Raw genomic sequence first — 288358 nt, 5'->3', positions numbered from 1 at the left:
TACGTAAGTAAGAAAAAGTTTCCACCAGGAAACTCCTACAGCTGATAAACACTTTAAGCAAAGCAATTGGATATAAGATTAACTCATAAAAATCAGTAGTCATTCTATATAGAAATAACAAATGGACTGAGAAAAAATCATGGAAATAATACCTTTCACAATAGCCTCAAATAATATAAAATATTTTGACATAACTCTAACGAAGCAAGTGTAAGGCTCATATAAAACTAAAGGCATTGAAGAAAGAAATTGAAGAACATATCAGAATATAATAAGATTTCTCATGTTTTGGAGTCACTAGAATTAATATAGTAAAATGGCTATCATGCTGAAAGCAATCTACACATTCAATACAATCCACATTAAAATTATAACATAATTCTTCACAGATCTCAAAAGGAAAAATTTCAACTTCATATGGAAAACAAAAAAACCCAGGCAGCTAAAACAATCTTGAATAATAAAAGAACTGTATGAAGTATCAGCATCCATAATTTCAAGATGCAATAAGTAATAAAAACAGAACTATAAATAATAAAAACAGCATGAGGTTCATACAAAAATCTAACAGGTCAATCAGTGGAATTGAAATGAAGACCTGGACATAAATCCATAAGCCTATGAATACCTGAGTTTTGATAAAGTAATTAGATATATACACTGGGAAAAAGACAATGTATTCAACAAATGGTACTGGTTAATCTAGATGGTTGTATGTAGAAGAGTCCACATATATCCATATTCATCAGGCTGTACAAAACTCAACTCTAACTGCATCAAAGACCTCAACATAAAAGAAGATATATTCAACCTGATAGAAGAAAAGTGGGAATAGTCTTGAAGTCATTGGCACAGGAGATGACTTTGTGAACAGAACACCAACAAAACAGACACTAAGATCAACAATTAATAGACAGTACCTTATGTAACTGAAAACTTGTGTAAGGCAAAGCACACCATAATTTGGACAAAGCAGCAGCCTACAGAATTGGAGGAGATTTTTACCAACTCCTCATCCAATAAAAAGCTAATATTAGAAATATTTAAAGAACTCAAGAAACTAGATATCAAGAAAACAAATAACCCAATTAAAAACATGGTTCAGATCTAAACAGAATTCTCAAAGGAGGAAACAATGGCAGTGAAACATATAAAAAATATCTTCAACATCCTATGATTCTCACACCTATGAGAATGAATAAGATCAATAAAACAAGCGACAGCTCATGCTGGCAATAATGTGGAGTGAGGAGAATATGCATTCATTGCTATTTGAAGTGGAAATCAGTGTGGAAAATCCTAAGATGATGGGAATTGATCTACTTCAAGATCCATCTATACCACCCATGGATATATACCCAAAGGACAATTCATCCTACCTACAAGGCATTTGTTCAACCATGCTCACTGCTCCTTTATTCATAATAACCCAGAATTGAAAACAACTTAGATGTCCCACAACAGGAGAATGGATAAAGAAAATATGGTACATTTATACAATGCAGTATTACTTACTTAAAATATTGAAATCATAAAATTCATAGGCAAATGGATAGAATTAGAAAAAAATCATTCTGATTGAGATAACCAAGACCCAGAAACACAAATATGGTGTGTGCTTGCTTATGTATGTTAAGTCAACAATCAAGCTACAATTCATAGAACTACAGTGGTTAAGTATAAAGCCAGGAACTTAGGGCAGACATATAGATCACCCTATCAAAATTGATAGATAATTATTGATTTATGGGTAGGGAACAGGAGTATCATAGAGAGAGGAGGAAAAGAGGAGTGAGGGAGGGATTATGGGGAGTGATAGCAAAATTTGAAGGGTACTGTGGAAAACTAACACAGTAGAAGCTTCCTAAAGTCTACACGTACATAAAGAAGATCTAAATGAAATTGCCAAATAATGGAGGAGACAGAGCCCTCCCTAGATGTCTCTGGTAACCAAATGAATCTTTCAGTACTGGGAATGGATTACATCTGATTGTGCTGTTGGCCAAAGGAGTCTCATGGGAACTCCCTAACTCTCCAGGCTTTTGCCATATCTATAAGGCATTCTCTACAAACTGATGACAAGGTTCCATTGCTGGAGACAACACCAAAACAAGTCATTGGACCTGGAGAATTTGAGCTGGTGCTTACATAGAGCCACCACACCTAACTGCTAGCATCTTTGGTACAGATAAGTATTACACAAGCTACCAAAGGAAAAAGTTAAACAACGACCCAGCCACAAACTCTTTGATCTACAATGGTTTTTTGCCTGCAAGTTATGCTAGCATAATGGTGGCACAAAGTTTCTGGAAGTAACCAACCAATATCTGACTTGACGCAGGACCCTCCAGGAAATACAACCCATACTTTACAGTGATTGAGTGACCAAGAACCTGAGACTAGATATCTCAGGGCCTAGGAACAAACCAAATACTAATGTCCTAAAATACAAGCAAAAGTAGCAATAAAAGTACTCCTAAGAACATTCTTTGATGTTCATAGATAAGAGTCTTGCACTGTCATAATCAGTGAAGCTTCTCCCTTCAGTAGATGGGTACAAATACAGAGACCCACAGCCAGTTATTATGCAGAAAGCAAGAGACCTTGAAATACGCTTGCCCTAAATGGAAGGTCTCCATCAAATCCCTCCTCTCAGAGCTCAGGTAATCATGTAGAAGAAGAGGCAAAATAAAGTATACTTTGCATATGTATTACGGCTTCCATTTTATTTTTTTTTGTGGGATTTCTGGGTGTGCAAATAAGTGGATTTCTGTTACTTGTGCCTTCTCTTGGGATCTTTTCCTTCTATTTCTTTGGATTTCTTCCAAAACCCATGTGTTAGTTTTGTTTTTCTTATTATATTACATTTTATTATTATCTCATAAAAGTCTGTTTTCTAGTGAAAAGGGCTGGATTGGATGGGAATGGAAGTGTGGAGGATCTGGGAGGAGAGAGGGAGGGCAAACTGTAATCAGGATATATCATGAGTGAAAAAATCTGTTTTCAATAAAAGGGAAAGAGAATTATGATGGTATATATTTGGAAAATCTACATGTTGATTTTGATACCCACTTGTGTCATCACACATGAAATTTTCACACCACTGTCAATATCCTAACTTAATTACATGGCTGCAAAGATCAGCAAAAATGATGGGGTGTTTTTTGTTGTTGTTGTTTGTTGTTTAATGTCCTTATGGAAATCGGTAGTCTATATGGATTTCACTTTTCAAACATTTCATAAGAAATGATTACCTGCCCCAAAAAAACACATTATAATTAGTATGTAATGTATTTTCAAAAACTAATAAAAATTAACTATTTACGTTCCCTCTTGCTGATGTCAAATATGTGTCCTTAATGTCAAAGTTAAGATGAACTTGTAAAGAAAAAGTATTAAATCTTGCTAAGCCATTAATACTTGCAGAAGTATAGCTCCTCTTGGCCGAGTGTGTGCTCAGTATCTGACAGCAACACATTATAAAACTCCAGTTCAGCTTACTGAGCAGAGCAGCAAGCAATACTGTGGAGTTTAACTTGCAAACCTGTAACAGCCATATGGCACCTCTGTGGAGCATGGTATATATCAAACTGACAGACAGAGCCTTTGAGTAAGAGTTGAATTTATTTATTTGCGCAAAAACCAAGAGGAATTTAGCTTGAAGAACAATCAATACATGTTGGGGCTAGTCTGATCATTTTACTATTTTGCTATTAATTTATTTCCCAAGGAGTTTTCAGAAATGATTCCTATGAGCTGAATAGTAAGCATGTAAGGACTGTGAATGAGTCTCACATGCTACGTGAAGAAAATCTGGGACTGAAGTCAACCATGCTCAATTTTATATTTATGAGAATAGGAGATTGTTGCTTTTATTTATTTTGTTTATTTTGTTGTGTATCCTTCCAGTTTTCAATATGTAGTCACAGAGTGGAAAGAATTTCAAATCTGCTTTTCTCACATTAATATTTGTTTCTAGTGTCTTCAGATTTTAACTTTTATTATTGGTTTTTTTGAAAGGATCTCAAAGTTACACAAAAGTTATGAGCACAACACAAAGTATTTTTTCTTTATTATTTCAAAGTGTCGACTTCTGTCCCACAACTCCAGACACACCAAGGGCATTGTTTTCTTTTCTTTTTTTTTTTTTAAAGGATTTACTTTTCTTCAGACCTTAATACAACCCTAAATATTAACATCATCAATATTTACAAAGCTGATATTTAAGCTCCCACCCATGTCTTCCCAGCTATTTTTTGTTTGTTTGTTTGTTTGTTTGTTTTGAGACAGATTTTCTCTGTGTAGTTTTGGTGACTGTCCTCGATCTCACTCTGTAGACCAGGCTGGCCTCAAACTCACAGGGATCCACCTGGCTCTGCCTCCCAAGTGCTGGGATTAAAGGTGTGCACCACCGCCGCCCGGCTCCACCTATTTTTAAAATATACTTAATGGCAAAAACAAAACAAAAAAATCCTATTAGTTTAGAATCTATAATAAAACTGATCTCTTTGACTCCCATTACTCTGTAACTCTTTCTTGGGCTTTCTTTGGCATTTAAATGCAGAAACCTTAATAAATAGAAGTGAATACTTCAAAGAAAAATATAGTCAGAGATACTTAATGTACTTTGGTTTACTTTTGGGATTTCCTTATGTAATTTTCTTCCCCGTTGTTCTAGGTTCAGGCACAGTTTACTGTCTGTCCCTTGTACTATGCTTAAGATCCTGCACCAGCTCCAACAGCTCACTTAGAAGTCTGCATTCCTCAATCAGCATGGAAGCAAATTTTTCCTGTCATCAACACATGATTAGTAGAATGATATTTCCATGAAGGAAATGGAAGACAGAGGACACTGAAGATCAAATACTTGTCATCTGTCACATCTGATTCCTTATTTTTCTTGTTAGGTCATTTTTAAAATTGATTCCTTGAGCACTTATACAATTCATTTTGTTTGGATTTATCCCTACAAACCCCCCAAAAAATATCCATTCTCCCTTCCCTACCAACCCATGTTTATAATAATGGGCAATACAGAAAAAGTAGTTTTCATGATGGCATAACTGGTATGGACCTTTGGTACTGGTTAATCAATCATGATCTTCCCAGGAATGAAATAATTTTTTTAAAAAGTCTACTACATTTTTTTGTTCAATCTGTGTAAGCAAAAAAAAAATGTGAACAAACGAAAGAAAGGGTGCATTGGATTATAAAGATATGGAATCTTGGCCTGTGAACCAATATCCAGACTCTGCCAATTTTCAGATCCAGAACCACTTGAATGAAAGGATGGCCAAGATCCCCCTGAAAAAGGACCTAAAGTATCAAAGAGTTTTACTGTTAGACTTTCTCCATCCTCCCCAAGAGGGACCTATGACCTTTTACACTGAGGGAAGGAAACAATAAGACTTTCCTGGGTCTATTGGATACTTGTTCTGATTTGATACTAATTGTAGAGACCCCACAAAACCTTGTGGCACTCTGGGTTTATGGAAGTCAGGTGATTAATGGAGTTTTCATTGAAATTTGACTCACAGGTAGTCAAGTAGGTCGCCTGATTCATCCTGTGGTTATCTGCTCAGTTCCAGAATGTATGATTAGTAGAGTTGTACTTAGAAGTTTTAGTGGGCCTATGTGGACTTTGAATTCTGCCTAGTACTCACTTGGTTTTGTTAAACTGGCCCTTATACCAAGGTACTAGGGAAGCTGCTAGCTTTGAGTGGGAACTGGATCAGAAGATGGCTCTTCAATAGGTCTAGAATGGCATGCAGGCTTCTCTGTCATTTGGACCACAGGAGCTATCAGAATTGATGATACTTGAGATGTCAGTGACAGAAAGAGATGCTATTTGTAGTCCTCAGCAGGCTCCTGTAGGTGAATCATGTAATTTCCTTTCAAACATGCTCTACCATGATCTGTAGACAACTAGTCTTTCCTTGACAGACAGCCTTGGCCTTCTATTGGGCCTTAGTAAAAACTGAATATTTGATAATGAGCCACTAAGCTACCATGTTGCCTGAGCTAGCCCACCTAGCCATAAATTTGAATATTCACAATGGCAATGATAGATATAGATACATAGACATAGATAGATACAGATATAGATATTGGTCCAAGCATGTCCTGAGGTCACAAGCAAGTTATATGGAGAAGCTGGCAAAACCAGATGTCTATGGTTTCTTCTACTGTTACTATGCTTTCTGCTCAAAGTGTGTACCTATAGCCTCATGGAATATACCCTATGATAGGCTGACTGAGAAAGAGAAGACTAGGGCCTGATTTACTGATGGTTCTGTATACTCTACAAGTGCCACCCAGAAATGGACAGCTGGAGCATTACCAACCCTTTCTGAGACAATGTTGAAGGATATCTGTGAACAGAAATTATCATAGGGGCAGAAGACATGGTCATGGAGTTTGCTTAAAAGGAGAAATGCACAGGTGTTTGTAATTGTTTACTCACTCATAGACTGTAGCCAATGGATTTTCTGTGTGGCCAACTACTTGGGAAGAATGTGGTTGGAAAATTGATGAGAAAAATATTTGGAGAAGAAGTGCATGAATAGATCTCTCTAAGTGGGTGAAGGATGTGAAGATGTTTATGTTCCATTTAAATGATAATCCAAGGGTGACTTCAGCAGAAGATGTTTCATAATCAATTGATAGGATGATGCATGCTGTGGATAGGCAATTTATTTCCTTGGCAATTACTGTCATTGCCCAGAGGGTACATGTATAAAGTGGCAATGGTGGCAAAGGTGTAGATTATGCATGTGCCTGACATGGACTTCTACTAACCAAGGCTGACCTTGCTACACCTGCTTCAGAGTGCCAGATCGGCCAAAGACGGAAAACGACAAGAATCTTTGGTTGACTAGCCAGTGACCTGGCTGCAGTTTGACTACATCGGACCACTTTCTTTACAGAAAGGGTAAGACTTTGTCCTTACTGGGATAAAGAGTGATTTTCGTTACAGATTTTCCTTTCTTGCATGTAATGTTTCTGCCAAAACTATCATCAGTGGACTTACAGAATGCTTTATTCACTGTCATGGTATTCCACACAGCATTACTTCTGATCAAAGTACCTACTTCACAGCCAGAGAAGTTCACTTCACAGCCAGAGAAGTACAAGAGTGGGCAAACACTTATGGATTCCACTGCTATTGCTATGTTACCATCATCTCAAAGCAACCGGCTTGAAGACAGTAGACAGCAGGGGGCAGCAGAATGGAGGGCTGAACGATGATTCTCCAGAAGGCTTTGAATCAGTGTCCAGTATATGGTATGGTTTCTCCCGTAACCAGAATTCACAGGTCCAGAAATCAAGGGATGGAAACGGAAATAGTTCCATTCACTATCACCCTTAGTGACTCCCTTAAAAAACGTTTGCTTCCTGTTTCTGTGACCTTAGGTTCTCCTGGCCTAGACATTTTGGTTCCAGATTGGGGAGTATTCTTGCTAGGGGACACAATAAACATTCCACTGAGCTGGAAGTTCAGACATCCAACTGGCCGCTTTAGATATCTGATGCCCTGAAACCAACAGGCTAAGAAAGAAATAACAGTGTTAGGAGGCATGATTTATCCAGGATACCCAGGGGAACTTGAATTGCTTTTCCACAATGGTGATAAGGAAGATTATGTCTGGAGTGAAGGAAATCTCTTTGGTATTACCATGTCCTGTGATTAAAGTCAATGGGAAACTATAATAGCTAAGTCCTTGCAGGATTAAAGAAGGCGTATAGCCTTCAGTAATGAATGTACAGTCTCTACTCTAGAAAAAGAATAAAGACCTGCTGAGGTGCTTACTGAGGTTACAGAAAATACAGAATGGGTACTAGAGGAAGGTAGCTATAAATACAGGACAAGGGCATGTGATCAGTTGCAGAAATGATGATGGTAATTGACATGAGTGTTTCTGTCCAATTTTCTTAAGAATAGGTTTATACTTATACACACATCAAGCAGATATTTGTGGCTTATTTCTTCTCCTTTTTCATTTAATGTAACATAGATTGAGATGATATCAGTGGTAATATTTATATTTATGTTATGAGACTCTAAAAGACTAAGCATTTCTACGAATTATGAAATATATAATATGTGTGTAATTGTGTGTGGGATGGTTGTATCAAGTTAGGCAGAATTATGATCTGCTTATTATTTTCATTGTAAATTAGGCATGGCATAAGAAGATGCTATTGTGTGTCAAACAGACAAGTGGTGGGCTAATGTTGCTTCTCAACTTGACTACATCTGGAATCAACTAAACCCCAAGTAGCTGGGAATGTCTGTGGGGGATTTTCTTGATTGATCATTCATATTGGAAAAACACACCCTATATCTGGGTCATAACTTCTGGTTGCAGTACACACAAAAGGACATGAAGAAAGAAAGCTTTTATATTTTGGCTGGTTTCTCTCACTGGCATTACAACTGACTTCTTCATGAGTCCAAAGCAGACTAAAGACTAGGAGCTCTCTAGGAATTTCCTGGGATGCTAGCACCAGCTTTGGACTGAACGGACATCCAGTCTTATGGACTGAACCATTGATGGATTGCTGGCCTTTCCCTTGGAAAATAGCCATTGCTGGACAAAACAGACCACAGCTTTAACCTTCTCTATGCATTTTATATATATACACATACTATCATTTTCTTCCTTTAGAGAATCATGACAATAAGGCTTCCTTGGAATGCCCCCTGCCATGGCCTATTTTTAATTTCCTAACCTCTAAGGATATTCCACTGATCTATATCTGCAGATTCAAAGATAACTTTCACAAAGAGAAAATGTGTGATGTTAGACTTTCTGAGTTTGAATTACCTCAGAATGATTGTTTTCAGTTCCATCCATTTACTTAGTAATTTCCATTTTATAAATATGCCACATTTTCATTATCCATTTATCAGTTTATGGACATCTAGGCTGTTTCCATTTCTTGATACTTTCTTTATCAACAGGATTTTCATATTCTTCCATCCTAATCAGATCAAATGGCCTCAGATTTTTGCCAAGTGACATCCAAGAAAGGAAGAAACTAAGTGAAGGAGGCATATTCAGTAACTATACCAGTGCATACACAGGTACAGCTTTTATTTTGGAGGACATATTAGAAGGAATACTCTCATGACAACAGATGGTTTGAAGTGATTTTACAGGTTATTAATTCATTTTGTGAATTATTTCCCACTGACAATAATTAATTAATACACATTAGTGTTGACTGGACAAGTTTGTCTTTAGAAATGAGAAGAAAAAGCAATTGCTCTTTTGGCTCTCTTAGTAAAAATGGTACTACAGAATGACAATAGCAATATGAAACTAGTATCAGCAGCAAAGTATTGTAGCATAAACTCCATGACAGCCCTTTCTGTATTTGTTGTTTTTTTATGAATGGTCTTAATGAACATTCTTTATATCTTTTGTATTTAGTACAGTATATTTGCAATGCATGTATGCATGAGTGTATGTGTGTATGCACCTTGTTTTTTAAAAATAAAAATTGAGTGTGTAAAACTGTGGTTTAAGATTAGAGAATCCAACCATTGTTAGTTGTACAACCAATAAATGTGAATAGTGTGTGTGGTAGTATCCTGGGATAGCTTTTAGGATGCCCAGGTTTATTAAGTACTTTGTCTTTACTAACTCATCATAACCAAGGCAACACACTCTCATTCCTAGTAGCCAGGGCAATATACCGAAGGGAAACAAAAAGTGGAACCTCTGTTGAGTTTGTCAACATCATCTGCAGAAATTTTGTGCTTTCCTTATTTGTGTGGCTTTTTATTCAGATAAAGTCATTTAACAGAAACAGATAACTTGTACAAGACGTGCACACACACACACGTACACACACACAAACGCTTAAAATGCTTCGTGCCTTGTTTTATTGTTTTTATTTTCAAGTGAGACAAATTTGTAAACTGCTACTGTTTTCCTGTTTTTATGAGCTTTACTTTCCTAGAGATCGTTCCAATAGAAGTTAGGAATAATCATATCCTTTAAGGTAGGAAATACCTCTAGAAACCTGAGAAGGGAGATGATACAGAAAAGAGAGAAGGCATGATGGTTGAGAAACAGAGATAGAAGTGTGGTATTCATGGCCCTGCATATAGAGCAACTCCTGTAGAAGTGGGGCCTGTGGGGCAATATAGCACCTGAAAATAATTAACAACTATAAACTAAATCTTGCTGCTCAGGTCTCACATAGGAATCCTCATTTATGAAACTCACCTGTGAGATTTCATCTGCAATGTATTAATTAAAGCCAATCTTTAGGATTCTAGTTATGGCTATGTCAGAAAGTTTCCATCTTTAGTTATAATCATGTATATATTATCTCCCTGCCACTGATATTCCAAGTATATTGATTTAATTATTTCTGGTTCAAGAAATACCCATTATATGTGAAAATTCAGCATATTATAAACTTGTAACTTTTATTAATGTTCTAATTGATTTATACACATGATGCTGCTATGTGATGACCTTCTTTTGACACTTCATCAGAATCAGCTCTGATTGAAAATTGCACAGCAGTCATTTCCCACCATGTCCTGAACTACCATCTGGCTGTGCTTCTCCAGATCTCAAAAATTCATGATTGACACACAGAGACCTGTGCCAGGGTCCATGTCAGGTGGGTTTCTCCACCTGCTCTCTTTGCAGGAAATAGATTAGAAATTCTTAGTTCAGATTGAATATATTGAAGTCAAATGAAGATAAATAGGACTTATCCTGTTTCCTCTAAGTGTGAACTGTGGAGGGAGAGGGAAAGGTATAGGGCAGGGTTGGGATAGACCATGGGTCCTTAAAAACTGCCTTGAGTATTTTTGTAGAAAAAATTCTTTCTCTAAATTTCAAGGCACCTACTTCCATTTTTTTTTTAATAAATCACCTTTTTAGCAATTCCTTAAGAACTCCACACAATGTATTTAGATTATATTCTCTGCCTTCACAAACTTCTGTAGATCTGCTCAGGTCTGACCTGACCTGTTTTGAGTTCTCCTCTGTATTTTTAAATCCCCAGAGTCTGATTCATGTTGTCCAACTACTGTTGATTGTGAGGTCTGCCTCAGAATGTGACCAACCTACCATGGATGTGTTGGTTAGTTTTTTGCCCAGTTAACACAAATTAGAGTGACCCGAAAGACCTAAATTGAGATATTACCTCCAACAAACTGGCCTTCAAGAATGCATTTGGAGTACCTTCTTGATTGATTAATTGATGTAGAAAGGTCCTGCCGACTGTGGGTGGGGTAACCCTGGACAGGTGGTTCTTGGTTGTATAAGAAATCAAGATGTGCAAGCCATAAGATGTAAGACAACAAACATCATTCCTCCAGGGTTTATGACTCAGTTCCTGCCTTGAATTCTTCCCTTGACTTTCCTCAGGGATGGAAAATGAAGTCTAAACTGATATAAATCTTTTCTTAACTGATTCTGTGGTAGTTTGAAAGAAAATGGCCCCCAATGGAGTGGCACTATTGGAGGTGTGGCCTTGTTGGAGTAGGTATGGTCTTGTCAGAGGAAGTGTGTCACCATGGGAGTGGGTTTTGAGTCTTTTTCTCAAGCTTCACTCAGTGTAACAGTCAGTCAACTTCCTGTTGCCTGCAAGAAGTGGGACACTTCACTATTTCTCCAGCACCGTGCCTGCCTGCATGCCTCCATGTTACAGCCATGATGATAATAGATTGAACCTCTGAATTATAAGTGAGCCACCAAAATTAAATATTTCCTTTATAAGAGTTGCCAGGTAATGTCTCTTCACAGCAATAGAAACCCTAACTGAAACAGATTCTAACTGTGATATTTCTCACAGGCATAGAAAATGATAACAAAACTAGGACATCCTTAAAGAAAACTGACTCTCCCTCTCCTAGCAGTTACTGAATGCTGAAACTCCCTAGCTGCTGGTGACACATTGTGCCCATAATACACTTCCATGCTGGTACTTTGTCTGGCTTGAACTTGTGCATATCTTGTGCATATGGTCTCTATTGTTGTGTGTTTTTATTTTCAACTTCCCTGCTGTGTCCAAAATACAGTTTCTTTTAAGCCATCCACCACTTCTCTCTCTTAGAATCTTTTATCTTTTGCCACCTTTCTCCCTGAAGATCTCTGAACCTCAGAATGAGAGTGTGAAATGTACATCCCATTTAGAACTGAGCACTCCTCAGTATCTTTTTTCCCCACACAGTTGACTACTTGAGGCTTTCTATATTATTTGAGGGGATGTACTTCTTGCCATGTGTAGCCAAAGACAGGATAACATTTATTTTATGTTTCCAGTGATATCTGCTTAGTTAGAAAACTTAGAAGTTGTGATGTTAATCTTGATTGTCAACTTGATAATATTTAAAATCAAAATGGAAGCAGATATCTGGTATGGATTTGAGGGAATTTCTGAACTAGATCAGCTCAAGAACTACCCTAGACATGGGCTACAGCAACACATAAGCTGGGGTCAATGAAAAGGACAAATGGACGCTGAGTACTAACATCTCTCTCTCTCTCTCTCTCTCTCTCTCTCTCTCTCTCTCTCTCTCTCTCTCTCTCTGCTTTCTTCATAAGATTGCCATGTGTCTAAACACCACAAACTCAAGCCATCCAGACTTTCCTACCGTGATGGTTTGTACCCTCAAACTGCAAGCCAGAGAAACCCTTCTTTAAGTTGCCTTTGTCAGGTATTTTTGTCTCAACAAAAGGCAAAGTCGCTAATATATAAAACAAGTGCTGAGGTTTCAAAGAGGAACAAGGGAATTAGGTTAGAGGCCACTCGTGTCATATTTAACAAAGAATCACTCTATATTCTGCCATGTTTTGAGAAGTGAATGAGGGTTGATATAAGAGTACAGGATAGCACTCAAGATGCATCTTGTGTACTGCTAACTTTTCACATCCAGATTTACGGTGAAAGAGAGAGCAAAGGAATTTTAAATGCATAATTTCGAAAAAAGGAGCTTGAGTAAGTTTAACCTTTTGTATTTAAAGCTACTGTAATTGTTAAAGAAATTACTGCTTTTAAAGAAAATCCTGTGGATCTGCTTTGGACCAATAGGCAATGTTTCTCCACAGCAAGACTCCACACACACTTTTGTGACAACCACGATTCATTTGAAAGGAGAGAGCTTTAACTGAGAATTCTGCTGAAGGGGTTCCATTCTCAAAATCAAGGACATAGGAAAAATTTCTCCAAGGTAAGCATGCAGAAGCTGATGTAACTGGTCCAAGGATCTAGTCTCCATTCTGAGCTGGCAACAATGCTTGGCAGCAGTGTCCATCCAGTATGAGTTCTGCGGACATAAAAGATGCAAGATTGAGTAGAGTCATAGAGTGTTGTTTCATGGTTCCATAAAGTTACTAAGATCAGGAAATACATGGCAGAGTCAGGATCCCAAGAGACCATTGTTTGAAGCTGTGGAGATGAAGCCAACAATGCAAGGAGACCACAGGGTATTGTAGTCATCAGGACAGACAAATAGTCATCAAGGAAAGCTTCAGGCATAGAGTAGAGCAGACCAAGAGAAATGCTATACCACAGGTAGCAGAACTGGAAGGGCATGGATACATATGCTCTCTGGAGCTGAGCTGATTTTATAAGAGACCCCAAATGCCAAATACAGAACCATATGGTGACATTACTCTGCTGTGTTTCAGTCTTACGTTGTTCTGATCTTTTTTTGCCTATACTGTCATTCCTCCCTTTTAGAATGGAAAAGTTTATTCTGTGTCTATATAATGCTAAGCTATTAAAACTTAAAAAATATGTAAGTTTTATAAGATCTCATCAGTAAGAGATTGCTTGAGTCCCAGAATATCATTTGGAATTTTTTTTTTTCTGAGACAGTGTTTCTCTGTGTAGCTTTGCACCTTTCCTGGAACTTGCTTTGTAGACCAGGCTGGCCTTGAACTCACAGAGATCCGCTTGGCTCTGCCTCCCGAGTGCTGGAATTAAAGGCGTGCACCACCACTGCCCAGCTCTCATTCTCTCATTTGGAATTTTAATTATTGTGGAAACTAATAAAGTCTATAAATGAATTTTGACCAGAGGTGGCCATGACCCTATAGTGATTGTGGCTTAATAGTGACATGTTTGTGTATCATATGTACAAAAGGAGGTGTTTTAATGATTAAGCTTAAGTGTCAACTTGATGGCATTTTAAACCACAAACCTCTGGGTATTTATGTCTGTAAGGGAATTTCTACACTAGCCTGAGATGAGAAGGCCCACCGTAAATAGGGGTGTTACCATCCCATGGACTGAGGTCCTAGTCTACATAGAGAGCACAAAGTGATCTGAGTACCAAAAATCTTTGTTTGCTTCTTGCCCAATGTGACCGACTGCCTCTGCTACTGCCATTATGACTTTCCTGCAATGACAGACTGCTCCATCAAAATGGGACCCAAATGAAACTTTCTTCCTTAAGTTGTTTTTAATCAGGTATTTTTGTCACAAACCCTGGAAGTGTAATGAGTATACTATTGTCCTCCTGTATTGCACAGAAAAGGAGAGAGAGACAAAATGGACTTTCTAGACCTTTCACTGTATGCTGAATGTGGAAAAGTATCAGACTGTGGGATATACTGGTACTGGTAGGAAATTCATGGCTTTGGGTTGAATTGACAAGAATATGAGTATGGAAAGCCACATTAGTGGAGAGTAACATTTTGTATTTTCCAACATAGCCGGAAGTTAGGTAAATAGTACCTAAGAGGCAAAAGGCGCAGTTTCAGTCATCCAGAGAAACAACCGTTATGCAATAATTAGCCTGTTCTGGCTTGCTACCTCCTTTGCTAAAGTCAAGGAAGGCTTTCATTTCCCTTTTCTGCCCTCCTAACCAGGAAAGGTAGTGACAGACAAGACAGAGGGGCTATGCTAATTATAGTAATTAAGATTCTTTATGCTTTCTCCTATTTCTCGTCTCCTGTCAAGACACTAGAGCCATAGAGACAAAGTGCATCAGATACAGGAAGAAATGAAGGTTTTATTTTAATATGAAAGTTTATAACTAATTGGAGCACACCTTCAATATTGAAATACCATGCTTCTAATTACTATAAAATGAGTAGAAACTTACTGAAAACTAAAAAAATACTGAGATTCACTGCATAGGTGCATTTGCATTAATATTATTGTTTCTTATTCCACAAAACTATCTGTTCTAGTTAAATGACCATGAACATCCACTTATAATTTTTGGGTTTCAGTCCGAAACCATGGTTTTTAAATTAAGCCAGCAAAAGTTACAATCAATAGAAACACATGAAGGACAGCAAAGAGTTGACAGAGTGGACATACATTTTTCTGTCTTCAGTCTGTAAAGAAGAAAAATGAATCCACTGGTTGGATGTGCAGGTCAATGCTATGTAGCTAAATGCTTCAATTGAACTTAGGACAGAAGGTGGGTCATACATGGGATTTATCTCAGCCATTAGGGGATAGGAACTGACATGAAATGTCCCATGTTGAACCACACGGTTTATAATAAGGAAAGAGTGGGATATGGCCAAGCCAGAGGCAAATGGCTGAAATAGGACATAGGTAGGGTTTGGCAAAGAAAAATGGAGGTCTGTAGAGGTCAATAACGCCATGAGCAGAAATATTGTTGAGATGTTATTTCCTTTCATGAAAATAACATATATATCTCAATTTGGTCCAAATCTGCTCATTATCAAGTTTACAGAATTATCTCACCAAATTGATTATCAACTGGAACATGAACTCAAAATGCTTTCTTGTCCACTTACTAACAATAGTCTATAAAATTTTATGTTCCTCAAATATCTTGAGGTTTCTTGATAATTTTCAATAAGTAAATTATTATTTTTTATATAAATATTTTTATTTTATAATTAATTTTACGTATTTGCCATGGATTCCCCTGTTCTCCCTCCTCCCACCCCCCAGCCTTCCCCCTCAATCCACCCCCCATTCCTACCTCCTTCAAGGCAAGGTCTCCCATGGGGAGTCAGCAGAGCCTGGTAGATTCAGTTGAGGTAGGTCCAGTCCCGTCCTCCCTGCACTAAGGCTGAGAAAAGTGTCTCAGCATATGCCTTAGGTTCCAAAAAGCCAGATCATGCACCAAGGACAGGTCCTGGTCCCACTGCCTGGGGGCCTCCTAAACAGTTTAAGCTCATCAACTGTCTCACTTATCCAGAGGGCCTGGTCCAGTTCCATGGGGGCTCCTCAGCCATTGGTTCACAGTTCATGCATTTTTACTAGTTTGGCTATTTGTCCCTGTGCTTTTTCCAATCATGATCTCAATATCACTTGCTCATACAATCCCTCCTCTCTCTCACCAGGTGAACTCCTGAAGCTCCACTTGGGGTTTGGCCATAGATCTCTGCATCTGCTTCCACAAGTCACTGGATGAGAGTTCTATCATGACAGTTAGGGTGTTCGGCCATCTGATCAACCAACCAGAGTTGGTCAGCTCAGGCACTCTCTCAACCATTGCTTTCAAATGGTTAAATTCTATAGTAATCACAGTCATTGAATTCTAGGAAGTCTTTAATTTCTTTCTTGACCCAGTCATAACTCAGTAGAGAATCATTCAGTTTCCATGAGTTTGTGGGCTTTCTGTTGTTTTTGTTGTTGAAATACAGCTTTAATCTATGGTGATCTGGTAGAATGGAGGGGTGGAGGGGGCTCTTTCCATTTTTTTTTTTTTTTTTTTTTTTTTTTTTTTTTTTTTTTTTTTTTTTTTACATCTGATGAGACTTGCTTGGTGACTAAGTATGTGGTCAGTTTTGGAGAATGTTCCATGGAGTGCTGAGAGGAAAGTATATTCTTCTGCATTTGGGTGAAATGTTCTGTAGACATCTGTTAGGTCTGTTTGGGTTGTAACTTCTGTTAACTCCTGTATTTTTCTGTTTAGTTTTTGTCTGGATGGTGTATCCATTAGGGAGAGTGGAGTTTTGACATCTCCAACTATCAGTGTGTGAGGGTCAGTATGTGGTTTAAGCTTTAGTAATGTTTCCTTTACAAACATGGACTGTCAATGTAATGGTGCCTAACAGTATTCTGCTGTACTCATATATTGGTGCCTATCCCAATTGTCATCAGAGAGGCTTCCTTTAGCACTGATGGAAACAGATGCAGACCAACAGTTAAATACTAGGCAGAGCTCAGGAAATCCTGCTGAAGAGAGGGAGGAAGGATTGTATGAGCCAGAGGGATCAAGATCATCACACACACACACACACACACACACACACACAAAAAAAAAAAAAAAAAAAAAAAAAAAAAACCCACAGAATCGAGTAACCTGGGCTCATAGGGGCTCACAGAGTCTGAATCAACAGTCAGGAGCCTGCTTGGAACTGTCCTAGGCCCTCTGCATATATATTGTGGTTGTGTAGTGTGGTCTTTTTGTGGAACTCCTCATAGTGGGAGCAGGGACTGTCTTTGACTTTTTTGTTGGACTCTGTTCCTCATATTGGGTTGCCTTGCCTAGCCTTAATACAAGCAAAGGAGCTTAGTCTTACGACAACTTGATATGCCACGTTTTGTTGATATCTATGGGATATCTATGTTGATATCTATGGGATATGCCTGTCCTTTTCTGAACAGAATTGGAGGAGGAGAAGATTGCAGGGGCAGAAGGGAGATGGGGCAAGAACTGAACTAGGAGGAGAGGAGGGAGGGGAAACTGTGTTCAGGATGTAACATAAATAAATGAATTTTTTAATTACTAAATTAATTTTAAATAATAAAAATTTTTTAAAAAATCACAGTCTTTTTAGGCAAAGGTCTTGCTGAAAATACCTTTAGACAAAATCAAGGCTAAGTGTCACTTAGAAAGTTTTAACTTTGGTGTTAACTATGTCTGTTTTGAGTAGTAGAAAATTAGCAGTCCCAAATGACATAGTTTATAAGTATTTCATGTCACTGTTTAGTTAGGGGATTGCTCAAGAGGGGCTCTGTGGTGACAATGACAGAGACTAAGCTCAATTTGGGGAGAGGGCTGTATCCACTTTTCCTGGAATGTTCCCTTCAATGAGGTTCTGATCTCTAACTTTGTCATAACACTTTGTCATTGTAACCAATGGCAAGCTATATATATATATATATATATATATATATATATATATATATATATGAAAAACTATATCTATACTGAATATTAACAATGTTTTATTTTCGCTATTCCCTGGTTGTATAACCCAACTGCCAAGGACAGAGGATTAATTAATACTTTTTGATTAGTTTCTTGAGTAGTCTACAGATGAGTGTGAGGGAAGACATGGATAAAATCTATACACATTTTTATAAAAAGGAGTTGATCATCCAGTGATTTTTGATATCATTGGAGTTCCTAGAACCTGTCTGCTACAGACATAGAAAGAAGGCTCTATTTTTCTGTAAGTACAGAGACTTTTCCTTACATCATCATTATAAAACTGTTAACTGAAAATGATGGCAGATTCCATCCTTTCCATCTAATTAATTCTGACCTGCTGTCTTCATTTTCCTACATCCTTCCCCATGACAAGAATCCTCTTGTAGCCTCTGGTAAAAATTTTTGACACAGACTTATTTTCAATTTGAGAGTCCTTGATAAAAATAGTAATATTATAAAAGCCACAGTGCTAATTTTGTAATGCATAAGGAAACATCCATTTTATTGTATTTGAGAGCAGAAAAAACAAGTACCCAGAGCAGCAATGACTTAGCAAAGTAAAGAACCCCACCGTGAATTAGCCAGTGACATGGATATTAACTGGGAAGCCGTGGCATCCCAAGGACAGGGATGTTGATTCCTTGTTCATAGTCTCTAGATCCTCGATTTCTGACATCATTTTGAACTCAGTGGACTCTCAGAAATGGACCACTCTTACTTAACTCTTGCTGTTTACCCATACTTAAACATGATATAACATCTTTTGCTTAGAAGACAGTTTCTGGTAAGCTAACACTACAGACATACCCTGGGGTTGTAGGTATTATGTAGATCTGAGGGTGCTATGTTAAGAACAGCAGGCTCTTTGATAGCATAAGGAAGTGTGTTTTGATTTTGAACACTAATTTGTCACTTAGAAAACAAAACAAAACCACTGTGAAAAGGACTCAGGAACATGGTGTTACTGCACTAACTACAAGGATGATCTATGGAAGCCTGGTAAAAGTTGGTGCTTTACTAAACAAGGGGGAATGCAGAAACACCCTTGAAAATAGTGGAGGGAAGAAGCTTGAATGTGCACAACCATGGACAATTAGATTGACTATGTCTGGTAGTTCTGGTAAACCTCTGGCTATACAGATTCTATGGGAGTCTCTAAACATATTTTACTTAGCAAAACAGTACAGAATGTTTCAGTGACGGGTTTCTAAGAAATTTGTGAATGTCTGCATAGATACCCTCTGCAGGTGAGGCCTAATTCTTGAAAGATGCTGCCGGAACAGGGTTTCTCATTTCAACAAGTAAGTGGACTGCCTACTTAGTAGGGCCCAGGTGACAGGAATTAATTGTTATGTAAAATATGAGGGAAATGATTGAAATCTGTCTCAAGGTCAGCATAACTGCAAGGGACAGGACTAATCATCAATTCAGTGAGAGTTCATAAAACACAGTGCTCCTTGGAGCAAACTAACTGGACTATCAACAATGACATTGATTCATTCATAAATGCAAACAATACCCCAGAGTGAATGATTAGGAAACCAAGGGAAAGTGGCCCAATAAAAAGTCATTATACTTCTTGAACCAGTTATAACAGCATGTTGACAGATGAAGGGCCTGAAGGTTGAATGGTAGCATCACAGTGAAATACTGTACAAAATAAATAAAGCAGTGATGTCTTGAGTTCTTCTGCAAAAGTCTGGTGTGGTGGCTTATGTTAGAAATGCTCCCTTTCCTGACTGTTTCGGTAGAATGTGGGAGGTGCAGCCTTGCTGGAGGAAGTATGTCATTGAGCTCTGATAGCTCACAGCCTTCCCCAACCTCCAGTTTACTTACTGTGCTTCATTCGTGAAACTGAAGATGCGATCCCTCATCTTGCTGTTGCCATGCTTGCAGCTTGTTGTTGAGCCTTCCTGCCGTGATGGACTCTCATGTCACTAGAAACTTAACCCAAAATAAACTCTTCCTTTCATAAGACGCCTTGGTCATGGTGTCTTATCACAGCAACAGGAAGGTAACTAATAGGCCTGGGAACCATGCTCTGGGACTACATGGTTTTGAGACAATAACTAGAGTATGGCTCAAATTCACTTCATTCTTATTCCATTTTTGCCTAGAGACACATGTGGGGTCATTTCCCAAGTTCCCATGCACATAAATGAGGTTTACTCCACTCCTGTTACTTAGTACTCTCTTTTGGCTACTATTGCCAGATCCCAGCTGCTTATTCTTCTGCTATTTTCCTGTTCAAGATATCCGGAATGGTGCTGACAGCAATTGTCACTGGAGATTTCTCATGCTGGTACTGTTGTTGGCTGAAGCTCTTGTCATATGAAGACTCAGGCGATCTGGTCACCAACTTAGTTAACTAGTAAATCAAAAGTCACTAGTTATATTCCATGTGGAATAGTGAAGATTGATGCTACTTTTAGAGTCCTTGATGGTGTTTTGCTATCATGTTCACTTTATTTCATGGTTGTAACCATTGCAAAAGCTAAGTGATAGTGAAATTTGACTATGTAATGGCAGACATTTAAATAAGAAGCACCACCAAATGCTGTCGCTGCTGCAGACATGGTTAGAACCCATTAGCATATTTATGTATATATTATATGCAATCATCTATTTGAAGAAGACATTCTTTTTCTTATCAGGAAGGTGAATCAAGCAGTTGAAATTTACACGGAATGGAAAACAGTTATATTTACAGTCTTGTTATGGAAGAGATTGACTCTTCTTTCTCTTTCCTACTATTGTCCATAGGGACAAGCATCCTCAGGATATTCAGGAGAAAACCATTTTGTATCATGCACGGTGAGTGAAAAATAACATGTAAAATGACTTGGGAAAAATTATGCTGTCCAACAGTAAGAGTTACAGCTTATGAAGACTTCAGAGCTACACACATTACAGAAGCAGTCACTGATTCAGAAGACGAACACAGTCTAACAACCCTTGGCGGCTCTAATAAAGAGCAATTCATTCCAATTAGTTCCCCTCATCACTAAGAAAGAAGCACAGGCTTGCTCTGGCCTCAAATGACTCAGGGGAATTCATCCTCCACATCTGGATGTATCAGTCTTATTTACTGAGTGGGTCACAAAGGAACCAATTTTGGATGAGAAGATTTAATTCAAAATCAGGCTATCATAGAAACTTGGAAGCAAGTAGCCTTGCTATTTGGGACATGAAAGTCAGCAGATTCCAGATGAGTAGGGAGTAGACTAGCCAACTAATGTTCTTGTCAGTAAAGGTGTGTAAAAAGGACTAAGCAATGTCTGTATGTTCATACACCATGTATGGAGGCTTTCACGGCAACAGAAGGGTTCCTGTAGATCGTCCTTGTCTGTACCACTCTGATGTGACACATTTCAGCTAGTGCACTGAAATCTTACAACCTCTGAAAAACATGGTTCTGTAGCCTATTAGAACCAGCCTTTCCATTAATGAATCACTACACAGGTAACAGATTCACATTGTAATAATTAACCAATCAGTAAATGGCTATTGCTCTCAGCTGTTCACTTAACTTGTGTTTCATTTCCTGTATGTTAGCCCTAGCTGTTCCCATTGGTTAAGGCAGTGTTGTATGGCTGGCATCATCATCTTCATGGCTGTTTGCTACCATGTGAAACAAGACTTGTGAATGCTGTAAGAGAACTGGAGTTCTCAAAGCCTTAACTATTTATTCTCTGCCTCTCTAGAGAAGACTTGCCACCTGCCAATCTTAACGTTTGTGGCTCCTTATGAACTCTGAAATGTTCCCCTTTCTAAGTGACATCATCTGATGGATCCTATATGTTGTGCTGAAAAGCTTTAGGAACTGTTGGGGAGATCACACCCCAATCACAAACAACCCTTACAATTATACATTTGAAGCTGTGAAACTTCTAGCATGAGAGCACTCGAGAGAGTTTATTAAACAAGACGCCTCTACTGAATGACTGAATCACTTCATTTCTGCTGTGCATGAATGTTAATCAGATGTCTGGAGTTATTTATTTATTTTGTCCCTTCTGACATTTCTTTCTGAAAAAAAAAATGTGAAACCAAGAAATGTACAGTTCTAGGATTCAGAAGGGTCCTCTTAAATTTACTTTTTGGTTGATCTGACTAGTTTTATAAAATTAGTTATGCATACTATGTGAACATGTCCTGAGACTGAAAGGTTTCCACTTGCATTCTTTTGCTGCCCGCAACAATGCCTTTAAACAAAGACATTTGTAAGTATTTCCTTTAAAACCAGGTACTTTACTAATAGAGGATATCTTTATCAGCTTATTTTTTTGAGTATATGTGAATTTATATTATATGAATATTGTGCTACAAACTTTAGCACTATATTATCTAAGTGACCTCATAGGCAACAGCACTTCATTGTTTGGATGCATTTAAGTTGCCAAGTGGAGCAGGAGGAGTATGCAGAATGATGAGCTCTGTCTGTGTCACCGGCTCATGCTCATCCTTGTCCACGGACACTGCTTGTCCCCATCAGAATGTGTGCTGAGCACAGCAGAGGATAAACTCATCATGGGAAAACATTGCCCGGGCAGCCTGTCTGGAACAGTATGAATATTGAATTGGCTTTGCAAGCAAATGATGAAGATGAACGGGAGAGATTTGGCCAATGTGCTTTTTACATCACTAACAAACTGTAGGCCCTTTTATCTGTTTTCACCCTGCTGTGTGACATTGGGTAATATACTCCACACCTGCAATAAGCAATTTTTTTCATCTGTAGAAAGGAGGGAATAATAGTATTTATAGCAAATGTCATCTTAAGAATGAAAAGAAATATTGCTTGTGAAATGCTTAATGTGAAGCTTACCAACAAGTGTTCAGATCACTATAACAATCTCCAATGAGCTTCGAGTTCAGCTAATAGTCATTTTTAAAGAAGCTAAATATAATATGGTATGGTAACTGTTGTAAAACCCTCTGATGCAGTGTGGAGAAGCCACTTTACCTATTGACCAGGATCTGCTTTGTGAGGTAGCCAGCTGAATAACTTCTCATTCTATGTTTTAAATCACATTAACTCGCCCTGTCTTAATAATGCAAAAATACCGGGGGAAGGCTACTAAAGAAATCTGTAGTCTGAGAAGTGAGGTCGGTGAGACAAAAATGCAGACACTGACAGAGGCTGATAGAAAGGTCTATGACTGCAAAATGCTTCCGGTCATGGCGGTGCATAGAGGATTTTCCTTCTTGAAAGGAGGAGCCAATCCTCATTCTAGCAGAATCTCCATCAGGTGAAAGGATTTCAATGGTTCCTTCAGTGTAAAATTTAAATTGCTGGATATTGAAAGCAGCCAAAAGTAAGTTACCCCACAGATGTTGGAGGGTCAGAAACCTGCAGTGAGAAAGGGAATACATAGCATTAAGAATGGCTTTCCTCAGTCAAGTTATACTTGGTCCAGATGGAACATAGAAACAGTTTAGGGTGAGGGGTCCCTGGTAGTGGGATCAGGATCTATCCCTGGTGTATGAGCTGGCTTTTTGGAGCCCATAACCTGTAGTGGGATGCCTTGCTCACCTTTGATACAGGAGGGAGGGGCTTGGTCTTTCCTTACCTGAACTACTAGGCTTTGCTGACTCCCCCTGGGAGGCCTTACCCTTTTGAAGGAGGGGATGGGGGATGGGTCTGGGGGTTTTGGGGGAGGAGAGGGAAGAGGGATGAGAGGGGGGATCTATGATTGGTATATAAAATGAATTTAAAAGAAATTTTAAACAAATAAAAAGAAAAATAAAAAACCCACTAGTTAGTTACTAAAGATTAAGCAAAAGTTTAAATTACCTGATTTTTTTGTCTTCAAAATTTTTTTCACATAGACAAAACTTAAGATTCACACACAATCTGATGATTTTTAAAGTACTTTTTTATTGTTTAAGATTATAATATAGTCTGATTTTAAAAGCACAAATATAACAATGTCACATAAGAATAGGCACTTCTATAAAGAACACAGAGAAACAGCCAACAGGCATGCAAGCTCAAATGTCGTTAATTACTGTAAGAATGTAAACCAAAAGCAGAGTTAGCACTTACATCTGTTAGGATGACTATGATCAGGAAATCAACAGAGAGGGAGTGGTGGTGGGGTAGAAAGGAGAAGGATTCTGGTGCACTGAAGTAGGAATATAGATGGATAGCATCCTTGTGGAAACAGTTGAGAATGTGATATAGGAGTTAAATAGGACCGGCTAATACACAACATGGAGCTGTTCCGTAATAATACAGGTGCGTTCTCTTTGAGATTCAGGCTAACTTAGTCACCTGCAGCTGAGACAAGGAGTGTTCGTTTGTTTCACGTAATAACCTTTTTAACTATGTGCATTTCAGGACACTGTTCTACACATTAAATATACATAGTGAAGCTCATTTTCATCGTATCTCAGAGAATGAGAATATAAGAAATAACGTAGAATGAAATGTGACTGAGGAAAAAAACCCTGAAAAACCAAGGATTTTTAAAACAAAATAAAGGCAAATGAATATCTGAACTGGAATTGGGTAGAAATGAAATTTGGGGCTAATAAGAGGAGGAATGTAGATGAAAACTGAGTGCTGGTTCACTGTGGATGTGGGATTGGAGGAAGAAATTCCAGTGATCAAAATGAGGACAAAGGGCTGCAAGTCAATACTAAAGGCTGACATCTGAACGTTGAAACAGGCACAGTACCATCCTCTGTTCAGCACTACAGCAAAGTGGTAAATGAACATCGACAAAGTCCTTAGAGTCGTCACTCATTAAAGACGTGTGTATTAAACAACAGAGGCCAACCCACACCCATATACACAGTCATGTACCCACACTCAGAAACATGCACACATGTACCCACACTCAGAAACATGCACACGTATGTACTCTCGCACAGATATGTGCACAGACATGTACACATGTGCGCATGTGCACACACACACACACAAGTTAACAAAGGTATTAGGCAAAAAATAAATGCTAGGTAGTTGGGATATACAACTATGCTATAATTTCCCTAAACCTACGCCTATCCTACGATGCTGCAACAATGGAAGCATTCTGGATTTTTATGATTTAATGCTTTCAAAAAGATGTGAAATATTAAATAATTTTCCCAGTGAATACTTGTTATAATCTTCATATATTCATTTACATAAAAGATACTTAAAGGTTTTATATTTTTAATGTGACTCCTAGGAAAAGATTTAAATGATCTAGATGATTTCCATTAAAGTAATTTGTAAATTGTCCTGTGAGGCACATTGAGTCTTATCATGGATGTGACTTTCATGGTTGACTCTCCGGTTATTTGTTTCATGTTTGTCCCATATGTTCTTAATTTCCATCCCCCCACATCCTTTCATCTGAGAACATTAGTTTCTTTAGTTCCTTCCATTGCCTTGTGGACTATATGTTTTGTTTTGCATTTGTAATGCTTTTATGAGGCTTCCAATATGCAAACTCACTCACTGCAGCAGATGGTCACTCAGATCTCCATCTTTCCACATTTGCTGTAAGTGCAATGCCATTGTGTACTGTTTCCTTCTGCCCATTTCTTGCATTAATATTGTCATATACTTTAATTCCAACATGTTATAAACACTATAGTATGCTATATTTTATATAGTTACATTTTGTCTAGTCTTAAATTCTTTCATTGTGTGCATGTAGTTTTCCATGTGCATATATGAATTCATGTTCTGTGTGTGTGTGTGTGTGTGTGTGTGTGTGTGTGTGTGTGTGTGTGCAGGTGCAAGAACCCAACTAACATCCAATGTTTTCCTGGATCTCTCTGCATCTTCTGTATTGAAGCGGGTCCTTGCACTAGACCTGGAGCTCGGTTTTGATTACTCTGACAAGCCAGCTGACTACAGAAATTCTGCTCTCTTGGCTGCCCACAGCTGGAATCACTGGAGGGCACTATGCACTCCTGAATATCTGGATTCTGGAGCTCCTAGTTCCAGTCCTCTTACTTTAGGGGTTTTAAACAAACCTGACCTTAAATAAAAACAAACAAATAAAACAAAAAATTTCCCACAAAAACACAAAAATGAAAATAAAACAAAAGACCAAAAAAAAGTGTCAAATAAAACATAAAACATACACACACAAACACTGACTTTGTTTTTTGTTGTCGGACATGGTACCTGCTCTGGAGTGTGGTTGGTATACCCAGTGACCCTCCATTGAAGAAAACTGAATTTCCCTTTACCAGCATACATCAATTGCAAAGAGCTTCACAGTTAAGGTTGGGAGCCTGTGTCTACTTGCTCCTCTCAGTGCTGGGACCCAGTCTGGCTTTAACCTGCACAGATCTTGCACATGCTGCCAGTGTCTCTGAATTCATATGTGCATCAGCTCTGCTGTATCTGCAAGACACTGTTTCCCTGGAGTGATCCATCAACTAACTCTGTTTCTTACAATCTCTCGCCTCTTTTTCCGTAAAACTCCCTGAATCATGAGAGGTGGAGGTTAACGAAGTCATTCCATTTAGGACCAAGTACTCCAAAGTCTCTCACTCTCTGCACATGGTTAAGTTGTAGGTTTCTGTGTTACTCTTCTCTTCCATCTCTGTCCCTGTCTCATCCGCCCCCTCCAAGTCCCTCACTTGGCTCTCCATAGCAATATATTCTACTTCCCTTTTCTTAGAATGGCTTTACCCCTTCCTTTGCCTAGTCACTTACTAAGTACCTAAACTCTGTGGTTATATGAGTTGTAGAATTCATATTGAAGACCTAAAAAACAAACATCCACATATAAGAGAAAATATACATTAGTCTTTTCGGAACATTTGTTACCTCAGTCAGGATTATTTATTTTCTAACTCCCCATCCATTTACCTACAAATTTCATTATTTCATTTTAAAGAGATACTAATATTCCATTGTGTAAATGTATCACATTTTTACTATCCAGTTATCAGTTGATAGAATAGTCCATTTTCAATTTCTAGCTATTATGAACACAGCATCAATGAATATGGATGAGTAAGTATCTTTGGACTAAGGTATAGGGTCTATGCCCAAGAGTGGTATAGCTGGATTCTGGGTTAGATCAATTCCCATCTTCCTGAGAAACTGACATTCTGATTTCCATACAAGTGTCTGTACAAGTTTACACTCTCACCATCAATGGACAAGTGTTCCTCTTACTCCAAATCCACACCAGTACGAGCTGTCCTTTGTTCTATGGATGTTGGGGATCTGACTGTGGTAAAATGGAGCTGGAGTTAAAATTGTTTATTAACACCATGATGTGGATTCTGGAAACCAAATCCAGGTTCTCTGTAACATCAGTAAGCAACTTTACATACCCAGCCTTCTTTCCAGCCACTGCAAGATTCCAAACAAACACAGGTTTCTGTTCAGTTAACTGCCTTTGGAATAGAACACCAGGGAATGTTTAAGCAAATACTGAAAGGCATTATGTCATGTGTTCAGTTAATATTTATTGAGTATTTCATATACTGTGGAGACTATATAACTGAGTAGATACAGTCAGTATAAATGTCAGCCGTAATCATTGAGGCTTGGTTTACACCCCTGCTCTTATTTTTATACTTGGTTTTATTTTTTTGTAATGAGTTATAGACATGTTTAATATGTGACAATAAAGTTTAATTTTTTGACAGGAACTCTGCCATGGTTCTCATCACAAGTGATGGTTAAAGCACTTTCAGTGAGGAAAACAGAAGGGGAAGTAAGCAGGATAAAAGCAGCTACAGTGGAAACCCACTGTTGTGTTTGACTCTATCCTTTGTTACACAAGAGAATGCTGGGATACTTCCTGTTTCAGTCCTAGCAATACTGCATCAATCACATGACCAGGAGTTGGGGTTTGTGACCATGGTAAGGTGTTGGGGAGGAGAAACACCTTTCAGCACCGGCCTCCTGCAGGAGTGATGTTTTATGACTGTTTGGCATGGCACATTTTTCACCGTCATGCCGTGAAAAACCATCTTGATAGAACATTTCCGTAAGTGGTTTCACAGGGTTATTTATGACTCTACAAGGATTCCAGATTGCCTCATTTTCAGACAATTAAAACAGGAATTTAAGCAGTCGTTGTTTGCATCTTTAGGAGGAAAATCCATTAACATGAGGCCAGGGGATCATTGGGTCCCAGAGAAGCTACCTTGAATAGTAATGCTGGCTAGTAAACTCCAGCAGGCAGAGCCAGGGAGGCCTGATAAGCAGCTGCATGTACGTGGCAGAGAAGCTGAAGTCTTTCTAGGGTGATAACTGGTATATTTTTTATGAGGCACACCAAAATGAGACTCCAGGGAGAACATCAGAAAAGACTGATCAGAGAGAGTAAACTCAGTGATAGGATTGAAAAGTAGGATGCATCATAGAATAAAAACCTCACTAGGAGCTTGTGGGAAAGTACCAGAAATCAGAAAACACCAGAGTCCATGTTTATGATAGAGGGCAGCTGAATGAATTGTCAGTGTGAAAATTTCAATTCTGTAATATTTACCCACATACACAAGAACACCAGTTGTTGATTGCAAAGAAAATACCATCACTCTGCAAAGAGATCCAAAATCATATTAGGGCTTGATCATGAAGAGATTTGGAATAAAAAGACAGAATGGATTATTTCAAAAGAGCATTTCATGTTTTTTGAATTAAGAGTTCCTCTTCTATGTGTTTGCAATTAACCCATGATTTGACCACCAGATAAGTTGACACAAGCACTGCCAGTCCTACTTAGTACAACAAAAGATAGAACCAGAAGGTGATGATGTGGATATGAAGCCAACATTCTTCAAAGGTCAAGAGTTGGTATCTATAGTTGGGCTACAATGGGATAAGGAAAATAGGTGAAGAGAATATTTTTTCTTTAAATTTCTTTTATTTTTTTTCTTGACTTAGCCCATTTTATTATGTAATATCCAAGTAACCCATTATTCAGTCCAGAGTGTGTAAGTACTATGCCATGAACCACTTAAAATGACTGAACAGTAGTAAGTTCCTACTTCAAAAGAGCTTATTTATAGAAAGAGATGAATAAGCAAACATTGGGAGGTGTGTTTGACACCTGCAAAGTCTTTGGACTATTTTTCCAGTCAGGAAGAAGCAGAAATATGAAGTAGTATCTGTTCTCATTTTTCATACATAAGAATACTTGTCAATAAATCTGAAAGCTAAAAATTTCTATCAATCTAAGAGTACCAGAATGGTAGTAAAACTGAGCCTAAAGCCAGTTACTCCTTATACCTTTCAGGGAAATGGTGACAATCTGTTATTTTCATCTTATTTATTCATTATGAAATCTAGAAGTCTTTATAATTGGGAATTCTAATCAAGTATACCATGCTGTAAGTAGTTCATTCCATGTTCTTCACCCTTCACTAGCTGCTCTACAAATGGCAGAGAAAATTAATCAACAAATAATAGAATGAAGCTTAATGAGAATTGTAACTTTGTCCAGATTTGGAGTTGTTTATGGTGTTATGTGTGTGTGTGTGTGTGTGTGTGTGTGTGTGTGTGTGTGTGTGTGTGTGTGTAAATGGAGATTGGAACTAGGGCCTCACACAGGCCAGGAGAAGCTTTACTACTGAGACATTTCTCCATCTTTCATTTTACTTTTCATTTAGAAAGAAAGTCTCACTAAGTTTCCCAACTTAACCTTCAACTTGTCATCCTCCTAGATAGCTAGAAACAATTTTCAAGACAAAATTTCAGTTCTTTAGTATTCTATTAATATCTATATTGTCAAAGATAAAACTTCTATGTCTGTATAATGAAACAATGTGATCCAATCAATGCATATGTATGTGCATGTGTGTATATATATATAATATATATGTACATCTTTAGAAGTAAGCAATTATGTATATACATATATATATATGTATATATATATATATATATACATTTGAAAGACAGAAAACTAATTTGGAAAAACAAATAGAATTATTGCTTATTTTTATTTTTTGTTCTTTGAACTATTAAAATACATGCTTTTGTATATGTTATATTGCTTAAGTAAGGAAACTCTAAAAATAAATAATATACAATCTTAGACACATGATTTTATTCATAGAATCTGCAAGTCTAAAGTGTATTACTATAATTATAAAATGATAAATTAGTACATAATTTTAATCATATTTTGTTTCATTTGTTTTGAATAAGGTTGATGTGTGGAAATTTACACTCTGTTTTGGAGACTGAGTAAAGAGGCTTCAATCTTGATAATCCTCCTTGGGAAAGGAAGTAAAAAACTCATTTCTGCTGACTTCAGCGTATATCTCCAGCAGACACTGAAGTGATTTCTTCCTCTCCCTGAAACCTCACTGTGCTCTCTTTCCAATTTCTATTCTTCACTAGAGTGAAGGAGAGCAAGAGGACACTGCAGGGAGGTTCTAAGAGATGGACAGAACAAAGATAGCAGAGTGTACCTCCTTGCCAATATGTAAAAGTCTGCCACTAAATAGCTGATTGAACTGTGCATAAAACGCAAACATCCCTCACTTCTGCCAGAGAAGCAGGTAAAGCTGACTATACGTGTTCACCTCTCTCTTTGTTCCTCCAAGTCCAGTCCCCCATTCTCATACCCAGATCTGCAGCAGAACACTTCCCGCAGCCTCTTCTCATTCCATTTCTAGTAGATCCCACAGATCTTCCCCTCCTAATCTCCATTTCTCTACTTTTGCTTTGTTACAGTCCCTAACTCCAGCAGGTACTCTCTGATAACCCACAGACCACTCCTTTTAAGGAAGCAGGTAGGCTGACTGCAGATCTTTACCTCTTCTTCTGTTCTTCCAGATCCACTAACCCAGTCTCATACCCAGCTGTATATCAGACCTTCTGGGGCAACCTCTCTTAATTCTCTGCTTCTATTCCCATGAGTCTAAAAAAACAGATACTGGTGGAACAATCTCCTTTCTTCCTTTCTGTGAACTTCCTCACGTCTTTAGCCTATCCACATTCTTAAGTGTTAGCTTGCAATACAAAGAAACACATTTTACCTAGAACCCCCAGTAGCCACACCTATCAAGTCCATAGAAAATTCCCTACCACATCTGCTGAGAACCAGAATGGAAACAGATACCAAGCAACAAGGCACCAATGCAGCAAAGACAAAACCAGATGATCAGCACCTAGAACTACAATCTTCCCAAACACAGCAGCTTATACAAAGTCTAAAAACACAATCAATAACAGCCAGAACAACATATCTCCACTAAAGTTCAGCAACCATACCACAGCAGGCTCTGAATATTTCAACAGAGCTGAACACAAGGAAAAGACAATAGAATAGTCTGTTTGAATATGATAAATGTTGTTAAAGAGGAAATGAATAACTCCCTTAAAGAAATCCAGAAAAACACCAACAAACAATGGAAAGAAGTGAATAAAACTGTTTAAGGCTTGAAAAGGGAAATAGAATTAATAAAGAAAACCTAAACTGGGGGAATTCTGGAAATGAGAAAAACATGGGAATCTGAACAGGAATTAAAGAGGCAAGCTTTACCAACAGAATATAAGAGATGGAACAAGGAATCACAGGAGTTGAAGATACCATAAAGAAATGGATACATTGATCAAACTAAAAACTCCTGACACAAAACATTTAGGAAATCTTGGACATGATGAAAAGACCAAGTCTAGGAATAATGGGAGTAGAGGAAGAGGAAAAAACGCAAGTCAAAGGCACAGAAAATACTTTCGAAAAAATTATACAAGAAAACTTTCCTAGCCTAAAGAAGATGAGTGTAAAATAAAAGAAGCATACAGAACACCAAATAGTGTGGACCAGAAGAGAAATTCCCCTTGGCACATAATAATCAAAACATCAAACATACAGAACAAAGAAAGAACCTTAAAAGCGGCAAGGAAAAAAAAAAAGAAAAAGAAAATATGAAGGCAGACCAAGTAACATTATACCTGACTTCTCAGTGGAGAGAGTAAAAGCCAGAATGGCTTGGTCAGATGTACTATAGACTCTAAGAGACCACAGATGCCACCCCAGACTACTATATCCAACAAAACTTTCAATCACCATTGATGGAAGAAATAAGGCATTCCATGATAAACCAAATTTAAGCAATATCTAGCTACAACGCCAGCCCTACAGAAGGTGAGAAGGTGCTAGAAGGAAAATTCCAATCTAAAGAGGTTAAGCAAGCACAGGGAACAAATAAACTCAGATCAACAAAGTCAAAGAAGCTCTCTCTCTCTCTCTCTCTCTCTCTCTCTCTCTCTCTCTCTCTCTCACACACACACACACACACACATACACACACACACACACAAACACACACAAAATAACAAAATAACAGAAATCAAGAATCATTGTTCATTGACATCTGTCAAAATTAATGATCCCAATTCATCAATAAAAAGACATAGACTAACAGAACAAATGTGAAAACAGGATCCATTCTTCTGGTGCATCCAAGAAACACAGCTCAACATTAAGGATAGACATCACCTCAAGAAAAAGGGTTGGAAATGATATTCTAAGCAAATGGACCTAAGAAACAAGCTGGTATAGCCATTTTAATATCTAACAAAATAGATTTCAAACCAAACCTAATCAGAAGAGATAGGGAAAGACATTACATACTCATCAAAGGAAATATCCACAAATTTGGCATTTCAATTCTTAACATCTATGCCCCAAATGCAAGGACACCCACGTTTGAAAAACAAATGAGAAGCAAGCAAACAACAACCAAAAACACTACTTTAGAGTAAATCAAATATTGACTCTCACATACTAGAGGAATGCGGACCTTGAGACCTTTTATTAGAAATGCAGCTGAATGATTTAAGTGGGCCTTAATGGGCCATACTAGTAACAGGATGGAAGACAATGGTATTGAGGGTATAATGATATGAACTGAGAGGACCAGGCTCAAAAAGTCTCAAAGGAGAAGAATATTAGTATATAGACTGAAGAGTGTTCTTGTGATATTTTGGCAAAGGTTGTGGCAGCTTTCTGCCCTTGTCCAGAAAAAACTGCCTGAGGCTACCTTGAAGAGTTATGGATTAACAACTGTGACAGAGAAAATTTCCAGATAGCCTAGTATTGACTATGTTGATTGGTTATTTTTGGCCACACTTATGCAGATTTATAATGAAAAGGAGGAAGCTGAGACAGGAAAAATAAGTACAGTTTGAGGGGAACATTGGCATCAAGAAGTGTAAACAAATTAAAAGAAATGTGTGATGCTAAGTGGAATAAAGGGAATGTGACCTCAAAGTAAGACCCCACCCAGCTAAGCTTTCAACTTGTGGAAAAGAATTAAAGCGAAGTAGAAAGGAACCAAGAAAAAGCTTAGGGCCAGGTGTGGGCTACACACCTTTATTCTCACCACTCAGAAGGCAGAGGGTGGGGGATCTCTAAGTTCCTGGACAAACCGATCAACAAAGTGAATTCTCATACAGCCATGCTTAGGCAGTGAAGGAAACCATTGAAAACAGAAAGCCAGTGAAGATGTAACTGAACAAGAGGGCCATATTACAGCCCCAGAAAGTAGCAGAACTTGGTAGCTTCAGCCACATGATGGTTCAGGCTTTAGAGTCAAGGATAGAAGAAAAGGGTTTCAAATGCTCACTTCAGGTCCAGTGTCATTCTCTCTTCCTGTTGCCTGTTAATATGGATGTAGAACGGTCAGCTGCCTCTCCAGCACCAAGTTTGCCTGCATGTCACCATGTTTCCCACCATGATAATAATGGACCAAACCTCTGAACCTGTAAGCCAGACCCAATTAAATACTTTTCTTTATAAAAATTGCCATGGTCGTGCTGTCTCCTCACAGCAATAAAAACCCTAACTAAGAGAGTGAGAGACTTCAATTTGCCACTCTCTCCAATAGATAGGTCATCCAGACAAAATCTAAACAGATAAATACTAGAGCTAAATGACATTATAAACCAAATGGATGTTTGTTCCCAAATACCGAACAACCACTTCCCAAATTACCACACAGAGGCTTATATGAATTATAAATGCTTGGCCGATAGCTCAGGGTTGTTACAAGATAACTCTTACACTTAAATTAACCCATAATTCTATCTATGTTTATAACCTTGTAGCTTGGTGCCTTTTCTCAGTACAACACTCTCATCTTGCTTTTCTGCATTTTCTGGTGATCTTCTGACTCCACCCTTCTCTTTCCCATCATCCTCAGTTTGGTTACCCTGCCTATACTTCCTGTCTGGCTACTGGCCAATCAGTATTTTATTAAACTAATTTGAGTGACAAATCTTTACAGTGTACAAGAGGATTATTCCACAGCAGATATAACCTAATTATAGAATATTTCATCAAACACAAAAGAATATACCTTCTTCTCTGAAATGTATAAGCTTTCTGTAAAATTAACTACATACTCAGATATCAGATATAAAACAGTTGTCAACAAACATAAGAAAATTGATATAATATCATTTATCCTATGTGACCAGCAAAGATTAAAGCAGGATATAAACAACAGCAGAAACACCAGATAGAAACTGAACAACTATCTTCTGAACAAAACGTGCCAAGATAAGAAAAAAAAAATAAATATTTTCTACAATAGAATAAAATTGAACATGTAACATACCCAAACTAATGGGATGTAATGAAGGCTGTTTTAAGAAGCACATTCATAGCATTAAGTACCTATAAAATAACTGGACAGATCTCATACTAGCACCTTAACATTACACCTAGATATAAGCCCTAGAACAAAAAGAAGAAACCAAAACCCAAAGGAGTAGACAAGAAATAGTCAAACTCAGGGCTGAAATCAATAGAACTTAAACACACAAATAACAACACAACAACAACAAACAAACAATACAAAGAATCATTGAAAAAATGTGTTTTTAAAGAAAATCCATAAGACAAACCATTATTCCAATTAACTAAAAGACACAGAAATTATCCAAATTAAAGAAATAAGAAATCAAAAGGGGGACATAACAACAGATACTTAGGAAATCCAGAGAATCGTAAGTACAACCTTTAAAAATCTATACACCACTAAATTAGAAAATCTAAAAAATAGATAACTTTCTCAAAGCTCATTACTTAACAATGTTAATTCAATATCAGATAAGCAATATAAACACACCTATATAACCCCCACTGAAATAGAACCAGCCATTAAAAGTCTCTCAACCAAAAGAAGCCCAGAGCCAGATAGTTTTAGCATAGATTTCTACCAGACTTTCAAAGAAGAGTTAAGGCCTTACTCCTCAAATTAGCCTACAAAATAGAAACAGAAGGAACACTGCCCAAATCATTTTATGAAGCCACAGTTACCGTGATACGGAAACCAAAAGAAGACCCAACAAAGAATGAAGCAAAGACAAATTTCTCTTATGTGTACATAGATTCAAAATTACTCAATAAATACTTGCAAATCAAATCCAGGAACACATCAAAAAGGTCACCCACCATGATCTAGTAGACCTCATCCTAGAAATACAGAGATGGTTCAACATATAAATCCAACATACAAACAAACTGAAAGACAGAAACCACATGATCACTACAGTAGATACAGAACATGCTTTGACAAAGTCCAGTATCCCTTTATGATAATAGTCTTGTAGCTTGAGTTTTCCTGCCTGGCCCACAGTCAGGACAAATCTCTCTCACCTGCCAGTCCCACAGCCTCTCAGAACCAACCAAGTAAACACAGAGACTTATATTGCTTTCATACTGTATGGCCATGGCAGGCTTCTTGCTAACTGTTCTTATAGCTTAAATTAATCCATTTCCATTAATCTATACCTTGCCACATGGCTCGTGGCTTACTGGCATCTTCACATGCTGTTTCTCGTCGTGGTGGCTGGCAGTGTCTCTCTGACTCAGCCTTCCACTTCCCAGCTTTATTTTCCTCCTTGTCTCGCCTACACTTCCTGCCTAGCCAATGGCCAATCAGTGTTTTATTTATTGACTAATTAGCAACACATTTGCCATACAGAACATCCCACAGCATAGTCTTGACGAGATTAGGGAAAAGGAGGGCATAAACTCATTGCAATAAAAGCAGTGAACACAAAGCCCATAATCACCATCAACTTAAATGGGGAGAAATTCAGTCATTCCACTATAATTAGGAACAAGTCAATGTGGTTGACTATTCATACATGTTCAGTATAATTGTGGGCAAGTTCATTCATTTTTGCTGTTGTTGTTATTTGTATTTTTTTGTTGTTTGTTTATCTTTGAAGATTGTTTTGTCTATTATTTTTCTCTTCATACCTTTGTAAAAGGTTTGTAATATTTATTTTAGACTTATAAAATATCTCCATATTTTGTTCATGATTTTCTTTTTATGCTATCTTCTAGAGTATTCTTCCATTCAAAAATTCAGCTCATTCCTGTTGTCAATCATGTTGTTATATTAAGAATAACTTGTGAGAATTGTGTTATTCATTGTAAAATTGAAGTCACTGATGCTAGGAACTAACAAATGTTACAATTCAAAATATTTTTGTGTTTGCTGTTAAGTCTCTACTTCTTAAATGTTGGTTCTATATCTTAAATTGTGCTTTCTTTTCTATGGCCGATTTTCTCAAATAGTTTATATTTCCTGGATGTGTTAATTTGTAATTTATTTATTGTTTATTAAGGAATTTTTAAAATTTATTTTACATACCAACCACAGATTCCCCTTTCTTTCCTCCTTTAATTGAAAAGGAATTGAAACATTTCAAGGGAATTGGAGTGCTTGCTTTGGGCTTCCAAAAGTTGTCCATATCATAGATTTAGTACATTATAGAAAAGAGTAGATACTTCAAAACATGTCATAAAATTCAATCAAATACAAGGCATGGTCAAGCAAGGAAATAATTTTTGCACTGTGATGTCGAAAGATGAGTTGGCTTCCTTTGAGTAAAGGTCTAAGAACCATGTTAACTGGTTGCTTTGGCAGTCCTTCCTTAGCAGTGAGAAAGCCCACAGGAGCGTGAGTTTTGGTAAATCCCACAGAAACTGCATCATTAAGGACTTTCCTATACTGTTCTGAATTCTCTTCTTCAGACGTCAGGTACTTGTGTGAATTTCTAGTTCACTGAAATATTTCTATGGCTTATTGTGTAATAGGAAACTCCAGCATGTTAATATCAAGTATCCAAATCATATGGTTGGGTTCCCTGGGGAGGCTAAGGTCTGAAACAAGAAACTTGGTTATTTCATTCCTGCTTTTTATTTTTTTTTAAATCAGTCCATCACCTTTAGGAAAGCAGTTCTGTCTTTTCTTTTGTCCCAGTAACCCTCACACATACATCCAAAATTCTATTGAAAATAGACTATAAAGCTGTAAGTATAAAGAGGAAAGAAAGACCTACATTATCCTGTATGTAGTCAAAGTTCAGGGCCGTTTTATATAAAATATAGACACATGTTTGCACAAAAAGGTCTCTTTGCTGTTACCCTGACCATTAGCTACAAAAACTACATACTTCTCCAAGTCTCAGTTTACTTGGACAACATGAGCATAACATTCCTAAACACCAGATATCTTCACAAAGTATTAGCAATTATAATCAGCTTTAACTACAATATGTATCCTTTTCATTCCAGGAATATATCTATTAAGTAAATAAGGAAAATAGATATCAGATAATAAAGATACAAATTTTTTAAGGTATAATTTGATTTTTATTATCGACAAAATAATTCATCTTAGTGATAACAAATCATTGCTAAGTGTACCTATTTCCATGGCATAGAAATTTATATTAAAACATTCATGATTCAATAATTGAATAAAATAAGGCACTTTATTTTTTTAAGATACAAAATTTTATAGTTAGCGTCTCTTTCCTTAATTTGATAATTAGATGATGTATGTGGTTTGTATTGATACAATGAACATGCACAACAGAAGAACCAATGAGAAAAGCAAGCTTTTTTTGTGAGATAGGGTTATGACTATAAATTTTTTATAAAGTGTGAGCTCATGAAATTTTATCCCAGTAGATGACATAACAAATACCCACACCTCTACATCTTTCTAGTCCTCTGCCAATTTCTTGACTCAGTTATTTACATACTCCTTTCCAATTTTCTGGTTTCAGTTGAATTCTGCTTGGTTTCTGAACAAAGGACATTTTAGGATTTTCAGTAGTAAGGTATATACATCAACAAGGATTTGGCAAACATCAAATGTGGAGCACTTTTTTACCACTGGAATACCCCATTAGTCTGCTCTTTGTGCAGCACCAACCAAAATGATGTAGACATAGAGTGGACACCAGTGACACAGACAGTCAGAAAGCATTTTCCCAGAGGCAACATAGGAGTGAGGCAGAATTAAAGAGAACCAACAGTAATGAGGTCACAACGGTAGAAGCATTTCATGAGCTAGCTCTCTCCAGGGGGCAAGACTTTGTCTATGAGATCCAAAAGATCTCTCACAAGGATTCTACATGTTGATGTCACATTGAACGGTAATGGAAGAGGTATTTGAATCAGAACCCTTCTGCTAATTTTCCACTTATTATTGCTTGCTGCTTTTTATGAAAACTCATTTTTCCCAAATAGGGAAAAATAACTCTAATCTCACAGCATTGTTATAAACATCACTATATCAAGAGTTAAGCATGGAAAGATAGTTGAATGAGATAGATCTAGGGCATACATGAGACAAGACATTAGGGTCTCACATCCTTAAATCATAAAACCTGATTGACATAGTGTTTTTTTTTCTCTGTTAATGCATGGATATGGCATCTGTTACGTATTTATCTGATCACAAAAGAAGAAAAAGAAGTATGAAGAATAGAATTTTCCAGGGTCTTTTCAAGGGCAATCTAGCCACTGATTCACTTTTTACATGAAAAACTCCCCTTAAACTACAAAAAGAAATTTCTAAAAGAACACCCTGTCCTTGTAACTAACAGGCACTAACCCCCTCCAAGAATGTAGTGGATGCCTGCTGTGATCCTCATCATTTGCTTGTAGTTTCTGATGCCTAAGCAGTGGCCTTTTGATATTTACTGTCTATCATGACCAACCAAGTTCCACCAGTCCATATCATTAGTACATTCTTTATTTTCATTTCTTTCGATACTTATATAAGTATAATTCATTCATAGTCTGTTATTTATCATCCATGATCTGTTTGATCACATTGAACATGAGTTAGAGAAACAGAACCAAGCATGTGGAATCTGGTTCAGAAAGACACTACTAGGTCTGGACTTATGTTTCCTTTCAGAATGTAGTTCCTTCACATGAACCTCAAAGTTTGGGGATTTCATCCGTATGAGTAGAGAAGAGACAATAGTTGATGCTGTATGTAAGAAAAACATGCATGCTTCTTTCATTCCGCAACCCAACTTTTTGATGCAGGTCATAATGCTTTAGGTTTGACTCAGTCTTCTCTCAAACTGCAGCAGCTAATCCTTCTCTATTGCAGGCAGGACAAAGATGACTCTTTGTTTGATCATAATCCTAAGTAAATCAGTGTGCATATGCATGATTTGTGTAATCACAGCAGTTGGTAATTAGTGTAAATAGAGATCATGTCACATCTAAAAAGCATAATTAAATCTCACAGAGAAGACTAGAAGTATGTACTGCTTTGTTTGGTTGTTTGTGAGGTTTTTTTTTTTTTTTTCTTTGCAAAATTGCATTAGATAAATTACAAAATTGTATTTTGGAATAACTTTTACGTGAAAATGTCCTGCACCTTATCTCTAGGTTAAAACAAAAATGCTATCCCTGGGTAAAATTAAAAAACAAAGCAATATTCTTAGGAATATTCTACATTGTGCATTTTTGTAATGTTAAACCAAGGAAAGAAAATGCCAAAATGTAATATTTTCTCTTGATTTTTCCTCCTTTCTATGTGTTTTATTTCCAAAGTAAAATCAAGAAACAAGCCATATCAGAATGACTGAGGGAGCTATGTCCAACATAGTTTCTTTGAAGGAGCTCATCTTGTTTTTAAGATTAAATGGTTTCAGTCTCTCAAGTACCTTATTGGAATTGTTTGAATGATTTTGTTCATTTTTGTTGTGTGGATCTCTCTGTGTGTAGCTTGTTATTTTTAATGTTATAATGGAAAGCACATCTGAGTAAGCAAAAAGCTCTATGGAGTATAAAAGCCTCATACGTTGTGCATTTGTCTTAGAGCCACGTATGTGATGACTTCCACATAATTTGTAGGTTCTTTGTCAAAGCTGTTTAAAATGTCTGTGTAGTGTTCAAAGTAGTAGCATTAACTTTAGTTTATCTCAGTAGATAGTTTATCTCAATGGATGAGATGGTGAATTTCAGAGTGTAGAAAATGTCCCCTTCACACTATCTCCTTTGGTTCTCATAAGAGCCCCATGAGGCAATTATTTCCTTAGATAACGGCATCATTTCAAACTGGGAGGCTAATTTGCAGCAAAAGCATGTTATTTGGAATTCAACTGGTAGAGCCACAGATTAAACTCAAAGTCATCAGCTTTTGAATACCTAAATATCCAAATCCATTTAATGGAAAGGTGACCATATGTTCTCAAATGGCATAAAATTGCAGTTATGCAAAAGCAGTGAGCACAAATATTCTTTTTGTTTTTTTCATTTCTTGAGACAGTCAATGTAACTTCAACTGACCTTGAATTCCTGATCCTCCCTTTAAGCATCAGTCCCTGTAACTGTCTGAACAATCATTTACAATAACATATATCTTTGAAAATATATGTAGTTAATTCTCCTTTTTCATGCTAATTATATTTGATAAAATCATTGTACATTGGATTAGCAATTCCTGAATCATTGCTTCTGAGGGATCTAACATGGTAGATTCCTCCAAGTCCTACCTACAGCATTTTCATTAGCCGATCAATAAAAAGTTTGTTGAATATATGTTTTCTATGTAAAGACATTCTGTTTGATAGATATTTTTTGATTCATTAGTATTAAATTCTCAGCCAACAACACTATAAGTCTTGTCTCAGCAAAGCTTATTGATCACAAGCCTAATTCTATAAGGCTCATGACCCCTTTCTTGCACCTAAAGACACTAGACGAGGCTTTAGCACTCTATTTGGGTAACGCTTTAAATAGAAACTTCACTAACAATACTAAATGGATTAAGAGCATAGCTTTAAAGTGGTGACAAAATTGAATTGAATCAGAAGCAATGATTCAGGAATTGCTAATCCAATGTACAAATGATTTTACAGAACACAATTAGCATGAAAGGGAGAATTAACTGCAAATATTTTCAAAGATATATGTTATTGCAAATGATTGTTCAGACAGTTACAGGGATTGACGATAAAGCTCTGAATTGAAAGCTGCAATAAGAAGGCAAACCACCTGGGTGTTTGGTGTTGGCTGGGGAAGAGCTTGTTGAGTATCATACATATCCCACCTCTCTGTACAAATGCATGTCTTCGCATTATCATAAAGTCAATGTGAATACTGAGTTAGGAGTTACAAATAAACTGTATTCAGGAAGCAAATTCTCAAAAACAAAATTCATGGCTAATGAGTATTAACCACATTATATCTTCAAACACAAAATATTATGGTGAGTATTAAAGATAAGATGAATACAGCATTACTTCTCATTTGATGAGTTCAAGTCTACCTGGAAGAGAATAGTCACAGATAACCTGGCTCATCAAAGGGAAAAAAAAAAGCACTTATTCTTTAGTTTCCTTGTCTTACAATATCATACATCAAGAAGTTCAAGACAAACCCATTCCCCAGTTCTTACCATTTGTAGTTTACAGACAAATTCCTTGGTGGTGCAAACGGAACCACAGATGTCTGTTGGTTAGTTAATACTCTCCAATGAACATCAGCAGTGTATTACACACACTGACAAACATAGAAAAGTAAAATGTTTCTCCTATCTCTATATTATATCTGCTACTATTATATTGGAGGCCTAATTAATGGGTCTACAAACTTGAGTAAATAAAATCAACCACCAGTACCTTTTCTGCAAAGGAGGCAGCTAGTCACCACCACATCATCACTGCTCTATCACATCTTTTGTTTCGTAGTCATAAGTAGGTATGTTCTATTTCACTAAAATATATTACTCACCATCAACTTCAACTTCCTACTTATGTTTGGAAATCTAAAATCCAGACATAAGTAATTGCTTATTATTAACATTATTATTAACCACTTCATCATTTTGTCTTGTCCCAGTGTGTAGGGACTGGATGTAGCTTTAATTCATAATAGGTATTAACGTCCTATATGCTAATTTTTTTTGGTGTCTACTTCCTAGAAATTAATTTAAAATTTATCAATGAACTATAGACTCCTTTCCACCTCTTTCAATTATGTATATTGACTTTTCACTGCTCTCGTGACATATAGTCTTACTATATGGACCTGGTACTCCTAGAACTTGCTGACCTTAAAGTCCCAATATCTTCCATTCTGTGCTTTCTGCATGTTGAGGTTAGAGATGTACTGCACCATGCTTGACTTATTTGTTCTATTTGTATAATTTGATTTTGGATTCATATTCATGTCATTCTTTTTTTATTTTCTTTTCCAGCAGTGGTTTTTTGATTTTTCTTTTCAAAGTTTCTTCCTCGTTTTGATTTGTTCTTTGAGAATATTTTGCAATATATTTTAATCATATTCACTCCCTAGCTTCGCCCGAATCTAGCCCCATCCCCTACTACTTACCCTCTTCTTCTGGTTTATGGAGAAGTCATTCATGTAAACTTAATGAATCTCAATGGACCAGCACAGCTATTGTGTGGCTTAATTTCTGAGTTCAGCACCCACCATGGGCATGTTCAGCAACCAGAGAATCCTTAATTCAGTTTTTCTATACCTTTTCTAACATGTGCTACAAAAACTGAAGACTTTTTAAGGGTGCAGTTCCATGCTTTGGCCTGATAAAATCTACTGACTTTCTTGTCAACAACCTAGGAAGATGAAGATTGCTTCTATGAAATCACATCTTTCAAATATTTGGTGCCTTTGCAGACATGCATGCCCTCACGGCCTGGAAAAGTTCATGATTCCTCGTAAAATGAATGAACCTTGAGTTCCATGACTTGGTGTTTTTTCCTGTAAAGTACTTCAGGAGCTATTTTCATTGATCACACCTAGGTCTCTCACATGAAGAACTGTCTGCCTTTAAATTTGTCTCAAATTATTATTGTATAGATTTTTAATCTTTATCAAAATATATGGCTGTTTCCATTCTCGTTGAAATTATCTCCTTATTCCCAGTATCCTAATACAAACTCCCTTTCCTTGTGCCCTGTCAATGTAGAATTGATTTTAGCTTTTTTCAGGAAAAATATTTACATGAGCTTGACATGTTTATTTCACATCTATCCTAGCCTATTGGTTCTAGAGAGGAACCTGCTACTCTAGCCCCAGCTGTCAGCTGTAACACATCAAATGCTCCCCTCCCCACCCACCTAAGAATACTGTTCTTTCCATCCTCTAGTTGAAATGAGGATAACTTGGGTCAGAACCAAAGGCCTTAAAATTTGTATTTACAGATATTTTTGATTCAGTGTGATCTTTCACAATCACCGTTGTACCTTAGGAAATGATGCCTCAAGTGAAGGTTGCCTGCAAAATCCCACAGGTTATTTATCGGTAATCACTCATTTAGAACCTACAAATTGTTCTGGGATATGTAGGCTCTAAAATGTGTTAATATTTTATAGTTATGTGTCATTAGATGGAATGGAGGTCTTTGAAATATCATCTTGTTAATCAGTTGATCTTTCCCCTCAATAATTAGATCTTTCAATTTACTACTGAAATTACTGGCAATGACATTTTCTGATGATATAAAATAAAATTCACTTAATGAAAAAATGACATTTGAAAATAATAGAATTTTCTTCAGTATTGAATTTAATTATCTCTTCATTTTTTGTAGCTAATTCACTGCTAGTACCATTTGAATTTTGAGCTTCTAATTTTTAATGGTTTAAAATTGATATAATTAGAAAGTACAGGATAATGACTAATTAGAATATGAACAGCACTATGCCTAAAGCACAAATAGTGAGTGGGAAATGTGTTTAATTTTTTTAATGTTTGAAATTATATTGGTATTTAAAAAATGCAATTATCATTTTCAATTGCAATTCTGCTCATATAAAGACATTTCAAAGCAGAATTGCAACTTCCAACCTCTAAGTATATTGAAATCTGTAAAATATTCATCATGTCCTTTTAAATTTTTGTGTATATTGTAAATTTGGGGCTGAGACTTCCTTCTATAAAATAGAACATTTGCAGTTATATTAAAACATGTATCTCCTCTACTTTCTGACGTGTGTTAAGCAGCTGACTAGTTCACACTGGGCCAGTTGGCATTTGTGGAGCAACTGAGTCCTTTCAAAGATATGTAACTAAATTTACATTCTGACTTTTCACTTACCCTGTCACCAGATGACTATGACCTAAGTATTTGTTTATAGAAACCACCATATATATTTCTGTAGATGTGTATTTTGGTCAAATTGTAATACTACAATATGAACACTTTTAAATGTAGATAAATTTACATTAATAAGGGTGGCATAAGAATCAAGGGTAAGTTATGATTATTGTTTTCTGTGCCTTCACGTACATCTCAACACATTTTTTAATTAGGCATTTTTTTCTTTTTCAGTGAAAAAAGTTCTCCATATCCCAAGCTGGCTTGACCAGTGGCCCTGACTGCTGTAGCTTCCAGAAAGCAGCTGTTACCATGTATCTTCCAGGTAAGCTGGCTAAGGCAGGCTTCTGCTAGATCTGGAAATTGAAACCAAACCTTTGTGTGGTGATATTTTAATTGTGATGAAATGTGATTTTTATTTGTATGTTAATAAATTAAGTTTGCCTGGAGATCAGAGGTCACTAGCGAGCCAGGAATAGAAGTCAGGTGGCGGTAGCACCTGATAACATGGCAGGCAGAGTCTTTGTGTTGTCAAGGACACAGCCAAACATGGTGACCCTTGAGTCTTTAATCCCAGTTCCAACCATAGAGACCAGGAGGTCTGTATAGACAGGCAGTGACGAGGAAGTCATGTGGCTTGGCTTAGAGCCAATGAGAAGGCAGAACAGGAAAGCAATAAAACACAAGACACACAGGAAAGATCACTCTCTCAGAGAAAAGACAGCAGCAAGTGGTAAGATAAAGATAGTCTTGGCTCTTCGCTACTGCTCTGATCTCTCAGGCTTTTAACTCTGTATTTGGTTCTGTGTTTCTTATTTATTAAGACTGTGTAGAATTTCGTCTATACCTTTGAGAAACGTAAAGCTATATACTGTTTGGGTAACTTCCCAGCTTCCCTGTGTGCTGTCTCTGGCTTCTCTAGTTCCAGTCAAATCATCATGCACAATTGAAAATAATTGTTCTCCTGAGGGAATTTAGACTTATTCAGAAACAGTGTACAGAAAACATATACTATGTACCAAACCCAATAGTTAGAACTTTTGCAATAATTTATTTGTTTCTAAACTAAAGAAAAAGTATGTATAAAAGATGTCAGATAAAACTCCTTTCTGGCCTGATCCATGCTAAAAATTAAAATCAATTTTGCGGGGGGTTACTGCAGCTTGTTCTAATGTAAGCACTGGCTTTCCATATGAACTTCCTTCTGAGTCACAAGAAATTGAACATAATCACATTTAGTGTGAAATGATGAGAACATCCAAATTACAGGTGGCTTGCATGTAACAGCCTTTCCATCCTGCTCACTATTGTGACAAACAAAGGAAATTAGGTTGATGGCCTATAGATAGCACTTTTCTCTCGCCCAGGGTAAAATCTAGGAATGATATAGCAAACAAAGAGAACAGTGCCGGAAAAGAGATAGGACTTGTAAAAAAGAAAACACATAGCACCTCCATTGATAGGATTTCAGAATAAACTTAAAGAGTTTGTGAGAAAATATAAGTGACCAATGTTAGAGAATCAAGATAAAAGTTGGTTATAATAACAACATAAAGTAGTTTAAACCATCTTCAAATTTTATTACAAAGTGTGTATTAGTCCCCAAAGTCATGTGGTTGATAATTCAACAGCTTTAAAAAAAAAGGTAGTGTTCATTTTCTGTGATAATTTAAAATAAAGTTACAGTGTCTATGGATATAGGCTCATGATCTTTAAATGACAATACCCCTATTTGGCATTGTATTGATTTATTATTTGTAAAGGATGTAAATAGTATTGTTCTTTTACTTCAATTTATATTTCCCAAACTACCAGCCAAACTGAGCAGTTTTCATCTTTATTAGTCCTTATTTTTGTAAACATGGATAAATTTTGCAAGAAACAGGGTGTATGATACGTTTTGGAGATCTATGTACTGTTATTTGATGAGAAGAAAAATATAGAGCAGCATTATCCTTTAAGCATTATATTGTGTTACAATGTCATAGGATTCTGTTACTGTAATATATAAAGGTACGATGGTTTGTTTGAGCTTGCAGTTAGAGGTTGCATTATATTTGAGATGGACCACATTGCTTTCAGTCCTATGTAAGGGAACCAGCTGGTAGTGACTGGGGCTGTGTGGTAAAGAGTATCTGTTCATCTATGGCTGGGGAAACAAGAGAGAACTGAGAGAAATGAGCTGGCTTCTCCCCAAGCCCTTCAACACATACCTACAAAGTCTGAATCCCTCACTTTTCCTTGCCTCTCAACAGGTTCTATACACTCCAGCACTCCTACTCAGGGATGAAGCGTTCAATACAAGGTCTTACAGCAAACTACACCATGCATCATAATTACATCTCAGTTCACAAACTCTAGTGTGAGCTTTAACTACAATGTATTAAATTATTTTCCCCCTCAAATTCATGAAATCAGGAAATTCATCATCCCATTAATTTTGAAATAGGTTAGCAGTCTGATATGAACTATAGGATGTGGATGGAGGCGAAGTTATTCGACCTTGTGAGAAACCACGTATTTCCATTCACTGCTCTGGTAGCTTCCATTTTCTGCACGAGAAGTCAATTTGCCATGTGTCTGCTGCCATCTCACTTTAGTGTGAAACTGGTACAAGCTGAAGAGGCCAATCTCAACTGCAGCCTTTAGCAGAGTTAATCCAGGCATTTCTCAGATTATAGAGGTAATAAATCAACTTCCTATAAATGTTTCAAGAATCAAATTGAAAAAAATAATAATATGAACCAGCATATCATAGAAAGGAAAGTATGAATAACTACCAAAAATTGTTTAATTTTATTAAGGCTACAAAGAAAAAAATGAAAGAAATTATAAGTAAATATGAAATGATGTAACATTTTTCACCTGCCAGATTATTTGTTCAGATACAGTACCAATGAAGTTACACACAGTTAGCTACTATATAAGTTTATTAAAAATGCTAGATATTATAACACCTTGATAACAAAAGTTTCAGAATCTACAGACATAAAATATATAAACCTTAAAGAGCCTTACAATTTCCACTTTTTTTGAGCCTCTTGAATTGCTTTGAACTTTACCGATATTTTATTCTCTATCTATCTTACAGTAGTCAAACTTCTAATGAGAAGGATGCAAGGTTTGGAAAGAGACTTGTGCATGCCTAGTGCACACTGATTCCAAATATGAGTCGTCAGTCACATTCCAAAATAATCATGCCAATACTTAATGTTTGTTTCCTTCTTTTGACCTGATCCCAGATTACAGTAGGCCCAGAATTTTTCTACCCACACATCTTTGCATACATGACAACTCTCCAAAGTATTCACAGTCACAGAATATTCCCAATTTACTCTAAGAAGTCAGACAATAATTATTTCATGACAAAATACAATTGCAAAACACATGTCCAATGAAGATGTAAGGCAGAGACAATATCTTAGGAAGCTGGCATGTGGATAAGAGACCTTGAAATAGGATATATATGTAGCCAATGGATGACAGTTTGGACAGGAGACTGTGTCAGACTGTTCTGTGGCTTCCATGCCCATTAATTAATAGGAACAGCACACCAGGCTTAATAGGCAGCTTTATTACTTATGACGCTTTACACATAATGGCATCCTGTAACGGAAATCTTAAAGGGTCTTATTAATAAAAAACTTGGGAGCCAGATATTGGGGTGAATGTTGGAAGATCAGAGAAACATAACAAGCCACAGCCAACCTCACCTTGTCAATTCCTCAGCTGATCTTGTTTCCTCAAACTGAAAGCTTCTGAGTCCTCACCCAAATGGATCACAGCTGAACAGCTGCTCAAAAGCCTAAAAAAATTAAAAAAGCCTAAAAGGCCTCTAATTCCTGGTCCTCATGCCTTATATACCTTTCTGCTTCCTGCCATCAGTTCCTGGGATTAAAGGCATGTGTCTTTCCCAAGCAAGACATGAGATCTCAAGTGCTGGTATTAAAGGTGTGTGTCACCATGACTGGCTCTGTTTCCAGTATGGCCTTGAACTCACAGAGATCCGGATGGATCTCTGCCTCCAGAATGCTAGGATTAAAGGCTTGTTCTACCACTGCCTAACCACTATGTTTAATACAGTGGCTGTTCTGTGCTCTGACCCCCAGATAAGTTTATTGGGGTGCACAATATATCAACCACATTAGTATAGATTTTAGTTTATTGACACAAATTTAAATTTAATTTTGTTATACTGTATGTATATTTCTACTGTTGTTTAAGGTATTATGTTTGTGTAACTCATTTGAAATTGTAGTATATAGTTGAGAAATACAGGTTAATAATTAATCATCAATGATAGTCAAACTTATAGTCATGTTAAGTTTTTTAGGTATATAAAGGTATATTTCAATTAAGTAGGTAATCTTCAAACACTTCAAAGACCTACAGAATGACATTTAAAATGTTATAAAAATTTAGACTTCCTAGACAATGAGACACATCTGCTCCTGGCAGCACCGATTTACTTCAGGGAGGAGGATGGACATGGAAGAAACTCCATCTGGAGTTTATCTTTGTCTTGGCAAAAATAGCCATTTGGGCAAGAAACTGCTCTTGCCTGGACTGCTTGAGAAAATGATATATTGACTGGATATGAGGACCCATAGAAAAGTGACCACTGAACTTTGCAAGGTAAGATGGTCCTTTAGGTTCCTGCTTCACAGAAGAAACTCCCAGACATTCCAAAAGACACAGAGAAGTGACTGAGAGACTCTAGGCCTATAGGCTGAAGACAGATGCCCTAAAGTTGCAGAGGAACTTTGGATGACTATCCAGGCAGTCAGCTGTCTCTGTCATTCTAGATTTTAGGAAGTTGCTTACAATGCTCTTCTTGTTTACTTAGATAATATTATATCCTTCTGGGGTCTTTGAAGTAGTTGAAGACTAGATAGTTATAATTTTCCTTGGTTATGATAAAAGATGAATCAGATATAAAACTTTAGACTCAAATATAGGATAGATAAAATATTTTCTTTAATTTTACAAAATACAAGTAGACTAGATACTGTAACTGTAATTCTTGCTTGATAACTGTTTGTTATATATAATTTTACTATGTTAAAGTTAAACCTTTCCTCTTTATTTAGACAGAAAAGGGGAAATGCTGGGGGATTTGTACATTGGTTTAATAAAAAGCTGATTGGCCAGTAGCCAGGCAGGAAGAATAGGCACACTAAGCAGACAAGGAGAATTCTGGGAAGAGTAAGGCTGAGTGAGGAGGTACCAACCCACCATCCAGGGAACAGCATATAATGACACACAGGTAAAGCCACGGAACACGTGGTGACATACAGATTAACAGATATGAGCTGAGTTTAAGTGTAAGAGCTAGTCAGTAGTTAGCCTGAGCTAATGGCCAAGCAGTTATAACTAATATTAAGCCTCTGTGTGATTATTTTATAAGCAGGCCACAGGACTGCAGGGCCCAGGCAGGACCAGAGAAACTTCAACTACAGCATCCTATGTCACCTGCTCAAGATTACATGTCTAATTAGTGGGAAAGAATATATACAGGACAGAAAGATTTACCTTGATATGATATGGACCATTTCTTAGTCTTTCCTGCTTTGGGAAATGTAGGCTTTGTTTCCACTGCTATCTCACCAGATTGAGTTTACACAGGTTCTGAAAACTTCCATGACATGCTTAGAATCCTTCAAAGCCACTAGAGTTTTTGCCTCATAAAGCTGCATTTATTATATCATAGTATGATATTTTCTCTTTTTTTAATTTATTTTTATTTTGTGTGCATTGGTGTATCTGGAGTTTTCTCCAGTCTTGCCAGGGCCTGTAGCCACTCAGACACAAATTTTTACACAGAGTCTTATATTAGTTAAAACTGTATGGCCTAATGGCTCAGGCTTCTTGCTAGCTAGATCTTACATCTTAAATTAACCCATTTCTATACATCTATACCTTGCCACGTGGCTCGTGGCTTACCAGTATCTTTACATCTTGCTTCTCATGGCTCATGGCAGCATCTGGCAGCATCTCCTGACTCAGCCTTCCTGTTCCCAGAATTCTCCTCTCTGCTTGTCCTGTCTATACTTCCTGCCTGGCTACTAGCCAATCAGCATTTTATTTATTAACCATCAGAGCAACACATTCATAGCATATCCATAGCACATTGGTATTTTGCCTGCATGTATGTCTATGTGAGGTTATCAAGATCTTACACTGGCTTACAGACAGTTGTGAGCTTCCATGTGGGTGCTGAAAATTGAACCCAGGTCCTTTGGAAGAACAGCCAGTGATCTTAATCACTGAGCCATCTCTCCAGCCCTGTATGATATTTTCTAATGTAACATATATAAAAATACAATGTATACTGTATTTATATCTACATAATACTACATATGCACTTATTTCAAATATAAATATTTGTTGTACCTAAGTGTTACATTTATTCTCAATAGATCATATTCTGTGCGTTGGATAGGTGCCTGTGTATATATACATGACTGAGGAGGCTAGAAGCCAAAGTGAGCTGTCTTAAACCACTTTATTTTTAATTTAAAAATGTTTTGTAAACTGTCATAAAGAAGTACATATTTACATATATCCACCCCTTTCTCTTCCCCTCCAACCTCTCCTGTACACCCTACTCCCTCTCAAATTCATGACCTCTTCTTCAATTATTTTAGAATGAATCTTACTTTAAAACACTTGTGCTTATACAAGAAGAGTAATGCACAACTAAATTGTAGTACTATTCCTGACATCTAAAGTGTCTTCCTGTCCTTTACTAAACAATATCACATACAAGCAAACTGGCTCCTTCCATCAAGAATATAAGATTTTTAAAAAAAAAAAAAAAAGAATATATGACTTGAGGCAAAGTATGATAGCTTACTTAAAAAGATTGATTTCTGATCAAAACTCATCCCAGACTAATCTCTTTGTGAAAAGTGTTGTGAATTTTACCTCAGTCCCACTCAGATCCTCACTGTGTGAGGCCTTTGAAAATCACCCAATGTTAGCCTTAAATCTGTGAATATATTTTTACACAATCCCTTAGACTCTGTTAATTTGATATGCTACTACCCCCAGACAATCACAATAACTTACCATCTATTGTGAAATGTTTCTGGAAGCAAGTAAATAAAGAAGTAGGTCACTAGTGAAGTGCATAGCTCTGGACTCAGATTTTCTGAGGTGGAATCCTAAATTCACATCTTCAAAAGAAGTTATTTCAGCTTTTTTTTTGTCTTAACTGTGAAGTAGGGATAATAATATAACTTATTTCGAGAATTCATCTGTGCAGATTTTGCATCCCAAAAGTCTTGTTTTAAACCCTGCCTTAGATTGTTTATGATATAATAGTGGAAAATTGAAGGCTAGGTTATATATAAAACAGTGTATTTGTCATGGTTCTTTGGTTGAGAAGACTAAGATGAAGGAACAGACAGGATTGTGTCTTGTGACAGCTCCTCATTGCCTAGAGAGGATGCCTGATGCTGCTTGCTTCAGAGGTTGGAGTGATACCGTCTCACATAGTAAAGTGAAAGAGAATAAATCCACTCTCTCATGACCTCTAATAAAACCCCGATCCCAGCCACCTTCTGAGACACCATGTGAACTACTGGAAAACCCTGTCTTCTAATAGAATGCTGATAAGGCATGGGACTTTAGGGCATAGGGTCCCCACTGTGGAATTAATATATTTATAAAACATAAAATAAATATTTAATTTATCTTTTTCTCTGACTTGGAAGGATAAGGCAGAAGGGCAGCTATCAGCAAATAAGAAAGAGCACCCTCAACAGACACTAGATCTGCAGGCATGTAGGTGTAATGCTCTCTACCCTCCTGAGATGTAAGAAAGGAGAGTTTATTCTTTAAAACTTTCATCCATCTGTGACATTTTGTTATAGTGTGAGCTGACTAGTACTTTGTGAGAAGATACTTAGTTAATTTCTTTTAAGCCATATTAAGTCAGAAAATATTATTTTTGTTTGTTTATTAGGGAAGGGGTCACACATGTTTCGTGGCATGTGTGTGGCAGAGGGCAACTTAGGGAGGGGGTTCTCTCCTCCCCTATGTGGGTCCCAGGGATCAAGCTCAGGTTGTCAGGCTTGGCAGCAAGTACCTCTACCCACTGAGCCATATTACCAGCCCAAATTATTGCAAATTGTCCCTTTTTTCATTTAAAACTTTAAGAATTATCATTAAAAAAAGAGTACAGAGTAGCATACTTAAAGCACTTTTATAAATACCTGTTGTATAACACTTTATGAAAAGGTGCAGAGTGATGCCTCTTTACCTTAGAGATGACACTGAAGACAACAAATTCTTCTATCCAAGTCCTGAATGGGAAATCAAAAATAAGATTAGACGATCCTTAGAGGAACTTGGAGACTTACACTTTGACACTGCATTACCCCAAGTACCATGCTATCACAGATGACTCAGAACCCTGTTGAAGTCTGAACCCTAGGCAATCAGCTAAGAGCACATGTGCTGGGGACAGATGACATACTGATGGCAAGGGTGGAGGGAGTGAGCAGCTGGAGTATCAGGTAATGGCCTAATGACTCTACTTCTCCTCTTCTAGAAGGAAGTAATAGCCCTGAACTTGTGGGGGTCTCATGGTAAAGGTAGATGTTCTGATTTCGAGAAGGCAACAGATAAGTGACATAATGACATAGCTTGGATGAAGAAATAAATGAAAGATACCAAATGTACAGTGTGCACTAATAAAAATAGTGTATGTTACAGACAGTGTTAAGAGATAGAATGACAGTTACATTGAACTGCAAAACAATAAAATGAAAACTAGGAATAACACAGCTAAGTAAAAATTAAAGCCCTACATCTTATGTAAAATTTCCATGTAAAAATGTTTAATTTTGTTGAGCTTGGGTCTTTTGATGTGCTCAGACTGGCCTTGAACTTGCTTACCTCCTGCCTGGACCTGAGATTGGAGATTGTAGGTGTATTCTTTGGAATTCTGACAGAAGCAAAAGATAGTACTAATTTCTAGGAAAATGATGACGTACCAGTGGACAGCTAAAAGAAATTGTATCTTACTATATTGAGAGAGCAAATTGGCATGTTAATTGTATATATATTTTTATAAAGGACATAATTCCTTGGTACCCTCACCATTGAAATTGGTTGAAATTATGTAGCATATGGCACTTTAAATAAATATCTAAAATAACTACCTTTAATCCAAACTCTTAATAAATTTACAAATGGGGATTTGGAGAGATAGTTAGCATTTAAGATAACTACAGAGCACCCAGGTCAGTTCCCACATGTATGACAGGTCTCAGCCATCTCTAATTCCAGTTCTGTATAACCTGATACCCTCTTCTGGCCTGAGACACCAGGCATGCTTGTCATACACAAGCATACATACAGAAAACACACATACACATACAAAGAAAAATGAATAAATTCAGTTTTAAAAATAAATTTGCAAATTGATACATAAAGAATATTCAAATCTTGCTGCATATATAATTTTCAAATACACACTTTAAGAAGGAAACCCAGCAGCTGTTTTTATTGAAGCACTAAGCAACTTAATCACAGTGTGAAGAGTAATTCCTTATTCAGTGAAAATGTCAAGAAGGTTTAGATCTGCAAAACATCTTTCTGCCCAGTGGTTACATTGCATGTTGCCTCATTTAATTTTTGGCAAGTTGATCCATATTGATGAAGTGAATATATTTTTAGAAACCATAGAGTATTTTATTTTCAATTGGAGGCAATAATTTTTTCAATAAAACTATGCTGTATATTTTATCTGATCTTCACAAAGTACTAGAAGAAAGAAAATCCAACCCATGGCCAAATGATTAAAGGATAATTCTCTTTATCATGTCTGTATGTCTCAGAAGTGTTATCTTATACCTTTTTATAGATGAGACATTCTAAGTGAATTAATGAATTTCTGGTCTTGGGAAGGGGTGCTGTGCTGTGTATTCAATTGAAGGACTTGTGTGTAGTAGGTAAGAAGAAATACCACTGAGCCATACATCTGGCCCACAGCTTTGCTATTTAGAAAAATATAGCTTTTTGGTTTCAAACTTACATTTCTTCTCATTCACTGCCTTATTTGATCTCATAGAACATGTAGTTCTGAGGAAACTCATTTACAAAGGCAATTGTGCTATAGAGCAAGATTAATGGCTAGGAAACATTTTATATTATACTTTACATTTAATTTAGCTAAATGCTGGGTCTATTATGTTGTTGTTCCCATGTATTTCAGTCTCCTTTATCTCTTGCTCTCATTCTTTTCCACTCTCTCTTACTCTGGCACTGACATTGAATTCAGAGCCTTGAGGATGCTATATCCACTTTGCACTGTTACATATCCCAGCCACTTTTCTTATCTTTATATAATTTTTTCCCTTCTTGATTTCTCTTCTGCAATTATATATACTTCAGTTTGTCACATATGATTTGAGTATCTTTAATCCAAAGCTAGAAATCCCAAGTGTTAGAAATCCTGAACACGTTTAAGCACTGATACACTGTCACAAACAGAAAATTCCACTCTGTTTAACAGTTTCCATCCACAGAATTATAGAAAAAATGTAACACAAAATTACCTTCAATCAATTTGCATAAGGTACATATGAATCACAAACTGGTATCTCAATTTTCATATGCCAATACTAAAGTATTGCAAAAGTCAAAATATTTCCAGTCCCACATATTTTGGTGAGAGATAATCAGCCTGTTTTCTACTAGGTTCTGAGAGTATAAAATTGTAAGACAAGACCTCTATCATCAGCAGAGATATTTCTTAATTATCTTGACAAATATTTCTAGATTATAATTCCATATCATAAAAGATCATTTCCATGGATGTATGATTAAAATATTTTGGAATCTCAAGCAGGGAAATGTATGTAGTCAGGCAAAGTTTCAAGAGAAATACGCAATTTACTTGGATATGAAAGATGGGTATTATGCCTAGGATAAGAAAGTTAACAAACAAAAACCACTCCATTCAAAGGAAAACACAGAAGCAAAAGCATGAAAATAGTAACAATAATAAGGGATTTGGAGAGATCTAAATGCAACCAACAGTGTACAGTGTAGAAAGATGGTGTCAGAAAAGATAGTTGGGGAAATATAGAGGGGGAACTATTGAAGTGTTGTACACTATCCAAGTAGTTCCAATGTAGAGAGAACTGGGTCGTGAGAAACAATATGATGGTTTTCCCCTAAGGCATGCATCAGAAAATACAGATGAATGAAATTCAGATCAAGTGAAGAAAACTTGTAGGGAACCTGAGAGACATGGAACACCTGGTAGAGATCAGAATTAATTGTACATCTGGAATGTCAATACAAAATAGTACAATACATGTGGATTTCAGATGCCTTTAAATTTCAACAAAATGCAAGGAAAAATAGTATGTCCTCAGTTTCACCACATCAGTATTAATAATTAGCATTTGTGATATAAATTTCTAGAGTATTTTCATATATACGCTCGAATTTTAAAACAAATATCATGATATCTTTCTGAAATACTCTCTAAATAATGTTCCATTGTATCAAACATTGGCAAGACAAAATTTACATAATATAGCACTGCTTATTAATTTTATTTGAAATGTAGGTGGGTTGTCATTTAACAAATATTATGGTAAATATCTGTGCCTATGTGTTTGTGTTCAATGTGGCTCCTGTAAATACATTAAGGAGGTCAAATGTAATATATGGTTTAACGACTTTTAAACAAATGTATTCAACATTCTTTTTCAGAAAGCAATTTATTTACATTCTTCCAGGAGTCTCTTTCTCTGAGGAATGTTTGTTTTTTTCTGACAATAGACCAGTGTATCTCACTGTTTAATTTGCATCCCTATGATTACTTGTGGAGGTGTCTATCAGTGCTTCCTTGACTATTCTGCAAGTTTTTCTTTTGGAATGTTTGTAGTTTATGTTTGATTTCAAAATACTCCAGTGCCTTTCTGTGCAAGAAAAATACAAAATAACCATTGGAATTAGTTGTCTACCATAGGAAGCTATAATGGATGCTGTGAAATTCTAAATTTGTGAAGAACTGGAACACAAGGAGAAGTCAGGTCAAAGAGAAATGTGCACAGATATTTGATGGACAAGTCACAGCTGTCCAATCTTCCAGCAGGCACATCATAATGAAGTTGAATTATAGAAACCTGGTGATTTCAAGGGTTCCAACTCAAGGAAGCAAACTGAGAACCTTCATCTGTAGGAATTCAGAGAAATACCTTTGAATTTAGAAGAAGTGTATGTGATAGTAAACAAAATGTAAAGCAACAATAACCCTTCAAACTACAAGAGAACAGTCTACTAACTTCAACACAGACCAAAAAAACGATATTTAAAGAAAGTTTGTAGAATAGTGCTTATCTACCTGAATATGAGTTCTGCAAAATGTAGGCACCTTGTTCCACAGAAGCTCAGTGGCTTCCCAAAATATCTGTGTGCTTTCTTAAAATGTGATTAAGACAATACAGTAAAATATAACTTAGAGACTTGAACAAATACTGTCACAATAAAATAAATGAATAAATAAAAATTTGGGGAACCCATTTCTTTTTGTTTTAGATCATTATAGTTATTCGGCCTTTAAAAGAATCATAAAAATGGAATTATAAAGAATGCACTATTATTTTAGTTTGTGATTTTGTAGCTGGCTACTTTTTACTTTCTATGAAATTTTTGAGATTATATGCACGTGGCTGCAAACATCAATAACATGAACATTTAGTATTCTTTACATTCCTATAATATGCTCTATAGTATTGGTATACCACAAACTATTCATTAATCTATGGATATGATTTTTTTAATTAGAGGCTATAATGAATGAAGTGACTAATACATCCATATATACATCATTTTGTTGATGAATGGTTTTATTTGTACTGTAATATTGACCCTGTGAATAGAGTGGCTGGGTTGTACCCTGGGCCTGGGTGTAATGTTTTATAAAAGGTCATTTTTATACTATGTTACTTCACAAGAACTGTGTGCAAGATTGAGAGTTGTTGTCACTTACTGACACTAGAGTACCTGACATATTTTACCTTAGTCAGTCCAGTATTTGTGTAGCGGTTTCAGGCTATAGTTCCCTGATGATTAAACCTGTTAAAAAATAATTTCATATTTCAAGTGATTATTTCTATATTTTCTTTGTTAAATGTTTTCTGAGGATTCCTGGTACTTGTATTTTTTAATTGGTTATATTTTCTTATTATTCTTTATGCCAGAATACTTACTCAAGCCATTTGCCCAATATACATATGGCAAGTATTTTCTCATAGTTTGTGGCCTCTCTTTTCATTTTCATAATGGCATTTGTAAAGCAGAATTAAAGATAATTTTATAGTATGCTTTGTATCATTCATTTTATATATCTATAAAAGCTTTACTTTCAACAAAGTTGAAATCATTTTTATTTATGTGGCATTTTATAGTTCTACATGCAGATATATAATCAGTTTAGGATTAACTTTAGTGCATGTTGAGATAAAAGTTCATGTATCTGCTATTTGCTGTCATGCATGCACATGTGTTTTGAAGTAAAACAAAGTCTAAAGTTGTCAAGGTTAGTCTCATATTTAATATGTAGCAATGTATCAAAAGATGACCTTGAACTAGTCTATCTGCATCTGCAGCGTCAGTGCTGAAATCACAAGCGAATATCATGTCTAGTTGTTTTATTTATTTATTTATTTATTTATTTATTTATTTATTTATTTATTTATTTATTTATTGTTTTTTGTGACTGGGTTTCTCTGTATTGCTTTGGAACCTGTCTAGTAACTATCTCTGTATTCTAGACTAGCCTCAAACTCACAGACATCTGCCAGCATCTGCTGTGATTAATGATATGCACCACCACTGGCTAGCTCTCATGCCTAGTTTTTAATGCACTGCTAGTGTGCCTCTTCAGAAGTTAGGAAAAAGTATACAAGACTTGAGTGAGTAAGGAGGGAAGGGAACCTGAGAAGAGTTGGGGAAGAGAGAATGTATATGAACAAAACACATTCTCAAAGAACTTTAAATAAAAAATTGACTTCATATGATATGAACTTGATAACCATGTTAAAAACTATGCAAATAAATAAAATTAACTATACAAAACAAAAGACTTAACGTGGCTAAGAAAACTTTCACTTATAATACTTCATTAATGTGTTTGTGTAAGGAAATTCAGAAGAACAAAATAATGTGTGAATGTCAACTCAGAGGATTGCTACTAGGTGTTCAAGACCCAGGCACCCAACGGGGAGGAATCTTAGGAGTTGAAAATATCTCTTGAGATGTAGTAAGTATATAGGTGAATTAGTGGAGCAAGCAAGAGGCCAAGAAGGGAGGCTTGGAACCAGAACTTTCGACATCATTAAGTCTTCCTGGTTCATGCACAGTGGGTCTGTTGCAAATGAGGATTTTCAGAGTAGTAACTTTTAAGGACAAAAATCACTGCTCAAAGCTGATGAGAAAATTCACGTTTCCAAAGGACAGCCCAGAGTTGCTATTTTGTTAGGTTTGAGCAAATAAATAATTACCATTTCTTTGAGAAAATACAGTTATCGGCTAATTAGTGACTTTAAGGCTATGGTATTCTATTTATAATTGGGGTTGTCACTCCTAATTTTAATGGGTAGGCTAAGAACAAAAGGGAAATTGACAGTGAACCAAGGTCCAGTGTGCCTCATTTCACTTCTGGTATAATGATGGGCTACATGCAAAATGCCAGGGTAATGCAACCCACATTTGAAAGCAGAATAATAGAAAGATGGAAATAAAGGAGAATGGGACAGGCAGGTGATAGCCATTACACAGGGCTTTGATGTAGCTATTTCTTTGAGCAAAACAAAGGTTGTACTGCTTAACATATATAAATATAAATTTTAATTAATTATTACATCAAATATTTACTAATAATCAGTTTAAAATTTTACTATGTATACCTTCAGAATGTTTTGAGCTGACCAAAGAAAATGCAAGATCAGAAATTTTATAGACAAAAGAAATGTGATTGATCAAATCAAAAGACAGAGCAGCAAGAATACTTTTCATGCATACAGACAAGTAAGGAATAGTAAGTGGAGAGGAAAGGGTAGGAAAAGCATTCTGAACATTTTGAACTGGAGTATTTCTGGTGTTTCACTCTAGAAAAATTTGCCATGGGCTTTGGTTATGGGTAATGAATATCAGCTCTGCACAGGCTGACTGACTCTTCCCTGTAGAGCAACAGGTTGGACTCAGCACAGTACAGCTTGTGTGCCTGACACTGGAGACCCTGGAGGTTAGGCAATATCAATGGCAAATGTGTTATATCCGAGTGGTTGGGACATGACAAAGACAAGAGGAAAATGTTCCATGCTTCCTGTTCATGTCAAGCCATTTTTTAAAAAAGTGCTATGGAGATGAGAAAGTTCAGGATGAAAATAAGTGCCAGGTCTGAATAGGGTCTTGTGCAAATGAAAGGTAGAAGATCAAAGGAGAATGGAGAGAGTGCACATTGATAGTGATCCAGGCAAGATCATTGGAGGAAGAAGCACTTTAACGCATGGAAATGGCAGAAAATGTAGAAGAACATTAGAAGAGATAGCTCATGACTCCATGAAGCCTTCAAGAAGGCTGGATTAGGCAAGAAGATTCAGCTTGAAACAATGCAGGACATAGGCAAGGAAGTGGTAGAGGAAATGTACTGCTGAATGTGGTAAAGCATAGCTTTTGGACAGAATTACTACAATGGAGAACAATGGCTACAATGAAAAATCCTCCAAAGCATAAAGGAAGATATGTTAATTTCAATTTGAGAGTAAGTACTCATAGCAATCCCACATACAAGAAAATAATGCCAAGACAAACCATACATACATAAATAAAACAGAGCAAGAGAATTAAAGAGGTAAAAGGAAATAAACTTTTGCACACAGCCATTTAATTTTAAGTAACTGATATTCAATTTTGGTAGAAAGTTTGTCAGTCTGGCTCATGGGAGTTGGACTGTAAATATGTATAATATGTAAATAACTTTTAATATACTTGAAGGATTTAAGAAGTTGGATAATAAATATGAAAGTGCTCTACAGTGAATATCATTACAGACACGGGGAATGTTGAAAGGAATACCCAAAGAGCATTTTCAATTCTTGTCTCATATCTACTTATATGTATTTAATTTCCCACATAGGATTGCTTATGAAACATAAGCCCTTCCTTATTGAATTTGTTTTCTTTCAACTTATCTTCTTTTACAGCTTTACCTCTCAGGATCCTGTTCATGAGCTCCATGTGTCTGCTTCTCTCTGTTTATGTTTATTGCTCATGTCATCCATTTTCGGCCCAAAGACTCTAAAAGGCAGGAAGCCTATCCATTTACCTTGGCTGCTCCGGAAAGGAAGATGTGATATGATAATGGCTGTCAGAGATTAATTCAGTAGGCAACAGTTAAAATGGCTCCATCTTACAAAATAAATTCAATTTCTGATGTAGTTTTATTTTCTAGTAAAATTTATCATAAAACTGGGCATCTTTTAAAATACAGTTAGCTTTTGGTTACCAGGGAAATCTTCTTTGCAAATACATACTCTTCTTTAAAAATGTCATATCTCATTAAAGAACTTAAAGCATCATTGATGATGGCTCACAATTACACTCAGAGTAGGAATCCAAATTCTAAGTATTTAGAAAAGTCTCACCAAGTGTCACCACCATGTATATCACAGAAACTCTGTTTCAGTTTTACTTTGATTCAAGTGTACCACAAGTATGAATCCAAATTGTCACTTAGTCTACCTTACACATTGTAATTTTGAATGCTCATTTTTAATGTCATGACTTTATTTGTTCCTGCTAACAGGGGGCTGGTAGTCATCTAGGCAATTAACAAATTTGTTCCCTGCAAGGATGAGAATTTGAAGATTCAGGAAGGACAGAAGACTGACATTCAAAGGAAAAAAAAGTACCAGTTTTATTCCCTTCAGGATGGAGCGACTCTAAGGCTGGAAATCCGGTAAACAGACTCTGGCTTCTGTATTTTATAGGAAGCAGGGATCTCACCTGCTGATCCTCTGCTGGTACTCTGTTGGTCCTGTTTAGTCACCCACACCTGTGCCATCCAACTGTTCATCTGCTAGCAAGATGCTGCCGTCTCAGGGAGCCATTTTGCTTTCCTTGTTTTCCTGTGTTCCTTGTCAAGAAGGAACTCTTCACACCAGCATGGGGGAAGCAGAAGCAGGAAAATCTCTGAAAATTCCAAGGCCAGTCTAGTCTACATAGTGAATTCTAAGCCAGACAGGGCTATATACTGAAACCTTATGTTAAAACAATCAAGAATGAAAGAGAGATGAAGAGAGAGAAAGAGGGAGCCCACAAAAATACAAAATCAGAAACCATAATATACAAGCAAAAGACTAGTAAGAATAAAAAATACCCAAACAAAGCAATCTGAGATTTTTAAAAGTCTACAAATGTTACCATTACATTTGTTTTGTGTTGACCGGTCATTGCTGGGCATGGGGTGTACCCTTAAATGTGGTTGTTATATCCAGTAGACTGCATTGGAGCCAACTAATTTTTCCTTCACAAGTGGCTGTCAGTTGACAAAAACTTCTTGGATAGGGATGATAATCCATGTCCATACTGCCCTTTCAGCACTGGGAGCCTGTCTGACTTGAACCTACTATGCACGTTGCCACAGTTTCGGTGACTTCATATATACATCAGTCTTGTTTTGAATGGAATATGCACTTTTCTTGGTGTCATTCATCCTGTATGGGTTTTATAATCTTCCAACATCTTCTTCTTCCCACCTCCTTGAGTTTTAAGGGGAGGTTTTGGCAAAGACACTTTGTTTAGGACTGACTATTCAAAAGGTTCTCACTCTCCACACATTTTTCTAGTTGAGTCTCTACATTTGTTCCCATCTACTTCAAGAGGAAGCTTCTCTGATGATGGCCAAGTGAGACACTCATCTATGGGGCTTAAGAGTCATTTTGTTGCTATGTTACTTTATCAGAACAATACTATTTGGATATCTTTTAGGCCCATGGCTTTCAAAAATAGAAGAAAAAGGAAGGTCAGAGGAAGAAAGGGAGGGAGGGAGGGAAGGAGGGAGGAAAGGAGGGAGAGAAGGAGGAAGGAAAAAGAAAATCATTAGTAAGAAACAGCTGTTTAACATTTTTGTATGGATTTGAGCCTAATATCTAGCACGTTACACCTTATACTGTGAAAAAAACATACCAATTATTTTATGTGTTGATTATACTTCCTGTTTAAGACCATGCAGGTTTGTAAGTAGCCAAAATTAATCTTCCCCTTCCTTCCTTCCTTTCTTCCTTCCTTCCTTCCTTCCTTCCTTCCTTCCTTCCTTCCTTCCTTCCTTCCTTCCTTCCTTCTTTTCAATAGAAGTGGGCACAAACCCTCATATCAAGGTTGGACAAGACAACCCAGGGGGAGGAAAAGGGTCCCAAGAGCAGGCATAAAAGTCAGAGACACCCCTTCCCACTCCCACTGTTAGGCATCTCATAAGAACTCTAAGCTACACAACCATAACATATATACAGAGGACCTAGTTCAGACCCATACAGGCTCTGTGATAGTTCTCTCTATGAGCTCCTATGAGGCCAGTTTATTTTATTGTGTTGGCTGCATTATTGTACTGTCCTCAACTCCTTTGGCTCCTACATTCCTTCCTCTCCATCTTTTGCAGGGTTCTATTAGCTCCACCAAATGTTTGACTGTGATTCTCTGCATCTGTTTCTGGATGAAGCCTCTCTGAAGATGATGGGGCTAGTCTCTGGTCTATGAGTATAGCAGAATATCATTAGAAAACACTTCACTGACTTTTTTTTCTGGCCAGTCATGTTTGGTTCCACTCTAAGTCTCTGGGGTGTCAAGTTTCTGGTTCCTGGCCATCCAGGGAGTGTCAGTCATGGGCTCCCTGTTATGGCATGAGCTTAAAGTTAGACTAGCCATTGAGTGACCACTTCCAAAATTCTGTGCCACCATTGCCCTAGCACATCTTGAAGGCAGGACAAATTATAGTTTGAAGGTTTTGTGGCTGGGTTCATATACCAGTCCCACCATTGGAAGCCTTGCATGGTTACAGAAGATGGTGTGGTCAGGCTCCATATCCTCCCTTACTTCACAAGGGTCACCCTCACAAATTCCAGGGAGTTTCCATTGCACTAGGGTTCACATAACCTCCCAAATGACCCCAATTTTAGTCATCTCTTCCTTCACTCCATCTTCACCTCACCTGATCCCTCTTTTTCTCATCTCCACCCAACACAGTCCACTCATGAAATCTATTTTCTCGTCCCAAGGAGATCCACATATCCCTCCTGGAGCCCTCCTGCTTAGCCTTTCTGAGTCTGTGGACTGTAGTATGATTATCTTTTACTTTACAGCTAATATCCACTTATAAGTTTGTACATTTCATGTTTATCTTTCTGGGTCTGGGTTACCTCAGTCAGAATTAGTTTTTTAGTCTCATCCATTTGCCTGTAAATTTCGTGATGTCATTTTTTAACTGCTAAGTAATTACCCATTGTGTAAATGTCTCACATTTTCTTTATCCATTGTTCAATTGAAGGACATCCAGGTTGTTTCTAGTGTCTGGCTATTATGAATAAAGCCACTTTGAACATAGTTGAGCAAGTGTTCTTGTGGTAGAATGAAGTGTCCTTTGGTTATATGCCCAGGAGTGGCTCAGTCTTGAGGTAGATTGATTTCCAATTTTCTTAGGAACCACTGTGCTGATTTCCAAAGTGGTTGTACAGTTTGCACTCCCACCAGCAATGGAGGAGCATACTCCTTGCTCCACATCCTTTCTAGCATGAGCTGTCACTTCTGTTTTTGATCTTAGCCTTTCTGACAGGTGTAAAATGGAATCTAAAAGTTGTTTTGATTTGCATTTCTTTGATGGCTAAAGATGTGGAACATTTCTTTAAGTGTTTTATGGCCATTTGGGATTCCTCTGTTGAGAATTCTCTATTTAGATTTGTACCAGATTTTTAATTGGGTTTTTTGGTTTGTTTATGTCTAGTTTCTTTATATATTTTGGATATTAGAAGTCTATCTGACATGGAGATTTTCCAGATTTGTAGAATATAGGTTTTTAAAGAAGGACCTAATGATTCTTTGGATTTCCTCAGTGTCTGTTGTTATAGCCCCCTTTTTAATTCTGTTAATTTGGATATTCTCTCTCTCTCTCTCTCTCTCTCTCTCTCTCTCTCTCTCTCTCTCTCTCTCTCTGTGTGTGTGTGTGTGTGTGTGTGTGTGTGTGTGTGTGTGTGTTAATTTGGATAAGGGTTTCTCCATCTTGTTGATTTTTCTCAAAGAACCAACTCTTTGTTTCATTGTTTCTTTTTCTATTGTTCTCTTTATTTCTATTTTATTGATTTTAGCCATCAGTTGGATTATGTCCTGCCCTTTATTCCTCTTGGGTGTGTTTGCTTCTTTTTGTTCTAGAACTTTCAAGTGTGCTTTTAAGTTGCTAGTATGAGGATCTCTCAAATTTCTTTATATAGACACTTAATGCTATGATCTTTCCTCTTAGCACTGTTTTCATTGTTTTCTGTAAGTCTGGATATGATGTGTATTCATTTTCACTGAATTCTAGGAAGCCTTGAATTACTTTCTTACTTCTGTTTGACCCATTTTTTCATTCAGTAAAGAGATGTTCAGTTTCTATGAGTTTGTAATCTTTCTGTTGTTTCTATTGTTAAAATCCAGCTTTAATCCATGGTGGTCTGATAGGATACAGGGGGTTATTTAAAATGTCTTGTATTTGTTGAGACTTGCATTGTGCTCAAGTATGTAGTCAATTTTAGTGAAAGCTATTTGAGGTGCTGAAAAGAAGGAATATTCTTTAGTGTTTGAATGAAATGTTCTATAGATATCTACTAGGATCATTTGGTTCATAGTGTCTATTAGCTTCTGTAATTTGCTCTTTAGTTTTTGTCTGAATGACTTGTCTATTGGTAAAAGTGGGGTATTTAAGTCTCCTAAATATTAATATGTAAGGGTTGATGTGGAATTTAAGCTCTAGTAATTTTTCTTTTACAAATGTGGGTGTCCTTGAGTTCAGGGCATAGATTTTAAGAATTGAAATGCCATTTTGGTAGACTTTTCCTATGATGAGTATGAAGTGTCCTTCCCAATCTCTTTTGATTAATTTTTGTTTGAAGTCTATTTTTTAGACATTAGAATGGCTACACCACCTTCCTTCTTGGGTCCATTTCTTAGAAAATCTTTTTCCAACTCTTTACTCTGAGGTAATGTCTAGGTTTGATGTTGAGGTATGTTTCTTGTATGCAACAGAAGAATAAGTCCTTCATTACATCCATTCTGTTAATCTGTGTGTTTTTATTGAGGAATTGAGTCCATTGATATTGAGAGATGTTAATAACCAATAATTGTTAATTCTTATATTTTGTTTTTGGTGGTGGTGGCAGCAGTGGTGGTAGTGAGATTGTATGTCTGTGGTGTGTGTGTGTGTGTGTGTGTGTGTGTGTGTGTGTGTGTGTGTTTGGTGGTGTGAAATTATTTATTTCCTTTGTTTTCATATGTGTAGTTAACCTCTTTGGGTTGGAGTTATCTTTCTAGTATCTTCTGTAGGGCTGTATTTGTAGATAGCTATTGTTTGAATTTGGCTTTATTATAGGATAACTTGTTTCTCCATCTACAGTGATTGAAAGTTTTGCTGCGTTAGTTGTCTAGGCTGGCACTTGTGGTTTCTTAGAGTCAGATGGATATCTGTCCAAGCCATTCTAGCTTTTAGAGTCTCTGTTGGGAATTTGAGTATAATTCTACTAGGTCTACCTTTATACGTTACTTTCTCTTTTTCCCTTGTAGCTTTAATATTCTTTCTTTGTTCTGTATGTTTAGTGTTTTAAAAATTATGTGGCAAGGGAATTTTCTTTTCTGATTCAGTCTATTTAGTCTTCTGTGAGCTTCTTGCACTTCTTTAGGTTAGGAAAACTTTACTTGTATGGTCTATTGAAAATATTTTCTTGGCCTTTGAGCTGGGATTCTTCTCCTTCCATTCCTATTATTCTTAGGTTTGGTCTTTTTATAGTGTCCCAGATTTCTTGGATGTTTATATCAGGAATTTGTTAGATTTAACACTTTCTTTGACTGATGTGCCTACTTCTTTGATTGAGCCTTAAACCTCTGGGATTCTGTTTCATCTCATATTCTGTTGGTGATGCTCTGTATCTGTAGTTTCTGTTTTTATTCCTAGATTTTCCATTTCCAGAAAGCCCTCAGTTTGTGTTTTCTTTATTGTTTCTATTTCTATTTTCAGGTCTTGAACAGCTTTATTTGTTTTCTTCAACTTTTTATTTTCTCGACTTTCTTTAAAGGCTTTATTCACTTCCTCCTTAAGAACCTCTATTATCTTCAGAAGGTAGGAGTTAAGGTTTCTGTTGTTGCTGTTGTGCCTCGACTGGGTTGGAATTTTTAGGGCTGCTTGTTGTTGCAGGATAGCTCACTTCCAGTGGGGACATATCATCCTGGCTCTTGTTTATTGTGTTCTTAAGCTGTTGTGTAGGCATCTGGATTCCCAGTGGTTATAGGTTTTGGTGCTGATTTCTTAGTTTGTCTTTGTTGAATGGGTGTTTTATTCCTTAGTTTCTGTTTTCTCTTTGGTCTGCTAGTCTGTATGGCCTGGAGTTCTGGCAGTCAGCATGACCTCTGGTCCAGCAGGGAATTGCTGCCCCAGTTTGGGAGCTGGACTTATAGCAGCTAGTGTGATTACTGGTCAAGCAGAGGGTCTCTGCCTGAGTTGGGGGTGGGACATGGTGATGAGGCAGGAAGGGGGTCATGGTGGTAGTGGGGGGAACTGAGGGAGTGGGAGAATTCTGTGGGAAGGCAGGCAGCCTATCTGTTCTTCTGGCTGGCATGGTCTGCACCTGAGCAGGGAATGCTCACCTGAGTTGGGGGTGGGGGCCTGTGGTAGGGCAGGAATGGGTGGCAGCAGTCTGGGTCCTTGGGTACCTATCAGAGGGAGTGGGAGAGTTCAGTGGGCCTATGGGTGGTAAAAGTTACTTTCTCTGTAAACTACAGATGAGCTGAGAATAGCCACATCTCATTTACTGACTTAAATGAGAACATGTTTTGTAATGGACATGCTGTGGGTGCTACTGTATTCCATTCTCACAAGATCATGCAACCTAATGTTAGACATTTCCAGTGATCAGTGACTCACAAAAGTTACCAGGGGGAGCCCAGAAGCCAAAATTTATCATGAGTAAATTGGTGGTTTGAATGAGGATGGCAAGACAATCTCATGTGTTTGAACACTTGGTCTCCAGTTGATGGAGCTGTTTGGGAAGGATTAGGACATGTGTCCTTGCTGGAGGAGGTGTATCACAAGGGGAAGGCATTTGGTTTACAAAGACTCATGTCATTCCCAATATGTTCCCTCTGTTTCTTATTGGTGAATTGGGATGTGATCTCTCAGCTGCTTTGGCGCCATGCCTGCTTCCAGGCTCCTCATCATGACGGTGATCCCACATAAAGTGTTCCTTCTGAAAGTTGCTATGGTCATGCTATTTTATCACAGCAATAAAAAAAATAGCTAATACAAGTAGCTCCTATCTAAGAAGTCCAGACTTTAGATTCTGCCTCATTCTGAGACCTGTTTACCTACCAATCAGAAATTCTCCAAGTGTTAGCCATTTGTAGAAATAGCAGAGAAACTATTAGGACTACATACTTTCTAATTCCAAGAGGGAAAACCAGGACCCAATTATAACCAAATTGAAGCAAAACCAATGTCCAGAAGTATAAACAGATCAGTTCATGTTTGGGTTCCACTCATGATTCTATGTTCTAAAGTGCTTGGGAAAGTCCACTTATCTGGCTCTACTATCCATACCATACTTTGCTTGTCTCTTACGTTCCAGAAAATATCACTTCGTACCTGAAGTTTCCTTTGTTAGTCATGTCAAAATCCTGGCCTTTACTACAGCTTTCATGTTGCCCAAATCAGTGCCATTTGGGAGGTACTTACACATTCCCACATTTGTCTGCCAGCTTGAGATTCAAATGGACCAAGTGTTTGTGTAATGACCCTGAGGAAATATTTCCTAGAAGATTTTGCCTCAATTATGTTAGTCTTTTATTAATCACAGAAGATTTTGCAGCCCCAGCTAACCAGCGTCAATTGTTTCAATTGTTCCTGTAAAGCAGAAGATTCAGTTCAGTGGTGCCAGTGTCTCCTTAATCACCACTGATTCTTTAGCCCCAGATGACCAGAAACCACATTGCATAATTCAAAATATCACATTAACGGCCCTCTTCAATTTCACTCTGTTACTTTACAAGGCTGGTCTACTCCCCACTTATCAGCTACAAGGCAGAAAGAACAGACATGAAGACCCAGGTCCTCAACAGCCTTCCTCCCAAACAAGCTGATCTTCTTTGCCTCTAGCTATTATTTGGAGCAGATTATCTAGAATGTGGCCCTGGGCTGCTACAGGTTAAGTGCTGGTGGGGAGAGGAACACAGGGTGTCATTTCTGTTTGGGCAAGCCTTCTACCACTGAGCCCCACCCACAACCTTACAGCCAGAACTGTTACCATTTTCTTCACCATTTAGTCATCAGGTTAGGGACTTACAGAGCTCAGAGTGTTTGATAAGACCAACAGAGAGACTTGTACTCACAACAGTGGTATAGGGTGCCTTAGGTAGGGGAAAGGACATATGTGTGGATGGACCTGCCACCCTAGCAGTAGCCAGGTGGGTTCTAAACAAACAGCTAAAGCTGACATGGGTGTCAGCCTCCAGTGAAATTTTCCAACACAGAAACACAACTTGCCCTTCTAGGTCACTCATAGCTACCTCCATTTTAAACTCAAAGCAAACTTGGTAGAACTTTCTGTACATTGGAAAACTTAAGGCTCTTTTGTGTTTGGCCTAAACATCAGAATATTCAAGAAATAGTAGAGAAAGTTGAGCAAGTCTTCCCCTCTCCCAGGGGGACTACCTGCAGGTGCCTACACTTCAGCTATTCAGGGCCCAAGAACTAGGTGTGAGGTGAGGAAGCTATCCAGCAGAGCAGTGACCTTCCCTATGTACCAACCCCAGGTGTATTGGGAGGGGAGTCTATGTTCTCCAATTCTTCCTTTGCAGTGAAATGACCAGTTCCTCAGGGTCCCATTTACCCTCTCTCTTGCCTTAGGAATGGCATGTAAGTCTCTGCTCTGGTTTTTTCAGAAGAAATCTCCTGTCTGAAATTAAAGATTAAAGTGTTCCACACCTTCAATCTCCAGCCCCTTATTCTTATTCACTGTAGAAATGGGAGCTAACTGGAAATCTTCATCATGCTTGTTACTCAGAAGGAGCCTGAGGGTGTAGGACAGGTCATGGACACTTCTTAGTCATTCTCCAACGTAATTTTAGTCAAGTATGTGACCTTGAATAGAGGTCTTCCCAAATCCTGGAAGAAGTTCCAAGGATTGTCGTGGGGTGGCTGGTGGTCATCTAGTTCATTTTCTGGCAAAAACAAAGAAATGAAAGCCTAGGAAACATGGAAGACCAGAAGACAGAGTTTTAGACTAAGTGAAAGTAGCACTATTTTCTCTCTGGGATGGAAAGGGCCCTAAGGTGGGGTGGGCATCAGATAAGTTGTTTCTGGACCAGGTCTTTAATATTGTCCCTGAATCCTCCCTTTCTGCTATTGGTCTTGTTGAGATATCTACCTGTGTCTTCCTGCATTTCTCATCTCAGTGTTTTGTCTTCCTGACATAAAAACTACTATCTCTAGGAAGCTTGTTTTCACTTTGATTGTCTGCCTGTGTCCCTCTTACTCTCCTTCACTCCCAAATACGTTAATTCAATGTTGAAGTCATTCTTGATCCAAAATTCTCAATAGAAAAAACATAAGTTCTGAATACATGCACATGCTGTAACTATTTTATTAATGATTAAAATTAAAAGTCAAAATTATTTTCAAATGTATCAGAAACCAATGTTTAGGGAAAAGAGAAAATGACTGTGTTGAAATGAAACAAATGAACACTAAAACAATCATTAGACTTTATCCATTGATCTTCCTAGTTCTCTGTCTTTCCTACTCACTTCTTTGTACATCAGATACTCCGCCTTCAGCACAGCCCACCATCAGCTCCTATTTGGACTTATATGAAACACTCCACTCTGATTTTTCAGGTTTTTTTGGGGGGGGGCGGTTTCGAGACAGGGTTTCTCTGTGTAGCTTTGCGCCTTTCCTGGAACTCGCTTTGGAGACCAGGCTGGCCTCGAACTCACAGAGATCCGCCTGGCTCTGCCTCCCAAGTGCTGGGATTAAAGGCGTGCGCCACCACCGCCCGGCTTGATTTTTCAGTTTTAACATTGTGTTTTCTACAAGCAGAACAATAAGTATATAAAGTGTAACTGAATTAGATATGTTCCCATTTAAAAATTCAATTGCTCAGGGTTTCCTCCAAGATAATGTACGGCTTCTTTTTTTTTTCTGATCTACCCAAGGTTCCTCAGCACCTGGTATCAGTCTCTACAGTTCTGTCTTTGCACATTGTCCAAGTTTCTTGATACTCCAAGCAGGTGCAGAGATAAACTATGGTTCCCTATCATTCATGGTCCCGATATGTGGTTTTTCTGATGTAGCTACCTTCTTATCACAACCTACCATTTTTCATTGGCATCCTTCCAGGTATGGTTTAATGATTACTTTTCTGAAGATGTAATGTATTTGTTCAAGCTCCCTTCTAAATACGTGTTTATGCCCATGGACAAATGCTGCTTGCCTCCTTAGTCAAAGTAGCCCCTCTTCCTATTTTACTGTGGTGAATGAAGATCCCAATGGCTGTACAACTTGCTGAGGATTCATGACAGATGAGTTGCTCATCCCTAAGTAAGATCTCCCCAAAGACTTAGGGAACATCACAAAACAAAGCCAAAAAGAAGGGAATAACTGAAAGGTAAGGAGAAGGTGAAATATCATCTGGGCAGGGCACAGCCGTTGAGATCATGAACAGCAGCTGTGGATGTGTATACTAGAACTTCATAAGAATGGGCCAATGAACAATCAGACACAATTAGAAGATGGACCCCAGAGGCCCTAACCTAGAGTGCTGAACTATTTAATATTAATAGATTCAGGGAAAGGGGAGATCATGACACCATCAGGCTTCAGTGGAAAGGAAAGCTCCACTGCAAATGTCACACATCTGGATAAACTAAATGGGTCATAAAAGAAAACCAAAGATCATGCACTGAAAAGGGGACTCACAGGGGAGGGGTAGAGTAGTTGAGAGGTATGGGAGGGAGATAAAAAGAGGTTGCAAGAAGAGAATAATCAGAATGTATTGTATACTTAATAAAATCGATCAGTAAGAAAAAGACAAAACCAATAGAAGTTTATTGCCTCCTAGCTTATGGAGTGGAGAAGGCAGGACTTGGAACTCTGGGGAGGTGTCATTTAGTCCTCTCACGGATTTCCTGGCATTCTGATGGCAATTTTTAAAATTCATGATTTTTAGATGAATCGCCTGCTTTCATGTACACTTTCCCCCGACCAAATTTCGTACTTTACAAAGACATCAATCTTACTGAATTAGAGTCTACCCTAAGAACCTCATTTTAACTTGATTGCTTCTGTAAAGACCCTCCTGTGCAAATAAGGTCACATTCTCAATTACTGGGTGGAGGTTAGGGCAACAACATTACCTTTGGAGGGATAGAAATCATAACAATAAATGTAATATGCTTTCCAGGAGTTCTGCTAGATTACAGTTTTAATTTCAAAGGCCTTTTTCTATTATTGCTGCTGTAATTTTGGACTGAAAGTCTCTGCTTATGTATTTATCTCCAGAGGTCTGTCAGGTGCTACTGTAAGATTTTTAGGTTTGAGTAAAATAGGTGTAAAGAACGTTGACTTCATATTGAAGGGCTCCTGAGTGTTCTAAATAAATTTGAATTTTAGCTTGAAAGAGATCTCACAAGCTACAATAGCATTCTTCCCATGCTGGTGCTAGCCCATCCACCACCACATAACCCTGGTCTTAGCATGTGGCAGGTCTCTGATAAAGTCTTTGAACATTTCTGGGTTTCAGTTATTGTTCTGTCAAGTTGTTCCTGGCTAAATGAGCCTCAATGCATTGTTAGACTAAGGTTTTTCTATCCACATCCTGATTTTCTTTGTGGGTAAATATATTGTCCATGCCATTAAACCCTTTCTGACCTCTGAACAAGAAGCCAAAGTCCTTCCTTATCTAATGAAGACACACTCAGATCCTGTTTTTATTTCTAAATTCTCTATAAATTCAGTTATACTTAGCACATATCTCACCATGCAAACTCTGACATTTTTGAAAGAAAAATGTATACTAGTAACAATTTAGTAAGTTTTCAAGCATTAAATGGGCAGCTCTCAGAAAACATAATGTACAGGTAACCTCGTTAGAATTTAATTTGCATTTTTTTTGCTTCTATTAACAGTGCTATCTAAAAGTTCTTTAAAGAGATTTGGAAAATTTGCAGTGCTAACAAATTGGGTTTTGAGACCTGTTGAAGAGTTGAATTTTTACAAGAATTTGCTGGTTGTGTTAAACTGATTCATTCTGTATAAAGTAATACAATGTTTAAAAATATAATTTACATGATATTCTGAAGAATTACAAAGATTATTAGACTGGAGAATATTCAGGACAAGCAAGGATTCAGTGAGCTGGTAAGTCACAAATTTTGAATCACTCTGTAATAAAATAAATGGTAGTCCATGAATAATTGATCCTTAAATATGTACACAAAATTTTATCAGGTGACACCAGTTGATGACACCTTACCAGTTACATCATGCAGGACCTTCATGCTCATGATCTAACTAGCTGTCTTCCCTGTGTAATCAAGTATATTGACTCAGGAACTACAACATCTCTCTGTACTTGCTCTTTACTAGTTTTGAATTGGTGATAGTAAGAAAAAAATTGTTCTCACTTAAGATTAGGAAATAAATCCATGCATGGTCCTTGTGTTATTAGGAAACCTTAATATGCCCTGTGTACGTAGAATGTTATATAAGTTAATACACCCCTGGCCTCAGCCTCCCAAGTGTTTTTGTCAGTCACTGGGTCTTGAGAAGTCCTGGCTTGTGCCACTTCCCCTTTCTACACATATTGTCTCCACCTTGTTACCACTCTTTTCTTCCTTGCTCTAATTTCAAATGCTTTACACACTGTAACAAGTTCTGCTTTCATTAATTCATATGTCTGTTCTCAGTTCCTTGTTGCCCAATGAATACCTAGCATGATAGTCGCTAAAAATAATAAGAAGAATCCTGCTTAGCAACAGAAAGATCAGGCAAAGGCCCAGAATCTCAGTAACATCATGGAAAAATACTAGACTCACGAACAAATTTTTTCCTTAGGATTACAAACCTGAATTTTGTTTTGCTTATCCCAATGGCTATACTTTTGCAAAATGCAAATGTGAATCAATAAGATTAATTTCATCTTGGGCACTCTTAACTGCATCCAATTCTGTGCCTCACCTCCTCTGAGTCCCACAAGATCTATACCTTGGCACTATATTCAATTAACAAAGGGTGCTGGCAGGAGGCAGGTCTGATCTCTTTACATGAAATCATAGGGGAAATTGCATGATTCAGAGGGTAGTATGGAACTGGAAAGGCCAAAAAAAAAAAAAGAAAAGAAAAGAGGATTTAGCAGAGAATATTGATTAAGTTATTTAATATAAATGATGAGAAAACAAAATAGAAGAGGAAGGATAGATGGAAAGTGGCATTGCTGGGAATCTCAGCAGAGCATAAAGAAGAGCAGTAGGTAGAGAGAAGGCTCCATTCACTACTCAGTCTGAGTATTCCATAGTATTCTTAAGAATAGTAATTTTTTCTTATTTTACATCTATCATTCTTATTTGTTATTTGTATGTGTGCATGCATGTGTGCATGTGTGCGTGTGTGTGTGTGTGTGTGTGTGTGTGTGTGTGTTTGTGTGTGAAGATGCATTAGTTTACTACACCCACCACATGCATGCAGGTGTCTGAAGAGGCCAGAATGTGTTGGATTCCCTGGAACTGGATGGCGTTCAGGCTGTTGTAACCTACCTGATGAGGGAGCTGAGAATTAAATCCATGTCCTCTGCAAGAGCAATACACACTCTTAAGCACTGAGCCCTCTCTCCAGCCCCTCATTTTTGTTCTTTATGGTCACATGCAGAACTAACCATCCTAATACTGCAAAGGGAAAATATAATGGAACTCAATAACAACTAAAGCTTGGTTAACAGTAAAAATATAAGTTTGACAGTCCATCAACATTTAAGTTACTTTTAAGAATATAGGCTTGAACATTAAGAACACTACCTGTCCCTGAAAGAAGTTGCAGGAAAGAAGATACTAGAAATGGACATGAAAAACAAAATCTGAAAAGAGTAGGAAAAAGGGAGAAAAGGATGGCATAATGTGTGTAGAAAGGCAGTCAAAGAAATAAGAGTGATCAGTTTCTGTAATCTTAGACACAGAGTCCAGTCTTTTATTCCTGTGGTTAGGAAAATGCAGCTAGACTTTTTTTTTCTGTCCTGTCAGACAGCTCCCAAATAACCACACAGAGACTTCTTATTAATTATGTAGGCTCTGACGATAGCTTACGTTTGTTTCCAGTTGGCTTTTATAACAACCCATATTTTTATTAATTTACATTTCACCATGTGACTTTTACCTTTATCCCATTTTGTGTGGCCAACTCATTCCACATCTGGTTGGCTTCTCCTGTTGACTCTGCCCTTCTTCTCAGCATCCTCTCTGTCCCAAAAATCCTTCCTAGCTATTGGCCATTCAGCTTTTTGTTAAACCAATCTTCATGATAAATCTTCACAGTGTCCAAAAAGATTATTCCACAGCATTTCCTCATATTTGTCTAAATAAAAAGGAAAGGTTTTAACTCTGACATAAAACTATAAACAACAAGAACAATTATCCTTTAAGAATTACATTTACAATGTCCAGTCCATTTGTATTTGGCATATTTGAAAAAAATACTCCATTGTTTATTCTATGTTGATGAGATCAAACCTCTGCACCTAATTTACATTTTGTCATAACTAAGGAAAACTGTAACTATAACTGCCTAGTCATCAACTCCATCAAAGACCTGAGAAGGGTACACTGAGTAAATAAGAAGTGCAGAACAAGTCTTTCCAAAACTAAGAAATGATAGAAACAGCTGACTGCCTGAGCAGTCATCCTTTGTTCCTCTGTAATGTTGGAGCATCCATCTTCAGCCTACAGGTCTAGAATAGCTTACAGACTTTTCTCTAAAGCAGGAATTTTTGAAGGACTGTCCTACTCTGTCTTGGCAAAGTTTGGCAGTTGCTTTTTCCTTTACATCCTGTTTCCCCAGTTTGTACAGCACACTGTCAGCAGTCAAGGCAAGAGCAGTTTCTTGCCCAAATAGTGAGTCTTTCCACATTGAAAGCAAACTTCACATGGAGTTTCTTCAATGCTCATTAACCTTTTATGAAGTAGATTGGTGCTGCCACAAGCAGATGTGTCTCATTGTCATGAAAAGCCTTATGTTATTAAAACATTTTAATGCCATATTATATAGGTCTTTGAAGTATTTGAAGATCATCTATCCATCTAAATTATATGTTTAACCTTGAAAACATACCTAATATGACTACAAATGTGATCATTATAAGTGACAAACTATTAACCTGTATTTCTTAATTATACATTACATTTTTAAATGAGTTGCATAAGCATAATACCCCCCAAAAGAGAAGAAATATACAGTCAACACAACAAAAATAACTTCAAATTTGTATCAATATAGCAAATTCAATACCAATATAAAATATTTAAAACTAGTGGTTGTTCAAAAGTAGACTTGACAATCCACCATTTGATTTTAACATTTTATAATATATACCCTTTTTTTTCTTCAGAAAGAGATTCTTGAATCTAACTCCTTTGTTTGGCTCTTTTCCTGATCATAACCATTAACAACTTGTAATCAAGTCCCCTAAACAGTGACAAACATCTATAACCCATCAAATGACCAAAAGTCATCCACCCCATTTTTGGGAATGTGGGTGTTATGTTCTCCCAGACTGACTGCTTCCTCTTGTCTGGGTGTACTGGCATCTTTGGGGAACCCTAAGAAAACTAAGATAATGGTCAAGTCCTGGCTAGAATAGTCTATGAAACTAGACTATGTCAACCACCAGCCTTGAAGCTCTTCTGGATACACAACTCTGATGAAACCGCAACAGAGGCATCTGAGAGGCTGGATCACCTAGGCCACCCATTTTCATTGGTGTCTGGTCCCTTGCTCTGAAAACACATAAACTTTCAAGGGCAACAAAAATATCTGCATTAATACAAGTATAGACTGTGCATTATGCACAAACCAGCCACAGATAGTATTTTGTTTTAATTTTGAGCAGGCAAAATATATGTCACCTGTCTTGTAGTTTTTCTAGATTTACTTCTTTATGTCTGTAGTAAGAATTTTCAGAATTCTCCCTTGATTAAACCTGATCCTCTCTAACCTTGTGTGAATCCACAGCCTTTCATTATCTATGGAAACAAAAGGATACTGTCTTCTCCAACACAACATATTTTGAAGTTAAGACATTTTTAAAATATATATGTTGGTTTAATTTAGCAGATTCCATAATCCAGTCTCTCAGAAGTTATCAATTGTTCATCAGCAATCAAAAAATTCAAAAACAACATAATAACATACAGGATCCAGACTCCTTGTGTATTTTCCATCTCTATGTAGCTTACTCTTTAAAGATGTTACTCTATTATAGTATTTAATCTGTGACTGTCTATACCCCTTTTCTTTTTTCTTAAGCCTATGCACCTTGTGAAACACATGGAGCCTATTTAGAGGCTTTCGTTTTTCCCCCACCATGATCTGTCTTTACTGCATATCTCTATCCTTTTCAGACCACAGGAACCTTTAACCTGCTAAATGACAAGCCAGGAAGCTAGGACCCACACACACAGATTGAGGGCTGGCTCTGCCCAGCTCCTTGGTCTATGAAAGATGAGCTCTATGCCCCCACTGGCTTGGCTGAGAGTTGCATTTCTAACCAGGAACTGCACACAATCCACAAGCTCTGGGATGCACTGTGTCAGGCATTCTTACTTAGCTTGCTGTTTCTACTTAGATACCAGCCTCAAGTATTCACTGTATGGCAGAAGTTCTTAAAGAGGCTGTGTCCTTTTTCTTTCTCTTTCTTTCTTTCTTTTTTTTTTTTTTTTTTTTTTTTTTTTTTTTTTTTTTTTTTTTTTTTTTTTTTTTTTTTTTTTTTTTTAGCTTTCTCAGGCCCTGTATGGAAATTCAAGCTCCACATTGGAAGACCATTTGTAGTTTGACTTTTTCTGTCCCACTAGCCAGCTCCCAAATAATGATACAGAGACTTCCTATTAATTGTGAAACCTCAGCCAATAGCTTAGACTTGTTTCTAACTAAGCAATAACTCAAATTAACCCATCTTTTTGTTAATCTATGTTCTACCATGTGGCTTTTACCTCTATCCCATTTGTGTGTGTGTGTGTGTGTGTGTGTGTGTGTGTGTGTGTGTGTGTCTGACTTGTTTGGCATCTGGTTGGCTTCTCTTCCTGACTCTCTCCTCTTCTTACCAGTATCTTCTCTGCCCTGAAAATCCTGCCTAGCTATTGGCCATTCAGATTTTTATAAAACCAAGCCAAGTGACAAATCATCACAAAAAGATTATTCCACAATAAGAAAGTGTTATTAAAGAGTAATAACTTTCTTCCTGAAACTGAGAGGTTCTGTAAGGAAAAGGACATGGTCAATAGAACAAAACAATAGCCTACAAAATGGGAAAAGGTCTTCCCCAACCCCACATCTGACAAAGGGCTGATCTCCAAAATATATAAACAATTCATGAAACTAGACATCAAAATACCAAACAATGGGCTACAGAACTAAACAGAGAATTCTCAGCAGAAGAATCTCAAATGGCTGAAAGATATCTAAGTAAATGTTCAATATCCTTAGTCATCAGGGAAATGCAAATGGAACAACTCTGAGACACTATCTTACACCTGTCAGAATAGCTAAGATCAAAAACACTGATAACAGCTTATATTGGAGAGGATGTGGAGCAAGGGCTACAGTCTTCCACTGTTGGTGGGAGTTGAAACTTGTACAGCCATTCTGGAAATCAATACGGTGGTTTCACAGAAAATTGGAAATCAATCTTCCTTGAGACCCAGCTATATCACTCATGGGCATATACCCAAAGAATCCCCAATCATACCACAAGGGCACATGTTCATAGGAGCATTATTCATAATAGACAGAAACTGGAAACAACCTAGATGCCCCTCAATCAAAGAATGGATAAAGAAAATGTGATACATATACACAATAGAGTACTACACAACAGTGAAAAACAATGACATCATGAAATTTGCAGGCAAATGGATGGAACTAGGAAATAACTTCCTGAATGAGGTAACCCAGACTCAGAAGGACAAACATGGTATGTACTCACTCATAAGTGGATACTGGATGTAAAGCAAAGGATAACCAGACTACAAACCACAGCTCCAGAGAAGCTAGCTAACAAGGAGGGCCCAAAGAGGGACACATTGATCACCCTGGGAAGGGGAAATAGATGTGATCTCCATGAGTAAACTGGCAATGGAGGGTAGGAGGTGGGGGATGAGAACCTAAGGGAACAGGATGGTCCAGCTGGAACAGGGATGGAGTGGGAGAGAAATGAAAGAGATATCATGATAGAGGGAGACATGAGGATAGGGAGAAATCGAATGCTAGGGAAGTTTCCAGGAATCCACAAGGATGACCCCAGTTTAAACTACTAGAAATAGTGAAGAGGGGTGCGCAAACTGGCTTGCCCCAGTAATCAGATCAGTGAATACCCAAACTGTTATCATAGAGCCTTTCTCCAGTAACTGATAGAAGCAGATACAGAGATCCACAGCCAAACACCGGGCAGAGCTCCAGGAGTCCGGTTAAAGAGTGAGAAGAGGGATTCTATGAGCAAGGGGAATCAAGATCATGATGGGGAAACCTACAGAGACAACAAAACCAAACTAGTGAGACCTCATGAAATTTAGACCAACACTTGTAGAGCCTCCATGGGACTGGACTAGGCTCTCTGCTTATGTGAGACAGTTGTGTAGCTTAATCTGCTCAAAGGGCCCCCTGGAGGTAGAATCAGGATCCATCCTTGGTATACGAAACTGGCTTTTTGGAACCCACTACCTATGTTGGGACACCTCGCACAGCCTTGAGGGAGAGGGGAGGGGCTTTGACCTATCTTTACTGAGTGGACCATGATCTGCTTACTCCACATGGGAGGCCTTACCTTCTTGTAGGAAGGAAAGGGGGTGGTTGGATGAGGGATGGCTGGAGGGGTGAGAGGAGGGAAGAGTGGGATCTGTGATTGGTATGTAAAATAAATAAAAATTTTTCTTAATGAAAAGATGCATAACTTTTATCAAGCAATTGGAATCGGAGAAGTTATATATTTTTGCAGCTGTTACTGAAGGACTTAGAGTTTGAAAACTGGAGTTTACAGCCATTTACCAAAAATCTTTCCCATGAATGGAAGAAAATTAGTGATGACAAGGGGTGGGGAGGTGGGGGGGGAGGAAACCATTAATGTCTTTTAAGGAAAGTAGAGGCTTGATCGTGGCTGCATTTGAGAAAGGAAGCCAGGGGCAATATGAGACCAAAAAATAAAGATTTCAGCTAAAGCTCTATATGGATTTTGTTGTCTGTCTCCACCTTTTCAGATCAAGGAATCTACAACCCTAATATAATGTAAATTGATGAAGTCTTTGACAACTCTTAAGAGATTTATCAATATAAGGGAAGGTCAACAATTTAGACAGATTTTTTTCTTTTTATTAAGAGATTTTCTATTCATTTTACATATCAACCACAGATTCCCCTGTCCTCCCTCCTCCCACCCCCATCCCTACCTCCTCCAAAGCAAGGTCTCCCCTGGAGAGTCAGCAGAGCCTGGTAGATTCAGTTGAGGCATGTCCAATCCCCTCCTCCCTGCACCAAGGCTAAGCAAAGTGCCTCAGGATAGGAATTAGGTTCCAAACAGCCAGCTCATGCACTAAGGACAGGTCCTGGTCTCACTGCCTGGGGGACCCCTAAACAGTTCAAGCTAAACAACTATCTCACTTATCCAGAGGACCTAGTCCAGTTCCATGGGGGTTCCTCAGCTATTGTTTCACAGTTTATGTGTTTCCACTAGTTTGGCTAGTTGTCTCTGTACTTTTTCCAGTTTTGGTCCTTATATCTCTTGCTCATATAATCCCTCCTCTCTCTCGTCAATTGGACTCCTGGAGCTCTGCCTGGGGCTTGGCCGTGTATTTCTGCCTCTGCTTCTATCAGTCACTGGATGAGGTTTCTATCATGACAGTTAGGGTGTCTGGCAATCCAATCACCAGAATATGTCAGCTCAGGAACCCTCTTGACCATTGCCAGTAGTCTATAGTGGAGTCATCTTTATGGGTTCCTGGGGACCTCTCTAGTACTCTGCTTCTTCTTATTCCCATGGTGTCTTCATTTATCATGGTATTTCTTTTCTTGTTCTCCCACTCTGTTCCTGATCCAGCTAGGATCTCCTGCTCCCCTAAGCTCTCTTCCCCTGACCCTTACCCTCCATTACCCCCCACCCCCAGTTTTTTCATGTAGATCTCATCCATTTCTCCATGGCTGGGTGATCCCTGTGTCTTTCCTAGGGTCCTCCTTACTAGCTAGCCTCCCTGGAGCTGTGGGTTGCAGTCTGTTTATCTTTTGCTTTTACATCTAGTATCCACTTATGAGTAAGTACATACTACATTTGTCTTTCTGAGTCTGGTTTACCTCATTCAGGATGTTATTTTCTAGTTCCATCCATTTGTCTGAAATCCTCATGATGTCATTGTTTTTCTCTACCGAGTAGTACTCCATTGTGTATATGTACCACATTTTCTCAATTCATTCTTCAGTTGAGGGGCATCTAGGTATTTTCCAGTTTCTGGCTATTATGAATAATGCTGCTATGAACATAGTTGAGCATGTGTCCCTGTGATATGATTGAGTATTCCTTTGGGTATATGCCTAAGAGTGGTATGGCTGGGTCTTGAGGAAGATTGATTCCCAATTTTCTGAGAACGCGCCATACTGATTTCCAAAGTGGCTGTACCAGTTTGCATTTCCACCAACAGTGTAGGAGTGTTCCCCTTGCTCCACATCCTCTCCAACATAAGCTGTCTTCAGTGTTTTTAATCTTAGCTATTCTGACAGGTGTAAGATGATATCTCAGAGTCATCAGGGAAATGCAAATCAAGACAGATATTTCTTGAAGGACTCTCAAGGTCCTTCCTAGGCAGTGACTCTTCCTGGCACTATGGTCCATGCCTGACCCTTCAGTGGACTAAAGAGCTAGAAATAGAGAGATATCAAGAGTGGAGAATACCGAGATGTGTGGTTTCTTACTCAGTTGTGTTTTTGTTCCTTTGGATGAATTATTTTCAAGAGTATGGAGACTTTCTTAATTTAATTTAATTCATATACTTGCTCTTCTCTCCTTCTCATCTCCAACTTCTTTTATGTCTCTCTTGTTTCTTTTAAATTTGTAATCCTTCCTTTAACTCTTATTGTTAATATATCTATGTTAACATATATATGTATGTGAATATATGTAAGAGCACAACTTATTGAGTTTCTTTAATGCTGCTCAAAAATACATATTTTCAGAGCTGACCACTGCTATTGGACAACCTCTTAAGGGCTCAACCCTGGAGAAGCCTGATTCCCTGTGTCTCTGTAGCCATTTATTGACTATAGCTCTTCATCTAGGGGTAAGGCCGTGAGTTATTTTTCACATCCTTGTTGGCATGTCACATGGTGCTGTGATGGTACAGGTCTTATGTAGGTAACCACATTGTTGAAATTTCACAAGTCTTATCTAGTAGATGCTGTATCCAACAGGTATTGTGGTCCTTCAGACTTTACAATCTTTCTGCTCATTCTCCTTTGATTTTACCTTAGGTGTAGGGATTGCGTTGTAAGTATATTAGTTGGATACAGACACCCCATGTGAAATTATCCTCTGCATTTGGACTAGTAGTGAATCTCCATAAAAGTCTTTGTCTGTTATAAAAAAAATGCTACTTGGATGAAATCTGAGCTACGCTTACTGTTACTTGAAAGGATAAATGCTTAAAATGGAGTTAAATTTTATATGGGTTTGGGGAAATAGCAGTAATAGGTTCTCTGCTAAAGTCTAAAACCTCTCTAGCCACAAATAATTGGCCTGGTTTATAGTTCCAGTTATGAATTTTTCCCTATTCCATGTGCCTGAAGTCCAATTAGACAGCTGTGTGTTACCCCCAAGATAAAGGTGTTTCTAATGCATAAGTGGGGATATCTTTCTATAAAGGTCATTGCTGTGGTTCATAGGTTTTATAGATGGGTAAGACTGCCAGTTGTTTACATAGCATCTTCTGCTACTATAAGTGATAGTCCTCAGGAAGGCAGCTTTGAGGTCCATTTTAGCTAGATTTTATGAAGTCCTGTGTCTAAAGTGCATGATGTCTTCAGCAATAGGATCTTACCTTCAGATTCTTAGAGGCAACCAAACATAATGGCAATAACTTATTTTGAATGTCACTTAGCGTCCTCTACCCCTGACCAACAACCTTAAGGGAGGTTTCCCCTATCTGGAACTGGGTTTCCTGTTAGATAGTCTATGACTTTTACCTGGGAGGGGGTGTTGTTGTCGCCTACTGTGATTATGTATAACACAGTTATATTATTTCTGTGTGTGTATTAAATATATATATATATACATATAATATAACACATGTAATATATATATGTGTATATATATATATATATATATATATATCATACATTTGTATGTGTCACATTTTCATTGTCATCAGTTGAAGGAAATTTAAATTGTTTCTATGTCATATATATTGCAAATAAAGCAGCAATGAATGTGTATGAGACAGTATCTCTGTAGAAGACTTTCTAACTCTTTGGGTATAATCTAAGAAGTGATATAGCTGGGTTATATGGTAAATCTACATTTAGTTCTTACAGAATTATCCACACTTATTTTCATAGTGACTGTACTATTTCATCAACAGAGAATGTCTTTTCTTCACATCCTTGCCAGCATTTCTTGGTTCAAGAGATGACTCAGTGGTTAAATGCACTGGCTGCTGATCCAAGTGACCTGAATTCAATTCAAAACATCCAAATCGCAGCTCTTAGCCTTGCAATTTCAGTCCCAGGAGACCTGACATCCTCTTCTCTTCTCCATAGGTTCCAGGCACACATGTGGTACACAGACATACATGCAGGCAAAACACTTGCATGGATAACGTGTTTCAATATAACAACAAAAAGTAAAACAAAATGGTTGTTACTTATATATTTTTACATGTTAAATATACTTTTAAGTAAGCCTATAAAATAATATATTTCCTTATGGATTTTCTGACATCTTACTTTTATTTATGTCTGCTTCCTCTCTTTATCACTCTGCATTACCTTCCACTTACCTCTGCCAAGTTAAAGTTTCTTCCATTCTCTCCATTTCCCACTTTATAATACATGCATCCTACTTTCTCCTCTCTAGAAGTCCTTTTCCCTCCCTCTCAACATAATTTTTTTTAATTTTCCTGGCTTTCTCAGTTACCTCAGGTGATGTGACCAAATTTAAGGATTTAGAGTTGAGATGCACAGATAAGAGAGAATGGGAGACATCAGTCTTTCTGGGCCAGGGTTACTTCATTCAGCATATGTTCAAATTCCATCTATTTTCCTTAAGAATTCATTGTTTTATTTTTCTTTACAGTCAAGTAGAATTTCATTGTGCACATCCAATCATCAATTGAAGGTAATCTAGGTTGTTTCCATTTCCTAGCTGTTGTGTATAGAGCAGCAATGAACAGATGTGTCTGAGCTTGTACCTCTGTTGAAGACTATCTAGCCCTTTGAGTATATGCTAAGAAGTAATATAGCTGGGTTATACGGGAGATCTATTTTTAGCTTTTTGAGAATTTACCACACTGATCTTTATAGTAGCTTTGCCAGTTTTCAATATCACAGACAGTAAATATGAGTTCTTTTTTCCTACAGTCTTATCAGCATTTGATCTCAGCTTTTTTTTCCTTGATCTTAGCCACCTTGGTTGGGGTAAAATGAAATCTCAAAATAGTTTTAATTTTTATTCATCAAACTGCTAAGGATGTTGAACATTTTTAAAGATATTTGTTAGCCATTTTTATTTTTTTGAGAAATATCTATTCAGATCTATAACAAATGTCTTGATTGGCTCATTTGTTTTCATAATTCTTTGTTTTCAGAGTTCTTCATATATTCATATTTTTTCTGTACAACCTTGAACAATATTCCAAAGTGAGAAAAAGACAGATGTCTCCTGAATTAAGTTGGGCTTGTGTATGCAGCCCTGATATTCTACCACCTTCAGTGGCGAAGCCAGGAACTGGCTTGAACAAGGCCCATTTGTGCTACAGATTGTATTCAAGGCTCCAAGGCCAGCTTGGGAAACTTAAGTATCTTCCTGTATTAAAAAAAAATAAATAGTAAGAAGAAAAAGAAGGCTGTAGATGTAGTTCAGCAGAACAATATCCCTGGTATGCACAGGGCACTAGGTTCAATTCTTTTCAGTGAGACAAAACAGGGAGAAAAGCAGCCTCCAAGCATAAGAGAGTCACCTCATTAATAATTATTTCTCTTGATTATTGTGACAGAAACCTTTTTCTTTGAACTTAGCACATGCATGCCCACTCACATGCACACACACACGTATTTGATGGACTTTCAAACGCCTTTCTACTCTACTCCCTGGAGGTTCAGAGCACCCCTTTCAGCAACATTTCCAGATAGTTGCATATGCTGCCAGTGTGGCTTACAGATTTGAGTTCAGTTGACATTCAGGTTACAATTGACCTCCAAGTGCAAGGGTAGTGATTTTGGCAGGTCAGATATGGCAAAGGGGAGCCAAAAAAAAATGCTTTCTAAGGGTGGGAAGGCAAAAGGTTTTAACTTAGGTAAAGAAAATTGAATGCTAAGGTTGCTGAGATTTTCTGTAAGAACAAATCTTTCTCTGATTTTGCGATGGGAAAATGTGCTAGTTATACTGTATATCACCTGAAACCTGCTGAAGTTATGACTACAGCTCATTATAGTCTTAGTTATGATAGAAGAAGAAGCATTACATTTGTGGGTGGTAGCTGGATACAGAAAGTGTGCTTCAATTGATGGCAATATGTTACAGGAGAAAGTGCTGAGCCGTTGTGAATATGCCAGTGAAGGAGTTCCCGAAACAGATGAACTAAATCATAATTGTCAGTGAGGCATGTTGACAGAGAGTATGCTTAGACTGGAAAATATAAACTGGAGAGATGGTTATTATTGTTATTCTTTTATTTGCCCTATTAATAAACTTTAACAAGGACACATCTACATAGAGAAAAAATGTACAAATATATCCAGAGTGTGCTACTGTCTACCAGAGTTTTTGCATTGTGTCTTCCAAAGACACTTCTTTTGCAGCTTAAAATAGCTTTAAAAGTACATTGAGATTAACCTATGACATTTAAAATTTTAAATAACATTTGCTTTTTCCTTTGGTAGATATATGCATTTGTTTCTTTGTTTATCAACAGATTTACACATGTGATGTCCCTGTTTGCCTCGGCCACAGTGCTCCAATATCAAGCGACTGACCACTCATTCAGGTGAGGGCAGAACCCTGCAGTGGCTGGAGCATGCTGCAAAATTTCCTACTATCTGGGAACTAATTTCATAATTAATGAGTGAAAAACAAATGCAGCAGATGGGAGAGAGAAGCGATATGGTGACTCCAGCTGCCCCACCTTGGCCGGCTAGAGAAGCAGATTGTGGGGACTGGAGAACAGGCACCAATTCATCAAAGTCAATTGACAACCCATAGTAGATTTCTATAGACATTAGAATCTTTCTGAATTCTGTGAATGAAATGCAAAGGTAACTTTACATTTGTTTTATAGTAAAGGAAACCGCATTTTACTCTTGTCTATAAAATTTGTAATTATTGCCTAATATGTCAAGAAGTCATGTGTTTATAGTTTGAAGAAAACTTTCTACATATTTCATCTAGTATAATGTAGCTAGCCTTGGTCCCACTTTAGCATAACATGTAATACATAAATTATTGGCGTGAAAAAGAAAAGTTAAGGCTTTTTTAAGCTAAAAATTCTACCACAAAGCTACAAAATGTATAATGGGATAAAAGGTAATGGGCCACAGCCAATTACTTGATCTTAAGACTCATTTCTTATGTCCTTTAACCTACAATAAGAAATATTTTCATCCATTAATTCAACAATTTTATGTAAAATTCTTAGGGCAAAATGGGAAATATTCTCTTCTAGATTCATAAGTTTGATCCCCGGGTTCTCCTAATTAGCTGCAGAAAAACCAACAAGAACCAAAATTATTTATAAGAAAGCTCTAGAAGTAAATCACATACCTGTTTCTGAATTGACTGTGACCACAGAGCCTTGGATGGTGGAGGCTCCCAGAGGAAAGCTGCTGGGGAAGTGGTTAGCATGGAGTATTAAAGAGGACCAGGCTAACCTGAGCAGTGTGGGAGGGAAGGGTGACAGCAAACCATAGGTACCCACAGAGCAGGTAGGGATAAGAACTATACAGGGTATTCATCTTCTCTGCACAAAAGCTGCACCAGCAATAAGTAAAACTCCATTTGTGCCAGGCGGTGGTGGTGCACGCCTTTCTTTAATCCCAGCACTCGAGAGGCAGAGGCAAGTGGATCTCTGTGAGTTCAAGACCAGCCTGGTCTACAGAGAGAGTTCCAGGACAGGCTCCTAAGCTACAGAGACAAACCCTGTCTCAATAAATAAATAAATAAATAAATAAATAAATAAATAAATAAATAAATAAATAAGTAAGTAAACAAACAAACAAACAAACAAACTTCAGTTGCCTTACACTGCATATTTACTTTAAGTTTTATAATCAATAGACAAATTGGTGTTTGTTTCCAATTTTACAATTAAGAAAATGTATATAGTTTGTGTTCAAGCCATGGTTCTAAAAACACAGAGCTAATAAACCTTAGAACTCGGCTCTAATACAGATCATTTCCTTTGATAATTCTGTAGAACATTCTGTCTGCAAACATTATGCTGCTGAATTAATATAAGCCTTGATGGATATAAATAGATTCAGAGAGATGCCAGAGTGGTCAATAAATTTCAGAATGGATGCCAGAGGACTGGAAACAAGTCTTAAGCAAAGGCTGATTTGTGCCATTTCTTTTCATTGTTTTCCTTAAAATCAGATTTATTTTAATTGACACATAAAAATTATCATACTACTGGGATTACAGTGACAGCAGAATTAATGAATGCAATATACAGCAACCAGTCATGGCTTGTCTGTCTATAACTTAGTTGTTTCATTATATGTGTGTATGTGTGTGTGTGCATGTGTGTAAATATGCATCTGTGTGTATGCATGTATCCACATGTGTGTATACATGTATGTATATGCATGTGTGTTTGACATTTAAAATACCCAATTTGATATATGAAAATAATTGTTGTCATCCATAGTCTTCTGCTATGTTGTAGAATATCGGCAGTGATTTCTGCTTCCTGGCCACACCCCTATATCCACTAATCTTCCTATTTCCATCCTTTGCTCCCCTTCACTCTCCATACTGTGGGAAGAATGTTCTAGTCTTTGCTTCTTTGGGACTCTACAGTCCCACATATATGGAATAGTGCACATATGTGGCACTGGTCTTTGGTACATAATTAATTTGCATATTGTCCTCCCATTCTGTTCATATTTGTACAAATGAAAAAATTTCATTTTTATAGCAAAATACTAGTCCATTATGCATTTGTATCCATTCATCCATCAGCACTCTAGCAGACTGATGCCATTGCTATAATAAAACTGGTGTGCAGATGTCTCTTTGGTGTCTCATATTCCTAGGTCCATACTCAGTAGTGTGGTTACTGGATCAAATAGTGGTTCTATTTCTAGCTTTTTGACGACTACTCCCACTTTCTCCATAACAGCTCTACTAACTAATATACACTCCAATCAGCAAGGAGTTTTCCTTTTCCCAACACTTTGTTAACTGGAATTTCCTACTTTTCAAGTTTATTTATTTAATTTTTGAGATTATATCATTACTTTGTTCCCCTCCTTTCTGCCAAACCCTATCATATGCCTCTCTTTCAAATTCATGGATCCTTTTTTTAATTAACTGTTTGTGCATACAGACACACACAATCTGTGTAGTGTTACTTGAATGCATGGTGTCAGGGCTGGCCATTTGGTATTGGATGACCCACTGGAATAATTTTTCCTGGATAAGACTCTTTCACTCTCAGCATTTTTCAGTTGCTTGTAGTTCTCTGTGTAGGGCTGAAGCTTTTCAAACTTTCCCCCATCCACCTTAGCATGCCTATTGTTGCTGTCCTTGTTCAGCTTATGTTTAGGCAGTTATGTTGGTGACATTTTATGGATAAAAATTCTGATGTTACTAGGAGACAATTTCACAGAAAATTTCCTGATTCCCTAGCTCTTACGTTTTTTCTGTTCCCTCTTCTTCGGGGTTCCCGGAGCCCTCGGGTTGTTTCTATAGCATTGGTCTACAGATATATTCATGGCAGCATTTTCTTATTTTTAAGTTGAACCTAAGATCAGTTGTGATGTAAAACACACACACACACACTCACCAAACACACACACACATCCTACATACAAAAGAAAACCTTGTTGAATGATGATACTGAATATTTTAGTCCTGTTATTATGCACGTTTTCCAGTAATATACAGCCCTGGGGCCGCTTTTGACTCTCCTTAGCAAAGCCTTAATCGTTAGTATTATCTGTAATGCAAAGCAAAGAAATCCAGTTATACAGGGTATACGACACTGAATATAAGCAGTGCTGATCTCTTTCAGAGTACTTAGAAGTATAACTATAACTATATTTTTACAGCAAGTGATCTAGACATTACATAACAAAATGGAAGTTTTCCCTTGGATAATTAAATGATCTTATTCAAGTGTCTAATTTAAATGTCTAACAATTTCAGAAAGAAACTCTTTGCAATGCACACAGAATTCATGGCCCCCAAAGCATCTAATGAATAAGTCAGCAGTGAATAAATACTACTTTAAAAGGAAGCACTTACTTTATTATTCTCTTCAAATATATTTAAGATAATGTATTCTTCCTTTTATTAATCAACCTCTATATTATAAAATAGTTATTCTTCTTCAATACTGAGTTTTTTAATTTTATTTTTTATTTAAGAAACATTTTTTATTCATTTTACATACCAACCACTGATCTCCCTGTCATCCCACCTCTGCCCCCTTCCCTGGCCTTCCCCCTCAACCCACCCCCCATTACTTCTTCCAGAAAGGTATGGCATACCATAGGGAGTCAGCAAAGCCTGGTATATTCAGTAGAGGCAGGACCAAGCCTCCCTACTACATCAAGACTAAGCAAGGCATCCACCATAGGTAATGGACTCCCAAAATCCAGCTCATACACCAGGGATAGATCCTGATCCCACTGCCAGGGGCCTCTCAAACAACCAAACAGCACAACTATCTCCTGTATGCAGAGAGCCTGGTCTGGTCCTATGAAGGCTCCACAGCTGTTGATCTAAAGTTCATGAGTCCTCACAAGCTTGGTTCAGTTGTCTCTGTAGATTTCCCCATCATGATCTTGACCCCCTCTTGCTCATATAATCTCTCTTCCCTTTCTTCAACTGGACTCCCAGAGCATGGCCCGGTGCTTGGCTGTGGATCTCTCTATCTGCTTCCATTAGTTATTGGATGAAGGCTCTATGATGACAGTTAGGATGTTCATCAATCTGATTACCCAGGTAGGTTAGTTCAGGCATCTTCTCCACTATGGCTAGTAGTCTAAGGTGGGGTCATCCTTGTGGATTCCTGGGAATTTCCCTAGCAGCAGGTATTAGCCTAACCCCATAATGTCTCCCTATATCATGATATCTCTTTCATTGCTCTCCCACTCTATTCCTCCCCCAGCTAGAACATCCTATTCCTTCTTTTTTTCATCCCCCATCCTTGCCCCTCTATGGCCTCCCCTTGTCCCCAGTTTACTCTGGAGATCCCATCTATTTCCCCTTCCCAGGACAATCCATGCATCCCTCTTAGAGTCCTCCTTGTTAGCTAGCTTCTCTGGAGCTGTGGGTTGTAGTCTGGTTATCCTTTGCTTTACATCTAGTATCCACTTATGAGTCAGTATATAACGTGTTTGACCTTCTGAGTCTGGGTTATTTTCTAGTTCCATACATTTGCCTGCAAATTTCACAATTTCATTGATTTTACAGTTGAGCAATTCTCCATTGTGTATATGTACCACATTTTATTTATCCATTCTTTGGTTGAGGGGCATCTAGGTTCTTTATAAGTTATGCCTACTATGAATAATGCTGCTATAAACATAGTTGAGCCAGCATCCTTGTGGTATGATTGAGCATTCCTTGGGTTTATGCCCAAGAGTGGTATCATTTGGCCTTGAGGTAGATTGATTTCTGATTTTCTAAGAAGTCACCATACTGATTTCCAAAGGGGCTGTACAAGTTTGCACTCCCACCAGCAGCGGAGGAGTGTTCCCCTTGCTCCACATACTCTCCAACATATGCTGTCATCAATGGAAAACTGTGTTTTTATTTCAGTGCAAGAAATACAAAACAATATGGAGTTAGAGTAGAGGGAAGCTGCTGTTACCTTAGTATGAATTAAGGCATAAGGCAACACAACAAAGGAAGAGATCATTCCCTTTCACTTTTCTGCATCTCTCAACATTACATGATGAATATGACAGCATTTGGACTTGAACTTGATTATAATAAGAATAGGAATATTCTATCTTATACAACATAATACTGAGAGTAGAAAGGGGAAGCTAAAGAAAGCTACGTATTGATTTCATATATTTAAAAATAACTGGTGGTATTTGAAACTGAAACTTTTCTCAGAATCTTACCTTCAGAGTGTCAGACCAAAAGAGAGTTAAAAATGGAATAAACTATAGAATGCTCCAAAACCTACTTTACAAATAGTAGTGATAAAAATACTAGATAGCCTGGCATGATGGTACATGACTTTAATCACAGCAGTAACAATATTTAGGGGGCTAAGGCAGGTTGACATCTATGAGGTTATGTATAGCCTAGTCTACATAAAGAGCCCCAGGACAGCCAAGGCTAAATAGTAAGATCCTGTCTGGAACAAAACAAAAAACCAAATCTATGCATTTTGAAGTTGGCAAATAATCAACACTTTGCACTTATGGGATGGAGATGTGGCTCATTGGTTAAGAGTACTTGATATTCTTGCAGAAGACTCAGATTTGCATTGGAGAACCTGTCATTGGGCAGTGTGCACACCCATTTTTGATGGGAATGGAATCAGAACAGCTTTACAGAAAACACTAGGAAGGTTATTTACACAATTGAAAATATAACTATCATTTATCTAGCACTTCTACTATCGGATGTATAATCAAAGCAATTCTAATAAATATGCAGCGGATGCATTTGTCCTTCCATGTTAGTTGAAGGACAGTTGTCACTAGATGTATGCCAACTTGCTACAACTAGAGTCATTTCGGAGGAGGAAAATTCAAGGGAGAAAATTTTCCAACCAGATTGGTCTGTGGGTAAAACCTAGCTGCATTTTCTTAGTTGATGATTGATGGCGCAGGGTCCAGCTCACACAAGTTGGTACTAACCCTTTGATGGTAGTTCTGTATGCTATAGGAAAGCAAGATGAGTAGGGTACAAAAGCAAGCCAGTAAACAGAATTCCTCCATGAACAATGCACTCAGGTCCTGCCTCAAGGTTCCTCCTCTCTTGAGTTTCTACCATGACTTCCATCAGTGATGGACTATGCTGTTGAATTATAAACAGAAATAAACCCTATGCTCCCTAAGTTGTTTTTTTAAAATAGCAATTGAAAGCCTAACTAGACAAGCACTGTTCCTAATAGCACAAAAATGGAAACAAGTAAATCCTATCTGTTAAGGAGAACAAGGAAAATGTCTTAGATAAAGCTTGAATACTACCAGACCTGGAGAGTGAAATCCTAGCATTTGCCACAATGTAGATGGAATTGGAGACCATTATTTCAAACAACCCAGGCAAAGGAAGGAAAATACTATACAACTTTAATTATAAGAGTAGTATAAAAATGCAAATCCAGCAGCAGATAAGAGCTGAAAGTCAATTACCAGAGGCTGGGGGAATATTAGGGATGGAGAGATGGAGAAAGGGTCTCCATAGCTATTGTCAAGATAAACAGGAGCAACACATTCTGCAGGTTGTTGTCTGTAGTAACTATTGGTAGTGAGCATGCACTGTATAATTCAGAAACCAGGTGAGAATCTTGTTTTCACCATACAGAAGTGAGAAATACTTGAGGTGATAGAGGCAATTACCATGCTTAAGTTCTCACAGTATGTATTGAAGCGTCACAGGATACTCCACAAATACGTGCTACTTGTGTTTTATATACAAATGAAAAGTAAATTTAGCTGAAGGAATAATTAAAATTTTAAATGTATTTCATAAGTCCAAACAACACAATAAATCTCGTTATATGGGAAATTTAGGTGATGACAGGTAGGGCCCGTGGTGAGGGAGCAGGGGAAAGTCAGCACTTGGTTCTTTGCTTTAACTGCAGAATGGAAAATTGCTGAGAATTTGAACTGTCTTTTCCTAGGAAGCATTCATGGCCATTAGTTTTTAATACTGCTATATCACACTAGATTTGCTATAGGTGTTTACTGCTCAGTAACTGCTGAGTGGGTACATTGGAGAAGGTGTTCAGGGTATTAGATTCTACTGGAAAAGCAACTCAGGACCACAGAGGGAAGAACTCCAAAGGAGCAAGGGCAGTGTGAGAACTGTTCGCTGATGGAAAACTTTCAGAGCTGGCCCTCAATATTGTTTGACAAATAAGCAGTTTTATTTAACTCTAAACAGGTCTGTAACTGCATCTAACAATAATCTGTGGGAACAGCAAACACATTTTATGTTATAAGAAACCTTTTAATGTGGAGATTTACCTGGAGGATTAATGTTAATAGGACTTTATAAGGCAGAATTGGCTTCATACTATGTGCAAACAGTGCCACTGAAGATTGCATGAGTGCTTCCTATTCATATTTTTACCATCAACACAATTCTCAGGAATGTATCATCTATTGTGCTCTGTGAGTCAAAGAAAATTAAAATAATGCTTCCGTTTTCCACACACTCATATTAGAGGTAAAAGCAATTGTCTAGTTAAAATAGCTATAAGAACTTGATTACTGGAGAATAAAATCTGGGATTGAGGTATTGCATGTTCTACAGGATGAGATCCAGCTTTCAGACAGACAAGCAAAGGCTCTGCAGGGAACAGGACAATTGAAATAAGTCCCTCACTACAAGGGCTGGTTTCTATCAGGCAAACAGTGAAAGCCTGGAATATGATGCTCTCTTGTGACTGAAGTTGGCCGCAAACTTCTGATCCTCCATCCTCTACCTCCCAAGTGCTAGGATTACAAATATTTGTCACCATGTCCAACTAATCAATTGGCCACATTATCATGAAATTGCTATGATTGAAATTAAGCCCATCCTAATTATCCATGTTTTCATTTTATAGCTGTGATTCATTACATGTTTTTTAAGCAGAGGCTCAGAATATCCCAATTATAATAAGACATATAAAAATTTCAATTTTGAATCATGTGAACAGAGTGAGTTGTGTATCCCTTACCTGAAATGGTTGGTACTGGAAGTATTTTGGTTTGGGAATTTTCTGAGGTTTGGAATGCTTCCACATAATTAATTATGTATCCTGTGGAAAAGACCTACTTCTTAACACAGAATCCACTTATATTTTATATATATATATATTAAGCTAAAGATGATTTGGTGACATTCATTGTGTTATCACATTTTGGATTTTTGTCATTTCAGGGTTTTTTAAGAGTAAATGTCCTGTGCTCTTATCTTGTATGTATATCTCATCCATCACTCTGCTGTTATTAAACAATGAAAAATAATAAGACAGTAGTACATTTTGAAACCATACTTCTTAGCCTGAAAGTGTCATGTCAGCATAATCAAAGAAGCTAATATTTAGCAAAGAAAGACATTGGAAGATTGGTGATTCCGTATCATATCTCTATTACCTTTGTAGATGAACAATCTTATGATATAGAATTTCTCACTTGTGGCATGATTATTTGTTTTGGGAATTTGTATAATTTTAGATTTTGTATACTTGCGTTTTGAGTGGTCACATTGTTTAAACCTATATGTTCGTTAATATTGTCCTTGAGTATGAAATGGCACATTCTAAGTGATATACTTAGTAAATGAAATGTGTTTATAAATACCTGTAAAGATTCTATGGAGAATGTTTACAAATCTCCCTTAATTATCCATCTTCCAATGTCTTTCTTTGCTAAATATTAGCTTCTTTGATTATGCTGACATGACACCTTCAGGCTAAGAAGTATGGTTTCAAAATGTACTACTGTCTTATTACTTTTCATTGTTTAATAACAGCAGAGTGATGAATGAGATATACATACAAGATAGGAGCACAGGATATTTACTCTTAAAAAAACCCTGAAATGACAAAAATCCAAAATGTGATAACACAATGAATGTCACCAAACTGTGGGAACAGATGCTATGAAAAGGATCGAGGCATGACGGTACCAGACAAGAGTGCAGGTACCAGAGACCCCCTTGCACTATTAGCTCTTACGTTTCATGAGCCAAATTCTATAACTAATATATTTTCTGGTAGCCTTTCTTTCTTCTTTTCAACTATGTTTCAACATTGTAAATAGTAAGCACTTCATTAATTAGAGACAAGTATTGCTATATTAACCCAAAGGTAATATGCTTAAAATTAATTACTTTACTATACCTTTGTTTCTAAAAATATGTAACTGGCTTTTATAAATGAATAATTTTAAGAATTAGAACTATACTTATACTTACAACTATCTACAGGTTTACTAAGTTGCTTGACTTTAACGATCTATGATTTCTGTTACTTGTAATTTTACAAGTTTAGAAAGTATAAATATACACATAAAATAGTGATTTCTGTTTTTCTTTTACTTATCTCCACTTTGACAGCATCATACATATATATATATTCCTTCTCTGATAATATTCACTCCCACTTCCCTCTGCCATTCCTCTCCTACCAACCCACTTCTTTTTTCCAACTTGTTCTTCTCTGAACCTCATGTTTTAGGTTTTTCATGCTCCTTGTGGGCAACCATTGAGTATTTGATTGAAATGATTATGCTATGTCGTTGTCAGGTCACCAAGCCCCAACACATTTCTTCCTACATGTTGGTTCCTGCAGTCTTTCCCCCTCTTCTGTATTGTTCTTTGGAGACGTCCTGTGTACACTCCGTGTTTTCCCTTCAAATCCAGTATGGGGAAATTATACCACTGTTACACCAAATGGGCATGTCTTGATAAGCAGATCAATGCTGTAACATGCAGGATCTGTTATTGTGTGAGATCACTGGCAAAGTTTTTCCTCCACCAGACTTCATAGAGCCTTCAAACCTATGAATTCTAACACCGGAGAGAAAGAGTCCAGGAAATTCCTTCTTTATTTTGCCGTGTCTTGTATCCAAAATGTGAGGTATCTTTGATACCCAAGAGCAATGTGATAGCATATAATATGGCACTCTTGGAGAAGTACCTCTCATTTAGCACTGGGACTTTGTTTTGAAAGTCTGTGACTTCTGGGAACAGTGTTGACCAGTGTTCACTTAGAGTACTTACATTCAGGCTACTACTTTTTAAAATAACATGTTTTAGAATTAGCTTATAAATTTGTGGGGTTTTAATATTACTTTTTTTCATAAATTCTTAGTGTGGCTAAAACATCCCCCTTCTTGACATTTCCCCTGTCTTACTATCCTCACCTCCTTCAAGCCTTTCATTCCCTAGTATTCTGCAGTCTAATTTCATATCACATGGGTTTTAATGTCTCCCTTGGAGCTCTGCCTTCTTCCAGCCCACCACAGCTCATATCTCTTCTCTTACTACCTGCCCTCTGCTGACATCTCACTGCAAAGTAAACACAACTACTTAAATGTTTGAATTTGACATTCGCATCTAACAGAAAACATATGTTATTTTTATTTCTGGACCTGGCTTTCCTTACTTGGAACATTGTTTTTTCAGTTTCATCTATTTACCTGCAAAATTCATTATATCAGTTTTCTTTACAGTTAAATGAAACACCCATTATTTATGTACAATGTTTTCATTATCCATTTCTCAGTTGATCAACTTGGAAATCACCTAGCCACTGTGCATGCAAGAACACTGACAGGCATATGTAAGTGTCTCTATTTAGAGTAGAGAGTTCTTTGTGTATAAGCCCAGGAGTGTTGTAACTGTCATAGGTGGATCTATTTTGAGCTTTTTGGAAACTCTCCACATTGGTATTCATAGTGACTGTATCAGTTTACAAATAGTGTAATAGGTTTCCCTTTCTCCATAGACTTTTCAGCATTTGTTGTCATTGGCTTTCTGGATAAAGGCCATCTGACTAGGATGAGATGGGATCTCAAGGTTATTTTGGTTTATTTTTCTGATTGGGACTGTTGAGACAATTTTAAAAGTGTTATTGATCATTTATATTAAGAACTCCTTTCTCTGAGTCAGAAAAGTAAACACGAGGTCCTACCCTTAACCAATAATATGTCTGCAATCACAGCAGCTTGCAAAAAGAAAAATCAGTTTTCTCCAGTGTTAATATATCCCCTACTGGATACATTAACAGCAATTCAGGGTGGGCTCCAAGCCCAGCAGTAGATGGCCAATACAGAACAAACTTAATGGTATTTTTGTAGACTTTTTTTTATCTTAGTTTGTTTGATTGCTCTTTTGCTTGTATAGTGATCTTTCTGCTTTTGTGTTTTTGTGGAGCTTTGTGTACTTGTTTTTCATGAGGGTGATTTATGTGAGTGTGTGAGTGTGTGTGTGTGTGTGTGTGTGTGTGTGTGTGTGTGTGTGTTTGAGTTCCTTATGTTTATGTTTGTTTTTATCTGCCTTTTTTTTTAAGAGAGCAAAAATGGCATGAGCAAGTGGATGGAGGGATGGGGAGAGTCTGGAAGGGGTTTGGGTAGGGAAAAGTATAATCAAAATACACTGCACACTCGATATTGAAAAGAAATAAATAATGTAAAAATTAAAATAATTAAACAGGAAATCTGCTTTCAATTACATAGCTTTTCATTGAGTATTTTTTCCATGTTTTTTTTTTTTCTCATTCTGTTAGGATGCCTCTGTTTGATTCCTGGATGAACCCCTTTTAATTTCACAATGCCCCATTTGTCTATGTTTGCCGTCTGTCCTGAGAAACTGAGGACCTATTCAGAAAACACTTACCTGTGTTTATATCTTATAGTATGCACTCTACTTCTTTCTAGAGCAATTTCAGAGTTTAAGGTTTTAAATTGAGATCCTTGGTTTGGGTTTTTCTTCTTGTGCAGGATGAGTGATACATATCTAATTTACTTCTGCTGCATGTAGATATCCAGTTTTCTCTGAGCCATTAGTTGACAATGTTGTCTTTTCTGTGATGTCTTTGTAGCAGTGTTGTAAAAAAACAGATGGCTGTAGGTACATAACCTGCCTTCTGGATCTTCTCCTTTACTCATCTACAGAGTGATTTATGCCAGTGCTGTGCCTTTTGTTCCTCTCTCGCTCTCCTTGTGTGTGTGTGTGTGTGTGTGTGTGTGTGTGTGTGTGTACATGTGTATATTTATGCATGCCTTTACATGTATGTGGGATATATATGGCTATGTGCACATTTGTACATGTGTGTATGGAGGCTCAAATTAGTGTCTGAGATCATCCTGGATTCTTCAATGAATTTTTGAGGCAGGGTCTCTCAAGCAAATCCAGAGTTCCCTGATGACTAGTCTTGCTCTGGGACTGAGATTATATATAGGCAGATCATCAGTCATGCCTGTTATTTATTTGTGGTGCTATTTACAGATCAAGAGAAAACACAAGGTACAACAGAACCCACTATAAGAATTTTATTAGGGAAGCAAAGTATAGGGAATGTGAAGAGACCTACCAGAAAGGAATAGTGTGGAGAGAGCAGGGAATGGGTAGAATCTGCTTTTGTAGGTCACCTTGGGCATGCAGATATGGGCTTATATAGCTATGCCACGCATGCGCATAGATTACATCATCACAATGCATGCAGATTACATGACCACATATCACATGGATTACATAGGACATAAGGCCCTGGAGTGACTAAGCATTTTCCCTGACTTTTGGACAGTGTATATGTGATCATGTAGCAGTAAAGTGGTTAGGAATGACAACATTCATTCCACCCTTTTTATTATTATAAAAGGTAGGGGTTTAGGAGTGGTGGGTCAACGGGAATGGTGCACTGTGCCTCCCAGAACTGCTTTCAGCTGACTCAGTGGGCATCAGTTAATTTTAGGAGGTAGGGAGGGGGGATTTTCTTAAGGTATCCGGACGTTTTGAGGTAGGCTGAATTGTCTTCATAGCTGCTTTTAAAAGCTGTGGAATCGTCCATTGCCTCTTGGATCTGACAGTTTGGATCTGACAAAGTACTGGCGAGGCAGAAGGGCAAGTTTAGAGAAAAAAAATTTACCTTGCGGGGGGGGGGAGGTGAGATGAGATGGGGGGTCCCAAAGGAGTCCCAGGATCAGGGAGGGGGTCAGGAAAGTTAGAATGATACTTATCTGCAGTGGATCTGACTTGTCGGCGTGGGTCCAAGCCAGCTCTGGAGCTCAGAAGAATTTTTAAGTTTACAAAGGAGACAAATTTTAAACATATTAAGAAGCAACCAAAGAGAATTTAAAATCCTGAGCTGGTAGCCATGATAATATAATGTTTAGTACTCTGCTATCAGAATTTTATTGGTTAGAGTTAGCAAGAGAGAGGGAGGAAGAGAGAGAGAGGGGGAAGGGGAGAGAGAGAGAGAGAGAGAGAGAGAGAGAGAGAGAGAGAGAGAGAGAGAAAGAGAGAGAGACAGAGACAGAGACAGAGAGACAGAGAGACAGAGAGACAGAGAGACAGAGAGACAGAGAGAAAGAATTCTGGAACATGCTTTATTTTTTATTATTATCAATTAGGTTTTCTCTTTTCACCTGAGACAAACATTAAGGCACCTGTTTCCTTTCATTTTATCAGCATCCAGGAGACACAGGTGATTGATTGCTGAAGGCATTTAACAGTAATAAATTGTTATAGTAAACTCTGATTTGTTTGTTTGTTTTTGGGTTTTTGTTTGTGTTTCTTTTGTGGTTTTTTTGTTGTTGTTGTTTTTGTAGAATCCAGACTCTTTTGAGTCTGAGCATGTGAATACCTCTAGAGTGTTGCTGTTTCTTACCGCCTGGGTATATTTGATGGTCCTTGCACCTCTGGCATTATGGCTGATGGTGGTCCTGTAACAGTAAACTGAGTATTTAATTAGAAATTTGAATATGTTATTAGAGACACAGAGGGAAACTGATGAAGCAGAATGTGTTCAGTAGAGACAGGAGAACTTGGAGGAGGAATCAGGAAGAAAAACGTATGGGCTTCCCAATCCAGTGGGATTGAGTACAGGTGTGGGATGAAACCTCATTCTTCTGGAACTGGAGACAAAGCAGTTGATCCTGGTGTCCTCTGGAACGCAAGAGAGCAGGGCCCTGTTTGCGTCCCTGTGTATGAGGAGAAATTACCCTCAGGTGAGGGTAGGATTGTGTAATATATTGGAATCACTTAATAAAGGAGGTAGAGTTAGAAGGATAAGAACCCCGTTTTTTTGCTCTATCTGAGAGAGTTCTGCCAGTGAGAAAGGTACATGTGCCCTAACCAGTCCATCCACCCTGGCTACCTCTTGCAAAGGGAGGATGGTCCCCAGGTTGGTTTGACTGAGGTGGGATTCCTTAGCAGCTTGAGAACTGGTGACAGGAGGAGTAAAGGTGGGAGACATAGTTGGGTGGTTGGAGTGGCCCAGTGCCAGAGAGGAGGAAGGAGCTGGGGGAGCTGAAGGAACAGCTGCAGGAGGAGAAGGAGCGAGAGATCAGAAAGGAGGGGGTTCATTAGCAGGGTCTAAAGCAGTAGTAAGAGGTTCCTCAGGTTCAGGTTGCACAGCTAGGAGCACATGGGCAGGTAAATAGGAATCAAGAAGAGAGGGTTTGGAGCTGAGATAGAAAAAGCTTGGATATAAAGTAACTTTCCATTTGCCCATTTGCTGGCAGAAGTTAGATAACTCCAGTAAAATATCTGGGTTCAACGAGCCATTGGATAGCCATTATTTATTGTTATCTAAGGGATACTTAGGCCATTTTTTAGTGCAGAGGTGGATAAGCTTAGAAGTCTTTAAGTAAGGCATTAAGCTGAGAGGTTTGAGGGCTTCCAAAAGGCATCCCAGAGGAGAAATGGGGTTTATAGGGTTGGAACCCTTGTTTCCCATGACTGCAGAAGAGAAAATAAAAATAAAAATTAAACTAGATCCAATGGCTAAAATATCTCAGGTGTCCTAGAGATCAAGTGAGAATTGACTCACTGGCACAAGTAGCTCAGTGTTCCATCAAGTGAAGGATCGAGGTCTGGGACAGTAGCCTGAGGACGAAGGTCTGAGAGATGAGAAATAAAAGAGAACAATATCTCAGACCACGGTCATGGGGAATGGCTGAGGTTTATAGCCATTGATGGGGCCGACCATGGCTGATAAAGACTGTGGACCGGAGTACCCCAGTCCCAAGGACACCAGGCGGACACTGGACAATCGACAGTCATTCCCACAGGTCCAGGGAACTGTTTACACTGGTTGGTAAAGGGAAAACTCACCAAACAGAGCAGCTGTTGTTGTGTGAAGCAAGTTGGTGGCCTCGCAGATGGAATATGGGTGACTGTGGATGAACCAACCTCAGTTCAGGATCCCAGTGCATGGCACCGGGAGAGCTTGCTTTGTCAAGGCAGCTGGCACCAATGTTGTTCATTTGCGGCACTCTTTTTTTTTAAATTTTATTTTATTTTACAATATAATTTAATTCTACATATCAACCACGGATTCCCTTGTTCTCCCCCCTCCCGCCCCCCTCCCCTTCCCCCCAGCCCACCCCCTATTCCCACCTCCTTCAGGGCAAAGCCTCCCCCAAGGATTGATATCAACCTGGTAGACTCAGTCCAGGCAGGTCCAGTCCCCTCCTCCCAGGCTGAGCCAAGCGTCCCTGCCTAAGCCCCAAGTTTCAAACAGACAACTCATGCACTGAGCACAGGACCCGGTCCCACTGCCTAGATGCCTCCCAGACAGATCAAGCCAATCAACTGTCTCACCTATTCAGAGGGCCTGATCCAGTTGGGGTCCCCTCAGCCATTGGTTCATAGTTCATGTGTTTCCATTCGTTTGGCTATTTGTCCCTGTGCTTTATCCAACCTTGGTCTCAACATTTGTGGCACTCTTTACCGGGCGGGAGAAAACACAAGGTGCAATGGAATCCACTATATGAGTTTTATTGGGGAGGGGAAAGTATGGGGAAATGTGTGAGGAGAGCGTGGGGAATGGGTAGAATCTGCTTTTATAGGTTACCTCATGTATGGGCTTATGCAGCTATATCACCCGTGTGCATGGATTACCTGATCAAGCCGCACTCAGATTACGTGACCACTAAACACATGAATTCCATAGGATGTAAGCCCCTGGAGTGACTAAGCATTTTGCCTGACTGCTGAACAGCGCATGTGCAGTCATGTAAAGTGGCTAGGAATGGTAACAATGCCCACATGGTGTTTATATGTCATCTAGATATCTAAACTCCCGTCTTTGCAATTGTGAAGCAAGTGCATTAGTTACTAAATTATCTTCCTAGCCACATGCCTTTTGTATTACTATGGGACTGTGCTATAATTTGAAGCCACACAATGATAATGTCATTTTATTTTTCTTTTGGCTCCAGACTATTTGGGCTATCTGGTGTCTTTTGTGTTTCCATATGAATTGTAAGGCTGTTTTCTGTTCCTGTGAAGAATAGTGTGGAGATTTTCATTAGGATTTTATAGACTGCTATAGATTTTTTTTTTGGTAGAACAATTGTTTATAAAATACTAATTCCTCTAATACTCATAAACACAGGAGACCTTCCCATTTTCTAGTGTCTCCCTGGATTACTTTCTTCAGAGTTTTTAAATTTGTATTAAAGACACCTTTGACTTTCTTGGTTAGATTTATTCCAAGATAGTGTATTTCTATTGAGACTATTGTGAACAATATCGTTTTCTTGATAATTTTCTCTGAATATATTAGTCATCAGTGTATAGAGAGGACATTGATTTTATATATATAAGTTTTGTATCCTGCCAATTTGGTGAATGTGTTTATCAAAGCTGGAAATTTTCTGACAAAATTTTAAGGTCTCTTAGGTAAAATATCATCTACAAATATGGATACCATAACTTCTGGTCCTACTTATATCCCTATTTTTTCCTCCTCTGATCTCAGTGTTCTTCACTTTTGAGCACTACACTGAGTGGGAATGCAGAGAATGGACAGCTCTGTGTTGTTCTTGATTTTAATAGATGGGGCTCAAGTTTTCTCTGACTAGGATGATGGCATTTGATTGTCATAAGTAACCTTTATTGTGTCGAGATAGGTTCCCTATTTTGTCATGGTTAAAAGTTGGGTTTTTTCAAAGACCTTTAATGTACATATTGAGGTATGTTTTCTGTTTGAAACAATTAATATTCTGTATTATTTACATAAAGTTCTTTTTGTGAGTTGTATGATTGCATGTCTATAATCTCGTAAATCAGAATGCTGTAACAAGAGGATTTCAAGTTTGAGGCCAACTTAGAATCTATTGTCTCAAAAACAAGAAACAGATAGTTTTTACCCCAAGTGATTTCAGTTCCTCTTTCATGCCCCCTTTACATTTCATGTTGCCTGTTACAATAAATTTACTTCAGGAGACAGAAATATGTTTTAGTTAAGGGCATCTGCTGCTCTTTCAGAGGACCTAAGTTCAGTGCTCAGCATTTGTGTTGGGTAGCTCACAATCACCTCTAACTCCATTTCCAGAAAAATACAAGCCAGGGCTCTGCAGGCATCTATACTCATTTGTATATATACACATGAATATAATTAAAAATAAAAATAAATATTTAAAAATAAATAAGCTTACTATAAAAGCACATACAATATTATTTCTTTCTATTGGTTAATTTTTTAAATCTAATTTCCTGTATTAAAGAAATAATGTTAAAACACATTGATATGTCTATATATACATATTTTATTTTTTCATAGAGCCTAATTTTATAATTTGTGTAGTTCTATATTCTGTAAGCTTGTTTTATTCTGAATTGTTTCATGAGCCACAGTGCATTTTAAACTGTAACTAAAACGTTGACTTTGTTAGGTTGCATAATTGCTAAACTAGCTCAGAACCATGTTTTCATTCTCTCTCTTTTTTCTTTCTTTTTTAAACATTTCTTTGCTATTTTCTAATAAGTGACACAGTAGATGTTTTATAGCATTCTTAGGACTTGTTGATTCAGTCTTTGACATGTTTCCTAGCAACAGACTCAATTTGCTCAAAGAATGTTTGTATGAGTAAGTGGGAGGGGAGTGTTTTTGGAAAGCAATCAAACATGGAATGGGCTTCTGGCTGCAGGTTTCTGTATGCCTATAACTATCTACTTATTAAAAAATGGGAACATGGATTGAAGTTGGTGTGTGTTTGCTCCTCTTTAAAGCTCTAAGTGTCACAGTTTATGTAAAGCACTTTCAGAGATACTTGATACAAAGTAAAAGCTTGAAAATATTCATGAACAAGTCAAGATAGTTATAGACCTCTAGAGTAGAAATTATAACACAGAAAACATCCATTTAAGTGTTAACTATTCGTATTAAAATTCCATTAAGTAAAGAGTAGTATAGAAAATATTTATACAATATTGCTTCATTTTCCAAAACCTGGCAACAGTAAAACAAAAACGATGGTAGCCACCACCACCTCAACAGGAAACCTTGTAAAATACATATTTTGCAAGTTAAATTACAGTGTGTATTTCAGAAGCATACATCACTAGTTCACCTTGTTGAATGAATGTAAATGTGGATCCTTTTTTTTTTGTCTTTAGATTGATTTCTAAGAGAGTTCTTCTGCATTGGGGTGTTGAAGGACCTTTGAAAGTTAAGAACAGAAGTACAAATATTTAAGACAAAGAAAAAATTTGCAGGTAATTGCAAACTCTATTAAAGCCTTAATTAAAGGGCAGTAGGAAAGCAAATTAGTGCTTCTGAGATTTTAATCAAACTGCTATTTCAACCAATTTATTAATTGACTCCAGGATTAGGTTATAATGTGCACTGTTAAGATGTACGCATGTGATCTGAAAATTCTAGGAGTGAATCAAACTCCTCTTATTTTTGGAATAGCAAAGTTGAAATGTGCATTTAAAAGTGGTCTTCTGGTTTCACGGGGGTAATTGCAAATTGTGTAATGAGAATTGATCATTAGGCTCTTATAAGAGCTAAGCCTAAAATAATACAGTTTGGAATTCAATAGGCACTTGTTGAACAGCCCACTAGTTATGGACAGTTTTTAATTCTTCTAAAGTCAAAGTCTCCTGACTTGCAATAGTCTTAATGTGAAATGCTGTATTGTCTTCGGAATACTTACTAGATAATTACAAACAAGATAGATTTTTCAAACATTTCAAAGCTATTTGTAGTTAAATTAGAAGATATTGTCAAAAGATACAGAAAAATTCTCTTAAAGCCCAATCTAAGCATTGAGTATGAGGCCTATTACCTATCTCATCTTTGGTCCTCAGTCATTCACTAAGTGACCCCATGTTTTTGGAATGTTAATCTTAGGTGGAGAAACACACCATGCAATAGATGCGATGTTCTCTGTCTCTTTCTCCAAGTCTCTCCCCCTCCTCTCTTAATTTGAAATAAAATTAGAATTATCTACCTCTGCTCTCCCAATTCTAGGATTCCTTGAATGTGCCAATATCCCAGTATCCTGAAAGATAAACAATTTCTTTTATTGAACTGTACTACAAAAAGATTACTATCTGCTTTGGAGTGAAAGATTTTCATGTGCTTAGGTTATGGGCTACTTAGCTTGAAGTGGAGGTTGTAGCTAGAATTTTTCTGGATTCAATTCCCTTCTAAAAGCCCTTTCTCCTAGGTGACTCAAAGCAGGCTACACCCTCAGTTCATTAAACAAATAACAAAAAAATACTCCACTTTAATTACACTTTTCTATAAATCTGTGGTGCTTTTAAAAGATCTTTGAAAACATACCAATAGCAATTATGCATTTTCAGTATCTAGGCTCTCTGGCCTTAGCAACAACAGCAGTGCTCTTTCTGAAGCTTTAGCTGTTGTTAGGATTAGCAGCTCCAGCTTATTCTAAGAAGAGATCTATGTATAGCTATATATTTTTTCCCATTCATAGGTGAATTACCACATATGTTTTGACATTGAAGAATGCCTTGACCATGTGGTTTTAATTTCTGTTTTTCTTGTATTTTGACATCTGGAGTTTTTATTGTTCTTTCAGATTATCCCTTCCCTCTAGGACAAGCCACTACTAGAGATAAGAAAGGTCTTAGCTATACGGGCAGTACTTAAATCCTGGGACCAAGCCTACCATGTCTTCTGTAGCCTGTCTCCCTCATGACTGCCATGTCCCTCCTCTGATCACCTCACAGTGGAATGGAGTAGTTCATAATGATTCAGGATATCTAATTCTGCATCTACTTGCTCTGCTTTGTCTGCTCTTTGCCATGGCAACCTCTGTGAAGGTCCTGACTCAAGGGTTTCCTTTGTGTCCTCTGGTCCCCTGGGATGGCTCCTCAAGGCAGGGCATGCCCCTTCTCTTGAGAACCATGTACATAATCCTTTTCCCTTTGTTTCTTTTAAAATTAAATTCTTGGGGATGCGTGTGTTCACATGTAGAGGGTGGGCAGTGGATGTGGCATGTCAGAGGACAAACTAAAGTATTGGTACTTGTCTTCTATGTTACTTGAGACAGATCTATTGTCTGCTGCTGCCTATGCCAGGCTTTCTGTTTCATGATGTTTGAAGGATTCTCTTGAGTATACCTCCCATTTTTCCACAAGAGAGTTGTGAATATAGACATATATTGATGAATCAGTCCTACATGGGTTCTGGATGTCTGAACTCATAACTTCCCACTTGAGTAGCAAGAACTTTAGGTACTGAGTCATCCCTACTGGCCCAGTACCTCTTAGACAGAAATCATCCTGTGACACAATGGCTTCATATAAGTGAAAAATAAAAATCTATATTTTAAAGTAATAAGTGAAAAGGCAATGGTGCTATTAGGAAGGAGAACTGTCTTACTATTTCAAGGTTATAGGTTTGACCTTACAGTCCTGTCTAATAACAAGGGAAATCTCGGTGCTTTAAGTAAGTGTTTTTAATGGCTCCACATTTTCTAACAAGCCCACAAAACATCTAAGAACCCTGTGACAAGTAGAGTGAGTTCATATCTATCAGTCTCTCACAGTGCACTGAGCTACAGGCAGCTTGGTAAACGTTTCCTTCAACATCCTGCTACAGGTCATCATTCACAAGGGCCTGTCATCCTCTCATGTGGAACTCCGTAGGTCCAGTACGTTCTCATTTGTATGTGGAGATTCTTTAACTTGCTGTTAAAGAGAACATAGGAACAAAAATGCTTTTCTTTCCCCTGAGTAAGACTTCACCTAGATTGTCAGGACAAAATAGATCATAATAAAGGTTCTGGGATAGATTCTTTTGTATATTTGTCTCTTCACTAGGCTTCAGTTCAGGATCTGCTTGACAATAGACTATTGCCAGCATTGATAGCCGTGTGAACCAGCTATGAATTGTTAAGTGCTTCTCAAGCACCGTTTTAAACGTTATTAACAACAACATTCTGCAGGCCGTCACTTTCTCCCTGATCCGTTAAAGAAGAACTGCATAGTTCAGAAAGATCAATACTATTGACATCGAGTAAGACTGATATGTCTATAATGAATCCAGGATTGTTTCAAGACTTAAATGTTGTGAAAATAACTGTTCATCCTCAGTAGTTTGCTTAAATAGAAAAATAACCATTAATGACCAAAAGACAGTATCTAAGACTGGCTCTTTCACTTTGAATACCTTCATTTAATAGGTAATCAATCTGTAGACTTTCTTACTGAAACCTTAGTTCAACTTACTTTAATCTCACAGTCTAGAGAGTGAAATCTGTAGTCACTCTGTAGTCTACAGCTAGTCACTCTGCAGATATCCCCTCTGACTATTCTTCCAGACTATTCATGCTGCCAGATAAACAAGACTGAAAGAAATGAGAGGAAAATTGTTCTCACATACAATGATCTTCAATGATTGCTTCTACTAAGAGGCCATTTTGCTAACTTCCCCAAATGGCACAAATAGCAACTAAATTATTTATTCTATACACACTTTACGTAATGAGATCCAATAATGTTAGACTCCTACAGCTTTCTAAAACGGGGCATGCTCATTTGTGTCTCTTTTGAAATGTTTTCAAACATTATTGATATAGTTAAATGTACAAAACCATAGATTTCATTATATTTATATGCAGTTAGACATAGATTTAACTATGACAGTTTTATACACAGATAGACAAACATTGATGAGACCCATCTGTTACAATCTTTTATCCTCACTTTTCCTTGATCCACTTCCTTTTCCCATAGAGTTTTTTATTTTCATATGTTTCATTTTAAATATCTAGATTAAACATATGAGAAAAATTGGTATTTTCTTTCAAATTTGGTTTATTTTGCTTAGTATCCATTTTCCTGCAGACAACATTTCATTCTTACTTCCGATGAAATAGTACTTCGTTGTGTACATTTAACCCACTTTCTTTGTATATTATCAGTGACAGGCACCTATGTTGCCTATTGTAAAATTCACACTGCTTGAATATGTTATTTAGCTTTCTAATTATTTTGTACATTATAAAAGTCTTTCTCAATAATGATCAACTCTCATAACACAATGTCCTTGAGTACTAAGGATGAAAAACCTACTACATGTGTTTTAAATATGATACCATGCATGCAATGTCTCTATTTATAGAATCATCTACTTAAAGTTGTTGACTTAATGGTGGAAAAGTATGGCTCAGTGGTTGAGATTGAGTACATACTGACTCAGACTATGACTCTAAGCCACATACACTGTTATCTACATACATCTATAAGCCATCACAGTTTCTTAACTTCTCAGTTAATGGAGAAATAATGCACTATCAATAAACTTCCCAAAAGCACCACTGAAAAACAAGAAATTTAGTGAAGTGAAGTTTATTAGACTTAATAAAATCAACGAGAGCGCCATGTTGATAGTTTCGCAGCATCTTATGGGGGTCATGGAAGCATTTAGCATTGTTTCAGGTTCTGGGTTGGTTGACTCAGAATGTGTCCCATCAAGTAGAGAATTGGCAAGTCTATGGCATAGCAGCTTCTCATTGGTGAGCAGACGTGAGTGAAGGTCTTGCCCTGCTTGGTGAGGAAGTTATTAATGCCTAAGCTTGCAGATATAGGTGTTTCATGAAGCAATAGGTTATCATTTCTAGGTCAAAAAATTACTTAATATGTAACCAAAAACTTATGTATAGCCCCAGTATTTTTTAGTCTAAGGAAAAAAATGCATTGATTCGACTAACAATGGCTTTGTGTAACTTATATCTGCATGTCCATTCCAACACCTCCAACAGGAAGAGAATTTAGTATTTTACATGCTTCAAATTACTTTAACCAGAATGTTTAAAGTATGGGGCATTACCTTGATTCAGGAAGCACTACTCTGTGAATTTGGGATAAATACAGCTATTAAAAATAAGGTGAGTTCAAGGCCAGCCTGATCTACAAAGTGAGTTCCAGGACAGGCTCCAAAAGCTACACAGAGAAACCCTGTCTAGAAAAACTAAAAGAAAAAAAAATGGTAGATCATGAAACACAGAGGTATCTCCCCACTGCCTTCCTTTCTAGTTTTTTTTCTACTAATATTGCCTTCTCTAGACAATGTACTGTAGCACCAACCATGCCATATGTCTGTATTCCACTTCCTTATTTTATAATGAAATGAGATTCTCTTTGTATATTTTCCATATATAGAGAGAGATAGTTCCATTAGAAATTCATGAAATTTAGAGAGGTACAGTGTAAAATGTCCAGAAACACAATTTTTATTTTCTAATGTCCTGTAATTGGACTTTACGGATATATTCAGGCATGTCTGTGTCTGCTGTGACCATATGAGAGACTCATGTCAGCATCATAAGAAATCTTAGTAAGTTTGCACTTAGATTATTTAACCATTATATTGTGTACTGAATTTTCAAACTCCAAATACAATGTATTTAAATCAAACAAAGAACTAGAGTGTATCATCCATGTGAAAACAATATGTCATATTCTAAGGAGTTAATATAAATGAAAGATTCCTTTCTTTCACATCTTAGTAACAACATGCTGAGTCTTACCACCCAGCAGAGAAGACATCTATTTATGTAATTAAAAGAAGTAGAAAATGAATGAAATATATCTAACTTGCTGTACAAGTAATGTGTTGTCAGAGTTCACAGTAAGGAGTTTGGAGTTCTGAATGCAGTAAATGTCTTAATATAATTTTGAAAACTTTGTCAAACTCAACCTTTTTCTTTTAGCTTTATATATCCTGCCAATATTGTACCTGTATACCCATCTTAGGGTTTCTGTTGCTATGAAGAGACACCATGGCCACAGTAACTCTTATAAAGGAAAACATTTAATTTGGGTGGCTCCCTTACAGTTTCAGAGGTTCAGTCCATTGTCATCATGGCAAGGAGTATGGTGGCGTGCAAGCAGACATGGTGCTGGCGAAGTAGCTGAGAGCTCTATATCTTGCAGGGTACAGGAAGTCAACTATGACATTGGGCAGTATCTTGAGCATAAATGAGAACTCAAAGCTTACCTCCACAGTGACACACTTCCTACAAGACCACATCTACTCCACAAGGCCACACCTCCTAATAGTAATAGTGCCACTCCATTTGGGGGCCAGTTTCTTTCAAACTACCACATTCCTCTCTCTGGCCCCCAAAGGCATATAACTGCATCTTAATGCAAAAATTCATTCAGTCCAACTTCAAAAGTCCCCATAGTCTATCACAGTCTCAACAACCTTTTAAAGTACAAAGTTTCTTCTATGACTCATGGAATCTCTTAAGTGATAAAATAAAAATAAAAAAACCATATTACATATTTTCAACATATAATGGCACAGTATATACAATAACATTCCAAAACATAGGGAGGAAGCATAACTAGGAAGTACTGGACCAAAGCAAGACCCAAAACCTGTTGGGCAAACTCTAAACTCAGCATCTTCATCCATGATCTCAAAGCACTCTTGAGATCACCATTTATTTTTGGCTTTGTTGACTGCAATATACTTCTTTCTTTAACTTGGGTTGGTTCCCCTCCCTGCTAGCAGCTCTCTATATGGCAGGTATCCCACAATTTTGGCATTTCTAACATCTCGGGTTCTCCAAGGCAATTCAGCATCACCTTCATAGCTTTACACAATGGCCTATCTAGGCCTCCATTCTGGAACACCCCTGACACCAGCCTGGCCTCAGTGGCTTCCTTAGATAAGGACAAAAATTCTATAACCCATTTTTTTTTATTCTTACCTCCAAAAGCAGAACCACCTAGCTGAAGCTGCCAAGTTCTGCAACTTGCTAAGGATGGAACATGGATCCTTGCTCAATTCCATCTTCACCCGCTTTCTTTTTTTATTATCTTCACTGCCTTAGCTTGGCTGTCCTGTAACTTGCACTGTAGATCAGGCTGGCCAAAAACTCACAGATCTGCCAGCCTTTGCCTTCCCAGTGCTGGGATTAAAGGCGTGTACCACCACACCTATCTCTAAGTTTTTCTTTAATTCTTTTTTAAAAGTTGGAAATTTAGCTGGGTGGGATCTTGCCTGAGATCACCACTCCCTTTATCTCATTTCTTAATCAGTTTGTCTCCTTGAATAGAGGATTTAGCTACATTCCACTTCCTGGTGCTCTTTTTCTCCTCAAAACATACATTTTGTGATTTACCCTGCTCAGCTTGTTCCTTCCCATTATAATTCTTCAGTAGTGTTATCACTAATATCCATAGGACAAAGTCTAGGCTGTTTTGAGATTTTTTTTTCTACCAACAGAATTAATCCAAAACTCTTCTCTTTAGCCTCAGGCAGACTCTGTGGGCAAAGGCAAAAGAGAGTCACACTCTTCACCAAAATACCACAAGAATGATTTCTGGGCAACATAGTAAAATTCTCCTCCTTGGAAACCTCTTGAGTGAGCCCCTCAAAGTTCAAATAGCTCTTAGCACTACTGTCTCCCACACTCCTATTAGTATGGTCAATTAAGCAGTGCTTAAAGCATTCCACAGCTTTCCTAACACAAACTTCCAAAGTCCATATTGCTTCAAATAAAAACACGGTCCTACCTACCACAGTAATACCCAGTCCCTGGTACCAACTTCTGTCTTAGTTAGGGTTTCTATTGCTGTGAAGAGACACCATGACCACAGCAACTCTTATAAAGGAAAACATTTAATTGGGGTGGCTTGCTTACAGTTTCAGAGGTTCAGTCCATTATCACCATGGTGGGAGCATGGCAGCTTGCAGGCAGACATGGTCAACGCAAAGTAGCTGAAAGTCCTACATCTTGCAGGCAACAGGAAGTCAATTGTGACACTGAGAGGTTTCTTTAGCATATGTGAAACCACAAAGTCCAGTTCCACAAAGACACACTTCCTCCAACAAGGCCACACCTCCTAATAGTAATAGTGCCACTCCATTTGGGGGCCAGTTTCTTTTAAACCACCGCAATACCTATACAAATAGAAGACAGTTCCTTTACCCATCTAGTTAAAGAATTGTATAGCTTACTTCTTTCTTTTGCCCAGAGTCTATAATGAGAGAAAAATCTCTAAGTTCCAGACAATTGAGAAGTCATTTCAGAAGATATGTAACTGGTGGTGGCTGTGGTGGTGGTGGTGGCAATGTGTGTGTGTGTGTGTGTGTGTGTGTGTGTGTGTGTATATTCATCTGATGTGTCTAAATGTGTGTGTATGTGTGTGTATGTATGTGTGTGTGTGTGTGAGAGAGAGAGACTCTGTGTGTGTCCCTGTTTTTCTGTGTGGTTGTGTGTATCTGTGTGTTAGTATGCATGTGTATGTCTGTTTCTCTGTGTGCTTGTGTGCATGTATTTTATGCATGTGGACATAGATGTGTGCAATTGTGTATGCACCCCTACACTCAACATTGGGTGTTTTCCTCTGTAGTTTTGTATTTCATTATTCAAGGAAAGACCTTCCAGAGAACCCAGAGCTTGCTATTTCAGGCACAGTGGCAGGCCAGTAAGGTCCTAAGCTCCACTTGTCTCCACCACTCTTAGTGCTAGGAGTATATGTCTGTGTGACACTGTAGGATTTCTATGTAGTGCTGGAGATTCAAATGTAGGCCCTTGAGCTTGGGTCTTTATATTTGTGCAGTAGGTGCAGTGCCCACTGAACTATCTTCACAGCCTCCCAAACTGGCAGTTTTTATTTCCAATTTTCATTATGCTAAAATGTAGAAAACCATAAATTACTTTATTATTTTTTTCTCATTTTTGTTAGTTCTTTGAGAATTTCATACAATGAATTTTAATCATATTCACCCACTTCCCCAAGTCTTCTCAGTTCCATTTCTTCCTTCTCTACCCATCAACTTCTTTACTGTTTTAAACATATGAAGTACAATTTGTGTTTCCTATATATGTTTGGTCAACCACCCAGGGGCTGCACCCTTAAAAATACTTACTCTCCCTTTCCTGATACCTATCAATTGCCAGTAGCCCCTTATCTAGAATAGGGATTTTGTACCCACCTCTCCTCCGCATTTCCTCTGTCTTGAGCTTCTGCAGTTACTGTGCATGCTGAGAAAGTTTGTAAAATTCTATCATTTTCTGACCATATTGAAGTGTACAGTTCAGTGGTGTTGGGTAAATTCATTTTTTTTGTGCAATCATTGCCAGCAGGCATTTCTAGCGCTCATTCCATTTTGTCAAACTGAAAATTCATAACCATTTAACCATGAATCCCTCATTCTCTCTTGTAGTCCCTGGCAACAGCCATCCCATTGTCTGTCTCTGTGGTCTTGACTTTTCTAAGTACCTCAAGAAAGTGAATTCATACTGTATTTGTCCCTTGGTGACTGGCTTAGAGCACTGCCCTTGGGGTTCTCTTGTGCTGTTTCTTCACCTCTGTCTAGCCGGCTCGTGATTCCCCTTCAGTTTCATGTTCTCTTCCTTCATTTCCTTCTTTACTACTTCTACTTTCCATGCAGGAGTAAAACATGCAGCATCTATCTATCTTCCTGAATCTGGATTGTTTTATTTGACACTATGATATAAAATTTAACCCACTTTCTTACAAATTACATAATTTATGTCCAACTTTTTGAGGCTGGAATGTGGTATTGCTATCTATAAATGCATGGGGGCCAAATTCTTAGCTACTGTGAGGTACATGCATCATGCAGGCTACAATTTGAACACACTCACATGTTGCCCTTGGAGTCAGTACATAGTATGTAGTAATACATGGTTAGTACATTTGTGATCAGCACTGTGAGAACTGAACAGTTTCCTTTGATACTCAGGAAGCAAATGACAATGTTTAAGTTGAGTTTGAGTGCAAGGACATCAAGAAGATGAAGGTGCTAAAAGTCTGGGAGACTATACAGCACCTGTAAACCACATTCTTGGCACGACTGTTAAAGGAATGATATATGGCTAACTTAATGGAAACAGAGCTAAAGAAAATGGTTAAAATACTTTTAATATGGTTGGTTTTAATGTCAACTTGCCAGAAATTATAAACACTTGAGTAGGGAGCCTCACCTAATAAGTATCCTGATTGATTGATATGGGGAGACCCACCCTGTGGGCAGCATCTTCATGTAGTAGCCCAGATAAAAAGGCAGAAGAGAGATCATTGCATTGTTGCTGTTGCTTTTTCCTTTGCTGAGAGCAGTATTAGAATTTGCAAGCTTTCATTGCAGACTAGGGGCCAACCATGCTTTAGGGAACTTCTGGGCTTCTGAGACCAGATTGCAACTGCTGAGACACTTTACTTTGAGTACTGAGAAGTTACTTGTTGTCATACACACACACACACACACACACACACACACACACACACACAGATTCGGTGAAAGACAGCCATTGTGAGTCTGCTCTGACTGCAGAAGCACCCCACCTCAAAAACTGAATAACCCCTGCTCCTCAGTTGTCAGGTGTGAATCTCCTGTTGCTTCTACTTTAAAGATGGCGTGATAAATTTATATGAATGTAAGCGTGTGTGTGTGTGTGTGTGTGTGTGTGTGTGTGTATTCATCTATTGCTTCTGTTCTTCTATAGAACCCTGACTAATAACAATTTAAAAAAAATTCATTAAATATAAAGCCATAGTTCTGAAACTGAGCTGTGTCTACTGTCAATCAAAGAAGCAAGTGGATGTAAAAGCTAGTGATTCCTAAGGCTAGATTAGAATAGACCCATGGCTGGTTCTCTATGGATATTTGTTATATCCATTCTGTGTGAACATTGCACGCATCAATTTCAGGTTAGCCAAGCTTTGGGATAACTGAGTGTCAGTTACAAGGATAAAAACAAAGCCCACTGAAGACTGTAACCTCCAGATTTCCAGCAAGATTTTTAAACTGAGGTCTGAAACATTAGGGCAAAATGACACACAGCTGCCATGCCTCTTCTGAACGGCTGAGTCAGGAGCCTATCTTTCTATTTATTTATTTATTTATTTATTTATTTATTTATTTATTTATTTATTATTTTATTTAGGCACTTGGAGCTATTCAAATTCCTCTTAGAACTTCCTTTATTGTGAAAGAGCCATAAGCAGTGGATAAGAAGATAGCATTTTCTATATGCAGTGGTACTGGCACACGTAATTACTCACTGAGAGGTTTTACAGCATGCACAAGACCTGTACAACTTAAGCCACTCAAAAATCTCAGCGCTAAAGTCCCATATCCCACTCCTAGGAAAGAAGCTATTTTTGCAATTAATAACTGCCAGGAGGAGAAAATCAGTTTTTGGGTTTTGTTTTTGTTTTTGTTTGTTTGTTTGTTTGTTTGTTTTAAGATTTATTTTATTTATTATATATACAGTGTTCTGCCTGCATGTGTCTTTGCAGGCCAGAAGAGGGCACCAGATCTAATTGCAGGTGGTTGTGAGCCACCATGTGGTTGCTGGGAATTGAACTCAGGACCTCTGGAAGAGCAGTCAGTGCTCTTAACCTCTGAGCCATCTCTCCAGCCCTGTTTGTTTGTTTTTAATGAACTAAAACTAGGTATGTCAGCCATATTCCAGAGCAGGCCACTTGTTCAGGAGGAGTGAACATTTTTCTGAGTGGTGCGTGCGTGTGTGTGTGTGTGTGTGTGTGTGTGTGTGTGTGATGAAAGAACATGAAGTTGGGTGGGAAGGGAGAAGAGGGAGATTTGGTAGGAGTTTTGGGAGGGGAAATAATATGATCAAAACATATTGTACAAAATTCTCAAAGAGCAAATAGAAACATGAAGAAAAACTAGAAGAGCCCACCAGTAAAATAAAATGCTTTTTTTCAGTCAGTTATTTGGAGATTGTTCTAATAGGAAAAAAAATACATAGATTACAAGAAGAAAAGCTGTATGATATCTGTAAGTAAATTCAGGCTTGTTTGTAAGTGAGAGAAAGGAAAGAAAGAAAGAAAGAAAGAAAGAAAGAAAGAAAGAAAGAAAGAAAGAAAGAAAGGAAGGAAGAAAGAAAGAAAATAGGTGGAAGGAAGATATTAACGGGCTGGGAAGAAAGCAAAATCATATACCTAGGGTGTAAAGTCTATCAAGTGTTGAGGAAAACTGAGAAGTAAAAGAGAAGTTGGCACTCTGGGCTCCTGTGCTTTCCAAATGGCTGGCAGAAGAGTGGAGGGGCCAACCTGAGAGCACAGAGCACAGGGTGGACCAGCAGCAAATGCCCGCTCTCCTCTGAGTCCACACACTGCAAGTTCACCATCCAAGGATTTCTCCAACAATATTCTCTGTTGCTATTTTCTGGGACTTCTTAATGTTTCCCTGAATGTCTAGGAGCATTTTCAACAAGGAAAGCATTTCTAATATTTTTAAATTGTTATTCAAGACATTGCTGCATTTGCTGTTTTTAGTTATAGTTAACAACTTCAGATTCATCAGCTCTTTGCTCCTTCTTCATAGATTAAGGGAACCAAGGCTGTTGGTGGCTTTCAGAGTATATTTTAGAAATGTGGCAATATCTTGCAGCCAACCATCTGTTCAAGGGGTTACTTCTTTTCATAGAAAACTAGAAGTTTATCCACAACTAAAACTCTCAGTTTCTTTCCAGAGGAGATGGGCAGTATCCAGACACAGTGTCTTGGTCTCTCAGTGGATTGTCCAGGTCATTCAATAAAGTGCAGTTGATAAATACTTAAAATAGCCTTTAAGCATAGAATCAAGGCCATTTATTCTATTTTAATGGATACATTCAGTAAAGCCATAACTGGATTTACGTAATTATGCAAATGAACAATTACACTTTCCAATTCTTTGGTCACAAATTTTCTTCTTATGTGGTTGATGATTCTGTAATTACTATAATAGTGACACATGTCAGAGCACATACACACACACACACACACACACACACACACACACACACACACACACGTACCAGAGATAGCTAGAACAATACTTCAGCCAAGAAATAAGTTTAGAAATAATAGATACTTGAAAGCATTATAGGGAATACATATGCATCAATATGTATGTACAGCTTATGTAGAGCTCATCAAGGCTCAAGGCAATGCAAAATAGGTGCCATTCTTCCACTTTCTTCTTAATCTTTCCAGTTTCCCCAAAGTTTCCTGAGCACACTATCTGAACTGTTCCTCCCAGTTCTTCTTGACTAACACTCATATTTTTCTCATTCTGACTACTTTATAAAGAGATGGCTGCTTCTATATGCACTTTTAAGTATAAAATTCACGGAGTATGTCTTCTCCCTAGACTTCTCTTCTTTTAACATTTTTCATTGGTTACTTTGGTAGTTTTGACCCTTACTCCAAATTTTTGTTGTTGTTTATTACCAATTCTGGAAATGTGAATAGAGTTGCACCCCTCAGGTAACACAGAGAATGAAGCATATAGTCATATTTGCCTATTTCTCATAGTGAATATGTTTTATTGAGTTAGTATCTTATCCAAGATTAAAAACAGGAAGTAATCTAAATGCCTGGCTTGTTTCAGAGAAGCAAAGCCTGAAACAGTGGCACACCAAGTTGCTGAAGCTTATGACAGCCACTTCTTTAGGTTAGGGGTCTTTGCTCAGAACACAATGTCCAAGAGACTTTATTGTTTGTAGTGTGGGTTGTTCCTTTAGTATTCCTAAGCATTTGAGTCTGTTAGTAGAGCATCCAAGTCTGAGTTCCCAGCTGGCAGTTGGACAGCTTCATTCCAAACATCTCCCATTGATTTTCCTAGATAAAAACTGTCCAGGATTATTCTGTTCAAACTTCTGACAAACAGCAAGGATAGAAGCTGTGGTGATATATTGTGTATCATATAAAGCTTGCCTGAGGATCAGAGAACAGAGCCAGACACTAGATTAAACATAGAGGACAGGCAATGGTGGCACACAGCTTTAATCCTAGCACTTGGGGGGCAGATATCCATCTGGATCTCTGTGAGTTCAAAGTCACCCTGGACTACATGAGATTGATTCAGTCTAGGAGAGAAACAGAGCCAGGCAGTGGTGGCATATATCTTTAATCCCAGTACTTTGGAGCCAAATGCCTTTAATCTCAGCACTTTAAATCTCATGCCTACCAGTATTTGGGAAGCAAGAAGAAGCTATGAACCTCTTACCTTTTCCTTTATTTTTTTAATCTTCCAGTGGTAATGATTAGTACATCAGCTTCTATCTATATTTTGTCTGCCAGCTTCTCATTTCATCTTCCATAGACATTGGGGCCAGCTAAGTGACCTTAAGAGTTAACCCATACAACTCATTAGATTAACCTTCCAAATGTATGACTTTAATCATTACACTGCCTTCATTACACTACCTTGCTCAAAAATGGATAAATATAAATTCATTAGCATTCTCTGCTGTGGGAAATGGGAAAAGTGTTCTTTTGGATTAGAGAATCTTAATACTGACATGGTTCTTCTACTGATTAGTGTAACTCCTGTATGTGTGATCTGATAAAGTTGAGTCTCAAAGACTGACTTAGTCACAATGTATAGCTGGTTGACAATGCAAAGATACAAACCTAACTCTGCATGAGATCCCAAGCCTGTACTCACCATCCTTAGTTAGTCCTTCTAGTCAAAGCTAGTTCCTGGCCTCTGTCAACCATAGGTAACTCTGTCCTAACAAGTTTTATTCTTTTCTTGCCTTTGCTCATAATATGAGACATCATCATAATTTTGAAGTGTATATTTTGGTGGTTAGTGTTAACTGTCAGTTTGACAGCCTCTAGAATTCCCTGTGAATGAACCTCTGAACATGCACATAGGACATTATTTTATTATATTAACTGAGATTCAAAGACTTACCTTAATCATGGGTTGACCATTCCATAGGCATTGGCTCCTGGAACACACTAAAAGGAAAAAGTGAGCTGAGAAGCAGCGTGTGTTTATTTTTCTTTTATTCTGACTATGATGATAATGTAACCAGCAACTTAAAGCCTTTGCTGCCTTAACTTCACCACTACAATGGACTAAAGAATGAACTGTTAGCTAAAACAAACTCTTTCTTCCACAAGTTGTTTTTCTCAGGCCATTTTACAGAATAACAGGGCAAATATCTAAGATAGACATTGGTATCTAGAATTGGGACATTGCAGGGATAAACCTGACTAAGTTGTTCTTAAGCATTTGAAATAGTTTTGTGGCTGAGATATGAAGGAAAGTTTGCAAACTTGAGCTAGGAAATGCCTAGAAATTTTTTAATAAGCCATTTTGGTGTGAACGTGGCAGACAAGGATTCTAAGAGAAATGGACAGTGGAGAACCAGCTTATAAGTTTTAGAGAGAAACAGGGACTCTGTCAGGAACTGTGTTAGGGGCCATTGGCATAATTTTCTAGGCAAGAACCTGAAGATATGTGCTAAGTTTTTGGCAGAAGAAATTTCAAGACAAGACAGCAGTATGGTGCTAAGAGTGAAGCTGTACTTTTTGTTCGTTTGTTGCTGTTGTTTGTTTTTATGGGGGGGGATAATTTTTTTTTTTATTGAAAATAGAGTCTTCTCTTATACAATACATCCTGACCACAGTTTTCTCCTCCCTTCACTCCTCCAAATAGAGCAGGTGGGAAAAGAATAGGCCTCCAAGAAACAATAACCTAACATGCCAATATAATGATTATTGGGTTAAATCCACAGAGTCTATTTAACAATCAAAGGAGTTTATTTGAGGGTCAACTCATAAGACAGAATAAAGGAATTTCTTGCAGAATCCTGGAAGGGTGAGGCACAGTCCAATGTGGTTCTCTGGTGAGTTCTGCCCTGGTCCATACCAGCATCCCAAACCACAAGGTAGTGACCACGAGGTAGTGAAGTGAAGACAGCACCTCGTAAGTGAATCCTAAGTTTTAAGGGTCTCCAGTGGCCACGCCTCAGGGGCATGTACCTCACCGTGTCCACATTCCTCCTTTGGTAGTCTGAAGAGTACCATTCTTCACCAAAGAGACTAGAACATAGGGGTGAAGGCTCCATGAAGGCAGCTGCTCGACCTCTCTGTGTTCAATGAGCTATGTGGGTGTTATCCTCAGCAATACAGCCCACTGTCAGTTCGCAAGGAGCAATCTTCTGTCCTAGTACCAGGCTGGGTTGTTTGGGAGTCTCCACGTGAAGCACTAAGTCAACATCTCCACTGAACACAACCCAGTCCTGCCACTGAAAGCCTTGCCTGGCTACAAGAGATGGCCAGTTGATACTCCATATCCCTTATTACTAAGAGTCTTCACTAGGGCACTAGGGCCATCCTCATAGATTACAGGAATTTTCCACTGCACTAGGTTTCCATACCACCCTCCAAATGTCCCCAATCCCAGCCATCTCTCCCTCCCTCCCATCTCCCCAGTTCAACCTAATCCCTCCCACTTTTGTCCTCACCCACCCCAAAATCTTTTCCCTACCAACCAGCAAAATCTATTCTGTTTCCCCTTCCCAGGGAGATCCACATTCCTCCCCTAAATCCTTCCTCTTTACCTAACTTCTCTGTGTCTAGGAATGCAGCTTGGTTATCATTTACTGTACTTGCTCAAAAGCTAAGCACCATTGAAGACAAACCCATACTGCACTGGTTCAATAGGAAAAATGTCTGGATGGCAAAACACCACCCACTGAGGGCTCTGTCAAATGAAGATTCAAATTCCCATAAAGGAAGCACATCTAAGCTGAAGTAGTTTCCTGCTCCTCAAAAGCCAAGGCCTAGCAAAATGTTTTCCTATCACAACTTGACAGGTCAGTTAAAAGAAATCAGGTCTTTTTGTCTCAGCAATAAGAAAAGTAAGACAATTGTAAATGTTAGCTTTGCTGGTGTTCCACTGTTATATTTTCGCAGCCTGCTTTTACTCTATCAACTCTTGTAGTCAGGTTGACACAAGAGACTATTATTATAGAACCTAATATACTGTCTTGATCCTAATAGTTTTAGTTGCTATTGAAACCCACCTTGAGGATCTTTTCTCTTTCCTGATTTTCTTAGAGTAGTATCTATTCATACATTCGAAGAAAAAAAAAAGAAAAGAAATTCTTTCTGACCCAGACCACATCTCTTTCAAATGGCTTCCCATTTTCTGACTTCTTTTACATTTAGAAATGATGCAGGTCATGTTTTTGTTCATTTATTTGTTTCCATTAAGATGTAACTAATTCCAATATCCTTTGCATCCTTTCTGTTGGCATTTCAAAATACAGATTAGGAATAGCAAGTATTTGTCCTTTCAGTTTCCCCACTGATTTTAATGAAGTTTATAAAACATCATCACAGATATGAGATACATATTATGATCAAGAATTGTTCAGCCACACAGTCCCAAATGTCTAAATGTCTACCGAGTTTGCCTTTGTAGAAAATCTGTATTATTCCTCTGGCACTTGCTATTACACTCTGCAAAATTAGCAATTTAATAGTTACTTAGCTTAATATCTATTACTAAGTAATTGTAATTTCATCAAACTGTTCATTCCAGCTATAGCCCCACGCTGTGTTGTGAAATTTAATCAAATATTAATTTGAATTCAGGTCGTAACACATCTAGTTATCTCCTTATAATTAAAGTGTGGTTTCTAAGAATTGAAGAGAAAAAAGAATACATTCTGTCTAGAATTTCCTGTCTACTACTTTTTTGTTATTTTTAAAAACAAAATAATTAATGTTAAAGATATTAATGATTTGCCCTGGACATCTTGTAGTTTTGAGATAACAAAGTGCATATGAAAAAATCTTCTACATGTAACATAAACTGTCACTATTTATTTATGTTTAAAGCCATATTCATCATATTTCAAATTACAATTGTCTCATCCACTTATACTTTTAACATTTAAAATATTTAACTATGTGTATATTCTATAACAAAGTTAAAAATTACCAAATATTTAAATGATTGCTTATTTTCTAAAGTGATCTCATAATATTTTTAAGTTGATAGTCTTTGAATGGCCTTGTACATACAGTGATTTATATTTTAGAAGCACAAATTTACTTGCTGCCAAACAAATTAAGGATGGGAACTAAATTCTATAGCAATAGGCTCTTGTCTTAAACCTAAAAGGTCCACATGAAATAATTAATGGTTGAGCTTATTATAGTGACCTGGGCTTTAATATTAATTTATACTATTCTATATTTATTCATATTATATATTTATCAGAAAAATATACATCTCAAGCATAAACAAAGAAATCAAATTTTTGACCAATAGTAGATGTGTAAGTATAGGCCTTAGTAATGTGGCATAATCATTAACAGTATAAATTGATAAAACATATTAGTTCTAGTAGTCCTTGTGGCTTTAGTTTAATAGATAGTTATACAATTCTTTTATAGAAATGTGTACATGTCTGCCTTAGTGATCAAAAAACAAATTGCTTGCTTTACAAACAAATTAAGGATGGGAACTAAATTCTATAGCAATAGGCTCTTGTCTTAAACCTAAAAGGTCCACATGAAATAATTAATGGTTGAGCTTATTATAGTGACCTGGGCTTTAATATTAATTTATACTATTCTATATTTATTCATATTATATATTTATCAGAAAAATATACATCTCAAGCATAAACAAAGAAATCAAATTTTTGACCAATAGTAGATGTGTAAGTATAGTCCTTAGTAATGTGGCATAATCATTAACAGTATAAATTGATAAAACATATTAGTTCTAGTAGTCCTTGTGGCTTTAGTTTAATAGATAGTTATACAATTCTTTTATAGAAATGTGTACATGTCTGCCTTAGTGATCCAAAAACAAGGATGACAGTGTCTTTGTAGGGAGCTGAGAAAATCTTGAGTGAGTGATGTCCTAAATGAATATGTATTTTGAAACATCCTTTTGAGGACTCTGGAGTAAACTGGCCATGGTAAATTGGGAAAGGCATTACCCATATGTATCAGGCTCAAGACAGATGAAAAAGTTTTCCTCTGGAGTTGAATATGAGGGTTTATGAAAGGTTGTTCTGTTGATGCAAAGACTAGTAACTGCAAGTTCCCCCTAGGGGATGTTTACATCCAGAGACTGCTCACCTACAGAGAGCACTAGCTAAACCACAACAACAGCCCCACCACCACACACACCTACCAAATAAACATGCTGAAATTGTGGATTATAGCACCTAGAGAACCTCACCTGACCCCAGCTCCATTGTCGACAGGTCTGTGTGTCTGTCTTTTCTTCATTCCATTATTGGCTCTAGACAGGGTCCTGGGATCCAAGCCATAGGGGATATAGCAGGATTTAATCACTGGGAGCTCATAGGAAAAAGAACAGCTGTAGCACAAGGGTCGGACAAAGAAAAATTATCATGAGAGTGCTGCAGAGAGAGCAGACGGACACCTCGGCCAAAGAAATGAGAGAAGGTCAGAGTGACAACACCACATTGGAGACCTGTTTGGAAGCGTGCCAGCCATTCTCAAGGTACCGGGAGTAGAAGAGTCATTGCTAGAATACAGAATATTAGGAGGAAAATAGAGTGAGAAAGAAAGCAAAGGTTTGGCCTGGCTGTGAAAACAGCAAATAGAATTGAGACTGCCTCTGACAGCATGTGTCAGCATAAACTAGACTGAAAGAAAATACTGCAGCATCATATGGACAATGCACATCTTTTATACATTTGAATGTGAATTATTAAAAATATAGTATATTACAGAGTCAGGTATGAGGCACACTAGTTAAACAATGCCACCCTAGTCAGCTGTGAGCAACTAGAACTGAGGCTAGGGGAGATTTACTGTAGATGTAATGGTCTTATTAAATAAGAAACACAGAGCCAAATGCAGAGTTAAAAGCCCAAGAGGTCAGAGCAATAGCTAAGAGCTGAGACTAAAACTGCCTTCTTATTCCTCGCTGCCATTGCCATCCTTCCCCTGAGAAAGAGGCCTACTTCCTGTGTGTCTGCTTTTTATTGCCTTTCTGTTCTGCCTTCTCATTGGTTGTAAACCCAACCACATGACCTCCTTGTCACTAACTGTCTGTACAGACCACCAGGTCTTCTATGGTTGGTATTGAGATTAAAGGCGTGTGTCTCCATGCTGGCCGTATCCTTGAACACAGAGACTCTGCCAGCCATGTGATCAGATTAAAGGCATGCACCACCACTGCCCATCTTCTGCTATGGCTTGCTATTAGCTCTGACCCCCAGGCAACTTTATTTATTAACAAACAAATGAAATCACATTTCAGCACAAATAAAATATCACCATAATTTACTGCTTTTGAAGTGTCTGAATCTGTTATTCTAAAGTAGCAGCACAAATAAGCACTGAAAACTACATAGGTCCTCCTACAATTCATAGATTATCTTATCCACCTATGTATGAATATAAAACTTTCCTCATATAATCACTAATATTTTCAATGTGTAGTATACCCAACAATCATGTTGGTAAGCAAATGGAGAATGTAAGTGATATGTGAATGAGTACGTGTTACAATGGGGGATGCACAAGTGTCCACCTCCCTATAGGACACTGGTGTTTATGCTTCTAAAACATTGTACACACAGAAGGACTGTTACCCAGTCTACTCTGTGCTGCGTTGTCAGGATGTCACAGAACATTTTTGTTTCTCGCAGTGATTATAGTAAGTGTACTCTCAGTGTATTCTCAGTTCTGTAGCACATAGGGCCCAGCATCATACACTGTCAGTGGGACTAGGGCTCTAATGTGACTCAGCTAGGGGAACTTAACTCTATTTTTCTATGTTGATTCATAAACCTGCTCATACAGAGTGTCTACGTGGCATTTCCTTCTCTTTTTTTTCCTAATTTAACTTTTTTATTAATTCTTTGTGGATTTCACATCTTGCATCTCTATCCCACTCATATCCCCCTTCCTGTCCCTTTGCTCCTGCCCTATACCCTTGATACCCCACTCCCTAGATAAAACAAAATTTAAAAGAAAAAAGAAAGAAAAATCTCCTCCTGGAAGCTGTAGTTTAGCACAGTGAGTCACACAGTATACCCTTTAGTCGATACATCTTTTCTTTCAAGTGTCCCTTGCAAGGAGTCATTTTTCTGATTCCAGGCCTCTGGTTTCTGCTAAAGCATCAATACTCGGCCCCCACTGGGACTCCTCTTGGAAATCGTCTTGTTTTTCTGTGTTATAGGGATCCTGCAGCTTTGGGTCTACAGTACCAACCCTCTTCACTTGCTCCAGCAGATCATAGATGGGGTGGATGCTGGGATGGGCCAACTCATAGCCCTAGTTCTGGACCCTGGTGGTTGCTGGTTGGTAGCTCATCAGCTCTCCCTCATCTTCTCCACCAGGGGGAGCCCTCCAGCACTCCTCTATCTAGTTTACCCTACTCATGGAGGGACAGTGTCTGTTTTCCTGCTCTCACACTCCTGGGGCCGCCTCACCTGCACCCACACCACCAGGGCCAGTTCTACTGTGTTGCCCAGGCAAGGTAGGTGAGTGGGCAGCTGCAGCCAGTGAGGGGAAGGGCCCCCCAACTCACCCAGCTCCTAACCTTCTTCACCTCTTCAGATCTGTCTCTCTCAAAAGAACATGAGCCATTCCGTCTCTCTCTCTTCCATACCCCACCATATATTTACTCACTGTCTATTGCTGTGATAAAACACCATGACCAAGGCAACTCTTATAAAAGAAAACATTTAATTGAGGTGGCTCAATTACAGTTTAGAGGTTCAACCCATCAGGCAGGGAACATGGCAGAACTCAGGCAGAAGTGGTGCTGGAGCTGAGAGTGCTTACATCTTGACTCCAAGGCAACAACAGTAAGTCGACTGACTGTCACACTTAGGGAAGCTTGAGAAAAAGACCTCAAAGCCTGACCCCACAGTGACACACTTCAGACAGAAGGTGTGGCCCAGATCAAAGGTGTGCCCTCCAGCCTCAAGGTCTGGATTAAAGGTGTGTGTCATCCAGCCTCCTCCAACAAGTTCACACTTCCTCCAACAAGACCACCCCTCCTAATGGTGCCACTCCCTATGAGCTTATGGGAGCCAAATACATTCAAACAACCACACTCACCATAATAGTGTGCGACTACCTGGCACCACAAGACTTGTGAGTCTTCTCCAGTTCAGTTATAATGGCTCTGGGCAGGCTCGTGTTTTTTCCTTCCCACTCAGAGCAGACAGCAATGGGTGGGCACTGGCGTTTCCTTCTTAACACTCTAGCAAACAGCCAATAAGAGTTTCTAGTCTGACAGAATAAATTTATCAAATTTTAATTTTTGACACTTAATAACTAAGAAATAGTAGAGAAAAAGATAAGAAAGTATATCTTGCATCCTAAGATTATATAACATGTGGTAAGGAAACAAGAATACACACATGCATGCTGATTATAGTTTTTATTCATTTTAATTTTATTATCAAATACTAATTATTATTTAAGTAGTAGTAAAATGGCTAAAACAATATATTGCTTATTATACTATTAGTCATGATATTGGAAAATCATATATACCTATGTACTTGAGTAGCTCATATGTCCCTCCAGTTAAGGAGAATGAAGTGCTTATTTGAAGATATGAAAATTACCCTCAGCTACAGATACCTTGCTAAGGTACTCCTGTTCTCAGCAGCCTGCTTCTAAGTATTAAATGGGACCAATTCTCTCTTTGCAACATTAACCCCAACCAAAGCAAAACAAAAGACTATGAAAGAACTCCAACAACCCAAGGCCTTCCAGGGATCCATGAATGCCTCTAAAACAGGCATTCACCAGAAAATCTTTTCATTAACCTCAATGAATTTCTAGTGTGCTGATCTCTTATGAAAGGTTACTTCTTAGTAAACTACAGCAAAATCATATAATTAAATAAAGAAATGTTCTTCATTTCTTCCAGTGGTTAAGCCATATTCTAAGTGGAGGAGCAATGTGAAATAATCTTATTTCAAGATATAATTGCTTAGAAACAAAATTTCTGTGAATTTTAAATTATTTGTGGGAAAAAACAAACAAACAAAAACCAAATGATTAAAAGTGGCTTAAAAGTGGCATGAGCCAGATGTGGTAGCACACACTTTTAATCCTGGAACTCAGACACCAGAGGCAAGCGAGACCAGCCTGGTCTAAAAAGGATGTTCCAGGACAGCCAGTGCTACTACACAAAGAAACCTTGTCTTGAAAAACCAAAATAAATAAATGTATTTTTAAGAAGAATGGATGAATTGAAATTTATATGGGAAAGAGCAAACATTATAGTTTTAAGATTTACCATTAAATGATTCAATGATATGGGGGATAAAATAGATACTTTATTTATTAAAATGTTTTTTTAGTATCACTCTTAGTTGAGCAGGTCTAATAGTTGCTGAGATTAAATGAATAAATAAACCTACCTCTTCCCTCAGATGACATCATCTTCAAAACCTGACCAACATGAAAAAATAATGTCAAATGAATATCTCAACACGTACTATGTAATTATTCCTAATATGTTTCCTCAGACCAGACCGGTAAGTCATTTGGTCGCTTTACTACCAGGGCAAACTCTAACCACCTGCATCCACAAACTCAGAAATTCTAAGAGAAAGCTTAGCAGTATGTACCTAACAGTATGAAAGGTGACTCCGAAATGCACTCACCTGTGGGAAGCAAGGTTGTAAAGAGAAATAACAAGTCCGATTTTGTGAGCAATAATCTAGTTAAATTTTTTCTTTATGATGACCAATACTAACCTGGACTACTTATATCCTCCACCACTATGAAATATATCTTGGACCTTAGAGAAAACTTGCTAAATGTTTATATCAAAAAGTGTAATGAAAATAGCACCATCCTTTAAAGTATTTTATATTATTTCTAAATAAAATTATAAAATTACTATGTATATATTATGCATTTTATATGATGTATATCACATACTAATTGTATATTTAATAATAATTACGTATACACTATTTGATATAATGCACAATACAAATCTATAACATTAAATATATAAATATTTATTCATTTCATTTTATACTTCTCTACCTCTGTTCTCTCTTCTGCCAGGGAAAGTCTTAGTCATCCATTGCTTCTTTCAATTGTGCACAAGACTAGGTCATTAGTTTTATTTTGTAGTAAAGTATCAGGGTTTTCACAACTAAAACATAAACAACGGAAAATAAAATTACCTTGCTCTGACCACTTGAAATATAAAACACAAAGCAAGAAAACAAAATGCAACAACAATAATGTTCAAACATTCCTTAAGCTTCGACTAATGCAATAATACAGGATTTTAGTTATATTAGTTCTACAAACCAGTGACAATACTTGAGAGATAGCTTGACCGTCCAAGAAGAATGGGAGTTATGTATTTTTTGCTGCTATGGCATAGTTTCATCTAGGGCAATGGCGATCCCTACCAGTATCCTGTTATCCTGGAAGGAGCCATTTAAAACTTCACCTGTACCAAGAAAACCATTTGGGCTTATTTGTGTTGTGTTAGTGCAATTCGGTATCTGGAATCCAGCTTGTTCCTACACTATTAATATTCAGAAACAATATTTAATGTATGAATGCCACAGGATTAAGAATACATAATGGTCTTCCAATTACATTATTTTTTAAGTCAAGTTTAAGTTCGATCATTGAGCAAAATTTCAAAATACTTCCACATTAGTAATACGTTAGTGGTGACACCCCCCCCACCTCTGTCTTTCTGGCTTCTCTTTTCTTTTTTTGTAGTAATGAGAATTAAATATTAGACCTCATGAATACCAGGCAAACACTCTACCACAGAGCTGTGTTCCCACTCCTTTATATTGACAGTGATCCTTCCTCTTAAATGCAATATGTATGGTAATCAAAAGAAACTCAACATGACACAGGTTATAGAATATACCAGACACATCCCTTGCTGATGAGTAGAGGCATAGACTAGCTCTATAGATAGACTATGTAAAATGAAAGTTGTCATCTCAGGTCTGAGGTACATGAAAATAATGAACTATGGTTTGTCGCAGCGACAACTGCTGTTCCGTGAACAACTGTAAAAAACTGTAAAAAACATCAACTGTAAAAAACATCTAAGCTGTTGAGATAGATGCCTGATGGGTAATTTGTTTTTTTTTTTTTTTTTGGTGACTTACCCTAAACATGGTTGTAAGGGAGAAGTGTATTTTTTTCTATATTAAACTCCTAACATTTTCTACTTGTTTGTGCTGTATTGCCAAATATTCTATCTAATTATCTGGAATATCTTTTTGTAGCAATTTCTTATGAACATAAACTGCATCTTTTGAAATATCTGTATTGATTTTTTTCAATGTATTGGCTTTAAGGAGATGAAATATGATAACAACACGACTGTAGCTCTTTGTGCACAGATTATTTTAATCCCTTTGAGGCAATTCAAGAATCATTGTTTGAACTAGATACTAAGTTAGACTCTTTGTATTATCAAGATTTGATGAATGGCTCTGAATGTACAGTGGGCTTCTGACCTATTCAGAGAATTCATGTAACCCAGAGATATTTTATGGTCCCAGTACAATCAGTATGGTTTTCTCTTGAGATGATCCATTCTGGAAATAGAGTTTGGACTTTGACTTTGGTTACCTACCATTTTTCATACATAAAAATGCCTTTGAATACAGTTATATTTTCAATAAAAACATATGTATGTATTATAAATAGTATGATCAAGATATTATAATTACAGTTTATAAATTAAATGAATGTTTATTATATGCCAAAATGAGCTGGGCAGACAGCAATAAATAGATAAAAATGTGATTTCTGGAGCTCACATTTAATTTGAGAGAAATAAACATGAAGATACATAAAAATAAATAAATGAAAAGATAATATATTTATGATATCTCTTTGAAAACTATCAAAAAGTCTTTCCTAATCAAAAGGAAAATTATTACCAACTGATTTTCAAGTTGTCTTGGGATTGTTAAAAACAATTAAAGGAACTCTTGTAACATGAATGGGGTGGAACTACTGTGGAGTTACTTCCCTAGTGTGAAGAACTATAAAATTCTGCTAAATATATTGAGATAGAGAAAAAAACAACAACTGCAAGAAAAAAACCGCAGTTAGTATTATTTCTTTAGGGGGTAGATGAAGAGATAGAAGGACCATCTGGGAGTAAAATCTCTGTAAAGGGACATTCATCAGCAGAACAGAAGGACTTTAGCTATGCAGTCTGCTTGTCATGTCTGTGGAAAAGCATCATTTAAAAACTTACACAGCTTTTCTACTTTGTGGACCATTTTTACATGAGAAAAATAGATATTTAGTGTCTTTAAGATATTACTGTGCTCCATGTCTTATATTCATCCACACTATGAACTTGCTTGATTTGAAAGCAACAGATCAAGCCTAGGAAAGGGAAGATGCAACATGTGTAAAAGATTTCACCATAGTGCAATCCCTCTGCTTGCCCATATTGCACATGCTGAAGGACACCTACCTCTTCTCACACCCCACACACTGACAACTTGCCTTCTCTCCCCTCATGTCCCACACCATATGGCTCGACCACTGATTGCAGATCTGTTCAATACATTCCCACTCATCTTCTGAAGTAAAAATGGCTTGTCTTGGTCAGGCTTTACACAGTGTATTTTGGTGTTAAGACTAACCTTGAAAATTAATGTGGACATGAATCAATTAAGCAAAGAAATAAAAAAGGGAGCAATGTGTAGAATGTGTTGTAAGAGAAGCTTTTAGAGTTTCCATCTAAGGCAAAATGAAAGAAGAACATATATTTTGTGTATATTTCTGCTAAGAAGACTTCTATGATGATTGATGTAGAGATTTGATCTATTACAATTGAAGAAGAGAAATTCAATTTTAATAAATGGGCATAAAATCTGAAAAAACTACACTAAAGGAAATGTAGAGATAGTAGCAAGCAAATCAAGGTGTCACTGCAATTTAATGTTAACACAATATGCATTATGAGGCAACCAGATGCCAATGTGCATACATGAGAATTGAATAAACAAAAATGCAATGCAAGCTGGGTATACCAAACACTTCTGTGACAAATTAAGGAATCCCATTCTTTGTAGATAGGCACTAATGATGATTATGATCACAATTAAAACTATATGGCAACTCATGATCTCTTTGTCAATAAGGTACCTTAAATAATACTAAAATATTTCTGACATTTCTGTTATAACATAAAATACAATTTCGTTCCCCTCAAATTGTACATTTTCCAACTCAGGAAGACATTATTATGTCTGCAAAATCTGTGTTTTCAAATACCGTTCACACAATCTCATGAATTTCTTGGGTGATAAGTTTGGGTTTGGCTTTTCTGACAGTGTGTAGCTTGTCTTTCAGGCTCTGAATTATAGCATGAAGTTTCCCCTAATTTCTGGGTCTTTTATAAAATATGAAATGAACTGATTTGAGACAGGAGGAAACGATGTGGAATTTCTCCCCAGTATTTGAAGTTCAAACATCAAATTAAATTCTCTGTTGCTCGTTTTCCAAGTATTATTTACAAGTCAATCCTTCCGAAGGAGATATTGATGGACAGAAAATGAACTATGGGAAATACAGGTATTAACTCATAAAGCAAGTATCAGGTTACTAAGATAACATGGATTTCTTCAGTTGTTGGTTGGAATCAATGGGATACTGATCTGCAGAATCTATATCAAATTGTTTATTCTTAGTCTCCAGATCTTCTCATGAATATTCTCCAGATGGTTTAAAGAACTTTTGTGCATCTTCTAGCTCCATTGTGCCTTCTTTACTTGGGTATATTAGGTTCCATTTTATTTCATAAAGATGTATGATGTAGCATCCTGAAGTCCCTGGTCTATAGCTACAGATTTCTTAAGGTTTTCTGAGTTCCTACTCACATCAGTTCCTCTTACATCTCCTAAATTAGTGCCCAACCATATTAGATTTTTGAAGTGTTAGAATATGAATGAATTGATACCAGATCTAAGAACTGTTAGTTGTATATTTCTATATGAATTCATGTTAGTTGCTAAGTCATTTCTATCTGACCCAGGCTTTAGCAATCTTAAAAAAAAAAATACTGACCTCAGACAGAAACTAGATTCTTAAGGTCAGCTACAATAGACTTATAATGAGAAGAACAAAACTTGTATAAAGGTTAACAGACTGTAAAAATTAGAGAGGGTTAAAATTTTCCACTCAATTTCCTTTTACGTGGAAAATTCTAATAGTGCATTCTTATGAAAATGGAGATCATGAAATGTTTGAATGTTTTCTCGTTGTGTTTTAAGTCACCTATAAAATGAACAATTTAATTTATATGAAAATGTTGTCAAAGTTGCTACTATATTTTTAAATTATCATGAGAAAATTATGCATGCCAACTAGAACTATAGAACTTTGAATACTGTTAGCATGTGAATACACATAAGAAAGTAGAATTTGGCCTGGAAAAGATAGAGACTCGAAGTGAGAAGAAATCATGAAGACATGTTTACTTCTGAAAAGAAATTTTTTATTTTCAGATGTCTGAATCTATAAACTGCTCTTTGGTTGCAGCAGACAGAGTATCCAATAAAAGGTTAAATTATAATGGATTTAATGAGCATTATGCACTGACTATTGAGATAGCACAGATTTAGTAAGGTGTTCATTTATTTAGTAAATTAATTAGCATAGTGTGTTCACAAAGTTATGTTTCATTACATTATTATTAGCATTATTATTTTTATTATTTGTCGATTTTGTAGCATACATGCTTTAAAAATTTTTACTTGTAATTAATGAATGGATATAATATTTTAGCTCCAATCCCCTCTATTCTCTACCTTCCAGTTCCTCTACTATCCCTCATCCTACTTTTTCCTCCCACCTTTATATGTCTCCCAGCCATTTTGAGTTAATTCATGCAACTGTCCTGTCATCCATGGAAAATACTGTCTCACTATAGACATCTACTGCCTCTGGATCTTATATTCTTCCAGCATTCACTTCAAGATTATCTCTGAAGATGGGGGAGAGGGAATGTGATATAGATCCTATTTAGAACTGAGGAATCTATACTCTCTTATTCTCTGCACATTGATCATTTTTTTTTGTCTTTGTATTAACTGTTGTCTACTGAAAAATAAAGCTTATCTGATGAGGGTTGAGAAATGCACTGATCTACTGGTATAAATACAATAACTTAGGAAGTATAGGCATTAAGACCAACAACTGACAAATGGCACCTCACGAAATTCAAAAGCTTCTTCACAGGAAAGAACATTATCAGAATGAAAAGGCAGCATGTGGAATGGGAAAAATTCTTCATCGGCATACCATATGCCTTAGATGTAGCGACTGTGTTATAAATGGATTAATTGGGAGCTGAGCATACCATTCCTACTTTTTCTTTGCCTTTTGACCAGTTGTTGTGTTCTTTAATGGTGCCAATCTGCTGCAACAGAATCATCTTTGAAGAGGGATTGGAACTACATTCATCTGATGGTATACAGACATGTTTTTAGAAAGCCACTGGAAATTGTATACTGCTTTATCAAAGTATCAGTAATAGATTCTCCTGTAGGTTTGTTCCGTGGACTCATCATCCATGGGTAGTGGGTTTTCAACACCAGTCATAACTTTTCTCCTATTGACTGGGACTTAAGTGCGATTGGGTGGTTGTTAATACCACATCCCTTCCTTCCATGGCTAAGATAAAGAACTTTTAGAGATATCTTGCCTTGCTTGTCATTGTTGTGGTTCTTGGTGTCACATCTGGATAGCACTATAGATTCCTTTTCCTTTTGGCAAACTGTGTAAAACTTTCTGACACTCTAAGAGCTTTTCCTCAGGGAGGAGGTTCCCAGATCAAACCAGCTCAATTCCTCCAAGTCCTGTGTCAGAAGTAAGAGGTGTCTTCAGCAACAGGGACTTACCTTTAATTCTGATAATCAACCGAATGCAGCATCAATAGACTATTGTTTTAGGAGCTGCTTAGACTCCCTTTACCAATGACTCAAAGAAATATTCCCTTATTTGATACTAGAGTTTGCTAGATAGACTAGGATTTCTGGTGAGTATTATCACTCCCTTGTGAAATTACTAATTTTAAATTACACACACACACATACACACACACACACACACACACACACTCACAAAACATATGTACATACACTTACGTATATTAAATCTATTTTAGACAAACAATATGATTTCTTACGGCCTTTTCAAACAAGATTAATGTTTTTTAAGAGATAATAACATATATAATTGATAAAAATGGTCAAAACCAAGGAGTAGATTTGGGTTAAATACTAGATATTTAAAAAGAGATGGTATTCATAATTTTATTGCTTATCCTTAGAGTGTGCTTGTTTGGAGTTGCAATATTTGTATAGCACATGAAAATTTACTGGTAGCATAGATTAGAAAAAACATCTCCAACTCAAGCCCTGAAAATTGAACCTGTGTCCATATAAACTCTGGAAGGGTATTCATTTTCACACCCTATCTACAATCCTAACTTTGGATAAAATCCATTTACTCCCTGTTATTGTATTCTTGTTATGGGAAGAAACATGTAATAGGTAATCCTTCAGATTAACTGTTTGATTATGAAATGTGTGCTCTTGAACCTTATTTCTTTTAAATGCATCAATTTCTTGTTAGTTTTATTCCCACATGTTATTATTGCACCATGCAGATGCCATTAACTGTTTAACTACTAACTTGATGATAAGCATTTGAGTATTTTGCAGTTTAGGGTTATTAGAACTAAAGTCATGCATATGCATATACAGGTCTTCGTGTCAATTTAAGTTTTTAACATTAAAGGATAATGTATATGAATATATATACTTGCTAGGTTACACTGTATGAGCATATTTACACATTTGTGAAAGAGTCAGTTTTCTAAATCATTGATATATTTTATATCCATCGTTACTGGTTGAAATATAGCATCACCACATCCATACAGACTTTATAGTGACAGAACCTGTCTAAAAGTAGTCATTCAAGTAATCGTGTAATTTATTTTTATTTTAAATCTGTGTGCATTTCTCTAGATTTGAATTTGGTTGAATAGTTTTGCTTGGCCTTGAGCACCATTATGCATCCTCTTTGCTGTCATGTCTGTCATGTCTTTTATCCTGTAGATTTTAAAGTTTTTTGTCTATCACTGACACAAGTCTTTCATCTTAAAAACATTTGATTTGCAAATATTTTCTCCTGGTGTGTTGCATTATTTTTCATCCTCTTGATAAATAAATAAATAAGTAAATAAATAATTGTTTTTATTTTAATAATAATACATAATAATACATAATAATACATATTAATTAAAATATTCATATATAATTAATTTGTTTATACTTTATTGTTTATGAGATTTATACCCACTATTTTAGCATTATCCATTTTAATATATGAATTAACCTTATTTATTTTATTAACATTTGCTAATTTGTTTATTTTTAATTAGCATGAAAAGGGGCAGATTTTGTTATGGTATTTTCCTACATATGTGTTTTGTTCATCTTCCCCCTCTGTTCTTCTCTACCCCACCCCCCACATCAACCTTGTATGTTTCCCTCAGTCTTCTTCATGTTTTATGCTGTTCACTACCCATTCCTCAAAAGTTCTGGTTTCCTCTCAGGAATCTCTTTTTACATTCAAGACCTATACCTATAGGTGTGAGTGTGTGTGTGTGTGTGTGTGTGTGTGTGTGTGTGTGTGAGAGAGAGAGAGAGAGAGAGAGAGTCAGAGATAGAGAGACAGAGAGAGAATATTTGGAATCCACAGTTAATAGATAATTTAATATTTATCTTTATTAATCTGGGTTTCTTAACCTAACAGAGTAATTTCCAGATTCATTAGTTTTCTTAAAACTTTCACAACTGGCCGGGCGGTGGTGGCGCACGCCTTTAATCCCAGCACTCGGGAGGCAGAGCCAGGCGGATCTCTGTGAGTTCGAGGCCAGCCTGGACTAACAAGTGAGTTCCAGGAAAAGTGCAAAGCTCCACAGGGAAACCCTGTCTCAAAAAACCAAAAAAAAAATAAATAAAATAAAATAAATAAAACTTTCATAACTGAATAAAATTTCATTATATACATTTACTATTTCTTCTTTATGCACTCATCTGTTAATGGACATATAGACAGATTCTATTTCCTTGATGTTGTTAATAGACTAGTATTAAACATGGACACATAAGTATCTCGATGGCAGAATACGCATTTTTTTAGGTATATGTTCATATGTGATATAGCTGAGTCATGTTATGGGAGTTCTATTTTTAATTTTCTTGAGAAACTTTCATCCTACTTTTCCTGATGGCCATCCCAATTTATTCTTTCCTCAGCAGGGAATCTTTCTTCACATTGCCCAATAGTTGTTATCACTTGTTTTCTTGACGACAGGTAGCTATTCTGTGTGAAGTGGAATTGACTCACAGGATCATTTGAATTTGTATTTCCTCTGTGAATAAGAATTTTGAATACTTTAAAAATACTTCTTGTGAATTTTTGGTTTTTTTTTCTTTTGACAACTGTCATTTAAGTGCATTAATCCATTTTGTTGGCAGGGATTTTTTTTGGGGGGGTGCTTGATTTTTGCATTTTCTTTGTATTTCTTGGATATTGGCCTCAGATGTATCTGGAAAATACTACTCTGACTCTGTAGGCTATATGTTCACTGTGCTGATAGATTGTGATTGCTTGTTTTGCTGTATAAAATATTTTAATTTCATCTAATACCATTTGTTAATTCTTGAGATGATTGTAGCTTGAGAGTTTTCTCTCCAGGTTCCGCCAATCCCCGGCAGTTCCTTAGCCCACTTATAAAATAAACATACAGATGCTTATATTATTTAAACTGCTTGGCCATTAGCTCAGGCCTATCATTGTCTAGCTCTTACTCTTATATTCAGCCCATTTCTATTAATCTATACTTTGCCACATGGCTTGTGGCTTACTGGTACCTTACATCTTCTTTGTCCTGGCGCTGGCTCCAGCAGTCTCCCCGTCTGCCTTCCTGTTGCCTCAGTTCTCCTCTCTGTTAGTCCCGCCTATACTTCCTGCCTGGCTACTGGCCAATCAGTATTTTATTTATTAACCAATCAGAGCAACATATTTGCCATACAGAACATTCCACAGCAAATTATTTCTTGTCCTATTGGAGCATTAATCAGAAAGTTACTGCCATTGCCATACATTGAAGTGTATTCTCCAAACATTTTATTCTCATTTATTTTGTGTGTATGTGTATGTGCCTGAGTATGTCTATGTGCACACTATAGTATGCAGGTACTGTAGAAACTGGAAGATCCCTTGGACTCAGATTTATAGGGAATTGTGAACCACCCAATGTGGATTGTGGGAACTGAACCCAGGTCCTCTTTAGGATCAGCAAATGAATTAACCATTGAGACATCTCTTTACTCCTAGCATTTCAGGCATTAAATTAAGCTCTTAGATACATTATGGATTGATATTTGCACAGGATAAGGGATATGGGTAGAATTTCATTCATTAGCAGATATACTCATTTTTTTCAGAAATGTTTCCAATTTATTTCTCAGTAGATTTGGTTTTAGAATATAAAAATAGTTAATGATTTTTGCATGTTGATTTTGTAACCCTGCTATTTTTTGAAAATAATTATCAGTTATGAAATCTTCCTAATGGAAATCGAGGCATTTATTAAGTACAGAATTTTATTATCTGCAAATAAATATAATTTTATTTCTTCACTTTTTATTTGTATCCTTTTTATATTTTTCCTTGTATTGATCTAGTTAAGAGTTAGCATTACATTAAATAAGACTGAAGAGAGTGAGAATCCTCATTTCATTCCAAATTTTAGAGAAAAATGCTCTCTATTTTTAGCATTTAATATAATATTGGCTATATATTTATTATATATACTCTTTTTACACTGAAGGATGTTCTATGTATTTCTCCTTCATTCAGGACTTTTTTTCTTTTTTTTTTTTTATTAAGAGATTTTATATTCACTTTACAGTCCAACCACAGATTCCCCTGTCCTCCCTCCTCCCACCCCTCAGCCTTCTCCCTCAACCCACCCCCCATTCTCACCTCCTGCAAGGCAGGGTCTCCCCTGGGGAGTCAGCAGAGCCTGGTACATTCAGTTGAGGCAGGTCCAAGCCACTCCTCCCTGCACCAAGGCTGCACAAAGTGTCTCACCATAGGCACTAGGCTCCAAAAAGCCAGCTCATGCACTAGGGACAGGTCCCAATCCCATTTCCTGGGGGCCCCCTAAACAGGTAAAGCAAAACAACTGTCTTGCTTATCTAGAGGGCCTAGTCCAGTACCATGGGCTCCTTGGCTATGTACTCACTCATAAGTGAATACTAGATGTAAAGCAAAGGATAACCAGACTTCAACCCACAGCTCCAAGGATGCTAACTAAATAAGGAGCACCCTAGAAAGGACATATGGATCACCCAACAATGGAGAAACAGGTGAGCAAACTGGGGGTGGGGGTGGGGTAATGGAGGGCAAGGGGTGGGGCATGAGAGCTTAGGGGAACGGGAGGTTCAAGCTGGATCAGGAACAGAGTGGGAGAACAAGGAAAGAGATACCATGATAAATGAAAGCTCCTTGGAATAGGGATCAGAGTGCTAGGGAGGTTCTCAGGAATCCACAAGGATGGCTCCACCATAAACTACTGGCAATGGTCAAGAGGGTACCTGAGCTGGCCTACTCTGATGATCAGATGGCTGAATACCCTAACTGTTACCATAGAACCCTCATCCAGTGACTGATGGAAGTGGATTCAGAGATCCATGGCTGGGTCCTAGGCGGAGCTCCACGAGTCCAATCCATGTGAGAGAGAAGGGATTCTATGAGCGAGAGATATCGAGACCATGACTGAAAAAAGGACAGAGACAACTAGCCCAACTAGTGGAAACACATGAACTGTGGATCATTCATGATTTTTTATCATGAAGGCACAATCAAATTTGGCCAAATACCGTTTTTTGCATTTATTGAAATGCAGAAATCACATGATTTCTATCTTAGGTTTATTATGTAATGCATTACATTTAATAACTTGTGTTATATCCATCTAACACAAAATCCTCAGAGTAGTAAGAGTAATAGTGTATGATCTTCATAATATATTTTTAAATTTGGGCTGCAAGTATATTGCTAAAAATTTTTTCATCTATATTCATCACGGAAATTGTTCAATTGTCTTCTGTGTTTCTTTCCTGTTTTGTTATGACTTTTTCTAGTCTTGATAGCAGGGTAATACTTTATTGAAAGTATGAGCTTAGTGACATTCTTTGTATTGTTAGAACAATTTGATAAGTTGCTGATATTAGATATTTAGAAATTTTATAGAACACAGGATAGGATTCTTTTGGTTCTAGACTTTTCTTTGTGGACACACCTTTAGAATACTACTTCATTCTCATTGCTTACTATTGGTCTGAATGAATGCATTTTCTTAGGTTCTATGAGTTTAGAAGTTTACCACCTTTTGGGAGTATAGGCATTAAAATATTCTCTTGGTGTTTGGGAGGGATTTCTAAATTTGATTAGATTCTATTGTAATAACACTCTTTTCATCTTTAATTTTAATAATTTTGATCTCTTTTGAGATATTTTTGTTCATGCAGGAGGTTGCCAATCTTGTCAATCTTCTCCCAAAAAAAAAACTTCTTTGTTTTTATTCTTTGTATGCACCATTCTTTTACACTCCATTTCATAGATTTTTGCCTTAATCTTTATTGTTTCTCCCCATCTACTGGGTTAGGTTTTGGATTTGGCCTATTAATGTTTTTTCTTGAGACTTGCATTGCATCTTTAGGGAATGCAAGAAGTCCTTGGATTTCCTTAAGGTGAGGGTTTGTAACTATAAACATTCCTCTTAGTACTGCATTTGTCATATCACAGAGGTTTTGATATGTTGTGACTTAATGATCACCCAATTCAAGACACTTTTTTTTGTTTCTTCTCTGGTTTCATAAGTAATCCACATTCATTCAAAAGAGCATTGTTTAGTCACCAAGCATTTCTGGACTTCCTGAAGTTAATCTTGAGAATCTATTCTTTAGTTTTATTCGACTATGGTCTTATATGATGCAGGGGATTACTCCAAGTTTTTAATATTTGCTTTTGTGGCCTATGTTGTGATACATATTATTGAAGTTTCCATGGACTTCTAGAAAGGCTAAATGTTCCCAATCTGTTGGGTGGAATGTCCCGTAAATATCTGTTAAGTTGGCATACGGTGTAATGTAACTGTGAGATTTTCTTGTTTTTCTTTCTTTCTTTTTTTAAAGACCTAGATATGTGGGAATAAGATGCTAACATCTCCACTATTTTGTCTCAGCACCTATATGATCTTTGATATTATTTAGCATTTACTTTATAAAATTGAGAACCTCAGGGTTAGTAGCCTAAATATTTATTTTTTAAGTTATTCTTGATTAATTGTGTTTTTTATTGATATGTGATAGTCCTCTTTATCTTGTCTAACTAGTTTTGGTTTGTTGTCTACTGTGTTGATAATAATAATTGTAATAGTAGCTTACAACTTATACTTATTTGGAAGGTTAATTTCCATGCCTTGATTTCTAGCTTTTATTTGCTAGCTGCATATGTTTCCTAACAACCTTTTTTTATTTTTATGTTTAGTGCAGTCAACTAGTTCACATCTTCTAATTGGTGAATTGAGCTCATTTCTATTTATGGTTAGCATTGAGAAGGGTCTGGCATTTCCAATGATTTGATTAGATGATGTCCTACTGATAGTAGTTAGTCTTCGTCTTCTTCTGGATATATTGGGGCTTTTCTCTTTGCTTAGATGGACATAACTGATTCCTGCTCTGTTTTTTTATTCATCTGTTTCATAAAATGCATCTTTTTCTGTATCCTCATGGATGAGACGTTTTAAAGTATTCCTTTAAGTATGTTCTGCAGTGATGGTTTTAGAGTCATGAATAGCTTTAAATTATTCTTGTCTTGTACCAGTCTTACTTCTCATCAATTTAAATAGGTAACTTCTAGGTGTATATCAATCTTAGTTGAGAGTTATTTACTTTCATAACTTGAGATAACATATTTTGTGCTTTTTTACATTTAGGGATGCAATTCATAGCCCTGACATTTTTTTCTGACAGGAATGTTTTCTATGAGCACCTGGTTTTTTCCTTACAGCTTCTAAACTGATTAGAATGATTATTTTTTTATGTGCTTGAGTATTTTGCCTTCATATATGTTTGTACATCACGTGCATGCCTGGTGCCTGTGGATGCTAGAAGAGGGCATCATATCTGCTGGAACTGAAGTTACACACAGTTGAGATTTCCCTTGTAAATGCTGGGAATCAACCCAGGTCTTCTGGAAGAGTACTCTCAACCATAGGGCCATTTCTCATGGCCCTCCTGTACAACTTGCAACAGTGTTTCTTAGCTTTTTTTTTAAAAAAAATTGATATCTTAGCTAAGAGTGAATGTTTTAGAGGTTCTAAATGGCTCTTATATTTGTATATCCATTTCTTCCTATAAATTTAGGAACTTTTATGGGATAATTTCATTGAACAAATTGTCTATGCCTTTTCACTTTCTTTTGGCTCCTTTTACTATCTCCATATATTCTTAGGTTTGCTCTCTCGAATGGACTCCAGACTTCTTAGTTATTTGTCAAAGTTATTCCTCCCTTTATGTGTATCTAAATTAATTGTGTCATCTTTGTCCTTCATCTCTGACATTTGTTCTGCTTGCTCCTGTCTGTTGATGATGCTATTTGTCACACTGTTTTATTTCATTGATTGATTTTTTTTTTCATTTCCAGAATATGTTTTGTGTTTTCTCATTGTTTTTATTTCTTGCCACATTTTTTTTCTAAATAAAAAAAAAAAACAATTTCCATGTCACTAAGCATTTCTACTGCTTTGGTGACTTTCATTAGAGTCTCTGAACTGATTCCCCTACTTTGTTCACTTACTTTAGTTCCCTGAGTGAGCACTGACCTTTGTTAAGCATAGGACTCTGACTTCTTTCCCTGAAATTTCAGCTATCTCCGTGTCTTTGGTTTCTGTTGCTGGGGTGCTGCGAGTTTACAGATGTGTTGGGTTGGGTTGTAGTCTTTATTGTGTTTTGTGAATCTGGCAGGGTGTAAGCACCTTCCAGTTTTAATGTTTCCCCCCCACCCCCACATTCTTCTTCTTTCATTTGTTTTGTTTTGTTCATCTTTCTGTAGGGTGGTCCTTAACAGGAATTGTGTTTCCTGCTACTATGTGGGGTTGAGGTGGCAGAAGTTCCCCCAAATGACTTATCAACAATTCCAGCATTAATTTTTAGTAGGAGATCCTTATGCCTTTTACTTGTATCCCTTACAGGTTCAAAGCCACTGGAGTTGTGTTAGTGCAAATATAGTTCATAGATGATTTTTGAGCTAATAGTATCAATATTTCAATATAGAAACAAAGTGGGAGTGATGAAAGAGGGAAAGAGAGTGTGAGGTATAAGTGAGAAGGAATATATAGGGCTTGGAGGTATAGAGGCAGGAGACTGTCATGGAAGTGTAAATAAGAAGACCTCTGCAGGCGCAGAAAGTAAGGGACCATCTGGGAGTCTTTTCTGGTGAGTTAGAGTTTAAAACACAGATGCTTAATAAATATAGTAAATATTATAAATAATAATTTAAAAGTAAGAAAAATATTAGCTTGAAAAATTATAAAAGGGAAAATGTGTGGTAACATGAAGCAGAAGATATGTGCCTGTTTGTTCTTCCTCACTGGAAATGTTTGGTGGCTTCCTCCCCTTGGACTGACATATGTATCTGTTTCCATGGTGAGTCAGTGTGTCCTTCTGATGAGAAGGTTATCTGTGAGTATAAACCACTTTGTTTTCAGAATTTTCACGACAGAATCCATTCTCCTCTCCACAGCAAGTTGCAGTTTTGCCCTAGTGAGTCAAGGATCAAACTTTCACAAACATTATTTTCTGCAATTTGAGCTCAGAAGGGCTGTGGAAGGCTCTCCCTCCTGAGATTCTCTCTTGCTGGCTGAGTACTATACAGGGTTACCCAGCATACTTCAAGTGACAACATGAAGATTCCCCTTGGCAATGATGGAGGAAAGTCTTTCCTTTTAGCTGGATGTTTTAGGTTCAGGTTCAATTCCCCTGGCTACACATTCTGTACTTCTGCTACACACTCTCAAAGTCAAGAAAGCTTTACTTATAAAGTGTGTGTGTGTGTGTGGGGGGGCTTTACCTCAAAATCTAAAGTTACAGTTATTTTTTAAGTGAAACTGCATTTTGATGAAAGGAAATTTGGACATTTATTTCTTAGGGAAAATGAGATTATAACACAAACATCTGAAAAAGAAACAACCAACATGTTTATCCAAGGATTCAGCAGAACAGCCAGAGCCACTTATGGCTAGCTATACTCCTCTGGACAGCAAGGGGTTAGTGTAATTGAGGATGAAGAAGATGATGAAAATATCCACAGTTGTGAGACTGTCATTAGTATTTCCCTGATGTTCCTCAAATAGAAATGGACCAGTGCTATGGACCAATTAACCCCCACACTACACATGGTCCTGCTAGGCAAAGTGGTCAGACATCCTTCACACCACACTGGTTATGAAGGCCTTCCATGATGAACTGTGAGATTGAAAACCCTAAGTGCTTCCTTCCACACTTCAGTCAGCTCTGGAGCTACAGCTCTCTAGACTCCTGCACTAATAGCCTGGGTTTCCACCACAGAATCTAAGACCTTTTGTTTTGGCCAGCTGAGCTGCTTCCTAGGAGATCTCTGACAAAAGATTTCTATGGACTTACAGAGTCTGTGGCTAAAAGGCTCCTAGAACAAACTTTCCTCAAGTATCTGAGTGTGGTCAAACTTCAGGTACACATTCCATAAAGTGCTCAGAGAGTGGTGACCTCCTGTTGTACAATAGTGTCATGATTTGGAATGCTCATCATCAAGACCATGACCAGAGGGATACAATCGCTTCTTTATTATTACCTGTGTTAGTTTGCCTCTTGAAATTCTTTTGTGATATGTTATGCAACAGTATAACCTTTTACTATTCCATCAATAGGCATGGTTTGTATGATATACGGTCTTTCTAGTTCAGAAAATAAAATTCAAATTATAGGAAAAAAAATTTTTTTGACTTTTTGAGACAGGGTTTCTCTGTGTAGCTTTGTGCCTTTCCTGGAACTCATTCTGTAGCCCAGGCTGGCCTTGAACTCACAGAGATGTGCCTGCCTCTGCCTCCTGAGTGCTGGGATTAACGGCGTGTGTCACTACTGCCTGGCAAATTATAGAAAAAGTTAAAAAGTGTGCACTTCCAATGCATGGCTGTGTATGTGACCTGTTTTGATTCAACTCAGGTCCTCATGCTTATACAACAAGCAATCTACGGACAGAACCATCTCCCCATACCCTCTTCCTACTTTAAATACTATTTGTACTGATTCTTCTTCTGCAAAGAATATATTATCTCACTCCATAAGCCATTCACACTTTACTTTCATATTATATTCTGTTTGTTTGCATAAGTTAGGTTACACATGCTCTATTACTCCTAGTTAATAACAATAACTTTATAACAATAGTCTTCAGAACAATGTTTTGCATACCATGCTCTGTTCAGTCTGATATAGTTTATTTAATCACAATCTGTGTTCTTAAATGAGTTTCTTATATAGCTATATGTATGTGCGCGTGTGTGTGTGTGTGTGTGTGTGTGTGTGTGTGTGTGTGTGCATGCACGTAGGTGAGCACATCTGTGTTTTGTGTGTATACATATACAATCTACTTAGTACATTTAATGTTGATTAAATGTACAAATGTTTATAATTGAATAGTTAGAATTGGATGACTTATCAGGGGTCTCTTCCCTGGAGAAGACTGAGTCTCCCTCTCAGTAACCATTGTCTGTATCTCCTCATTTAAGGGAGAACCTTATGAATTTCCCCCAGCCATTTTGATAAGTCAACTGGTGTTCCCATCATGTAGTCTTATTAGGCAATCATTGTGTAGTGATTTCATGGGTGCAGCTTCCTTGTCATGTCTGGAAATATCCATCTCACAGTAGCTGCCGTAATCTTCTTACAATATTTCTGACAGACTTCTGTAGTATTTCCTGGTCCTTGGATGTAAGGTTTGTATAATCAGCGAGTTAATATTTCACTTATCTAACCATTTGGAGAAAAGGATGAATACAAATAGGAGTCCCTTATATAATATGGATTTAAATCATCCAAGGAAATGACTTCAGAAGAATGAGTGTTTAATGTAACAGCTACATTAAAAGATTTCCATGTTCTAACCTAGATGATACTAGTTATGCAAGATTCTGATTTCCTCTTTTTCCATACGATTGCTTAATCACTATCATCCTATTTAGAAAGATTTTAATTTCTATTTCTTTAATTTTTTTCTTGTCATTACTGTTTTGAAGTGTTGGGGATAAACCTAGCTTCTCAAATACTTCAAGTGTGTGCTGTACAACTGAACCTCATCCTTCACAGAGTATAAGTCGTCCCTGTCCAAGCATAACTAAAGCAGTTAGAAAGGACATGTTTGGAGTCAGGTTCCAGCAGCCTATTCTTGGCTTTGCTTTGGTAAGATAACTACCTTTAAAGACATATAATGTTTTGTTTTTCTAACCAACAAAGAATGAAAAAAATAATGAACTAAATAAAGCACTGTAAACGTCCTTTAGGAGCCATGAAGAAAATCATCTAGGCCATCCATTCCTACACTAAGTTTCTACAAATATCTGGCCAACCAAAAAGTAGGTCCAATAACATAATGGCCATTCAGTGAAGTGTTACTGTGCCAAATTGTTTCAACAAAATGAAGAAGGAAACTTCTATTTCCCCATGTGTGAGTAGTGACCTCATTTACTTTTAATAGTATATTAGGTGATCATTTAATTGATGTGTTTTCTAGATTTTAGTACTTTCAGTGATAGTCATTGGCAATAGATGTCAGTTTGGACTAGAAGGTTTAAACAGATGGCTCATACACCAATGTATTAAAAAATATAGTGCAACTCACACAGAGTAGAAAGGGGACATGAATGAAAAAACACATGCTGTTTTAGTGCAGTGACAATTTTGTATTGTATGGAAGAAAGGCATTTTATAAAATTGCATTTGCAAATGCTGTATCATAGAGCAAAGAGCTCTAAAACCAATCATATTTATTTACCAAGAGGACTGAATGTATGTGTTTTGTCCTTCAAAAATGTTCTCTCATGGTAGCTACTGAATGAGCATGTCATACAACAGAAATGTTAAACCTTGCAAAATCAGTTATTGTAATGTACAATACATGTTCTTACAACCATATGAAGCCAGAGCTACACATAAACTAAAGATCAGAGTCTAAGCTCCTAATTTTATCATAAAGAAATTTAAACCCTGTTTAGTTGTATGTCCAACATCAACTATCAGGTAGTAATAAACATAAATCTAGATGGTAAGTTTTTCTGCTGCAAGTTTAATTATTTTTTAATTACTAAATAGACCCCCCTTATATCTATCTGAAAACTGAAATTGCTTGCAGGAGTTAACTTGTTTAAAGATACAGCAGGCATGGCAGCTATTCTATTGGGTTGTGCACCAGCACAGTTCATATACTTAGAAGATGTTTATTTAGGTTGGATTATGAGACCCATTTTATAAGAAATGTGTACTAATTATAATAAATTAGATAACTCAGAAAGGACTTTCATTCCATATTCTGCTAGAAAAGGAGGCATGAAATGAGGTTGATGTGTATAGTTTTTCTTTTTGTTTTTGTTTTTTTTTTCATTATTGTTTTGTTTTTGACAGAGTAGATAAAATTAGGAATTTGTAATTTTTGCCTCCCAGTTTTTCTAATTTATTAACTTTTACTTTATTTACTTTTATTTTAGTGTATGTGCGTGTGTGTGTGTGTGTGTGTGTGTGTGTGTGTGTGTGTGTGTGTGTATGCATGAGTGATTATGGGGAAACAGCACCTGTGGACATGAGAGGACAAATTTCAGGAATCAGTTCTCTCTTCCAAATGTGTGTTGAGGTTCTGGGACTTGAATTAGGAACATCGGGCTTATGGGCACTATGCTATATTGTTGTTCTACCCAGCAAATATTAATACTATTGAAACATTCACATCAGATAGGACATACTTTAAACTTAGAGATAAAAGAAATTCATAGCTGATTATTCAATATTTACTATGATTTCAGGAATAACTCACTTTAAGAAAGTACAGCAAGGACATCACACATTCATTTTTCAATGCTGAGTGTGAAACGTTTCTAGGTATTCTGGCAGATCTATGTATTACTAAAATATCGCAGTATTCCAAGAAGGATTCACTAGGGAAGGTTAGCACAACTCATAGTAAATATTCTCTTTCTTGTGTCCAAAAAGTCCATATGTCATTAAGTATTTACATGTAAACTGTTCTTCCTATTACCATATGTCTTAGATGGCTTCTCTGCCTCTGTTAGGTAGGTTTATCATAAACTAGATTGCCAGCATTATGGTGGTTATCCATTCACATAAGCAAGTATCAGTCATCAATGCTCAAGTAAAATTTTTTACCTGGATCTATTTAAGGGATATTTCTCTATGACTAGTAGTTATGTAGATGTTCTGAGAATTGACAGAGCTAGAGATAAGGTTTTCTATTTTTTTTTCTTCTTTTCTTTTCTTTTATTCTTCTTTCATATATTAACATCCCAACTTAAGTTTCACCTCCCTCCACTTCCCATAGACTGTTTTCCCCCACCTTCCCTCTCCCCCAGGTCTAACCCCCTCCTCCCCCCCCAGAAAAGATCAGGTCTTTCAGGGACATCCTCCAAACATGGCATAACAAAGGACAATAAGAAAAGGCACATACCATCACATCAGGGCTGGACTAAGCAACTCAGCATGAGGTTCCTGGGTGTTGATCAAATAAAAGTAAAAAAAAAAAAAAACTTAATATCCAGATAAACAAAACAAAAACAAAAAAAGACAAGGTAATTTGATGAAGGTCTTTTCCCCTTTTAACAAAGCAAGCTAGTTCCTAAGTATGGAGGCTGACAGCAAAATTTTAGTAACTATTGCCCAACTCCAACAGATTTTCATGCTATTTCCTCACTTGCTCTGTTTCATCCCCTGTGTAGAATGGACAATTATAAGAACATTTATTTTATAACACAATTTTAAGAGATAATGTCGTACTACATATAAATGGTTTATAGTACCAAAGTCACTTATTTTAGTGCTTAAGTGTATATCCGTTGATGATGATATAATTCTTTCTTCCTGTTAGATGCTTTTGTAAACATCAGAAGTCTAGAAATAGATGGGACTAATTGTTCTTTAAAATTATTCAAAAATTATAATCTATATAATAATAGAAAATTACCAAAATAATTCACTAATAAAATCAAGAATGTCTACTCATATCCTACAAATTCTGACCAATTCTTATTATTCTGTTAAGTGGTAAGATCTTATTTCCTGTGAGAGGAACTGGTTTAGGATTGATTAGTGATATTTGGGTAGACATCCAAAGGGTTTCATATAAGACAAATCTTAAATGGTCTTAGTAATAAAAAAAAAAAAAACCCAGAGCCAGATATTGGGGTAAAAAGTGAGAGATCAGGGAAGCAGAAAGAAACCAGGCATGTTCTTACTGCAAGAAATCCTCAGCCAAAAGGAGTTACTTCCTGAATACTCATGCCTATAAACCTTTCTGTACCCTGCCTTCTCACTTCCTCTCTCTGCCCAGCTATATCACTTTCCTCTATATGCCCAGCTCTATCACTTCCTGTCTGTCTATACAGACCTCCAGACCACTATGGTTAACTACTGCTGGGATTAAAGGAGTGTGTCACCATGCCCAGCTCTGTCCCCAGTGTGACCTTGAACTCACAGAGATCTGCATGAGACTCTGCCTCCAGAATGCTAGGATTAAGGGCTTGTGCTACCACTGTCTGACCTCTATGTTTACTATAGTGGCTGGCTTTTTCCTCTGATCCTCAGATAAGCTTTATTGGGATGCACAAATAAGATATCACCATAGTTTCAGAAATAGCTTTCATCAACTTAAGAAAAGAGAAACACAAGAAGTTGTGCTGGTTAGATGTTTGCCAGCTTGACACAATCTAGACTTACCTGGGAATCCTAACTGAGATATTGCCTTCATCATATCATAGACAAGTCTGTGAGGCATTTTCTTGATTAGTGATTTGTGTGAGAGGACCCAGTTTACTAAGGGCAATGCCTGCCCTATGCAGGGCGTCCCAGGTGGTATAAGAAGTCAAGCTGGCCAGACGGTGATGGCGCATGCCTTTAATCCCAGCACTCAGGTGGGAGGCAGAGGCAGGCAGATCTCTGTGAGTTCAAGGCCAGCCTGGGCTACAGAGTGAGTTCCAGGAAAGGCGCAAAGCTACACAGAGAAACCCTGTCTCGAACCCTCCCCCCCCAAAAAAAAGAAAAGAAATCAGGCTGAGCAAGTTATGAAGTGTAAGCCAGTAAGCAAATTCCTGTACAATCCCTGCTTCAGTTCCTGACTCCAGATTCCTGCCATGAGTTCCTGACCTGACTTTCTTCATGACGACTGTAAACTGTAAGAGGAAATAAACCCTTACACCTCAAATTACTTTGGTCATGGCCTTTATGACAGCAACAGAAAGTAAAGCAGAAAAGAAGTGTAATTTCTTTAGTGGACATTGCAAAGTCTGGGTGTGATACCTGGTAGCTGTGTCATACATTATGAGACTTGGCCTGTGAATCTCAGCATCATGTCATTCTAACACAATGGACATATAAAAGAACCTGGGCTCTTAAGGAAGTAAGTTCCCTGACAAGTTTATTAGCCTGTATTTCAGTTCCTTATGTACCTTTTAAAACAACCTATTGCCTATTATTAAACTCACCTTGAACAGGGCCTTTTCCTTAGTTTGGTATGAAAGCATGTAAACTGTTATGAATAGTACTGAACATTGACACCAGCTAAAAATGGGTTATATAAAACTGTAACTATTCCAAGAATAATAATTAAAAAGAGGCAATACAGTGATTAATTCCTTCCCACACACATTCAATATTAGTCTCTATGTAAATAGTATTAATTAGACTTGTATGCCCCAGATCCCTATGCTAAACTTGTGCATATCTTATACAATATAAACAAAACACAGCATATAGGCTACCTCAAGCTACCCTTCAAAGGCCACTCAGTCCCTTCTCTTCCTTTAGATACAGTATTTGGCAATACTAAACATTTCTTAGTAACCCCAAGGAGTCATAAACAATTCTTATCCAATGTTATCTGTTTCTTTGCATCAACAGATGTATCTAGTACATATAAATCTTAGTTTCACATTCTAAGCCTTTAACATAATAATCTTTTGGCTCTCTGATGTGATACTCTGGCTCTCACCCTCAAGTGAACAGGATGCGGATTTGAAAACTCCATGCTCCTATCAATGTTCTCAGACCCCAGAAGACAGATAAGATATGATCAATCAAGTTCTTCTGGTGTCCCCCCCGCCAATGTTACATCCAATAGCATCAGTGTCCTTGGGAGGCTTGTCCCAGAATCTCCTTCAGACTACACTATCTAGTGATGTTTCAGTCCTTAGTATAAAACTGTGAAGTTTTACTCATTACGTAAGTCTAGTCTTCTATATATTTTAAATTAGGCCTTTATATATTTTAGTAAATTATCTTTTTAATTACTTGAAACAATTTTTGAATTTAAATGTATTTTGATTATATTTTCCTTCTCCCAAATATTTCCAGATTCTTTCTCCCTCCCTACCCATTCAACTTTAAGTTCTTTCTCAAAAAACTGAAAACAAACAAACAAACAAAAAACCTAAGAAACCCCCCAAAACCAACAAAACCCCTCAAAACTCATAAAACAACAAACAAACAAACAAACAAAGCCAAAACAAAACAACACCAACACCCCCACCAAACTATAACGAAATAGAAGCACACAATAAACTGTGAAGTTCATTATATGTTGGTAAACGTCTCCTGAATGTGAAGTCTACCCTGGAGTGGTTGATTTATCTGGTGTCGCTCCACTGGAGAGACTGATTTTTCCATCTTCCAACAGGTATAAATGACAATTCAGTTGTTAGCCTTTAGTCTAGTGGCTGTTTTCTTTCTAACTTGCTTGCTTGCTTGCTTGCTTGCTTGCTTGCTTGCTTCCTTCCTTTCTTCCTTCTTTCCTTCCTTCCTTTTTAAATATAACAAAGTTAAATATAATGAGATAAAGCAACAACTACCATGCCAAAGTTAGACAAGCCAAGCCAAAAGAAGTAAAGAGCCCAAGAGAAGGCACAAGAATCAGAGATCCACTCATTTATATACTTAAGAATCCCATAAAAACAACTCTAAACTTGAAGACATAATATATATGCTGAGGACCCAATTCAGATCCATGCAGACCCTGTGCATACTGCCTTAGTCTCTGTGAGTTCATAGAACCTTTGCTCTTGTTGACGTAGAATGGTGGTTCTCAACCTTCCTTATCCTCTGACCCTTTAATACAATTCCTCATGTTTCTTCTTTATAAACATAATTTTGCTACTGTTATGAACCATAATGTAAATATCTGATATGAAGGATGGATGTCTGATATATGACCCCCAATGTGGTTTTGACCCATGGATTGAGAACCACTGACTTAGAGGGCCCTGTTTCTTAGTGTACTCCATCCCCTCTGGTTCTTATATTCTTTCTCCCTCCTCTTCTGAGGGGTTCTCTGAGCCCTGAGGGGAGGAATTTGATGGAGACATTCTGTTTAGGGCTGAGTGTTCTAAGGTGTCTTATTCTACATATAATGTCTGGCTGTGGGTCTCTGTATTTTTCCCATCTGCTGCAGGAGAAATTCTCCGATGATGGCTGAACAAGGTACAGGTATTTGCGTATAGCAGAATGTCATTAGGAGTCATTTTATCACTTTGTTTTTTCATTGTTTGTTTTTTTTCCTTTGTGCAGACTGGCATTATTCGGTTTTTATCTAGGTGCCTAGGATATGCAGTCTCTGGTTCTTGGTCGTTCAAGCAGTGTCAGGTATGGGTTCCATCTCATGGGGTAGGCCTTAAGTCAAATCCGTTATTGGTTGCTTACTCCCACAAGTTTTGTACCATGGTTGCCCCAGCAAAGCTTTCAAACATCATGCCATTGTAGATCAAATGGGTCATTGCTGTGTTGGAGACTACATTTCTTTTTTGGTAGCATGCAGAGTGTACCTTCCTATATCAAAAATACTAGAATGTAGGGATGAAGGGTCTATGTCATCACCAACTCAACATATCCATGTTCGATGAGTTGTGTAGATGTTGTCTTCAACAATGGGGCCTTGACAGCAGTTTGTGGAGAGCAATTCATTGTCTTGGTAATAGCCTGAGTTGTTCAAGGATTACCATGGAGCCCCATTTGGTTAGTAATTCATTCTGATGAAAACAAATCCTGGTACAGAAAGTTTCATTTGGTGATAAGAGATAGCCAGTTGGGACTCTGTCTCCTCTGTTATTTGGCCATTTCATTTAGATTGCCTTCAGATATGTATGTGTATATTTTAGGAAATGTCTACTGTAGTAGGCTTCCATATTACCTCTCCAATGCCCCTTAATTTTAGCTCTCTTTTCTCTTATTGTCTCCCACAACCCCTTCCCTCTGTCCAACCCTCAGTTGATCTTCCTGTTCAAACCCCTCATCTATTCATATTTATCTAATTCTATTTCCCTTTCCTAATTATTTTTATCTGCTCCCTTTAGTCCCTCACTCTATAACTAACCTCTGTGGTTCTATGGAATGTAGCTCTGTTAGTATTGACTTAACAACTAATACTCACATTTAAGTGAATACATACCATATTTGTCTTTCTGGAATGCTGATACTTCACTGAAGATAATTTTTTTTCTAGCTTCATCCTTTTGCCTTAAAATTTCACTATGCCATTTTAACAGCTAAGTTATATTTTATTGTATAAATATACCACATTTTCTTTATCCATTCATCTGCTGAGTGACATCTAGAAGTAAATTAAACTTCCATATATTTTAAGTTACTCCTAGTTTGTGATTCCTAATATAATGTAAAAGCTGTGTAAACACTTGTATTGTTGTTTAGTGGACAATGCCCAGGTTTAAAACAAAAGAAAACATAATAAAAACCCATACTTATTAGTAAATTAGTAAAAATGCTAATTTTTTTCAGACATTTTCTGTCCCCAGTTGATCTAGCATGAACACATGGAACCTCTGGATTTGGAGAACTATATGCATATGAGGATCCATAAAGAATCTGTTAGGTTTTCAAGGTAAGATAAGTATTCCTTTATAGATAGATTTGCTGAGCTGTGACTTCTCTACTCTGTGCTCTTGGGGAGAGAAAGCTTATACAATTTGCCCCCTAACTCAGAACAAGTCATTCATTTAATTGTATGCAGATACTCACTTAGCTAATGGCCTAACATTTTAACTTTGAATGTGCTGCTAATTGGCACCCCATTGGATAAGTTTTGAGACAAATGTGATTGAATCTTGAGTTAAAATATTGAGATCTCAAAAACAAATTCCATTATGACATCTCATTTACCATATGGCACCCACATTAGGTATGGAAATTCAACCACAGGACTGACTGGGGATATTCTAAGACATTGAAAAGGTAGGTTTTGGAAAACAAAAGGATATAGAGGAAGCAAATGTAGAAGGGAAAATTCGACACTTACACTATATACTTTTCTTTGGTACAGAGTAAATAAATGATCATTTGATATCATTTGTGTCTTGTGAAAAATAAAAATAATTAAAAAGTATGTTATCTTAGAAACCAGAACTCTCAAGAAATTGATTAACTCCCATATGGTTTAACAACATCATACATTTTGTATCACTGAATCCATAACACTGTGATCTTGACATGTAGTTATAAATTCACAATGTACATCTATTAATGACCCTAGCTTTATCCACAAACCTTGCCTGAGTTCAAATACATATGGGAAAGGAATGTTGGCTCCTATGTCCTAACCAAGACCAAGTCAGCAGGATAAAGGCAGAAGGGAGCCTCCTTTGTTCTTTATGTACTGGTCAGTGGTGGAAGGATAGATAATCAGAAATTGGCCTGAAAGTTTTACCCAGATCTTGGAACTATTGATCATTGCCACAGGGTCATTGACTAGGTGGGACTCTGCTATAGAAACCACCATACAGATCTAAATGACCTGAACAGTAAAGAATACTGTTTAATTCAATTGTAGAGAAGGATCTCAGAAGGCCTGCCATGCCTGGAGGAGAAAATTGGTCCAAACAAGAACTTGTATGTTAGTGACAGCAAAGAATGTCTTCAAAGAAAGCTTTCTTTAAGGCTAAACATTTATCCTCCCTTCAAGATTCCTTACATAGATAGGAAAGGGGTCTTTCATTCACCCATCACCTTTGTAAGAATAATCTTTTCTTAGAGATTTTATATTGAACTCTGCATATATTTGCCAAATGTTTATATCCTCCTTGAAGGAAATTGTGTTCCACCAACAATACATGAATAGTAGTAGCATGAATTCAGTTGAACAACTATTTTTTTTCCTTCTCAGTGTCTTTGAGTTTGCAAATATTACTTCTGGAATGTAAATGAAACATTTCTGTTCTCTTGATGTTGCATAGACTCTCAGCTTTTACTGAAACAAAATAAAATTAGCCTGCAACGTTGCTGAGGTGTGGAATTTGAGATCTCATTAAAAAAGAATCCATTGTAAGCTAAAAATTTTGACACAAAAGTCTAGGAAGCATAAAGAGCTTTCCATCCTCATTTAATGCATACAATTCATAGATATTTTTGCATCTTTAATAGTAGTTTTACTCATAACATCTTACATACCTGCACAGACAGTACTTTTCAATTCTAGCCTTTTATCATCAGCAAGAAACTAGAAAATAGGGCTTCTTAGGCTATGAAGAAAAATGTACTGGTGATTACACTTTTTATAGTTGAGCTGCTTATGATAATTATCCTCACTTGCAAAGGAAGTGAAAGTAACCATCTTGCATATTGACAGAAGATAAAGGAAACAGATCCTTCACAGACATTGCATTGTTGTGGATCTGGAAAGAGAAGCTTCAAACCTCAGAGATTTGTTTATGAAGTTAGTGTCAATACTTGGCTATATGCCCAGTGGTATTTAAGTTTCATTTCTCTTGCTATGACAACCACCCTGAACAATGGATGAATGAATAGATAAATAAATAAGTAAATAATAAATAAGTAAGTCCACATAAGATAAAAGAGTTCATTTGGCTTTAAATTCTGTTACATTCCATTTTTTGTTGGGGGAAGTCAAGGTAGAAGCTTAAAATCTCACATACACAAAATAGAAGAAAATAAACACGTGACCTGATGTTCGCTTGCTCTCAACCTCTTTTCTCCTTTCTTATACTGTTTAGGAATTCCTGCCTAGTGGATGTCCACAATGCTCCAACTTCCTATAACAATTGAACAGTTAAGAGCAGCTTTCACAGACATGTCATAAGCTTTCCTGACTTAGATAATTCCTAAAGACCCCTGTCAAAGTGACTCTAGGTATTGTGAAGGTGACAATTAAAACTTAGTAGCTCAAGAAAATTACAAGTCTGGTAAATGTGTATGGCTGATAAGATCTCTTATGAAATGGCAGTTTCTCTAGAAGGAGTCTTGCCTTCTCTTTTGCCTTTAATTTAAATGGATGACAGGAGGATAGTTTTAAGTGAGTGAAACTCTCATTATTCTATAAAGTTTAAAGTTGAGCTGGAATGGAAGACTTAATAATAAAGTTTGAATGGCAAGAAAAGGAAAAGAGTTGCTTTATCCAGATACCCAAGTATATTAAATATTCTACAGAAGAAAACAGATATTAGCATCTATATGACCTAAGTTTGTAGTGGGACTTCCTAATGCAAAACAATTACATTTGAAAACCCTGTCTTTAACAAGAATGGGACTCTAGCTTAAATTTGGTAGTCAACTCTTGTATTAGATAACATACTAAACCCTTTGAAATAGTGAAAACAGTACTCAGGGATGTTGAGCAGAAAGGCACAAGACAGTATTTCTCTTTCTAATGATGATACACTCAAGGTTTAATAACTATAAGAAAAGCAAGATTGGGCACTGTTACAAAATACCATCAAGGGTATACTATGCTTCAGACACTGGGAAGAATACCTTACACACATCTCATTTACATGTAGGGCAAGTTTAATGAAGTAGGTTCTTTTATTCTCAATTTGCTGATAAAGATTGTTCTAATGTCATGTGGCTGGTAAGTATTAAGTGGGAACTCCAATATCATGCCCTGAGATTCCTAGCCTGAAGGTTATATTTTATAACAAACCACTGTATAGAATGTTGTGGAAACTGCTTTCAGATGTTTGTATTGATCTTAATGGTTCTGGTATCTAGGTCTTTGGTTCTTCTGCATTACTATTCTGTATCCCAGTGTGGCAAATTCTCATTTTCAGGCCTGACTGTTGTCCAGCACTTTCTAAAGAGAAGTGAATCTTCATATTGAGACTAAGCTTCCTCAGTCCATTTGCTCTTACAGCCCTGTCCTAGCAATCTTTAACAAGGTCAAAGACACTGAAACTTCCCTCTCTAAGCCAAGCTCATCTCTCTATTTTACCCAACTGGGCATGTCACAAATCCATTTCAGGGCATGGCCGCAACTTCTTGTTGTTAAACACGCACCCTGCTTTGACTTCTCAAATCTGTTTTCCTTGGTGCACATTTTTTTTTTTGTTTTACATTTGGAACTTTCTGTTTTCCCATTTTAACATTGATAAACAGAAGAAACTTGCACTCTTGTTTGTTGTGTGTGTTAGGTGGATGGTTATAATAAACTCATTAGATGGAAATTTAATAATGTATACCTGATTTAAAATATGGATCTACTTTAAATAGGTTTTCATAAGAGACAAGACTTACGTTTTCTATCTTAAATTGTTTTGTCACAGTTATTTTAATTACTATTGAAGTCAAATAATGTGTCCCAAATTGCAAAGAGCAAATGTCTCTTCCTTAAGCACACCTTGCTTGTTGTCAGGCATGGGAACATGTATGCATCTCAGATTGTTGGGATGTGTCTTGATGACAGAATTTAAAACAAATTAAAATCTTGGTCAAAGACAAGTATGACTGAAACAAATCCTAGGGAGGTGGAAAGATAGAAGTAATCAACAGTGAGGAATGAGCCAGAAAATGATAGGATAAAGAGGGCATGATAAGATAGGTTTGGAAACTTGCTGTGGAGAAACAGAACAGTGGTTGTGCCTGCACAGAAATAATATACTCTGACACTTTACAAGCTTCAGAGGCAGACAGGCTTTGAAGTGACTAGCATCCTGAGGTTCTCGCAAGGCAGCAGGCTGTAGATGCTGTGTGCTATTGTTGAGAATGTTGGGTGGTTCTACCCAGATGAAGTATGCAGTGATGAGTGTTATTAAATGTCAGGGAGGAGACCACCCATTTTGATTAGAAATGTAAATAACAAATCTATTAAAAATCTACCCAATTGAGACAAATATGAAAGGAACTTGGATCAGGCTGATTTGAAGCTGAATTTATGCTCTTTACACTGAGGCTCTGGACACAACTCTCTTAGGTGTTGCTTATAGGTCAACAAAATTTGAAATGTGAATAGCCATCTTTCCATTAAGTCCTAGGTATTTGATGTGAGGCAGTATCGAGGCACATGGTCATGCTGCAATACTGTTTCCCAAGTCCATTCTTGTATTTTTTGGTGTTTTCAGGTTTGTTTGTTTTGGGGAGTGTGTGTGTGTGTGTGTGTGTGTGTGTGTGTGTGTGTGTGTATTTAGGTTATTTTTTGAGGGTGGATAAAGGGCAGGATCTAACACTATAGCCCATGCGGGCATGGAATAGATCTTAAACTCATAACAATCCTCCTGCCTCAGCCTCTCCCTAAATCCCAGGTAAAATTAGTGTTTTGATGCATCAGCTATTATTTATGTCTCTGAATGAAAGACTGGTGTGAAATTATGAAATCTCGATCAGTTGCTGTTGAAAATATATGTACTATTATGTTGGGTTCCAAGAAAATGTTTTCTTACAACTCAGTAAGATTAGAACCAACTAAATGTAAATATTATGAATATATGAAGAGATAAAACTAACATTTTATCTACAAGATCCTCATATTACAATAAATCGAAGTGTTCATTTTAAATGAAATCAGCATATGTGGAGAAAAATTCCCACAAATAACCACAGTTGAGAGACAGTAAAATGTCAGCAGTCTGACTAAGAGATGATGTGTGGGATTCTCAAATGCTGTGATATGAAAAGTAGCAGTTTCATATGATGCTTACAGTTTTAATAATAAATAACACACTAAAGACTATGCGCCAAATCTATCTTAAATATATCAGATGAACTAACTCTTGTCATTCTTATTTCCTTCACTTAGGAGACTGACACTCTTAAGTAGCAGCCTTCCCATTAATGCAATGAGATGGGAACACTGGGTAGGCACTTGAAGTTAAAGACACAGAGGCTGAAGAAGTAACTTGTCAGTTAAGTCTTTGGTTTGGTTCCCAGCACCCACATATTGGCTCACAACCATCTCACCTCACATCTCCAGATGATCAGACACCCTCTTCTGCCCTCCCCAGGTACCAGACAACAAGCAGAAACATGATGCACACACATAAACATATACAGAAAAATACCCATAAGCTTAAAAAACAAAAATAAACAAGTCTTTTAAAGAAACAGAATATAGAGAGGAGTGTTACTTGAATTGTTAGTTTACGAAAAGGCTGGAAAGATAAACTACATACAATGTTAGGAGCCATGGTGGAGTGGATTTCAAACATTACCTCTGTCATTAGCATATGAATTCAAAATGGTGTTACCATAGCAACTATGTGTTTCTCTGCTTGTGCAGTTTTGCAAGATTACTTTTACCAGAGGATGTTCCTATTAATTTCTTTTCTGAGAGATATTTAATTAGTATTTGAATGGTTTTACTGCAACCGTTTAATTGATTATGAGGCTTTAGTCTTTTATTGTGTTACAAAAAAAATTGAACTGATCAATTTTCAAACGTTTAACAATTGCAATTCTAGACTAAATCCCACTGGGTTGTGATGCTTTTAAATATATATTTTCATATATTTTTCAGTGGTGCTGGCATCAAATCCAGAACCATGTTCTGTATTAATTTATTGTGCAGTTTCTCTATTAATTTATAATACAGGGATGATGAAATCTCAATGATTTAGAAATTGTTTCTATATTTTTCTATTCTAAATCATATATGTGGAAGGAATTATTAAAAACATAAATGTCTTTTGTTCTGTCTTCCTATTGGATTGACTACTTTTGTGACTCTGCAGTGTCTCTCTTGATAGTGTTCCTTGTCCAGAAATATTATTATCTCATATTATCATAGTCATTTGACACTTTTGTGCTCATTTGAAAAATATGCACTTTTTGAAAGGAAAGGTATCTTCTCAAGACCCCCAAGGCCAAGTTCTCAGGACAAAGGGGATTTATTTGCCCCAGAGGGACAAGGGGTAGGGAATAAGAGAAAAAGACAGGAGATAGAGGACAAGGAAGAAGGGAAATGGAACAAGGGAGAGGGGCCAGAGGGACAAAGGACTTCCTCTAGATAGAGAGGAGACAGATATGGCACTTAGGAAGTAGCTGTTTATAAAGGTACAAGGGGAAAGCCAGTGTTAGGGTGAGGTGTTTAATTTTAAATGGGCATGTTAATTAGGTGAGCCAAGGGGGGCTTTTGATTGCTTAGCTTCAATACTTTGATAGCTGGACCTTGGTAGTTGGCCACAGGAGGAGGAAGAAGTAGCCATATAAGGGAGTAGACTTTGGTGGCTACCTTTAAGAATGTAATCTAACAGTTTTAACAAGGCAGAGAGAATGGAGGAGAAGGGCAAGGCCTGCCAGAGCTATGCTCACCATACCAGCTGGCCAGAGGCCCTTCAGCTGGCCAGAGGCCCTTCATTCCCACCTATTTGTTTTATTATTGGATCACTGGGTGTTGGGTAAGTAGGAGTCATTTTCTCTGCCTGCTTCCTGCTGATATTGGGGGCGTCCTTGTTAGAGGACCCACAGAAGCTGGGTTGCTCATCAAGGCCAGGAAGAGCAGGCTCAGTCTGTCAGTTGGATGTTCAGGTTTTGAGGGACCATCTGAGGCTAGGGATGTATAGTCTGTGAGGCTACACTTCACTTTTTATATTCATTTTCTTTCAAATTTTCTACAATTATGAGTCAACATTATCTTAGTATAATTGATGCCCAAGATAATAAACTTAAAAAGAGGAAGAACTTACTCATTTGTTTATAATTTGGGCAATTTTAGGTTATGACCAGCTGGTTCCATTGTTTGGACTTGGTGGTACAGTATATCAATTTGTGAACCTGTGTCAGAAGAGGGCACTCACTTCATGGCTATGTGTGACAAAGAGAGAAAGAAAGGGCTATAATCTCAATGCTCCCTACTTGAGCACATCTCTCCCTCTAGAATTGTTCTTTCAAATCCTCTCATTGTCTTTAAATCCCCATCACCTCTTCATAGTATTGCTTCATGGAGGTACATTCAACATATGGGACTGTGTATCAGGTCTACACTATACTACCACATGTCCGTATTCAAAGAGTGGCATTTCTTGGAGACAACATATAGGTAGGTTTTATTCTCATCATTCCTGATAAGATTATCCCTCAAACATCAGGATAATTAATAACTAAGTTGAGTTTAATTCTAAAGTTTTATGTTTTCTTTTCTCATGGCTTCATTTTTTCTTCCTGTGTTCTCCTTTCTTGTCTTTTACTGAATGATTAAGACTCAATATTAATTTTATTTGACTTTATTTTTTAGCTTTTCCATTTAGTGTTGTTATTAGTTGTCATAAGGATTAGAAATATATTCTAAATATTTTCCACAATCTACCTTTGAGTTGCATTTCTTACCTTACAAGAACGTGGAAACATTTTAACCTAAACACACTGAATATTTATGCCTCACTGCCTACAGTTTAAAATTATAAATATAATTATACTATTTTATTTTAAAGAACTCTCCTCATTTTAAAGAAAGTAGTGGCAATATACATTCTACCTTTGTACTTCCTGCTTGGAACATTCTTTCTTTATTCATGAGTGTTAGGGCTTACAGGTTGAGTGTCCCCCCAAGTTCTCAGCTAACAGTGCTATGAAGAGGTGATTGGTTAAGGATGCTGATTAGTCCAGCAATGGGTTAAGGCGCTAATGAGCTCATAGATGAGTGAGTTCTTAGGAAGTCAGACCTTGTTGCATGCAGGAAGGGCTGCCTGAGATGGAGATTTTGAAGACATTATCTTAGCCGAAGCCTTTTCCTTCCCCTTATCCAAAATGAAGAGAGCCACTTAACTCTTGCATGTGCTTCCTGCCTTGAGTCCTGCCTCATCATGGAGCCCAAAGCAGTGGAGCCAGAGCCAGCTGATCACATCCTGAATCCCTGCAGGAGTGAACTGAAACTCGTCTATTCTCTTTTCAGGTGTTTGTTTTATGTCTTTTGTCACAGGAAGGAAGCCTGGCTAGAACAATGAATAACAAGGTGCCTTTGCAATAATTTTCCTTTAGCCTAAAGAGTTTATTTAGTATTTGTTTCTCTATGACATTATTAGGAGCACTTAAAAAATCCTTTGTATAAAAAAATCTATCTTCACTCTGGAAAGATTTATGTTTGAATAAACAATTCTTGACTCTGGTTTTTTCCTTATTTTTCTCTTCTTTTTTATTTTTTTTCCACAGATGATAATATATTTTGATCATATTCTTTCATCTCTCCCAACTCCTCCTAGATGCTTCAAATTTCCCTACTCATCCAATTTCATGTTCCTTTTCTTTCTCTATTTTTCTAAACAAAACAAAACAAAAATGAAAATCATAACAAAAAACAATAGGACAAAAAATACCGAAACAAACAAACACACAAAATGCTACCCTCCAAATCATGGAACCCCTCTTGTTTTGGCTAGCTACTCTTGGGCATGGAGTCTACCCTGGAGTGTGTGCTTCATGTGCCCAGGGACCCTCCCTTGGAGAAAACTGATTTTCCCTATTCTATAAGGCATCAGTTACAAATAAGTTCATGGCTAACAGTGGGACTTTTTGTTCACCTTGTCTTCTCAGGGCTCAGAGTTTATCTGGTTTGAGCCTGTGAAGGACCTGTGCATTTTGTCAGTCTCTGTGTGTATGTTCATATGCATTTGAGTTCATACGTGTATAAAGTGGCAGCCCACAGAATAAGAGATATGTTTCCCAATTATACATCTGATAAAGGGTTAGTATATAGACTATATAAGGAACTAACAACAATAACAACAAAACCTAAACATTAAGAAAACAATGAGGTACAGAATCAGAGAGTCCTTAAAAGGTGAAGCACGCCAATCGGTGGTGGCTTTAATCCCAGCACTCAGGAGGCAGAAGCAGGCAGATCTCTGTGAGTTTGAGGCCAGCCTGGTCTACCAAGTGAGTTCCAGGAAAAACGCAAAGCTACACAGAGAAACCCTGTCTCGAAAAACAAAACAAAACAAAACAAAACAAAACAAAACAAAACAAAACAAAACAAAAAAAAAAAAAAAAAAAAAAAAAAGGTGAGACAAAAATGGCCAAGGAATACTTTAAAAACCTTCAACATCCTTAGCTATCAGGAAATTCAAATTAAAACTACTTTGAGATTTTATTTTACCCCACTCAGTCTCAATGAGAGACTGCTGATTCTGTCTGTTATTGTCTCTGTTGGAGATTTTTCACTGCTACCTGTTGGCTGGAGATTTTTTCCTGTTTTTTAATTCTTTAACTGGCAGGGAATCAAATCCAACCAAGACCTTTAGCTATGTAGAGAATAGCCAAGATCAATAAAGGAAATGACAGCATGTGAAAGAGGGACACTTGTTCATTGCTGGTGGTGTTGCAAACCATTCCACACTATGAAAATCAGTGTGCAGGTTCTTCAAAAGTTGAAAATCAATCTACTGCAAGATCTAGCTATACCACCCTTGATTATGCACCCAGCAGATTCTACATCCTGCTAAAGAGATAGTTTCTCTTCCATGCACACTGCTACTGTATTTCTTTTTTTTTCTGATGTTTTCCAATCTTCCTGTTTATGGTTGAGAAGCCTGTTACAGTTTGTTTTATATCTATAAAGAATCTGTAATTTTTCTCTTGATAACTACAAGATTTTGTAATTTTTTTCTCTAGTGCTTAGGTTTTTCTTATTTGCTCAACTGTGAACTCTTAAATTTGTCTTTTTGTTGATTTATTTTTTGTTATTGTTGTCATGTTAGATTTATAACTTAAATGTATATCTCCATGTTGGGATAGCTTCCTGGTACTATTCTTCCAAATTCTTTTACCCAGATTTCATTATTCTTTCCTGTTGTGGCAGGACTGGCTTGAAATTTACTTACAGGTCCTCGAATGCCAAGGTCATGAGGCTGCATACGATGAGCAGTCACGGATGCTGCTGAGGATGAACCTTTTCCTTATGGTTTACTTTGGACCAACTCTGCACAGGTAAACATTAGTTTTACCTCTCTTCTGGCTTCTTGGTTAAAAGAATGGAATTTCTCTGGCCTGGAGTGGAAACATGACATTTTAATCAGCCTAAAGGATTAGAACATTGTAGACCATTGTGTGCTCCCTTCAAAGTCAATCCTGTTGAGCTTGTGTCCTTGGTTAGCCTTAACTATCATCTTAACACAGCCTAGAACAGTAGTTCTAAATCTGAGGGTCGAACAATTCTTTCCCAGGGGTCATATATCAGATAGCTTCCACACCAAATGTTTTGATTACAATTCATAACATTAGCAAAATAGCAGTTAGGAAGTAACAACAAAAATAATTTATGGTTGAGTGTCACAACAGCATGAAGTTTTAAAGGTTCCCAGTATTAGGAGGGTTGAGAACCACCGGCCTAGAGTCATGTAAGTGGAGTCTCAGTTGAGGGATTGCACAGATAAGATTAATCTGTGAGCATGTTTATGGGGAATTGTCTGGCTTGTTTGTTAATACAGGAAAGCACAGCCCATAGTAGGCCATATCACACCTAGGCAAACAGTTCTCTATGTGTAAGAAAGGTAGCTGAATGTAAACATGCCAGTGAGCCAGCTGGCAGGCTGTAGTCTCTGTGGTTCAACTTCCTTGGCTATGAAGCGAGTTCCTTAATCAGAGGCAGTGTTGTGCAGAATAGCAAGCAGGTTTGCCTTCAAGTTTTCTGACTTGAGTTCCTGCCTTGATTTTTCCCTCAGTGATGAAATTCTCCCTTGTCTCCTTAAGTTACTTCTGATCAGGGTGTCTTATCACAGCAACAGAAGCAAAACTAGAATGGCCTTACTCTCCTGGCCAGGAGTCCATTCCACAGGAAATCTTACTCGCCTAGCAGAAGGGAGGAGAGAGTATTTGTCCCTATCTATGATAAGATAATGGACTTGTATCCTCAGAAATCCCTCCCCGTGTAGCTGCCTACAGAGTCTCTGTCATGGGATTTGCCCACTTTTCTGAAATGCTTAATTTTTCCTTCTTTCTCTTTTTCTTTGGAAGACTGGTCCAAAGCCCAAGCCTACTTTCTTTGACTTTCTGGGTTCTCATTCTTTCCTAAGGCGTCCTTCTCATTGGCATATAAACTATTTGCCAGCTTCCATTGTTGAGCTTAGCTTAAACAAGATGAGTTCCTCTCCTCTTCTCCGTTCCTTTCTTTCAGGCAGTTGCCAAGACACAAAGCTTGCCTGCTCTGTTGATTTTCTCTCTCGTAGAAAATTGTCCTTCATCTTCCTTCCAAGCCCATTTTAAAATTCATTTATTAATGAGACAATAATTCTGAGAACCCTAAAAATGCTGGAAAAAAATCTGCATAAATTTTCAGTCTTCAATTTTGTGTTATTTAATTGAACAACTTCTATATATGTCTGCCTTCAACTTCATTTTTATTTCTCTGCTGTTAGCCTGGTTAGTGACATTCTCATTTTAGGGAGTGGTGGAATTTTGTTTCTAATTTGACTTTACCTTTTGTTCTTTTCCTTATAGTCTGTTAGATTTATATCATTTTCTATCATTGGTCTTTTTTCTTTCTGTTATGTTGTTTGCTTGTTTGCTTGCTTGCTTGCATTTGAGACAAAGTTTCACATGTAACCCTGGCTAGCCTGGAATTTACAGAAAAACCTGTCTCTACCTCCAGTCTGCTGAGATTAGAGGAGTGAACTACCACATCTGGGTTTTGATCACATTGTGAGTAATATTCTTTTATCTAGACACTCACCAAAGTTTTTATTTTTTCTTTTTGATAAATCCCTATCCATTATGTAAAGATTACTGTGTTTACTTTCTATGGTCTTGAGATTGAATTTTGTGTCTTTTCTTTCCATATGTTGAAAATGCCAAGAGCATCTTTGGTATTTTTCATGTTTTGCAGTTAGATTATCATAGTATTGTCCCAAAGACGATAAACACTTCATACAAGGTTTTATTTTAATTGGTTGTTTAAAATAAAGCACACAGTGATACATAAGAGATAAATCTCAACCCAGTATTTTGAGCTGTAACTGAAAGCTGCTTTGGTTCTTCTACAAGAAATCTCGGGACAGCTGCTCGTCCTATTTCTGTTTTCTCGTGTGCTTTCTTATCTGGTGTTATTTTCATGAACTCCTGGGGGTTATTCTTGTTGGTAGCCACTGGTTTTCATGTAGCACAAAAGTCAGGCTCATTCCATAGACCCCACCTGTTCCCACAGGGCATCACTGTTGCTCTGTTTCTCCCAGGGAAACAATCACAACTGTGGTCAACCCATTTCATAACATTCTGCTTATTCAAAGTTGTTACTGAATTTGAATATTTTTCCATTTGCATTTTTTTTCTTCAAAATAGTTCTAGTTGTTCAATGGGTTTTTCTCGGAATGAATGCCTATTTATATGAGAATTGGTCAGGAGTCAATAGTTGAAAAACATGGGAGGAATCACCGCTCATTCTCTCACACTGAATGTACAGCTCTCTTTTGTCTTTTATTTTAAGATCTGCAGTTGGAAACAATAAAAATAGTGAAAAACCAATCCTTTATCTACTCATGTGGGCGCCATGATTTAACAATAGAAACTAAGAGAGGAGTGCCAGTAATGAATATATAAGCAATTATTCTATCAATGCACCAAGAAACCAATTGATTCACATGTCAAAATACAACTTGATTGCAAAATTCAGTTTCTTCATGCAAATGAAATAAACACCACCAACTTCATGATGTCCTGTGGCTATTACAAACTCAGAAAATGCGCCTTCATATTCACAACAGATTTTTAAGAAAAAACAAGAAATGATTCACAACTGAGCTTTCAGATTCTAATTCTATTTTCATACTGCTAAAGATGTTGTATTTTAAAAACGGCCAGTGGCGGCCTTGGTGGGTGAACTCAAGGGGCATGGTGGAAAAGTCACTCACACCATGTGGACAGCACCCATGTGGAAAGTTTTATTAAGAGGGGGGGAAGGGAGGGAAGAAGAAAGAGAAAATGGGCAGGGTCTGAGAAGAGAAGAAGAGAGAAAGAAAAGGAAGAGAGGAAGTGCATACTACCTCATGGGGAGAGAGGAAGGAAGAGAGAGAGATGGGGGAGGGATTTTCTCTCAAAGAGGACTTTGCATAAGATGATGTTGTCAGGGCACTGGGTGGGCCAGGGGCGGGTCTGAGTGCTAACAAAGACATGAAATCAGCATTTTAAAATCATAAAATTGATTGATTACTCACCACATGTTATCATGATTTGGTACTTTTATTCCATCCACATCTATTTCAAAAGGCTTTTCTTCCATCTTGTCATGGATTACTTTAGATCACATATCAACCAGGTCTGTTGCCTGCTTTCATTATCACACTCAGCTATGTGCAGACTGAATGAATCATGGTGTCATTTTTGTTGAGGGAGTTAAGAAAGCAATTAAGTGTAACACACACAAGACACTAATAATACACATAACTCAGTTAATGAGAGGATGACAGCAACAATCATGTTTACTTCTAGGCTTGTCGCGGCACATAAAGCTACATTTCCTGACACCTGTCAATTTTATACATTCTCGTCATTTCAGAGGTTTTGGAATGTAAAATTGTGTTCTTTTTAACGTGAGTGAAATATTTTCAAATATTTCATGTTAGTTTTCTCACCAGGAAAACAGCACCCTTTTTGTTTGAGAGAGAACTGTCTCCTCATATGCTGTCATTGTGGTGTTTTTGTTAGCTTGAGCCTCAGCAAGGCATTTCGGTTTGCCTGTTTTCCTTTTGAAAATAATGCAATAATTGAAAATATTATCATAAATTATATATTTTAAAAATAAATCATGAAATCAGAGATTTGGCTGACTTTTTATCCTAAGGTGAATTATTTTGACCTTACCTTATATTTCTGTATGTTTCTCTTTATAATCCAATATATCTCAAATTTTAATATGTAGAGATCCTTTGATGTCTGTGGGAAAAAAAATAATAGAAGATACTGCATTTCCCATCCTGTATGTTTGTCTAATGAAAATAATAGAAAAGTTGTGTCTGGGGAGATGGTTCAGTAAGTAAACTGATTGCTATGCAATCATAAGGACTTGACTTCAAGTCCCCAGAACATACATGAAAGCTGGACGCTGTAGTGTATATCTGTAATTCTAGCACATTATCAGGATGAAGCTGGATTCTTGGCTCGAACTTTATCCAAGTGGCTCCCAGCTCAGTTCTTAATAATGCCTGTAATCCCCTCTGAAACTGCATAGTATATGTTTCTCTCAACATTGTCTTTCAAGCTCCCACCAAAAGGCATATTATTATATGCTTTTAGCACGCCAGAGCTATTCTATCCCCAAACATAAAATTCTTCTACATCCCAGCAACAAAGTAATTCCACAAGCCTAAGAACTACATGCTTGAATTTGTCATATTCAGGGCAGTGACATGGGACTGAATTCAAAGATAATAGACTAATTGCTGTAGACAAGGAATTCTCAAGAGAGGATTGCAATCCAGATGTTGTTGAGGAAACAGCTGTAATTGTTAAGGAAACCATCACCACTGAAGAGAAAGCTCCTGCACCGGACTACAGTAGCAAAGATGACAGAAAGGCAAAAGCCCACACAGCCTGTGAAAGCAGCTTGAACTGAGAGTGTGTTTCAGAGGGTGCCTGCTCTTCAGGACAACTTCCCAGGGGAATGTTTACCAGAACCAAGCATGCAGAACGTGGGAGCACAATGGCAAATCTCTGTCTGGGAACAAAACTTAACAAATCTGGTTTTAAATACATGAAAGAGGCAAGATTGTATTTTTCTGGTGTCTTCAACATGATATGTTCCTAAGATCCAATTTGTTTTCTTTTACAAATGTGTTTGTGCATGTGTGTGTTTGTGTATGTATACTTCCTTGTGTGTGTGAAGGCAGGAGGTTGATTTCAGGGGTCTTCTCCATCTCTCTCCACCTTATTTCTTTGAGACAGCAGCTCTCACTGGACTTGAAGCTCAGCAATTGTCTAGAGTGACTAGTGGTGTTCTGGGAATACAAACTAAGGACCTCATTCTTGGGCAACAAACAATTTGCTCACTGCACCATCTTTCCAACCCAAGCTCTCTGTGTGTATGCACCCAGGCATCTGTGTACATTGGGTGGTGGGGCGGGCGGGGGGGCAGTGACAACAGATGTGAACCATTTCTTGTGTACTTTCCTTACCTTTTATGCATGTGCATGTTTGCATGAACATGTGTGAATATGAATGTATTTATGTTTGTGTACAGGTGAACGCATGTGTCCAGATGCATGAGCCAGAGGTCAGAGTGTTATTCTTCAGGTTGGCTTTCCTTCTTAATGTTTTTGAGACAAGGTCTCTCACTCGGGCCTGGGACTTAAACATTAGGGCATGAGAGCTGGCAAGCCCCAGAGGCTCTGCTGTCTGCCTTTTCCCTGCTGGGATAACACCATGTACTGTCATGCTTGGCTTCTTTATGAAACATAGGGTGAGACTCCAGTCCTCATGTACTTTGTAGACTGAGCTATCTTGCCACCCTCAGTTCCATTCTCCTCTCTGCTTATTCTTAGGTATCAAGTGCTTTCTGCTATAGGGAACACCTGCCCCTTAGCTATCCTCATTTAAATAGACCTTCCACTCAGCTTCCCTCATGTGCCCCATTTATTCTGATATTTAGTTCTGGTATGGCTCCAACAAAAGTATCTTGTTGTGCCTTCTTCTTGAAGTACTTAGTATTCTTGAGGAAGATATAGTTAAGTACATAACACAAATTTTGACACAGCTACTGATGGAGACAACAAGTGTACTCTCCCCCAATATGGAAATCCAGTTATAAGATTTCTTTCTGTTACTGTTATGTATTCATTTCTAATGACTAGACATAAACACCGTTTCTGTATATAATTTAGAACATCAAGAACGTTATCATAAAGCATGGAAGAATTGAAAACAGGTGTTTGCTTTGAGCAGTGAAGCTGCAGAAAAAGGTTAATAAATCCAATCCCCAGTTGGTAGATCTCTGCTTCTAAGGAACTATGTTACCTGATGTTTTCTGAAAAGCACTTGCGATTAAATTTAAAAAAGTTGATGGGATTTGTTGGGGAAGGAGGAGCTGTGTTTTATCTTGTGCAAATAGAACATTGGATTTGATGGAATATTAAGACCTTTCAGAGGACATGAACGAGAAGGAAATAGACATCACAGATAGAAGGAGATAAAACCTATTTAGCAGAGTATGAGCAGAGAGAGTAAAGGTAGGATTACAAATCTTCCAAGGGTTTTATTGTCACATGACTCCTTCAAATTTGAAACAGGATCTTATCCATTCTTGCTGCTCCTCGTTTACAGATAGGCCTGGAATGTTAACTATTTTATCTTGTGGTTTGCTTACATGGATATTCTACATTAATGACTCTTGCTTCATATCATATGCCTTCTTTCAGAATGACTGAAAGAAAAAAATATATGCAACAACGGCTATGTCTGAAGCATTTGTAATGGCCATTTGAAAAGAAGACACAGATGGGAAACATGGCTTTTGGCATTCCTGAGAAGAAGCTTTTTTGTTTTGTTTTGTTTTGTCTGGAATACCAATAGATATACATTAGAGATCTGGTCGTATTAGTATGTTTAACGGTATTAGTAGGTTTAGAAGTATGTCCAACTATAGCATACCTAGATATTGCTGCTCTGGAAAATCATGGAAAAACTGTAATTTTATTTTTGGAAGGCAGAAACACATTTGTCATTATGGAAATACCACTTTTGTGTTTTGTTTGAGGAAGAAAAAAGAGTATGGTTAAAAAACCAAGTCATGTAAATATTCGTTACATATTGGCGGTTGTCGAGAGGTAGATCCAGATTGAGTTCTCAGATAGGAATGGATCACAATCTTGAGAACAGTCAACTGCATAAGAGAAAACTACTTCCATCTCTCAATATCACTATGCCTAATTTCTAACTGTCCTGAGCATTTCATATACATTGAAGCAAAGTTTATTTAATTTGTTCACACTGTAAAGTGAAATATTCGTGCATAAAAATTAAGTATTATTATAGAGTTAAATCTTGGAGTCATTTCTTACTCTTTCCCACTCTTCTCTCAACCTCCTTGTTTATTTTGTTTAAGAATGTTACAATATTCCATATGGTGCAGGTCTTTCAGGATCTGAAGAACATTTCTCCCAGGCAAACTTGCCACCTTTGTACCCAGGTATATGGCTAGGCATATATACATTTACCCAGAGTACAGGTAGGTTTACTACTCTTAAATTTTGTGTCTGTGCTTCACAAAGAAGACAGATTTTGCAGTACTTACAAAAGAATATGTTCATCAAGCTGTCTGCCTCACGATCATAGCTTTTTAAAAGTAATTTTTCTCAACATTCAGTGTTCTTTTATTCCCTATGAAATGAAAGAATTTCTTTCCTTTTGTTTTGTTTTGTTTGTTTTTTTAGACAGGGTCTCTAAGTAGCCCTAGCTGTCCAAGAACTTATTCTCTAGATCAAGCTGGCCTCTAACTCAGATGTTGGCCTACTTCTGCCTTCCAGTTGCTGTGATTAAAATCATGTACCACCATCACCCAGCATTACATGGATTTCTGATTCTAGTAGTTTTAAAAGCTAAATTAGTAATATAATAGCTCAGCTGTATAAGGCATAATCTGTAAGCAAATTGCTGCATTAAAACAGAGATCTAATGACATCTTTATTAATAGGATCACTGAAATAGCAGGTCCATCTCTAAGACAGCACTGTCCATAGAGAGCACCTGTGCTTTTTCTCTTCTATGTGATTGTATTCACTTTGTATTTCTGAATGTAACTTACAATTAAGACAAAAGAAAAGAAGTGCCAGGTTAATTAGTCTTTGTATTAAATTTTCAGCTCAAAGAAATGTACACTTTACACGAAGTATGGTTTCCCAGGGAAGCTGAAGTGACTCTCTGGAGTTGTTCTCAAGGTTTTGTTTTTGGTCCACTGCTAGCCTATACTTGCCAAGTATCATAGGGGGATAGTCCATGTACCTACATCCCAAAGAGCACAAATGCACTCTCACAAAAGTTCAACTTAAGCTGTTGTAATAATTGGTGCCATAAAAGATGAATCCTGCTCTATACCTCAATTTATACCTCAGTGTAATGTGCTTATACTTATATTGGATTGAAAATTTGTAGACGATAACATTGGAGAAAGAATTATTGAAACTAAAAGAAAAAAATGAAAAACCCGTGGGCATGGTTATTTGTAGACATTGACATTTAGTCTAATGAGAATTCCTACAAAATTTTATGCTACATTTCCATGTGTTTCAGAACTTATAAAAATAAAGAAATATACAGTTTAATATGAAAGCAGTTCAGAATGTTTCTGCTTTGATTTATATTTTCAATAGTGTAACCCAAAATATGTTCAATTTCCTGATTAAACTCATAGCGCTTACAAAAGCATTCTCTATGCCAAAATGATATTTTGAATATCTGCATTAGATGGTTTCCCTTAAAAGTTCATAATTCACACCAGTACATTGGAAACTGTAATATATTCTTTAATACATGGGCACATTCAACTTTGATGATCCCAGTTGTCTTCATATTATTAATTGTGAAACCCATTAATATATATTTGATGTATAAAACCTATTAACTCAGGGTGGAGGAGTCTGCTCACACCGTGCCATATAAGCCTGTAGACCAAAGTCCAGATCTCCAGCATTCAACTAATAAGACTCCTGACTTTCACACACACACACACACACACACACACACACACACACACACACACACACATAAACACACACACACACACACACACACAAATGCACACACCACACATACCACACCACACACACACACACACACACACACACACACACACACACACAAAGGACTATGTAAGCATATGCACACACAAACATTAATCTCTTTAAGTACATATGATTTTTATGAACATAGTTTTGAAGGAAATAATTGGGTTTTGTGTCATTATGCACCAGCACTTGAGCTGATTTCTCATTCTTAATATTTCTAGAATTAAAATGTTCAAGTATTTATAATATTTGACAAATATATGACCTTATTTTATAGCTTTGGAAATTAACAGAGAAAAGACAAATTAGGTCAAAGATATAAAGTAAGTGTTTTGTTAGCCTTCTGTTACACATTAACCAATAGAAAATGATTTTTGGAAAATCACATAAGGTATGCTCAAAATTCAAGTATTAATACTTGATTGAGGTTACTTACACACCCTGCACACTCTTGATTGTTTGTGTATATGACATTATATGTTTGTTGGTATTTGTTCTTGTTAGTGTGAATATGTGCAGATTTCTGTGCAAGTGTATGTGCAGATGTGTGCTCATGCATGTAAAGGCCAGATGTCAACATTAGGCATGCTATTTCAGCTGCTCTCTATTTTTACTTTTTAAGATAGTATCTCTTCCTGAATATGAAGCTCATTGATTGTGTCAAGCTGCATGGCTAATGACCCAGGAATCTGTTTATCTATGCTCTCTCTCCCCATCTAGCACTGGGGTTACAGGAGTATAATATCATCACAATATTTTAGGTGTTCCTGAAAATCCAAATTTAGGTATCCATGCTTGTACAACAGGTATTTTGCCAACTGAGCCATCTTCCCAGCCATATGTATACTTATTTTTGTACTTAATGTGTGTATGTTTGTCCAATATTTTCAAATATCTAACCATTCTAATATATATAGAGAATTAAATTAAATATATATGTATATATATATGTAATATATATATTACATTTAATCAAATTCTATTGTATTCTCTTAATAGATTCTTTTTCATGGTATAATTTTTCATGAAAATTAAAAATTTTCATAAAATATATTTTGATTATCTTTCTCCTAACACAATCATTCCCCAATAATCCCTACCTCCCTATCTACAAATTTCATGGTCTTTCTCTCTCTCTCAAAAAAAAGTGGGAAAAATGAAAAAATATTATTCACAATAGTCAGAAATTGGAAACATCCTAGAAGTCCATCAACTGATGAGTGAGAGATGAAAATATGCTATAATTACAAAATAGAATATTATTCAGCTGTTAGGAAAATTAAATTATAAAATTGCAGATAAATGTATGGAGCTAGAAACAACTATCCTGAGTAAGTGAGATTACCCATACTTCAAAAGACAAATATTTTAAACTGGGAATAGTGACTCACACCTTTAATCCCAGCATTTGGGAGGCAAAGGCAAGTGGATCTCTGTGAGTTTGAGTCCAAGTTTACATAGAGATTCAGAACAGCTGGATCTACAGAGGGGGACTCTGTTTCATAAATAAATAAATAAGTAAACAAACAAACAAACAAAGAACCTGTTTTCTCTTATACACGAATATTAGCTTTTAAACTTGATACGTGTATTTCAATAAGAATAACAAGAGTTAAGGTAGCATGTAAGCAACAAGGGAGAAGGAAGAAATCATCCAAAAAAGAGGAGCTAGAATATAGTATTACAGAGAGATAAAGGGGAAACTGGACTTGAAAGGATGAAATGAGGGTGCAGGATAAAGGGGGAGTATGGGGAGGGAGTCCTAACACTAAAGGCCTTTTGAAGCCATGTGGAAACCTACCACTGTAGAAGCTTCCTAAAATACTCATGTTTTAAATGAAGTAGCCATATAATGGAGAAGAAAATTCCCTAGCTACACATCTTAGGTCACCAAGTAAAACCCCTTTCTTAAAATTTCAAACTGTCTTATCTTAGTAATCTATTCTTCAAAGAGATATCTTAGGGAAGATTTGCACTTTACTTCAAATATTTTACATTGTAAATTTCCCCTCACTGTTAAGTGGAGAGGTTTTCTTTTCGAAGTTTGTCATGCAAAAATGACTCAACAGCTAAGATTATTTACTGTGTAATCATGAAGACTGAAGTTTAGACACAGCACCCTCTTTACAAGGCTGGTTTTCCAGTCTAGACAAAAAAAAGGGACCCCTGTATTCATGGAGAGAAAACCTCAAAGAAATAGATAGAGAGTGATAGAAGAGGATACTGAATGCCCTTTCTGGCCTCTGCACATATGTACAGGCACAAGCATCTGCACAGCGTGTACACATACACAAACATGTTGTGGAATATTTCTTCACACTGTGTGAAGCTATGTCACTGTTACTGGTTTACTAAAAAGCTAAATGACCAATAGCTAGGCAGGATTTGGGGGGCCATAGAGAATTCTGGTTTAGAAGAATGAAGGAGATGCCAGGGATGCAGAGGAAACAGCATGGGCATTATAAAATAAAGGTAACCAATCCATGTAAAAGAACATAGATTAAAAGATAGGGGTTATTTAAGTTATAAGAGCTATTTAGAAACAAGCCTAAGCTATTTGCCAAGCTTTTATAATGAATAATAAGTCTCTGTGTCATGATTTGGGAGCTGGCTGGTGGGACAGAGAAAGACTAGCTACACATATATTTACAACTAAATAAATCATTAAAATTTGTATTTTAGCACATTGCTAAGTAAAGGTGTATTATAAAAATTCTAAATTAATTACAGTAGCTAATTTAATGATAGTTGTTAAGGTTTTGTTTAATGAATATCCTTCATTAAGCAGGAATGTTACATTGTTTTTTGTTTTTAAAACTGTTCCAGGGATAATTTCCAAGTAGGAAGCCTACCATCATGGAAAGTGCATTCGGATGTACCAGGCTTCAGGTGTTAGAATCCTCTGTTTATTTCTTGTAGAACAATTGAAAATAATTTTAATTATCTATTGCTACAAAATATATATTTCTGAACTGCTAAGAAAAGGAACCTGATACTTCCTAATGAGGTATAGCTACACCCAAATATAAGATATTGTCCTATAGATTAATTTTACTTGACTTAAGGAGCTGGAGAAGCAGCAGATGGAAGAAGAGTATTTTATGTTTCACATTTCTTTCTGAAAACTCTAGATGAAAATTCCCATATAAAAGCTGCCCTCTCTGCACCCAGAAAAAGCAACATTTTCAATAAGGAGTCCCTGCCAAGAGACTTCAGTATCAACGGATTTGTGAAATAATTCTCTTCTTTTAGTCTCTTTCCATAGTTGCTTCTCTCTCTTCAACATAAGACACAAACACTTACTTAGATTATTACTTTGTATTTCTCAGACTCTGCCAAAAACCATGAGAGTGGTGGTAAAACTGTGTCTCCTCTACATTAAGTTCTATCAGGACCTTTATATCCTGTCTGCATTGAAGAGCACCAATTCAGACACCTAGCATACCAATAACACCCCCACACTTGGACTCAGCAGAGGGCAAGCAAAAGATATTTTCATTTGGTATTTGCCCTCTTGTTAAATTATTCCTCTAACACCATCATTTTAACCTCTAAAATAATAAACATTTTGTCATCTTTAATTTCACAATTGGTTCAATCAGTAAAATTGATGAGTCATATTAACAACCTTATCTTCCACCTTTTTATATATAATTCTTTATTGATTCTTTGGAAATTTTATATCATGTACCCCAGTCCCACTCACTTCCTAGTCCCTCTATTTCTGCTCCTCATCTCTGCAATGCCCCCTCCAAAGAACCCCCCAAATTAATAAAAACAAAATAAAGGAAACAAAAGCCCATCTTGATCTTCTGCATTTCCCACCTCTTCAACACCTACCTCTTTTTTGTCTTAGTGGCATTGGAAGCTGCAGTGTGTCCCACAGTATACCATTTTGTCCAATCAGCCCAACCCACAAATGTTTATAGCAATTAGTCATTGATCTGGTTCAAGTTCTCTGGCCTCTAGCACACCATCATCACTGGACCTTCATTGAAACTCCTTTCAGATATTCTGCTGTTGCCCTGAGTCATGGAGATACTGTTGCTATCACTCCACAGGGCAAGTCCCTTCATGCATTACAGCAGGTCATAGATGGGGTAGACGTTAGGGTAGAGCCACCCAAGGCCCAGGATATGGGCATAAACACAGACCCCAAATGTAGCTGGACTATGGACTCAGACATGGCCCTTGGCAACAGTCCTGGCCCTGGTATCACCATGGCCCAGGTGGCAGTGAGTTACCCAGATCAGTATGAATCTGGTGGCAACATGGCCCTCAGACACAAACATGGTCTCAAGTGGCTGACTGTATGGCCATCTGCATAGCCCTCAGTGGTAACAGGAGCCACAGATATCAACTCAGACCCTAGGGTCTGAAGAGCCATGTACCCAGACATGGTTCTCACCAGCAGTATAGGATGGATTTCACCATGGCCCCATGTGGCAGTGCAGGCCGCTCAGATTGGCATGGCGCTGGCAGGATGCATAGCCATGGTCACTGGTTGCGGGCCTAGATCCCTTTGGTAGCAACATTGGCCATGGATATCAACACAGATGGCCGCCTGAGGTAGGACCATGGATTCAGACACGATCCTTGGCAGCAGCCTGAGCCTGAATGTCACCATGGCCCCAGGTAATAGCACAAACACTTCAGATCAGCATGGCCCTGGAAGTGGTATAGCCCTGGGAAACCAACATGGCCACAGATGGTGGCTCAGATCCCAAGCATCCTTGTGATTCTTTGTGGCAACATAGGATGTCAATACATAGACCCTGGCTATGGTAGGACCACAGACCTTGGCATGGCCCTTTGCAGCAGCTTGGGCCTGGTCATCTCCCTGGCCCCAGATGGCAAGCAGGCCCCCCACATCAGCCTGTTCTTTACCATCTTCACTCCTTCACTTCTTTCTCTTTCCATAACACATAAACTGTTCTGTTTCTTTCTCTCCCATTTCTCCATCATATATTTGCTCTGGCACCAGCTGGGTCTATGGATGCCTCCAGGCACACCTGACTGTGAGAACCCAGGTTGGCCTATCTTCTACCTTTTAAAAGTATTTCTTTTCTTCCTTCTCCACACAGCTAAGACCACAGGTGGTTGGAAGTAGTGAGTCATCTCCTCTTCCTCTTTGATGCTTGACTTTGTCTTTAGCTTCTTCCATGTTTGAGAAAATGATGGAGAGAGGAGGCCATCCTGAGAACAGGAAGGATGAGGTGGTCCCTGGCACAGAATATACCTACTTGTTGGGTAAAGTTTTCATGTAGCATTTATCTCCATTACATTTTCTGATCTAGTTGCTTTCCTAGTATGATGTTTCTGCTTTTCTGGGATTTCATCGTTGAGACTGTCTCCCCACTTTGCCTTGCCTTGGTCAACCTCCTTTGGGAGCTTTAGTGAACCTTCAGCCATTGTTCATTATCAGGATTGAAAATGGCACCAAGTTATCTTCTTGTAAGGTATCCCCACTAGTCCACCTAAAAAAGGCCCACATGTTCTCTCATCTTTGAGTACAAAGTTTAGCAAAGCCTAGTTGGATCGTATGTGAGACTACTGGTATAATGCACCACATCGGTCAGTTACAGTAGCAGTTTATCACCTCACAGATTGGAAACTATGAGTCTCAGGTGAAGGTGCTGGCACATTAACTTTGTCCTGGACATCTCTTTTTGGCTTACCAACAGTGGTTGTCTTTCAGTGCTTTAAAGCAGACATTATAAGCATCTCTATTATATTGGATTAGTGCCTGCTTTAATCTCACATAGCTCTCAAATGCCTCTTTGAAAACTCTTTCCAAATATAATTGTATTCTGAAGAATTGAGTAATAAAAGTTTAACATCTCATTAGGCTGTCATGTTGATGAGCCTTTATGGGCAAATGCCTGCCTAACCATGAGCTGAACAACGTCAATAATAGACATGCTAACATGGACAAGGGAAAGCCGTGGAGGCCTCAACTCCTACACAAAAATCTACAGGTAACTAAAGAAAGCCAAGAGCAGAAGTAGTCTTCCCTAGGGAAGAGCACACTGATTGTTTATCCAATGCCAAATGATCAGCCTTGAAAACACACATACAACACATTACACAGACTCAGTAAATTGCTATTGCATACACACATAAGTGTGTAACAATGAAAAAAAGAGGCCAAAGAACTTGAAAAAAAATCAAGAAAAGATATATGTGAGAGAACGGAGGAAGGGAGGGAAGGGAAGAAGAAAATGATGTAATTATATTATAATCTAAAAATGAAAGAAATATTTAAAAAATAAAAATAATATGGTAAAAAATGTTGGGCACATGAATTTGGGAGTCACACTTTTTCAGACAACACCATGGGAAAACCCTTTTCTCCTTGTCTTCATGTCTGTCTATGGTGAGAAACATAGGTACAGCTTGCCAATGGACTTTTATAATGGATTTTAAACTGTTCAAATTACTGCAAAATTCAGGACTCGGATTACTACAGAGAGATACATATCACATTTCCTTACTTATCTTTTGTAGTATCACTTGTTAAGCTTGGGGAAAATGGAAGATATTTCATAATAATACAAACACTTTATCCAAAGAAATTTTCTTTTTTAATTTACTTTTCCAACTGACAGCCGTTATACACACTTGATGTGAATATTCAACCAAAACTGTAAAACTTTTCTGAATCTCTTCATTAAGTGATCTAACATGAAGAAATTACCAATTATTTTGTCATCAGATGTTTGGATACTTAGCTACATTAACTTGAAAAAAATTAGAGTTCAGTGAGCAAATTTTTTTTAAGTTTCAAGGTATTTAAGGACTGTCTCACAAATCATCCAAATCCTACTGGTTCTGTAGTGTGTTTGAATAGAATGAGAAAGGCCAAGGCATCTCCTGTATTTGCAGAGGTCACAGATGCCTCAACTGCTTTTTCCCATACTTAAGTCTTAGTATTAATCATTAGCATTCTGATTTTCTCAACCTTTACTAAAATGTCAGGAGTTAAAGATTTTCTTTCTAAGCACACAAGAAATAGAAAATAAAATAAATCCTTTAAGATGACTTTTTATTACTGCTCTATATTTTCTGAATAAACCAGAGAAAATAACAGTGCAGCCTTGAGTGAGAAGTATTGTTACCCACTACAGCACAGACACACACAGACACACACACACACACACACACACACACACCCACACACACACACACCACATCAAAACACAAAACAGAAAAAGGTGGCATCCATATGGAGATGTGGACATGAGAAAATATCTCATGAGGTAGAAATTGATGAATATATCAGTAATATTTTGGAAGCATCTCTTTGTGTACTATTTATGAATACAATCTCAATGTTAAGAACAAAATTCTTTACTTTGAGTATAAGGGCTAAAAGAATTTTTCTGAAGTGCAAATATATTACCAGTGTATTTCATGTCATTGTGAGTAGATCAGTACATTGGCTGATTTGTATTGTATTTACCTCAAGGAAGCTAGTATATTTGATATCCCATATATGAACTATGACATATTGGAATTCTTACATTAAAGACTTGGTGAGTTGGGGGCTGAGAGAAGAGCAGCCTGTAAAGGCTTCACCATGCTAGCTTGAGGACCTGAGTTGGGATATCCAGTATCTATGTAGAAACCTGGGCATGGTGACACTTTTGAGTTAAATTCCAGTGATGAGAAGGAGGACATTGGATCACTAGAGCTCTTTAGTAAGTAATATGAAATCTGTTTTCATTAACAGAACTTTACTAAAGTCCTTTATTTTCTTTGTTTCTTTTGTTGTGTACTTCTGCATATTAATTTTCAAGATGTTTAATTTAGTTCAAACACTCTATATCAACATTTATTAAATATGACTTCAGTAAATTTACTTTTTAACAATTATCCATTTCATAAAGTTTAGTTCTTACCTCTACTGTTTTTCCCTTTTATCCTATTATTTTACTGTTTTTATTTTGAGATTCTAATATAACTACATTTCTTCCTTCCTTTTCCTCCCTCCAAACCTTCACTTATATTCCAATCCACTCTCCTTCAAATCCATGGCTTCTTTCTTTAATTGATATTGTATGCATGTACATATATATATATATATATATGTGTGTGTGTGTGTGTGTGTGTATGTGTGTGTGTGTGTATGCGTGTGTATATATATACATATATATGTGTGTGTATGCATGTGTATGTATGTATATGTGTGTGTGTATACATGTTTCTAAATATAAAACTGCTTAGCTTGCATAATGTTACTTATATGTATGATGTCATGGTTGACATTTGGTATTGAATAATAATTGATGTGCTCTTCCTTGGGGAAGACTATTTCTCCCAGTCTCAGCATTCCTTAGTTGCCTTTACTTCTCTGTGTAGGGCTGAGGCTTTGCCAGATTTTCCCCACCTATCCTAGCATATTATTGGTGTCATCTTTGTTCAGCTCATGTTTAGGCAATCACTTTTGTGAGACTTTTTGTGTAGTTTCAGGTATTACTAGGAGACAATCTCACAGTATATTAGTCAGTAATCTCTAGAATCACAGAACTTAGAGAATGAATAGCTCTCTCTCTCCATATATATATTGGAATTATTAGAATTACTTACAGGCTACAGTCCAACAATGCCTAACTGTGAATGGATAGTCCAAGAATCTATCATTGCCTACTCCTGCATGGCTGGATATCTCAGCTGATCTATATATGCTGGAATCACAAAGAAGTAGGCTCCAACGCTAGTGAAGGAATGGATGTGCTGGCAAGGCAAGGGCAGCAGACAGATAGAGTCCTTCTTCCATGACCTTATATAGGTTTAAGCAGAAGATGTAGCCCACATTAAGGGTATACCTTCCCAACTCAAGACCCAGATCAAAGGCCTGTGTCTTCCAGCTTTAAGATCCTGATCAAAGGCATATGCCTTCACTCCTCAAAGGTCCAGACTAGAAGTGGATTCACCAACTTCAAACAAAATACAAAATTGCTCACAGGTGTGTGCTAAATTTACAGATTGTAGTTCATTCCAGATATAGTCAAGTTGACAACAATGAAGAATAGCCATCACACACAACAAACTCTCCGATACACTAACTTTTAATGGGAGTGGAGTGCTTTGTCGATGCAACCATTAGGACTAGGTTCCACAACTATACATTTTGATTACATCTACCCTTATTCTGTCATATCTGATGTGCTGTACAGCAAATGTTGTGTTATAGTAAACAAAGAGCCTTTTGATCTTAGTAGAAACTAAGGAGAAAGAAGAAATAATAAACATTTTAACATAGGCATTTCTTGGCATACATTCTTAGAGAATGTAGGCAGCCATTTCTGAAACAATATTTTAAAACTATTTATAACAGTATATCAATTATTTTCTTTCTAATTGTAATTGATAGGACACTGCATCCCTATGGTTTTATATAGAACATTTATAGACATGTTTTATAGTCAAGAGAATTCAATAGTTTTCTGCCAACCACCATTGAATTCAACAGCTTAACTTCTTAAATTTACAAAGCCTAAGAAGAGCTCTTGACAAGTTTTCCTAAGATCAATGCAATGTTCATTGAACATTCAACAAAGTTAGTTTCAGAGAGTCATTTCTCCTCTTATCATTCACTTTCAATGAAATAAGAAAAATGACTAGGAAGACTCAGAAGTGGACAGGTATCATAGATTTTTATGCTAAATCTAATATGCATATTTCCCCTGTACTAGAAAGTGGATTTGTAAGTCTATTTTAGGCCTTTGTTAGGAACAGTAAATGTGAAAAATTATAGAGCTTATTTTTTTCTTCTTTTTCGAAAACAACAGTGCTATATTCTATTGTGAATTATCACACCCATATAAAATAATATCACACCAGTGTATACACCAGTGTAACAATAATCTATAGAAATTGGGTCCAGGGAGACAGATCTATGGATAAATGTTCCTACTGCCATGTCTAATGATCTGAGTTGGATTCCACATGGGGGAATGAGTCAAGTCATGAACATTGTCCTCTGAATTCCTTACACAGCTTGATTCATTTTTGCCCTTATACATATACACATACACAAAATAAACAAAAAACCTCAATAAAATAAAAAAAAATTATTTGTAGAAGTTTATGGCTAAGGACACATGGCAGAGTAGGCCAGTTTTTGAATGCTGATGTTTGAACCATAGTCAAAAGATTTGATAACAATAAAATTGTTCCTAATTTTCAATTCACCAGTTCTAACTATAAAAAAACCTCAATTTGCTTGCAAATGAATAAAGGATAAGGTAATGAATTGATATTGGCTAATTTTCTAACCAAACATTCCAGTACAACTCCCTACAGGGCATTGTGTATGAGCCTTAAAGGCCTAAGCAGTTAGTCACAGAGACTACAGAAAATCAAGCAAGCACAATTATGAATAAAGAGAATGTTTGAGTGGAGAACAGACTGAGCAAATTCCTTAGCCACTGTGCAAAGTCACATCCCTTTCTGTTATTGTAAATGTTCTTTCCTGGATAAGTTCTCAGGGGTGGAAATAGATATTGCAGCTCTCACCAATGCTTTGCAGTTGGGTTGGTAAAGGTAGAGCAGTTGGAAAGTCAGTAATCCCATTAGTTAGAGGGGAAGCCTCTCTTTATTTTATCTCTTCCCTCTCAGCTGTTTGCCTCATGTTTTAACTCCATTGATTTGAATTATTACAGCTCTGCTTCCTCTTGTAGAAGCCACTAGATGATGCCTCACTAACAATTGTAGTAGCTATGAAAATGCTCACGTCTGTATTGACGATTAGAGCCCTCAGTTGACTGCCTCCATTATCCAAGAAGAGATTCCAGGAAACCTTGAGCTCAGAGTTTCACTTACACTTTCTACCGGGACCTTCAAGGCATTCTCATTGTGCCTCCCTGCATGCTTCTATTAGACAGTGTCTCCTCAGATCCTGGCTCTGTCACTTCTCAAAACAGGACTATAACTCATCAACAGGCCAGGTTATACTCTAGCTGTTTTTCTTCACCTTTAAATCTTTCATTATTTTCTCTCTCTTGGTCAAACTTTTCACCCAGGGTGATTTATGTAGATTTAACCTGTATTGTGGAGAGTAAGGTTAGCTCAGTGTATATCACCATCTTAACAACCTGTGCAATGAGTAACTTCCACTTTCATACTGGCCCTATCCATTTGTCCATAGTCTTTTGTCTTTTGAGGTTATGCTTTAGGGATTATCTTTTCACCTTTGTTGGGTACATCTCTTCTTTCATTTCTTATACTTCTTGCCTTGCCCATCAGTTCCCTCCTGTAGCAATCTCCATGTGAGTTTCAGATCTGTGACCTTAGAACGTGTTTTGTGCAAGGCCAATTTTGGCTGGTGAGACACTACTTTCATCTTTCATCATTCCCTCCACTTACTATCATCTCTCTACAGAAACAAAACTTAGTAAAGAGACGAAAAGACATGGGCCTCACTACAGACCCATGGTTTGGGAACCATCTTTGCTTGGTCCATTAAACGGCTCATTTATCAGCTTTCGTGGTCTACCTCAGGTTAAGCAACTACTGTACTGGCTCAAACTAAGGGAGGCCAGATTAACAATCAGACACACAACCAAAGAAAGGAATGCACATGACCAGGTCAAATTGCAAAACTGGAAACATTAATATCTAAGACAGCATGTCCCATCAAACTAACTAGCACTCCTTTAATTAAAACTGTTTAAATGAACCCAGGATACAAATTTAAAGGAACAATCATAAACTTTATTTTAAAATTCAAGGAATTCAAAAAAGGTATGAACAAACACTTCTTTGAATTCCAAGAGGATAACAATAAATGCTGGATGGTGTCCAAAAAAATACAAAGACACAACTGAGTGAAGTAACAAAGATAACTCAGTATTTGAAAACTGAATTGAATAAAATGATAGAAACATTGAAGAGAACTTTAGCTAAAATGAAGATAGAATTAAAAAACTCAATATCTCAATTGAAAACTCAGGAGAAAGCCTTATAAATAAAATGAATCAAGCAGAAGATAGACTACCAGGGTTTGAAAATAGAGGACTTGAACAAAACAAGCAAAGAATGTGAATAAATTTTAAAAATAAACAAAAGGAACACACATGAAATGTGTGACCCTCATCAGAAGACAAAATCTTCACATTATAGGCATAGATAAGGGAGAAGGATCCAAGGTCAATAGCATATAACAGATCTGCAACAAGATCAATGAAGAAAACTTCCCCAAACTGAGGATAGAAACACCTAAACAGATACAATAGGCAGACAGAACCTCAACAAAACAAGACCAAAAAGGAAATGCCCCATGGCGTATCATAGTTAAAACACTATATATTCATAACAAAGAAAAAAATTACAATTTTCAAGACAAAAACCACAAGCTATATAGAAAGAAAAATGTATCAGAATATAACTTATTTTCTCAGTGGAAACTCTAAAAGGCAGAAGGGCTTGTAGTAGTGCACTCCAAGTTCTAAAGACTATGATAGCCAACCTAGATTACTGTACCCAGAAAAGCTGTCTGATATAATTGGATGGGAAATAATCCTACTAACTATGGTGGGGCACCTTGAACAGCCTTGAGGCAGGGGGAAGGGCTTGGACCTGCCTCTACTGAATATACCAGGCTCTGCAGATTCCCCATGGGAGGCCTTTCCTTCTTGTAGGAGGGAATGGGGGATGGATTGACAGGGGAAGGCTGGAGAGGCAGGAGGAGGGAAGAGGGGGATATGTGATTGATATGTAAAATGAATAAAAAAATGTCTTAATAAAAAAAGCTTTCCATAATATAAACAGTCTACAAAATTCATGTCTAATAAAACAAATCCCCAAATAGAATACTAGAAGCAAAACATGAACTAAAGAGAGGAATAAGCATAGCCAAGAGACTCTAGAAAGAAAAACAAATATACAATTTAATGAAACACAAAACACGACTAAGAACAATGGTAATAACAGAAAGCAAAGGTGATCTTCATGCAACTTTATAATATTATATTATAGAGTTATTATATATTATACTAACTTTATAATATATAATAATTAATATTAATGGCCTAGATTTCCCAATAAATCACACAGACTAGTAGAATGGATTAAGTAAAAAAGAAAAACAAACCTTTCTGTTGTCCTCAAAAACCTCATTTTACACATAGGCACTACCTTAAGGAAAAAGGATGGAAAAGGATACTCCAAGCAAATGAGATCAGGAAGCAGGCAAGTGGGTAGGTGTTGCTACTAAAATATCTGACAACACATATTTCGAAGTGATACGATATGTAAGAAAAAATAATGTACTTCATTGTAATCAAGGATTAACTTAATCAATAAAATATTATAACACTGAACTTACATGCACCAAACTGTGGTGCATCCAATTTCATAAAATTCATACTAATGGAATAAAGACATCAGAATTAAATGACATCCTACATCAAATGGACCTAACAGATATCAACAGAATTTTTCACCCAAATGCTAAAAAAAAAAACCATCCTATTCAGCAGCACATGGAATCTTCTCTATAAGAGACCACATGATGGGACACAAAATAAACCTCAACAAATACAAGGAAAATTGAAATAATTCCATGTATCCTGTGACCTGACCATTGTGCAATAAAACTTAAAATTGATAGCAATCATGATTCTAGTAAGTATGTAAACTGGTGGAGATGAAACAACCCATTAGTGAACAATGAAGGGGTCAAAGAAAAATAAAGAAAAAATAAAAACTTTCCTGGAACTAAATGAAAATAAAAACACAACACACACACACACACACACACACACACACACACACACACACACACACAAACTTAAGAGACATAATGAAGGCAGTCTGACAGGGAAAATTTACAGCTACTAGCATGTATAAAAAAAATCACAAAAATCACAAAAATGACTCATGATGTAACTCACAAAACTTGTAAAAACAAGTAAAAAATAAATCCAATTTCAGTTAATTGAAAGAAATAATAAAAGAGAAACAAAGAAAACTAAAGAACAAATCAATACATCTATGAGTCTTTGAGACGATAAGACTGACAAAACCTTGTTCTAATTAACCAAAAGAAAGACAGAGATGATCCAATTTAATGGAATCAGAAATAGAAAGAAGATATTACAACACATACCAAAATTCAGAATTTTGGGGGACTACTTTAAAAACCTCTATGCTAGAAAATACAAAAGAAATGGATGAACTTCTTAATTCATGCAAACTACATTAAACCAAGAAGCTACTAGCAACCTAAACAGACCCATGAAGGAAAAGACTGAAAAAGCAACAAAAAGCCTCTTTTTGACTAAAAACGTCCAGGCTCAGATGAATTCACAGGCAGAATTCTATCAGCATTTCAAAGAACTGCAACAAATACTTCTTGAACTCTATTTAAAAAAGAGAAACAGAAAAATCACTACCAAACTCATTCTATGAAATGAGTATTACTCTAATACCAAATACCAAGTTAAGACACAACAACAAAAACAAATCTAAAGACTAATGTCCCTGATAAACATGATTGCAAAATTCTCAAGAAAATACCAGGAAAATGAATATATACATATATTAAGAAGATCATCTAATATGATCAAGTTGGCTTTATCCCAGGAATGTAGGTTGCTTCAACATGCGTAAGTCAATAAATACAATAAATTTTATAAATGGACTTAAAGACAAAAATCACATGATTTTAAATACATGATAGATACTCAACAGATACAAAACGTATTTTCATGATTAAAGTCTAGAGAAGGTAGGACTGGAGGGAATATGCCTCAACATAATAAAAGCTATCTGTGGCAAATGCACAGCCAACTCTGACCCAAATGGAGAAAATATTGAAGCAATCTCATTAAACCTGAAATGAGATCTAAGGCTTCCTGCTATCCCCATTCCTTTTCAATGTAGTGTTGAAGCAGCAAGAGAAGTGAAGGAATTTGGAGGGATACAAATAGTACAAGAGCTTTAAAATGTCTATATTCCAGATGATATGATATTTCATATAAGAGATCCCCAAAATTCTACTAGAGAACCTCTAGAAATTAATCTACAATTTCAGGAAATTTACAGGATACAAAATCACCTATAAAAATCAGTGATCTTTTTATAATCTAACAACAAACACATTGTAAAGGAGATTATGGATACAATCCCATATAAAATAGCATCAAGAACAGTAAAATACCTTGGAATAAACCTAACCAAGGAGGTGAAAGATGTTTCCAATGAAATTTAAAGTTGCTGAAAAACAGATTGAGAAAGACACTAGGAAATGGAAAGACATGTGTATTTATGGATCAATAGAATTAATATTGTGAAAATGACCATCCTACCAATAGAAATTTACAGGTTCAACGCAATTCCTATCAAAATATGGACAGCATTAGTCACAAAAACAGGAAAAAAAATTCCTAAAACTCCTATGAAGCACAAACAACCCTGCATAGCCAAACAAGACCAGAGCAAAAATAATACTGGATTTATTGCCATTGACAAAACAGAGACACAGAGATCAATGAAATAAAATAGAAGACCAAAACATGAGTACTAGTAACTACAGTCATTTGATATTGGATAAAGAGAGAGAAAAGAAACATACATCAAAGAACACACAGCATCTTCAAGAAATGGTGCTGGAAAACTGGATGTCCACATATAGAAGAAGGAAATTATACCCGTATCCATCACTTACACAAAATTAGCTCCAAGAGGATTAAAGACCTCAATTTTAAATCTTAAATGATAACAATGCAGGAAGAAAACATAGACAGTGTCCTATAAAATACAAGTGCAGGAAAGGGCTTTCTGAACAGGATTCCATTTACCTAGGAATTAAGGCCCGCAATTGATAGCTGGGACCTCATAAAACTAAGTGACTTCTGAACAGCTAAGGACACAATCAATTGAGTGAAGAATGGGAGAAGCTATTTGCCAGCTACACATCTGAAAGGAATAATACCCAAGATATATAAAGATCTCAAAAAACAGAGTCAAGGAAACAAATAACTAAATTTAAAAACAGAGCTAAAATGCCTCAAGAAGCGTTCATCATCCTTCACTTAGGTAAGTTAAAACAATTTTGTGATTTCATCTCTTGCCGGTCAGAATGGCTAAAATCAATAAAACTGAGAACACATGCTATCGAGGTTGTGGGAAAAGGAAATTCTCATTCACTGTTGAATGCAAATTGATACAGCCTCTCTTGAAATCAGCAGGAGAATCCTCAAAAAGCTAAAAATAATTCAACCATATCACCCAGATATACCATCTTTGCCATGTCTCCAAAGGACTTGATATCCTACACCACAGACACTTGCTCAGTCAAGTTCCTTGCAGAAGCAAGGCCTAAACAATACAGTATCAATAGATACACTAACATGGAAGTGGGGAAAATCTATTTCCACACCTAGAGAAAAACAACAGGCAACTAACGACTGCAAAAGGATGGAGAAATTGCCTATGACAGGGATTATCCCAGGCTATAAATGTAAGAGTGAGAGGAAGACATGGAAGGAACTCCAGGGAGGGCCATTGGGATGGGGCTGGAGGGCAGATACAGAAGGAGGAAATGATGTGATTATATTTTAATTAGCATAAATATAAATAAAAAGGGAAGGAAGAAATAAAATAAGTGAAAAACAAAGCTATGGCATCCTGCCATCACCACAGACCAGATGCACACCAGCTGGGTCCATTAGAGATGCCAGTTTTTTTCCTCTTCTTTTCACAAAGTGCTTCTCCTATGCTGCAATGTTCTGGATTCAGTGGCAAAATAAAGCTTAATTTAAATTAATGAACATTTTATTTATGAGTCATTTAATAATGTGAATAAATGTCTTAAAGTGTTATGTGAGAATTTCATGTCCAAATTCAGAACAATTTCATGGAAATTGTTAGAAATTCTTCACAGTAAACCCAATGCATTTTGTCATTTATAATACTTAGGCCTGAATCTTATCACTAAAACAATGCTCAGAGATTAAAAACCTTTTTATAACTGAGGGTGAAGCCCCAAAACTTTGCTGCTGTATTTTCTCTTCTTGAAAAGAGATGAAAGATGAGTTTAAAGACCACTCCTAGGCACTGTCAGTGCTTCCAGAATCCCCTGGGGAAGTGGAACTCCTGTGATGTCCTACCAGACTTAAGTCAGCTTTGCAGAGGCTGTTGACTTCACTGATGTTAAAACACCCAACTTCATTGTATTGCTCCACTCCCGTCGAAATCAACTCTCTGTGGATTTTTTTGTATAAAAATCTGTCTTCCTGGAAAACTTTGAAAAAATCTTTCCTATATTAGTTCATTAGTAAAACTAAAAAATGAAAATTTTAATTGTGATTGGAAAACCCACAGTTCTATCATCACAAGCACAAATGGTTAAGATTTTGTTTATTGAGGTCTCATGGTCCATGCGATTTGAAATTCCTATCATTTTTAGGTTTAAGCAATTCATTATGATATTTGAAATCTTAGAACACTCTTCACATGATTTTATATTTTATTATATATGAACATGTGATGTATACTATTGTAGCACGAATCTTAAAAGTTCTTATTAATAAAAACAAACCTGGAGCCAGGTATTGCGGTGAATGCTGGAAGATCAGAGAAGCAGAACAAGCCACAGCCACCTCACCTTGCCAATTCCTCAACTGATTCTGTTTCCTCAGACTGGAAGCCTCTGAGTCCTCATCCAGAATGAATCTCAGCTGAACTGTTGCTCAAAAGCCTAAAAGTTTAACCAGGCCTAGTCCTCATCCTCATGCCTTAAATACCTTTCTGCTTCCTGCCATCACTTCCTGGGATTAAATACTCTTATTACCACACCTGGTTGTTTCCAGTGTGGCTTTGAACTCACAGAGCTCCAGATGGATCTCTGCCTCTGGAATGCTAGGATTAAGAGAGTGTGTGCCACCATTTTCTGGCCTCTGTATCTAGTGGCTGTTCTATTCTGTGACCCCAGATAAATTTATTAGGGTGCACAATATTTTGGTGAACACAATATCACCACATACTGTAAAGGGCTATATGATCTTATGCTGTTTGATCTTACGCTGTTTGCTACTCATCAGCCTTCCCATTCCTGGAGATGGAAAGATGGATCCACAGGTGAAGAGCCTGCTGTACCATTGTGAAGACATGGGTTTGGGTTCCTAGCACTCCCATAAAAGCCAGCTGCACTACACACTAATTCCAGAGCTTCGAAGAAGAGACAGGAGTATATGTGGGCTCACTGGCCAACCAGCCAAGCCAAAGCAGCAAAGGCCCAGCTTCAGTGAGAGAAGGTACCCAAATAGTACAGTAGAGAACATTTCAGGAAGACATGAAGTATAAACCTCTGGCCTCCACATGTTCGTGCACACACACACACATGCGCTGCACCCACACACACACTCAAATGTTGAAAGGTTACCAGCTCCTCTTTGCATTTCGAGTTATTAACATCTCAAAAGCTCATTCCTGACTCTTACAATTTGAATATTATAAAAATCTCAATACTTACGGATAACGTCTGTAACAAAATCATTGTTTACATTGTTAATAAAAACTAGAAGAGAATCTGTTTGCTCTACTCTAATATTTTATAGTAGTTGCTATATGATTTATTAAATAAGCCCTAGAAAGAAAGAGGAAGGAACAGATCACCAATCATTCATCTTATCATCTAATCATAGTGAATTTCTGTCTGAGGCACCATGGAGGTTGAAAATAAATATAACCATCTTTCAAAGGGCAAAACAACAAATTTATCATGAACAGATTTTTTTTTTTTTTGTTTTTGTTTTTTTTTTTGTTTTGTTTTTCGAGACAGGGTTTCTCTTTGTAGCTTTGCGCCTTTTCCTGGAACTCACTTGGTAGCCCAGGATGGCCTCGAACTCACAGAGATCTGCCTGGCTCTGCCTCCCGAGTGCTGGGATTAAAGGCGTGCGCCACCACCACCCGGCATGAACAGATATTTTTAATGACATGTACATGATTTTTATTCTTTAGTATCTTACATCCTCCTCCAAGTGCAGAAGTTCCCTTGTTCTTAGATGAGTGCAATTTGGGAAAAACACAATGGAGTATTATAGACTGTGATAAATGAACAAATATACAATCAGCTATGAAAATTTGGTATGTAGTAATTCTGAAGATTGAATATCATACCAGATGGTTGTGAAATTGATTATGTATGTACCTGTTTTTATTTTCTCTTCTTTTTACATTGAAAATAGATTTGTTTTTGTATATTATATTCTGGTTCCCCATCCCCCAACTCCTCCGAGATCCTCCCCATCTCCCTTCCCACATGTATTTACCTACTCTAATTTTTAATGCTAAAAATAACTATACTTTAGAGAGTTTACATAGCAGGTATTCCACAGGGAAACAGTATGTACGTTTGATATGAATGCAATTATTATATTCATATTTTGAGACTTTGTATAAGTAGTTTGTAATGTATTTAAGTTTTTGAAATTATTTCTCTACAATTTATTTTTTGAAGTTGTTAAATCATCTTCAATCTGTTTCATGACATAATCTTTAACTGTACTGTTTATTACAAAACATAATTATCTAGCACAGACATACTAAAATGCTGTGATTATGATAAGAAAATAATTGATTTGGGAGAATATAGTTTTATATACATGTATATTAATTTTTTCTCCAGATTGAAAACATTGAAAATCTTCAATTTTTTTGGAAACAGAATAGTCTTTTTGTCAGTTCTAAAATTTTCAGAGGCATCCTTAAGATATAACCAGGCAAAGAGTAAATCATATTTTAACCATCACCTTTACTTTCATTTCCACAGTAGCATCACTTCTAAAAATTGAAATATACAATAAAAATTGGTAGCATTTTACCTTCATAACCTTAAGACATTTACTCAAACTGTCTTGGAAAACAATTTTCAGTTTCTGACCTATTTGTTCTTTTGAGATTCAGTACATTGTAGTGGGTAGCCAATGGCTACCCACTACAGTACATCAACTGTGTTGTACAATTAAGGTGATCCGCTTTCTGGATATATGATCCATGGGGCCAGTCTGTATATACGCCAAGGCAGGAAAAGACAACCCATCACTTTGCTTCCAAAAGGCAGACTAAGGGAGAAATGATTGTGTTCATCTTCATGACAGAACCATTTAAGAACACTATTTGGTCTTTACTTCTTCATCCTAAGCAGATCAATTTCCTAATATCCAAGTCCAAATTAAAACTCATTCTATTAGGAAAACTTATTTCTCTGCTTAAATGTGAGAAAATATATTCTGTGAGGTTGAGTAATGTTACCACCAACTTGGGCAGAAATACAGTCTCAGGAGGTTTTTCTGTTAAGTATTCATTCATTCATTCATTCATTCATTCATTCTTTTGTTTGTTTATTTTAATGTATATTTAGTTGAAATAGAATGGTATTATTTTTTTCACTCTCTTTTCTCACTCCAGCCCCTCCCATATCCACAAACTCTCATGTTGATAACCTATTTTTCTTTGATTATTATTGTTATAAGTATCTCACCATGTTGGTGCTTTTTGTGGTTCATAGTTGTTGCAGTTGGGTAGGAGTGCTGGATTGCTTTCTTCCCTTGACAACTTGTACAGTATTTTCTGGTACTAGAGAGAAAGCTAGACCACAAGAAGGTTTGTTGGTTTTGATTTTCAGAGTTGCTTTTGTTTTTGTTTGTTTTATTGTTTTGGGGAGACAGGGAGATAGAGAATGTGGCATTGGATTGGTGGGTTCATGGGGAGGTGTTAATCCCATTAGGCAAGAATAAGACTACTACCACAATTTTGAGCTAAATTTGAAGCAAGCTTGATTTTTATTGGGTGCATCCAAGAGGTAGCTAGCAACTGCTTCTTATATTGTGTTAAAGAGAGTAGCCCTGAGTCTATTTCTTACCCCTCATTGTTAAGTTTTATTGATTCTTTGTGGATCTCACATCATGCATTCCAATTCCACTTATCTCCCTGTACCCTGAAATTTGCCCTTTGCTCTTGTAACCTCCCCCCAAAACTAAAACAATTTAAAAGAAAAACCAAGCACCAAACAAAACAAAACAAAAGAATCAAAACAAAAATAGAAGAAGCAGAAGGAGAAGCAGTAGAAGAAGCAGCAGAAGAAGAAGCAGAAGCATCAGCATCAGCAGCATCAGCAGCAGCGGAGGAGGAGGAGGAGGAAGAGGAAGAAGAGGAAAAAGAGGAAGAAGAGGAAGAAGGAGAAGAAGGAAGGAGAAGGAGAAGGAGGAGGAGAAGAAGAAGAAGAAGAAGAAGAAGAAGAAGAAGAAGAAGAAGAAGAAGAAGAAGAAGAAAAGAATCATCTTGTCATGGAAGCTCTAGTGCGACCCAGTGCGTCACACAGTTTAACCCTTTATCCATACATCTTTACTTGTAAGTGTTCTTTGCTATGAGTCATTGGTCTGGTTCATGGCCTCTGGTTTTTGCTACAGCACAGTTAATAGGCTCCTTTTGGATATTTTGTCCTGTGTCATGAAGATCCTGCTGTTTTGGATCTGTAGGTTTGTTCCCTTCACATGCTCCAAGAGTTTATAAATTTGGTGGATGTTGGGCTGGGTCTTGAACCCCATTTAAGGAGTAAAATCAGGAATAGTTGTAAAGCAGGTTTATAGAGAAGAGACAGTGAAGCAACAAAGAAGCACAAGAAAAATCTCAAAAAACATATGGTCACCAAATGATTATGGATGGTGATCACAGAGGTTCAGAGGGGCTAAGGTGTTCTTAAGAACAAGTGAAGGTCCTGGATCTGGCTCCAGGAAACAGACTTCAAAACAGCAACTTAGCTCTTAGAGTAAATGAAAACTTATTTTTAACAATATATCATAATGGCTCCTGCCTTCAAAATGAAGTTGGGCAGATTCCTCAGAGGATCTAGGAGGAGTTGCAGGAGGGGTAAGAATATGATCAAATTATGTTATATTAAAATTTTAAATACATTTAATTTTTTAAAAGAGGCTTTTAGATCATATTTGGCTGGGATCACCCAAGTCATGTGTCCTTTTTGTTTATTTTTGCTTTTTGTTTTTCAAGACAAGTTTTCTCTGTATAACTTTGGCTTTCCTGAAACTCGTTCTGTAGTCCAGCCTGGCCTCAAACTCACAGAGATATACCTGCCTCTGCAGGGATTAAAGGAGAGCACCATTACCACAGAGTGCCTTTTGTGTCTCAAGTGTGGGTGTCTGTTGAGTATTTATGTAGTCATGTACTAGGAAGTAGAGCCAGTGGGCAATGCAGAGCATCCTTGGCTTTGGGATGTGACCCTGTGAGGATGGAATGCCGGAAGTGCATAAGCACCTCAAAAGACAGAAATATCACAGATAAATAGAATGTTACATTAATAGAATTAAAACAAATGGAGAGGCAAAGAACCTCTTCTCTGGGTTCTCTTGGTCAAGTGAGAAAGTAATAAGCCTGCTTGTTTTTTATTCTTTTAAAAGGCAAGCAAAAAAAAAAAAGCCACATCATGAAAAGTAGGCTCCAAAAGTGCAATTGAATGGTTTAAAATAATGGACTAAAATGTGAGGGTCACAGAGAGATTTACTGCATGCCTGGCCTACGCAAGTGTGCAAGATGGAGATTTACCTTTTGGATGTGTAACTGCACAGACCTTTAAACACAGAAGTTCCCAGTGTGCTGCTCATCAATGCATCTCCTGGATGTAGTGAAGAGCCTGGCACAAAGGATGTGCTTTTAAATTAGTGAACACCATCTCCTCATGCATTTATACAAAAGACCTTGAATATAAGATCTAATAGATTGCTCCCTTACCCTTGTCTTAACCCAATATTCTAAACACAGGAGAAAATGACCTGAGAGTGAATTTCCAGAATTCAGGAATGACTGAGCTGGTAATCTCCTTTATCATAACATGCCCTGCTACTGACCTGAAGATGATTCATATGAATAAAGTCATGCCTTCCCCTTGGCTTGTGAGTTCATGTAAGTTCAAGTTAATCCATTTTGCCATGATACTTCAAAGGATCAATGGATTCTAGTTTATACAAATCCTCCTCTGCCAAGTTGAATTTATAGGTAGCTCTCCTTATCAAATGTCACCTTCCTACACATTTTCTTTTAATCAGATCTCTTAGATTGTCCTATGTTTTGCTTTAGGGATGCTGGATCAGCTCAGTGAAGCTGATACACAATATTTTCACTGAAGACAGGGCACTAAAGCTTTATACATGCAGTGAAATATCAATGGTGATAATTAGCAAGAAAAACAAAACTCACTATCCAAAACAAGTGAATGTTCCCCTGCAGGTGGTACCTCATGAGATTCACTAGTTGAAAGATGTATTCCCAGGCATCTGACACCTGTGCAGTCAACAAACTAATCAAACTAATCAAAACTCTGGATAAACCTGAAGCCATGGTCCTATGTCAGCAGGTTTCTCAAGTATGACTTTTTCCCATATTCTCTGACCCTATTGGAACCCAGGACTGCTGTAATGATGTATAATAGACAGTGGGCTCAAATCAAGATAAATGTATCCTCTTACGATTCTGTGATGGAAATCACTCTCACCAGGGCTACAGCTTCTTTGGAGGTTATCTGGAGACCCAGTCCCTGTCCCTTTCAATCTCTGGTGGGTGCTAACACTCCCTGTCATGTTGCAAGTCAGTATTTTCTGTCTCAGTCTCTCCATGATCTTATTTTCTTTGCTTAGACTTCTATACAGGTACTTACATTGGATTATGGGGTAAAAATAATTCACTATGTCTCACTCCAAGATATTTGACTTAATTACATTTGTAAACATTTTGTTTTCTGAAAAAGTTTACATTCACAGCTCTATTTTTGAGGTGGCAGTTCACACAGTACACTGATAGAGTGTTGAGTTGAAAACTTGAAGTTTTTGCTCATCCTGTTTCTTCAGCTTCTGTCTCCCAAATTCAGCTCACCTTACCAAATCTCTGCACTCTTTCCTTAAAATAGCCATTTGCCAAGAAGCCTCAGTGGAGCATTAAATTTGGAGTTCAAATGATAAGCAATTGAAAACTAGACCCTTTGAGCTATAGAGGCCTTGAGCCTCATAAAATCAATTTGTTTAGTTTCCTTCTCTTGAGAGGAGGGCAGTGAAGTTTTAAATCAGGGTATGGATGAATAACTCCTTTCACATAATGAAAAAGTCAGAGTAAGCTAAAACTGGCGATATTTAACACATTCTTATATTTGTATACACTGAGCAACTATAGCCCACTAAATGTACAAATAAAAACTAAGCATAAAATTCCTATTTTGTTTTATTTAACTGCATAAGCAGAATGTCTTTGTAATTTTAGTAATTACAAAAGAGCTAAATAGAATGGTTACAATTTTGGAATTAATTGAATGTGACAGATGATTATTTTCTGAAACTAGGCACCTCTGGAGAGACTAATGGGGCCACTGCCTAGTAAATGCAGTTTTTTTAGAGTGCTTGTTCTCCTAAGATGCAGGAAGGAGAATCTCATCCCCACATTTTCTCACCCAAGTGACTATAGGGAAGAGGGCATTTGGTATTCCTTTCATGCAATCAACATTCTCTGCTCCTTACTAGAACCAGTGAAGAACTATTAAGTATTACAATAAGAGCAAACCAGTACAACATAGATACTGTGATGGTTATTCTGGCTAGATCACTTACTATTGCTGCCACTGTTAAGCTTCTTAGCTGATACTAGCACCCGGTTTCTTCAGGAATCCTCCAGGCCATCGAGACGGCATCTCTAGTTTGGGACTGCTAAGATAGTGACATCCAGCCTCATGGACTGAGTGACTACTAGATTCTCATTTTTTCTGGTGTGAGACAGACATTATTGGACTACTCAGAACACATCATGTAAGCCAATCTATAGCATGTAAGCCAATCTAATACACACACACACACACACACACACACACACACACACACACAGACAGACACACACACACACACACACACACACACACATGTTTTTTGTTCTATTACTCCAGAGAATTCTTACTAAATCAGGTTCTGAAGATCACACAAGGCTAACATCTTCACCGACTAATTAAATCATATAATTAATGTTTAAGACCAATCCAATCATACTTTCTACCTTTAAGTTTAGGTAGGCACTATGTTACCAATCAGTTTTAGCATAAAAGCAGGTTCTAGATTCTAGAAAGCTCAACATCTGGAACTCTAAGAATCCCTTTTACATTTAAAAGCATTACTTTCTTCTGAAAATTATGAACTGAACTGATTTTTCTCTCTGTTGAATCCAAAGGAAACCGAGTCATATCCCTCAGTTTTTCCAGTTAACTGTAAAACTGATACCAGGAAAGAAAGGGGGCATTTTTGTACCTCTCAAGATCTCCTCTTTTATTATAGAGAGCTTGGTATCTGAATTACACTGAACACGTGGATGTCTATTCAGTTTGTAACTATTATGTCCATATGAAGGAAGTGATGCCATCTGAAACATGACCAAGTCATAGTGAAAATTTCCATTTTTAAAATATGGGGAATGACTTTGAGTTAATCTAGATCTTAACGTTCAGATGCTATATATGGAAACAAATGTAAGAGGAAGAATTTACATTTATTTTCCCACATATAGAGTAGACAGGAATATTTTCTGCATGTGTTATAGAATAGGAAGTGAAAGTGTTTTTGAGTTGCACTAAGGTAAGATGCTATAAAATGAACTGTGTTTCCTCAATTTTTTATGCTAAAAAAACTGTTTTTGCCCCATGCCTCTGTGAGACTACATTTGGAGTGAGGGCTTTTTTACAGGGATAATTAGTGTTAAGTGAGGTCATTACAGGTGGGATCTAAACATATAGACTCAATCTCCTCCTAGGAAAAGGAAGAGAGAGCCGAGATGATTATCACTGGAAACATGATGGGAAAGCTGGGTAAGGTTTTGTTGAGAAAGTGACAGTTTGCTGGAAAAAAAGAAATCATCACCAGAAGTCACATTTCCTAGGGCATTTATCACAGACTTCTAGCCTCTAAAACTCTGTAAGCTATCAGTTCTCTGCTACTATGTCAGTCCAAACTGATGAATACCGGTAGCAGTTTGATTTTCCTGCTTTATCTCAGATAAGTTCGTTCGCTATTCTGCACTCGACTGTCTACCTAATATCTTAACTATAATGTCAGTGTGAAAGAAGTGATTCCAGCTGACACTTTGCTAAGACATAGTGAAAACATTCCATTTTGCAGAGTATGGGGAACGATTTTGAGTTAATTCAGTTCTTAAAGGAGAAAACTTGGCATCGCGAAACCTCCCATCACCATTGGCTCTAATTAGTCTTTCCTTGACAAGCGAAGTAGACATGACTACTGCTGAATATTAAACCAAGATGGAATAAATGACTCTCTTCCTTGGACCTTATCTTTCTTACCATAGCTGGGATTCATTGCCTCAAAAGTCAGTGGAAATGTACTATAATTAAACACCACGGTTTTGTGGCTGATTGAAAAATATTTTTCTTCTGTTACCATGAAATATTCTATACCACAGCACAAAGGCCAAGGGAAAAAAGGGATGATTTCTGATTCCTGTAAAATAAAAAGGTGTACAATTATAGGATATCTTGAGAATCAATTATAATCATTATCCATATCATATCTGTTCCTCATGTCTCTGAATATGTCTTTTTAATTTTTTTTAATGTAGCAACATGAGTTTGATTCACTGTACAGGACAGAGCAATGTTGCTGAAATATACAAGCCACCGAAAATTCGGGACAGCCTCGTTTTCTTCAGCTTACATCTGCCTTCTGCTTTGCACTCTGCATTTGCAAAGTGAGTCAGCCTTATTAGCTAACCCTTGTGAAATGTGCATGAGGCAGACAGATTAGGCGCATTAGTGTGATACATTAGGAGTCCTTTGAGGTATGTCATCGCTCAAGCACAGGAGCCTTAATGATTGCTATCCAATTGCCTATCAGGTCTGAAGAACAAAGTCTTGTCTCAATTTCCTACCTTCTAAACTGTAGCAATATCAAGGGTAATATCATACTAATCATATGATCATTCATAGGAATCTAACGAGTGTTCTCCTTTAAAAATGGAAGCTCTCAAATGTGTTTTTCTTGAGTACTGAAAAATCTATCCATTGAGCAGGCATATTAGATATAATATATATTTCTTTGTCACTTCTCCATTTAAGATGGGATCATCGTAAAAGGCTGGGACATGAATTGTTGTGGAAAAGATCGATTAGTTTAAAAGCTTTTTCCTTTTAGCAGATCCGATAGTCATTATATTTCACCCTTTTGCGTGTGATTTTTCATAGAGCCATTTTAATCATTTATTCATTTGAAAAAAAATTCTCCCAAACTGGGGGGGTTTCTAAATCTAATTTTCAGTTCTGGCTTTTCCTGCTAATCACTAGGTTTGAACTTCTGGGAACTGTAAGCAACTTCCTCACCCTGGAATCTGTCTTCAGAAGTACACTTTTTCAAGGGTTCTTCGATTATCTTCCCAGGTCAAACTCAGTACTTCAGATATAATTCCTTATCATATCTGAGACATGCACCAGAGAGTGTTCACAAGATATCAAAGAAGGATATGTTTTGAACGCGAGGGGATAGGGAAAGGCTACTGGGCAAAGCCTAAATGGCACATGTTTAGGATGAATGACTCTCTTAGTTTCACTTTTTCTCCTTGTGTGTTATGCCTTTTGTTATTTCCTGACATGGCAAGTTTTTTAAAAAGCAGATATGAAGATAGATCACATGCAGGGTAATAGGCACATTATCCATTATCTTGTTTTGTAATAGAAATGAAAAGCTGGCAGGGAATAAAGTTAAAACTGTTTTTGATAAAATTAAATTCATGGATCTTAATCATTCAATTCTCTTGTCCCTAAATATGAGAAACCTAGCATATTGGAACAGTATTAAAAAGTGAGGACTGATGTTTGTAATCAGTGTTTACATGTTTCAGAGTATTTCTACATTAAGAATTTAATTTGACCCTTTTACTAAGTTTGAGAAGCCATTGTTATGAATTACCATTTCTACTTGAAACATAAATCAAGGTATAGAGGGGCTGGAACTTCTTATAAATGTTCATCTAATATAAATTCTGAATCTAGAACACTCCATTTCAGAGCAAGTACAGAGAATTCACCTTAAAACTTTCTCTTGCTGTTTTATATGGTGTTTCTGTTATAAAGCACATTTATGAGCATACCTTTGAGAATGTACATGACCCCTTGTTTCTTATGACTGGGAGAATACCAGCATCATCTTGACCAGCACATCCAAGATTACCCATTAGGACAGAACAGAATATCTACATTTTAAGAATTGGTGGTAATTTTTACTCTATTGTCTATTTACTGCATGTGTAGTTTCTAAATCAAAACAGTTAGAAGTGTTTCCTGAAATTATTGTATAAGAGCTAAATCTTACTTTTAATAGCACCAAAGAATAAGCATTTGAGTAGAAGTTCAGTACCTGTCCCTGTGTCTAGGAACTTTAGATATGCACCATTAGTGAGAGTTAATGCAGTGCTTGTCCACCTATCTAGAAAATTTAGATATATGCCAATAATGAGAGTTAATGCAGTATTTGTTCATATATACATGCACTTCAGATGCGTGCCATTAATGAGAGTTAATGGGTTTCTGAAAGGAAATATCCCATGACAAATTTCTGAGCCTGAAAATACTAGTGGGTTACCCATGGCCTCTATAACCAAATCAAGTCCTCTTGCCACTATACTCTTCTCAGGGTGGCTCTGCAGGTTCCTTCTCCTGCCTACTCATTAAAAAAAAACAAAAAAACAAAAAACTGTGATCTTATGCTAACCTGAACTTCCCCTTCTTCATGGCCACATAAAATGTCTTAAACCTCTGTGGTAGTATGAATGTAATTGGCCTCCATAATTTCATAAGGAGTGGCACTATTAGGAGATGTGGTGCTTGGAGCGCTTGTGGCCTTGTTGGAAGAAGTGTGTCACTCTGAGGGAGGACTTTGAGGTTTCTATGCTCAGGATACTGCCCAGTGCTACAGTTGACTTCCTGTTGCTTGAAAGGTGTAGCACTCTCAGATCCAGCACCACATCTGCCTGCATGCTGCCACCATGGTTCCCTTCATGACGATAACGAACTTGAACCTCTGAACCTGTAGTGGAGCCATCCCATTAAATGTTTTCTTTAGAAGAGTTGTTGTGGTCATGGTGACTCTTCACAGCAATAGAAAACCCTAACTAAGACACCCCCTATCATCTACCCAAGTCCCACCCACTCCTCAACACATGGATGTGAAACTTTGCCTTTACAAATATACACACACACTCTTGATATTAATTTGAAACATAAAGTCTTTGCCATTCTTGTATCATAGTTTTAAACATGTGTCAACTTTTCTCCTTTACTCTCCCCTCTTTGACCAAACACAGGGCATACTAACAGTCATTAAATGCCAAATATATTTCCTTGTTTGGAACATCACAGCAACTTATGGGTTGCCACAACTGTTATTTTTAGTTATATTTGGACTATACCAAGTTATTTTTAGACTATACCAAGGTCTGGAGTGGTTAGATTACTGGACAGTTTTGAAATCGGCAGATGGCAGGTTTTAGTTGGCACATTCTGGCTGGCCCTAGTTCTTGTGTCCTAGAAAAAGTAACTGGACACCAACATTTGGATAGTAGCAGAAGCAGGACATTATATTAAAAGAATTACACTTCCATGGGAGGAAGCCGGCTGGAGCAGAGAGAAAAAAAGATAATAACAAAGCTGTATGGATAATGAGGCTATCATTACCAATTATGAAAGCATTGGGTCCTTTGCATACAGTGATCTTTCACATGCATGCTCTGTAACATGGATCTTTGCACAAAATTTAAGGTTTCTATGCCTTATGAACATCTCCAGTCTTTACCTAAGGGTGTGCATGCCAGTATTCAGTGAGGCATAGGCCAGACTCTGGAGCATTTCTTAACCAGTTTCAAGCTTCCAGCCGTAGTCTTCACTGATAGGTTTTTCTTGTTAATTTTACAGGCTTGTAAAAGGCCACATAACCTCACACTCTTTGTCAGATAAAGACAAAAAGAAAATTGGAAACCAGACATTTATGAGCAGAGAGCCCAACTTTATATTAACACACAACCCAAAGAAAACTTATAATTGACAGTGGAAGTGACAAATTAAAACTATTTGTGTGCTAAAGGCAATAATAGAGTATTTATGACAGATTTCCAAAACAAACAAACAAAAAGAAATGTGGAAGTCATGTGAAATTCAAATGAACTCTGTGGTTAATTTTCTAACTTTTGACAAATGTACCATTTTTATTGTTATGGAAAATGCCAGAAATGCTGCAGAACTCAAACATTCAAAACCCAAGTATGTATTCGGAGCATTGGAGAACTCATCTTGATTACACTGGACCCAGCCAGCTAGTGCTCTGGAGAGAATCAGGACCTGGTCTGCAGTTTTGTACCACATTTGTAAGCTGTACTGCATTATTTTTAATCTTTTCCCTTATCAGTGGATTAAGAGTTTGATGATGAAGGTCTATGAGTAGTTTGTTTACAAAAGCAGAAAGGACAAGCCTAGAATGCTGTTTTGTTAACTCTGTTTCTAACCAAGGCTGGGTGCCAGTTCAGCTGATGCCAGAAGTAAGTGAGATTGTAAAAGTCAACATCACCTATAACTCAGAGCTACAAGTGTGGTAAGACACATTACCTCATTTAAATCCTCTTTATTATAAAAGACGTTGACACTGAGTAAGCTTGCGGTATAGTAAGTCTCACTATCCTGGAAGCTTCACTGTAAAGCTAATGTATTACAATGTTTCCATCAGTTAGTTCTATTCCCAATTACATTCTAGTTATATTTTCTCAGCCACAAAATTTTAAAGTAATATTTTATTACTTCTTTAAGAATTTCCTACAATATATCTTGTTGATATTCATCTCCTCCAAAATTCATTCCTAATCCCAAACTATCCCAAACTCAAGTTCATTCTCTCTTCCTGCCTTTTCTAAACCTAGCGGGTCTAATTTGAGTTCCTCAAATACTCTTAGGTGTGGGGCCCTCCTGAATAGTGGCAGACCTGCCAGGGGTCACACCCTTAAAGAATACTGTGTCTCCCTCTCATGGTGACTACCATTTGCCAATAGCTCCTCAGCTAGGGTTGGGACTTCCTGTCCACCTTCCCCCATCCATGCTTGGAGTTTGTCTGGCTTGAGCTTGCATAGTTCTCATGCATGCAATTGTAGTCACTATGAGTTCAAATGAGCAACTGCCTAGGTGTGTCCTGAAAACACTGTTTTCTTGTAGCCATCCTCCACCTCTGGCTCTTAATGTTCTTTCTGCCCCATCTTCACAATAATCCCTGCACCTTGAGGGGAATGGTATGATATAGGGCTAAACTCTTCTCTGTCTCTTACTCTGTGCACATTGACCAGCCCTGCATCTCTGTGATAAGTCATTTACTGCAGGAAGGAAGACACATCTCTGGTGAGGGTTGGGAGGTGCACTAATCTATGTTTATTACAATATGTCATTGACAATCATTTAATACTACTCCATTTGGCAAAATAATGGTGGTACATTCACTTCAAGTATCAACAGATGGGACTACATGAAAATAAAAATTCCTGTACAACAAAGGAAGCAATTGGCAGAGTGAGTAGACAGTCTACAAAATGAAAGAAAATCATTATCAGCTACCCTTCAGACAAGGGTCTAATATTCAGAATTTACAAAGAATTTCAGAAATTAGATACCAAAGAAATAAAATTGCCAATTAAATGGGCTAACGTACTGAACAGGCACTTGTTTATAAAAGAAACATAAATGGCCTTTGACTGTTTTTAAAAGTCTTCAGTATCCTTAGGCATCAGGGAAATACAATTTAAAACTTTTTTTAAGATTCCACCTCACCCTGGAAATAATGGCTACTGTCTAATTTGACAACAAATATTGGAAAGGATGTGGAGAGAGAGGAACCCTTGAAAAATATTTCTTAGACATTTGCATTGCTTCTTTTGAGAACTCCCTGTTTAGTTTCTTGCCCCAAGTTTTAACTGGGCTGTTTGCTTTCTGAGTGTTCTGGCTTTTTGTTTGTTTGTTCTGTGTATATTTTGGTATATGGTAATTATAACTTTGTTTGAGGGGTATAGATTGTTATGATACTTTTCCCATTCTGTTGGCTGCATCTTCACTTTAATGGTGGTGTCATTTCCTTGACAGAAGCTTTTAAAACTTTCATGCGGTCCCATTTGTCAGTTGTTGACCTTAATATCTGTACTACCAGGGTCCTGTTAGAAATTCCTTTCCTATGCCTATAATTTCAAGTGTCTTTCCTACTTTCTCCTGCATCAGACTCAGGGTATTAATTCTTAGATTGAGGTCCTTGATCCATTTAAATTTTATACTTAGTGAGAGATAGGAATCTAGTTTCATTCTCTTGTATGAATTTATCTAATTCTACTAGCACCATTTGTTTAAGATGCTATCTTTTTTTCTAGTGTGTAATTTTAGTCTCTTTGCCAAACATCAGATGGCTATAGGAGTATGGGTTTATTTCTGGATCCTTAATTCTGTTCTATTTATCAATGTATCTTTTTATTCAAGTGCTATAGTGTTTTTATTGCTATAGCTCTTATAGTGTAACTTGAAATCAGTGATGGTGGTACCTCCAATAGTTTTTTTATTGTTCATGATTGTTTTAGATATCTGGGTCTTTTGAATTTCCCTATGAAACTTAAGATAATCTTTCAAGCTTTATGAAGAATTGTGTTAGAATTTTGATGGAGGTTGCATTGAATATACATTCTACTTTTGGTAAGATGGCATTTCACAATCTATCAGCAAGAGGGATGTTCAATCTTCACATTTCTTCTATTTATTATTTTAGTTTTTATTATAAGACCCTTTCACCTTGGTAAATAGATTTACTGCAAGGTATTTATGTGAATGAATTGTTTCTCCAGTTTTTTCTTTAATATGTTTGTCATTCATATATAGGTAGGCTGCAAACTGTGTGTGTGCGTGTGTGTGTGTGTGTGTGTGTGTGTGTGTGTGTGTGTGTGTGTGTGTGTGTTGGTATCTGTCTATCAATCTGTGTGTATGTCTATGTCTGTGTGTTATAATAATTTTCTAGTGGAATCTTTAGTGACATTTATATATAAAATAATATTATCTTTAAATAATAATATGTTGGCTTCTTTTATCATTTGTATCTCTTTTATCTCCACTTGTCTTATTGTTCTAGATAATACTTCAAACACTGCAATGTAAAAGAATAGAGAGTGGATGCCCATGTCTTGGTGCTGATTTTATTGGAAATGATTTTTGTTTCTCTCTGTTTAACATGATGCTATCAGTGGAATTGTTGTTTATCATCTTTATTATGTTAAGATATAGCCCCTGTATCTCTACAATCGTCATGACTTACCAGAAGGGGATGATGACTTGTGTCATAGGTCTTTTCTGCATCTCATGAGATAATCATGAAATTACTGTCCTTTATTCTATTTGTCTGGTAGAAAACATTTATTTATTTACAGATTTTGTACCATCACTATCTCTGTGATGAAGCTGACTTGATCGTGGTAGATAATCTTTTTGATAGGCTTTTGAATTCAGTCTGCAATTATTTTTACTGAGAGTTTTGTGTCTGTATTCATCAAAGAGACTGATCTATACTTCTCTTGTTGGAATTTTGTCTGTTTTTGGTATCAGTGTAATACTGGTTTCATAAAAACAATTTGTTTCATTTTCAGTTTTACATAATATTTTGAGCAGTATTGGTGTTAATTCTTCTTTGAATGTGTGTAGAATTTTGAACTCTATCCACCTGGCCCTGGGATTTTGTTAGGAGGTTTTTAATTACTGTTTCTATGTCATTGATTTGTATGGATATATGAAAATAATTTAATTTGTTTTAATTTTGATATATCATGTGTATGTATATGTTTATCCATTTCTTTTAGATTTTACAGTTTAGTAGAATGTAGACTTTTAAAGGTTTCTCAATATTTGTTATAATGGTTACCTTTTTATCTCTGATGTTTTTTAATGTAGATTCTTTCCTTTCTTTCTCTCCCATTCAATTGCTAAGATTTTTTGATCTTTTCAAAAAACCAATTCTTCCTTTCATTGCTTCTTTGTATTAAATTTTGGTCAGTTCTGACTTATTAATTACAGCCCTGGTTTTGATTATCTTTTCCAATCTACTCTTTTTAGATTCTGTTTGTTCTAATTAGTCTCTGGCATCCAGATACATGATTAAGACACATGAGATCTGTCAAAGTTTTTATTTGTTTGTTTGTTTTTGTTTAATGGAAATGGTTAGGGTCATAGGTTTTCTTCTTAGGACTATCTTCATTGTGTCTTGTAGATTTTGGTATGTTGAGTTTAAATTTTCAGTCAAGTCTGCAAGGTGTCCCACCATAGGTAGTAGTCTCTAAAAAGCTAGCTCATGCACCAGGGATGGATTCTGATCCTATTGCCAGGGGGCGCCTTAAGCAGATCAAGCTGTACAACTGTCTTGCTTATGCAGAGGGCCTAGTCCAGTCCTGTGGAGGCTCCACAGGTGTTGGTCTAAATTTTGTGAGTTCCCACTAGCTTGGTTTAGTTATCTCTTTGTTTTCCCCATCATTATCTTGATGCCCCTTGCTCATAGAATCCCTCTTCTCTCTGGACTCCAAATCCTCTGTGTTTTTAGTCTGTTTTGCTTTATTGGTGGAATTGATTCACTTGATGTTGAGAATTGTTATTGGACAATGTTTATTAGTTTCTATTGCTTCCCTCACACTACTCCACACTGTGGTGTGTGTGTGTGTGTGTGTGTGTGTGTGTGTGTGTGTGTGTGTGTGTGTTGTGTGGTGTCATTAGTGTCATTTTCTTAGACCTCTTTTCATTAACTGTTAACTGTTCTGGAATTGTATATTTCTTTTGCCTTCTAGGTGTGCTTAATATACTTTTCAGACTGAAATAGTCCCTCTAGTACTATCTGTAGAGGTGACTAAATGGATATAAATTCCTTATATTTGTGGTTATAATGGGAAGTTTTGTTTTTCTCCATCAATTTTGATTCATAGTTCTGTGGGGCATATTGGGAGTTTGGCTTTTGTGTTCTTTCAGAATTTGTATAACATTAATCTTGGCACTTTAGACTTTCCAAATGTCCACTGAAAAGTCAAGAGTTATTCTGAAGGGCTTGCCTTTATTGGTCACTTTAAGTCAGTGTTTATTATTATGTGTTGAGGGGAGTTTCTCCTCTGGTCTTGTCTATTTTGTGTTCTGTATTCCTCTTGTTCCTCTTGTTCCTTGATAGGCATCTTTTTCCCCACTGGTTTTGGAAATTTTCTTCTATGATTCTTTTGAAAATTGTTTCTGTGTATTTGACCTGTGGTTCTTCCTCTTCTATACCTATGATTTACAGATTTTTCTCTTTCCATAATGTCTCAGAGATTTTGTGTGGTCAGTTCCTGGATGTTTTTAGATTTAAGATTTCCTTTGATTGGGTGAACCAGTTCTTCTACTTTATCTTTTCGACCTGGTAGTCTCTCTTTGACTTGATTCAATCTGCTGGTGAGGCTTTCCTCTGAGTTTTTGGAATGACTTCCTGAGATTTAGTTCCAAGATTCATTTCCTTTTGATTCTTCATCAGATATTCCATCTCTGTATTAAATTATATTTAATAGACTGAATTATTTTCATTATTTCATTCAACCATTCATGTTTTCATGATCTTCATTCAATAATTTAGTCAAATCATTTTTTAATACTTTCAGCATTATTTATAATTGCTATTTTGAAATAATAATTGTCTTGTGGATTTTCCCAGAGAACATTGCACTAAGGTGCTTAGTTTTTGGAAAAAAGATATTCTCTATTTTTGTACATGTTTGTGTTCTTGAGATGGGACCTTGACATCTGGAGTTAGGACTTTGATAGTGTTTTTTGATACGGATATCTTCTCTGACCTTGTTAAGTGAGTATTTGAATCTTTGTTTGCTTTCACCCTAATCAGTCAGGTTGTGATGCTTGGGGTTCAGTACTGGAATAAGCCTATGAGGATGTGTAAATGGGATGTCAGAAGTCATCTTATATAGGTAGGTACAGTTCTTAGCCAAAGACCAAACCTTCTATAGGTTTAGAAGGTTCTCAGTGTCAATATTTATAAGTTGGTGGAGAACTCACCAGATTCTATAAGTGGTCTTTAGAATCCTGGAGCTGAGGTCAGAGTAGGGGTGGAGTGAGCTATGATTTACAGGGAAAGAGTTGAGAATGTCACATTGTCCTCAGGAAGAGGTAGCTATAATAGAGGCCAGGGTGGAGGTCCTTATCCAAGGTTTGGTTTCAGGATTCCATGTGATCCTGGTGCATCCTGATATGAAGGTAGTGAATTGGTTCTGGTCATCACCACCTGGGTGAGATCAGAGTCTTAGCATGCCATTCAGACTGTGGACAATCTTATAGGTAGGGTAGCTGTTGGGCAAGCAGGCTGACTGGTTCTGGGGTTCCTACTCAGTTTGGTTTCCATCACAGAATATCATACTGTCCCAGGGGACAGGGTGGGTAGGGTGAATTTGGGCAGGTGGACCGACTCTGGAGTCCCTGTATGACGTTATGGTCACAGGATTTCATTTTGTCTCAGGTAGTGTGGTAGGTGGTGGTTTATGTGTCAGGCAAGTACTGGCTGTAGAGGACATTATCTGACATTCTAAGTAGCATGGCTACATTATGCCTCCGACACACACTTTCCTACTCTGCTGTGCTTGAAACTTTATCATGATTTGTCTCATTGTTTATGTTCCTGGGATGAGAGAGACTAGATGATGCAGAAAAGAGAATTCTGTAGTTTTGCTTCCTGTAACTTTGCCAGTCTCTATGCATTTTTTATTTTATTTCTCTATTTTTTTTTTGCCCTAGGATCTCTCATATAATCAAAGTAAATATTAATTCATTTGACTTAACTTGAATGGGAGAGTGGTAATTTGGACATGTTCATGAGTTGTAGTACATGAGATGTAATATATCCAGTTATACTCTGCTTTATTTTGTTTTGAATGTGTGGTAAGAGGACTAGTGAAATGTACAGATTTTATTGGTGACCATTAAGTAAAAGATCTAAGTGATATTATCACCAAACTATAGCATGGAGCTGTTATAAAACCTGGCCATGGGATGGTAGCCTCAAATATTGTAGAGGACAGAATCCGGTACTACAATTATCCTAAAAACGTAGTTTGCTATATTTTAGGACTTGCTGTTGTATTTTTGTTTCCTTGGAATTTGGAGTGACTTTGTATTAGTAATGAAACTCATGGTCTTGGTCATATTAAGCAAATGCCCTATTCATGAGCTTCACCTCAGTACAATAAGGTAAAAGAACGGTGGAATAATTCTAAATATGAAACAATAACCTGCTGCTTTGAATTTTGTTTTATTTTGTTTTCCTTGATTCAAGATTCTCTGGATTGTAATTTAAAGGCTTTTCAAAAGCATATTGTATTTTTATTCATATAACACAGAAATTTATGAAAACTATAACTGAAACAATGAAAATAAGCTCATGTCAGTTTTTTAGTTGTCAAAATTTCCATGAAAATCTTATAAACATACCAAATAAAACATGTGGGCATAAGGGCATGTGGCTATAAGGGTATAAAGTTCTTACCACCCCAAACTGCAGGCCCCAGCCCCTGCATGCTCATCCAGAGGCGGTAGGTACAGAAAACAGAAAGGGATGCTGACAGACTCCTCCCTCTCTTGTAAGGTTTTATTTCTCCTAGAGATGGAAGGTGGTTTTAAAACTCAAACCCTCGAATTTGTGTGCCTGATCTTATCTTTAAAAATAGCAAATCAGGGTGGCTAAGCTAGAGTTCTTTGCCCTTGACATCTCAAAATTCTTCTGCAGCTTCTGAGTTAATGGGTTTTGCTTTGGCATCTAGAAGTCCTGATTTCTAACACTTGTATCCACAGGAAGAGAGTGACAGCACATTTACATCATCAGCTGGGGGAGATTTCTCCACCCATGCCTTGAGAATGGGAATAGATGTACAAATCTATACAATTGTGTCTCCGTTGCCATCTATCTTGTCAAAATGAAAATCGACATGGGAATTAAGTCAAATGTGCTTCAGCAGATTACAGAGAAATCATGTATATTTTTTCTCTTGAGTCACACAGAGAAGCTATCACTTCCTGCTGTGCTAATTTGTCTTGGGTGAGTGGTTCTGAAGGTGAAACCTTGAAGGTCCTCTGCATGAGAAGCTAGCATTGCCAAACTGATACAAACAGCCAAAGGACAATGTGCTGACAAGATAATAGATTGTAGGGAAAGAGTGTGCAGCTCTTTAAAGTTCACATTCTAAATGTTCTTTCCAATGGTATATAGTGTTCCCTTTAATACCCATAACGTAAACAGAGAAGCTAAAGCTGAAGAAATGTCTCAGTACATAAGAGTGCCTACTATTCTAAGCAAGAGGACCTAATTCTGATTGCCAGCACCCATGTAAAAGCTGAGCATGGCAATGTGTGCCTGGAACCTCTGCACTGGGAACATGGAGACAGGTGGGTCCCAGAACATTGGCCAGCCTGTTTAACAGGGCAGACGTCTGCTTTGTTGATAGATTTTGTTTCAAAGACATAAGGTGAAGAGTGATAGAGGAAGACTTCTGATGTCCTCGTCTGGCTTCTACATGTGAACTCAGATGCATGCAACACAAAAAGGCGTCAAGAGGGAGAGAGAGACTGTCAAGTTGCATATAGATCTCTTCTGGGAAAACCATCCATCCAGGAAATTGTTCAGTTGTTTCCAGTTTTCTGATTCTGTCATTTTTCTTTCCCTTTTATCTCAAATCATCCTTTGGTATTTCCTGTGTGTGTGTGTATGTGTGTGTGTGTGTGTGTGTGTGTGTGTGTGTGTGTGTGTGTGTATAACACAAGGCATCCTAGTAAAAGAAAAGAAAGAGGTGCTGATGGGTAAAACTTGAACCATAGTGGGTGGTGGTGGTGTACTCCTTTAATTCCAGCGCTAAGGAGGCAGAGGCAGACAGATTTCTGTGAGTTCAAGGCCATCCTTGTCTACATCGTGAGTCCCAGGACAGAAAGGGCTAAACAGAGACACCCTATCTCAGAAACAAACAAAACAAAACAAAACCCCAACAAACAAAAACAAAAACAAAAACATGAAAAAAACCTTGAATAATTTAAGAAATAAACTTTGAGCAGTGTCAAAAACCAAGTGTGAGTGGTGTCTCAACTATTCTCATCTCTCATCACATTGCCTACATGTTTGCTTTTTCTATAACCCTGAATAGTCTCTGTAGCACATGCTTACAACCAGGAAAATTTTCTTAATTTTGCACACATTTTATTCTTTTTCAAGGAAGTTGCACCTTTCCCTCCTTTTTAACTTCAGATGTAGATTTTTATTTTAATAGAGAAAGTATTTATGTAATTAAAGGAAAGGGCAGGCAGTTCTCAATCATGTTTGCTTCAAAAGATCACTTTTTGAAATCTGTGAAGGTGCCTTATACTGGAGGAGTCTCCCTGTCTCTGCCCTTGAGATTTGCCAGAAAATCAGGTTGTCTAGGAAAAATCTCATTACTGCAGCACTTACTATCCAAGCAACTGTTAGCAGAGAGAAGGCAAGGAGAAAAGTAACCCAGGTGACTCTGCAAATTGACACAGATTAACTGTTCTTTGTCCAGAATCCAGGAGGAATACCCAGGCAGTGCAGAAAGCTGTTTCACACAGTACTGAGAAGAGGATTAAGCAACGATACACAGGCATACAAGTATCCCAGCAAGGGCTGCACAAGGGGGACAGGTGTGAATAAACTGAATGTGGTCACATACTACATTCCAAGGAGTGCTTTCGTTCATGGTTGGTTCTGCACATCTGTGGAGCTGACAATTTATTTAATAGAGAACTCCGTTAAACTAGTTTATTGCAAAGAGCAAAACACTATGAGATTGTGGAACCATGTTCCTAACCATGGGTTTATCTTTTCTTCTTGTATTCAGTCGAGGACACTAATTGAATTCATCTACAAAGCAATGGATTTTATTATGGACCTAGTTGGTTTCTTTCCAGGAATCAATTCCCATTTTAAAAGAAGGCTTAACATGCTTGGGCTTTAGCCAGATTTTTCTGAGAGCAGAATTATTAAAAAGGTTGCTAATTCCATGGTGAATATTTTCTCCTCCACTCTGTATTCCATCCCCAAAGAAACAATATGAAACATACTTCCTCATTCCATACACCTGAACAAGTTATTTAAACACATTGTCTTAGTTAGTGTTTTTTAATTTCTGTGAAGAGACAACATGGCCATGGAAACTCTTATAAAGAAAACATTCAATTTGGTAGCTAGCTTACAGTTTCAGAGGTTCAATCCATTATCATTATGTTGAGGACCATGGCAGTGTGCAGGCATATGTGGTGCTGGAGATTAGAATCCTTACATCTTGATAGACAGGCAACAGGAAGTCAACTGAGACACTTGGAAGTATCCTGAGCATAGGAAACCTCTAATCCCACTCTCACATTGACACACTTCCTGCAACAAGGTCATAACCACGCCAACAAAGCCACACCTCCCAATAGTGCCACTCCCTTTGGGGGCCATTTTCTTTCAAACCCCCACATTCAATCCCTGGACCCTAAAGTCTTGTAGCCATATCATTAAGCAAAAATGCATTCAGTCCAACTTCAAAAGTCCCCAAAGTCTATAACAGTCTCAAACTTATTGCAAAGTCCAAAGTCTCTTCTGAGACTCTTGGCCATCTTTTAACTGTAATCTCAGGCTAAATTCAAAATTTAAATGAAGATTACATACTTCCAACATATAATGGCACAGGGTATACATTACCATTCCAAAGCATAGGGAAGGGAACATAGTGAGGAAATACTGGACCAAACAAGAGGAAAAGCCATGTGTACAAACTCCAAACTCTTTATCTCCACATTTGATGTCGAAATGCTCTTCACCTTCATTGATTTCAGCACACTTCTTTGTTTTAGGCTGGTTACACTTCCTTTAAGCAGCTCTCCTTGGCAGATACCCCATGACTCTGGCATCTCTAATATCTTGGGATCTCCAAGGCAATCCAGCCTTCAACTTCACTGCTTCATGCTATAGCCTTTCTACTAAGCCTCTATTCAGGGACACCCCTGACACATGCCTGGCCTTAGTTGCTTTCTTTAGGCATGGAGACAAATTCTATAACCCATTTCTTCTATTCTTAACTGTGAAGCCAGAACCACTTGGCTGAAGCTGCCAAGTCCTGCTGCTTACTGGGGCTGGAACATGGTCCTCTGGTTCAGTTACATCTTCACTAGCTTTCCGTCCTTCACTGCCTAAGCTTGGCTGTCCTGAAACTTGCTCTGTAGATCACATTGACCACAAACTCAGAGATCTGAAAGCCACTGCCTTCTGAGTTCTGTGATTGAAGGTGTGCCCCACCACACCCAGCCTTCAGCTTTTCTTTAAGTTCTTTTTACAAATTGTAAACTTAGCTGGTTGGGATCTTGCCTTGAGGTCATCACTCCTTTATTCCTTTATTTCTTTTTTCTTTCTTTTTCTTTTTAAGATTTATTTATTTATCATGTATACAGTGTTCTGTCTGCACATATCCCTGCAGGCCAGAAGAGGGCAACAGATCTCATTACAGATGGTTGTAAGCCACCATGTGGTTGCTGGGAATTGAACTCAGGACCTTTGGAAGAGCAAGCAGTGCTCTTAATCTCTGAGACATCTCTCCAGCCCCCTTAAACCGTGTATCTTTTTGATCACAGAATTTAGCTCTATTCTGCTTTCTAGTGCTCTCTTTCTGCTTGAAATTTTCATTTTGTAGTTTACCCTGCTCAGTTTGCTCCTTGTTACTATAAAACTTCATTAGAGTTACCTCTAAAAACCACATGACAGAGTCTATACCAAGCTGTTTTGAGATTTCCTCTGCCAATGGAATAAACATAAATTCTTCACTTTAGTCTAGGTAGACTCTTTGGACAAGGGTGAAAAGCAGCCACTTCCTTCACTAAAATGTCACAAGAATGATCTCTAGGCAGCATAGTAGAATTCTTCTCCTCTGAAATCTCTTGAGTGAGTCCCCCATGGTTCATCCAATCACACTCAGCACCTTCCCCTCTCCTACTAGTATGGCCTATGAAGCAACAGTTAAAATGTTCAACTGATTTTCTAATCCATAGTCCCAAAGTTAATATTACCCTAAAAAAAAAAAAGTCAGGCCTATCACAGCAATACCCAACTCCGGGTACCAACTTCTGTCCTAGGTTTTTTGTTTGTTTGTTTGTTTGTTTGTTTGTTTGTTTTTTAATTTATTCCTGTGAAGAGACACATGACCTTGGCAACTTTTATCAATAAAACACTTAATTTGGTGGTGGCGTCATGGCACAGAGCTTGGCAGCATACAGGCAGATTCTGTGCTGGAGCTGAGAGTCCTTACATCTTGATAGGTAGGCAACAAGAAGTCGATTGAGACACTGGGCACTATCCTGAGCAAAGAAAACCTCTAAGCCTACCCACACAGTTACACAGTTACTCCAAAAGGTCATACCCACTCCAAAAAAGGCACACCTCCCAGTAGTGCCACTCGCTTTGGGGCCATTTTTTTTCCAAATCACCAAACACATGATTTTAAATCTTATGATTTTAAAACAGATTAGAGGGTCATTGTTTTATTTTTATATACAAACAATATTGTTACTAAAACAATATTTATCAATGGAAAGATAGGAGTGAATACTTCTGGAATGATGCCTCACTTAGCTAAATTAAATTTAAGTAAATCACTGAGTCACTTTGCAATTTTAATTGCACTTAGTCATACTTGAATGTTTTATTTCCAATGATAGGTTAATGTGTATATTTGTGATGCCATCCCAGAAAACTTTGAACATTGGACGGAGTGTTAAAAGTGAGCTAGTATTTTTCCTTTTAAGACTCCAGTCCTTTTGAATAACTAATACATATGCCAACAGAAAAATACAGATGGAACTTAGAAGTGATATCAGACTTTATATTAGCCTATGAGTTGGCTGAAACTTGCTCATCAGTGTTAGGTTCCACAGCTATAAAAATTTACAAAGAGATTAACCTTTTTTATAGTAGAATATTAAAATCTTGACATAAAAATTCAAGCATGTATAGAAACTTTTCCTGACATTTATATTTATATTTCATTTACTATTGAGATTTCTGTCTTTAAATAGTATTCAATAAACCTATGCAGTCAACTTAGGAGGTTAGGATGTCTTTTGTGATCTCTGTCTGTAGAAAAATCCACAGCAGATTTGCTTCCTAAAATACATACTGCTGAACAAGAGATCAGGAAATCAAGGTGGCTTCAAATTAGAAATATTATGACTACCTTGGAAGAAATAATATATAATTGCCACATTCAAGATTAGGAAATAAAAGAACTGAAAAATTCACCATACTCAATGATACTTAACAGCATGGGGGGCAGATAAGAAGCCCCAGAGGACAGCTTGATTGAACTAGGAAAGAGGAAAATAACTTCATGGACTGCTGGTGTGTTAGAGTTCCAAACTGGAATATGTTTGAACAATAGACAGAAAAAAATAGGTGATCTGTTATGCAACATACATTCTCAGTGTGCTTACAACTGAGGTGTTGGCCAGGAAACCCACATCTCAGTGCTACACTGAGGAAAATCTGATACAGGATCAGCTATCATAGTACTGATCTAACTCTCTTCAAAATATTTGATTTTTGATTCATGCATATTGAACATGTTAGAAATAAAATACCCTTCTGAGTGTGTGGAATATGACCTAGGCCATGGCTTTAAATGCCACCTTCTGCATAAAATTTTACATAACTCTTTTGTGTCTTGACCATACAAACGAGGTTACCAATTGGATAACTCTTCACTGGGGAAGCCCATGTCTCCCACTCTCAGCATTCCCAGTCCTCTACAGTTCTTTTTATAGGATGAAGTCACCATGAGCTTTCTCCCTTCCATGTTAACATTTCCATTTGCATTATCTTTGTTCAGTTTATGCTTTAGCAACCATGTTGATGAGACTTAATGGATTTAGCCTCTCTAATGTTTCTAGGAGACACAAGCTCATAGCAAACTTCTTGTTTATCTGGCTTATACAGTCTTTGTGTCCCTCTTCTGAAATGATCTCTGAGCCTTAGGCACAGAAATTTTGCTGTAGATGTATCAGTTGGTGTTGGATAACACATTACCTTAGTAGCCCCAGACAGTTGACTAGGTTTCCAACACCGTGTATGGTTTCCTTTTTTGCTGAGCAGACCTTAAGACTTATTAAAGAGCTGTTGTTTACCGCCAAATGATACCATATAGTCAGCCTTGAAATCATATACATACAGGTAACATTATACCAACTGAGGTTTCATTTGAGTGTTGTGTGTGTGTGTGTGTGTGTGTGTGTGTGTGTGTGTGTGTAAGAACAACTAAAGAAAAGGAGGCCATGACAGAGAGAGCAAATTCAGGGTGCCTAGAAGGTGTTGGAGGTAAGAATAGGAAGAGGGGAAATGATGTTATAAATACATTATAATTTCAAAAAATAAAAAAAAGAACGAGTAAAGTATGCTGACCATCTGCAGACTCTGCTCATTCACTTTGAAATTGTCACTTGAATTTGAAATTAACTTGTTTTTCCTTGTGTGCTAGATAGTTTTAGTCAACAAAATCTAGAGTCACCTGAGAAGATGGAACATCAATTGACGATTTATCTTCAAAAGATTGTCCTGTAGGAAAGTCTGTGGGACGTTTTATTGATTAATGATTGATGTGGGAGGGCCTATTGATGTGGGTGGTGCCACCACTGGACTGCTGATCATTCTGGGTTGTATGAACAAGCAGACTGAGCAAGCCATCAGGACCAAGCCAGGAAGCAGTATTTCTTCATGGTTTCTGCTTCAGTTCTTGCTTGTCACTGGGACCCTGTCGCTGGACAATGGACTGTAACCCATAGCAAATAAATCCCTTCTTCCCCCTAAGTTCATTTGCTCCCATTTTATCATGACAACAGAACTCTAAGGCATGCTATCTTTACTTCAAGTATCAAGGCCTTTAAGCTTTCTGAGGAAAGCACATGGTGAGAAAAAAATTTTATAGGGGCTGCAGAGATGGTCCAATGATTAAGAGTGAGAACTGCTCTTACAGAGGACAGAGATGCATTTCCTAGCACCTACACAGTGGATCATAACTATATACAATTCCAGTTTTAAGGGATCTGATCCATTCTCTTGGCCTTCTTATATATCTCTATATATGCAGTTCATGTAAGTCCACCCCACATACTCATAAACACTGAATATTTTAAGAAGAAATATACTTTATACTACTGCTTAAATTACACATAACTTTTATAAACATTTATAAAATATTTTTATGCTCATTACCAACCTTCACAATAATATATCTGGGGCTTTTCTGCACATTAAGTGTTACCATGATAGCCTTCTGTTCCTGCAATCTGCCCTACACTCAGCACTTGTCCTATAACATAAGGGTGTAGTTCCCTAATGATTATAAATATAAATAGCAGAGAGTGTGTTAAACAGTAATATCATGGTACTTCACCACATCCCCTTTCTGAACTTAATTAGAGTTAAGGACTTAGAAACTTGCTTTCAACAAATAATGTCGACACAAGGAAATCTCTGGCCATGCTAAGAGTTACCAGCATTAAAGACAGAGGGCTGAGCTATCCTGTGACTTATCTACCTCCACTAGTTTCCCTGTGTATGATTTATTAATTCATCTAACATGTCAAAACTGTAGGAGAAAAATATAAAATAATATTTCTAGTGTTATTCCAAATATGTTCAAGTTTATTAATCCCTCCCTTCTTCTTCTCCTCTGTATTTATCTCACTCCTTTCTCCCCAGTTAAACCTCTTCCCCCCATCTGTTAAAGGGAAGGAGGAATGGCATAATTACATTTTAGTTAAAGAAAAGGAATTTAAAATGTATGAGTTAACCTAGAGTATAGGTGTAAAATTATTAGGACACCATTGAAAGAAATGCAAAGTTTTGAGATATATATATATATATATATATATATATATATATATATATATATTAAGAAAATGTCTCATGTAACCCAGGCTTGTCTGAAATCTCTAACTTTCCTACCTTCACCTCCCCAAATGCTGGGATTTCTGGCATGTACCATGACACACCTTGTTTATGTGGTATTGAGAATTGAACATTCACATTGTAGCTGAGTACCCTATCAACCAAACTACATTCCCTACATTCCCAGCCCAATATAAGAATTTTTATTAACAAAGTTTATACTAGAGTTAGTGTAAGAAGCGAACTTGGTCACACAAAGCTGTAGGAGCCAATAGAGATATGTGTGCAAAATCTGAAACTGCATGTTTTTCTGCCTGAAAATCAATCTGTTGTAATGCATGGCAAGATATACAGGGAATTGACCTGAAAAGTAGGATTGTAGCAATTCAGGTAAGGGATGGAGAGTTAATACTCTAATGAACAGGTCCAATAGCTACTGTTAGTGTTCAAAGTACAACAAACAAGAGGACGCATAATTTCTCATAGTTTAATAAGGAAGACAGACAAGCAGATGGTGCCCTGATGCACTGCAACACATCCTGTTTTAATAGTACTTACAAGGGACTGGAAAAGACAGAGCTTCACTCAGAAACACTGTGGTCTACAGGGTCACTCTGTATTAGAATGAGAACTCCTGGGACTTGCAGTGACTGTTTGACCTCCATATCAAAGTGACTGAGGAGTAAGCTAAACTAGTCTCCTCTCTCTCTCTCTCTCTCTCTCTCTCTCTCTCTCTCTCTCTCTCTCTCTCTCTCTCTCTCTCTCTCTCTGTCTCCTTCCTTCTTTCCTTAATTTCTTTGCATTGTATGTTTGGAGGTTTGAACCTAGAGACTCTTGCATGCAGAAACTCTGTACCATTGAATTGTTTCCCCAACCCTGTAGAATGTAATGCCCTTTAATATTGCAATAGATTAGAAACAATGAAAGCAAAAATTTCTGGATCTAACTGCTGATTTTCAAAAGCAATAAGCTACAACGTTTTCTCTCAATTTGATATAATCTTACATAGTCTCTGTGTAACAGTGTCACTTTTCAGGAAATCCTAAGGACCTTCTCTAAGGCAATGTGGAGATTGATGACTCTCCTCTCTCTCTGACATTGCTGTTCAAATACATAGAGGTCACAGAGACATCTGCTCCACATTTCAGCAATGAGTATTAAAAACTTCAATGGACTGAAGTTCCGTAATTTTAGATCTTGGCACATACAAAGAAAATCCTCCTTTCACATATTACTTCCTCTAACAGCTTCATTTTAGTTTCTCTGTAAATTTTCCTCTTATTATTTATTGCTTCGTTTGTTCCTTTTAGCAGCCTTCCCAGCCTCCCTGTTTACTCTTTTTATATACAGCTTGACTCAGGATCAAATGCAGTGGAGGGTCCCATTAAATGCTGGACAGCCAGTTCTGAGAAACTCTACCTTCACACCAGTTACACAAGAGAAATACATAACATAATTTTTACGGTTGACTGCTTCGAGATAATTTAGCACACCAGAAGCATAATTCATTCAAGGAAAAAAAATCTCTTTAGCTGAGTTATTACCTGGGTGAAGCTCTGCTTCTGGAAATAAAGTTTGAAAGTGTCTGCGTACATCAGAGTACAAATGGATTTGGGTCATCAATAAACGTGACTAAGTTCAGAATCAGAGTGTTAAGGGATTTCCCTGTAGCAAGTAATAACAGCCGTCATTGTGCCCATGCCTCTAATGTGACAGGCTCCGTGCCCTACACTTTACATAGGCTACTTCGTTATACCCCTGGCAGCCACAGCATGTGAATATTATCATTCCCATTTAGAAATGAGAAAGAAGAGGATCGGAGGGTTAAAGTACAGTCATGAGGTCACACTGCTAATAAAGGTTGAAACCAAGTCTGTTAAATGCCACAGTTAAGGGTTGTCCTTTTGCTTCTTGTGAAATTTTGACTTCTTATCCCACAGGGTTTATTCACAGTTGAGTGTCTGTAAATCATGCTGATGTTGTTCTGCCCCTAGTTTGTCAATGCAAGCAGAATACTAAAAGGACTGCAAGAGGTCATGAGAAACAAAACAAAACAACCCAAAGGTCCCAGTCTCAGAAACACCCCACCCTGAGTGTTTCAACAGAGCAGTGTTGATGAAGAAAGCAGGAGCAAGAGCTGACTCAGCTGCAATACCCAAACACATGTGAAGACCTGGCACTTGCCAAATTGTGTGTTTGCAGTATCTAATTGTGTTACAATACAGAGTGTAAAATGTTAAGTGAAACACTTGTTTACTTATCTATATACAGACAGAGCTTTGAGTTCCTACATCAGACACACACACACACACACACACACACACACACACACACACACACACATGAACACACACATACCATAGTTTTAAAGACTGAATCAAATTCACGAGTACTGTGTGTGAACTTGTGGTGAACTTTGTGTGTGTGGTTAAGTATATGTTTGAGTGCACATAGAGATGGGAGGTCAACACTGAATGTCTTCTTCCATTGCTCTCTATCTCATAGGTTTAGGCAAACTGTAGCCAAACACAGAACTTTTGAAGTGGCTATCCTGGAGAGACAGTGAGGTCCAGGAACTTGCCTGTCTATTACACCCTCCTACCCATCTGCTGCCCCGAAGCCCTGATGCCCTGTACACTGTCATTACAGACACACGAGACCACATCGGCCCTTTAAAGATGTGTACTGGGGATCTGAACTCAGGGTCTCCTGAATGCACGATAGGCTCTTTCCTGAATGAACCGTCTCCATAGCCCATTTTAAAGAAATTCATCTAGAAGATAAATGAGAAATCCAAAACCTGTACATGGACTATGAACTATTCCTTTCTTCATTGGCGCCAGGATTGTTGAATTCCTCCTGTCAATCATTAGTTAATAGGTTCCACCTATATCAGGACACTGCTCCAAGAAATTAGCTCTGATTCCTCTACTTTATTAGTCCATTTCAGACTGTACAAAACAGAAAGAAAGGGAAAGAAGACCAGGTATCAAAGAGTGAATCATGGAAATTCGAAGATTCCAAGACCTTTGGTTTTGATCCCCATTATTTTCTTCTGCTTCTGTTATTTTGCAGATGCTGAGAATACCTGCCAAGAAGAGAGTGTAGTCATTAAATGCCCTCACCCAAGTCACTAGTATGACAACATAAAAGTTAAGATATTCTTGTTTCTTAATTCAAATTTTTATAATAGGAACAATTTCATCATTTTTGTTCAAATCTCCATTCTTGGTCTGCAGTATGTACTGCAGGTACTCATAAAATGCAAACATGGCTTTGGTGTTCCCCAGCTTGGGAATTGGAGTCAGTTGAGAATCACCCTGAAGAGAATGGTTCAATAGCAATTCACCATACTCTTTGAGTTGAATTATTCAGGCTATGGCCTCTAAAAATGTCCTCCTTTCAAAATTCTCTCAAAATACCACAGTCTAAGCTTTATCTATTTATACTTCTATGGCTACAGGAGGCATTTGATGAATCTGATGGGTTTTTTTTTTTTTTTTTTTTTTTGGCTTTCTCACTTACCCGATTAATGTGGATTTGGTCATGGTAATGGGTTCTAATTAGAAAAACATTAAGTTAGTTATAGTAAATTCTAATATGGTTAAGAAAACTCCTGTTTCTTTTGTTTATAACTGAATTTTTGCTCATTTTCCAGATTTATACTAAAATATTTTTTCATTAATTTTTTAAATTTTCTTTGTTTTCTTTAATTATCTCATATATTGTTACCTACAGGAACTTTTACTTTTTTTAGTTTAACTTTTTGAGAATAGAAGCAGCATTCAAGTCACTATGTAGGAACAACTGCAAACTTCCAAATAGAAATATATACCTTGTCAAATACTTTAGATTGGGGGGTCATTTTCTTGAGACCCATTTCTCATAGTCAGAGAACTACCTGTAGGAATATTTTTCTCCTTCCACCATTTTGGTCCTAGATATAGAACTCAGATCTTCAAGCTTGGAAGCAAGTGCCTTTATCTACCATGTCAATGGCTCCTGGATTTAGATGGGACTTTTGTGCCTAAGTTTGCACTCTATGTGACAGTCCCCTGGAACCCTCCTGGCCACGATGATTAGCTGGACCTCTTCTTTTCTCTCCACACTCTTTATCGCCTTAAAGAGGAAACTGTTACAATGTCTTAGGTATGTGGATTCTCTACTCCCAAGTTTAAATGTATATTACACACACACACACACACACACACACACACACACACACACACACACACTGAGAGAGAGAGAGAGAAAGAGAGACAGAGACAGAGAGAGAGACACAGACACAGAGAGAGAGAATCTTGTGTTTATTGCCTTTCCTTGCTCCCATACCACCTTCAATTTCTTCACCAGCACACCATTAATTACCTGGAATTATAATTATGCCCCTTCCCTATTATCTGATTCTTTTCACATCACAAAATATACACACCAGAAGCAAGATTCTGGAAATCTTTTTTTTTCTTTCTTTTTTTAATGTAATGCCTAGTACATGTACATTTTTTTTTCTGAATGGGTGAAGTGACAACAGAACTAATATCTGAGGAGTGTTGAGTGTTGACTGTGTTAGGAGGTACTCCAGGGGGTTGGGGGGAAACGAATTATTAGTTATGATTGAATGAGGTTTGTCAAGATGAATATGACAGAGATGGAAATGAAAAGTGCATTGATCATTAAAATGTCACACTCAGTACCTGAGAGTTAGCAAAAGCATCTGGATTGTAAGAACATTTTCCTACAGACCTCTCTTCTTTACCCTTAATGTCCTCAAGTCACTTTAGAGAAAACTGGAATATCTAGGGAATTATTAAAAATAGTTCTAAAGCATAATATAGGCAATGAAATAATCCAAGAGCAAACACTGCCTGGCTTTTCATTTTAGAAAAAAATAACAGTTGTATCTTAGGTTTCAGGCTAATAAAGTATATAAATCATCTCCTAGAAGGATAGTTTATAAAATCTTGATCTTGAATAAAATATCTTGGTACAAATGTGATAAGAAACTGATGAACCAACAAATCAAACATGAATCTGTTGAAGACATATTTACTTAAGAATATATAAAGCTAACCATGCATAAAGAATACTTGCTGGAAGAGATTCACTGTGGAGATCTTTTATCATGATGCATGTAATATAATAAAAAATATTTATGTATTTCTATCTATTCAAGTCAGGTGCATACACAAGGTGGAGAGAGAAACATGTATCTGAATTTACAGATATATTGAAAAATCCAGTGTTCTGGTTACATGTGGTCAGTGTTACCAACAGTGATTATAAAGTTGGGCCATCTGGGATTTGTAATGCATGCTCCTCAATGGCAATGCATTTAAGAGGCAGAAGCTCATCTGTGTTTATCAGAGAAAAGAAACGATTCCAACCTGAAGGAACAAATGAGTTGGTGAATTAAACCATATAAGGAAAAGTCTCAGTTGGACAGAATTTTCAAATGAACAATTGAGCTGGCTTCTGGATGTTCTTTGGATGCTTTTACAGGTCACAAGTCTGTCAGGGGTCAAACATCTCCATATCCTACTGCAGATACTCAATATCAAAACAACAACAACAAACCAAACCAAACAAATAAACAAACAAAACTGTCAAACTATCTCATTTTGACAAAATTGTGAGATGATGAGTTCCATCCTGAAGAGCATTCATTTTTCTCTTGGCTGTCTTCACGACATCCTTGTTTCTCCAGATTTTTGCTGCATTCCAGCCACCTGAACTTTAGGATGGAGTTTAGGATTTGAAAATTGATCGTGAAAACACAATTATCTCTTCAGAAGGGATAAATCTATGACAATACTCCATTGTTTCTCTACAGCAGAACATCTACCAAAGAATTCTGTCCCTTTTATATACATGCCCTTCTACTTCTAGATCATATCCTTTGTAACACTTTTAATGAGTGATTTAGAGAGAGACTTCATGTGAGTCAAGTAACATACTTGTAAAAAGGAAACAGAGTTCAATTACAACTCTTGGATATCTGCAAGCCTATAATTCTTTTCTTTTGTAGTGAAAGGGAAGAACATGGTAAGACATTCCAAAGGTGTAATGATCGTACTTAAATCTTGAAGGTAACCAGCAACTGTCTAATTGACCGTAAGAGTCACTCAATAGGATGGAATTAATGCCTCATGCTGTAAACTTGTAGCAGGCAAAGCCGTTGATCATAGAGGAGAACATACTGCTATCATATTGACTGAAGTATAATTCCTAACTACATTCTGATTACATATCATCATACTCACAGTGATATGTGAAGTTCTTACCTCATATCAAAGGAGCTTCTTTTTTAAGCAAATGGAGACCATCACAATCTACAACCAGTTGCTATTCAGAGAACTGACTATGGGCTGCACAGCTCAACTGATAGACTACAAGACAACCCCTAAAGAAAGGATCAGGGAACACTGCAGAGGTGAGGACAAAATGACTCCTAGAGCCAGAGGACCAGAACATGTGCTGAGAGATTGTGACTTCCATATGTTAGGGAAGCTGAATCAATAAAACTTCACTGATATGGTTGCCCCAACAAGACCCAAATAATGACAACTCCAGTTTATATGCCAACATAGATGGGGTCATTCTCACAAAGCCCCACACCAGGTGGAGAGCTACAGGCAATTAGTGACAGTCGAGAAAAGGAGAACCACTCTACTCCAGGATTGGTCTTCTTAAATGGTTATCCAATACAAGTTTTTATCTATAAGAACATATATATATATATATATATATATATATATATATATATATATATATATATACAACACTAGATTGAGCTGGTCTATTTGTAATTTATATATATGTACATATGTAAAAATAAAAAAAATGGCTGTAGATTTGAGAAGGAGCAAGATGGGTGAGTAGGAGCAGTTGGAGGGAGAAGGGGAAGTAAATGATGTAAATATAGTACTTTTGTAAAAAACTATCAAGTTAACTCAATCAAGAAGTGACTTTTAAAAGGGGAAACAAATTTACTTAAATGCTGTAATTTCCTTATATTGAATTATTTTCTGCAATTGTACTTTACTTTCAACAAATAATTCCTCATAACTATCACAGTAAATTATGGTGTCTTATTAATCATTATTGGGTGCAGACGATGGTATTTGATGGACTCACTTCATCTTGGGCTCTAAGACAGGAAAAGTAGTGTTTCAGAATCTACCAGCTAAAGCTGAGAAACTCTAAAAGTAAAGACATAGGTATTTGTCATAAACACATTCAGTTTAAGTTCATGAATTTCCTATAAATTAAGACCAATTTTGATATAGAAAAAGTTATTCAGAATCTTTGATTTGTGAATTCTTTTTTTATACTTGAAGGTGAATTGACATCCTTAAGAGAAAGAAAAGTTCTATATTTAAGAGTATTAGCTTGGGGTGCATTTAGAGAAACAACAGAAAAAAAAGATATTAGAAAAATATAATCCCTAGGCCAACAACTAGATGCTATGTGAGTAATATACAGAAAAGCATTACTTTACTAGGTAAACATGGATGACAGCTTTCTCTTCCATGTCCTCACTCCAAATGCTGTTTGTTGTTCAGGCAAACTTCATAGGAACTAGAAGTTAGATAGCCTCAGGTTCTATGAGAAGTAGATTTCCTCAGAAACAAAAGGTCACATTGGCAGTCCTGGGATTATTGTAGGAATGACTTGGTGATTAAAAGTCAAATTCCTAATGTGCTTCAAGGACATGATGATATGCTGCTACCACAGTTTCCTATGTAGGAATGCACTGTAGGTTAGAAGCACCTTTGGTGATTCTGGGTTATAGTTGAATACTTCTGAAAACACAGAATTTCAGGATGGTGAGAAGGCTCAAAAGGTAAGAGCACTTGATATGTGTGGTTGTTTAAATGAGAATAGCCACAATAGGTTCATGTATTTAAATGCTAAGTAACCAGGGATTGGAACTGTTTGAGAAGGATTAGGAGTATGGCTTTAATAGAGGAAGTGCATCACTGGGAGTGAGCCTTGAGGTTTCAAAAGCTGATTCCAGGACCAGTCTCATTTTGTCTTTGCCTCACGCATTCTCTCTGCCATTCTGATAATATATTAACCTTCTGAAACTGTAAGGAAGTGCCCAATGGAATGCTTTAGTTTTTAAGAGTTACCTTGGTCATTATGTATCTTCACGGAAATGTAATGCTAACTAAAATTATGCAAGTCTGACAACCTGAGTTTAATCCCTAGAACCCACCAGCTAAAGAGAATCAACTCCTGAAAGTTGTCTTCTGACCTCCACACATGCACCAGGACATATGCATACTCACACTCAAACACTCCCACACACATAATTGAGAGGTGAGAGGTAGAAAGAGATACATAAACAATAAGAAAATTAAATTTAAAAGTCAGCATATATTGAAAAGGTAGATAATGGTACTATCTCCTGGCTATGAGGGCATCAGGTTACAATCCAAAAAATGTTGAATAATTAAGGAGGAAAAAAATGGCTAAGCTCTTGAGCCCTGAAGAGGCTAGATGCATGAATAATGGAATACAGATAAGCAGATGCTCAAATCTTCTGTGAACAGTTAGAGCACATCTACGTTTGAGAGAAATACGGCAGAGCAGCAGGCTGAAAGCCCTGTCTCCTGGGTTAGACTTAGTTCCTGCACAGCCCCAGATCATATGTAACATTGTCAAGGACATAGACCAGCACATTGACTCCAATCCCTGATTTTCTACAATAGGGTATTCTGTAGAAGTCTGCTCAGAATTTGCAAGTTAAGATTCAATTGCCTGCACCTTGAAAGAGAAAAGTAAAGAGAGGAGACAATGGGGGTTCTATTTGGATCCATTCCATAATATGAAGAACTATTAATATTAAGAGAAAGGTCTATCACCCATAGACTCAGAACATTTGAAGGCTTTCAGAGAAAACTCCTGCCCAACATGTGTGAAGAAAAAGCAAGTATTCATTTATAAGTCAATAGATTCAATGTATAGCTGTTAATCTTCATCTCAGGTGTCAACAGTAAAGTTCACAGTTTCCAGAGACATTAAAAACCTCCCTCTGAAGAAAGTATATGAAAGACATCAAATAATTTTGTAGTTGACATACAGATTGAACTTAGACCCCATAGCCTGCTTTTTGCTGGAGGTACCAAATGTCAGAAGAGAGTGAACATGACAGCCATGTTGTAGGACATGTTAACAATGCAGAACCCCAGGGTAAGTGAAACACTCGAGTGCATACATCAAATCCATAAAACATATAGCTTAGCTCATTTTTTTTTAAATTGCATCTGGTAAAAATAAAAGGTGTGTACTACATCTTATGGAATGGAACTTGAGCAGTAATTATGAACAAAGATGAGAAAATTGGAAATATATAGAATTTCTTGTCAAGACCTAAATGTCAAAAGCCATGGATTCCAGAGCTTTAGTCAGATTTGTGGTCATGTTTTCGGGAATAGGAAATACAAATAAAATGTGGCTTACATATATTCCTTGCATTTTAAATATCCTCTTGATTAGTATCAAAAACTTTCTGAGACCCAATGTGTTATTTAAAAAGACCACCCATATATAGAGAGAAATGAATGTCAGTATTTTGATAGAAAGAATGATGTAAGATTATTAAGTCATGAGCTTGAAAAAGTATCAAAGGCCTTCTCATTCAGAGAACTTAATGAATTATTATGGAGAATGTGAGTTTTATTGTTATTTTTGTTTTATTATGGTTTTTAATTGTGTACTCAGTAGGTCACCACGAAAAGGATTGTAAGTAAAGAATCTAATCTGAACACCCAAAGACAATTTTGGCAGCCTGCCTAGCTGTCTGGAGAATGATTGTAAGAGGGGTAAAATCAGAAGTAAGAGCAGCTCACAGACAATTACACTGATTCAAGTATAAGATGATAATAGTGTCAATCAGAAAGAAAGTGTTTCAGAAGACTGATGAAACACATCTATAGTTTTAGAAAAAGTTTAATTGTCTCAGAAGATTAGATAGAGAATCATAGGAAGATGGTGACCACTCAGAAAACACATCTTTGTGCTTATTACCTCTGAGACATGAGACAAGGCATTCCATCTTTTTATCATTAATATACTTGTCAATAGCAGGGAGATATTATAGCTCTTTCTAAATGCTTATATGGATATTATAGAGCAATCAACCTCTGACATCCAATAGACCAATAGAACACAATGGGTTTTTTTTTGTTTTTTTTTGTTTGTTTGTTTTTTGTATTTTGTTTTTTGTTTTTTGTTTTTTTGTTTTTCGAGACAGGGTTTCTCTGTGTAGCTTTGCGCCTTTTCCTGGAACTCACTTGGTATCCCAGGCTGGCCTCGAACTCACAGATATCCGCCTGGCTCTGCCTCCCGAGTGCTGGGATTAAAGGCGTGCGCCACCACCACCCGGCCACAATGTTTTTGTAGATACAAAGTTTAGTCTAGTAGACTTGTTACCATAGGGAGAACATCACCTTGGCAGAGTCCTAGTATTTTCTCAGGACAGAAATGCCTGGCAAAGATAATTTAACATTAGGACCTGAGTTAAATGGGTTTCAAGAATGTCTTACAAATTGGTTACTGGCTAGAAGTGCATAGCTTATGACACAACAGCTTTGGAGTGATGGCCCTACCAGGGTAAAGGGCTGCCCTTTAAGACAAGTGATGACTCTTGAGGAACTGTAGTTGGTTCCAAGTGTTATCCTCTGGCAGCAAGTAGTTCATTTTTTTTAATTTACTTTTTCTTTATTTTGAGATTATAATGTGATTACATCATTTCTACCTCCCCTTTCTTCCCCTGATTCCTACCATACACCTCTTTATGCTCTCTTTCAAATTTATGGTGTCTTTTTCATTGTTCTTATTTGCATATATGTATATACACATATATTCACAAGTATAACCAGTTGAATCCATATAATGTTACTTGTATGTATGTTTGTTATTAGATAAGCAATTGGTGTGCTCTTTCCTGGGAAAGACTATTTCCCCAGCTCTCAGCATTTCTTGGTTCCCTTAGCTTTGTGTAGTCTTTGAGGATTTGTGGTCTTTCTCCTGCCCACTTTGGCTGTATTGTTGACCTTGTTCAGCTCATGTTTAGGCAGTCACACTGGATTGGTAAGGGGTGTAACTTCTGATCTTACTAGTAGACACACAGCAAACTCCCTGAACTTTTGACTCTTACAATCCTCCCACACCCTCTTTTGCAATGTTCCCTGAACCTTAGGTTTGGGGTGTTTTGTAGAGATATACATTGGGTGTTGGACTCCACAACTTTGTATTTTGATTAGTTTTCTGTAATGGCCTCTGTATGTTGCAAAGAGAAATTTCCTCGATGAGAGATGAGGACTACACTTAACTGTGGGTATAATTGCATGTGTTTAGAATCCAGTTATTGCTTATGTTGATTTAATAAAGTTGTAGTTGTATGTTCTCCTCCAAGACCCATGACTTCACTAACTGAATAATTGGCATGTACTTCAGATACAGGGCCCCTGAGATAGAATTGATATGAATGCTTCCTGCCTGAGGACTAGCTTTCATGGTACTATAATGCACCACGAAAGCTTCTAAAAGAGGGAAACAGCCAACCAGCCATGATATGCCTGTGGACCACAACAATAACCAGAATGGAAAAAAGACACTAAGGGTGCAGTAGTGATGTATTTACCTTGGTGGTAACCAATAGTTCTCTAACTGGCCTTAAGACCCATTCAACAAGGGGAAAACCATTCCTGGTACTGGAAACCTAGCCAAGCAGCTCACTTTTACTGCTATCTCAGTATTGTTTGATATTGGATGGAAATATACTCATTCTGTGGGAATGATCCCATAACATGAGAATAGTAGTGTTTCCAAACTCTTTTAAACTCTTAATTTTCAGAATTTGAAAATAAGAGGTTGCTGAAAATACTGTCAGTCTATCTTTATAACTGTTTGTAAATAACTATGAGATTTCATAGTAGCAAATATTATTAATCTTTAATTTGGGTGTGAGACTATGTTATTTCATGTTACCATTTATATGCATTTGACATCTCAGGGTCTCTGTGACAACCATGGTCAGCTAAGTAATGATCCATGAGAGGCAAGAACATAATTCAGTTTAATATGACTCTGTAGCCAGTGTTGGTTCAAACTTTGAGAGTCTGACCCCAGGTAGTTTATTTTAGGCATATTTAAGCATAGAACAATTTGGTGAAAAATGTTGTGGTCGTTAGCAACTCAATCCCGTGTGCACAATAAGCTTTCAGGAGTAACTACATCGTACATTTGTAAAGTACATGTGACATCTTCCAGAAAGATGGGTTCTATAGATTGACAAGCTCATAATTAGGGTCTTGGAGAGGATCTGGTGTGGTTTTGATCACACAAACAGTGCAAAGGTCACCAGGTTATTAAAGACATCTGCTCCCAGCCTTCTGGGCAGAAAACGGGTTATACACCTCTCCCTTAGAAGAGACAACCCTGTGTGTTTAACAACCCTGGATCCCTTAGTGATTATCTGTAAGCATAAGCTCTTCTGTGCCACCCACATGACTTTAGTTCACTGTAGGAGGGAATATTGCTTTTGTTCCCTCAGGATTTGAATGTTTTGAATTTTTATTAAAATACTTTCTGACAAATATTCACATCTGCTTCTCTTTACATGTCTTGAGAAGAGTTTTGCAAACAACTGTAGGCTAAAGCAAGTATTGAAACACAGAAAATCACCTATAAATACTATTGAGTTGTATTTAAATAGCCTAATATTCCATTCTCTTAGAAAGCATAATAGCACTACACACTCTGATTTCAAAATTACCAATTTAAGAACACAGTCTGTTGAAAAACTTGTTATATCTTGAGTATCATTGATAGGATTTATATAAGATGCACAATCACTACAGACTTAATAATGTTTATGTTATCAATGTTAAGAACTCAGCATTATTAGCAAACCAGGTCTTGAAGCCATACTTAAAACAAAGCCACAGCTATGATCTGTGAATTATAGCTTTATTCTTAGACCTTGTTTGAGAAATCATACTTTGCCTATGATTCGTTTTAACCATTCTGTGGTTATCTAAATTTTACTTCTAAAAGGAGAATCATAAGAGTACAACAGTTGCCCTGATTTCTTAACCATTTTTTTCTTAGAATAATTAGGGGATTATAAAACATTTCAAACATCAAATTTCCATCGATATGCTACGAGGAATTTGGTTTTTAGCTCCTATTGTTGTTTGACCTTAAAAGATGATTTTCATTAAACATTTAAAAGAGCTCCTGGCATATATTAAGTAATAAATGATTGCAGTAACTCATCAGATTGAAAACATCCAGATGTGCTAACATGTTTGTCTTGTCCAGCATAGCTCCAGGGACAGACCTGATTGGGATAGCAAAGAAATGAAGAAAGGACAAATATAGACACGTAGAAAAGCTGGGGATTGGATGGACTGGACTCTGTTGGAGAACCTACATCACTCCAATGGTCAGGATGTTTATTATGTATGGTTGAATAGACAGGCAGGGTTATTGCATACAGCTGAATCAAATAAACATATATATATATATATATATATATATATATGAAATATAAGATATACATCTTAATAAGGAGATATACTTAATTATCTAGGTAGGAGCAGTCTCTAGGGGAATAGCTTTCATGCAGTAAATGTCTTGAGGAAGAGAAAAAGCTATGGTGCACATTTTCTGCACACATTATCAACATTAACACATGAACTGGAGGAAGGCTTTGCCATCCCTCTGAGGCTTACCCAGTGGGTAGGCTTTGTATTTTACCTGTGGGTCTGAGTCCTTGGAGTCCTTGCCATGGGTGTACCCATGTCAATAGCACACACTCTCTCAGGACGACTCACTCAGAAACTCCTCCACACCCCACAGTTGTTCTTGCCTTTTCTCTTCAGTCTGATCCCTTACCTCAAAGATCTTATTAGGAAACTAGGAGAGAGAGGTTAAGCGATCACTTTGGGGCAAAAATTTTAAAAGTCTAGGAATACTCAGGTGCAGAATAAAGGGTTGCTTGTGCCTAGAGTCTGGAGTTAAAGAAAGTCTGGGGTGGAGGTATAGGTCCTTTTGGTAAGACCCACAGATGAGAATAAGGTTATACTCAGAGCAAGCCAAGAGAAGAAATTGACACCAGGCTGGAGTTCTGACAGGCAGACCCAGCTACCTACTCATCTCTTAGCTGAATAGTCATACATTTTTTTCATCATCATGCAAATGGGTCCATTCTAAGTTTCAAGAACTGAGCTTGTTAGACCAAGTTCTGGCTGTTTGTCACCCCTGTCTGCGATGACTATGATTTCTGCTGTAACCTTTATTACATTGTTCTTTAGTTTCCTGGGAGTTTAATTTGCTGTTATTTTCTCCTTTTTCCCTTAAATTAGAAGCTTAGATTATTGATTTTCTTTCTTCTTTTCAAATGTTAACCACTCAGTGGTATAAATTTCTTACTAATGATTGCTTTCACAGAAGCCCACAAACTTCTGGAAGTTGTAATTGCACTACCATTTAGTTCAAAATATATTTTTTATTATTTCCTTTGAGATGTTTAATGTGACCCACAGGTAATTAAGAAGTGTATTGTCCAATGTATGTGAATCCTTTACTTTCAATTTCTCTTTCGTTCCTGTGTAATCAAAGAGCAGTCTTTGGTGTGCCCTCTAGCCTTCCAAGTTTGGTGAAGTGATTTCTATGGCTTTGAAAGTTGTCTGTCTTCATGAAGAGATAATGTGTCATGAAGGAGAATGTTTAATTTCTTGTTACTAGATGGAATGTCTGTAGAAGTAAAATATTGTTCAATTAATGTTCTTCGGCAGCACCCACCTGACACTGTGCCATTTCCGATAGAGAGGTACTGACATCCACAATCATTACACTAGACCAATGGCCTTTTTGTTTGTTGCCTTTCTTCTTCACTCTGACTTTTTTCTTCTACACTTTTTCACCCTTTCTCGGCTTTAGTTAAACATTGTATTGGATTCCACATTTCCCTTAATATAGGAAAGATTTTCTTTTTAGCTTTAGTCCTGAATTTTGCTCCACTGCCAAACATTACCACACAGCTTTTTGAGAAATAGAGTGCCCTGTAACCACAAAGCATTTTCACACCCTCCCCCCAGCCTCTATGTGACTGATGCCATTGACTTGTCTATAAGCATACATTATCTATATATACACACATTTTCAAATATAAGAAGGTATACAAGAAATTATTTTGACATAATTACTTTGTTCAAAGTATTGTCTGATAGATCAAATAAGGAATTTATGTTTTATCTCCCCTTCCCTTGTCATATAATCTTCATTTCTGTATATAGATTAAAGTAGGACATTTGGTGGCTTTTCTGTTCTTTATCAGCTTACTTGTGATAAGTTGAAATGATTAATGTATCTGAATTTTTTCACATACAAACTGGAAATCATAAATGAGCAATTTTCAGAGAAATTATTTCATCACCAATGAAAACTTAAGTGTGTGCTGACAATCTTGCATATAGAATATTTTCTTCATCTTAGTTTTCCAGTTAATACAGAAGTATTACAGGATGGATTTGAGATCTTTAATATAACTTAATTAATGAATGTTTCACTGTGACTTTATCCTGTATTTTAACAAGTGATAATATCCATATACTTTAGATCTAAAAATTAAATGTGTTACAATCTTAGGTGGCTCCAATTACCTGGAAGAACAGAATAAAAGCAAAAGATAAATGTTCTTTATGCATTCAAATCAATAAACCAAAATTTGTATTAGAATTAATAAGTGATGTTTTCAAAAGACGAAAAAAATTCCCTAAAGACTTTATGTTTGAAAACTATATTTATTTTCCACTGAATTCATTTGTTGAGTGGATTCCTATTTCATGAATTCTGAATGCTGATTTTAAAATGATTCTGTCCCCTCCTTGCAAAATAAATTAGATGAAATTGTAAATGTGGGGCCCAGATTCAAAGAAGATGACTGTCTACAAGTCAGGGTGTTTTATAAGTGAGGACTAAACAATGTGTCAATGTATTTATGTTTCCTGGACATCTGAGCAAGAGCCAAGGAGGAGACAGACAGAGAGCCAGGGTGATTTGAGAGCGGCTGCAGGGAATTAGTAGTCCATTACTAGCTTTCAGTCGCTTTTTTTGGAAGTATTGACATCGGTGCTAGGTTCTCAGCCCAAAGAGTAAGAAGTGAGGCAGCTTATATCCAACACCTCACTGACTATTGATGACTTTTAGACTATTAGACTAGGACATGTTGTTTAAAGTGACATTTCCTAATCTGATTTTCAAACCATCTTCATCCTTCTACTGGATTTGATCAATGTTTTGAAGAAAGAGTGGAGAGTGTTTTTGAAGCTAATTTTTGAATGTCTTTGAATTAGCATGGGCAAGTAAATTTATTTTCATTTTAAAGTCTTGGAAGCTTTCTTCATTAGAATACGTTGTGAATGTCTAGTTAGAATGTCTAAGTGTTTTGTGCTCTATTAGACAATGGAATTTCACCATTACGCAGTGCCCAGTAGTGACACCCAGCAGAAAGTACTGGATTAGAAACTGTCTATACTCAAGATTTAGGGTGACAAATCAAGTTTTCAGGAACGATTGCCAAATAATACAATTTTAATTGAAATTCTGTAACAAAATCATTGGTAATAGCAATGAAAACAATAAGTTCCTCCTGGACACTGGTGTCTGAAACACCATTCTCCTCCTAAAAGGTTGAGAGCTCTTGAGTACTGATTGATTCCACATAGAGTAGAAAGATGCAGGAGGAAGGAAGGAAGGGGGCAGGGGAGGAAAGAAGAGCAGAAGTCTGAAGCACCTTACAGTGACAGATGCAGGAATGGAAAACAAAATGAAGTAAATGACAGGGACATTACAAAAGGCCTCAACAAACAGTAAACAAATTGGCAAATAAAAATTAATACATAATAATTAGGAACATAATAACTTCATTGAACAAAGAAATATCCCCTCTTCAGTGAAGTACACTGATTAAAATACATGGATGAAATAATGGGACTATAAGAGAACTATTAGTAATCATAATTATATTTACATTGTGCAAGTTTACCAGATGCTCACTAAAATCAGTAGGTGAAACCTGAAGCAGAAACAGGATGTTCAGAAAGCCTCAAGTAGAAAAAGGAAAAGTAGCTTTTCCATAGTGAATTCCCAAGGTGGGCATCACAATGAACCTATGTGAAAATGGACACATGTACAAAGTGTGGTAGTATGTCAGGCACATCCTTTGTGTGGAAGGCACAGACTCCTGTGGTGTACTTTCCAGGAATCTCTATGCTGAATGTAAGGGAAGAAACAAAACCCAGATCAAAACCAAAGCATAATGAGGCACATTTGAAAATTTCACTAACCACATGCTTCAGAAGTATCAAGATTATGAAGATGCAATAAAATAATATTTTTCAAAGATTCTGTGAGACTTATGAAATGCAATGCTTACTAGATAGAATGTACCACAACACTTTGAACTTAACCACCAGATCTTATCTGAGTTACTTCCTGGATCACATTATTTTTAATATTATATATTTAGGCAACATTTTCTAGAGGAACAGAACCAATTGACACTAAATGTATTTACTATAAAAACAGTTTATCACATTGGCTTACACAACAGGGATTTATATCTGAGTATCAGTTACTGCATGATGGATGCCTCGAAGACAGAGACACTTGGAAGAGGACTGAAGGGTGGCAGGAGACAAGGCTTTTCTATAGACCACTTTATACCATCGCTGTCTTTTGGAAAGGGTAGGTCTCTGCCCTTGGTTAATTTTCTCTGGCAATGTTCTCACAGGCATTCTTACAGATGTGCTCCCGGTATGGTTCTAAGTCCATCAAGAAGAGAATCAAAGCCAGCCACCACAATGATGCCACTGAAAGAACAAAATATAGCAACTCTTTCAACCTGACTAAGTTCTGAGCATTAATTCATATTATTGAGCTAAGATTAATTTCTCACAAGCCACTTGCTATATTTATTTTTAATATAATTAAAAAATAAGGAAGATGGGAAAGGGAACAGAAATACTTTGGCAACTCTGTTTTAAGTCTAAAATTTTCTCAAAAAAAACTGTGGAAAAGTATAATAAATTTTACTACAAAATGGGGAGTACATACTGTATGAATAACTACAAACTGAAGATTTTGGATAATCAGGACAGAAATGGGCCAAACATCAACATGGTCATTGCTAAAGTGTGCTTGTCACTTAATAATCACTATGGAGATTGTATATCAGAAAGGTTTCTGTTTTACTTTACAAACGTTTCTGCTTTTTCTTTGTCATTCAAAAGAGACTGTGGATTGAAGAGCTATTGCTGAACTGATCTTGTTAACCTCCTAAACTCTAATTCCAGCAAGATGGGAAAGGAAATCTGTAGGATGTTCTGTACAGTTCCTTTGTTTGCAATTTTCCATGTTAAGAGTTAATACACCAGGGTGGGAGGAGGGAAGAGGGGGATCTCTGATTGATGTGTAAAATGAAAAAAAAAATCTTAATAAAAAACCATAGAAAAAAGGTAAAAGAAAATTGAAGAAACAATGGATTTTCTAACATTTTCTCTGTATAGCTTAGAGTACAGATGTAGACAGTCCTAGATTGCATATGTACATTAAAAAATTATTCAAATAAAAAAAGAGAATACACCATTTGTTGAAGATGTTTTCTTTTTTCCATTGTACAGTTTTGGCTTCTTTGTTAAAAATCAGGTGTTCGCCAGGCGGTGGTGGCATACGCCTTTAATCCCAGCACTCGGGAGGCAGAGCCAGGCGGATCTCTGTGAGTTTGAGGCCAGCCTGGGCTACCAAGTGAGTCCCAGGAAAGGCGCAAAGCTACACAGAGAAACCTTGTCTCAATAAACCAGAAAAAAAAAAAAAAAGCAGGTGTTCACCCCTGATAAAGCAGGGAGGGGCTTGGTCCTGCCTCAACTGATTGTACCAGGCTTAGCTGTTGGAGGAGGCGATGAGGGATGGGGTGGAGGTTATGGAGGGGGGCAGGAGGAGGGATGAGAGGGAGATCTGAGCTTGGCACGTAAAATGAATAATTTTTTTTAAAGGATAAATTAGTTAATACACACATACACACAGAAAGAGTTAATACACGAGTGTGATAAAACATTATAGCTCTTAGTTCAAGAAAAAAAACTATACAAATCTGAGTGTACAAAATATACATTATTGTGCTATATATGAGACTGTCTCTTTGGGAAGAGAAATAGTAAAGTGATCATTGTTACGATGTTAAAATCTCTGAATAGAAATTGCCATATTGTTTGCAAAGCCAAAATTTCCGGTTGGCTTATCAATAAGATTCCAATTTCCTCTGGGCTTACACTGTAGCTCACACAATCTTCTGTGTAAATCAGCCACTCTACCAACAAACAGAAGGTAGATCCCTCTGGTAGTACCTAGTTGCTGATGGTTAGGGTGATGTTCCTGCCCATGCTTTTTCCTGGTGAACTGAGTTTAAAATGATCATCAAGAGCAGAAAGGAAAATGAAAGAAACTAGGAAGAGCTAGCTGCTTTGTAGAGGACCTGACAGAGTCAGCCCTGCTCTATGGATGGTCCTGTCTGGACCAGTTCTTAGTATCCAGGATGCTCCTGGCTGTCCTATGTGCACACATTGACTCTTGGACAGCTTTGGTTGCTGTAGTTCTTTTTCAAACACTGAGAGATTTGGAAAGAGGGAGTGAGCCTTGATTCAGGACTGAGTCACGGTACACTAGGAACAACCTTGGGAGAAATGATTTTACATATCACCCGGGAAACTGAATATCTGAAGACAGTAGGAGACTTTCAAGAGTGCTGGCATTCTTGGAGGGTGCATAGCAGCTCAGTTCATGGTCACTTTCCCAGGAACTCCAGCCTGGGTTATGCATTGTTCAATTTGGTTAAAGAATTCCTACATTCTTCAATATATATACATAAGCAATCCTTCGGTTTTACAGGTGATACAATGTTCCTTTCTAGAATCATCTGAAATCCAAGAACATTCTTGTTCCTTCTTGCTATTTTACAATGATAATATAAGGGTTATGTGTTGAAATACAATGGTGGAAGCATATACTGGGTTGGTATGCCAAGTGATTGATATTCTCATCTAAATGCATTTATCACCCTGAATGATGGGAAAGGGGCATAGAGAGTAAACGCTATAGAGATAACCAAAACTTCTGAGTGAGTTAGTAAAGTTATCCAAACTAGCTTAAATCAACGCATAGTTATTATTTCACTTTCCTAGAAAAAAACTACCTATAGAATATTTGACCCCAGTTTCTTCCTGCACTTCCAGGGATACCCTATACACAGTATCATTTTCTATGTGCTGTTAGTAAACATGAGAAAGAAACAGGTGGTAATTGTCTCAGGGGAGGGAAACAATGCAGCCTCTCTTTCCTATTCCCAAATGCTTTTCAATTTTCTATTCCTGTAATTACTTGTTACTAAATTATAGCCAGAAGTTTTTCTGTGTCCTGACTGGTCCCACAGGCAGCCATTCAGTCCCAAGCAAACACACAGAGGCTTATATTAATTACACACTGTATGGCCTATGGTTCAAGCTTCTTGCTAGCTAGCTCTTTCATCTTTAATTAACCCATTTCTAATAATCTATATGTTGCCACGTGGCAGTGGTATTAGTGGTCTGTTAGCATCTTGTTGCTCTTTGGGCGGTGGGCTGGCATCTCTCTGGACTCCACCCTTCTTTTCATTAATGGTTCACTTAGTCATTCCTCCCAGAGATCTTTCACTAACATGGGGTTTACAGGGTGTCGCCTATGCCCTCTCACAGCAAAGAAACCAGCTGACCCTTGTATTTGACCCCAAAGGGAAGGTTTGCAGCACTGAGGGGACACTGGCCTGTAGTCAGGACACTGGGCTATATTCCACTACCACCCATGTGACACATTTCTGCACATTAAATATTCTAATTTTTAAAATTCAACGTAATTTTCTGTTTTGGAATTGATCTCATGATCTCATAATTGCTAAGCAAGTGCAATACCACTAAGTTGAACCCCAATCCCCTAAATATCATTTAAAAGATGTCTTCTTTGATCATTACAAAGTGCCACACTGAGTCTGGAGCAATAAAGTCCAAAACGAAGATAAATGTTGTGCACAAACAAAAGGGAAAATATGTCCACAATTGGAGTACATTGGAAACAAGAAGAACCACTGCCATCTGTTCTCTTCCTAGTTTTCTTCCATATCCTATAGTAACCCACAGCCAAATAGTGCAAACTTGCATGTTTATTTTAGTCCTTACTCCTTCTAAAGCAGGTGTTTTCAACCTGTGTGTTATGACCCCTTTGGGCATCAAATGATCCTTTCTCACAGGTCACCTAACATAATTTGAAAACACAGATTTTTACACTACAATTCACAACAGGAGCAAAATTGAAGTTAAAAAGTATCACTAAAAATAATTTTATGATTGGGGGTCACCACAACAAGAGGAGTTATACTAAAGCATCACCGTGACAGGAAGGTTGAGAACCGCTCCTCCAAAGCCTCTCCTTTTGTACTTTCAAGTACGTATGGCTTCTTCATCCTGATCTACATGGCTTCCTAATTCCTCTAACAATTCACACCGAGTGTGTAAGAGCCCATCCCAAAATCTCTGCAGGAGGATTCTCAATGGAAAAAGAAGTTTGACCTTGGTTGGGTCAACAGTAGCTGCCTGCCAATCACTTCCCTTATCATCTGGTGTGGTGTGTGTATTGTGGTTTAGATGTAGGTTCTCTCTGTGGAACCATATCTTCTAAATGTGACTCTTGGTGTGAAGGTGATGTCTCTGTGGATCTTTGGGTGGTAAAGAAAAGTGAAAGGTCTTTAGGTAAATTAGGAGCCTGCCTTCAGACTGGATTAGGGTATCTTGACAGACTCGCATTATTTTTCCCTGTGTTTGCTGGCTGCTGAACATTTTCCTGCAATTGCCATCTGGAATGAGGTGACAGAGTCACTAGTGACTTCTCATGGCTGAACCAGTGCTGGTAGCAGGCTCCTGAACCTCCTGATCTGTGTGATAAGTATGTGTCTTCTCTTCAGAGTAGCTTGCCTCTGGTATTTTGTTACAACAATGAATAACTTCATTACACACTGATTAATAAAGTATATATAAAGGGGTCAACTAAAATCACCAGTTTCCCAGGTAACACTGTAGTTACTACTGCTTGGTCCATAACATTTAGAAATAGACATCCATATTTCATTGCACTGAAAGTGGCAGATTTATATGTCTGTTATATTGGCTTTGTACACACTATTTTGCTTTAACATAAAAATAGCAAAGTACCTCAAAAATAATTAAGTTTTCACTAACCATATTTTCTTTCCTATTAGAAACAACTTTTTTTAAAGTGAAATTCGCATTTTATTTTACTTTCTAATCATTCATAACTATTCATTAGACTAAGGTCATCTTCAAGATTACTTTCATGAGAGCTAATAATAGGAGACAAATTTCCTAAAAAATTAACAGTCAGCCATATTATATTTGTTCTTCCAAAAATCCTTTATTCTGATGCTTCAGTGAGCACGAAAAATATCTGGCAGATCAAGAACACATTGTTGGGTCCTTCTGTCAAGTGTTTCTCACTGTGCAGATATGGGCAGATGTGGAGAAACTGCATGCCTAACAAGTAACAAGGTTACTTGATCTTGGTTCTGACCTCACACTTTAAGAATCAAAACCTAATTTATCTTTATTGTATTACAATGTATATTAACTGAAGCAATGTCTTAATTTTGCCATGAGAAGTTGACTCATCAGTAACAAGTTACTATGTTCTCCTACCTACATTATGTTCCTATATTCTGAAAAATCTGGGCTATTAAAATGGAGAGTAGTTTGAGCGTATCAAGTCCCATGTTTTTTAAACATGCACATTCCATGCTAATCAGCTTAGCTACTGCCTAGGTTCAGTCTTCAACACTATGTCTTCAGTGTACTTTTCTTCCTTACAAAGAAAAATTTATTCCATTTGTAGTGAAAAGAACCATTTGCTTCAAATAGAAGGAAACTGTAAAATTAATTTAAAATGTTTTTAGTCTTCAAAAGAAATTAATAAAAGTGATAACAGGAAAGATAGTTACAAAGTTATATATTAAGGTACCTTATTTCACAAGAAATAAAATAAAAATGCTTGCTTATGATTTATTCTTAACAATGGGGAATTCTCTCAATGTCACTTTACTTTATATAGAAAAGAGAGTCAACAGTAAGTTAATTCCATTCTTTTTGTTTGAATATCTGCTTCCCTTGATATTATAGACGCAAATACAGTCAGAAGGACAGGTGATCGCAGATGTTTCCTTGGGAAGATTGTCTATCAACATTTATTTCTTAGACTGTAGTGTGAAGTGGCTGACTCACTGGTATTTAACAGCCAACTTCTACAGCAACCTCCACAATGGTCTTGGTCTTCTCTTCCAGACTGCCATTCCTTATAAAGGAAAATCACATTACTGATGTTTTTGTGATGCTTGCAAATGCCTTCCTTGGTGTAGCTGGCAACAATTGGACTCTTCTTAGATATAAAGGTTAAGTGTAATTGAAAAAGTGAATAAAGTTCATAGAACTATTCTCAAATCTCTGTGTCCTATGTCATCAGTTATAAGTATCTACTCGGTTCTGAATAGAATGAATATATAAAAGACCTTTCAAATCTCCCTAACCAAATGAGTGTCTGATGGTTACTTCAATTTTATAATTCAGAAGCAGAAATGCAGAGATTGAAATGACTTGTCAAACACAAATATCAAGCAATGTCCGAGTTAAGACTGGTCTGATCTTCTGTCTCAGGCCATCGGATGGGAACTGGGAGTCAAGCAAGAATTTTGCTTCCCTTGGGTGATCCACTGTTTCAAAACAGTCCAGCTCCCCACAGGCACTACCTAAAAGACTACCTTTCTGCAATTTTTCTACCTGCTGGTCTAGAGATTGTCAAGAGGTCCAGTGTTGTGAATATTATTTTAAAGTGTGTTGTATTTTTCCTTCTGCTTTTGTTAACAGTGCAAAGATGTGTTATATTTGTTTGATTAAATAAAATTAACCTGTGAGCAGGAGGCTGAGTCAGCAAGTAGCTGACAGGAAGTAGTAGGGAGGAAGCATGTGTACCCAGGTTTCTAAAGTGGGGACTAAGCAGAAGGGACAGTTAGGTTTTTTTGAAGACACAGACAAAGGGAGATTAGTTACCTGCTATTCAGCCTCTCTGAGTGGGCAGAATCCCGCCTCAACCTTTCAATTGGGAGTTCTTTGGAGAGATGGATATCTAGACAAAGTTTTTCTTAATAGCTTTGAAAGAGTCAGTGCCTGAGAGAACGAAATTTCCTCAGGCTGTGGCCCTTGCAGCCAAATGACTGCTGGTAGCAGAGGAGTTGCAGTCTCTGATTAAGACAGCAGTTGCTTAAGGGGCAGCCACTGTAAATAATAAAAAAGAGTTAACAACAGTTCAGTGTCTACTCTCTTCACCCAGGCTTTGTTGTACACCTACCTCTCCCTAGGCATTGCCTAAAGGACCCATTTTCTGAAAACTTTCCACCTGCCAATCTAGAGAACGGTCAGGAGGCTTAGTGCCTGCTGCAGTGCCTATGCTATGAGAGTGGTACTAGTTAGTATCTTGCTCATCACAACCAGGGGATCTGGCCTATGATTATAAATATATAAATTTTAGAGGTGTAAAACAAGCATCTCTCTTCTCACTAAAACAACCACTTATCACATAAGTAAAGGCACAATGAAAAGTATCATTAATATCTAGAATAATTGATTTAGTATGCAAAATTAGCAAACACATCACAATTAAACTTGTAAATGGAAAAATCCACATGAAAGTGTTATTATATGTGTGTATATATGTGTGCATGTGGTGTGTGTGTGTATGTACTAAAATGCACATACATGCATATGTTTGCATTTAGATTGTAAGATGATATGAAAGGAATACTAAGGCCCAATAGGTCTAAGATCTTTAACATAAGCCTCTCACAGTGCCTAAATACTGTCAGTAACCCTCAGTTCTGTGGAGTTTAATAGACTATAACCATCTGATGCTAAGTCCTCTGATGTGAGAGGAATTACTGGTCTACTATACTCTATCTCAATAACTGCAAATCATTGCTGTGGGATGTTCTGTATGGCAAATGTGTTGCTAATTAGTCAATAAATAAAACACTGATTGGCCATTGGCTAGGCAGGAAGTGTAGGCGGGACAAGGAGGAGAATAAAGCTGGGAAGTGGAAGGCTGAGTCAGAGAGACACTGCCAGCCACCAAGATGACAAACAGCATGTGAAGATGCCGGTAAGCCACGAGCCACATGGCAAGGTATAGACTTATAGAAATGGATTAATTTAAGCTTAAGAACAGTTAGCAAGAAGCCTGCCACGGCCATACAGTTTGTAACCAATATAAGTCTCTGTGTTTACTTGGTCGGGTCTGAGCGGCTGTGGGACTGGTGGGTGAGAGAGATTTGTCCTGATTGTGGGCCAGGCAGGAAAACTCAAGCTATAAATCACCATAATGTTGTTACCTGCTTCTACTATGCAAGGGCAATGTGGCCAGGCCCATGGGCTACCCATATAGACTGCAATGATATTCTCTGGAAGCTGTAGACCAGAGATAGCCTAACAACATTAAGGCGAACTTCTTACCGTATTCTTCCTCCAAGTCAGCCGGGGCCTGAGCTAGGTGCTATGAGAAGTGCCTTTTGATGGAAAGAATTTCAAGTCTGTACTTGTGATGTATGTGTCGGTTGTTGAAATGTATGAAACAGATTTCAAGTTCTAAGCCAAAGAAGACTCCCTGGGACAAGACATTTAGGAGCATCCAAGTTTCTCTGGGGAATTGCAACACTAATGCTATTGCATTAGTCTGAGACCCTGACTTTGTTTCATGAGGTGATACAGTCCAAATGACCCAGCTCTGTGCCAAGCCACCGGAAGAACATAAGAATAGACAGCCCTACAGTCAGTGGACAGTGACTGTTTTCCTCAGACTCAGTGATTTTTGTCAGGCTTCAGCTGCAATACAAAGAGAGTAGTATAAGCATACAACTGATAAGGTTTATGCCTGGACACTGTCTTACCTGTAATGTACTCAGAACTTTGAAAAAAACCTTAAATTTCTTTCGTTATTTTTCTTCATTCTCTTAGTACTGTGAAGTAAGTATTACACTTTTCCCTTTTTAGGATATCAATAGTAATTGAAGCTCAAAGGCATTAAATTTTACAGCCAAGCTGACATGGCTCTGAGGCAGTTTCGTTTGCTAAAACACAATGTGGTCTAGGCCTTCACAATGCTAATTGCAGAGTCTGCCAGGACTAAAGATGCCAGGGTGGCCTCAGTTGCAGTTCTTGGGAGAATCTGCATATCACCAGTCAAAGAAAAATAAATAAATAAAAAACACTGTGACATGACATTAACAGATGGTTTGAAAATGACTGGAAACTGCCCACAGGTGGGGAAGGATGATAACATGAGTCTTCATCCAAAGCATACTTTCTAGAAAGTTGTCATTATGGGAAATAGAAGGAAACCTAGGATGCTGTGGACAACTGTTCTAAATAAAACAAAACAGCAGAGTGCAGGAGAATCAAATTCTGCACAGACTGGTGGTTACTAGGCCAGAGTTCACAGTCCGGCAGGGGATTTCTTCAGACAGACAGCTGAAAACTTTAGAGAGCTTTCAGAATGAGCCAATTGTGTGACCACGAGGGCAGGAGGTGCAGTTTATGAGAAATGGCAAGAGGGGCAGAAGCAGGTCAACCGAGACTGGAGCACAGAGAGTGGCAGCCACATACTCCTTCCACACCACAGGCATAGACCAAAACACAATGCTACGGCCCACCCTCCAGCCTTCAAGTAGAGGACCTCAGAATTTGCTCACAGCTACACCAGTGTATTCAATAAGGCAAAGAAAGAAAAAAAATCATCAAGTAGTTAAAAAAAAAAAGAAAAAAAAATCTACCCAAAACTCATTTCCTTCAATACATTGCCCGGGACTACACATTGACTCTGGAAATCAGACACTTTTACAATTTGCCTCTAATTTCATTCATCCTGTGTGGTTTTCCCCTCTCAATTCCAGATACAATAACTGTCAATTTTTGAAGACAGGTTTTCATAAAGGAGCATGTTGTGACAAAGATGGCAAGACTCTTGTCCTGTGGTGAAATTGGCAGCATCTTCCTGTGAAATTGTTTCTACAAGTGAATGTCGAATTAGTTTGGGGATGATCTGAACGAGTGTTGTGATTGTTTATCACTGCTCCTTCCTTGACTCACCTGAGTTCATAGGATTTCTAGTGTGGTGGACCTGTATAAATTGCTTCTAACCTTTCTCATTTGGTAAAATCATTCTGAGGTAGATACTGGAAGAAACAGACCATGAAGATTACAACAGACAGTGAAGGAAAATGCAGTCCCATCTTCTTGCAGGATTGGGCTATGTCAGAGGACCAAGGAGTTAGTGCATTCAGCCCTTGTGCTTTGAGAAAGGCAGTGTTGTCATAGTTTCTTATCTCCTAGTTACGAGTCTACATGATAGAAAAGAAATTCCACAGAAAGAATAGCCAAGGGAACAGGAAACCTTGCTCAGACAAACGGTATCAGGGAATGTGAAATGCCCCTCCGCGTCATTTTCCAGCTATCTTCCTCACCCAAACCCATATTTCACTCAGTTACTTTCAAGTGCCCATAATCCCTATAAATAAATTTAAAAGAAACTGATTGTACTAAAATGGGAAGTAATATAGCTTTAAATATGCTTGATACATCCTAGTAGCTGAAGAGAAATGAGTAAGTTTTGAAGGAAATAACATCAAAAAATTATATAAAGTGTAATCAATATTGCACTACCCCTATGATGGCTACAATGGCTTCTGTCACTTCAACTTTATAAATAATGGCCTTGAAAGACAATTTAAAGTGTTCCTTAAGAAACACTAAAAAAAATGCTGTAACCTTCTCATTAAAATTTTGTTTTCACTTCATTCATTTTACTTGAAAAGATTTCCTCTGATAGGATGGTTTGTGGACCAAGACTTCAGGCTCCATTTCTGCCCTTTAGTACCTATTGAAGAGTTTTACACCTTGAAATAGATTATAATACAGTGTTACATATTATGTTATAATAGATGTTGTAATAGATTATACTTTTTACAATTATAATACTTACAATGGCTTATGCTTGCCTTAAATAAAAGATGAACTATCACTTAGTCTCTCCTAATCTATGCAGGAGTATTTGATGTTTTGATCTTTTGCAGGTAACCACAGCTGCTGTAGTTTCGCGTATGTAACAGCAAAAACATGCCCAGAAGATAACATTTCTCAGCACTCCTCCCTATGATCTAGGTCTTACATTCTTTCGTATTCTCTTCTGTGATATTCTCTTAGTCTTGATGGAATTGAGTAGGAGGGTTGACAGAAATACCTGATTTATTACTTAGTAATCAGTCCCCTATTCTCAGCATTTTGATCCATTTGGCAACATCGCATTGACTGTTGTCCACTGCAAAAAAAAAAAAAAAAAAAAAAAAAAAAAAAAAAAAAAAAAAAAAAAAAAAGGTCTCTGACTATGGTTGAGAACAGCCCAGATGTATGGGCAATTTGACAACATCACCATGTAGCAAAATAACATTTTCAGCTTCTACCTTATGCCCTGTGACTTCCCTACCCATGGAATCCCTAACCAGGATTACAGTACCAGACACAAAATTTCTTCCTGTGGATCAAGCCTCAGATCCAATCAGAAAGAAGTTAGTTACCACATAATGGCCATGCCACTATTACCAGTTGGTCCATCATGCCCGGTAGGTCAGTATTGTCACATGCAGGATCCCACACTAGAAAAGGCCATCGCTATTTTTTCTCCCTGAAGTCTCATAACACCATCATACACTATGAAAGTTAGTTAGTATGGAGGCAAGTTCCCAGTGGGTTTGAGATTAAAGTTTTAATAATGTCTTGTAGCAAAAGTGTATGTTGTCTCCATCAATATGAACTTAGATGTAGTTATGGAGTAACCATGGACAATGAGAATACTTTAAAGTCTCAAGTTCAGTCAGGAATGATGAAATCTATTACTTGTAATTCTGTTTTCCTGTTTGCAATAAGATATTTTAGGTACAATATTTTATCAAGTCTTGTAAAATAAGCTATGGCTCTTTAAGAAAAAAAAAAGTAAAGTATTGGTTCTATAGTGAAGCCTTTCTTAGTGCATTTTATTGTTCTGTTACCTGGCCAATAATAGCATTTAGAATTTCAGTGACCTCACAGGAATTATAAAAGCTACCGACAGCTTCCACTTTCAAACTGAAGGTAGTATTTCAGGGGAAATTGTGATGGGTCAAATAGACTTGCAGGATATTTGAACTGGAATGTGATTTTGTACCAGTGATCTTAGAAGAGAAATAAAAGTAATTCAGATGATCTTTCCTAGAAGTTGTTTTACTGTTGGTTCTAATTGACATGTATAGTACTCATACAATGTGTGAAAATGCATAATTGATTCTTTGACTTAAATTTAGCAATATATTCCTTAAAGCGGAAGCACATTCAAGTGAGATTGCTCTTCCCTGAATCACTGGGCCTTCTGCATCAGTACCTGAAAACTGCTCCCTGAAGGGTCTTCACAGTCCCACATTCTGCGATGGAATCTCTAGGGAAGAACAGCACAGTCAGAAGCAAGAGATGGAATGTTGTTGTTGTTGTTGTTGTTGTTTTGTTTGTTTGTTTGTTTGTTTGTTTTTTGGTTTTTCGAGACAGGGTTTCTCTGTGTAGCTTTGCGCCTTTTCCTGGAACTCACTTGGTAGCCCAGGCTGGCCTCGAACTCACAGGAATGTTGTTTTTACTTTGGACACAAAATTAGTTGTGTGATCCTAAGCTGATTGTTCCAATGCTCTGTGGGTTTTTTGGTTTTGTTTTTTTTTTTTTTTTGGTGTTTGTTTGTTTTGTTTTCATATGTTAAATGAGAAAGGTGGACAGGGAAGTTGCACTCACATGATTCATAAAGTACCAGAGATGAAACTGATCATCATCCTCAGGGGGAGGAATTTGCTTCACAAATGGAAGAACTGACCTCCAGGGGGACTTAGTCTGAAGTCCAACTGGGTTAGGGACAGAGGAGAAAGTAAAACTCAGGTATCTAGATTTTTAGCCAGTGCTTGCTTTTGTATAGTGAATGTTGGAGCTATTACTTTGAATGTTTGAGTTAGTACTCAAAGAGTACAAGTTATTTTAAGAGTTAAGGATTAAATAAACACTTAACTAACTATATGTTTACCGTATATTCATTATGCTAATAGAAAATGAAATTATGTATGTTGTAATATACAAATGTTTTAATTTTATATATTAAATATTAATGTTTTAATTTTATATATTAATTGAACATAACAATATTACTCAGATCACTAGCATAGAAAGATTAATTTGGTACATTTCAGAGTTTGAAATTCATGTTTGCATTTCTCAGAAATTTGATCTCATAGAAGTCTTTCAAGGTAAAAATTCAGTAGTCAATATTTGTACATGATTGCTTGACAACAAATTTCAATCATTGAACATAGTACCAGTATTGCTTAAAAATAAACTACCTTCGGAAAAGTCTATTCCAATTACAAGTTCTCCTCTAGTAGATGTTTCCAAAAGGAGCAGAAAATATAACCTGTAAAAGAAAGTATGGAGCCATGACTCATAACTGGCTTCTTAAGCCCCCAGGGGATCTTATTAACTTGGAGAATTCACCACAGCTTTGGAAAAGTGATTTGTCAAACCCTTGTAATTCTCATGTCACTAAGAAACTGTCAGAACTTGGCCACATTAAAAGATCTTATAGGAAAGGATATATGAAACCCCAAAATTTTATCAATTTTAACTAAAACATAATTTCTGAGGAGACTGAAGAGTTTAGCCTTTGGTTAGCTTACTCTCTGTATATGTAAGATATTGGTATAGTCAGTTTTTAATTTAAATTTTGCTTTCACAAATGCAAATCAAGATCCAGAGTAGATAATAAGGCACTGCATGCTTAGCAATGCTGTCTGAGGTGCCAAGCGTTGCCTGGAACACCTTACTTTCTGCTTAAAGTATAGATCTCCTGTTCACCAATAGATATAATCTCTGACATCCTGTCCTTTATAAACATCATATACATTATTGATTAAAATAAATTTGCACTAGAAATGGTCCATAAGATATCTAACAAAAACAAGGAGTCAGAATACATCGTTTCAAAATCCTATACTGACAAATAATTTCCCCTCTGGTCCCCCCAGGTATTACTCTTAGAGGGCTGACTGAGCTGTGGAGCCAATAAGTACACCAGTGGAATGTGGTACTCTATGGGACAGTAGATACCAAGCAATCCGGACACATATCAGTACTTCCAGCTCCCTGTTTAGTCATCTTGGCGCAAACTGGCTGACTACTACCTAAGACGGTCCAGAGGCTTTGGAAATACAAGTTCACTTTTTCTTCTACTCGCTTCAATAGATTATAATTTGAATCATTCTTTTTTTTATTAAGAAAAATTTTTATTCATTTTGCATACCAAAGATCCCCCTCTTCCCTCCTTCTGTCCCTCCTACCTTCGGCTCCCAATCTACCCCCCCACTTCCTCCTATAAGAAGGTAAGGCCTCCCATGGGGAGATACATTTAGTGGAGTCATTCTTAATGTTCACAGTGGTGAGAGAATACAGTTGTTGTAGAAACTTATAATGGTCATGCCCCCCGAGTTTCCAAAGTGCACCAATAATACCAAGGAACACCGGGTAACACCAGATTGCTATGATTTTCCAGATTCTTGAAACTGCTTTGGCAATTCATTTTCCTGTCCCTTCCTCTCAGGCCTGTCACTTCTCATTTTTATCCTTACAGTTTCCTGTAGCAACAATCCACCGATTTCTCACAGACTGAGCCGCATTTAAATCTACTCAGAGAAGAAAAACCTAGCCAATCTGCAGCTATATACGTAAAATAATGATGAATAAATTTCAAATCATGGCCTAAGGGCTATTTGATGGATAAAGGGACATAAACTTGGAGCATGTACTTTGTGACTCATATGTTTTCTATTCTGGACATATGTAATGGTGTATTTACATATTAAGTATATTCTAATTAGAGTCATGATCATCTCTGTGTGCATGCTCAATTGTGCTTCATAGTTTTGAGAAGGTTACACCTGGTAGACTGCAAAGCCACGTGACTCAGAAGTAAGTTGTCTTTAGATAGGACAGAAATGTAATAGTTTATAGCAAAATTTAGGAAATCTTAGTAAGTAGTTGTGATGTTTAATCTTGATTTCCTCGGCAGCCTCGAAAATAACCATGGAAAACATCTCTGGGCACAGCTGTGAGAGGGAGACCCATTGCAAATGTTGGCAGCACCTTTCCACGGACAGGGGTTTCATACAGAATGAAAAGGAGAAGGAGCAGAGCACCAGGTGTCCTTCCCGCTCTACTTCCTTACTGCTCACAGTGTAACCAGCTCACTGGTGGGAGCCTGGCTTCCCACTACCCACCGCACTGTATCCTCACACAGGCAGCCAAAGGAAACTCTTGTCTTACCTTGCTTTGACCAAGTTCTTGGCCATAAGAACAAGTCAAGTAACTGAATTATAGTGTGCTTAACATTTAAAAGCCAGCAATTTCAAACATGAAACCAAACGCCCAGCCTTACATAAAAATAAAATGTCCGTCATCGCTAGAGCTATGTACATTTAAACTATAGCTTCAGCTATGGAAACAGCATATGAGAACTAAAGAGAAGCAGGTTTATTAATTTTTTTTTTTGAGACAGGGTTTCTCTGTGTAGTTTTGGTGTCTGTCCTGGATCTCACTCTGTAGACTAGGCTGGCCTCGAACTCACAGAGATCCGCCTGGCTCTGCCTCCCGAGTACTGGGGTTAAAGGTGTGCTCCACAGAAACAGGTTTCTATAGCTGACTTTGGGTTTTGAATCAAGCTGTGCTCTCCCAACTACTATGCTGCAGTGCAAGTTCTCACTCTCTCAGCCTCCATAGGGAGGAGGGGGAGAGGTAAATAGAGGAGACGGGGAGAGGTGGGTAAGATAACAATGTGCATGGTGAAGAAGCTACAAGGACTCATACAGAACTATTTACTTAAAAAAATCCATAATGCACATCACTCAGTGCACAAATAAACATATATGGCTTTAATGAACTGGTCTCATCTGAGCTAATGGTATTCCCTCCATATATATATATATGATTTCAAATTTAAGTATCACTTGCAGTAACATGACTAAAATTCCACTATACATAGTTACACTCCACAAAAAAAGCTTAAAATAAAAAATCAGCACTGAACATTCTGGAATTATATGTAATTATCAGACTATATGATAATGTACACTTTAAAGAATTAAAGAATAAAGAAAGAAGTATATACTTTCAACAACATATACTTATTTTATTTAACCAATGTTAACTTAGGACTGATTACATCAGGCATTTTTTTTGGTTGCTTAGGTTATGAAAAGTAACAGTCTCCCTTTGCTGGGATTTATATTCTAGTTGTAAGTGACAGATGCACAGGAAAATAAGCAAAATATGTTCCGTGGTGAAATTTGCTAGGAATACAAGTAGAGGAGGGAGGAAAGAGGGTGTGAGCTCATCAGTACATTGAGAATCACAGGAAAATATATGAGACAGAAAGAATAAAGGAAGCAATTCTGATATATACCTAGGGGAAGAATGTGACAAAAGAAAAAATAAAAATGGAATGGTTCTAAAGGGGTTTCTGTGAAACTGTAAGAAATCCTGTATGCTTGTGTGCTGTGATTTGGTAGGAAGACTTTCCTGTAGTGGTAGCTCATTAGTAGGTAATGGAGAACCCAGAGGTGCATGTTGGTGGAAAGTCTTTAGGTCATCAAAAGTATGCACTTGAAACATATGGAGTGGTCCAATTTTTCCCTCTTCTCTTTCTTTGCTACTTGTCCATAACTATATCTGAGTTGCTTCACCATGTGTTCCTGCCAGGATGAGCTGCTTCAACACAGAACTGGAGACACCGAGAGTAACCAGGCAAGTGCCAGAAACTCTGAAACCATAAGACCAAATAAACAGTTACTCTCTCAAATATTTGTCATCATAGTGAAAAACTGACAGCCATGGAGCAAGAGTGGGAGGACCAGTTGTGGAATAAAGCGAGGAAGGCAAGGAGGTCATGCCAGGATAGCAGAGTGAAAATCAACAAAACACTGAGAAGGTGACACAAAGAAGCTTATTAGAATTTCTGAACAAAGCGTGGGATTGCTAAGACACACAGATTGAACAGGCTGTGGATGAGACAAAGCTGAAGAGGGAAATACAAAGTGCCATTGAAGTAAAGCAGAAAACAGATGTAAAAGACAATAGATCAAAATTGTGAAAGCCAGCCTAACATACTTGAAAAGTACGATAAAGAAGTCCTGTATATTTCTAGTAGGATTTCCAAAGTAGAGAATGAGACTGGAGAGAGGCAATATTTAAAATGAGACTAAATTAGAATTTTTTAGAGTTTTAAAAATTCATGATACTTCAGATGCTCATTGGATCCTGAGAAGAATAAATAGAAGTGAATATGCATCATGCCATAATATAGGTAAATTTCAGAACATTACAGCACAAAACTCTTTAAAATGCCCATGAAGTGGGAGCCAGTGGCGTAGCTCTGCGGGAGAGCATGTGCTTAGCATGAAGGAGCCCTGGAATGTTGTTAAACACAAAACTAACTTGACAAAAGAGAGAGAAAGGAAGGAAGGAAGGAAGAAAGGAAGGAAGGAAGGAAGGAAGGAAGGAAGGACCAACAGTGAAGTGGCAAGTCCTTTCTGTCAGAACTTTCCGTTTTATCTGTTTAATTCACTGTCGCATCAGAAAGCATTCACAATGGCTACTCTTACAAGATGAAGCACTGAAGCACTTTGAAAGTCCTCATCAGCATGTTGAAAGCTTTTCCTTAAAAGGCAGTTTTATCATGAGCCTCTTGTGAAAAACTGAAAGCAAACCGTGAAGATTCTTTTTCATTACCTCAATTGTTTTATTCTAACCTTTTTGGTGTTGAGAAGAAAGAAGCAAAGGACAGCAAGAGGAGAAAACAGTCCTAGTTGTTTCTTTTCTTTTTTTCTTTCTTTTTTTTTTTTTTTTTTTTTTTTTTTTGGTTTTTCAAGACAGGGTTTCTCTGTGTAGTTTTGGTACCTGTCCTGGATCTCACTCTGAAGACCAGGCTGGCCTTGAACTCATGGAGATCTACCTGGCTCTGTCTCCCAAGTGCTGGGATTAAAGGCATGCACCACTGCCACCCGGCCAAGTTGTTTCTTGATGCTTACAAATGGATGGCTGAATTTCTAGGTGGGAAGTATCTAAAATTTATCAGTTTTTCTTTATGTGAATATTGTTTGCAATTTTCATTTAGAGTTGTCATGGATAGTGTCATCTTGGGAGGGCTGATCTGGAGATTTTATCTATTCATGTTTGCATGAATGAATAAATACATTTTTTTAACTTTTGGTTACCAAATCCAAAGTGAAGCATATATTTTTGTAATACAAAAGATTAGACAAAGTAAGTAGCTGTTTCAGGAAACAAATGTTCAACATTCTTGCTTATTGGGATTGCCTCTTTCTTATCAGAGGTAAAGTGAACATTCTCACTTCATGGTATTCAGCTTTCCAAGATTATCATGCCACATATTATACCTAATAACAATCATTCTCATATACACACTTTAAAAAGCTCACCTGAGTACCACATTAGACCTTAAGGCCCATAACAACTTTTGAAGCAAATATTCTTTTTGTGTACTAACAAATTTTCATAACTCCTGCCACCAGTTCCATCCATCACTGCAACATGTAGACTGCCCCTCTCCAGGCAAAGGCATTAAACTCACATTGGCAATCTATCTGAAAACCCACATGACTTGAGCTCTATTTCCATGACCATCTCTTCAAACAGGGATCTAGACTCACTTCGCCAACTCTACCAGCACCTGTTGCCATAGGAAAATTCCTCAACACTTCTGCCTAAATCCTTAAATTTGGCTCCGAAAATATTCTAACTCTACAGAAGCCTTATTCCTGGACTTAGAAACCTCATTTAGCTCAAGCTGGGCTAGGAAAACTTTTGATGCCCCATTATAATATCAATACTGATTTTCTCAAAGACAGAACCTTAAGCCTTATACAGCTGGACTAGCACATGACCAGAAAACAGCTTCAAAGACCTATTCAACAAAATGGCAATGTGACTTCCATACCAAGAAACACAACCTTATTCCAGATACCGAGGCCCCATTGAAAATATACAATTATGAATAACTGAAAGATTGAGTCTCTGTCAAAAATTAGTACTCCCTAAGTAATGTTTCACAAGTGTGGCTTAGATAATAAGCAAGCCAATGTACTCAAAACAGCACTAATAAACATGATCAGGGAACTCAGAGGATAAATGAATAAAGAACAGAATGAAGACTGAAAATACAAACCATTGTATGAAATAATAAAACCAATCCAAGATATAAAAATAGAAGATAATAAGAAATATGATCTTTAAAGAAAAGGCAAACTAAATAAAATTTAAAATGAAAAATTTAGAAATATATACAGAAAATGTATAGTAAAACCTCACCAAAGATTAGATCAAGTAGAAGAAATAATATTAGATTTGAAGACAAAGTAGAAGAATTTGATCACTCAAAATGTCAAATACAAAAAAGACCCAAGAATAGAGCATGCAGTAACTCTGGGACACTACAAAAAGACCCAATCTATAAATCACAGGTAACGGTCAAAGGCAGAGAAAAAAATTTTGAACAGTATCATAGGAAAACATCCCACAATTCAAGGAAAGAGATCCTTATCAAGGTCCAAGGGACATACAGAACAGGAAGTGTCAGGAAAAAGAAACTCCCCACATCCTGTAATAGATAAACAATACATTTACAAAAAAAAAAAAAAAGGATATTGAAATCTTCAAGAGAAAGATATCAAGTCACTACAAAAGCAGGGCCATCAAAAGAAAAACAGTTTTTTTTTTCAATGATGACTATAAAAGCCAGTAGAAAAGAGACCAAAGTTCTACAAATTTTGAAAGATAGGAGACATCCGACCAGAATAATACTATCCTTGGCAAAGCTATCCATTGTAATTGAAGAAAAGATAGGAAACTTTCTGTAATGACAGAATTAAGTAATTTATTATTATAAGGCAAGCTCCACAGATGACACTGGAAAGAATATTTATAACTGAAGAGACAGTGAAACATGTCCAATAATCAAATGGAACAAACAAACAATTCTAGAATACTAAAGCAAATGAGGTCTAATAAAACACCACAAAGGAAATAAAATGGTAGAATTAATTGACACTTTTCAGTAGTAACTCTTAATATTAATAGTCTCAAATCCCTAATAAAGACTTACAGAGTAAGAGATTGGATCAGAACACAGGGTTCATCTTTTTGATACCTGCAAATTACAAACCTCATGCCAGTAACAGAAAAGACTGCAGTATAAAATTATGGAAAATGATAGTTCAAATAAATGGAACTATGAAAGAAGCAGTCACAGCTATTGTAATATCTGATAAAGTAGCTTTCAATTCAAAATAGCCAGAGGAGTTAGAAAAGGACATTTCATAGTCATTAAAGGAAAAGTCCATTAAAATAGTTACATGTCTATACATTTATGCATCAAGCACAGGATACATATTTCACAAAAGAAGTACTACCAGATCCTAAACTACAAATTGATCTAAAAACAACACTAAGTGGCCATCTTTAATTCCGTACTTTCTCCAACAGACAGATCATCCAGATAAAAACTAACTAGAGAAATTCTGGAGTTAAATGGCATAATAAATCAAATAGATCTAACAGAATTTTACAAAACATTCTACCCAAACCTGAAATAATATACTGTTTTTTCCTCACTGAACAATGGAACTTTCTAAAAAAATCAACTTCATATTAAAATGCAAAGCAAGACTTAACAAATATAGGAAACATGAAATAACATCATTCATTCTATCTGACCACAAGTGAACATAGCTGGCTATTAACAATAATAGAAACTATACACAGTAAACAAACTCATGAAAACTAAACAGGACACTAATAAATGGAAATTGGGCCAAAGCAAGAAATCAGAAAGACAAATTTGAAAATTCCTAGAATTAATTAGAAATTAAAACAGGAAATACCAAAAATATGGGACACAAAGAATTCAATCCTAAAAAGTTAATAGTGCCTACATCTAAAAAGAAAAATCTTGAGAGCTCTCACTCAAAAAACAAATAATGTACCTGAAGGCATTTAAAAGTAAATAAATAAGAAAAAACACCTCGAAATAGTAGATGGGCAGGAAAAAAATCAGAAAAATATATAAGAAAGAAAAACCCCACAATGAATCAATGAAACAAGGGTCATTGTAAAAACTTTGGCAAATTTTTAGCCAAGTGAAACTACCAAAAAAAAAGAGAGAAAAAATAAAACCAGAGACTAAGAGAAAGCATTTCAATAGGTATTGATGACATTCAGAGAATAAGTACACACTTTAAAAAAATATCCATAGATTCCCTGGGAACCCATAGGCCACTCTGACCAGATACACAAGAAAACTAATCGAAGATACCCACTGCTCCCTCAACTCTCCCAAAGCAATCCTACAGTCTTATCCCTAGCTTGTAACAGAAGCCCTTCAGCAGCCTCTTAACTCCCTGCTCCAGAGTGGGTCACAGACATCTTGTTCTCCCAACTTCCTTCCTCACTCATTATTTTATCCCACCTCTATACTCAAATACGCATTCCCTATGAAGCCATAGACCACTCGGGCCAACAATGCAGGGAGTTCCTAGTTGAACAGCCCGCTTTCCTCCCTTCTGGGGATCCACTTTGCTCCTCCCCTCTTCTAGGCCAACCCCATTCCTAAATGTCAGCTCTCAAGATGCAGAAATACATTTTACCAGTGACTGCACCCAACAGGATCCCAAAAGAATTTTCCTACCACCCAACACATAGCCACCACACTCTCGTAAGAAGCAGGCATGATAACAGAAATCAGGAAGCAAAACACCCACCAAAAAGACAAAACCAGATATCAGCACCTAGAATTCTAATCTTTCCAATCCCAAATGCATAGATGCCAGCATAATATCATAATCAATAACATCCAGGACAATATATCACCAGTACAGTGCAGCCACCCTACCAGAGCAGGTCCTGAATATAGAAACATAGCTGAAGCACAGAAAAAAGATCTAAAAACAACCTTTGTGAAAATGATAGAGGTCTTTAAAGATCAAATGAATAAATCCCTTAAGGAAACTATGAAAACACAAATGAACAGTGGAAAGAGATGAATAACACAGGTCAAGAACTGAAAGTGAAAATAGAAACAAAGAAATCTCAACTGAGGAAATCTGGAAATGAAAAATTTAGGAACTTGAAAAACAACAGAGGCAAGCCTCACCAACAGAATTGCAGAGGTGGAAGAAAGAAGGTCATGCATTGAAGACACATCTCTTTTAAAAATGTTAAATCTAAAAATAATCATGGCACAAAATATCCTAGAAATCTGTGACACAATAATAAGACCAAATCTAAAACTAGAGGAAGAAAATGGATCCATGTTAAAGGCACAGAAAATAATTTCAACAAAATCATAGAAGAAAATTTTCTTAACCTAAAGAAGGAGATGCCTATAAAGTTACAAGAAGCATACAGAACATCAAACAGATTGAACAATAAAAGAAATGCCCTTGGCACATAATAATCTGAAAGCTAAATGTACACAACAAAGAAAGAATATTAAAGCTGTAAGGCGGGGAGAAATCATGTAACATATAAAGACAGACCTATTTGAATAACACCTGACATCTCAATGGAGATTCCTAAAGCAGAAAGAAAGACCTAGACAAATGCTATGCAAACTCCAAGAGACTACAAATGCTAGTGCAGACTTCTATAACCAGAAAAACTTTCAATTATAATAGATGGAAAAAGAAGACATTCTATGATAAGACCAAATTTAAGCAGTTTCTATCTAAAAATACAGAAGTGAGGAAGACACTAGAAAGGAAATTCCAACATAAACAATTTAAACACATCCAAGAAAACACAAGGAATGAATAGTCCCTGACCATAAATTCAAAAGGAGACACACATACACCCACACCAAAATAACGGAAATCAACAAACACTGTTCATTTATATCTCTTGATACACTGGTCTCAATTCCACAATAAAAAGACATGGACTAACAAAATGGAGTTAAAAACAGGATCCACCCTTCTGCTGCATCGAAGAAACATACCTTAACTTCAAATAGATGGATACAAAATTAACTCACAAAAATCAATAGCCATTATATATACAAATGGCAGTCAGACTGAGAAAAAATAAGAGAATCAACACCCACACACAATAGCTTCAAATAATATAAAATTTGGGGGTGTAGCTTTAACAATGCCAAGGAAAAAGTTGAATGATTAAAAACTTCAAGGCATTGATGAAAGAAATTTAAGAAGGTATTAGGATATGGAAAGATCTGCATGCTTATGTATATGTAGAACTAGTATAGTGAAAATGACTATCCAAACAAAAGTAATCCAAATATTCAATAAAATCCCCATCAAAATTCCAACACAATTCTTCACAGATACTTGAAGAACAATTTTCAGCTTCTAATAGAAACACATAAACCAAGGAGAGCTAAGAAAATCTGAATAACAAAAGAAATGTTGTTGGTATCACCATCCCTGATTTCAAGTTGAACTACAAAGCTACAGTAATTTTTTTAAAAGGTATGATATTGACAAAAAATCAGAAACATTGATCAATGGAAATTAATTGAAGACCTAGACATAAATTCATACACATAAGGGCACTTGACTTTTGTAATGATATCATGAATGCACACTAAAAAGCATCTTCAACAAATGGAGGGTTGCATTTAGAAGAATGAAAATATATATATACATACTTATCTCCTTGCATAAAACTCAACTCCAAATGTATCAAAGACATCAGCATAAAGCTCAATACATTGCACCTGACATAGGAGAAAATAGGGAATAAAATTGAACTCATTAGAACAGAAAAAGGCTTTCTGGACAGAGCACCATTACCACAGGCACTGAGATCAACAATTAATAAATGAGATCTTATGAAACAGAAAAGCTTTTGCATGGCAAAAGACACTAATATTTGGACAAAGTGGAAGCCTACAGAATGGAAAAAGATTTTTGCCAACTACACATATGATATAGGGCAAATATTCAACACACACACACACACACACACACACACACACACACACACACACACACATATGTAACTCCAAATGTAGATATCAAGAAAACAAAAAATCCAATTAAAAAGAGAGACAAATCCAAACAGATATTTTTTTTCAAAGGATGAAACTCAAATGGCTGAGAACCACTTAAAGAAATGTGCGATATCATTTGCCATCAGGGAAATGCAAATAAAGTCTACTTTGAAATTCCATCTTACACTTTTCAGAATGGCTAAGATCAACAGAACAAGTGACAGTTCATGCTGGAGAGAATGTGTGGTAAGGGGAACACTCCTCCATTGCTGAGTGTGGAAACTTGTAAAACCACTTTGGAAATCAATGTTGTAGTTCTTCAATAAAATGGCAATTGATCTACCTCAAGATTCAGCAATACCACTCTCGGGCATATACCCAAAGGATGTTTTATCCTGTGACATAGATACTTACTCAACCATATCCATTGCTGTTCTATTTATAAGAGTCCAAATTTGGAAACAACCTGAAAATCTGTCAATGTATGAATGGACAAAGAAATGTGGTTTATTTATACAATGGAATATCATTAAGCCCTAAAAAAATGAAATTAGCAGGTAAATGGATAGACTAGAAAAATCATCCTAAATGAGGTATTTCAGACCCAGAAAGACAAATATAGTATGTATTCACTTATTTGTGGGTATTAACTATTATGGTAATGATAAACAAGCTACAATCCATAGAACCACCAAGGTCAGGTTATACCAAAGTTAGGTATAGTGTAAGGAAATGGGGGGTGGAGGGCAGATATATTTCCTCAGAAAGGGGCAAGAGAATAGAATATGAATGAAGGGTTCAAATGGAATGATCATGTGGGGAGGGGTGGGAGAGAGGGGAAAGAGGGAGGAAATATAGGGAAAGATAGCTAAAATTAAGGGATATTTGAGGGGTAGTATGGCAACCTAATGAAGTCAAATCTTTCAAAAATATAAAGATATTTGAAGGTGATCTAAATGAAATTGCCAAATTACAAAAGAGACAGAGTCTCAGCTGACCGTCTTTTCTCACCTAATGAAGCTTCCAGTATTGTGACTGGGTTATATATAATTGAATTGTTGGCCACAGGGATCTCATGGGAGTCCTCAAACAACACAGGCTGCTGCCAGACAAATTTATATCCACAAATTGACAGCAAGGCTCCATTACTGAGGACATAACAGTACACAACACATTAAATATGGAGAATTCAAGTTGGAGCCTGCATAATGCCTTTAACCTATGTGCTAGCACCCAAGGAACATATTGGTCCTCTGGACACTACCAAAAGAAACCTAAACACCAACTCACCAACAATCTCTGATCTACAGTTGTACCCTGCCTGCAAGACATATTAATGTAATGGTGGCACAAAGCTTGTGGGAATAACCAACTAATAGCCAATTTAAGGCCCCCTCCACAAGATGGAACCCATACATGACACTGCTTTGGTGACCAAGAACCTGAGACCAGGCAGCCTGGGGTCCTAAAACCAAATACTACTGGTAAGAAAAAATAGCAATAGAAATAACTCCTAATGATATTCTGTTATACTCATACATCAGTGCCTTGCTCAACCATCATCAGAGAAGCTTCCTCCTGCAGTAGATGGGATCAAATACAAAGACCCACAGCCAGACAACATGCAGAGAGTAAGAGACCTTGGAACATTTAGTGCTTAAAGTGATGTCTTCAACAAATCCCTTTCCTCTGGGCTCAGGGAACCAAGAAGAAAGAGTTGAAGAGCTAGAGGGGATAAAGAATACCAAGAAAACACTAAATCAACATGAGTAAAGCTCATATGAACTCACAGAGACTGAGGCATCATACATAGAGCCTTCACTGGTCTATACAAAGTCTTTGGGTATATATTATGACTTCCTGTTTAGGTATTTTTGTGAGATTCCTGAGTTTGTGAACAAGCCGGGCTTTGTTTCTTCTGCCTTCCCTAGGGGTCTTTGCTTTCTGTCTGTTTATTTTGTTCAATTATGATGTTTCAGTTTTTGTGTTATCTTACTATATTTGAGTTTATTATGTCTTTTTTATTTTATATATTATTTTGTTATATTATTATCTCTTAAATCCTGTATTTTTTCCTCATGAAAGATAGAAAGGGAGTGGATCCAGATGGGAGGGGAGGTGGGGAGAAATGGAAAGGACTAGAGAGAGGGGAAAAGGGAAACATGACAAATCTTGTGAGAAAAACAATCTATTTTCATTAAAAGAAAAAAATCACAATTCCTTTGGGATCCTGCCAAATACCCCAGAAAACAGCCAAGTGGGAAAACTTCAGGACAGTGTTGTTTTTCAGGCAGCTGGGGGTAAGGAGAACAGATTAAAACCTTTGTAACTGATTCCTAAATTCTTTTGCACACTCACCCTTGAAACTAATACAAAGCAGGGCATAAAGTCAGCCATTGCTTTAGTGTTGGTGCACTTGGGGTACAGGCATGAGAAGTCAGTGAACAGAACTGTTTGTATTTTGTAAAGAGAGGTAGCCTACTGAGTTGGAGGCAAGCACATGGGTCTTCTTCAAAGTCACGGTATAGAAAGCTTCTTTCTAAAATATAGGAAGAACTACTAGCTTTATGTGAAAGACAAAAGATGCTTTCACAGGACAGGACATTTAGTATATAAATGTTTCCTAACTTGGTAGCATTTGATTTGAAAGGTTACTCACAATAGACCCACACCAGTGGGAAACTCCCATGGCATTATTTTAAATTAATTATTCCTCCAGAGTAAAGACCTACGCCAATACACTAAAAGCTAATTCGGTGTCAGTATCCCAAAGTTTTCATGAACACTTTCTGTAGCTTTTCTTGGAGAAGAAAGTAGGTCTTGTTGTTTCAGAAACATTTTGTGAACCTTGTTTGAGGCCTGAGTGGGTAGCTGGCTAAGTTTCAATAAAAATTGAGGTCTCTTTATGTCATGTTTGCTTTAACTAGAAATAGAAGTGTACACAAACTACATCACATGTTGACACCGATAATAACCTAATGTAATGTCATTTATTTATAACAATATGACTGATAAAAGAACACAAAGCAATCACACACTTATTTCATTGTAACTTTTATATGTGATTTGTATCATTAAACTTTGTATTTGTGAATCATATTGCACACATTCTGCTTTTATAAAGAAATGTGCTAACATCTTTATGTGATGCCAGTGTTTATACATTTATCAAGTAAACTTTGTTCTAAAAGAATGAGGCAAAAACTGAACTCTGGAGATATTTTACAGATTTAATTACTGTTATCAGCATAGCTGAGATAAGCTCTTCAATGTTTATGGTAAAAATCATATCTAACTACTGTGCATATGTGTATAAGTTTTTTAAATAAATTATCTCTGATTTCCATTTTAAGACTGAAAAGGTTCTAAAAATGAGGGGAAAAAGAATATATCCTACAAACCTGAAGAATCTAAAAGAAATGGATGTATTTCTAGTATGAACAACCTTCCAATCAAGATGAGATAAGTAATTTAAATTGACCAATAACATTCAGTAAAATAAAAATATTTATTTGAAATCTCCCAGCTAACAAAAGCCCAGGTCAGCTGGATTAAACAGAGAATTCTAATAGACCTTCATAGAGGAACTAACTCTAGCTGTTTTTAAAGTACCCCACAAAACAGAAAAGAAATATTTCCAAATTCTGTGTATAAGGCCAAAATTACCACAATAGCAAAGCTAGAAAAAGACCAAATAACAACAAAAAAGGAAGGTTATAGTCCAATATATTTGATTGACATAGATTCAAACTTCTCAATAAAATACTTTCAAACAAAATTCAAGAACACATTAAAATATTATCCACTGTGGTCAAGTCAGCTTCATCCCAGAAACATAGAGATAATTTAACATACATAAGTCAATAAACTATATCAGTCACAATAGTCTCAAAAACATCTTAGAAGACATCTAACCATGGAAAGACTTCAACTATGAAAAATTAAAGAAACTGAATGAAGAATTTGAAGAAGAGACTAGAAGAAGAAAAGACCTCCCATGTTCACAGATTTGAAAGATTAATATTTTTAAAATGGCCATTCCCTTCAAAACAATGTATAGATTCAATATAATCTCCATCATTATTTCAATTAAATTCATAGAAACTTAACAAATAATCAAATTTCATATGGAAATACAAGAACAGGATTATCAGAACAGTCCTGAACAATGAAAAAGTTGCTAGAATTGACACCATGATAGAGCTTTAGGGATGAAACAACATGGTGTTGGCATAAAAACCAACTCATTGGTTGATGAAATAGAATAAGGATACATATACAAACTCACACTCCTATATGTACCAAGGTTTTAACAAAAAGGCCAACAATATTCATGGGAGAGAATAGAGTATCTTCAACAAATGGTGTTGCTCAAATTGGACTTCTGCATATAGAAGAATGAAACAAGATCCTTACCTCTCACTGCATTAATCACTTCTCTGTGCTATCATCAAACACTTTGATCAACAAACTTAAGGAAGAGAGAGTTTATTTTGCTTTGGTTCCAGAGTTATAAGTGTCCTTGATAGAAGGGCAGAGACAACAAGTAGATGGTATGGTGAACAGGAATTAAGGAATAGGAGCAGGAAATAAGAGCTCAATATAGCAAACCACAAGCACAAAACATCGAATGCAAAATGGAAATAGGCATGAGTGTTTTACTCTCCAAGGCCACCCCCAGTGACATATTTCTTCCAGAAAAGCCTTCACAGGCTTTTTTGCCACATAGACATCCCCCAAATAGGGACAACAACTAAGGACCTACTGCTCAAATACCTGACACTATGCCGAACATTTATTATTCAGATCACTACACTTACCCTGCACAAAACTCAACGCCAAGCAGAACAAGGACTTCAACATAAGACCTGATATCATAATCCAATACAGGAAAAATTAGGGAATACATTTGAGTTCATTATCACAGGAAACTAGTTCCTAAACAGGACCAAAATAGCACAGGTGTCTAGACCAACAATTAGCAATTGTGACCTTATGAAACTCAAAATTATCTGTACAGAATGAACATCATCTCTTGAGTCAAGATGTGGTGTACAAAATGTGAAAATTTTTTACTGGCTGTACATCTGAGAGAGAATTAATTTCTAGAATATACAGAAAATAATGATAATTAGTAAATAATAATAATAATAATCCTTAAACATAAAGAAAACAAACAATCCAATTAAACCTGGTGTATGGATCTAAACAAAATGTTCTCAAAAGATGAAACACAAATGACTTACCAACGTTCAAAAAAAAAGTGTCACTATACTTAGTCATCAGGAAAATACCAATTAAAACTACATTGAGATTTCATCTTACCCCAAGTAGAATTAAAAAGAACTAAACAAGCAATAACAATTGTTGGCATGCACTGGGGAAAGGGAGCACGTATTCCCTATTGGTGGGAGTGAAATCTGGTACAGCTATTATGGAAATCAGTGTGGTTGTGCCTGGAAAAGCTAAAAAAAAAATCAACCACATCATCTAAGTATGGCATTCTTGATACATACCCCAAGGATTCAATATTTTACTACAATGATACCTGGTTATCTGTCTTTGTTGTTGATCTATACAATAACCAGGAAATGGAAGTAACCTACATGTCTACCAACTGAAGAAAAAAATATTGAAATATGTATACTTACACAATGGACTACTACTAGGGTTTTCTGGGAAAATATAATATTCATAGTCAAATTATTGTAGTTGAAAAAATCATTCCAAGAGAGGTAACCAATATCCACACACATATTTTCTCTTATTTGTGGATGTTAGCTTTGAATCTTCAGAAAACTGTGTTGGATGGGAAATACCTATAGAGGTCAGGTAATCAGAAATTAGCCATGGAAAGGTGAGTTCAAGGAAGGAGAGAGGGAATGAAGAGTTTTAAAAGGCTCAAAGGAATAAGGGATGAGGGAGAGTTAAATGGGACAGGGGCACAGTAGAGAAAGGAACATAGAGAACAGCACTTGACACTAAAGAACATTTGAAAAAATCAGATAGACTTGTTAGTGCTTTTCTATACAATTACGCAATTCTTAATATGTTAGACAACACTACTCACCCTTACCCTTGCTATCGAGGTTTCAATTTCTATCATCTCCTTTCAATGTACACTCAATATTATACTAAAACTCTCCTTTTGTGAATTCTCCTTCTTAACAGCATACTTTAAGCATTATGAGCTTATTACAAGGACTTTCTACACATTATGTATTGCCATTAAAAAATAAATATTACCTGAGTAATTTTTAAATCGACTTTAGCAACCAAAATGAGATTAAAGAAAGGGTTTTGTCTTAATGAATACATATTGGGTAACATAATTAAATAACAACTTCAAAGACATACTGAATGTATTTATAATACATATGGCATCAGTTGTGGTTTTTTCCAGATAAGAAAAACAATGGCAGGAGAGTTGTTTTCTAGTGAAAATAGATAATTGGATTACAAATAAATGTGTATTTTCTTATTTTATATTCAATGAAACATTACACTTTTAAATAATATATGTAATTATACATGGGGGAATATGGAAAGTTATTTGAACACATGTTTAAATTTTTCAAATTCCCCCAAATTAAAATGACAGTATTTATTTTACTGAAGAAAGTTTTCTCAATTAAAGGACATTATATTTATCTCAAGCTCTGAGAGTAACTAGAAAAAAAAGGAGCCGTTTCAATGTTAGGTTTCTGGATAAGAACTATAGTACCTTTCACTCAAACATCATACACAAATTGTGAGAGATTTTCTTCATTTGTTTGTTTGTTGTTTTCAATATTGAAGACTGGACCCAGGGCTCTGTGAATGCTAGGAAAGAACTGTTACACTGATCTACACTTTCAGATGAAACTGTATTTTATATACAGGTGTGTGTGCGTGCGTGCGTGCGTGCGTGCGTGCGTGCGTGTGTGTGTGTGTGTGTGTGTGTGTGTGTGTGTGTATACATGCACACAGCGTGGGGGTTGGGGCATAATATGCCTTCCTCTATCCCTACTCTTCTCCTCCCTTTGCAACAGGGTTGCTCATTGAACCTCGTCATTGCTGTTTCAGCTAGGCTGACTGGCTGGCAAGCTCCTGGGATTTGTTCTCTCTGCCCCCACAACATTGGGGCCTCAGACAGGTCTGGATGTTTCTGGGTTTTATAAATGAATTCTTGGGGTTTAAGCTCAAGTCCTCATGCTCACACAACAAGTACTCATACCCATGCAGCCATATTCTCAGCCTTCTTTCCTCACTTTTGAATGGTGTCCTTGAGTACTGTTTTTCAGACATTATACAGTGTATCAATTTCTCCATTATGTACCAAAGTCCACGTACTTATATCTTCTCAATGCAATTTTTGTCCTTCACAAGTTAGTGAAGCTGTTCAGAGAAACTGTATAGCAGTGTGGTTAATCTTTTTTCATACACCTTTTAGTTTCTTTGGGCACCAATCTCTTTTCAGAGCTGACTTGCTTGTCATTGAACGCCTCCTATTTGCAAATGGCACTAGGTTGAATTTGACTGCAGTTAAAATTATAAAGCCATGAATCTCACATTACATACCACAAGCACATACAAGACAGAAAAGCAACACTTAAGAAACTGCATTTAAAAATGCCAGGAGTGAAGGGAGAGTCAGAGTAGCCTGGTGTAACAAACATCTTGAATGTACACTCACCATTCATCTTTTCTGTTCATTTCTAAGGGAAACTATTGCCTGATAATCCAATACCTTTTAAAAATTTCTGTACATAAACTATACAATAGAGGAAAATAACAAGAAAAATACACCTTGTTTAGTACTGAAGACATTAAAATAGAGAATGTGCTTAGAACTAACTACCCTCATTTTCTGTTATTAAACATTTATCACACATAATCAGTGTTATCTATCAAGGTATCACATTAAACCAGAAAAATGAATACTGACAAACATTATAATTAAGTACTATTTTAATTTACTTACAAAAAATTAAAATGCAAGACAATGGTGCTCACAGTATGGTGCTAATCATCTGTCCAATGACAATGCCATCATCAGCTTTCAAAAGTGTGTGTTCACCAGATGCAAGATTGAAACTGAGATTAACCAGTTAAAACGTGTAAGAATATAATTCTACCTCAACACAACTTAGATATCACAAGAATTAAATGAAAAATTTGCACCCAACTTATAGAACTTAACAACTTAGTATACTTTTCTCCTGATGTGAGTTTCTTAATGATTTGCATATATGAATTTGTAATATCAGTTTCTGAAACTCCAAATAATAAGAAATTTGATATTGATTTGTTTGATACTGGCTATTTTATTTTATTTTCCTTCATGTTCCTATTAATACCTAACAGGGATGTTCAACAAAGTTGAAAGTGAAATGGTATTGAAAATGTGACCAGAGGGTTTGGGAAGGTTAGGGTTTGTTTCTTTTTATGTTATCTTGCCTGCTTCCAGCTTCAGAAACTTGAGTTCAATTAGAAACAGCAGCTTTCCCCTGCCCCACTGCTCCTACCTTGCCACCTCTGATGAGTTTATAGACACAGCCACAGTTCAAACAATATGAGATTAAGGACATTTATGTTCTTTGACCCAAGGACAGCAAACTTTTGTGGGTTTAGTTTTTGATGGGTAGATTTTCAATAACCGGTTTTTGCCAAGGAGTCTATAAAGTAACATCATTGAGACTGTCAGCCTCTCTGACAAGATAACGTGACAGTAGAATTGTATGAACTAGAGAGGCTTTCAGCTCACCTCTAGAGCAGTGGATTTCATGAATAGCAGTTTAATCTGCAGGATAGAAGCCCAGTCATAAGGGGAAGCTGAGTCAGAGTTTGGAATAAGAGGCTCTTTCTAGTGCTGTCTGTTTCTATTTTATTCTTTTTCTGTTCATAAGTTCTGAACTTTCTGAGCTGCTGCTCAAGATTCTAATTTCCACACCTTTAAAAATCATGTTTTTTTTTTTTAGCATAATTAGGATTATGTTGTCAGATCAAAGTTTTCAGGAATATTTGCTACTAATATTTAACATAAGATCAAAGCAGGTTTAATTTTTAAGAAGCGAATTAACATACAAAAATAACACCAATTTTTTATGTATTTTCTTCACTAAACCGATCATTCTTCCCAACAATATTTGATATGTTAATGTTACGTATATTGTGACTATAGATTTACTAGATTTAGTAATTTATTTAATTATGCCTATATAGCTTATAATACAGTTCAGAGGCTCTGAAGTTATACAAATATGTACATATATCCTATTTTGCAGCCTAATAAACATAACTCTTGTTAATTTGTTTGTTTTATCATATGCAGTATACCCTCACATTGAAAATGAAATAATAACAATTAGATAGTATGGTTATCAGTAACAGGAAAATAAATTTGTTAATAAGAAGAAAGAGAAGTAGTGCTGATTTTATCTATGGTTTTACTTCTTTATTTGATTATCTGCAGAAATATGAGAAGACAACGGCCATAGAAATTTTTTGAGCCAGAAAGAAAGGAATGTGCCTCCTACAGTGAGCACATAGGTTATAAGCTGAGCTGATTCTCTCGCTTAGTATGATGATGTCTAAGTTAGAAGAGAGGATTATCAAAGTGGCAAAATCTGAAAGAACCATGAAAGATGAGACTGGATCAGAAGAGGCCAATGATTAAACTCATGATTGATTTCAATGACATTGTAGGTGAAAGAAACTCATTTTCAGAAAGAAATTCCAGATGGCTGTGATGACAGGGAATTTGGGCTCAGTGCGCAGATGGCTGAATAGTCAGCTGTTTTCTGCCCATGTTACAATCATGTCTAGTTACCTTTGTCTTTCAATAGAATTTTCCATTTATTCTAATTCTTTACATTGTCAATCTTTGAGGACAAAAGAATAAAATTTAATAAATAGCAAGAGAAGAGAATCACGGGTAAGCTGTAAACAAATCAGCAACTCAGCTGGCTAGGAAGCAGCTATTTTAATATTTGAGACCACAAAACCCAGGATGGTATGTCACTGATGAGCCATCCACACACTCATTCTCTATCCAACATCCTTAACAGCTTTGGGAGGTTTGTTCATCCAGAACATAAGCAAGTCATGAGGTAAAGATATTAGAGAAAAGGGTGATTCTAGAAGCATGGCAGATTTGTGACAGCTAGGAAATTCCTATAATAATTACACAAAATAGCTCCATGATATGACAAGACTATAGGAAATTAAGAACTATTAACAGAAGTTAAGAAGCTCCACCATCAGGATACTATTCTCACTGCCTCTGTTTCAGGTCTGCACAGTGAAATGATTGCTTTTTAGAAGCAAACTTAGAAAGCATGTCTCCACTGTTTTCTGCTTTGTGATACTGAGGGTTTTCCCAAAGTAATCTCCAAATGAAATTTTTTTTCTCTTTGAATTGTATGTTTTGCCTGCAGTCAGAGAAGCAGACAGACTAAGTGCAGATCTTCACCTCTCCCTTCCCTCTTCCAAATCCAATCCCACAGTCTCATCCTCAGCACTGGAATAGACCACCTTCTGAAGGCTCCCCTTCCTTTCTGTCCACATCTCCAATGGCTCATGTATACCTTTTCTTCCCAATCCCCCTATAGCATTATCCAAGTTCCCAAACACCAACAAGTATTCCTTGGGGACCCACAGATCACTCTAGACAAGGAAACAGGTTGGCTTCCTACAGATCTTCACATATCCCTCTGAGTCTCTAAATTCAATCTCCATGGCTCATCCTTATCTGTGTAATAGACTATCATTTGAAGGCCCCCTTCCTCTCTGTCCACATCTCCAAGGGCTCATGTAGACCTTTTCCTCAAAAGCCCCCCATAACTTTACCCCAGCTCCCAAACACCAGCAGATATTCCTTGGGAATCCACAGATCACACCAGACAGGAAAGCAGGTAGTCTTCTTACAGATCTTCATAACTTTCTATGAGCCTCTAAATTCAATTCCCGTATCTCATCTCTATCTCTGTAGCAGACCACCTGTTGCAGCCTCCCCTTCTTCATTGCCCCCATCTCTCGTCAAACACAAGACTTTCTCCTCCACCCCAACCACCAACTCATCCTTTCTTCCTAGTCTCCAATACCAGCAGGCATTCCTTGGGAAAATGTTGGTCACAGAGGTTAGGGAACTAAGGAGGCTAACAGCAAATCTTCATCTCTCCCTCTTCTCCTAAAAATCCAACCCCCTAGTCTCATCCTCCACTCAGTAGCAGACCACCTGCTTCATTTTTGCCTCTGTCCCTGCTCTCATCTCCAGTAGACCACACAGTTCATAAACTCCACCCTCCCCCCCACCATCTTTATTGCAGTCATCAACCCCAGTGGGCATTCTCTGCAACTAACACTGAGGAAATCCAGAGAATCATCAGGTCATACTTCAAAAACCTCTACTCCACAAAACTGGAAAATCTAAAAGAAATGGATAATTTTCTGGATAGGTATCACATACCTAAGTTAAATCAAGACCAGATAAACTACTTAAATAGACCAATAACCCCTAAGAAAATAGAAACAGTCATTAAAAGTCTCCCAAGCAAAAAAAGCCCAGGACCAGATGGATTCAAAGCCGAATTCTACCAGATCTTCAAAGAAGAGATAGTACCAATACTCTTTAAATTGTTCCACACAGTAGAAAAAGAAGGAACATTACCAAACTCATTCTATGAGGCTACAAATACCCTGATTCCCAAGCCAAACAACGATGCAACAAAGAAAGAGAACTACAGACCAATCTCCCTCATGAACATTGATGCAAAAATACTCAATAAAATACTGACAAACAGACTCCAAGAACACATCAAAACAATTATCCACCATAATTAAGTAGGCTTCATCTCAGGGATGTAAGGGTGGTTCAACATAAGAAAGTCTGTCAATGTAATACACCATATAAACAAACTGAAAGAAACAAAAAAACACATGATCATCTCACTAGATGCTTGAAAAGGCCTTTGACAAAATCCGACACCCCTTCATGATAAAGGTCTTGTAGAGGTCAGGAATACAGGGAACATACCTAAACATAATAAAGGCAATTTACAGCAAGCAAACAGTCAACATCAAAGTAAATGGAGAAAAACACAAAGCGATTCCACTAAAATCAGGAACAAGACAAGGCTGTCCGCTCTCCCCATACTTATTCAATATAGTACTTGAAGTTCTAGCTAGAGCAATAAGACAACATAAGGAGATCAAGGGGATACAAATTGGAAAGGAAGAAGTTAAGCTTTCACTACTTGCAGATGACTGGTAACTATTCTCTATAATACCTCCTAATATTTCTCTCAGAACATGTGTTAGTTTATGGTTTGTTTCTGACATTGCAGGAGTGTTAATCCAGGTATTCCATTGTTGCAATAGATCATAGCCCCATGAATTCATAGCTATATTAGCCACCTATGGTTTTAATTTTCCTCTCTGTCCTTCTGGCCCTATACATTCAACCTATCTTGCCCTCTGTTTCACTTGAGATAATGTTCCAATCCCTAACAGGTGAACATTTGCCTCCTGATGAGGCCAATTTGGATGCCAAGATCCTGGTACAATTATTGTAACATCAACACCTATGTCTACAAGACCCTCCAAGAGAATGCCATTTATTTGTATTTTTAATTTTGGTCTTTGTTCATTTATAAAATTTGCAAAAAAATTGCTTTATGGTTCTCCTGAATTTCCTGTTCTCTCTAATATAGCTGTTCTATCACCCCAAGAAGTATGGTTTATGACAATAGGCATTTGATTATTTGATTGTTCTGAGCACGGGTTTCTTCTGTGATGACCAGAAAGGACTGAACTGAATTTACTGTGGGAGCCTTTGAGAGGCCCCTCAAGGAGTTTCTCAACAACAAAGGCAAAGGATTACCTTGTGTATCTCTTGTTGATCTACATTTCTTAGTCCAATGTTTATCTTTATTCCACTTCTGCATAATCCAGAAGGGAGGGACATTCTGTTGCCATTGTTCCTTGAAGAAACATTGTTTCTAGGAACGTCCTGTTTACAGTCCCTTTGTAGGTGGCCTTGTTTACCACAATAAAGCATCTGACGTAATTATTTTTCTTCAAACATCTTGAAATCACCTCTCCTATCCACATGTCATCATGGTCATGAGATTCAACATTAATCATGTCCCTGATCCAATCCTCTAAGGATGCTGACCTTGCATTTAATGGCCTGATTACCCTTCTGCATGCTGCATTGGTGTTCTCAAAAGCCAGATTCAATTATTATCTGTCTAGCTTCTGAACTTGGTATAATTCTATTTACAGCTGAAGAGAGCCTTTGTAAGAAATACATGAAGGTTTCTTTGGAGCCCTGTATAACTTTGGTAAATGGTTCAATTTCCTTCCCTGCTTCCTCAATTCTGTTCCATGCATTCACTGCTGCAATGTGGCATAGAATTAGGGTTTGGTTATCATATAAACATTGTCTTTTTATATCAGCATAATCATCTTCTCCAAGAAGTTGATCCTAGGAAATTTCCACACCTCTAGCCCTACATCTTTGTTCTTTAGTTTTAGCCTCCACTTTCCACGAGGTTCTCCACTGTAACTGTGGCCCAGCCTCTAGGACAGCTGTAACCAATTCTTTTTAGTCCTGAGGGATAATTCTATTACAAGTTGACCACGAGTTTAACATCTGCTTTACAAATGGAGAATGCATACCATATGAGACTATAGCTTCTTTAAATCTCCTCAAATCTAACATTCCCACTGGAGTCCAGTTAGCTCGTACATACCCTTGAGCATTTGGCAGTTCCTGTAAGGTTACCCGGCAGATTAATATTTGCTGTCTGGTAACCTAAGGCTGTTTCTCTATAACCATATAATTCAATTCTGAGATATATTCACTTTTAAATTCTTCTGTCTGGGTCTGAATTTCTCTAAAATTCATTTTTAGCAGGTTTTTCTAAAGTTTTTATATTGGCACTCAAATTGACACACCTTTTTAAGGCTAAAATAAAAATGATCAAACAAATAATATTCATAATTGATGTTACATACATCCCATCAACATTAATTACCCTCTCCTTTAATTGTTCCATTTTACAGAATGCCTAATGTGTTATCAAACAGAGATCAGATTTCTTCCAGTGTAAAAATGTTTCCCATTTTTTATTTGTTTTAATTTTTATTTATTTATTTATCTATTTATTTTTGTTTTTTCAAGACAGGGATTCTCTATGAAGTTTTGCGCCTTTCCTGGAACTCACTTTGTAGATCAGGCTGGCCTCAAACTCACAGAGATCTGCCTGCCTCTGCCTCCCGAGTGCTAGGATTAAAGGCATGTGCCACCACTGGGAAAAAAAATTCTCTTTTAACTAATTCCTCCCTTTAAGATATCTTAATTGACTTACCAGGTCCACTGAATATGTAGAACCGTGGAAGTCTGAGGGAATTTTAAAGCAGTTACCTAATGTGGTAGCAGTCTGAGATGGGAATCCAGAAAGAGCCCACTACCCACCAGGAGAGAAAAAGCCTAAGAGACTCCGACCCATGTCGGGTAGAGATCTGGTCATGTGCAGCTCTGGCCTGAGCTGGGGGCCTATAAGTCCACAAACAGCTTTTTTAATGAATACTTGCCACAAACATTGGGCATCAATTGTAGGACAAAGTGCTAATTGGTCTTATTAATAAAAAACCTGGAGCCAGATATTGGGGTGAAAATTTGAGAGATCAGAAAAGCAGAAAGAAGCCAGCCACATTCTTACCACTTAGAGATCCTCCTCCAAAGAGACCTACTTCCTGTATACCCACACCTTTCTGTTCTGCATCTCATTTCCTCTCTCCACCTAGCTACATTACTTCCTCTTCCTGTCCAGCTCTGTCACTTCCTGTCTGTCTGTGCAAACCTTCAGACTTTTATGGTTAACTAGTGTTGGAATTTAAGGCATGTGCCACCACATCTGGCTCTGTTCCCAGTGTGGCCTTTAACTCAGAGAGATCCAGACAGATCTCTGCCTCCTGAGTGATAACATTAAAGGTGTGTACTACCATTGCCTGACATCTCTGTTTAATATAGTGGCTAGCTTTGTCCTCTGATCCTCAGATAAACTTTATTAGGGTGCACAATATTTTGGAGGACACAATACATTACCAAACATCTGAAACTTTTACCTTTTCTGTCAACTTAACAACAACAAAAAAATCTATGTAAACTTTAGTGAGTCAGGACTTGGATCCATCTGCCAAAGGTCAAAAGGATTTCAGATCCCTTGTTTAGTAACCACTCCTTCCAGCTTAAGCTCTCCCACTTATAGCCTATCCCTGGGGATGGGCTTTTCCTGCCCCTTCTGTTGGGTGTTAAAGTATATGTCCAAGATAAAGATCCCCCTAACTTTATCTTCTGTCCTCTGTCCCTAGTCAGTATCTGTCTCAGTAGATTTCCACTTAGCTGACAGACACTGTGCTGGATAGTTTTATGTCAATTTGACATAAGCTAAGGTCATCTGCAGAAAGGGGTACCTCTGAGGCATTAAGAAAATGCTTCCATAAGATTAAGCTGTACACATTTCTTAATTAGTACTTGATGTGGGAGGGCCCAGCCCATTGTGTATGGTGCCATCCCTAGGCTGTAGTCCTGAGTTCTATAAGAAAGATGACTGAGCCAGCCATAAGGAGAAAGCCAGTAAGCGGCACCCTTCCATAGCCTCTGCATCAGCTTCTGCCTCCAAGTTCCTGCCTTATTTGAGTTCCTGCTCAGACTTCCTTCTGTAAAGAACTACAATGTGGAAGTGTAAGCCAAATAAACCCTTTCTTCCTCAACTTGCTTTTGGTCATGGTGTTTTGTCACGGCAATAGAAACCCTAAGACAGACAACATCCAGGAATCAACTGCCCAACAAACTTTTCCCAAACCGGTAAGCTATCAACATGCTGATGAAGAATGTTCTGTGTGAGCCAGTCTGCCCAAGTGAAAGAGAAGATTAAAAACTTACATGAGCTGACTCACAAATTACATCATCCAGGGGCTGACTCCTTTGTAGCACTCTCCTTTGGGTCTCTCTTAGGCCCCTGACTCCTCCTACCCCTCCCTTTGCCTGTCTCCTTGAGTCCCTTTCCTCCTTGAACTCAGAGATTCCACTAAAGCCTTAGGACCTGACCTACCTTGACAAGGCAGAGAGGGGTAGTGGACCCTCCAGTGTTGTTTGTTCACAGTTTGAGAAGGGCCTGGCATCAGGTGAAGTGTGTGCAGTTCTCTGCCAAGGTGTCAGTGTGGCCACACTTGAAGCTGGTCCCAGGTGTAGTCTCTTTGTGCCACATAATCATGATTGCTGGCTATCTCTGCAGGCTCTTTCCAGAGAAAACTGGCATAAATTACATAGTGGTCTGTAAACCGGACACTTCTGACAAAATTTCCCTTGGTCTCCTACTATCACCCACCTGCCTGCCTCCTCACCCTCAACCTTTGACAGATCTAGTTCCCAAACTTCCTAGAACCACTACAACATCCCAGTTTAGCTTAAAGAAGTCAGATCATAACTACAATCAGCCCCTATCATCAACAAAAGGTTGGAATGTTAAGTCCCAACCACCCCTCAACTGCAGTGCCACTGACAATGTCCAAAATGACAGTCTGGGTTCACCTCAGCCTAGACTCTTGATAGGTTCAACGGAGAATTACTGATGTGTACACTCAGCACTTCTCAGAAAGCTGTGAAATGGGTATCTGTCTGGTAAAAAGAGCTATCTCTCCCTTATCTCCCCCTACCTCAGCAAATGAGGCATCTAGATCCCTATTAGCATATACCCTTAACATATCAAAGTTCAATGCTGGCTCCTGGTCTCTTCTTGCCCACAGACCTCTTCACCATTACTTTTAACTTCCAGGCTCTTCTGGTCTGCACACCTCCCCCACTTCTTTAAAATAAGCAAAACTTTCCTCATCATTTTGCTATTCACTCTGCCTCCCAGGGGGTAGTCATGGCAGCTTTGGACTCCTACAGATAATTTTTGCTTCTCTTTGCCCCTGAGAAGTAACCATGGCAGCTTTGAAGTCCCCAAATAAACCTTCTTTCCACCTGTGGAGTGGCCTGGTTCAGGGTTTTACTGTTCCCTCCCTTACACTTACATGTGTGTCTAGTGGGTGTGTATATGTGAATGAAGGCACCTATGGAGACCAGAGGTGTTGAACATATGGAGCTGAAATTACACCAGTTGTCTGTAAGTCACCTTGTGGGAGTGCCAGGAATTGGACATCCATCTTCTGGAACAGCAAGAGGTACTCTTAACCAATCTTTCTGACCCCACACACTCTGGATTTTTTTATAACTGTGGATAGAATGCTAATTTCAGTCTTACAGTCTTCTTAGCTTTCACCTAAACCTGAGATTAAAATAGACAAAATTCTAACAAGTACACAAAGATCCAATAGTATCAATTAAATGATACTCTTAAGTTTTCTAATGTCAGAAGGTGATAGACAGCTGTTTCTGTGTGGAGACTTTCTTGTGTTTCCCCCAGGTCTTAATAGACAAATTCTGTACAAAGCATCAATTACTCCTTAAACAGAGCTCATATACCCACTGTACATTTTAGGAACCATCTCCTGTTTCAGCATCTTCATGAATATTTTCTGTTGATTAGTTAATAGATAATTGGGAAGAGGACAAGCAAATCTGAAGTGAATACTAGGTATCCACGTGGTATGAGCCATAAGAATATATTATAGAGATTCAGCTGTATATAATAAAGCTATACATAAAAATATCAAGGAATTTTTCTAGAGGGAAGTCAAGTATCAGGGAATATTTGGTGTGATTCAGCTTTTTATATATACCAGCTGTCTTCTGCTATGAAATTCTTGTGCACTCATATACTACTAGACCATATGGCAAACAGTTAAGCTTCTCAGACCTTCTGCTGATCTACTAGGTAACCTTCCTACAGAGCTTAGGAAGCAGGCAGACTGTAGATGCTTAGCTTTTTTTCTTGTGCAACTGAAGCTCAGACTTTTCTTCCCTAGACTGTCCAAATGGCATTTCAGAACATTTGACTCAGAACAAAAGATTTTTGCAGATCCAAGTTGGAGTGAAGGGGAGGCAGAATTCTTGAGAGTCTCGTGGCTGGAGAGAAAGGAATAAGGCAGATCTTTTGTAGACAATAAGGACTGGGTTAGGTCAAGAGAGTAGGAAGAGAAGAAATGAGCATGGACGGAGAAACTGAAGACAAAGATGAGATTGAAAGCATAGGAGCTTACTAAAACTATGAGAGGACAGAAAAAGAAGGGACAGAGAGGAGCTGAGTGTCAGGAGAGAACTGAAGCTGTGTAGATAGAATTTTGTCTTAGGAAATAAAGTAAATGGACAAAAGAGAATGGTGTGAGTAGATTATTTTCCCTCAGATAAACCCACACCGGACATAGCATCTTCCCCAGGACTCTGGGAGGAATCTTCTCAGGGCAAGCCTTTTGGGAAAATTCAGATATCTACCTTCTGCATTTTCTTTCTTCTGTCTATCTATCTGTCTGTCTATCTATCTATCTATCTATCTATCTATCTATCTATCTATTATCTATCTATCAATCTATCAATCAATCTATGTATCTATCTATCTATCTATCTATCTGTCTATTTATAGATATAGTCTTCCTACTTAGCCCAGACTGGCTTGCAGCTTTCTATGTAGACCCAAAATGGTGCTAGAAAAAACTGGGCATTTAATGTGGAAGAGTGAACTAGATCTTTATCTCTTTGCCTGCATAAAAATCAACTCCAAATGGACCAACTACCTTAATGTAAGACCTGATACTCTGAAATTGCTATTGGAAATGTAGGGAAAACTCACTAAAGGAGAAACATAGGTTAGAACTTTGTGAACTAAACTCCATTTGTTCAGGAGATATGGCTAACCATTGATAAATGAGTTGTCATAAATGTCATCATATGAACTAGTCTGAATATTATCAAAGGATGAAAAAAAACATTTGCCTGTGTGTGAATTGGAGACCCTTGCACATTGTTGGCAGAGCAAACATTGATATAACCATCATGAGACACAATGCAGAGATTTCTCAAAATGTGAAACCATGTCTGCGTTGTGATCCAGCTATCCCAATATTTTGGACATAACAAAGGAAAGGAGGTCAGGATGCCAAAGAGACTTCTGTACCGCCCATGTATCTGAGACCTATTCCTCCTGACAGCCTGGCTATGGAGTCAACCAGCGTCCAGCAAGGGATGAATTGATACAGCACAATACAGGACCCCTCACAAAACAAAAACCAGACCTGCCAGATGACCCAGGAAGAGAATTGAGCTGCGTTTGAATTTCTTCCAACAGTCTTTTGGTTGCAGGGGGCCAGGGTTTTTATCATTTTGGAAGCCTCTCAGTCTCTAGTTCACACCTCCTTGTCCCTTGAAGGAAACTCTGCCCCCTCAACAGGATGTGAACGGCAGGGCAGAAATACAAGTTGAGGAGGGAACCAAGTTACAGGTTACACAAAGGCAGTGCCTTGTGATTAGGAGTCAGGGCCCTTGTGAGCGTTTTCTATACCCAAATATAAGGATCTTTTTGATGATGCTGAGATAGGACAACTGCAGAGAAAGTTGGGAGTATTTCAAAATTAATCAAAACCTAATCCTTTAACAATGTGTCTACCCTACATCCACATGTCTATCTAAGAAGAATGTAATTAGGCCTTATAATTCAGGAGGTACAAATCTGTCACCACAGTAACCAGGATTCTGAGCAGGAGTATCAGGAGTTGTAGGTCAACCTAGACTACACAGAAAAAGAAAGGGAGAGTGATACTGAGACTTGTGGTCAACTTGAGCCAACCTGAAGGACATTATGCCAAGAAAAATTACCTTAAAAGAGAGAAAGACTGCATATGTGGAGCCTAAAACAAAATTCTCCATTAGTGGTAATAGCAGGATGGAGAGATGTTTCTAGGATGTAGACTAGGCAGTATATAGGAGGAAGAGGACAAAGATCTAATGCACAAAATGAAGACCAAAATACATCATGGAGAATGAGGGTTGCTCTCACCACAGGGAGAAACAGCACAGACATGCTGACCAATTCTACTATCAGAATGTTTATATAGCAATGGGGGAGAGGGTGCTTGAACTACCCTTCCCCTCCACTCAGATTGGTGCCTACCCTAATTGTCATCATAGAACCTATATCCAGTGATTGATGGGAACAGATGCAGAGACCCACAGCCAAGCACTTGGCCAAGATCCTGGAGTTCAGTTGAAGAGAAGGAGGAAGGATTATGAGCAAAAGGGGGGGTGTCAGAATCATGATGGGAAAATCCACAAAAATAACAGACCCAAGCTAATGGGAGCTCATGGCCTCTGGACTGACAGCTGGGGAGCCTGCATGAGACTGAACTAGGCCCTCTGAATGTGGGTAAAAGTTGCATTGCTTGATGTGAAGGTGTTTGTTGGTCCCCTAGCAATGTGACCAAGAATTACCCCAGGTATACAAACTGGCTTTTTAGACTCCATTCCTATGGTATACTGCCTTACTTGGCCTTGATGCAGGAGGAAGGGACTAGGTCTAGCCCCAACATGGTATAACAGGCTGTGTTGACTACCTAAGGGAGGCATTACTCTCTATGAGGAGGGGATGGGGATGGGATGGGGGTAGGTAGGGTGAAGAAAGAGCAGAGGAGGGAGGGGGAGAGGGTTGGTATGTAAAACAAAAGAAAATCTTTTTATTTTAATTTATTTTATTTTACAATACAATTCAGTTCTACATATCAGCCATGAATTCCCATGTTCTCCCACTCCTGGCCCCCTCCCCTTTTCCCTAGCTCATCCCTCATTCCCACCTCCTCCAGGGCAAAGCCTCCTCTGAGGACTGAGATCAACCTGGTAGACTCAGTCCAGGCAGGTCCAGTCCCCTCCTTCCAGGCCAAGCCAAGCAACCCTGCATAAGCCCCAGGTTTCAAAAAGCCAACTCATGCAATGAGCACAGGACCAGGTCCCACTGCCTGGATGCCTCCCAAACAGATCAAGCCAATCAACTGGCTCACCCATTCAGAGGGCCTGATCTAGCTGGGGGCCCCTCAGCCATTGGCTCATAGTCCATGTGTTTCCATTCATTTGGCTATTTGTCCCTGTGCTTTATCCAACCTTGGTCTCAACAATTCTCGCTCATATAAACCCTCCTCTTTCTTGCTAATTGGACTCCCGGAGCTCCACCCAGGGCTTAGCTGTGGATCTCTGCATCCAGATCCCTCAGTCATTGGATGGGGTTTCTAGCATGACAATTAGGGTGTTTGGCCATCCCATCACCAGAGTAGGTCAGTTTGGGCTTTCTCTTGACCATTGCCAGCAGTCTATTGTGGGGGTATCTTTGTGGATTTCTGTGGGCCTCTCTAGCACTTTGCTTCTTCCTATTCTCATGTGGTCTTCATTTACCACGGTAAATGTAGGACCTGGACAGATGTAATGCAGACACTAAGAGACCATGAATGCCATCCTAGACTAATATACCCAGCAAAATTTTCAATCATTATAGACGGAGTGAACAAGACATTCCAAGACAAAGCCAGATTTAAACAATACTTATGCACAAACTCAGCCCTACAGAAAGCACTAGAAGGAAAATTCCAACCTAAGGAAGTCAGATACACCCTTGAAAACAGGCAATAGATAAAGCCACAGCAGTAAACCCCAAAGAAGGGAAGTACACACACACACTACCACCAAAAAATAACAGGAATGAACAATCACTAGTCATTAATATCCCTTAATATCAGTAGACTTAATTCACCTATAAAAAGTCATAGGCTTACAGAATGGATGCGAAAGCAGGACCCATCTTTCTGTTGCATACAAGAAACACATCTCAAATTCAAAGATAGACACTACCTAAGAATAAAAGGCTGGGAAAAGACTTTCCAATCAAACGGTCTTAAGAAACAAGCAGGTGTAGCCATCCTGATATCCCGCAAAATAAACTTCAAACTAAAATCAATCAAAAGAGATCAAGAAGGGCATTACATACTCATCACAGGAAAGATCCACCAAGATGAAGTTTCAATTCTGAACATTTATGCCCCAAACACAAGGGCACCCACATATGTAAAAGAAACATTACTAAAGCTTAAACCACATATAAAACCCCACACATTAATAGTGGGAGACCTCAACACCCCACTTTCACCACTGGACAGATCTCCCAAATCGAAACTTAACAGAGAAATAAAGGACTGAACTGATGTCACGACTCAAATGGACTTAATCGATATCTACAGAACATTCCATCCTAACAAAAAAAGAATATACCTTCTTCTCAGCACCCCATGGAACCTTCTCTAAAATCGACCACATACGTGGCCACAAAGCAAATCTCAACAGATACAAAATAATTGGAATAACCTTCTGTGTTCTATCAGACCACCATGGTCTAAAGTTAGATTTCAACAACAACAAAAACTACAGAAAATCTACAATCTCATGGAAACTGAATAATGCTCAACTGAATCACCAATGGGTTAAGGAAGAAATAAAGAAAGAAAGAAATTAAAGACTTCCTAGAGATCAATGAAAATGAAGACACCACATACCCAAACTTATGGGACACTATGAAAGCAGTGCTAGGAGGGAAATTCAGAGCACTAAATGCCCACATAAAGAAGTTGGAGAAATCTCACACTAGTGACTTAACAGTACAGCTGAAAGCTCTAGAACAAGAAGAAGCAAAGTCTCCCAGGAAGAATAGATGCCAGGAAATTATCAAAATGAGAGCTGAAATCAGTAAAATAGAAACAAAGAGAACAATACAAAACATTAATGAAACAAAGAGTTGGCTCTTTGAGAAAATCAACAAGATAGACAAGCCCTTATCCAAACTAACCGAAAGACAGAGAGAGAGCATCCAAATCAACAAAATCAGAAATGAAAAGGGGGATATAACAACAGACATTGAGGAAATCCAGAGAATCATCAGGTCATACTTCAAAAACCTCTACTCCACAAAACTGGAAAATCTAAAAGAAATGGATAATTTTCTGGATAAGTACCACATACCTAAGTTAAATCAAGAGCAGGTAAACTATTTAAATAGTCCAATAACCCCTAAGGAAATAGAAACAGTCATTAAAAGTCTCCCAAGCAAAAAAAGCCCAGGACCAGATGGTTTCAGCACAGAATTCTACCAGATCTTCAAAGAAGAGTTAATACCAATACTCTCTAAATTGTTCCACACAATAGAAACAGAAGGAACATTACCAAACTCCTTCTATGAGGCTACAATTACCTTGATTCCTAAACCAAACAAGGATACAACAAAGAAAGAGAACTACAGACCAATCTCCCTCATGAACATTGATGCAAAAATAGTCAGTAAAATACTGGCAAACAGACTCCAAGAACACATCAAAACATTTATCCACCATGATCAAGTAGGCTTCATCCCAGGGATGTAAGAGCGGTTTAACAAATGAAAGTCCGTCAATGTAATACACCATATAAAGAAACTCAAAGAAAAAAAAAACCACATGATCATCTCACTAGATGCAGAAAAGGCCTTTGACAAAATCCCATACCCCTTCATGATAAAGGTCTTGGAGCGATCAGGAATACAGGGAACATACCTAAACATAATAAAGGCAATTTACAGCAAGCCAACAGCCAACATCAAATTAAATGGAGAGAAACTCAAAGCAATTCCACTAAAATCAGGAACGAGGCAAGGCTGTCCGCTCTCCCCATACTTATTCAATACAGTACTTGAAGTTCTAGCCAGAGCAATAAGACAACATAAGGAGATTAGGGGGATACAAATTGGAAAGGAAGAAGTCAAGCTTTCCCTATTTGCAGATGACATGATAGTATACTTGAGTGACCCCAAAGATTCCACCAAAAAACTGATTCAGCTTATAAACACCTTCAGCAACATAGCAGGATACAAGATCAACTTAAAAAAAAAAAAAAGCAGTAGCCCTCCTATGTACAATTGACAAAGAGGCTGAGAAGGAAATCAGAGATACATCACCCTTTACAATAGCCACACATGACATAAAATACCTCGGGGAAAAATCTTTTTTTAAAATAAAAAATTGTAAAAAAAAAAACCACAAGCAAACAAACAAACAAAAAAGAGTCTCTAAACAACCAAGGCTGTTGCCAAGACTACAGGTTGCTCTCCACAAACTTATGGCAAGACCACACTGGTGAAGATATCACCTACACAATTCACTGAGCATGGAGGAGTTGACATACATAGAACCTCAACCCCTATGTGCAGGAATCTTTGGTACAGAAAGATACTCTCCACAATACTAATGAGAAATGAAACAATTAACACAACCACAAAACCTTTGACTTACTAATGTCCTACCTGCAAGATATGCTAGGGCAATGGTGGGGCACAGCTTGTCAAGTAACCAACCAGTATCTGATTTGATTAAGGCCTCCTCTACTAGATGGAAACTGTACCCAACACTGCTTACATGACTGAGAACCTTAGACAAGATTGCCCAAGATACTAGGGTAAATCCAAGTACTACTTCTCTAAATAATAGAAACATAGCTATAAAGTGATTCCTAATGACATTCTGCTATACTTACATATCAGTGCCTTGCTCAGTCATCATTAGAGAAGCTTCCTTCTGTAGCTGATGAGAACAAATACAGAGACCCACAACCAAGCATTATGTAGAGAAAGGAGATCCTGAAACTCTCATCCCTAAAAGGGAAGCCTCCATCAGATCCCTCTCCTCAGATCTCAGGGAACTCCTCTGAAGAAGAGGCAGAAAGAGTGTAAAATGCATTGGGTACAGAGGGCACCAAGAAAACAAAATAATTAAAGCAAATATGAACTCATGGAGACAGAGACAGCATCCAGGGTGCCCGCATAGATCTGTACCAGATGGGGTCCTAGAGTTGAAAAGAGAAGTGGACACAAGTCCCCATCACTAACCCAGAAGGTGTCGCCAATTGATAACCTCTTTCAAATGAAAATTTAGTTTTCTCCAAGGGAGTTTCACTGGAGAAACAAAGTACTCTTAAGGGTAGGCTGCATCCCCAGAAATAGATGGCCAACAGAAAACAAACTCAGTAGCGTTTTTTGAAGTTCCGTTTGTCATTACGTCATGTCATGGATTTTTTCTTTCTTTTTTCATTATCTTATTTTTTAATTTTAGTTTATTTATGTATTTTTCTCTCTTTTTATGCTATAGGTCTTTTGTGTATATATCTTGGCTTCCTGCTTATGGTTTTTATGGGGTTCCTGAATATGCCACAGATTGGGTCTCTGATTCTTATTCATTCCCTTATGCAATTTTCTTTCTGTTTGTTTTGTTTTATCCTATTTTGATGTGTTACATTTTATCTTATTTTATTTTGTTTTTTTAAAAAAAGATGGAATTCCACAAAGGACTAAGGATATAGTTCAGTGGTAGGGTTTTTACCTACTGATGCAGAATGTTCTGTGTGAGGCAGTCTGGCCAAGTGAAAGAGAGGATTAAGGACTTCCATGAGCTGACTCACAAACTACATCCTCCAGGGGCTGACTTTTTTGCAGTGCTCTCCTTTGGGTCTCTCTTAGGCCCCTGACTCCTCCCACCCCTCCCTTTGCCTGTCTCCTGAAGTCTCTTTCCTCCTTGGACTCAGAGACTCCACTAAAGCCTTAGGACCTGACCTACCTTGACAAGGCAGAGAGGGATAGTGGACCCTCCAGTGTTGTTTGTTCACAGTTTGAGAAGGGCCTGGCATCAGGTGAAGTGTGGGGCAGTTTTCTGCCAAGGTGTAAGTGTTGCCACATTTGAAGTTGGTTCCAGGTGTAGTCTCTTTGTGCCACATAATCATGATTGCTGTCTATCTCTGCAGGATTTTTCCAGAAAAAAAAATTGGCAACATTACACAGTGGCCCATAAACCAGACACTTGTGACAAAATTTCCCTGGGTCTCCTACTATTACCTATCTGCCTGTCTCTTCACACTCAACTTTTGACTGACCTACTTCCCAGCCTTCCTGGAACCCCTACAACATCCCAATTCAGCTTAAAGTGGTCAGCTGATAATTACAATCAGCCCCTATCATCAGCAAAATGTTGGAATGTTAAATCCTAACCCGCCTCCAATTGCAGTGCCACTGACAATGTCCTAAATGACAGTCTGGGCTCAGCTCACCCTAGACTCTTGACAGGTTCAACAGAGGATTACTGAGATATACACTCAGCACTCCTGGGAAACCTGTGAAATGGGTATCTGTCTGGTTAAAAAGAGCTATCTCTCCCTACCTCAGCAAATGAGGCATCTAGGTCCCTATTAGCACATACCCATGACATACCAAAGTTCCATGCTGGCTGCTGGTCTCTTGTGGCTCTCAAACCTCCTCACCAGGCTCTTTTGGGCTGCATACTTCCCCCACTTCTTTAAAATTGGCATGACTTTCCTTACCATTCTGCGGTCCTCGGCCTCCCAAGGGGTAGTCATGTCAGCTTTGGACTCCTCCAAATGATTTTTGCTTCTTTTTGTCCCCAAGAAATACCCATGGCAGCTTTGAAGTCCCGAAAGAACCACCTTTCCACCTGGGAAGTGGCCTTGTTCAGGGTTTTACCGTTCCCTCCCTTACACTTACATGTGTGTCTAGTGAGTGTGTACATGTGAATGAAGGTACCTATGGAGACCAGAGGTGTTGAACACATGGAGCTGAAATTACACCAGTTGTCTGTGAGTCACCTTGTGTGGGTGCCGGGAATTGGACATCCATCCTTACTAAAACTATGAGAGGACAGAAAAAGAAGGGACAGAGAGTTCAGGACAGAACTGAAGCTGTATAGACAGAATTTTGTCTTAGATAAATAAAGTGAATGGACAAAAGAGCATGTTGTAAATAGATTCTTTTTCTTCAGATAACTCCATGGTGGACATAGTGTCTTCCCCTTGACTCTGGAAGGAATCATCTCTGAGCAGGCACCTGGGAAAATTCCTGTATCTACCTTTTGCATTTTCTTTCACTTGTCTGTCTGTCTGTATATCTATCTGTCTGTCTATCTATCTATCTATCTATCTATCTAATTATTTATAGATATAGTCTCCCTACTTATCACAGATTGGCCTGCAACTTTCTATGTAGACCTCTAATGGTGCTATAAATAACTGGGCATTTGATGTGGAAGAGTGAACTAGATCTTTATCTCTCTGCCTGCATAAAAATCAACTCCAAATGGATCAGCTACCTTCATGTAAGACCTGATACTCTGGAATTACTATTGGAAAAGTAGGGAAAACTCTCCAAGAAAGAGACATAGGTTAGAACTTTGTGAATTAAACTCCATTCATCCAGGAGATATGGCCAACCATTGATAAATGAGTTGTCATAAATGTCACCATATGAACTAGTCTGGATATTATCAAATGACAAAAAAAAATTTGCTTTTGTGTGAATTAAACACCCTTGGACATTGTTGGCAGAGCAAACATTGATTCAATCATCATGAGACACAGTGTGGAGATTTCTCAAAGTCTGAAATCATGTCTGCCCTGTGATCCAGTCATCTCAACATTCTGGACATAACAAAGGAAAGGAGGTCAGGATGCCAAAGAGACCTCTGTACTGCCCCATGTACCCAAGACCTGTTCCTGACAACCAGGCTATGGAGTTAACCAGCGTGCAGCAAGGGGTGAACTGATACAGCACAGTACAGGACCCCTCATGAAACCAAAACCAGACCTGCCAGATGGCCCATGCTGTCTGTGTCTCCACAGGAAGAGAAGTGAGCTGCTTTTTGAGTTTCTTCTAGCAGTGATTTGGTTGCAGGGGGCCAGGACTTCTGCCATTTTGGAAACCTCTCAGTCTCTAGTTCACAGGTCCTTGTCCCTTGAAGAAAACTCTGCCCCCTCAACAGGATGTGAATGGCAGGGCAGAAATACAAGTTGAGGAGGGAACCAGGTTATAGGCTACACAAAGGCAATGCCTTGTGATTAGGAGTCAGGGCCCTTGTGAGCATTTCCACACCCAAATATAAGGATTTTTTTTGATGATGCTGAGATAGTACAACTGCAGAGAAAGATGGAAGTATTTCAAAATGAATCAAAACCTAATCCTTTAACAATGTGTCTAGCCTACATCCACATGTCTGTCTAAGAAGAATGTGATTAGGCCTTATAATTCAGGAGGTACAAACCTGTCACCCCAGTACCCAGGATTCTGAACAGGAATATCAGGAATTGTGGGTCAACCTAGGCTACATAGCCAGACCTTGTCTCAGAAAAAGAAAGGGGAGATGGATACTGAGACTGTGGTCAACTTGAGTCCACCTGAAAGACATTATGGTAAGAAAAATTATCCTTAAAAGAGAGAAATACTTCATATGTGGAGCCTAAAACAAAATTCTCCATTAGTGA

At 37.3% G+C, this 288358-nt stretch overlaps 1 long non-coding RNA gene across 2 annotated transcripts; it reads left to right on the top strand.

Annotated features, from left to right (window-relative positions):
• Window positions 1-99656: 99656 nt before the first annotated feature.
• Window positions 99657-236426, top strand: LOC131908050 (uncharacterized). 2 transcript variants are annotated; one of them, XR_009378528.1, is made up of 4 exons: window positions 99657-99781; window positions 104704-104802; window positions 232042-232165; window positions 236339-236426. It is a non-coding gene; the product is annotated as an uncharacterized LOC131908050 (long non-coding RNA). The 2 variants fall into 2 exon arrangements; XR_009378527.1 differs by lacking the exons at window positions 232042-232165; window positions 236339-236426 and adding an exon at window positions 127758-127860.
• The last annotated feature ends 51932 nt before the right edge of the window (window positions 236427-288358 follow it).

Source organism: Peromyscus eremicus, chromosome 4 (genome assembly GCF_949786415.1).
Source record: "Peromyscus eremicus chromosome 4, PerEre_H2_v1, whole genome shotgun sequence".
In the NCBI taxonomy this organism is placed as follows: domain Eukaryota; kingdom Metazoa; phylum Chordata; class Mammalia; order Rodentia; family Cricetidae; genus Peromyscus; species Peromyscus eremicus.
The sequence above is the reverse complement of the archived record's forward strand: the minus strand, read 5'-3'. Positions and strand labels throughout refer to the sequence as shown.